Source organism: Nycticebus coucang, chromosome 8 (genome assembly GCF_027406575.1).
Source record: "Nycticebus coucang isolate mNycCou1 chromosome 8, mNycCou1.pri, whole genome shotgun sequence".
Classification (NCBI taxonomy): domain Eukaryota; kingdom Metazoa; phylum Chordata; class Mammalia; order Primates; family Lorisidae; genus Nycticebus; species Nycticebus coucang.
Window position 1 is genome coordinate 57,879,684 of NC_069787.1, and position 243,793 is coordinate 58,123,476.

Below are 243,793 nucleotides of genomic sequence, written 5' to 3' on the forward strand. Positions count from 1 at the left end.
TTCATTTATGTTCTTTAAGAATGGGAGATTATAAGGACTCAGAGATGAAGAGGAGACCTCTCTGAACAGCCATGCTGATTAAGGAGTCAATAAATATTCAGAGCTACATATTCATTTCTTTATGATGGGTATAGGTTTGGAGAGTAAGATTGGGCTGGTCTCAATCCAGGCTTGACTCAGTTGCCCTCTCTGCTTATGGACACTGGAGACCAGAGGATACATCCTGGGTGGCCATCCAACCTCACATCCCTTGGCTTGGCTCTGCTTCAGTTCTTTCCTCATTTCACATTCCCATTCTGTGTGTCTTGGCTCTGAAATGGTTTAATTTTGTAGGAGTGGAATTGCTGGGTCAATTTAAGTACTTAACGGATATTGCCAAATTGTCATCCTTTGGGTACCACGTTATATAACATATTCCACTATGTTGCCCCAATATAACACATTCCACTATTTTCACTTCACATTCTTATTTGTCATTTCCATGACTTCTACTTTTTAAAATATAAGTTGTTCCTATTTTTCTGTCTTTCATATAGCTTTGCTCCTAAAATGAATCTATTTTTTGTATGTGTAAATTTATTTTTCATTTTCTTGGCTAGTAAGGTACTCCTGGAGACAGGGTGAAAGTTTGTGTCCATCCAGATAAGATAGAGATGGAAGAGGACAACCTCACTTTCAGTGTTGTTATCTGGGCTCTACCATTCTTAATCTCTTCTTCCAACCCTGCAGTTATTCTGGGGAATCCTCTCTTTTTTAGTTTTAATTATCTATGATTCTTGGCTCTTTTATGGCTCAACCTCCCTGTCTCTCTTGTGACATCACAAAATTTGAATTTGGTACAGGAAGCCAACAGCCAGTGCTAAATTTCCAACTTTTCAAAAATTCGAAATTTCCTATACCAATGGAAATGTGAAAACAAGTTTAGAATACAGAGGTACTAAGATATCAGAGTGAAAATCTCTGTACTTAGCAGAGAATTAGATCACATCTCTAAGGCTCCTAACCCTAAAATTCTCTGATCCCATGATGCTAGTTTAGAAGGATCTGAGGCAGACAGTGACCTAAACAAGTAATACTTTGAGGAAGTTAATTGGCCATTTTAGAAGAGATCTACTCCCAAACAGAGCTGGAGCTAAAGAAACTCGAAGTTTGGATAGATGCCTAGTGAAATAACTTACCCATTCTTGTGTTTTCAAATGCTCAAACTCTCAGAGACTGACTGTGAATTCAATGTTAGCATCAGCTCTGAGCGAAAGATTCCCCAAGCCCACTTCAGAAATCAATAGCCAAACTGCACATTTAGAGAGAAGGCTCTGTATACTGAATGCTGGGCAATGATCAACTGGCCTTGCTATTTCCTGTGAGGATATTTAGCACATGTAGATCAGCCCCATAGAGATGAGGAATGAAACTCCTCCAAAATAGGAGGGCAATAATGGCTTAAAATGATTAATCATATCCCTTCTTCTGATTACATTCCTTTAGTCACAAATGTCTGAGAAGATAAATTACACTCATTCTGAATAATAAACAGTACTTCCTACTGGGCAGTCTGTTTTATAACATATGGCATGAGGTCTTAAAGTTACTTGATGAAGCAAGAAAAAGAAAAGCTTGAGGCAGCAAAATATAGAACCACATAGTGAAGCTTAAAACCTTTGACAGGTTCATATGCTAAAGAAAACAGAAATTATGTAGTAAGTATAATAACACAGCAAAGGCATTGGTGTAACTCTTGAGCCTACCGGATGGGAAATAAGCATGTAAACAGTTTACTGGAGGTTTACACCACTAAATCCTATATAAAACATGCCACAAATAGCATTCCAAAACCACCAAGATTAATTTCTCTCTTTCCCTACCTTTGCAGTCAAAGAAGCAAGAGGTCATGAAAGACAGCAAAGAATAAAGGTCAGACAGTCGCTCCTTCTGTTCTCCACCCTGTTCCCTTTCTCCCCAGTGTTTTTCACCCACTTACCCTGGTTAATCATCCCCCACTCAGAATATATGTGCCACAAACAGGCTAAATCAGCTCTGTCCAGAATATGGCTCCCAGGCTGAGGGAAAAGGATATAACCTTAGGAAAGCAACCTCTACCTGATCAAGGCCTTAGATGCACATGTCCCTCCCACTCATTACCTGCTAAGAATCTGAGGTCTGGTGAGGTTTAGTGGCATGCCCAAGGCCACCAACCCAACCAAGGATCAGCTGAAGTTTAAATCCGGGCCTCAGCCTTCTTGGAGCCTTGGTTCATTTCTGGAGCATGTGGACACACACTGGGTCTTCCTGTAATTAGGGACAGTGAAACCAGGTAATTGCCTAGTTTTGATTTCCTACACTGCTTGTCCATCCTGAGGGGCCACATGGCTGTGCTTCCTTTGGTTTTGTAATTCTCTAGTTTCCTCCAGGGCACCACTCCTCGGAGATACTGTGCTGCCTTTTCCATACCCCCAAATCTATCCATATACTCAGACACTCCACCTACTCTAGCCATCTGGACTGCCATGTCCAGCCTCTTCTTTGGCACTTATGTTTTGCCTTGTTCTGTTGTCACTGAAAGACCTTTCTTTTTTTTTTTTGAAAGACCTTTCTTAATCTCCCAATTTTCTTCTTCACCCAGGACACACACACACCACAAACAGTGATAAGCTTGTCATAGGCAGAACTGAACTCTTCATCTCTGGTCATTGAATGTCCCGCTTGCCTAGGTCAGTGCCTGTTCAAGATCAGGTTCTCATAAAAATTTGTTGAATCAAGTTAGTTACTTAAGAGGTGATGAAAAGACCCATTGATCCAGCCATAGCCACTCAACTTCCTATAGCAGCAATGCCACTTATTTCTAGAAATGTAAGATCATGTATAGAGTATCCTGAGATTGATAAAGTAATGCTCTGTCTATGAGAAGCAACCTCCATCAGTTTGAGCAACAATGTGGCAAAGCTATAGCACCATATCAGACCATTCTTGGGAAGTCCAGGGGAGCCTGTTCTAGTAGAGGAGGCTGCATATATGAACATTTTCAAAAATCAGAGGCTTTCCATATCCCCCAAGGTCATCCCAGGGAGGAAGTGTATGGGAGGAAGAGGTTTAGCAGCAGGACTAGGACCAGTACATCCCTTAATAGAGGCCAGGCAAAGAATGTGAGAAGTGAAGATGCAGAGTTCTTATAAATAGAAACAGCTTCAGTATGATGTCAGAGACAGTAACTGAACAACCACCATATGTAAATCTCAGTGCAGGCAACACGGGGAAATGATGAGGAAAACCTAGATTTTGCCTAAAGTAAGAGTAGAATCTTAGCCAGGACAAGTCTAACTCATGATTTAGAATCTGACTCAGCAAAAATTTCCCTCCTCTATGGTTTATTATTATTTATTAATTAATTGGGGGAAAACTAAAAATATTTCCCTACTAGCTACTCCTGGCAAGACAGGGGAAAGAAATCTCTGGGGAAATCTACCTGGAGACATAACTCCTAGGGCACAGTGAAGCACTAGTGGACCACAGAAGAAAACCAGCACAGAGGCTGGTTCTATGTAGAATAGGCAGCCTGCCGGTAGAGCACAGGGGCACTGTGAGACCTGCATCCTAAGGATTTAAGACCTCAACTCCCTGAAGACTGAATACTGATGAAACAACCAGGCACTGATTGAGGGCAACTAAGTAAAGAAGACAAGACCCAATCTCCTCCACAACTAGCACTCATTGTTCACAACAAATCCAGTGTGTGTTCTGTAGCTCCTAACACCATAGTGCCACCTGGTGTCCAGGCAATACATTGCAATATATTTATAAACAGGTTTTTTTGTTTTTTGTTTTTTGTTTTCCTTTTCTTCTCTTGGTGGTGGTGGTTGTTTTCTTTTGTTTGGTTGGAGTTTTATTTTGAGATTTTTACTTTTTTAAATAGCAAGGGTTCCCTGATTTTTGTTATGGCTTTGATCCCCTTTTACTTGCTCTTTCTTTTATTTGCTCTCGTTTTTTATTTCTTTTGGTAGAGATTCTCCTACTTTTCTCATCTTTCCCACATAAATTTTTCATACAACAATTAAGATATCCCTTTTTTCTTTATCTTATGTAATTAAATTTTTTATTTTCTTTATATATTCTCATTTTATTTTCCATTTCTCTGAGTGCTGGGGAATAATAGCAGTGGTCTGGCTGAAGGGTCATGGCAGGGGTCCAGCTCAAGGAGATCACAAGCTTATGGTCCAATGTGTCCTTCAAGCTTTAGCCTTTGAAAAGACAGTATTGACAGGTCCCCACTGTGACATCCTGCTGAATTTTTCTTTTTTCTTCTTTCTTCTTTTCTTTCTCTTTCTATATTTGGTGAAGGGGGGTTGGTTTTTCCCAGGCTGTTAAGGATCTCTGGGCATTAAGGGACCTTCCTAGCCCACCCTGTAAAGTCCTAGAGTTGTGGGTGTGGCCATAGCACCCTGCTAAACAACACTATTTCTCCTGTCACTCTCTGTCTGCCCTTCTTCTCTCCTTTTCTCCAATTCTTTTCTTTCACAAACACCCCTTCTTTTTTGTTTTTTATTTTTTCTCTTCTTTCTCCCTGCTCGCTCATTACCCTTCTCTTCCTTTTGGCCTTATATCAAAAGGACACTTCAACACCTAAGCTCTGGGACAAGGTAATTCAAAGTGAAGGAGGTAGTGAGAAGGAAAAAGTAGGGGAAAATAGTGAACAAGAAGAAAACACACATGAGGAGGAACCAAAAGAAAAATTTTAGCAATCTGACACATACCCAGGGACTATGAGGCACCTCTACAAAGAAGTACTGGAAATGAGAGAAAAGGGATTTAAAGTATGGATGTAAAGGCAATAAAGGGAATTGATGAGAAAATGGAAAAACAGAACAAAAAAAGAATGAAAGTTATAAAGAATATAGAAAGGATATAGCAGAGCTTAAGGAAATGAAGAAGTCAATCAGGAAACTTAAAGCTGCATAGAAAGTATCAATAACAGATTAGACCATGGAGAAGAAAAATCTCAGACCTGGAGGATAAATTTCATGTGCTAACCTAGGTAGATAAAGAAGCAGAAAAGAAGAGAGAGAAAGCAGAACATTCACTCAGAGAATTATGGGGACTTCATGAAGCATTCAAACATACAAATTATAGGGATCCCCTGAACAGGAAGAAGAATGTCCCAAAGGAACGGAAGCCCTACTGGAGGATATCATAAATGAAAATTTCCCAAATTTCACTATAGACTATCAAACACTCCTTTTAGAGGGATATTGAATCCCAGGTTGTCTCAATACAAATAGAGCATCTTCAAGACACATTGTAATAAACCTGTCCATAGCTTTCGTGGCATTTTCTTAGTTATTTTGCTAAGACCTTTACATTCCACATTTACTAGGATTCACATATACCCTTGTAAGATGCACCGCAGGTGTAATAAAAAAATAAATAAATAAATAAAAATAAATAAATGAATAAACCTGTCCAAAGTCATAACAAAGACAAAATTCTGCAAGCACCCAGGAGTAAATTCCAACTGACCTACAGGGTAGATCCATTAGGGTGACATTGAACTTTTCACCTGAAACTTTTCAAGCCAGAAGAGAATGGTCATCAACTTTTAACATTCTTAAACAAAATGATTTATAGCCCAGAATTACGTATCCTGCTAAACTAACCTTCAAAATTGATGGAGATGGGTAGGCAGGCAAGATGGCTGACTGAAGCCAGCTTTCAGCAGAGGCTCCTGTCCAGAGGGGGAAATGATGGCCAGAAATAACCCAATAAAGTGGAAGATCAGGAGCTGAGCTGAGATAGAGTATCGATAGGTTTGCATTACCCCTGCTGCAACAAGCTGGGACTCTAAGGAACAAATTTCAGGTACAAAACCCATCCCAAAGAGGATGGGAATCCTTCCCCTCCCCCCCTCAGGACAGCAACTTGAGGTGAGTAGAGAACAGAGGATCTTTTGTTTCACCAAAGGGGAGAGAACACTGAGGGCCAGGATTCTCTCAATGGAGAGACACCGCTACAAGCCCAGGCAGTCTCTTGTCTGGGCCAAAAGTTGATCTGGTATTCTCCCTACTTTACTGAACTCCCAATCCACCTCACCCCACTCGTGGCAGTCTGGAAGACTACCCACTGCAAAATTCAGATATTTGGCATATTTTTGCTAGGGCAGGGGGCTATGAGCTGTGGGGCACTTGCACTGAAACTATAACTTTAATAGAGGCAGGGAGTCACAAGGGAAGAGAGACTTGCCCCATATTGGAAAAAGCATAGCTTGAGACTCACACTACTGACCAGCAAGGATGGAAGCCCACTGGGTCCCCGGCTTGGCAGCCCCTGGCGGCTCAGCTCTCTGCTGGGCTCCTGTGACTGGCTGCCACAGTGGCAACAACTCCCACCCAGCTCCTGAGACCTACTGCCTGCAGCCCCTGGCCAGTGACTCCCACCCAGCAACTCCCTCTGGCTCATGCAACCTGTGTGGCCCACAGCCAGTGACTCTGCCCTCTAGCTCCCTGCCTGGCTCCTGCGACCCTCAGCTTATGGCTAGCAACTCCCACCTAGCTCCTGAGACCCACGGCCCATTGCCAGTGACTCCTGCTGGGTTCTGCAAACCATAGCTCCTGCTGGAGACTCCCACATCACTCCTGCAACCTGTGCAGCCCATGGCTGGTGACTCCATCCTCCAGTTCCCCACTTGGTTCCTCCAACCCGTGGCCTGCAGCAGGCAACTCCCTACTGGCTCTTGCAAACACTGAGGCCCCAGAGGTTAGTGACTCTGCCCTCCAGCTTCCCACCTGGCTCCTGCAACCTGAAGCGGGGGGTCAATGGCTACCCTCCTGTTCCCTACCCCAGCTCCTGTGACCCTTGCGGCTGGTGGCAACACCCTCCAGCTCCCCACCAGCTCCATTGACCTGCACTCAGCAGTACCCTAGACCAATAGCACCACCCTGGACAGTGGCAGTGCCAATCCTGACAGTGGTGGCTCCACAGTCCCTCCATTGGGGTCAAATTTAGCTGCCAGTGGACCCCCACTATCTAGTTGCTGAAGACTTTTTGAACTCTCCCACCAGATCAGTGTTTGTGTTGACCAGAACAATGGGTTTGGTACACTTGACCTGGGCTGATCACCCGGGAACCCACCAAGGTTGTACCATATTTGTGTTATGCTGGGAGTGTGGGATTCGCCCCTTCCAGTTGGCACCTGTGTGTGTGTTGGGGGAGGATGTCTTAGTTGCTTTGTATTTCCACAGTTGAGATTTCAGCCCAAAGCCACTGATTCATTAGGATTGAATCTAGCTAAATACTAATCAGTGCTATCTAGCCCCACCACACCAAGCAGATCCCCAGAGTTTCAGGCTGTGGTTCTGAATGGGACCTTTGTAAATCTCTAAGGGAAAAGCCACAATCACCAGTCCCAGTTCTTTGTTAAAGGGCTGGTCAATTACAACTCCAGGAGCCCTCAATTCAATTTCACCTTGCTGGCTTTTCTAGCCAAGTGGTAAATAATAATCATGGGGCAGAATCAGCAGAAAAACTCTGGCAACATGAATAATCAGAGTAGATCAGCTCCCCCAAGGAATGACAAAGCAAACACAACAGAAGATCCCATTCATAAACAAATGCCTGAGATTTCAGAAATCAAATTCTGAATTTGGATTGCAAATAAGATTAACAGAATGGAGGCAAAGGTGGAATTAGAAATTCAAGGAGCAATTCAAAAGTTGTCTAAAAATTCAATGAATTCAAAGACAAAATCACCCAAGATTTTGACACATTGAGGTAAGAACTTGCAGCCCTCAAAGATCTGAGAAATACAGTAGAATCCCTCAGTAACAGAATGAAGTAGGCAGAAGAAAGGATTTCTGACATTGACGATAAAGCTTTTGAATGCTCCCAAACACTTAAAGAGGAAGAGGAATGGAGAGCAAAAATGGATCATTTCCTGAGAGACATGTGGGACCACTTCAAAAGAGCAAACATTGGCCTCATAGGAATCCCTGAAGGAGAAGAGAATGGTCCAAAGGCACAGATACTCTAAGAGATAATTGAGGAGAACTTCCCAAGCATGGCAAGAGACACTGAAATTCAGATAGCAGACAGTTTCAGAACCCCAGCACAACTCAACCTAAATAAATCATCTTCTACACACATTGTAATTAACTTCACCAAAGTTAATATGAAGGAGAAAATCCTGCAAGCAGGCAGATGTAAGAAAATCATAACCTATAAGGAGAAGAATATTAGAATGACTGCAGATCTTTCTGCTGAAACTTTTCAAGCCAGAAGAGGATGGTCATTGACCTTCAATCTCCTAAAACAAAACAACTTTCAGCCCAGGATCCTGTATCTAGCTAAATTGAGTTTCATTATGACACAGAAGTTAAATACTTTAATGATATACACATGTTGAAGAAATTTGCCATAACCAAACCAGCTCTTCAGGATATCCTCAGACCCACTGCCATAATGACAAGCACAATGCTCTACCACCAAGGTAAACTCACTCTGAAATTCTTGACTAAAACTCAATTTCCATAGTGGTGAAAAAATTCAAAATGTCCATTAGACTACTGAAAAACTTGACACTCAAAATACGACAAGGCTTATCAATACTCTCAATTAATGTAAACTGCTTAAACTGTCCTCTTAAGAGGCACGGGTTGGCTGACTGAAAAAAAAAACTTAGGCTGGATATCTGCTGTATACAAGAATTTCATCTTACCTTAAAGGATAAATATAGACTCAACATGAAGGGATGGGCATCTGTAATCCAGGCAAACGGAAATCATAAAAAAGCAGGGGTGGCAATTTTATTTGCAGATACACTAGGCTTTAAACCAACAAAATTAAGGAAAGACAAGGATGGTCACTTCATATTTGTTAAGGGAAACACCCAACATGATGAGATGTCAATTATTAACATTTATGCGCCCAACCAGAATACTCCTCAATTTATAAAGGACACCCTAACAAACATGAGCAATTTAATATATTCCAGCACCATAACAGTTGGAGATTTTAACACCCCTTTGGCAGTATTGGATAGATCTTCCAATAAGAAACTAAGCAAAGAGATATTGCATGTAAACTTCACCACACAACAATTGAATTTAAAAGACATCTACAGAACATTTCATACTAACAAAACTGAATACACATTCTTTTCATCATCCCATAGACCATACTCCAAAATTGATCACATCTTAGGTCACAAGTCTAACCTCAGCAAATATAAAAATATAAAAATTATTCCTTGTATTTTCTCAGATCATCATGCAATAAAAGTTGAATTCACCAACATCTTCACACTCATACAAAGACATGGAAACTAAATAACCTTATGCTGAATGATAGCTGGGTCTTAGATGAGATTAAGAAGGAAATTGCCAAATTTTGGGAACAAAACAATATTGAAAATACAAATTACCAGAACCTGTGGCATACTGCAAAGGCAGTCCTAAGGGGGAAATTTATGGCGTTGAAAGTCTTCCTCAAGAGAATGGAAAGAAAGGAAGTCAATAACTTAATGGGACATCTTATACAACTGGAAAAGGAAGAACATTCCAGCCCCAAACCCAGCAGAAGAAAAGAAATAACTAAAATTAGAGCATAATTAAATGAAATAAAAAAAGAATTATTCAAAAGATCAATGAATCAAAAAGTTGGCTTTTTGAAAAAAATTAACAAAATTGATAAACCTTTGTCCAACCTATCCAAAAATAGAAAATTAAAGTCCATAATTTCATCAATCAGAAATGACAAGTGCGGAATAACAAAAGACACCTAAGAAATTCAAAAAATCCATAATGAATACTACAAAAAACTTTATTCTCAGAAATACAAAAATCTGAAAGAAATTGACCAATACTTGGAAGCACACTAACTTCCTTGACTAATCAGAAAGAACTGAAAATGCTGAACAGATCTAAATCAAGTACTGAAATAGAATCAACTATATGAAATCTCCCCAAAAAGAAAAGTCCAGGACCAGATACCTTCATCAGAATTCTACGAAACCTTTAAAGAGGAACTAGTACCTATATTATTTAACCATTTCCAAACATAGAAAAAGAAGGAATACTTCCCAACACATTCTATGAAGCAAATATCACCCTGATCCCAAAACCAGGAAAAGACCCAACAAAACAAGAAAACTATACACCAATATCTTTAATGAACATGGATGCAAAAATATTCAATGAGATACTAGCAAACAGAATCCAGCAACACATCGAATGAATTATACAGCATGACCAAGTAGATTTTATCCCAAGGTCAGTTCAATATACATAAATATAATACATCACATAAACAAAATAAAAAACAAAGACCATATGATCCTTTCAATAGATGCAAAAAGCTTTTGACAATATCCAGCATCCTTTCATGATCAGAACACTTAAGAAAATAGGTGTAGAAGGGACTTTTCTTAAACTGATAGAGGCCATCTATAGCAAACCCACAGCCAATATCATAATGAATGGAGTAAAATTGAAAACATTTCCACTCAGATCAGGAACCAGACAAGGTTGCCTATTGTCTCCACTGCTTTGTAACATTGTAATGGAAGTCTTAGCCATCACAATGAGGCAAGAGAAGGTGATCAAGCATATACAAATAGGGTCAGAGGAAATCAAACTTTCACTCTTTGCAGATGATATGATTTTATACCTGGAAAACCCCAGGGACTCAACCATAAAACTCTTAGAAGTGATCAAGAAATACAGTAGCATCTCAGGATGCAAAATAAATACTCATAAATCAGGAGCTTTTATATATACCAATAATAGTCAAGCCGAAATACAGTCAAGGATTCTAATCCCTTTACAGTTGTGCCAAAGAAGATGAAATATTTGTGAATTTACCTAAAAAAGCATATGAAAGATCTCTATAAAGAGAATTATGAAACTCTGAGCAAAGAAATGCTGAAGATGTTAATAAATGGAAAACTATACCATCCTCATGGCTGGGAAGAATCAACATTGTCAAAATGTCTGTACTACTCAAAGTAATCCACAGATTTAATCCCAATTAAAGCACCTCTATCATACTATAAAGATCTGGAAAAATATTTGTTTTATATGGAAACAGAAGAAAACCTCAAATAGCCAAGACGTTACTCAGAAACAAAAACAAATCAGGATGAATCATGCTACCAGACTTCAGACTATACTATAAATCTATAGCGATCAAAACATCATGGTACTGGCACAAAAATAGAGAGGTAGATGTAGAGAACAGAATTGAAAACCAAGGGATGAACCCAGACACTTACAGTCATTTGATCTTTGATAAGCCTATCAAAAATGTAAATTGGGGGAAATATTCCCTATTTAACAAATGGTACTGGGAGAACCGGCTGGCAACTTGTAGAAGACTGAAACAGGACTCACACTTTTCACTATTAACAAAAATTGACTCTCACTGGATAAAAAATTTAAACTGAAGACATGAAACAATAAAGATTTTTGGAGAGAGTGCCGGGGAAACACTTGAAGAAATTGTCCTGGGAGAATAGTTTATGAGGAAGACCACCTGGGCAATTGAAGCAACACCAAAAATACATTACTGGGGTCTGATCAAATTAAAAGGCTTCTGCACAGCCAAGAACACAGTAAGTAAAGCAAGCAGATAGCCCTCAGAATGGGAGAGGATATTTGCAGGTTATGCTTCTGACAAAGGTTTGATAACCAGAATCCACAGAGAACTCAAACTTATTAATAAGAACAGAACAAGTAATCCCATTTCAGTGTGGGCAAGGGACTTAAACAGAAGCTTCTCTGAAGAAGATAGGTGCATGGCCTACAGACACATGAAAAAATGTTTATCATATTTAATCATCAGAGAAATGCAAATCAAAAACCACTTTGAGATATCATCTAACTCCTGTAAGAGTGGCTCACATAACAAAATCCCAAAACTACAGATGTTGGTATGGATGTGGAGGAAAGGGAACACTTCTGCACTGCTGGTGGAAGTGCAAGCTAATATGTCCCTTTTGGAAAGAAGTATGGAGAATACTTAGGAATATAAAACTAGATGTGCCATTTGATCCTGCAATTCCTCTACTAGGTGTATATCCAAAAGAACAGAAATCACTTTATAGCAAAGATATTTGCACCAGATTATTCATTGCAGCTCAATTCATAATAGCCAAGTGATGGAAGAAGCCCAAGTGCCCATCGACCCATAAATGAATTAATAAATTGTGGTATAAGTATAGCATGGAATATTATGCAGCCTTAAAAGAAGATGGAGACTTTACCTCTTTTATGTTTATATGGATGGAGCTGGACCATATCCTTCTTAGTAAAGTATCTCAAGAATGGAAGAAAAAGTATCCAATGTACTCAGCCCTACTATGAAACTAATTTATGGCTTTCACATGAAAGCTATAACCCAGTTATAACCCAAGAATAGGGGGAAGGAGGAAAGGGGGGAGAGGGAAGGGGGAGGTGGGCGGAGGGAGGGCGATTGGTTGGATTACCCCTGCGGTGCATCTTACAAAGGTATACGTGAAACTTAGTTAATGTAGAATGTAAATGTCTTAACACAATAACTAAGAAAATGCCAGGAAGGCCATGTTAACCAGTGTGATGAAAATGTGTCAAACGGTCTATAAAACCAGTGTATGGTGCCCCATGATCACATTAATGTACACAGCTATGATTTAATAAAAAAAAAAAAAAGAATAAAAAGTCCCATGTACTCAATACTATTATGAAACCAATTTACAATCACTCACACTTTCATATGAAGAATAGATCACAACTATGGCCCAAGATGAAGGAGGGAGGATGGGGGTATGGGAAGGGAGAGGGAGGTCAGATTGAGGAAGGGTGAATGGTGGGATCACAAAATGGTGCATAATGCAAGGGTACATGTTGGATCTATTAGTATAGAGTATAAATGTCTTAACACAATAACTAAGTAAATGAGATGAGGTATATATTAACCAGTGTGATATAAACATTCCTAATGCTATATGAAATTAGCACATCGTACCCCATGCATTAATGTATACATGATCTATGTGTTTATGATTTAATAAAAAAAAGTAATAAAAAAATAAAATAAAAACAAAATTGATGGAGAATTCAAACCTTTTACTGCTATGCAAACATTGAGGAAACTCACCACAACAAGACCAGCTCTACAGGAAATACTTAGACCTATTCTCCACACTGACCACCACAATGGACCACTGACAAAGTAAACACCCACAAACTAACTGACAAAACCTACCTTCCACAATGGTACAAAGGATAAAACTAAGCAATGTTCTTTCACAAAATAAGATGACTAGAACTCCACCACACTTACCAATTCTCTCAATAAAAGTTAATGGCTTGAATTCCGCACTGAAGAGGCACAGGCTGGCCACTTGGATTAAAAAAGTACAAGCCATCCATATGTTGTCTCAAGGAAACACATCTAACATTGAAGTACAAATCAAGATTCAGGATAAAGAGATGGAAAACAGAATTTAGGCAAATGGAAATCAGAATAAAGGATAGGTCACAATCTTATTTTTCAGATACAAGTGGATGTAAAGCAACTAAAATTAAGAAAGACAAAGATGTGCCAGGTGCGGTGGCTCATGCCTGTAGTCCTACCACTGTGGGAGGCTGAAGTGGGTGGACTGCCTGAGCTCAGAGGTTCAAGACTAGCCTGAGCCAGAGTGAGCCAGAGTGAGACCCTGTCTCTACCAAAAAAACCTGGGCATTGTGGCGGGTGCCTGTAGTCCCAACTACTTGGGAGGCTAAGGGCAAAAGAATCGCTAAAGAAATAAAAGAAAACAATTAAAAAAAAAAAAAACTTCAAACTAAGATGAGTGAAAGCCACTTGAAAGCAAAATTCAAAAAAAAAAAGACGAAGATGGTAACTTCATACTGGTCAAAAGAATGTACAACAAAAGGACATTTCAATTCTAAATATTTATGTATCCACATAAATGCTCTCAAATTTATGAAACAGACCTTGATTGGTCTGGGCAATATGAAATCCTATAACACCATATTAGCTATGGACTTTAATACCCCTGTGGCAGAACTGGACAGGTCCCCTAAACAGAAACTAAACAAAGATGCAAGGGACTTAACTGTGACTCTAGAATAAATGGGCTTCATAGACATATACAGAACACACCATCCCAAAGCTAAAGAATATATGTTCTTCTTGTCAGCCCATAGAATACACTCTAAAATAGATCATATCCTAGGATACAAATCAAACCTCTACAAAATTAAAAGAATTGAAATTATATCTTGTATCTTCTCAGAGCACAAGGCAATAAGGGTGGAACTCAACTGCAACAAAAACTTTCATCCTCACACAAAGGCATGGAAATTAAACAACTGTAGGCCAAATGACAGGTCAAAGAAAAGATAAAGGAGGAAATTGTTAAATTCCTCAAACATAACAACAAAGAAGCTACAAGTTACCAAAACCTGTAGGATACTGCAAAACAGTCCTAAGATAAAATGCTAAGAGAGAAATTTGTCACATTAGGTGTTTACATCCGAAAAACAGAAAGAGAACATACCAACAAACGAATGAAGCATCTAATGAAATGGAAAAGGAAGAACAATCTAATCCCAAACCTAGCAGAAGAAAAGAAATAACCAAAATTAAATCATAAATAAATGAAATTAAAAACAACAGAATCATTCAGAAAATTAGTGAAACAAAAGTTGGTTCTTCAAATAAATAAATGAAATTGATAAACTTCTGTCCAGATTAACCAGAAATGAAAAAGGGGAAATAATGACAGATACCACAGATACAATAGGTTATCTCTAACTACTACAAGAAACCTATGCCCAGAAATTTGACAATGTGGAGGAAATGGACCAATACCTGGAATCACACCCTCTCCCTAGACTTAACCAAGAAAAAATAGATCTATTGAAACACCAATAGCAAGCACTGAAATCAAAGAAACAATAAAAAAAATCTTCCAATGCAAAAACATCCTGGACCAGATGGCTTCACACCAGAATTCTATCAAACATTCAAAGAAGAGCTTACACTCATACTGCAAAACATATTCCAAAACATTGAGAAGGAAGGAATCTTCACCAACACATTCTATGAAGTAAACATCACCCTGATACCAAAACAAAGAAAAGACTCAACAAAAAAGGACAACTACAGACCAATTTCACTAATGAATACAGATGCAAAAAATACTCAACAAAATCTTAGCCAACAGATTACAGCTACAGTTAAAAGAAAAAAATTATACATCACAATCAAGTAGGCTTCATCCAGGGATACAAGGCTGGTTTCACATACACAAATCCATAAATGTAATTTACCACATCAATACAAGCAAAAACAAAGACCATATGATCCACTCAGTAGATGCAGAAAAAGCATTTGATAAAATTCAGCATCCTTTTCTAACAAGAACATTTAAGAATGTAGGCATAGGTGGAACATTTCTTAAACTGATTAAAGCCATCTATGACAAACCCACGGGTAATTCACACTAAACAGAGTAAAACTGAATGCTTTTACACTTAGAACTTGAACCAGACAAGGATGTCTTCTATTACCACAACTATTTGAAATAGTGCTGGAAGTTTTAGCCAATGCAATCAGGCAAGAGAAGGATATAAAGGGCATCTAAATGGGGACAGAGGAGGTCAAACTCACACTCTTCACCAATGATATGATCTTATCCTTAACCCCAGAGACAAACCACAAGATTCCTGGAAGTGATCAAGAAATACAGTAACATCTCAGGGTATAAAATCAATATCTACAAATCAGTATCCTTTATATATGCCAATAACACCCAAGCTGAGAAACTAATCAAAGACACAATTCCCTTCACAGTAGCTTCAGAGGAAATTAAATACCTAGGAACAGACTTAACAAAAGAGGTGAAAGACCTCTACAAAGAGAATTATGAAACTGTAAGAAAATAAATAGCAGAAGACATTAACAAATGGAAGAGTATACCATGCTCCTGAATGGGAAGAATCAACATTGTCAAAATGTCTATACATTCCAAACACATTCAATTAAAATACCAACATCATACTTTAAAGAAATGGAAAAAATAGCTCTACATTTTATATGGAACCAGAAAAAATTAAGCAATTTTTAGTGATTAAAAACAAAGCTGGAGGCATCACCCTACCAGACTTTTGGCTATATTACAAGTCCACAGTGATCAAAATAGCATAGTATTGGCACAAAAATAGAGACATAGACATTTGGAACTGAATAGAAAATCAAGAGATGAAACAAGTCTCTACTTGCCATCTGGTCTTTGATAAACCAAACCAAAACATACACTGGGAAAAGAATCCATATTCGATAAGCGGTGCCAGTAGAACTGGATAACCACATGTAAAAGACTAAACTGGACCTACACCTTTCACCATTAACAAAAATTAATTCAAGATGGATAAAATATTTAAATCTAAGGCATAAGATGATAAAAAAAAAACTCTAAAAGAAAGTGTGGGAAAAACTCTTGAGGATGTTGGCCTAGGGTAAGATTTTATGAAGAAGACTTCAGTGGCAATTGCACCAAAAGTAGAAAAACAGGACTTAATTAAACTGAAAAGCTTCTGCAGAGCTAAGGACACAACAACCAAAGCAATTAGACAGCCTTTAAATGGGAAAAGATATTTGCATGTTACAAATCTGAGAAAGGTTTGATAACTAAGATCTATAGAGAACTCAATTTCATCAACAAGAAAGAGTGAACAGTCCCATCTACTGCTGGGCAAGAGACATGAACAGAACCTTCTCTGAGGAAAATAGATGAATGGCTAACAAACATGAAAAAAAAGCTCATCTTCTGTAGTCATCAGAGAAATGCAAATCATAACCACCCTGAGACATTACCTAACCCCAGTAAGATTAGCCCACATCACAAAGTCCCAAAGTTGGTTTCAATGTGGAGAGAGAACACTTTTATGCTGCTGGTGGGACTGCAAACTAGTACAACCTTTTTGAAACGGAGCGTGGAGAATCTTCAAAGCACTCAAATTAGACCTCTCATTTGATCCTGCAATCCCATTACTAGGCATCTACTCAGAAGAAAAAAATCCTTTTATCATAAGGACATTTGCTCTAGACTATTTATGGCAGCTCAATTTACAATGGCCAATATGTGGAAATAATCTAATGCTCATCAATTCATGAATGGATTAACAAACTGTGGTATATGTATACCATGGAATACTATTCAACCATGAAAAGATGGTTACTTTACATCTTTTTGTATTAACCTGAATGGAGGTGGAACACATTCTTCTCAGTAAAGTATCACAAGAATGGAAAAGCAGATATCCAATGTACTCAGTACTAATATGAAGCCAGGAGCCAATCTAATTCACACCCACATAGGAGAAAAACTCATTTCAATTCAAGTTGGGGAGAGGGGAAATGAGGAAAGGTGGAAAAAAGGGTTAGGAGTTCTCCCACTTAATTGGCACAATGTAGGGATGTATGGCACACCTTTTGGGTGCAGGACACAACTACAGGAGGGACTCTACCAAACAAAGTCAAGTATTGTAACCTGGTTGTTCTTATCCTCATATTAATCTGAAATTAAAAAAAAAAAAAAGAAAAGCTGACACTGGAAAAAATGTTTTCTATATTAAATAAAAATGAAATTGAATCATTACTTTAAAAAATAATAATTTTTAGGGCAGCACCTGTGGCACAAGGAGTAGGTCATCAGCCCCATATACTGAAGGTGGTGGGTTCAAACCCAGCCCCGGCCAAAAACTGCAAAAAAAAATAATAATAATAAAAATTTTTATTTCCTTTCCCACCACTAATGGCTATAGAATCACCAGACTGTATTTGTATAGCTTGTATGTACAAACACATACATGTTTATGTACACGTGTACACACATGTATGTGCAAACTGCTGATAGATTCTTTATAAATTCAATAAACACTTCTTAAGTGCCAACTATGTTCTTGGCACCGTTTTAGATGGTTTGAATCTAGTAGTGGACCAAAATACAGAAAGCTTGCCTAAAGTTTTCATGCTGGTTGATTATATGTCTACCTTTCTCTGAACTGCAAACTTCTTGGGGCAGGGACCAAAGGTGTTTAATACATCTTTATATCTCTAGTGTTTGGCACAGAGTAAGTACTCAGTGAGAAAGGAGGAAAGGAAATGAGGGAAGGTCAGATGGGAAATAAGTATGCAAATGCTCATAAAACAAGGCAAAATGAAGAATGATCTCAAATGAGGGGATAAACAAAAATACCGTGGAAATAGAGCAGAATTGGGGAAAGTTTTAAGGGAAGAGGTAGCATTTGAGATTTGAAGGGTACTTGGCAAAGTGATGGTGAAGAGACAGTTTTGGTGGCTAACAGAAGAGTGACAGCAGAGGCTCTGGACAGGAGTACACAGACCCATGTCCTGCAGCCTAAAATCTTCTGCTTTGGCTGTAGTCCCAGATGTAAAATAGGGTAGGGTAGAACACAAGACAGGAAAGATAGGTGTGAGATGACAAAGTGGTGGAGGACTTTAGATGCTCCACGGAACACCTGAGGAGTTGGACCTTTTCCTGTTGGCAACTATGAGCCAATGATGGCTCTTGGCTTAGGGAAGAAGAAGTAATAAGGGTCCCTGGAGATGCTGTGGAAGGGTTGATTTTTTGCATCAGGTGGACCTTGACAAGCAAGCTCCTTAGTGCACTTTCCATTGCTAGGGGATTATTCTATGCACACAAGGGAAGAAGAAAAATCAAGGATCCAAAGTAGAGAGGTGCCTACACCTGAATTATACAGCAGATCAGTACAAAGAAACAGTTTCTCCAGTTTTTCATATTTGGAGAATGCTTGATATCCCACTCAAAGGACATCTTCATCAGAGCAAATAACATTAGGACTGAAAGCAGGAATGTTTATGTTACCATCTTCTAAAATCAAGACAAACAAAGGCATATCAGAAACATGGGCTGTAGCTTAATTAACAAATCTACCAACTGTCGTTTGCCCAGGCATCCAAAATTGCCCCTTAAAAATAAGTCATGTAACTGCTATAAGATTGTGGACAGAGTAAAAATACAAGGATAGGGCAGCGCCTGTGGCTCAAGGGGTAGGGCGCCGGTCCCATATGCCGGAGGTGGCAGGTTCAAACCCAGCCCCGGCCAAAAAAATAAAAAAAAATAAAAAAAATAAAAAAAATAAAAAAATACAAGGATATTCCCTCCAAGACTAGACAGTCTATGTGGGGACCCAGAACAGTTTTGTGAAAAAGAAAAATACAAAAGGCACCAAATGTCATTCCCCAAATTGAGGGATTTACTTTGTGAGTTCAGGTGAAGTCAGAAACTGGTTACTTTTACTAAAATGTCACTGCAAACTGCATCATATGGTAACTGTCTATGGCATTTACTCCAGTGCCCAGCACATATGAGGTGCGTGCTGAATATTTGTTGAAAGAATAAATGAATATGATGTCTCAGAGTAAATTGTAAAGAATTGAATTTGAACACAGCTTAAAGACTAAAACAACACTTCAGAGTCTAATTTAGGAAATGGTATCAAAAGGAAATATACAAAAGCACTTGATATACTCTAAAGGCTTTTACAGCTTTGATCAAAGATAGTAGAAAGAATATCAAGGAATTAGAACTCATAATTCAAATAATGAGCCCTCTCTGAGACTTGCTTCTGTAATCTATAAAATAAGAGAGTTATAAAATGCTCTCCTTTTGTGAGTTAGAATTCAGAACCTCTGGGAATGTATGCTGTACCAAAGGTATAAAATTAGTAGTCCATCCTTCTGAGATCTAGACCTGTTACACTGAGGACCTCTCCAAAGGGCAAGCTGTCACCCTTCTCACCAAAGCATTGGCAGAAACCACACTGATGCATCCAAAAGGCCCCTTTATCAGGATCAGATTTTTTTCTTACTTTTCAAGTATTATTAATTACCTTTCAACCATCTAACCCATAAGCTTCTTACACACCAGAATTTTTTTTTTAATAAACATCCCTGGAGAGAATATCTTGCTTGTATTTCTAATTCTTTTTCATTTGCCAAATCTTTATAAGAACTGTTATATCCAAATGGAAGTAAATTACATTGGACCGCACCTGCCATCCAAATTATGAAGCCTCCAAATCAAGATGTGCCTGATTTCCAGGAGTGTTGTAGTCCCTTTCCTATGGCTTTTTGATCTCCAAAGGGTCTGGAGTGTACCTCATCATTGGTGGTGCTACTGTGAAAACAGAACATGGCCCTGCTCTTTCTTCTCATTATAACATTCTTAAGAGAGAACAGACTCTGGGCTTGTAATTCTCAATCTTGGCTGCATATTGGAGAAATATTAAAAAATACTGATGCCCGGGCGGCGCCTGTGGCTCAGTGAATAGGGCGCCGGCCCCATATGCCGAGGGTGGTGGGTTCAAACCCAGCCCCGGCCAAACTGCAACAAAAAAATAGCCGGGCGTTGTGGCAGGCGCCTGTAGTCCCAGCTGCTCGGGAGGCTGAGGCAAGAGAATCGCGTAAGTCCAAGAGTTAGAGGTTGCTGTGAGCCGTGTGACGCCACGGCACTCTACCCGAGGGCAGTACAGTGAGACTCTGTCTCTACAAAAAAAAAAACAAAAAAAAAAACTGATGCCCAATCCCACTCTCAAAGTTTCTAACTCAATTGTTCAGAGGTATGGTCTAAACATTGGGCTTTTTTTTTTTTAAGCATCCCAGGTGGTTCTGATGTGCATTTTATAACTCTCTTATTTTACAGTTGAGAACCACTGGGGTAGGCCATCTTCAATGGTCTGTCTAAGCCAGCTCTTTAGAGAAAGCATGGAGACACTGTCTCAAAGACAAGAAAGTCTGGGCCTCAATGGCATTATCTGTAAGTTGTGTTCAACAATGACTATAGAATTGAGTTGTTAAGAATTTTACATGAAATCATGTATATAAATCTTCTTGGCAGAGACATCTATTGATTCTGCCTGACCACTACTCATTCCTCCTTTTGAGGAATCCCTTTACCTACTTTCAACCCATGTAGTTGCTTAAATATTTATCTGTAGGAAAGGAAACCTGGCCTAGGCAAACATTGCTAGTCACTATGATTGATCCATTGCTGAGCACCTGACCTAGATCATCAACATCAATGAGCATCAGCCAATTTATAGGCCTTTGCTAGCTCTGTCGGGAGGAGAAATTCTCTTGCTGAGGTTGCTAAACTGCAACTTCATATAAACCTGCAATTTCTGGAGTCCTTTTGACACCATGAATAATTGCAAGATCAAGAGAAACATGTCTGTGTTGACATCAACTAAACATCTTGATCAGCCTAATCAAGCCTTCCACTTTTTAGAGCATCTTAGCCAATAAATCCTATTTCGTGCTGCAGCTAGTTTGAGTTGGGTTTCATTATCTCACAAGCAAAATGAATCCTGACCAAAATACACTTGGCAACCTTTAAAGACGCTTGGATACAAGGCCTATTGGCATATCCAAGATTGGGGTCTTGCCAATTCAGTTATTTTTTTACTCTGGGAAGGTTGTCATCTAATTCCACATTTCTTTAATTAATTAAAAGATGCATCTTTTTCACATTTTAATCTCTCTCAATCTGAGAAATCTCCTATAAGTGACACATTCAATATCATACTGTTTTCTTCTATTACCCCGAAAGTCATTTTTAAGTCAATAGTGCATCTTGAAATTAATGATAGTTTGAGATCAAAGAAAGACAATATTTTATATTTATTTTCAATTATTTTGAATTTTTTCTAAAAATTTCACTGTTCCTAGCCTTTGTTGTGTTTTCCATTATTAATATACTCTCTAGCCACTTATTTCTCTTTGTCCTTCTACTCTGCAATCTATACAATTTTTCCCAAAGCTGTTCTCTAAAATCACAACTGTATTTTTCACAATGTCACTTTACATCTAGGTGCTTCTAATTTGGGTTTTGGTTTTGCAATGGTTTTATTTTGCTTCTGTACTTTCCTTGGCTTTTTTCTCTTACTACCTTGATTTGTAGAATCAGTGTTCTCTACTGTCTTAAGTTTGACAGGTGCTTTGGGTTTTTTTGTGTAGCCTTTGGATATGGGGCAGGGGAACAATAAAGTTGAGGAGTGAGGGATCCACTAGGAGTTGGTTCTACACATTTCCCATTCATGTTCTCAGCTATTTTGTAGCTTATTGCTGTTGAGAATAAAAATTCCCTCTCATTTGCTTGTTGCCATTTTATTTTTGATTTTTTGATTTTTTCCTGGATTTATTTCATAGTCAGCTATCTTAGTTAACTCAGTCCTTAGGTTTAATAATTTTCTAGCCAGGTGTTGTGGCAGGTGCCTGTAGTCACAGCTACTCAGGAGGCTGAGGCAAGAGAATCACCTAAGCCCAGGAGTTTGAGGTTGCTGTGAGCTGTGACGCCATAGCACTCTACCAAGGGCAACAAAGTGAAACTCTGTTTAAAAAAAAAGAAGAAGTCTTAAGGTGTCACCTAGAACAATCAAATCACATGGAACTATATGTTGGCCTTTCAGAGGCCAAGTCTTAAATAACAGTTTGACCCCAAAGAGTGCCTTGAAGGATGAGAATCTAAACATGGCTGGGTGTGATGGCTCCTGTTGTAACGCCAATACTTTGGAGGCCAAGATGGGATGATCATGTCAGGCCAGGAGTTCAACATAAGCCTGAGCAATAGACCAAGACCTTGTATTTCCAAAAAGCTTTTTAACTGACCAGGTATGGCAGCATGTGCCTGTAGTCCCGGCTACTAAGGAGGCTGAGACAGGAGAACCACTTTAGTCCAGAAGTGTGAGCTTGCAGTGAGCTATGATGATGTCCCTGCACCCTAGCCTAGACAACAGAGAAAAACCCTGTCTCAAAAAAACAAAACAAAAGGCAAAGTAAACAGGCCAGAGGAATCTAGGGCAGTAGTACAAAACACCAGGGATTGATAGGGGTTTCAAAAATTCCGGCAACTGCCACATGCACACCAGCCAGCCCTTCCCTGTGAAGCAGGTATGATCTAGTTTGTATCTTAGGTCTCAGCATTGCTCAGGGTCCACCTCCTCTTCCCTTGACCTGCTCAGAGTGTGCTGGCTATGAGATCCTACAAGATTAATAGAGGCATCTTCAAAGCAAGCTACAATATCAAGACAAGCATACATCCTAAGTGAATCTGTGTCCTCCACTGTCAGAGTTAGAGGGCTGGGGACAAATGCTCCAGGGTTGAAAATTCTTCCCTTTTGAAAAGTGATTTGAACTTGAGGAAGAAAAACTGAACTACCATGAAAACAAGACATATGTTATAAGACCTTACATGTGTCACAGAAGGATGCAAGCATATGCTTATTGAATACTCATGAACCAGCTCTGCATGCAGCTATTCAGGATGGAGAAGTTATTATAGTGCCAAACTTTATTTTCACAGGCTCATGACATTCCTAGCAATGGCTCCACTTTTACTGACATTTCCAAAGTTGTTTTCAAAGAGAGGTGACTAGCTTTTGAAATCTGTGAACAATATGATTATTGTATTAAATATTAAAAATTAATAAAATAGATAAACCATTGGCCAGACTAATGAGAAATACAAAAGTAAAATCTCTAGTAACCTCAATCAGAAATGATAAAGGGAAAACAACAACTGATCCCACAGAGATACAAGACATCATCTCTGAATACTATAAGAAACTCTATGCCCAGAAATTTGACAATGTGTAGGAAATGGATCAATATTTGGAATCACACCTCTCCCTAGACTTACCCAGGAAGAAATAGACCTCCTGAACAGGCCAATTTCAAGCACTGAGATTAAAGAAACAATAAAAAATCTTCCAACCAAAAAAATGCCCTGGTCCAGATGGCTTCACACCAGAATTCTATCAAACTTTTAAGGAAGAACTTATCCCTGTACTGCAGAAACTCTTCCCAAAAATTGAGGAAGAAGGAATCTTCCCCAACACATTCTATGAAGCAAACATCACCCTGATACCAAAACCAGGAAATGACCCAACCAAAAAAAAGAATTTCAGACCAATCTCACTCATGAATATAGATGCAAAAATTCTCAACAAAATCCTAGCCAATAGATTACAACTTGTCATCAAAAAAGTCATACATCATGATCAAGTAGGTTTCACCCCAGGGATGCAAGGCTGGTTTAACATACGCAAGTCCATAAATGTTATCCACCATATTAACAGAAGCAAAAATAAAGATCATATGATCCTCTCAATAGATGCAGAAAAAGCATTTGATAAAATCCAGCATCCTTTTCTAATTAGAACACTGAAGAGTATAGGCATAGGTGGCACATTTCTAAAACTGATTGAAGCTATCTACGAGAAACCCACAGCTAATATTTTACTGAATGGAGTAAAACTGAAAACTTTTCCTCTTAAAACTGGAACCAGACAAGGTTGCCCTCTGTCACCTTTACTATTCAACATAGTGCTGGAAGTTCTAGCCAATACAATTAGGCAAGACAAGGAAATAAAGGGCATCCAAATGGGAGCAGAGAAGGTCAAACTCTCCCTCTTTGCTGACGACATGATCTTATACTTAGAGAACCCTTAGAGAACTCAACCACAAGACTCCTGGAAGTCATAAAAAAATACAGTAATGTTTCAGGATATAAAATCAATGTCCACAAGTCAGTAGCCTTTGTATACGCCAATAACAGTGAAGATGAGAAGCTAATTAAGGACACAACTACCTTCACCATAGTTTCAAAGAAAATGAAATACCTAGGAATATACCTAATGAAGGAGGTGAAGGACCTCTATAAAGAAAATTATGAAATCCTGAGAAAGGAAATAGCAGAGGATTTTAACAAATGGAAGAACACACCATGCTCATGGATGGGCAGAATCAACATTGTTAAAATGTCTATACTTCCCAAAGCAATCTACCTACCTATTCAATGCCATTTCTATCAAAATACCAACATCGTACTTTCAAGATTTGGAAAAAATGATTCTGCATTTTGTATGGAACCAGAAAAAAACCCGTATAGCTAAGGCAGTTCTTAGTAATAAAAATAAAACTGGGGGCATCAGCATACGAGATTTTAGTCTGTACTACAAAGCCATAGTGGTCAAGACAGCGTGGTACTGGCACAAAAATAGAGACATAGACACTTGGAATCGAATAGAAAACCAAGAAATGAAACTAACATCTTACAACCACCTAATCTTTGATAAACCAAACAAGAACATACCTTGGGGGAACCCTATTCAATAAATGGTGTTGGGAGAACTGGATATCCACATGTAAACAACTGAAACTGGTCCCACACCTTTCCCCACTCACAAAAATTGATTCAAAATGGATAAAGGACTTAAATTTAAGGCATGAAACAATAAAAATCCTCTAAGAAAGCATAGGAAAAACACTGGAAGGTATTGGCCTGGGGAAACACTTCATGAAGAAGACTGCCATGGCAATTGCAACAACAACAAAAATAAACAAATGGGACTTCATTAAGCTGAAAATCTTCTGTACAGCCAAGGAGACAACAACCAAAGCAAAGAGACAACCTACACAATGGGAAAGGATATTTGCATATTTTCAATCAGACAAAAGCTTGATAACTAAGATCTATAGAGAACTCAAATTAATCCACATGAAAAAAGCCAACAATCCCATATATCAATGGGCAAGAGACATGAATAGAACCTTCTCTAAAGAAGAAGATGAATGGCTAACAAACACATGAAAAAATGTTCATCATCTCTATATATTAGAGAAATGCAAATCAAAATAACCCTGAGATATCATCTAACCCCAGTGAGAATGACCCACATCACAAAATCTCAAAACTGCAGATGCTGGCATGGATGTGGAGAGAAGGGAACACTTTTACACTGCTGGTGGGACTGCAAACTAGTACAACCTTTCTGGAAGGAAGTATGTGGAGAAACCTCAAAGCACTCAAGCTAGACCTCCCATTTGATCCTGCAATCCCATTACTGGGCATCTACCCAGAAGGAAAAAAATCCTCTTATCATAAGGACACTTGCACTAGACTGTTTATTGCAGCTCAATTTACAATCGCCAAAATGTGGAAACAGCCTAAATGCCCACCAACCCAGGAATGGATTAACAAGCTATGGTATATGTATACCATGGAATACTATTCAGCCATTAAAAAAATGGAGACTTTACATCCTTCGTATTAACCTGGATGGAAGTGGAAGACATTATTCTTAGTAAAGCATCACAAGAATGGAGAAGCATGAATCCTATGTACTTGATTTTGATATGAGGACAATTAATGACAATTAAGGTTATGGGGGGAAGGAAAAGCAGAGAGAGGGAAGGAGGGAGTGGGGTGGGGCCTTGGTGCATGCCACACCTTCTGGGGGCAAGACATGATTGTAAAAGGGACTTTACCTAACAATTATCAGTGTAACCTGGCTTATTGTACCCTCAATGAATCCCCAACAATTAAAAAAAAAAAAAAGAACATATGACACACCTAGAAGGAAGATCCACGAACCAGTTCTGAAACAATTGAAACATTAAAGTAAATTATAATAGTAATGGAATATAGTCCATTAAATAAAAAAAAAAATGGAGACTTTACATCCTTCGTATTAACCTGGATGGAAGTGGAAGACATTATTCTTAGTAAAGCATCACAAGAATGGAGAAGCATGAATCCTATGTACTCGATTTTGATATGAGGACAATTAATGACAATTAAGGTTATTGGGGGGAAGGAAAAGCAGAGAGGGAAGGAGGGAGGGGGGTGGGGCCTTGGTGCATGCCACACCTTCTGGGGACAAGACATGATTGCAAGAGGGACTTTACCTAACAAATGCAATCAGTGTAACCTGGCTTATTGTACCCTCAATGAATCCCCAACAATAAAAAAAAATAGAAAAAAAAATTTCTTTTTCAATATGTTAATAATGATTTGATTTCATAATCATGCAGCAAGTAGGGAGCTCTGGGGAAATACTTTGAACTAATGCTGGCAAACACCATATCAAAACTCTACATCCTGTAGCCACCCACTCTAGACAGAGGAAAATTGATAAATATCTGCAAAAAAATTTTGCATCAGCATCTCAGATAAAGTCAGTAGTGGATTAGACTTCATATTTAAGTCATCAAAAGGAGAAAAATAACAACGAAGAACACAACTGACAGCAGACTGTTCATATAACCTGCATCATCAGAGGTTTAATGAACCAGGTTCTTAGCTGTAGTGAAGAGCTGCATCTAAAGGAATGATTGAGAACCTTGGGGAATTGTCTTTTCTATTTTAATTCATACAAAATCTCAGGGTCCCTACTTATTCTACTTGTAAATTATAGCACTGTAAACTTAAATACAAAGATTGAAAACATCTCTGGCCAGGTGTGGTGTCTCATGCCTATAATCCTAGCACTCTGAGAGGCTGAGATGGGAGGGTAGTTTGAGCTCAGGAGTCTGAGCAAAGTGAAACCCCATCTCTACTAAAAATAAAAAAATAAAAAAAAAAATTTAGCCAGGCATTATAGTGGGCACCTGTAGTCCCAGCAACTCAGGAAGCTGAGGCAGGAGGATCACTTTAACCCAAGAGTTTGAGGTTGCTGTGAGGTTGATGCCACAGCACTCTAGCCTGCAACAGAGTGAGGCTCTGTCAAAAAAGAAAAAAAAGGAGGAGGAAGAAGAGGGGGAGGAGGAGGAGGAGAGGGAAGGGAAGGGAAGGGAAAGGAAGGCGTCTTGCTGATGTGAACTTGTCTTAAGGATTTTTGTTCAGAATTCACAAAATAGACATATCTCTTCCAAAATACCTAACCTGGCACTTTGGGTTAATGATAAAAATTAACTTCAGAACAAGCAGTTGAATACAAAAACCCAAAACACGTGTGAGGTATAAAGCACTACACCAAATCACAAAGATTCTGGTTAAGGAAATAGCATGCTACCAGTTTAGAGATTCTGAGAGTATATAACTCCCTCCAGCACTTTGAAAGAAGCTTACTTAGAGCCTTGAACACAGTAGAAACTCAAATGTTTGTTGAAACCATGAGTGCTGCTCTGAGGAAATCTCACAGTTTAAAGTTTAAGACAGATTAGCAATTCCCACAAACCATGAGTGTTTCAAAGTCCCTGCTACGTCTGAATACACCCCACTATCTATGCCTTTGGCTCATTACTACACGCCCATTGCTGTTTATTTGGGGATTCTGATAGAATCAGGTGTTCCTGCCCAAATAAACTTGCCCTGCCCAGGCAGGATCAGGTTCATGGCCCACCCGGGAAAGGTCAGACTCATGTTCCTCCCAGGAAATAGGAATGCCACCAATCCTGGCGGCCCTAACCCTTTAAATTCCTGTCTGCTGTAGCCTACGTGTGGATTTCTCCCTAGTCAGGAATCTCACCCCACCTGCACTCCAGGTGGAATAAAAGCCACTTTAAGCGCATGAACTGGATCTCCGTTTTCCTTTTCTCTCACGTCTGGGAATGATTGTATCCTTTCGCCCAGAAGCTTTCAGGATCCTGCATTGGGACTGGGGACCCCAGTGTTAGACTACATGGCCTCTAAGGCACCGATTCTCCAACTTTCACTGCTTTGGAATCCCACCAGGCTTTGTTAAAACGCATATTCCTGATAACCCATTCCCAGAGATTCTGGATCAGCAGGTCTGGGATGGGGGCCATGAATCTGCATTTCTAACAAGTTTCCAGGGAATGGAGATGGGGCACACGTCGAATAGCACTAACGTCCTTTTCAATTCTTGGAGTCTAGCTCTAGCCTTTCAGAACCTTAACCTCAACCGTTAGCAAAACTCCTTAGAGCGCGATTGCAGGGTCCTCAACAGGTGGAAGATTCCCAGAAGGGAGGATCACAGCTCGCGGCTACACGTGTGCCCGGGGCTCCCTGCCCCACCCTCAGCCTCCAAGGCCCCATATCCCACACTCACTGAGCTTTCCCGGGGTCTGGGGACACTGAAGAGCCCAGAGACCGGCCCCTGCAGTCCAAAAGGGAGGCGCCCCGTGCCCCCGGGGCGCCCGCGGCGCAGCTGGATGCAGCGCACAGGCAGCCTCGGCGCACGCCGCGCACTCACAGCCGCAGGTGCATATCCAGGAGCGAACGCCCGCTGCGTCAGGAGGCTTTTAAAGCCGGCGCTGAACAAGCCCTTGTCCTGGCTCTCTCCTGGGATCTAACTCGTCGTAGCTTTTCATGTGAGTGTCCAGAAACGCTCCAGCTGGTTGTTGGCTTTGTGCACACCCTCTAGCAGCGAATTTCGGGAAAGCCGCGGGCTGCCAAATGAACTTGAGAAAAGCAGAATTTCTCAGAAACCGAGGGCCATCCTCCTCAGCAGGCAGCTGAGCTGAGGTCATGGCTGCTACTTGGGCTAAGGCCTCGCCATTTGGCTCCCAAGTTTACAATTCCTCAGAACCAGCGTGCAAAGAGCAGAGAAAACACCCAAAGAGGAGCAACCTCCTGGGGAAAGCCCCGCGAGAGAGGCACTGTGATGCGAAAGGTAGCAGGGATTTGATCCAGCAACTTCCAGAAAGGCAGGGTGAGGAAACGGAGAAGGCAACACAAAGGAAGATACGGTTTTACACCTAGATTACAGTGAAGAACTTCGGAAGCAGGGACTTCATTCTTCATGTGTGGCTTATTCTGTGTGTGTTTGTTTTGCATGGACATGTACTCGCTGTTGAGATTTTATGTGACAAATATATATCACCTGCCAGTAAACACATTCCTAGTTTGGGTGATTGAATTCATTCTGTCAGTCCATTGCTTTAACTGCCAGCTTCTTCAGGCTGTCAGTGAAGAGACATGCTAAAGCTACTTACACTGAGAAAAGTTTATTAGCAGTCCAAGAGGAAACAGGAGAGATGGGAGCTCACCCTTGCTCAGCAAAAGCCTCCGGGGCACTGAGCTTCTTGATTCTGAGGTTGCTTCTGAAGTTAATGGGGGAAGTTTCCAAGTATGTCTCAGAAAGAATGGAGTTGGAAGGATGGAGAGAGAGGTTGAATGAAGACTCCACCTGAATGAAGAATTGTCTCCCTTTATTATTTTGTTTTCTACAAAGAGAACACAAATACTGTACGTGTAAATTAATAACTTTTTTTGTTTTTCATTAATAAGGATAGAATGATGCCCAGGAAATGTTATTTCTCAAAAGAGTTTATTTGCTCTATTTAGAATCCATTTAGTGCAGACAGGGTTATGGGGTGTCCTGCACAGATCTTGAAATCCTGGATTTGAACCCCAAGATTCACCTTTTAATATCAGTGAATTTCAGATCTATCCAAGTTCTAATGGAAAATGTGCCTTTGGTCACTGGAGTGTAACACTAAGAGTTATGTTGAGGGCTGGAAAATCAGGAAGGTAGAATCTGGAGAACAAAATATTTCATATTTGTGCCTAGTTCAGGTGGAAATTTTGCTCCTGCTATGTCCACATACACTCAGTGTGCAAAACCTAACAAGATGTTCTTCCCCAGCCAAGAGTAATGCCCCAAGGGAGAAAGGAGGCCTGTTTTACTTCAGGAGAAGGGTGGGGTTTTTCCTTCACAATTAGGGTAATAATCAAATAGTACTGAGGTCAAAAGAAGTTGTGTATTTCTTTTTGGAAATTTCTTTGGAAAGCAATTTTGTAGGATTTTTTTACTTGCAATGCTTGTGATTTAACTTTCACAATCACAATGCAAAATCAAAGTAGCTTTGGAGATCTACAACATTTTCCACAGAATTCATTTCCTTTCCTTTCTTCTTGTAAAATTGAAACACGTTTTTCCCTAAAGAAATCATAATGCAAAATTTCTCTGCTATTGAGAATTGCATTTATTTGATTAAGGATACATTAACTTATTTCAGAAAGCATTAGTTTGGAGCTGAACATCTGAAGGAATTCAGGCATTAAAAGCACTAAGTTTTCAATTTCCAACATAGAAAGGAAGCAAGTTGGACTTATATTACTTTATCAGCTTGGGCATTACTTACCATATTCTCTAGAAAAGGAAAAGGTATTGAATCAAAGAAAAATATCCAGAATTCAAAACATGTGGAAAAGATATTAAACATTTTTTCAAATTTATCATTAATCATATTAGATTTTCATTAACCCAAGTTTCACAGTCTATATTTTCTGTAGCTGCTTTAACATCAGACTGAGAAATGCCAAACTCTGCTCTACTTTGCACTTATTAATTCTCACTAGGAAATACTGATGATATGTCTGAAAATGTAAAAACCATACTATCAGAAGGATATAAGATGATTTGGGATGGGAGATGATTTCAATGGAATATGACTCACCTTCTCCTTGATGGAGTCTGAATTATTAAAGAGAAATGAACAGAAAACATTTTTCTTATCATTTGACTCAAAGTCACTTGGTCATGCCTTATACCAAGAAGTAAAAAATGAATTAAAATATGTTAAAATGCAATAATGATAACTGAAGCTAAATACTTTCCTTTCCAATGTTATTTATTAAATAAATATTATAAATTAAATTAATTTATTAAATACATTGGAATCTTTTCTCTTTCAGTATCTTAAGCTATACTGAAAATAAGCAAAAATGACTTAGCTACTTGCTTTAAGAAATAACTTGTTCATAAAAGACAAGACTGACCAAAATCACTTTCTTACCAATATTAACCAGCCTGGTCAAGAAGACTTGTTTTAAATTATTCATCTCCCTGTGTCCACCAATTCAAAGCTATTGTGTCATGAACTCTGCCAAACCCAGCCAGTTCTCTGGCTTGTAAACCCACCTAAAATTCACCCATCCCAAAACCTAAACCCTATAAATATCCTCTCTGATTTCCTTTCTGAGGCACTGCTAAGACTGTCACTGTGGTGTTTACCTTTACCACAGTAAGTCAGATGAGAAGGTTTTTCTGATGATCTTCTGGGAAATTCAACAATTGACAGCATACTATCATCACAGCCTATTATTTCATGTTACAGCACCACAGAGGAAGATGAGGACAACAATATGTGGGTGGTTGGGGGCAGTAGAATCAAAAAAGGCTTAATGAGAGGGTGATTTGAAAGTTAGGTCTGAAGGGGACCTAAGTCTAACTAGGCAAGACTGAGAAGCCATGCCTCATTAAGAGCAACCCTCCACCTCCAGCAACAAGGAAGCAGAAAACCATGTCTGTATTGGACATTTATTTGTTCTGAATTCAATTCCCGAAATAACATTTCCTTCTCTTTACTGGGAAACATTTATGCTGCCTATGTGATTCCAAAGACAGATGACATTTTTTCAGGGTCCCACCTTTCTAGCCACAGTTCTTTGTCTGAGGATGGCTCTTAACCCAAGTTTGACCAGTCAGCCCAGGATCCTATGTTTAAGGAGGGTGAGTTTCTGTTCCTCAACAGAAAAATGTGAGACTAAAGTCTGATGGAGGTCAGGCATGGTAGTTCACATCTGTAACTACCTTGGGAGGCCAAGGTAGGAGGATTGCGTGAGGTCAGGACTTCAAGACCAGCCTGAGCAAGAACAAGACCCCATCTCTGCTTTAAAAGAAAAAATAGAAAAAAATATCTAGGCATATGCCAGGCACCTATAGTCCCAGCTACTCATGAGGCTGAAGTAGGAAGATCATTTGAACCCAGGAGTTTGACGTTGCGATGAGCTAGGTTGAGGCCACACACTCTAGCCTGGGCAACAGAGTGAGACTCTTTCTCAAAAAATAAAACAAAATAGTCTGATGGAAGCTACATTCTAATTATTGTGAAAGAAGTTTATGTAAGGATTAGAGTTGACATGCAGGGACGAAAGATGGATAGTTTGGGGAGGTATTAGAATCTTAAGTTCTAGTTATCTTTGAGACTTTTTTCTTCCCACAAGTGTGCATACTGGTGAAGAAATAGTCCTTCTTAGCCTCAATTAGTTATGTTCCACTCAATAAAAGAAGCCTGGCTGATATAATCACTATTCTCTCACTTCACCTTGGTTGTATTTGACTTCTGAAAGCATATTTTACTTATTTAGGTATCTCAGAACTCTTGAACTAACTTAAAAATAAAAGAACATCATTAAAGAAAAAAATAAACAGTAATATTCTCTGTCTCTATTTGGAATAGAGAGCTAATGGTAGGAAACGTCAGAGTATCTCATGCCCACTCCAATGCATGGAGCCACATACTTATGTACACGCCACATACAAAGTTCAATATACACTGCTGAGCAGGTAGGAAGTTTTCAGAAGGTCAAGTCATCAAGAAGGGATTTTAGGGGTAGCTCAACTTCTAAAAAAAAATGTGCAATTCCCCAAATAAATATTGTTGGGATATTAAAATGTATAATGTAAGAAATGGCTAAGACCAATGCACTGATATAAGTTAAATTTCAGAGGAGCTGTTATTCTGGACCTCAGGTTTCCTGCTTCATTTTATTAGGCTATTGGAAAAATCAAGCTCAAGATCATATTTTTCGAAACTGATTATGTCTCAAAGTCAATAAACCATTTTAAAAATACACATGTGTAAGCCCCATTCTATCAAATCAGAATCCTTAGGGAATAATGCCAGAAATTTAGATATTTTAAGGCTCCACGGTGGATTCTTTTGATCAGGCACAGTTCAGCATGCCCAGTCCAAAGAACTGATTCACACCATTAAATACACAAAATCCTGGTTAACAAACCATGATGCCCATTAATTTTGCCCTTGTTATGAGTAGGTTTTTCCATTGAAATATCTTCTATTATGTGAATTCTGTAATTGCTACTCTACCTTTAAAAAATCCTGATTTTTTATTATTATTGCCACCTCACAAATAAACACTGGCCTGGATATCCAGAATCTGAAAAAACCAATATAGACCTAGAGGTCTATATATAAGCAAGTATAAGTCTTAAAAGAAATACAAAATGCTGTAGGTCCTTTTCTGCTTATTTTCCTTGGTCCTCTTGGGAAAATTATTTCCCCTCTGATTATTGAGTAGCTAAAATCTATGTTTACATATCTGAATTCTTATTCATTCCTAAACCACCAAACATCTGTCAAGCATAAGCATGATAATTCTGTAAACATGTCTTCTAAGGACAGTAAGTAATGAGAAGTTTCAAGTCCTCAATGTTAATTCTATTGTATACACCCAATTAACAACCCATACATTGGCAGGATATCCTGAATTGGTGCTCACTGTAATTATTCCAGCTGTGTACACCTAAAATTTCTCTGCTGTGCTGCACTAGTTTCCCAAAAGGAAAAGTGAGACAAAAAAAATGATTAGAAGAGGAAGTGTGTGTAAGTCAACAAATCTTGGTGCTTTGACCATCATTTAAGTTTGCAAGATGTCTTCAGTAGATAATTAGGACTTTTTCTTATTTTTATTCTTGTTAGAAAAGATTTTACAGAAGGATTCTAAATGCTCTCACTTCAAAGTCTACAAGATATCTCCAAATCCCTACCATGAAATCCCCTTTCTTTCATAAATCAAACCATGTGTACATTACCTGCACTAAAAAGACATACTTTGTAGAAGATCTTGTTGACATTTTCTTTGAAATATTTGTTATTTTCTTGCCATTCTTTGAACATTTATTCCAGGTTCTCATCCCCTAAACCTATTCAGCATTTTGCTCTTAATTGGATTCCCTGCCTCCAATATCTTTGCTGCTCAATACATTACATTGCCCAATTCAAAGTTAACATTTTAAAATACTGCTTTGCATATGCCATCATCTTTCTCAAAAATTTATGGATCTCTACTAACTATATTCAGTACAATTTAATCTTTACTAGTATTTTTCATAACCATCTCTTCAATATCTTTGATAATTTGGCTCATTCACTCTTTCAAACATATTCCACTTTTTACAAATGTGAATATTCTGCATCAGTTAACTTTGTCTTCTAATTTCTCTTTAATATGTTATGCAGAGTTTGAAATCTATAACTTTACTGACATTGTTTTCCCTGCTTGAAAGACTTTTGTCCCTCCATTCTGCTTATTTGTGAGTACCTTTCTTTAATGCAGAAATCAGATCATTCTCTTTTGAGAGAACTTTGGAGTGGTAGAGTGAAATTGTTTGTTGATAATTGTTCCTTCCTTCCACAACCTTACCGTGATTCACTGTGAAAGAAGTACACTTCTCCACCTACATGTATTTCGAGTTTTGCCTGGTGACATAGATTGGCCAATGGAATGTGAGCATACATGACAGTGTGACGGTGCTTTTTTTCTAGTTAAATTTTTAAGAAGCATGGCGTTTCCATCAGCCATCTTGGAACTTGATATCTTTGCCATAAGAAAAGCATAATTCAGGTAGCCAGGTCAAAATCCATGGAGCAGACCTGGATCCAAACAGAAACCCATCTCATCCCAGCTGAATCTAGCCAAATTAGCTGGACCACAGTTTAGATTAAAAGTCATGAGCAATAACTAAGTATTTGTTGTTTTAAGCCACTGAGATTGTGGAGGTTGCTTGTTACACAGTTCTTCACAGGAAAGAAATCTGGCAAATATATCAGGTCATTTTCTTCTTTCAACTTCCAGAATGTTGATTATCTTTATTCCTTATTTTTTATTTGGAAAATGCTGTCTTATTTTTAGGGCCTTTTGGTGTTCATAAGGATAATTAGTATTTATATATAAGTGTATTAGTATTTATAGATAAGTATATTTTATACATGAGGCACTACATTAGTAAATAATTTAAATATTTTGCATTATTTCATTCTTAAAAAAAAATCCTAGGAAGTGGATATTACTATTTCCATAAAGTCATGTGGTTTAAAAGGTGAAGTAACTTTCCTTAGGCCACACAAGTGGTTAATGAGAGAGAAAGGATTCAAATGCAGGACTGTTTAGATCAGCGGTTCTCAACTTGTGGGTCGCGACCCCTTTGGGGATCTCCTGCATATCAGATATTTACATTATAATTCAAAAAAGTAGCAAAATTACAGTTATGAAGTAGCAACAAAGATAATTTTATGGTTGGGGGTCACCACAACATGAAGAACTGTATTAAAGGGTTGCGGCATTAGGAAGGTTGAGAACCACTGGTTTAGATCCAACAACCATGTCCTATGTATCTTTTCCACTTGGCAGCTTTTATCAGATTACCAAAAAGGATAAAAGCCATTACATGTAGCTCTTCAATTTCATACAACCCAGAGAAACCACCAAAGACACACTGAATTTGGAAATTGGACTTTGTGGTATGGACAAAGGGGAGTCAATGAGAAATCTGAAGCAAGACAAGGAACTTACCAAATTTGAACTTAGTGAAATAACTCTGGCAGGAATCAGGAGGACAGATTGCTTGAAGCAAAGCATGGAGGCAGAAGATTTCTAGGCAAAAGACTACAGCAATAGCACTGGTTGATGAATCAACAGATTTTTACCAATAAATGTTATAACATTTGTAAGATTTATAAACAAAGTGAAATTTGAGAACATTGAGAACATCTTTTCTGCTGCAAAGAGCAAAGGTCAAGCTGCATTTAATGTTCTGTTTCTGTATCTGGAATCAAAAAGGTCTGACCTGGAGAGATTGATGGGGCTTACCAATGGTTAGCTCCAGGAGAGACAATGTGAACAAAAGAAACCCTGTTTCTGTCACCAATGTGACTCTGTTTAGAGCATGCAGTTTTCTTCACAGAGAGGTGCTAGTATCAAAGCCTGTCAAAAAAGAAACTTTGGAAGTCTGAATTACGTGACAAAAATGGCCAACACAGACAAATTTATCTGTAACTCCTTTGAAACTGTGTAAACATCTTGTCAAAGAGCACATAAATCTCCTGCTACAAACAGAAATTTGGTGGCTTAGTAGTGGAACAATTCTCAATTCGCAAGTGTGTGGGCTAAAAGATGAATCACCAGACTCCACAGAATATGTTTTAACTTCAAGTGGAAAGGTTCTTGGATTTTAAAGATATGGAATCTTTTTACAAATTATGTTGCCAAAGGAAGTCTTGACATGTTTCCAACGTTGATTGGATTTGAAGGTAAGGAAGGGTCTCCTTAAGTCTCATATGTTATTGAAACCATCCGGGAGAACCACAGAACAACACTATTGGATGGTCCCTCCCATTAACACAAGTGAATGACTGGGTGAAGACCCTCTCATTGAATCTTTGGCTCAGCTTAAGAGACTTAACATGACTTTGAGAGAAGAACTTTGTAAGCTACAGTCTGATCATGATCTGAAGATAAGATTTACTGATCTATCCCTTGACTAGTGCTGAATTTCTGTAAAAAAAAAGAAAAATAAGTTCCTGCTATTCATAGGAAAACAATAAACATTTTGTTGAAGTTTTAAGAGTCTCTTGTTTAAGAGACATACCAAATCTGCAGACTTATTAACTAAGTAACTTTATTTTTCTAGTTTGTGGATGATAAAATTGAAACACATAGGAATAGCACTCATCCACTCCACTGCTACTTCCATCTTTCATGGAGAAATTTTAAATCAGTTATACTATGCCTCACTGAATTCTGAGCTTTTTGGAAGAGAAAGTCAGGTCTTGTTCATCCATATGTTTTAAACCTCCATCTTCACCCACACTATATGCCCAATAAGAACTAGCAAATATCTCAATCAATGGAAATTGCTCAATATTTGTGTGTTCAATAGCAGAAAGAAATGCAGAATTCTACTCCCTGATGCGTAAACAGACCCTCCTTAGGCATCTGTGGCTCAAAGGAGTAGGGCGCTGGTCCCATATGCCAGAGGTGGCAAGTTCAAACCCAGCCCCGGCCAAAAACTGCAAAACAAATAAAAAATAATAAAAAATAAAATAAAAGAAGATGTAAGTTTAAAAAAATTCTAAAAAAAAAAAAAAAGAAATCACACTGAGTGACATTCCTAGACTAGAAAATGATATTTTAATATTTCTAATCTTTCATTATCCTTCTCATCTTTAATATTTCTAATCTTTCATTATCCTTCTCATCTAGCAAGAGAGAGTGGGACCATGTTTATTACCATTTCAGAAAGCATACAATTTGTGAGAGATGACAATTAGGTTCCCTCATTTTTGAGCAAACATTTCATGAACCTATTTTCTCTCCAAAGCCTGGAGAAATATCTTCTGTTATTGAAGAATCATCAACTCACATTATTGGAGGGGGACATGCACTGTCCATGGTCCCCGATCATTCCTGGGAACTGTTTAGTGACACCACAACAGTGACAATTACCTTGATGTTGACAGAACCTGTTTCTAGCATTGCTTCTAGCATTGCTTCACATGAGGGGGAAAAAAAAATTCAGCCTTTATCTGAAAATAAAACCCATGGTCAAGCAGACTTAGACTCCTTTCTGGAACTTGTCAGGTATTTTTGTTCAAAGGACTAAGAGCCTAAGCCACAGAGTATGTGTTAATTTGGGTGGGCCTTGAAGGATAATATCTCTTCTGTAAGAAAATTCTTGATATTAAAAGTTTTACTACTTGGAGGGGAGAATATCAAAAACTATTTTCCTCAAAATCTGCAGCACACAAAACACAAGGCACCAGCCTTCCATCAACAGAATGACTGAAGAGTTAAACAGTTTACTTTGGTACTGAATTAGATTGTGTATGAAATGTAAAAGAGACAAATAAAACAAAATTTATAAGCCTCTCCTGTCCCCAATCCCCTGCTAATTCCTACTATAGTGACAGAGCAAAGAGGGTAAATAACCAGTGTGCATGAACAAGGATGTAAAAAGAAAATCTCAACAACACCTGATTAAAAAAATAATAATTTTGATAAAATTTATCATTTATTCTTGATAAAAACATCAGAATAAAATTGTAATACAAGTAAATTTGCTAAATACAATAGAATATTTATCTAGAGCAAATAGCAACTCTTCTTGATAAGTAATGAAAAATTAAAAACATTCCCTCATAGTTAGGATGTCTTTTTCCATTATTTTATCATGTAAGTGATTCGTGAATATGTTCTTCCAGGCTCTTTCTTTTCTTTTTGTTCTCTAACAGTGAACGGAAGTTCTTAATTTTGATAAATTCCAATTTACCAAACTCCTTTATGGATTGTGTTTATGGTGTCCTATGTAAGAAATCTTTGCCTAACTGAAAACTTTCTCCTGTTTTCTTCTGGAAATTTGGTACTTTCAGGTTTTGTGTGTAGGTCTGTAATATATTTTAACTTAATTATTATATATACTTTGATATATAGATAAAAATCCACTTTTTATATATGTACATCCAAACATCACACCATAATTTGTTAAAAATATTATTCTTTATCAAATGAATTGCCTTTGAACTTTGTCAAAATCAGAAGTCACACAGTCATCTTTCCCTACTCTACTGATCTCTGGAACAACCCTGACACAGTGTAAGAGAGAGTACAGAAGAGCGTGAATCCAAAAGGCATGGATCTTTAGGAAACATCTTTGAGGTTGGCTGTATTTGTAGCTGTATTTTTCCTCTGTATGATATGTCATAACCTAAATTAAAGTCTTTGGCCACCATTTTATACCTCTCTCTCTTTCCTCACGCCTCATTTTTTCTGACATCCTTTGAATTGGATATTTTCATGCTCTGTTATTTGGCAAATAAAAATCAAGATAGGCTTTGCAATTGAATATAGAAGATTGAACACAGACATTACTGCCACTCATTCTAGAACTAATTATAATTCCAGCAAATGGATTTTTTTGTTAATCTGGGAATTACTTGTATTCTTTTTTCTCAAGGCTTTCACTCTAAAATTTTTAACTGATAAAGATTGTAGCCCCACAGGGCTGTGACAAGTGTCTCAAGAATGGAAGAAAAACTACCCAATGTACTCACCCTTATTATGAAACTAATGTAGGACCTTCACATGAAAGCTATAACCCAGTTACAACCTAAGAATAGGGAGAAGGGGGAAAAGGAGGGGGGAAGGGAGGTGGAGGGAGGGGGATTAATGGGATTACACCTGCGGTGCATTTTACAAGGGTATATGTGAATCCTAGTAAATGAGGAATGTAAAGGTCTTCGCAAAATAACTAAGAAAATGCTACAAAAGCTATGTTAACTAGTGTGATGAAAATGTGTCAAATGATCTATGAACCAAGTATATGGTGCCCCATGATCATACTAATGTACACAGCTATGATTTAATAAAAATAAATAAATAAAAAAAGAAGGAAAAAAAGATTGTACATATTCAAGGTGTACAATGTAATGATTTCACATGGACATATATCATGTAATGATAATCAATTGACACATCCATCATCACCCATGCTGCACATGAGAGTCCCCGCACTTGTTCATCTTATAATCTTACAACTTAAATTCTGTAACTTTTGACCAAACTTTCCCTATTTTTCTGAACCCCCAACCCCTGGTAACCACTGTTCGACTCACTGCTTCTATAGGTTTGCTTTTTTACATCCATACATAAGTGAGGTCATCCAGCATTTGTTTTTATATGCCTGGCTTATTTCACCTAGTATAATGTCTTTCAGGTTCATCGGTGTTGTCACAAATGACAGGATTTCCTTTTGATGGCTAATAATATTCCATCGTGTGTGTGTTTACGTGTGTGTATCACATTTTCTTTACCCATTCATCTGTCAGTGGACACTTAAGTTGTTTTCATATCTTGGCTATTGCGAATAGTGCTTCAATGAACATGGAAATACAGATGTCTATTTGAAATACTGATTTTGTTTCCTTTGGATACATACCCAACAGTGGAATTATTGGATCATATGGTAGTTCTATTTTGAATCTTTTCAGGAACACCCATTCTGCTTTCTGTAATGGCTGCACCAATTTACAATCCCCCCAAAAGTATACAAGAGCTTCCTATTCTCTACATCCTTACCAACACTTGTTATCCCTTGTCTTTTTGATAATAGTCATGGTAACTAGTAGGTGGGAGGTAATGTCTCATTGCCATTTTTATTTGCATTCCTCTGAAGCACCTTTTCATATATCTATTGGCCATTTTTATGTCTTTTTTAGAGAAGTGCCTGTTAATAGCCGATGCCCATTTTTTAACTGGGCTATTGTTTTTCAGCTATTGAGTTGTGTGAGTTTCTCACATATTTTAGATATTAATACCTTTTGAGATATGTGATTTGCCAATATTTTTCTACCACTCCATTGGTTGCCTTTTCATTTTGTTGATAGTTTTCTTTGCTATGCAAAATGTGTTTAGTATTATGCAGTCCCATTTGTTTATATGTGCTTTTGTTGCCAGTTAATTTGTGTATATGGTGTAAGACAATGGTCTAATTTCCTTCTTTTGCATATAGATATCCAGTTTTTCCAAAACTGAAAATTATTAATTATTTATTAAAGATAATTTCTTTCCCTTATTGTGCATTCTTGGTGCTCTCATAAAAAATTAGCTGAACATATATGCATGGGTTTATTTCGGGGTTTTCTGTTTCACTAGTGTATATGTTTGTTTTTATAATAGTACTGTATTGTTTTAATTACCATAACTTTGTAATATAGTTTAAAATTTGGGAGTAAGATGTCTCTAGCTTCCTCAAGATTGCTTTGGCTATTAAGGGTCTTCTGTGGTTTCCTACAAGTTCTGTGTTTATTTTTTCTATTTCTGTGTAAAATTCCATTGGAATTTGTATAGGGATTGCACTGAATTGGTACATTGCTTTGTATATACTATGAAAAATTTGGCAATATTAAAAGAGCAAATCCAGAAGCAGGTGAATTTATGCTGCAAAAGACTCTTAAAAGACTCAGAATTTAGGGGTTCTGGAAACTTCCAAAAGATGGTGTAAATGTAGACCTTAAAATAGGTATAAAAAGTAATTAGATGCCTCCAGGTCCCTTTCCTCACCCTAGACAGCCATAAATAAAATAAATAAATAAAAATGGGGGGATTGATAAACTTGGTAAATACTGCAGAGGTAAAGTGAAAAGGGAAGTTATTGACCATTGGACTCAGCAATATGGAGGTTATTGGTGTCCATAACTGGAGCAGTTTGGGGAGAGTAGTCGGGCCAATGACTGGCTAGAGGAATGAAAGAAAGGATGAGAATGGGAACTCTTTGAGAAGGGTTTTATAAAAGCTGCAAATAAATGGGTCACTTTTCATGAGGATGTGGCATCTAATAAGTGCTTTATTTTTTATGTGCACTTAATTTATAAGATGGGAGAAAGACGGAATGGTAGGATGCTGATAGGAAAGATTTAGTAGAAGAAACAATGGAGGACACAGGAGAGAGAGGGTATACTACTATTGAGGTAATTTCCTTAAGGATGGCAAAGGGGAAGGAAGCTAAGGCACAAGTAGAATGAATGGCCTTAGACAGGAGCGTGGACAATTCACCCACAGTGAACAAAGAGAGGAAGGGTACATAAGCACAGATTCTATAAGTTTGGACTTCTGATTGTGGTCCCTCCAAACACCCTCAGTGAAACAGGAAGTGAGAGAGCTGAGAATAAGGATGGGGTGGAGGTATTGGAGGTTTGAGAACAAAAAAAGTTTTAAGTCATCTGCTAGGTCACTCTTTTCAAACTTTAATGTACCCAGAAATTACCTGGGGACCTGGTTAAAAAGCAGACTGTGAATAAATGGACTGGGCTATGGTTGGGGCTCCTGCATTCCTAACAATCTGATGTTGATCCAGTGCAACTATTAAGCACATTTAGAGTAGCAACAGGCCAGAAAAATGTAATTTCAATTTGCTGGGCAGCGTAATTTGGTCAGCATAGGTAATTTTCCCCCAGCTACTTAACTACAGGATGCATGTGGGAAACATGTGGAAAACTATTTTACCAAGGTTGAGTTTTACCTGATATGTATCGAGACACACACACAAAGAAAAAGAACAGGAAATTGAGGATGCATTGAGGAAATGATTATGATGGTCTCTGAAATCTGAGAAGTACAAGCTTTATGGGAAGGAGAGAGGGATGGTGCAAAGGTGTTAGGATCAAGGGATTATATGTCTCAGTAGGTCAACAAAACTTATTGGCCCTGGATACCACAGTGAGTGAGCTGAAACAGAGACCCAGAAGCAAGATAATGGAGGGTGCAGTTATAGGTAATTTCCTGGGCCATTGTGGGCCATGGAGGTGTTTAACTGAGGTAGGCAGGATCTCAGTTAAAAATCAAGGAGCTGGGCAGCGCCTGTGGCTCAAGGAGTAGGGCGCCGGCCCCATATACCAGGAGTGGTGGGTTTAAGCCCGGCCCTGGCCAAAACTGCAAAAAAAAAAAAGAAAAGAAAAAGAAAAAAAAAATCAAGGAGCTGAGAATTCAGGATATTGGAAGATCAATTCATATGGACACTCAAGTCATCAAGAGTGAGGGCAGTGTAGTAATAGAGAGTGACCATGAGCCTCAACTAAAATCTTCATGAAGTGGTGCAGGGATCTGATGATGTCTGAGACTGGGAGTGAGGATGGAGAAGTAGAATTGAAATGGCATAGATTAAAGGTTGGGGCATTAGAGGTAAGTGAGAAACATCCTGGAAGCAACAATAAGGAACTCTGCTTCTCAACACGGTAGTATGGGAGAAAATAGCTCTCGCCTAAGCAGCCTTATGGAAACGTGTGCCCTCAGGAGTCCAGTGAGGACAAGAAGATGAAGGTGATGTTGTAGAGGAGGTTGTGGGCACAGAGGACTGAGCTGATGACTTAAAGGTTCTAGGAGATGCAGGGAGTGGTCTGGGGATTTGGAAAGCAATGGAAGACAGAGTGGAAATCCAGGTGATAGCTCAGAACTTAGAAGTCTTCGACTTTTTATGGTGTCTAATGTGGAAAGTCTCAAAAGACTCCAGAACAGAATCTATTTTCAGGGTGGTGAATACTTGAGTGCTGAGGATGAGTATCTTTCTAGAAGTGCCAGGAGCTCTGTGACCCTCTCATCATTCCTCCTAGTATGAGTACTGGGGCTGAGAAGGAGCCACAGAGAATTTGGGGGCAATTCTAATATCTCCTATCCTATATGAGTTTGAGGGTGTACTAGAGGATAAAACGGGATAAGTGGCATGAAATCACTTACAATGTAGAACATAATTATATGTAAAATAACTAAACATATTAACTCTTCTCTGGCATTAAGGAATGAATTAATTGGCTTCTTAACAATGATGCATGTACATTGGAATCTACTATTATAGTCCTTTTAAAAACAACATTAATAAAATCTGTCAGTATGTTAGATCTAAATGACCCTAGAAATCATCTAGCCCAGCTCCTTCATCTCAGAAACAGTAGATTTATTTCGAGAAGCTAACAAAGGAATATTTGGGCTACAAACCCCTGCTCCTTCCTTTCTACATACAGTTTTAAAAAAAGGTTCCATTTTAACTGTTCCCTCATGTTCTTCCACCTTTCAATGACTACTATGTATCAATCTCCCATGCATAAAATGAGAGAAATTGTGTCAGTCTACAAACACAGGGGTGCAAATAGTACTGCATTTATTGATTTTCTCTAAATGAACTCAAATCTTACTTGAGCACCAGTTTCCCTGGGTTGGTGGGCAAGTCACCATTAATAGCTGTTGAGTCACCTCCTTTTTAGAAGACACCAAAAGTCATGAGGTGTCCACTTCACCTGGAAAATGGGAAAGGCATTTCACTGCCACGCCCTTGTGCTTACCCCTCACATCCTCATGTCTATAACCCAATGATCCTCCATGATCTGGAAGTTCCCTGTTTTGGAAATATTGTGTGGGTGTGAAAATACTGTCTAGGCAGCAAACCTGAGCTCAAGGTTTCTTCTTTCCAAGAATTAAACAAAACAAAACATAAAAAAACCACTCTTTTAAGAAAAGACTGATAATTCTATAGTCATGAAAACAAGTAAATGCCAAAAATGCTACTCCATGCAGTGAGACCATAAGTCCCTCTATAAGCCAGCCAATTAATGATGGCCCCCACTTTGGAAATCAGCTGCTAGGTGGTGGGCTTACTCCAGTGAAACTGCTTCTATGGCTGAGGTCAATCCACTCCCACCTCTGAAAACAACACAATGCACACATACTTACTAACAACTGCAGGTCACGTCCGCAGCTTGTATTTTTTAGTCGGGGTCTTCGTGAACAGCAGAACTCTCCCTTATAAAGATAGCAATAAATTTAGCTTTTAGGTTTCAGATTTTGAAAGGTGGTCTCTACATTCATCTCTTCCTAGACACACTAATATGCCTCTCTCCCACTTACTAGATCCTCCTACGTTGAAAATACAGACTTTCTTTCCCTCCTGCTGCCATCTTTCAGCAGAAGTTTCAAATCAAATGCCAGAAAGTGGAAGAGACTATGTCAGTCTGGTTAAAGTTAACCCCATCTATAGACATTCAAATCAAAGTATTTTAAAGACAAGCTATGCCCCAAACACATTTCTTCATAGATAGGGTTGGGATTTTTGTCATATATGCTCTTCTCTCTTCCCTAATTTCTCCTCAATGGCATTTTCAATAATGTCATCGATGAATTTAGGTTCCAGCATATATGTGAAGATCCTTTGATTTCAGGTAGCTTCAGGTTTTACCCTTACCAAAAATAAAATTTAAAAAAAGGGGGCGGCGCCTGTGGCTCAGTCAGTAGGGCGCTGGCCCCACATACCGAGGGTGGCGGGTTCAAACCCAGCCGCGGCCAAACTGCAACCAAAAAATAGCCGGGCGTTGTGGCGGGCGCCTGTGGTCCCAGCTACTCGGGAGGCTGAGGCAAGAGAATCGCTTAAGCCCAGGAGTTGGAGGTTGCTGTGAGCTGTGTGAGGCCACGGCACTCTACCGAGGGCCATAAAGTGAGACTCTGTCTCTACAAAAAAAAAAAAAAAAAAAATTTAAAAAAAGAATTAAAATCCTGGAGATCACCCATGGCTTTTATACCTATTTGAAACGGCAGAAGGAACAAGTATAAGAAAACGAACACAAATCAATACTTTAAAACATCATGCAGCAATTGAACCATATTCCTTTGGACCTCATTGATTCGGAGTAGTGATAATTTAGACACATATCACAAATGAGTAACTTCTTTAAGAAAATAATGTTTTTTTAGCAAATCCTATATTTATACAACTTATTTTCTGATTACAAATGACTCCTACCTATTCATTCAGGTTGGTCCAAGTGACCTCTGTTACACTATGTGGTTAGCTCAGACAACATTGCAAGTACAGGTTTTACTTCAATTTCAATTTAGGGATTCACCAACAATGATTCAGTTTGCTTTATATGTACTGCTTATAGCTACCTCAGTCTCAACTGACTTATCTGTCTAGTGAAGATTATAATTTTTATCTCATAGGGATATAAAATCAAATATAAAATAGTAAAGTTTACAAATATGTTAAAAATTCAAAATTTAAAGATAACATATCTGTATTATATGTATAAAGATACAGAATACATTTACATATGACAATTATGTAAATACATATAAATTTACTAGGCAGCTGTGCAATGCCTTGAAGTAAGTAAAAAAACAATCTTTGAGAAATTACAGTAGTTTAGTTTGGGAAAGAACATCAGTCTAGTTCTGTAACTTTGAGTTTGACAATCTATCCCGGAGACCATATAAACAATACCCAGTAAGAGCAAGTTCTTGATCCTGCGTTTTCACACCTGGACCCACAATCTCCTTGTCTCTTCCTGCCTCCCAGTCCACTTCCTGGCTAGTTTCTGACTCTGCCTCATCATAACATTGCTCTCTCTGGCTAAGCACTTTCTTCTTGAGGCTGAAACTAAAACAGATCCTTGGGGACTCTGAAAATGACGTCCACTTCCTCCTCAGTCACACTTGGGGCTGGGGCTTCCCACTGCTCTGAGCAGTAACTCTGACTGGGGAAATCCTATTTAGCTAAGAATGCTCTCTGCCTCCTGGGAGGAAATCAGGTACACAGTATACTTACAAATAAGGATAAACCCTAAGATAAAGTAAGCCAGCTAAGAACCCCATGGAGGGACCCATAGGTAGTAACTGCAATAGAAGCTGAAGGAGGAAATGACCCCTGAGAGCTGAACAGATCAGAGAAAACTTTCCAGAGGAATTGGAACTTGAGCTGTTATTTGGTGGGAGGACAAAGGACAGACAAGCAGAGGTATGGAGGAGGCACTTCCACCCCCATTCCCAGGGCCACCATCACCGCTACTGCTGCCACCACCATTACTGCAATAAAGACACACCCACATGCCAAGAAACATCCACATACTCAAATTCTAGACAAGCATTTTATCTTTCCCCTCTCAGTTCTTACTTTGGAATAGAACCAAAACCATTTTGGAACATTTGTGATGTATTGTTTTCTTTAAGGAGATTAATGATGAGAACTACTTAGCCTGATCTCTGTTGTCATCTTTCACTGCCAAAATATTTTGAAAACCCACTATATAGTGTATTCCACATTAGCACACTCAAAATCTAAAATTTTTCAGTCTGCAGGGAAATTATTGGCCACTATTATGTCAAGGTATTTTTTTCCAGTAGCTTCTCACCATGGAGCTCTTCTGGTGATTTCTAGGCAGAGGATATTCAATATTTATAATCATTACTTTATTTGTTGATTCGGGAAATACTTCTGAGTGTCTACCATATGGCAGGCACAGGGCATGTAAGGGTAAACAAGAACAGTCTCTGCTTTATGAAGTGTTCAGTGGAAGGGAAGAGATAGATACTGAATTAGTTACCTGTTGATATCTAGTGGTGCATAACAAATTACCCCCAAACCTAGTGGCTTTAAAAAATAGTAACAATGTATTATCTCACACAGTTCTGTGAGTTAGGAGTTTGGGAATGTTTCACTGGGTGCTCCGGGTCAAAGTTCCTCATCAAGTAACAGTCACCATGTTAGCCCAATGGTGGTTTTACTGGGGAGGGAAGATACGCCTCCAAAATGGGTCACTCACATGACTATTGGCAGGAGGCTTCAGTTCTTCACCATGTGGATTCTCTCCACAGGGCAGCCCATGTGCCTTATGTCATGGCAGCTGACTTCCTCCAGAGTGAGTATCCAACAGGGGAAGGCAAAAGTAAAATGCCTTTCATGATTTTACCTCAGAAGTCACACATATCATTTCTGCAATATTTTAGGTTTCATATATCAGTCTCATTCAATATGGGAGAGAACTACGCAGAACATAAACACCAGGAGGTGATCATCTGCAGAGGGATAGCATTTTGGGAGGCTACCAGACGTTAATAAAATCATAATGCAAATAAATATAAAACTATGGCTGCATAGGTATTCAAGTCTATGTCAAAGATATATTTAGCCTTTATTCTAAGAACATTGAGAATTTATTGAAACATTATACTTAGGGGTACAAGAAGATCCCCTAAGAATCTTCCCCATTTTAGAAGATGCCACTTGGAGTTTTGCCTTAGGCAGGAGGACAGACTAGGTACTCTTCCTTCATTGTCATGAAACAATCACCTGCTACTAAATTGTAACATATATTTATTTTATTATTGCATTGTTGGGCTCACAAAGAAGTGCAAGAAATCTCTAGGAGCTAGAATAAGTGAAGGGTACTAACAAAAGTTAGTGCTTTGGGGCACAAAAACCCATTTCAGAAACCCAGAGTTTGGGGTATTTTCATGGCTGGCTGATTCGGGGAATGAGAGAGGCTGAAGTGTATTAGGAGTAACTTAAAGAGGATGTTAAGGATCCATCTCTCTGCTTGCAAAGGGAGCCAACCTGGGAAGCTGTCTATTTCTTTTCCTTCTCTGGATGAAAAAAAAAAAAAATTATAAAATAATAATAGACTTATTATTAGACTAAATAGACTTTGAAATGATAACTATAGGCTTGCTCTGACATGAGTCTGAGATTTAAATTTATACTACTTCTGCTTAGGGAATCCTCAGACCTACAACTTGCATTAAAGTAGTTCCAATTTGGTTCCATCGGATACTCCACAGAAGCAAATGCAAATTCTTTCTGGAGATAAACATGCTCAGTTCAGGTCCATCAAGTAGTCACAGACTAAAGTCATCCAAATGTAAATTCATAAACAAAGCATCAAAATAAATGGGGTGCCAAGGGAAAAGTTAGCACAAATAACAAAAATATACAGACTTTAGATATTAGGATTATGGGTTAAAACAGGTGGCCCACGTGGTGAAAAAAAAAAAAGGATTATGGGTTAGAAAGCATAAAATAAATTGTATGGAATATTTAAAGAAATTATAATTGATTAGGCAGATTTTAAAAGGAACCAAATAGAACTTCTGAGAAGAAAACGGTAATTAGAAGGAAAAAAACATAGCAGAGAGATTAAAATTCAGTTTAGACACAATTGAATAAATACTTAGTGAATTGGAAAAAAATAAGGGAATTAGCCAGAATGTAGCACAGAGAACTAAGAAACTAGGAAATATGAAAAAGTGTTAAAAGACATGGAGGATGACAGCAACAATGCCTGAACTTGTGAATTTAAAAAATAGTAACATAAATCCCAAATACAGTCTATTAGAAAATAATAGCATGTGAAGCAGGAGAAAGTGATTAGATTGTTATTTTTTATTTCTGATGACAATAGAAATATTAGACTTTATGTTAAGTGTACATGTTATTTTTTAAGAGCAACAACTTAAAATAATGGGAATAGAGTACATAATTTCTAAACAACTGAGGGCATAATTGGAATTTTTTACAATACATACTTACACCATAGGAATAGTACAATACTATTTTTATAACAAATGTAGGATAAAATACATTTGTTATATTAGTAGTGTTATCTCGGAAGCCATGTAATATAGTTGTTAAGAAGATAGGATCTAGAATCAAATGGCCTAGGTTCAAATCTTACATCTAGTACTTATTAGCTGTGTAATCTTGGTAAAATCATATTTTCTGTTATTGAGCTCAAAACAAGTACTCCAAAATGAAGGCCTCAGAAGAAAAAGTTTTCTCTGATCTTCTTTCCTCCTGTCTCTCAATCCTGTTCTTCCCTGAGACGAGCCACAGAAACTGTACATATACAGAACCATGTAAGCATCTTACAGAACATGTTCTGAAGTCTGAATTTTACAAAGAACATTGAGAAATTATTGAAAAGTTGGAGTTGAGCAGAAAAATGACATGATTCCGTTTACATTTTAGGAAGAAGGCTATGGCTGCTTTGTGAGAATTAATTGGAAAGAATAGGAAAGAGAGAAATTAGACTGGAGGCTATTTCAGTGTCCTGATGAAAAGTGATGGTGACTTGGACTAGGGTGGTGGCTGTGAAAATGGAGAGAAGTAAGCAGAGCCTTGCTGTAGTTTGAAAACAAAATTACTTGGGTTTGATGGTAGCTCTGATATGGGATAGAAGGGAAGATAAGCTAGATGGCTCCTATATTTCCAACACGAGTGGCTGGGAGGGTGGAAGCTAACATTGTAGATGGGTGGAATGAGATAAAAAGCTGTTTATTCATCACAGCCTAGTAATTTTTTTTTTTTTTTTTTTGTAGAGACAGAGTCTCACTTTATGGCCCTCGGTAGAGTGCCATGGCCTCACACAGCTCACAGCAACCTCCAACTCCTGGGCTTAAGCGATTCTCTTGCCTCAGCCTCCCAAGTAGCTGGGACTACAAGCGCCCGCCACAACGCCCGGCTATTTTTTGGTTGCAGTTTAACTGGGGCCAGGTTTGAACCCGCCACCCTCGGTATATGGGGCCGGCACCTTACCGACTGAGCCACAGGCACCACCCACAGCCTAGTAATTTTTTAAGAAAGAGGATGTTTATAACTGGAGAATGTTTCTGCTTTCTTAAACCAAAGTCATCATTGTCATATAAAAGTTTGCACATCCTTGGAAAATGAGGTTAATTAGAAGCCAAGTCCAAGTGAAATGGCTGTCTATAAAAATGTGAGAAACTGTGGTGAGATGAGGGCTTCACTGGGAGAGATTAGCCTTTGTGTAAGCAGCAGCCTCAGACCACCTCGTAACCCCACTTGGCTGGCAGCCTGGGGTTGAGAAAAGGAGAGCAGAAGGCAGTCGTCACACAATGTTAAGTAGTACACGACTGGAGGAAAGGCTTGTAAGTCCTATCTTCTTGCTCAAATAAAAACAGAACTTTACAAGGATCTGTAATCTAGGAAAAAAAGATGAGAAAACCTTTCCTGAAAGCAGTGCTTTATGACTTCTATGGTACATTTAGGATCTTCTTATTGCCCTTCCATCCCCATCTGTGCTTCATACCTCTTTGAAATCACATCAATATTCATCATTCCACTGTTGGGAAAGTCTTAATTCAACTTAATCTCCGAATTACTTTAAATTAAATATTTTCTCTCTTCTCCTCTTAGAAAGCTGGAAAACAAGCAAGAGTCATATATAGGGAGGTAGTCAACTATGGAGGTTCTACTATATTTTTCAAAACTAAACAATCCTTTGCTCAAGGATGTGAGGCCTACCATCAAGGCAGATAGCAACCCCATCTCTCAGTTTCCATAGAAGTATTCTGCAGGAAGTATCAGGGCCCACGTTGTCCTGAAGCTTTCCTCTTATGTTTAATCTCAGGAGTTTTGTCCTGTTAGCTCTTATCACTTAAGTTGTCGATTCACTGTGAGTTAATTTCTGTGTATGATATTAAAATGACAGGGTACAGTGAGAAGAGCCCACATCACCAAGTCCCAAAGCTTCAGATGCTGACATAGATGCGGAGAGAAAGGAACACTTTTACACTGTTGATGGGACTGCAAAGTAATACAGCTTCTTTGGAAAGAAGGATGGAGAATCCTCAAAGAACTCAAACTAGACCTTTCATTTGATCCTGCAATCCCATTATTAGGCATCTACCAAAAGCAAAAATAAATTATTTTATCATAAGGATATTTTCACTAGATGGTTCAACACAGCTCAATTTACAACTGCCAAGATGCAGAAACAACCTAAACGCTCATCAACACATGAATGCATTACTGAAGTCTGGTATATGTGTATCATGGAATAGTATGCAATTATAAAAAGATGGAGAACTTACATCTTTTGTATTAACCTGGATGAAGTTGAAATACATTCTCCTTAGTAAAGTATGGCATGAATGGAAAAGCAAGTATGCAATGTTCTCAATACTAACATGAAGCAGTAGAGGAACTCATACACGCCCACACAAGAGGAAAACTCAAGTTAGGGGGAAGAGAGAGGAGAAAGGGGGATTGGTGTGTCCCCAGTGAGTGGGCACAATGTAAGGGTATATGGCACACCTCCTGGGTGTAGGACACAACTACAACAGAGACTTTACCTAACAAATGCAAGCGTTGTAACTTATTTGTACCCTCATATTACTCCAAAAAAAAAAACAAAACTGAAAACTGAGTCTGCGGTAACCATGTGAACTATCAGAGTTAACAGGCCCTGAACAAGGTTCCAGGAGGAGCTGGGATGAGTGGGAGGGCCCAGACTCAACTTTTGCCTGTAGGGGGGTTCAGGGAAGTGCCTTGGAACAAAACAGCACAGGTCCCAGAGCCAGACAGACCTGCTACCCACCCTGCCACTGGAGCCTTTCCTGCCTAAGCCTCTAGTTCTGACCTCACAGATGTCTGTGCAGGCTTGAAGGAGAGTGGTGAGCTCACAATGAGCAGTGGTCAGGACTGGCTGCAGAGTGAACTGACACATGGACCAGCAAATGCAGGTGGCAGAAAAGTCTATTAGCTGCCCTCCAAGTTTCCACATCCTCTCTTCCTTAAGGACCTCCACTTTTTTACGATAGTAAATTACCCAGGGAAAACATTTCCAGCTTCTGGCCTCTAGGTATGGGTAATGGGCAAACTTCTGGTCAGTGGGATGTAGGGAGAAATTGTTCTAAGCTCCTGGCAAGGCTAATAACAAAAAACTAGGTGAGCTGAAACATGAGCTCTTTCCCTTTGAGGCTATGTAGAATGCCGATGTGACAGCTGGAGCATCAGCAAGCATTTTAGACCCTGAGCCCCCTAAAATATGTAGCCACGTAATAGCATGATGACATAGAAAGAAGTCTGGATCCCTTATGAATAAGGAGCAGCCAAACTACCGCTGTATGAAACGTCACATGTGACAGAGAAATAAATTTCTGTATTGGTTAAGGCCCTGTCATTCTGGGTTTTTTTCCTAGTAAATGGATTTAACTCATCTTTATATTTGTCCAATCAGGAAGCCACCATGCGAAGGGACACATCTACCTTTTTCTGACCCTTACATCCCAGATAGCAACAATCAGCTCAAGCTTGGCCTCTGCTGCTCCAGCCGAGAACAGGAAGGACCCTCCCCAGGGTCCTGCTGAAAAGCTCTGTCTCTCTGAAGGTGTGGCAGGGTGTGGCCAGAAATGCCTACTGGCCTAACTGGGATTTCTATCACCAGTTTGTGGCCTGTCTCCCTCCCTCCCCCTCCCTCTCTGCCTGAGTGTCAGGTCATTGGACAAAGGTTTCTGTGTGTTTTCTGCATTGGAGCATCTCCTGGCCTAGAGCAGGGACAGGGAGGTGTCACAAACATGTGCTGCATAACTGGATGGCTGGGCAGGAGGAGCAGGGAGGGGACTCTGCTCACAGCAGACACCTGCAAGGGGCTGCTGAGTTTGCTCTGGGGGTCAGGAGGCCTTGGTTTCATCCCTGCTGGGTGACCCTGGACACATTGCCTCACTCATTCACCCTAAAAAAAGCTACCCTTGGTTGGTCTCTTCTCTGTATCAGGCACTGGGCCCATGTATATAAGTGCAGACATGAAAGGTCCTAAGGTCACAGAGCTGGCCTCTGATGGGACAGAGGGAGAAACAAACATCACACACTGTGGGGACTAGCACTGTGTGACCCTGGGTGGCAGGAAATGTGAGGGCTACCTGGCCCAGCCAGAAGCATGGGGGCTCCCCCAGGAACAGGAACTCCCAACAGCTCATCCCCTCTGGGCCTCCTGTGGATGAGGCGGGGTTCAGACACAGGAAGAACAGGTCCATTCACCATCCTGCTGTGCGGAAGCCCTTGTGAGAAGCCTCCTTCACCCTTGCAGGGAGGCCCAGGCATTTGTCCTCATGTATTACTGACAGTCCCTCACTGAACGTTCACTACCTCCTAGGCTGCTTTCTACACCCACTCCATGTATTAGTTCAGTAATTCTCACCACAGTCTATGAGGTAGCTGTGGTCTCTGCTCCATTTTACAGGCAAGGACCGTGAGGCCCAGAGAAGTTAAAAGAGCCAGAGCACAGAGCTGCTGTGTGTCAGACCCAGACACAGTTTCAGGGCTGGTGTGGAGCTGAGCCCGTGTGCTCTACACTGCACACGCCACGGCCACAGCTCTGCTCAGATGGGAAGTAGGATTTTCAGACATCAGGCAAGGGGCAGAATCCATTGCAGACCCAGGTCTCAGGAGGCCTCAGAATCTAACACACCAAAAGCCACCGTCCAGTTCTGGGTCTCTGTAGGGATTCTGAAGGGACTGGAGTGGACCAAAGACACCCCTCTGTCATGACCCTTGTTGGAAACATTTTGAAGCCTTTGGAGCCCACATTACTGCTTTGGTCAGGATAGCGGGGCAGGTCAGCACCCTGCCAAGCCTGCCAAACACCGTCCGATATGAACACATGAATGTCAGCACCCACTGTCCCCTGTGGGGGAGGCTCTGCTCCTCTACATCAGTTCCTGCATTCTGCCAGAAATCACAGGCAGAGGGAGGCATGCCAAAAGCTATTCTGAATAATTGGGGTTTTCTTACAAATTCATCTGAGCAAATGAATAATTCACCTCAGGGAAGGAGTGGTGGGTGGGCGAGAGACAGGCAGGGCCCTGGCTCACCCTGATGGGCAGGTAGGCAGCGATGGTGATCCCAGCACTCAGGTGGATGTGGCCGTGTTGTAGCTCACCAGAACGTGCTGGAGCCCCTGAGTCTCGGCTGTCACCCTGATGGAGCTGCAGTGCTTAGAGCCCCGTGGCAGCCTCCCTGCACCAAGGGGAGAACCACATGGTCACTGTCAACTTGTCCTTTGTGAACAAGGCATGACACGCTGAGGGTCCCTCCTTCATCCTAGGCTTGATACGCAGTCTGATGATTTTAACTCAAAAATTTTTAATTTAAGTCTACTTCACATGAATATACAACTTACATTCTTTTTGCCACATGGTAAACACACCCTGTATCCAGCACCCAAATCAGGAAACAGATTATCAGTGTCCCCAAAGTCTCCTGGAGAACCATCTGATGTCTAGCCTCTCCCCCAAGGGAAACCTCTACCCTGACTTCTACCAGCACAAGCCTAATTTTGCTTGATGCTGTAGCTAAACTCTTCTGTATGTGGCTTCCCCAGCTCCATATTGTTCACTGGCTTCCTGATCTGACACACATTGCACGTCCCCATGCACATTTTCATATATTATGCTGATGTGTGGATACAGGGTAGTAGACTGATCCATGTCCCCCTCTAGGATTCTATCTTTAACAGGGCACCTAGTTCCAACTTGCAAGAGTACCACCTATAGTGAAGATATGAGAACTTTATTTTTCTTTTGGGTAAAGGCAACTAGCAAGCACAAATGACCACCACCACCACCCACTACCAGGTGAATTTAAGGTGAACTATGTGTGACAAATCCTACTGCTAAGTCCTCTTACTTGAAAAACAATCACTTATCTTGAGACTATGTATCTTATGGGTTGTATCTGTTTGATTATATAAAGGGTGAGCATTCTTTCTGTTTTTGCAATCTCTTTAGCAGATTGCCTATGATGCACAACACAAACTGGTTTAATGTTTATTCAATAAGAAAACTATTTTCATGCTTTCTGATTTCTTGTGGAGAGGATTTTCTAGGTTGACAAGAGATTTTATTTTTAATTATATTTCCCTTAAAGTTCAGCGTAAGAAAATAACATTTCTGATGAAGTACATTGAAGATGGGGTGGGGTGTTGATTAAAGAGAAGAAGGAAGGAGGCATCTCAGGCAGAGTAGATGACCCATGAAAGACTGAAGTGGTAAAATATACGAAAGTTCAAGAGACAGATCCTAGTTATCAAGCTTTTGTCTGATTCAAAATATGTGAATATCCTTTCCCATTGTATAGGTTGTCTATTTGCTTTGGTTGTTGTCTCCTTAGCTGTACAGATGCTTTTCAAATTAATCCACATGAAAAAAGCCAACAATCCTATATATCAATGGGCAAGAGAGATGAATAGAACCTTCTCTAAAGAAGACTGATGAATGGCTAGCAAACATATGAAAAAATGCTAATCATCCCTAATTATTAGAGAAATGCAAATCAAAACAACCCTGAGATATCATCTAACCCCAGTGAGAATGGCCCACATCACAAAATCTCAAAACTGCAGATGCCGGCGTGGATGTGGAGAGAAAGAACACTTCTACACTGCTTATTTTTTGATGCATTTTAAAGTCACAAATATCAGTACACTTTCTCTAAATATTTTCCCAGCATGCCATTAACTAATGTCATTTCTTATTCTCATTTATTTCCTTGAGTAATTGTGAAGTTGATTATCTAACGTTTTGATTTCTGTATTTTCTCTTTTTGAACAGCTCATTTACACCCTTTGTCCATATTTCTATTGATCTATTGGTCATTTGAATATTAATTTCTTAGAGGAATTTTATGCAATTTTGCTTTCAAATGTTTTTTCTGAATAATTTAATTTCCTTATTTTAAGACATTTATGAAATCATATGGAGGCACACAAAATGAAATATTCTTCTGTTCCTAAAAACTATTCATATCTGGTTAATTTGCCATATGATTTTCTATGTGCTCTTTTTGAAATGTATATTTTTTAATATCATAAATTTTATCAATATTTTCCTTTTCAATTTTTCTTTTGCTGTAGTGATTCTAGATATTCACTTATGTTTAAATATATTTCTTTTATGCACTTATATCTTTATTTTGTCAACATTGTAAGACTATTTAAATAATAATTTATCTAGAATACTTTTGTTTATGGACAGCATTTGGACTCTGACTTAAATTTTTCGAAATACATAACCAGCCCACTCAACACTATTTATTAAACTATTCTGCCTTCCCCCACCTACCTGGAACCACATACTATGTTCCAGTATGTTCTTTGACCTCCTCCTGGAAATTATTTATAGTAACTGAATAATCTATTATTTTATTTAGTGCATTAGTATTTTATTTAGTATATTTTAATGCTGCCATTTCTATGTCCCATTGGTGGTTTTTTCTTTCAATATTTTCATTTCAAATTATTTATTCTTTCAGAAAAAATACAATTATTTTGGTAAGGTCAAAATAAAAAATTCTTTAATATTTTACCTGCTATTTCTTTGAATTTATAAATCAATTTAGTGATAATTGGCACCTTTTATTTAGTTCTTCTCATTCAGGAATATGTTACATTTCTCTATTTATTTGGTAGGTTGTGCCAAAAATTTTTTCTTATATGATTGTGGCAATTGACACTTCCATCAGCAGTGTATAAGTGTTTCAATCATTACACACGCTTGCCAACTCTTTGTACTGCTTTTTCATTTTAACTATTTTAGTAACTATGTAGTGGTATGACATTATGATTTTATTTAAATTTCTTTGATGACTAATGAAATTGTGCACCATTTTATATATTTACTTGACATTTGGATGTCCCAGTTTTGTGAAGTACGTGCACCAACTGTGGTGGCTCACACCTGTAATCCCAGGACTGTGGAAGCAAAGAGGATGTTTTTCAGGAGGTGGACAAATAAATGAAAGCAAATGGAGTGAATAAGTAAAACTGTGGTACATGACAACAATGGAATATTATTCAGTGCTAAAAGGAAACCAACTATTAAACCATGAAAAGAAATGGAGGAATCTTGAATGCATATTATTAAGTGAAATAAGCCAATCTGAAAAGGCTATATGCTGTATGATTTCAACCATATAACATTCACATATGTTTACAAATGGTAAGATTGTCCATATATGTTTGTGTCTGTGTATATGCATATAATTTTAGAAACCATATACTACTGAATTTATAAATTAAGTGGTTTTTTTAAAAGACTTCTAAACATGCATCAAGTTTAGTAAAATTGAGGTAATAAAAAAATCAGTGGTTATCATGAGTTGCAATGGAGAGGAATGCCTAGAAAAATGGTTCTGAGGACAGTGGAACTACTCTATTTAATACTATAATGAGGGATATATGTTAATGTATATTTGTTCAGACCTGTAGAATGTACAACACCAAGACGGACCCCTAATGTAAACCGTGGATTTTGGATGATGCATCAACTATAACAAATGTGGGACTGTAGATAATGGGGGAGGCTCTGCATGTGTGCAAGTAGGGGGCATCTGGGTAATCTCTGTATTTTCCTTTCAATTTTGCTGTGAACCTAAAAGTGCTCTAAAAAAGTTACGTCTAAAACACACACATACACATGCTGAAATGCAATGACAATTAGCATCTTCCAGAGTTTTTTTAATCAGAGAAAAGTCATATGTAACAAAAATAATGCAAATGGGTGTTAATATATGTTTTATGATTGGAAGGATGAATTATAAAGTGGGGAAAAAGATGAAGAGCAGTTGGGTGAAAGCAACAGCTAAGAGAGACTAAGAAAATTTTTATACCCAGCTCTAATAGTTTTTACTTTGTCAGTTTCATTAGACTGAAACTATGTTTTCCAAAATTTCTTTTCTATGATTGCAAGTTAAATTTGCACAAAAAGGAGACTTTCCTGAGATTAGGAAGTTTGAAAGTAAACGTCTCTGAAGACTACCATGATTAGATGTTTTAACAAGGAGAAGTGTTGTCTGTGTTATCTTTGCTTTCTCTGTTTCTTTCTCTTTCTCTTTCTCTCTCTCTTTCTCTCTCTCTCTCCTGATGATCCTGTTGATCAACAGCAGCCATTGGTTGACCGCCAGATGCTTGACAAAAGACTAATCAAGGCAGTAGCTGCACAGAGGCATAATTTCCCCTGGACATCCTCATGAGCTTCCCCTTTGCAGTCCCACTTCAGCAACTAGGTGGGCTTGACATTTCAGACTGGCGATCTTTCAGATTCTTTATATCCTTCATGAATCTTCACTGCCCTAGATCCTCCACAATTACATAAATATTCCTATACTGAATTCTTCATCTCAAACTTACAACAGGTCTATTTTTCTCATTAAACTCTGAATTATTCTTCAGTACTTCAATGTTTATACATTGAAACAATCAAAAAAAATTACAAACAAGCAGGGACTAAAAATATAAAGCACTTACAAGTCTTCATGAAGATCTTGAAAAGTGATGACTAAGGGAAGAAATAAAAGAGAACTCATGATAAAGAAAATATGATCTAAAAGATAAACAGAGGATACAGAATTTATTCAGATATAGAACTAAGATTAAATGCATATGAGAAGTAAAAATTATCAAACACAATATCAATATTATGAATGTTGCCATTATGAGATTAATAATTCAAATAAATGTTTGAAGGCAATTTAGTAGATGTTAAGAGGGAACATTTCCAAGTCTCTAATTGCCACTAGTTTCATAGTGGCAATAATAAATACCATATCAATAAATGAAAAAACTTTAAATGGGACTAGAGGATATTGTTAAAGTTTTAAATATATCCATGTGGAGAACTAAAAACAGATTACAAAATATCCAAATTAGCAGGGAAAATAAAGCTTCCAAAACAAAAGTAAGAAAAATGCAGATTGTAAAGCAAAGGAAAGGAAAAGCTCTTATAAAGAAAAATAATATTAAATGAAAACAAAAAATAATACAAGAGGGAGCTGACTATATTTGAACAAAAAAAAAAGAACATTATGGTTCTTTGAAAAGAACAACAAAATTGACAAAAACTTTTGCCGCTCTAATAACAACATCAACAAAAGAGATGACCATATAAACAAATTTTAAATTAATGTGGCTGGGCATAGTGGCTCATGCTTATAATCCTAGCATTCTGGGAGGCCAAGGCAGATGGATCGCTTGAGCTCACAAGTTCAAGACCAGCCTGAGTAAGAGACCTGGTTTCTACTAAAAATGAAAAACTGAGGCAAGAGGATCACCTAAGTTTAAGAGTGTGAGGTTGCTGTGAGCTATGATGACATAGCACCCTATTGAGGGTGACAAAGTGAGACTCTGTCTCAAAATAAATTTTTTTTAATTAATGAGGAAGCAGAGCTACACAGAAATGGGGTTAGAAATTAGAGATGAACATGAATAGCTTCCTAAAATAAATATTACTATTAACTAAAATGAGTGATTATATACACAAATATAAATTCCTGATATGATCTTAAGGTAGGGGAAACTGTAACAAACCAATAGCATTAAAATAGGCTACCTAAAAAGAAAGAACCACCACAATTGGACAGTTCTATGAATGAGTTGAATTAATCATTAGAAAGGTCCTATACTAGTCAATGCTCAATAGCATAGAAAATTATAAAACTATCTAATTTATTCTACAATGCTAACAAAAAAATGATAACAAATTAAAGAAAGCTAAAAGGAAGTAAGGGAGAGAGTGGAGGTAAACAGAGAGGAGGGAAATAAAAGGGAGAAGAGAAGATGAGAGAAGAGACCCCTGTAGGTCATTCTTGTTTATCAACATTGAATTTCATCCTGTTAGGCAGTTAAGATAATTTACTGACAGATCAGGCATTTTTCCTGCTCTTTATAAAATCTTATTTCCTTGGGAAGAATCCCTAGTAAAATGATGTAAAAAGGCAGTGCTAGTATCAACGTTTTGTTCCTTCCTTAACAGAAATAATTCTTAAGTTTCACCATGAATTCTAATGTTTACTGAGATTGTTAGTAGTTCCTCTCTTTATAATAAATTAAGAAAGTTCTCTTTTCAGCATAGTAAGAATTTTTTGAAATCATAAATGAGTATTGCATTTTATCAAATTCTTTTCTGCAATTATGAGGTGATCAGATGATTTTTAATTCATTAATATCTTACCCCACTGAATTTTATTGGTAGCATTCTTGAATTTCAGGCACAAATCCTATTTGAATATTTTTTATCTTTCAACATGCAACAAAATACAATTTGCTAATATTTTATCGAAATTTTTTCTGTAATTTTATTATGTTATAATGGGTGTCCCCGGGTGGATTTTATAAGGACTTTTTTTGCTTGTCTGTGGTGTCAGATATCAGGAAGAGTATGCATGAATTTTATTTTATTTTATTTTTTGCTAATCAGCTTTCATTTGTATTTGTGTATTTACTGTGTGGTCCAAGATAACTCTCATTCTTCCACCATGTGACAGAAAGTACATTTTTGCCTGTGATCTAAGATTTATACTAGCCTTTGAAACAGCTGAATAATTTTTTTCTATTCTCTTAATTATTCTGAATAAGATACAGATTTCTATTCCTTGAAAGTGTGGTAAAACTTATTTATAAGATTCTGGCTCAGAGTCTTTTAAAGAGAAAGACTTGATTTCAGATTCAGTTTCTTTAATGGTTTCTGGTTAACCATTAATCCATCTTTTCTATTTATTTATTTATTTTTTGTTGTTTGGGATTCATCGAGGGTACACTTAGGTTATACTGATTGTGTTTGTTAGGTGAAGTCCCTCTTGAAATTGTGTCCCACCCCGAAGAGCTGTGCCATACATCGTGACCCCCATCCTCTTCCCTCATCCCCCCTCTCCATTCCTCATTCCCCTACCCCTCACCTTCTATTGGATCATATGGAGAATCCTAAAAGAACTCAAATTTTCTATTTATTTTTAAGTCAATTTCAATATACTATTATATTCTAGAAAATTATCTACTTCATTTATGTTTTAAAATTTAATTATATCACATTTTATTACTTTCTTAGGTTTCCCGCATTTCTGTTTTATCTATTGTTGTGTCTCATATTTTATTCTTGTAACAGGTTATGTCTTCCAAAAGTGGCCACAGCAATATTTTCGCTCTCAGATACTTTTTCAGAACCTTGCCACTCCCCATCAATTGGCAGCATATGTTTGCCTTTTTCTAAAACCTGGGAAGGATTTTGTGACTGCCTTAGTAGAATACAAGGGAATCAAAGAACACCATGCTCTCTCTCCTGAAACCATAACTAACATCTTCCAGCTGAGGCCCTAGACATTGTAGAGCCCTCCCTATTTTGCCCACAGAACCTGTAAGCTGTAAGCGTGACGAACTTTTTTTATTTTTTATTCTAATAAATTTGGCAATCTTCTGTCATTCATAGTAACTGGAACAATTCTGTGTATTGCTTATTTGTGTTTGTATTTTGGAAAAGTTTTCTTAATTTTTACCTTTGAATTTCTTATGTTCCGTCATTCTCTACTCTTATTCAAGGACACTAATTATGTACAAGTAAAATAAATTATCTTTCTATTATTTTCTCTCTAATCCTTTTAAGTAAGCTCTGGTTTGGGGCCTATTTTATTTTGCTCAATTTTCAGAAATTTGTCCACTACATCCTTAAATATAATTTTGTACTGCTTCTTCTCTTTTTTTTCTGTTTTTAACAAAACTAGCTTTTATATAATGATTTAAGTCTCCTGTTTAATTTTTTTTGCCTAAACTCTTCTAACACATTTTTCTATCTCTTTCTAATTTTTTTTCATCTCCTTCTACCAGTTCCCATGGCATCTCTTCTTTGTACTCTTGTCCCTATTCTTGAGCTCTTGGTGCAAAGAGGACTTTTTTTAGTTTATCTTCTTTTATGTATTTGATTTCAAGGAACATATTCCTTCAACATTTTCTTAGGCTTTGTAAAATCATTTTTCTGATGCTCTGGTTATGGTGAGTTTCTGTTTGTATCTTTCAACATTTTTCTCATGGTTCCTTGCACATTTCTTTATTATGGTTGTTCATTTCTTACGGGAGCCAGTCTCCCTTGGTTTGCTATTTGCTGAGGAACTGAGTATGGTTATAACGTGGCCATTAGTCCGGGCAAGCTGGCCCACTGGTCTAGATCTATTACCTTGAAACACTCTCCCACCAACTTGCTACTCTGGGACTGTGTCTTTTGACTCAGCTATCAGAAGTTGTACACAGCTCTCTGTGAAGCCAATATCACAGATTCTTCTTCTGTTGATCTTGTGCATACTCCTTTTTAAATGACCTTGCCCCCAACATTTCTCCTCTGTCCTATCACTCAACAGATTGCCTCTCACAAGATTGCCTGTCTGCTACTCTTTAAGCCTGAACTTCTTTACCACTTATTCGCATCACATGGGACTCAGGAATATTCTGGAAAGCCATCAAATCAAGGACTGACAGTTTGTACTTTCATTAACCACCTCCTCATGGAGGGCTCTACATGCTGATGGGATCCACAGAAGCAACTTCATTTATGCAAAAATATTTGCCCAGAGGTCACTAAATTCCAGGCCCTGTTCTAAGTCTTTGAAATGCAAAAAAACTCACCTTTACAGAATTTACATTATTGGGGACAAAGGGAGGGGGAGTGACAATAAAATATAAAAGTTATAAATTATATAATATAATAAAAAGTGATAAATACTTTGGGGAGGAATGCAGACTGAAGGATTCAGGAGTGGTAGGAGATAAACAGGTTGAAATTTAAAATAGAATGGTCTAAATTTCACTGCATTTGGCATCTACTCTTCATAGATTGTGGTTTGAGATTTTCTTCTCATTGGTCTCTCTGCCCTTTGTTTTTTCAGAAAGGAGAGCAAAGCTGGTTTATCCTGATCCTGCCACACTTTGCTGGAAGCCTTCTACCAGTTCCTGTGAAATGTGTTTGTTTTTTAAATTCCGATGATTTTTCATGTAACCTTCCTGTCTGACTTTCTGCTTTGTCCTCATTGCATATGTGCGAATAGTGGAGAAATTCTTGAAATCCAACTATTCTCTCCCCATCCTGAATCTAACTTGAATCCAAAAATCACACCATGACTCACATAATTCTTACCAGTTCCTATGAACTTTAGCTAATTTATGACAAATGTTTTCAGTTTTCTTTTGTGATTTTCCTTAGAAAAGTATTTTGAAGCAGCGGCACAGAAGTGGCTGTGTGAGAAAATAACCTCTCCTCCTTTCCTCCTACTTGGGTATGTAGGTACACTTATAAGAATGGTTATATTTTATTAAGATACGCTCATCATATTGCAAGATAAAAGCTACTTTCTTTTCTTTCTTTCTTTTTTTTTACAGTTTTTAGCCAGGGCTGGGTTTGAACCCACCACCTAGTATATGGGGCTGGCGCCCTACTCCTTTGCGCCACAGGTGCCACCCGAAAGCTACTTTCTTATAGGCATAACTGGAGAGAAGTCTGACAGGAAATCAGGACTAAGAAGGGACCACCAATGTAACATTCAAGGGAGATTCTAATTGTTCAGAGTGTCAAGGAGGTTTCTTTTATTATTATTATTATTTTTTTTTTCTTGAGACAGAGTCTCACTTTATTGTCCTCGGTAGAGTGCCGTGGCCTCACAGCTCACAGCAATCTCCAACTCCTGGGCTTAGGCGATTCTCTTGCCTCAGCCTCCCAAGTAGCTGGGACTACAGGTACCAGCCACAAAGCCCGGCTATTTTTTATTGCAGTTTGGCCAGGGCCGGGTTCGAACCTGCCACCCTCAGTATATGGGACCTGTGCCCTACTCACTGAGGCACAGGCGCTGCCCTGTCAGAGAGATTTCTTAGCGGTGAAATTTGGATGTTGCAAACCAGGTGAAGGGGACCTGAGAATGAGACAGTCCCCAGCCCTCTGACTCTTATTTTCTAGTAGCTTAGCCAAGGATATATGACCAAGCAACTGTTGGAATGGTGGTTCAGGATTCCTAAGAAGATCTGAAGAACAGAAACTGATACACAAAGAGATAAAGAATTATAGATAGAAATACGGACTTTAGTCAATATTTGAGTCTCTGATTCCAGAAGCCCAAATGTATCCACTTATTAAAAAGGATACATGAGCTAGTGGATTATTATTCTTTTAATTCTGTCGCTTATATCCAAGAATCTTGACTATAGCACAAGGAATGAAGGGATGTTCTACACTTGAACTAGAGATTTAAAGGAGGAGATCTGAATGCCTTCATATTAGTGAAGGTTCTGTTTCTTTATTAGTTCTAGAAAACCTGGTAAATAATGGGTCAACCAAACACAAATTTGTCTCACATGAAAAGAAGTATGGGATGGAGAGCACCCAGCACAGATAGGTCTAAAGCAGTGTTTTTCAAACTTTATTTTATCTCATTTTATTTAAATCATGTTGATCAAAAAAAAAAAAAGAGTAAAAAAAGAATATACTTACTGTGCTTTGAACTTCTTTTGACAATAATTCAATTAGTGATTTTTAACATTTTTCTTGGCACACCTAAGATCTTCTCAAGGCACACCAGTGTGTCATGAACACCAGTGGAAAATCACTGGTCTAAGGTCTATACTTTCAAGAATCCACACTATTTCCATCTTTCTGCCATCCTTCGTACAAGCTCCTACAACTCCGGCCTCATGTCCATAATATATTGTAGGTCAGAGGTGGGGAACCTGCAGCCTAAGAGCACATGTGACCTGCTAGGTCTTTAAATGCAGCCTTCTGAATAAATCCAAATTTTACACACAAATACTTTTTTATTTATTAAGACATTTTGGCTCATCTTTTGTATTTTTATTTTATTTTTAAAATGAATGTATTTAAAGGTTGGGCACAGTGATTCATGCCTGTAATCCCAGCACTCTGGGAGGCCGAGGCAGGTGGATTGCTTGAGCTCAGGATTGATTGCTTGACTAGCCTGAGCAAGAGCGAGACCCTGTCTCTACTAGAAATAGAAAAACTAGCTGGTTGTGCTGGCAGGTACTTATAGTCCCAGCTACTCGGGAGGCTAAGGCAAGAGGATTGCTCACTCCCAAGAGTTTGAGGTTGGTGTGAGCTATGATGCCATCTACCCAGGGAGATGGAGTGAGACTCTGTCTCCAAATTAATTACTTAGCTAATTAATTAATTAAATGTATTTAAAATACCAAAGAATTGGGCAGTGCCTGTGGCTCAGAGGGGTAGGGTGCCAGCCCCATATGCTGGAAGTGGCAGGTTCATGCCCAGGCCCGGCCGAAAACTGCAAAAAAATATATATATATTAATAACAATAATAATAATAATAAAATACCAAAGAATAAAATAATTTTCTATGAAATAATCTTCCTAGACTAACTGGCACAATTAGAACATTAGTGAGCCACACAGACTAAACAAACGGCTGCTATACTCATGATTAGTTCTAACTTCTCCCACCTGACTGGTGCCACTACTACTTGAGGCTGGTTAGTGAGAGTTTATGGAAGTCAAGCGTGCCAGTCTGTTATCAGCTTTTGACAGTGGTGCACTGTATTTCTACTTAAAGTGGAATTTGTGAATAGTTCTGTAGCTCAATAGTATTTTTTACTTCTGTCTGCTTAACAGCCCGTCATGTCAAAGAAGAACAAGAGAATGCTAAAAGAATAAAACACATCTTTTTAATGAGGATTAGGAATTCCAATATTATCTTGTTTCTGCTAAAGATAAGATGATTTACTTGCTTTGTGATACTGCAATATCAACACTAAAGAAATTCAATGCTCATCAGCATTATAACACTCATAAGGACCACAGATATTTCAAATTAGAAAAGATTGTATTGCAGAAATTAAAAGATGAAAATCAAAAGCCAAGACAATTCTTTCATGCAGCAATAAGACCTGGAAATAAAGCCATGGAAGCACCTTATAAAGTAGTTTATATACTCTGAAAAAAAAAGAAGGCATTCAGTGATATAGAAATTGTGAAAGAATGCTTTTGTCAAAGTGGTAGGATGTTTTAGACCCCAATAATGTTTCAAAGTGCAAACAACTGCCTCTTTGAAGGAGCACCATAGCTGATCGGCAGCGTGAATTAAGCTTCAACTTACCAGAACAACTTCATACACTACATCAAAATGAAAATAAGTTTTATTCAACCACTTTTGAAGTATCAACTGATTCTACTGACTCAACACAGGTTTTATTCTTCATTCAGGTCATAACAGAAGATTTTCTTTGCTATGAAGAGTTACTTGCTTGGGGACTCTTACAAACATAATACAAGAAATAGACACCTTCAACAACTTTCAAGATAAATATCATGAAGTTGGACTGAATTTGGTGAATTTAGTGAGTATACACACAGATGGTGGACTTTCTGTGACGGGAAAACATTGAAGGATTTATTGCACAGATAAAAAAGGCATTAACAGATCCAGATGCTCTCATTTATTATCATTGTCTCTTGCAAAATCTCTGTGCCAAAGCTACTATTTTCAGTGACACTTTGCAAGGAGTTATAAGTATTTTTAAGTATGTTCACCCAAATGCGTGGTATTAGGAGTTTTGTAACATGCTTAAGTTGAATGATGAAGTATTCAGCATGGATTGCCTTATCATCTAAAGTGTGTTGGCTATCACAGGGACAGGTGTTAGCCAAAATTTTATCTCTGGGAGAACAGATGGATAAATTGTATGCAGAACAGAATCAGCAATATGAATTATTGAAAGAAGATTTCTATAGGAGTGAAGCATTTCTGTGTGATAGCATGTCAAATCAAAATGACTTAAATGTCTCTGAAAGGTAAAAATAAATGTGTATGTATACATATGTAGCAAAAGAAAAGGCATTTCCAAAAAATAGCTATCTTTTTTCAAAACACTTCTGTAAAAGGAGATTTTGGATGAACATTTTTCTCAGTTAGCAAAGGTCATTGATGAGCAGGATGATGTATGTAATTTATCTGAAGAATACACAGCTGTTACAAACCTATTAAAAGGAGAATACAAAGAAAGGCTCACTGACTTTGAAAATCACATTCAAATTATCACTTCAGCCTTACCTCGTTGATATAACCCAGTGCCTAAAGAACCACACAGATGGAGTTGATTGAGCTTTTAGTAGCTGACATTTTAAAGTCATTGTTTGATGCTAAGAAACATCCCATTTGAAATGTGGAAAGATGCAGTAAAACACCCATGCCTTTACAGCAACATGCCTGAAAAATGCTTTCTTGCTTTTCAACCACTTATTGCTACAAATGGACATTATCCTTCCTAACCCAAATCAAGATCCCTCTAAGGGCACAAATGACTGATACCATTCTAGAGGATCAGCTGAAACTGTGGACCTCCATGCTGCAACCAAATATTCAAATGTTTTCCAACAAAAAACAGACACAACAAAGTCATTAAAAGGTTAGTTAACTTTAAAATTCACAAATAATTTTTATTTTTTGAAACTATTAAGTACAGAGTAGTTACATTTTTACAAAATAAAGTACATTTCTAAGTATATCTAATTGGAGTTTCTTGAATGCAGCCTTATTTGATTAAAGCTAAATTAATGTGGCTTCCAACATGAATAGGTTCCCCACCCCTGTTCTAGGTAAAAAAGAAAAAAGAAAACGAAGGAAGTGGAATTCATTACTTTCCATTATCTATAACTTCATTACAAGACCTCCCTAGCTACAAAGGAGTTTTGAAAATTGAGCTTTTACCTTCCTAGATTTCATAGTAAAATTGGGATATGGTTGAAACCTTAAGAGACAGGTGGTGGTGACAGTAAGTAAATGACAGTAAGGCAAAATCCAAGGGACAGAGTTTTTTCTGCTCATCAGCTGTCCTCTCAGCTGGAAGATCCTCCTCCCATTGCCAACTTTGGCAATTCCTAGGGCAGGGTTAAGGGAGCTCTTGCTATTAAGGGAAGTGATAGTTGCAAATAATTGTTCATATAATTTTATTTATTATTTTTTAAATGCAGGGGAAAAGATAGGAGCCACAAAGGGAATTATTGCTAAACTGACTCCATAAAATTGGAAAACTTCTCTAGAGATACACACATAGAGAAAGCAATGTATATAGTAACTTTAAAAGTAATATATAGTAGTACTAGTATAGTGTATATTTTATATGTTGTATTGTTAGGCCTAGTGGGCCTAGGCTAAGACAGAAAGGTGTCAGGCCTAGGCTATAATGGAAAAATACCAGTAAACTCCTGGCAAATTTCTGGACTGAAAGCTTTCAAAAAAAAAAAAAGGAAAGAAAGAAATAAGTCTAGTTCACTCCAAAGATAGATGGGAAAGTATTAATTAATTTCTTGCTTCTAGTTCACTTCCAGTTTCTTGCTTGGCTAACTTCTTGGGAAACAGGCCGGGAGGTACCAACTGTTCCTGGTCTGACTTTTAAACAATACCAGGTAGGGAAAATACTGAAACTAAGATATATGGGGGGGAAAGTACTGAAACTAAGATGTACAGGGGGCAAATATTAAAACAAAAATATGACTAACTGCAAAATTCTGCTTCTGTACAATGCTTGCTTGCTACTCTACCCAGATGCACCTGGACAGCCTGTGTGCCAAACAGGATGCAGACCAAGCCTTAAAAACCTGACCCCTTAAGTACTCGGGGCTGCTCTCAGAAACCCCATGTTGGGACACTGAGATAGTCGCCAGCTGGCTCCTCTTTAAGTTTAACTTGTTTGGCAGTGTGGTCTTTGTGGAACTCTTGGGCACAATAGTATATTATGCACATACACTTAGATGCATATGTTAAACCATTTGTAAAGACTAATGACCAACCATGAAAAAATATCAGTTATACAAACAACAGGTAATCTTTTTTGCAAAGATATCCTAAAATCATCAATAAAAAGATAATCAACTTAGTATCAAATTTTACCTACAGGATATAAATAGGCAGTTCCCAGAAAAGGAAACCAAAATAACCTCCTCATAACTAAAAAGATAATCATAATACTCATAATTACAGAACTACAATAAAAATGTGCTTGCTGAATTTACTTCCTTCCTAATGCATTTCTTCTCTTAGAGTTTCCAAGACAAAAAAATACCCTGTTTTCCTCCTGTCTCACTGTTCTTTATCTTGGTCTCTTTTGTTGGTTTCTCCTTTTTTCCCTGGCCTCTTCTCTAAATGTTGGAGTGCCCCAGGAATCAGCCCTTCGTCCTTTTCTCTTTTCTTTATCACTCATTCCCTTGGAATCTCTCTCAATCTCACAGATTTTAAAAAGTATCTGTAGTCTGACGACTTTAAAATATGTTATTTCTAGCCCAGACCTTTTTACTGAATTCCAGATTCATACACTCAGCTACTTGCTCAACATCCCCAGTTGCGTGTCCAACAGCTGTCTCAAACTCAAAATTTCCAAAGCTGTACTCTTTGTCTTCAACAACCTCCCAGACCTGCTCCACTCACAGCTATCTGCACTTCATTTGAGGACACCTCCAATCCTTTCAGTTGATCATGCTAAAGGCCTTGGAACCATCCTTGATTCTCATCTTTCTTTTACATCCCACATCCAATCTGTCAGTGAATTCTCTTGGCTCTATTTTCATCTCACTTCTCTATCATAAACTTTCTGTGTATCACTTTTTTTTCCTTGTGTTCATAATTCTTTTATATGGGGGGTAGTTAATATAAGGTTACATCATTTGTGTTTGTAAGGTAAAGTCCAGGTTGTAGTTGTATCCTTCACCCAGGAGTGTCCCATATACCCCTACATAGTACCCAGTAGATAAGAACTAACTATCTAGCCCCTTTCTCCTTGGATTTAACTGTGTTTTTCTTTCATGTGGGCCTGTAGTTGTTAATCTACTAGTTTCAACTTAGTATTGAGTACATGGGATGCTTGATTTTATTGAGTTCTTGAGATGCTTAGGAGAATGTTCTACAACTCCTTTCAGGTAAATACAAAAGATACAAAGTCTCCATCTTTTTATGGCTGAATAGTATTCCACAATATACATATACCACATATAATATACACATACCATTAATCCATTCACGGGTCGATGGGCATTTGGGTTATTTCCACATCTTTGTGATTGTGAATTGAGCTATTATAAACATTCTAGTAGAAATGTTCTTATGGTAAAGTGATTTTTTTTCTTTTTGGTAGATACCTAGTAATGGGATTGTGGGATCAAGTTGAAGGTCTACTTTTAGTTCTTTGAAGATTCTTCATATTTCTTTCCAAATAGCCTGTACTAGTGTGCAATGCCAACAAATACATTTAAAAGTGCTCATTGTCCCTAATCATCAGAGAAGTGAAAACCAAAACCACTTTGAGATATCATGGATGACCATTTTGCTTAGAGTAAAATCCAAAGTACTTAACAAAAAATAATTTTTAAATGTATCTGCAAATTTTTGGATAGTCTTCCTGTCACTAAGGGGAGTCTAATTCCTCACCTTGCTTAGGGACCAACCTCATTGGCCAGTTACTCAGTTCTAATGACTAGAATGGGATGGATGTGATGGGGCCTGACTTCTAAAGCAAGATTTTAAAAAGTGATATGGTTTCCAACTGCTTCTGCCTCTCTCTAGATCAGTGGTTCTCAACCTTCCTAATGCTGCAGCCCTTTAATACAGTTCCTGTGGGTCGCAACCCACAGATTGAGAACAACTGCTTTAGATGTTCATGGAACTCAACCACTACATTGGGAGGAAGCCCAGACTACATGGAAAGTCCACATATAGGTGATTTGACCACAGCCCTAGTTGAGGTCCCAGCCAACATCAACCACAAGACATGTGAAGAAACCTCGGAGATAGCACTAGCCCCAGGCATCAAGCCACACGGTTGGTGCCAAGTGAAGTAGAGATGAGCTCTCCCACTGAGCTCCACCCAAATTGCAAATCAATGAAAAAAAATAAATGTTTGCATTGACTTAAGCCATAAAGTTTGATATTTTACTACATAGCATCAGATAACTCAACACAAATAACATTTTTCCTTCTAAGGCAATATGAACGTCCTCTCTGTTTCCTCTTTGACTTCATTTCTTCTACTAGTCTTCTTAGTCATACCATTTCAAGCATACTGGCATCAGCCTTGCTATTCCTTAAACAAACCAAGTAAATTTCTACCCTAGAGCCGTTATGCTAGCTGTCACCTCTGCCTGAAATGACCTTGCCCCCACGTATCTACATAGCCCTTCAAGGACAGCCCTTCCTTTGTCTCCTTCAAGCCTTTGCTCAAATAACAGCTCATCGCTGGCATGCCCTGGCCACCTTTTTAATATTGAAACTTGCCTAAACATCACCCCAGAACACCAGGTAACATTGACCTTCTATACTTTAATTTTTATCCCATAAAACTTGTACCTTCTAACACACTAAATTATAGATTGTGTTACCTTTTCTAGTATCCTCATCCCAGTACTAATTTAGAAATTTCATGAGGGCAGGGATTTTTTTTTTCCTTCACTGATCTATCCCAAGCTAACAGAAGAGTTCTTAGCACATAGTAGGGGCTTGGTAAGTAATTATTGGAGTAATAAGTATATATTGTTATTACATTTACCCTTATAAGTTTCTCCTAAAGCTTCTATACAGTTCAACAGTTCAAAGGGTCAAAAATCAAGCTATTCCCAAAGGACGTTGAGATTAAATGAGACTATATATTCTGGTCTTTTTAGTTTTCCTTGAGGAAAGTGATTAAGAAAGCACAACTAAGAAAAAAGAAGGAAGAGAAAGAGGAGGACAGGGCAGTGCCTGTGGCTCAAAGGAGTAGGGCGCTGGCCCCATATGCCGGAGATGGCAGGTTCAAACCCAGCCCCCGCCAAAAACTGCAAAAAAAAAAAAAAAAAAAAAAAAAGGAGTAGGAGGACAATGAGGAGGAGGAGAAAGGAAGGAAGAAGAAAAGAACAAGAAAGAAACCATGCACTAGCCTGGGATTTTTTTTTTCCCCTAATAGAAGGAATTCTGATACAATTTCTATTTTTCTGGTGAATGAAAAACTTATGCTTTTAAAATGTGTTCACTTATAGATGTGTAATTAGTCCCCTGTTATTTCTTAAAAAGGAGATAACTCAGGCTGACACAGAATATGTTTTCTTTTCCTTAATCAAAGGTCATATGAAAATGACATCTGATCACTTGGTCTGGATTTATGTTTCTGAGGAATTTCTGGATTGTTATGATGCATGAGACGTGAAACAACAGTGTCGAACATAAGTACACTAAAATGAACACATATAAAGTGAACACCTGTGTAAATACAAATTCTGATAGAAGATTAGAATATTATCAGCACTCATGTATCTCTTCCCAGCCCCAATTAACTCCCTGGGCAAAAGGTTTAAAGATTGGAGTCCCTAGAACACAGTCTCTGAAACAGAAATTAGCATAGGATGTTTATAAGGGAATGCCCTTGACGTAACACCTGTGGAAGGGAAGGAAGAAAGCAAAACCAGGCAGAGAGAGAAGTTGAGCTGCGGTGTAGTCCAAATGAAGGCCTCAGCAACCCCTAGACAGCACTGGAACAGCCTGCAGAGTATTGACAAGGCGTGGGATTGGCCTGTTTAACTCACTTACTCAATTCATCTGCCATGGAAGGACATGAATTTCTCCCCAATGAGGGCTGACTTCTGAGGGCCACCTCAGAGAAGCACTCAGCAACAGGAAGAACAAATTCTTCACTCCTGAAGAGGGATGTAGCCAACACTTGACACCCTGCTCCACATTGCCTTCCTGGGTTCAATGATAATCACATCTTTAGTATTTTTTCTAGTTTTCCCGCATATGCAACAACACTACCATTTATTTTGCCTGTTTTTGAAGCTTAGATAAATGAAATCTTACTGTATGCATAGTCTGTGTCTTTCTTTCTCTCAAAAATGTGCTTTTTAAGATTCATCCATGTAGCTGATTATTAATTCATTCTCAGTATTGGGCCCCTTCTTTTAATGTACCACATATTCATTCATTGCACTCTTAATGAGTTGTTCACAATTTGGGAGTTTTAAAACATGCTGCTGTGAACATCATTCATGAATGTGTAGGAGTAAGATTGCTCATTCGTAGTACTTAAACCATTAATCTTCCTAGAAAATATCAAAATGTTTTATAATCTTTGTTCCCAACAGCCATGTTTGGGGAGCCCCATTTCTCTACATCTGTATCTCCAGGTACAGACTTGGTAATGATGTAGTAACAACCCCTTAATCTCAGTGGTTTAAACACTTGGTCCCATTTCCAGTCCATCAAGATCAGCTATTGAATGAGCACTGCAGGATCCGGACTGAGGGATCAGGCTCTATCTGTAACATTGCTGGTCTCTTAGAATGTTTTCCTTTTCCAGGTATATATTCATAATGTATATAAATAAATAGACTGACTATATTACTTCTTACTTTCTAGTTTTCTGCTTCTAAATGCTTATTCTCACCTATTTGCATTGGTGTTTTATGTATTTTGAAAATATATTATCAGATGAATAAGGGAACATATAGTTTTGATTTATTTATTATCATTAGGAATTGGCCCTAGGACAGACAACTGATTAACAGATTGATAGCTGAGTATGGACATGTGAGCAGGCCACCCACTACTTTTTCAAATAATAATGACCCCAAAACTTAGTAATTTAAAACAAAAGCCACTTATTTAGCTTGTTACTCTGTGGGTCAGCAATTTGGGTTGAGTTTATCTGGGTGGTTCTTCTGTCTTCAGCTGGCCTTGCTTCTTTTAGCTGCCTAAGATAAGAGATGAGCTAAAGAAAGAACAATTTTATTTGCAGAAGTTAGAACTATGTCTCTCATCTTCAGTTCCCTCAGCAAGAATAGATCAAAGCACAGAAAACTAGAGCATCTTATAAGAAGTCATCAGCAAAGTCCAAGAGGGAAACAGATGCCAAATTCAGATGCCCTAATCTTGCTATTTCCCATAACAACATAATCCCAGCTGTACTAAAATAATATTCTTTGAAATTATTCAAAGTTAAAGGAATAACTCCCCACTATGAGATCAAAATAGGGCAGAAATTAAACAAAGGAGTAAACCTGAATAGCACCTAGTCAGCATCATGTCCACTCAGAAAAGCTCCAGAAAGATCTCTGTATGTACAGTAGAATGTCTGTAAGCTGACCACCCAAGGGACTGTAACAAACTGTCAACATACAGAGGTGGTCAACATAAGAAACAAAGCCTACTGTACTGATACATGCATTTGGTGCAAGTCCAGCCTATGAAAATCAGGTCAACTTAAAGAGGTGGTCAATGTAGGGAGGTGGCCAACTATGGAGGTTATGCTGTATTTATACACTTTCATACATAGTTGGGAACCAAGTTCTGAGTCTACTGATCTTAAACACTCCAATTTCCTAGGATCAATGAAATCCAGTATATGTTTGAATGTGCAAAGCAGACCATTCATATAATGATTAAAACCTTTAAACTGTGCAGAGTGAACCAAGCAGATGCCAAATCAGCTCAAAAACACATTTTAATTCTAATGGTAGGCTATCAATTGATTCATTGTGTGAGACTTGTGTCACTTGACCTTTCTGGATCTTAATTCCTTCATCAGAAATATTAATAACCCCAAAGCGGTGCAAGGTAGTAATTAAGATAACATATTCATGAAAGAATTTAAAAATACATGAACTTTTTCCACTTGACTGATGTGGGCAGATGCCCTAGTGTCTGAAATAAATACAGAACAAAAATAAATGAGGAACCTTCACAGCAAAGAGTCTTTCTAAAGCAAGAGCTATACAAGGAAACAGTCTTTGAAATAGCAGAAAGTTTAAAAATCAGCACTAAAGGGAGATATGTCAAGCCCTGTGTTGGGCCAGGGATTCTAAAAAAGAGGCTCATGGCCTAATAGGAAATTTATGGGCAAATGAGACAAATATGGTGGGAAAAGGGAAAAAGGAGAAGGGTGCGCAAATAGCCTGTAAGAGGTAATGACTAATTCTTTCCTAAAAAAGGGTAATTGAAGATTTTTTCAGAGAGGTGATGAGAGCTGAGCTGGGTTTTGATGCAGATAATAGACACGGTACATAGTAAATACCTATTAAGTATTTTTTAAATAAATGAAAGGCATTTTCCACAGAAGTATCACTAAGGGCAACAGCATGTGTGGATGGAATCAGGCATTTCCAGGAAATTGTATTGGCTGAATGAAAAGTTAGAGGGACAGAACAACGGCCACCAGTAGTGAGGCTAGAGACGGATGCAGAAACCAGATCTCTGAGGCTTTACATGACACACAAATGCTCCTGAGTACAGTATGTCCTGTTAGATTTGGGAAGCTAGGGAAATTTGAAAACAGAATGCAAAAGAACATTCCAGATAGAGGAACGATGACAGACATGATCCTGTCAGATCCTGCCTGAAGGAAGGACTTGTTACCCCCATCTGCTAGGAGTGCTGTCGGCAGAAAGCCTTCAGCTGGGCCCCTTTGGGGTCTGCCACAACTCAGAGCTGCCTTGTCCGTGGGCATGCCCTCCTGTATAGCACACATCCAATGCCCGATGGAGGCAGTGAGTACAGGCCCAGCCATGTCAGCCCACCCTGGGCAACTCTGCCAAGCCCTTTTAGCTCCCAAGTCCCCTGTGGGGTTAGCTGAATCTGTCATCAGGCATGACCTGCCCTGAAGTTCATGTTCTCTTTCAGCCCATTCCTGCTTCTACCAGGCCAGAATCACAGGGTACAGGTGGGGGCAAAGGGAAGCTGAGACAGAGGTCAAACCTGCCCTCCCACCCCTGTGGCTCTGTCCTTCAGAATTCTCTGGTAGCAGCTAATAGTTTGTAAGAAATGCAGTATGGTGGGCGGCGCCTGTGGCTCAGTCGGTAAGGCGCTGGCCCCATATACTGAGGGTGGCGGGTTCAAACCCGGCCCCAGCCAAACTGCAACCAAAAAATAGCCAGGCGTTGTGGCGGGCGCCTGTAGTCCCAGCTACTCGGGAGGCTGAGGCAAGAGAATCGCTTAAGCCCAGGAGTTGGAGGTTGCTGTGAGCTGTGTGAGGCCATGGCACTCTACCGAGGGCCATAAAGTGAGACTCTGTCTCTACAAAAGAAAAAGAAATGCAGTATGGCAAAAGGAGCCCTGGTCTCAAGCTCCGAAGGAATTTAAGGCCTATTTCTATTCTGTGTCTTGGGGGAGACACATTACTTCTCTAAGATAGTTTCTTCATCCCCACTAACATTCAAGATTTGGTGGTGGAAGTGAGCAAACACATGAGATAACACAGGAAAGTGCTTTATAAACTGTGTATACAAGAGCAGGTGTGAATATTAAACCAAAGATGATTGTTTATGCTCCTTGACTATACTCTCTCTGCACCTCCAGATTTCTCAAATAAGATTTTTTGCTGGAAGTCAGGGGAGTTCCATGGAATGGTTATTCTGCCACCTAGTCAACACAGGGAGAACAGCAGTTGGACCTCATAGATGGTCCCAGGATGGGAACAACCAACACACTTAAATGGTCCTCTTCTTACTGAATCTTTGCCTTGGAGTTCCCAACTCCTGGATGCAAGAAGAGAAAGGCAGGAGTAGGAAGTGGAAAATAGATCACAACCCAAATCAAATACCATCCTCAGGATAGATGAGTTTGGCCCCTTTTATGCCCAGGCAGCTGGGATTATACCTAAAAGAAATGCTTGCAGAACTCTACAATAAGCAGCTCTGCCAAGCCAGGTGGAACATCTTCCAGTTTATTCACCTCAAAAATCAGTTATATGTAGTGTGTTAGGGAAGGGAAAAAAAAAGATAGCCTATCCAAGCATTAGAAGAAAACGTGGATTATACCAAAATGGATATCTTTGGTTGAAAGGATTTAAAGACGATCTTTATTTCTTTAATGTTCATTTCTGTGTCTTATAGATTTGCTACCATGAACACATAGTCATCCTTTTATGATCACATGAAAGTAATTTTTGTAAAAATAGAAAATGTTTCTTTGAACATTTTGTATAAAGCTGGTTCTATCCCACCTGCTATGTCATCAGACTATGTGGTAGATTATAGAAATCACAGTTACTGAACCAAAAACTTGCCAGAGCATTCTCTCTTTCTCTTCCTTCCCCCTCCCACCTTCTCTTTCTTTCTCTTTCTCTCCCCAGACCAAAAAGCATGGGTGTACTGAGGAAAGACCACAGAGAAAAGCTAGTTATCTACAAGGCAGGAAGAGAGCCCCCAGCACTTTGATCTTGAACTTCTAACATCTAGAACTATGAGGAATAAATTTCTTTTAATCCACATAGTACGTGGTATTTTGTTATGGCAGCCCTAGCAACTCATGTGTGATATCACAGAAGTACCAAGTTAGGCATATTCAATACCACACAATTCCCAACTTTGCCTGGATGTAGACCAGGGTCACGGGCCTAAAGGATCAAGCCATGTTGACTCAGCACCTGCAGCTCAGCGGCTAGGGCACCAGCCACATAAACCCAAGCTGGCAGGTTCAAATCCAGGCTGGGCCTGCCAAAAAACAATGACAACTGCAACCAAAAAATAAAAATAGCTGGGCGTTGTGGCGGGCACCTGTAGTCCTGGCTACTTGGGAGGCTAAGGCGAGAGAATCGCGTAAGCACAAGAGTTTGAGGTTGCTTTGAGCTGTGATGCCACAGCACTCTACCAAGGGTGAAAAAGTGAGACTCTGTCTCAAAAAAAAGGATCAAGCCATGATACAGAGGAAAAGCTTTAAAAATCCACAGTTGTACTCAATATCTATATCACATAATGTTCCATCCATGGCAAATCTAAACCTTTTACTTCCTCTTTGCATTGACAATGTCGGCCTCAACTGTTGAGTTACCATTTTGGGGAGGAAAGAAGTCACTATCATTGATGCCAAGGATTGGACCCATGGAAAAGTCACTTCTGTCCTTCATCAACTGCAATGTCACAAAATACAGCACAGATTGCAATGAGCAGGAATCATACATAGTCTCACAGCAAATGATTTAATAAAGAATGCTTTTATTGCCATAGAACTCTGTGTCTGGCCCATAGCAGGCACTCAATAAATATGTGATGAGGTAAGGCCCTGGAGAATGGGAAAGAGAAATTAATGAAGAATGGGGAGAAGTGGAACTGGAGTGGAATGAATCTCAGGGATTTGTGTCCAAGAGCTCCCCAAGTGAATGGTGTATGTATGAAAGGAGGCCCAGCAATTATATATTTTAAAAAGCTCTTCAGGCAGAGACAAGATGGCTGACTGAAGCCAGGTTTCCACAGAGGCTCCCATCCAGAAGGAGAGTTAAAGGAAAAAAAATTAGCAAGTAACCTGGTGGATTTGAGCTGCACCAAGAGAGAAGTTTGAAGAACGCACATCAACCCCGCTGAGGCAAGCTACGACCACAAGGATACAAACAAAAGGTACAAAATCCATCACCAAGTGGATGGGAGTACCCTCCCCCATGAGAATGGCTCAGAGTGCCCCACAAACAAATGAGCAGAGTTCAAAGGTCCTCCCACTATACTCCATGGGAGAGACCCTCTAAAAACTGGACCTACCTCCCATACTAGGATGCCATGGCCTTCTCCTGCCAGGCATAAAACTGTATATATTCTCTACCTGCAATTCTGAGCTCCCAGCACTCCCCTCTACTCTCACTCTGAAGTCTGGAGGCCTGTCCCCCTGGAGTCCAGAATCTTGGGTAATTTCTTGAGGGGTATAGACGGGGCCTAGACTGCAGCTGGTCGGTGCTGATTCTGTGGAACGGGAGTGAGGAGAGGATGGTCGGCTGAGAGGGAACCACACCAGAGAGGCAGTGCCCTGAGGCGCAGAGCAGCAGCCATTTTTTACAAAAATAGGGCTCACTCTCGGATATTCCAAAGCAACACCCCCTGTCTCCCTGGGCAACCAGAGGAGGCCGGACATCTTCTCAGGTGGCAACCACTGTGGAACAGATCTGGGATGAAAATGCAGGCCCCGTGAGTAAAGGGTTTGCCTGAGGTGGTACCGGCCTGGGTGGAGCGCAAGGACTAGAAAATGCATGCACAGAGCTGGGAAATTCCCAGGGCGGGGCTGACCCAGAGGACCGCTTTACTGAGCCTAAGATGCACCCGACCCTCAGGGGATTTTCAGCCTATAGACAAAGGAAGGCAGGAGGCTAGAACTGACAGCTAACCGAATACAAACCTGCAGGAGCAAAGACAGGGCCGGAGGCACAGACTCTGAGAACTCAAAACAGCTTCTCTTCTGCAGGGGAATTTAGCAGGGACAGAAACAAATTCCCGCAAAGTTGTTCTGTTCTGTTCTGTCAGTAATATCAATCAAGGGTGGGGCTGGAACTGAGTGAACACCCCCCAGCCTCCATCAAGCGCCAGAGGTTGTCAGGCCTCACCTCCCCCTGCTGGATAGAGGCAGAGCACAGCGGCCTGGCTGAGCAGATATAGATTTCCTTGTGATTCAGGCAGGTGCAAACACCTGGAGTATCTGTTCACTAGAGGTAACGGGTCACACCCCTGTGGGTCTATCAGTGACTGGGTGTGACAGAGGTGCAAGGTGGGGAAGGAGGCATCAACCTTCCCAGACTAATCTTGCTGGGTGGGTCCTCCTAACTTCACAGAGCACCAGAGCAAATCATATCTGAGTTGTCACCAGACCCCTGTGATCCAGTTGCCAGAGACCTTTGAAACTCTCCCACCTGAGATAGGTACTGACTGAGACAATTGATTTGGACCTTCCAAACTGAGCCAATTGCCCGAGGACTACTCAAGTGGTGCCCTGGATGTGTGGTTTTATGAAGGTTTGATTTTCCTTTTCCAATTTTTGCCTGTGGGGGGGGCGGGGTGACTTAATTGCTGGTAGTTCTCCACAGCTGAGACTTCAACCCAGAGTAACTGTTTCAATAGGGTCAAACGGAGACCAGCTGAAAACAAGAAAGAACCACATAGCCCCCCCACACCAAACAGGTCCCCAGTTTCTCAGGCCATAGCACTGTACATGTCCTCAACAAAGCTCCAGGGGAAAAATCAAATGGTTTAAAATAATCATGGGGCAGAATTAGCTAAAAAAAAAAAAAACTCTGGCAACATGAATCACCAGAATAGATCAACCCCCCCAAGGAAAGATATGGCAGATGTAACTGAAGATCCCATTCATAAACAGCTGGCCGAGATGCCAGAAATAAAATTCAGAATTTGGATTGCAAACAAGATTAATAGAATGGAGGAAAATTTGGAATTAGAAATTTGAGGAACAATTCAAAAGTCGGAATTAGAAATTCGAGGAGAAATTCAAATGTTGTCTCAAGAATTTAACGAATTTAAAGAGAAAACCACCAAAGATTTTGACATACTGAAGCAAGAATTTGCAACCCTCGAAGATCTGAAAAATACAGTAGAATCCCTCAGTAACAGTGGAGCAAGCAGAAGAAAGGATTTCTGACATTGAAGACACAGCCTTTGAATGCTCCCAAACTCTCAAACAGGAAGAGAAATGGAGAGCAAAAACCAACCATTCTCTCAGAGAGCTCTGGGATAATTCGAAGTAGGCTAATATCCACCTCATTGGAATCCCTGAAAGAGATGAAGTGGCCTCGCAAGGCACAGAGGCAGTTCTCCATGAAATTATGAGAGAATTTTCCAGACATGCCAAGAGATTCTGAAATTAAAAGGAGACAGTTTCATAACCCCAGCATGACTCAATCCAAATAAGACATTCCCCCAGGCATATCATAATTAACTTCACTAAAGTTAATATGAAGGAGAAAATTCTGAAAGCATCCGGATGCAAGAAATCCATTACCTACAAAGAGAAGAATATTAGAATGACTGCAGATCTCTCTGCTGAAACTTTTCAAGCCAGAAGAGGGTGGTAATCGACTTTTAATCTCCCAAAGCAAAATAACTTTCAACCCCAGATCCTGTATCTAGCTAAACTGAGTTTCATTTACAATGGAGAAATTAAATATTTTAATGACATTCATATGTTGAAGAAATTTGCCATAACCAAACCATATCTTCAGGATATTCTCAGACATATCTTCCATAACAACCAACCCAATCCTCTACCACAAAAGTAAACTCACTCAGAAACTTTTGATCAAACACCAACTTCCCCAGTGGCGAAAGGATTAAAAATGTCCACTGCACTTTCGCAAACTCGATACCCCAAATGTTACCAGAGTTATCAATATTCTCTATTAATGTGAATGGCTTAAACTGTCCTCTAAAGAGGCACAGTCTAGCTGACTGGATACAAAAACTCAGGCCAGATATTTTCCGCATACAAGAGTCACATTTACCTTAAAAGATAAATATAGACTCAGGGTGAAAGGATGGTTGTCCACATTTCAGGCAAATGGTAATCAGAAAAAAGCAGGTGTTGCAATTCTATTTGCAGACACAATAGGCTTTAAACCAACAAAAGTAAGGAAGGATAAGAATGGTCACTTCATATTTGTTAAGGGTAATACTCAATATGATAAGATTTCAATTATTAATATTTATGCACCCAACCAGACTATGCCTCAATTTATAAGAGAAACTCTAACAGACATGAGCAACTTGATTTCCTCCAGCTCCATAATAGTCAGAGATTTCAACACTCCTTTGGCAGTGTTGGATCGATCCTCCAATAAGAAGAAGAGAAAAGAAATTCTAGATTTAAACCTAACCATCCAACATTTGGATTTAGCACACATCTACAGAACATTTCATCCCAACAAAACAAAATACACATACTTCTCATCAGCCCACGGAACATATTCCAAAATCAATCACATCTTAGGTCACAAGTCTAACCGCAGTAAATTTAAAGGAATAGAAATTATTCCTTGCATCTTCTCGGACCACCATGGAATAAAAGTTGAACTCAATAACAACAGGAATCTGCTTACTCATACAAAAACATGGAAGTTAAATAACCTTATGCTGAATGATAGCTGGGTCAGAGATGAGATTAAGAAGGAAATTGCCAAATTTTGGGAACAAAACAACAATGAAGACACAAATTATCAGAACCTCTGGGATACCGCAAAGGCAGTCCTAAGAGGGAAATTTATAGCACTACAAGCCTTCCTCAAGAGAACAGAAAGAGAGGAAGTTAACAATTTAATGGTACAGCTCAAGCAACTGGAAAAGGAAGAACATTCCAACCCCAAACCAGTAGAAGAAAAGAAATAACCAAAATTAGAGCAGAATTAAATAAGATTGAAAACAAAAGAAGTATACAACAGATCAATAAATCAAAAAGTTGGTTTTATGAAAAGGTCAATAAAATAGATAAACCTTTGGCTAACCTAACCAGGAACAAAAGAGTAAAATCTCTAATCTTATCAATCAGAAACGGCAAAGACAAAATAACAACAGACTACTCAGAAATTAAAAAAATCCTTAATGAATATTACAAGAAACTTTATTCTCAGAAATACGAAAATCTGAAGGAAAATGACCAATACTTGGAAGCATGTCACCTTCCAAGACTTAGCCAGAATCAAGTGGAAATGTGGAACAGGCCAATATTAAATTCTGAAATAGCATCAACCATACAAAACCTCCCTAAAGAGAAAACCCCAGGACCAGATGGCTTCACGGCAGAATTCTACCAAACCTTTAAAGAGGAATTAGTACCTATATTACTCAACCTGTTCCAAAATGTAGAAAAAGAAGGAAGACTACCCAACACATTCTATGAAGCAAACATCACCATGATCCCCAAACCAGGAAAAGACCCAACAAGAAAAGGAAATTATAGACCAATATCACTAATGAATATAGATGCAAAAATATTCAACAAGTTCCTAAGAAACAGAATGCAGCAACACATCAAACAAATTATACATCACGACCAAGTTGGTTTTATCCCAGGGTCTCAGGTAAATCTATAAGTATAATTCAGCACATAAAAAAACAAAGACCATATGATCCTCTCAATTGATGCAGAAAAAAGCTTTTGAAAATATACAACATCCCTTCATGATCAGAACACTTAAGAAAATTAGTATAGAAGGGACATTTCTTAAACTGATAGAGGCCATCTACAGCAAACCAACAGCCAATATCGTATTGAATGGAGTTAAATTGAAATCATTTCCACTCGGATCAGGAACCAGAAAAGGCTGCCCATTGTCTCCATTGCTCTTTGACATTGTAATGGAAGTTTTAGCCACCAAAATTAGGGGAGAAAAGGCGATCAAGGGTATCCATATAGGGTCAGAAGAGATCAAACTTTCACTCTTCGCAGATGATATGATTGTATTTCTGGAAAACATCAGGGATTCTACTACAAAACTCTTAGAAATGATCAAGGAATACAGTAGTGTCTCAGGTTACAAAATCAACATTCATAAATCGGTAGCCTTTATATATACCAACAATAGTCAAGCTAAAAAAACAGTTAAGGACTCTTCCTTTCACAGTAGTGCCAAAGAAGATGAAATATTTGGGAGTTTATCTAACAAAGGACATGAAAGATCTACATAAAGAGAACTATGAAACTCTAAGAAAAGAAATAGCTGAAAATGTCAACAAATGGAAAAACATACCATGCTCATGGCTGGGAAGAATCAACATTTTTAAAATGTCCATTCTACCCAAAGCCATATACAATTTTAATGCAATCCCTATTAAAGCTCCATTGTCATACTTTAAAGATCTTGAAAAAATAATATTTCATTTTATATGGAATCAGAAAAAAACTTGAATAGCCAAGACATTACTCAGAAAGAAAAGCAAAGCAGGAGGAATCAAGCTACCTGACCTCAGACTATACTATAAATCGATAGTGATCAAAACAGCATGGTACTGGCACAAAAACAGAGAATTAGATGTCTGGAACAGAGTAGAGAACCAAGAGATGAATCCAGCTACTTACTGTTATTTGATCTTTGACAAGCCAATTAAAAACATTCAGTGGGGAAAAGATTCCCTATTTAACAAATGGTGCTGGGTGAACTGGCCGGCAACCTGTAGAAGACTGAAACTGGACCCACACCTTTCACTATTAACTAAGATAGACTCTCACTGGATTAAATATTTAAACTTAAGACATGAAACTATAAAAATACTAGAAGAGAGTGCAGGGAAAACCCTTGAAGAAATCAGTCTGGGCAAGTATTTTATGAAGAGGACCCCCCCAGGCAATTGAAGCTGCTTCAAAAATACACTACTGGGACCTTATCAAACTAAAAAGCTTCTGCACAGCCAAAAACACAGTAAGTAAAGCAAGCAAACAGCCCTCAGAATGGGAGAAGATATTTGCAGGTTATGTCTCCGACAAAGGTTTAATAACCAAAATCCACAGAGAACTCAAACATATGAGCAAGAAAAGAACAAGTGATCCCATCGCAGGCTGCACAAGGGACTTGAAGAGAAATTTTTCTAAAGAAGACAGGCGCACAGCCTGCAGACACATGAAAAAATGCTCATCATCTTTAATCATCAGAGAAATCATCTAACTCCAGTAAGATTAGACCATATCACAAAATCCCAAGACCAGAGATATTGGCGTGGATGTGGAGAAAAGGGAACACTTCTACACTGTTAGTGGGAATTCAAATTAATACATTGCTTTTGGAAAGATGTTTGGAGAACACTTAGAGATCTAAAAATTGATCTGCCATTCAATCTTATAATTCTTCTGCTAGGTATATACCCAGAAGACCAAAAATCACATTATAACAAATATATTTGTACCAGAATGTTTATTGCAGCCCAATTCATAATTGCTAAGTCATGGAAAAAGCCCAAGTGCCCATCGATCCACGAATGGATTAATAAATTGTGGTTTATGTACACCATGGAATACTATGCAGCCTTAAAGAAAGATGGAGACTTTACCTCTTTCATGTTTACATGGATGGAGCTGGAACATATTCTTTTTAGTAAAGTATCTCAAGAATGGAAGAAAAAGTATCCAATGTACTCAGCCCTACTATGAAACTAATGTATGGCTTTCACATGAAAGCTATAACCCAGTTATAACCTAAGAATAGGGGGAAGGGGGCAAGGGAGGGGAGGGAGGGTGGAGGATGGGCAGAGGGAGGGTGATTGGTGGGATTACACCTGCGGTGCATCTTACGAGAGTACATGTGAAACTTAGTAAATGTAGAATATAAATGTCTTAACACAATAACTAAGAAAACGCCAGGAAGGTTATGTTAACCAGTGTGATGAAAATGTGTCAAACAGTCTATAAAACCAGTGTATGGTGCCCCATGATCGCATTAATGTACACAGCTATGATTTAATAAAAAAAAAAATAATGCTTTTATTTATTTTTCTACATTAAGTAGTAAGGATGAAGTTCACATTGGATGTCCCTTATCCTGAGCCCTCTCTTTGACTTATATTTGCCCTATTTTCTGGTGGAAAAAGCAAACCAAGTTTAAATTCATTTCTGAACTCAGTATTTCTCACTAATCACGTTGATCTTTCTTTTGCTGTGTAGCACCCCAAAATGTTAAAGTAATATTATAGGTCAAGTTTATTCTTTATTCAATTCTAATTCATTTAAATAAATTCTAGAAAGTTGCTATTACTTTGTTTTACCTATTAGAATTCAGTCCCTCTCAAGCCATGAGTCACCCACACCCAAGCCTTTGTTGACCAGAAAAAAAATTCAGGGGGTTCCTAATCTGGCTTGCTAGATTGTGGTATAGGCTTTGCCACTTATGAGCTGTGTGACCCTTCCTCAGCAAGGCCAGTCTCAGTTTGATCAGCTGTTATAAGAGGAGTCACAGTCACAAGGCTCTGCCTAATTCTGCAGGGCTACTGGGACACACTGAGCCTCACATTCTTCCCTGGTTTCAAACCAGTTGGCATTGCCCCCACAGCCGCTGTACCAGAACTGCTGGCAAGCCTGCTTTTCCTTGTTGTAGTACCATTTCAGGGTGTAATCCTGGCACTCACCTTCCATTGGATCCATGGAACAAGGGCCTGCAACAAAATAAACACAGAGAGAGCTGGCTTTCCTGCATGAACTTGACAGGAAAAGAACGTGATTTGGAGTCACAGGGCTGAGAGAAAATCTCAGCTTCACCACCAACTAGCTGTGTGACTTTGGGCAAGTAGTTTACCTGAGACTCAATTTTCTCATAAAAACAATATTAAAAAATATACCCTAGATCTCAGATGTGTTGTATGATGACACAGAGCATATGTGGAAGGTACAATATAGTTCTAGCTATTATTTGCAAAGTACCTTGCATATGGCAGATATACCCATTGTACACGTATAAATGAGTGAATGAATGAATTAGTGAATAAAGTTCTCTAATACTGAGCACTCCCCACTTCTTATTATGCTTCTTTCCCTCTTTTTTCAAACTATCTCAATCCCTTACATAATCTCAAGCCTGTCCAGCCTTCTAATGACCTAAGCAAATCCAGCTTATTTATTATATTCTTTATAGTATTCCTGATTCCTGCCCAAGAAATTAAGACAACTATTAAAAGAAAAATATGCTATCCCTGAAAAACAAAAAAATAGCATTGAGAATCAACAAGTTACAACAAAGTAAGATTTTACTTTGGGAGTCCTGAATTTTAAAATTACACATTTAGTTTCCCAGCTGTCTAATCCCTGCCTTCTAGAGAGAGCAGATTTCTGTGGGCACATTTTACATCACAAAGAAGTATTCTTGACCCAGGTCAGCCCTGGAACACAGAATGCTAACATCCCCCAAATAGTCCCTCCTGGACCTTCCAAGTACCCTTAAATAAAGAAGATACTGTCTCTAAAAATCAAGAGTCAAATTCATGGTCTGTTCCTACAAAGCTACCTACTAACCTCCCAATAGGATAATCACTTTTTCATTGTGAAAAAGTGGCCCAATATGCTGGACCCACAGAGAAGAGGTGCACTCTTAGTGGGGTACAGAATTGATCATGGTAATTGTCCTATGCCTTGAGCAGGCATATTTGAATTTGTCCACTGTGTGACCTCCTACTCTGGAGGTATAAGAAAACCAACCCAGGAAAAGAAAGAGCGAACATGTCTTCAAAAACTTGTCAGAGTCAACAGAAAAACATTCCAATAGTGAACTTCAGGCTGTACTCTCTAGATCCAATATGTAGACGCAGAGCTCAGCAATCATCAAGCACCAACCTCTGCCATTACCAAATGATTCTGAACTGACAAATTAAGACCTTGTTTATTATACATATCAGTCACTTTTCCTGGTGACACATTGTGGTCTCTGGAACTTCCACTCTTGTTTTGTGTCTGAAAGACAACCAATCAATCAGGGGCTGCTTTTCCAAGATTTGACTTCTATACCATTGATGGAATTGTTGGAAATGATGGAAAAATCTGTGCTCCTCAATACACAGATTATTCGATACACAAGTAGCCACCAGCCCATGTGGTGGCTGTTAAGCATTTGAAATGGGCTAATGCAATTAAGGAACTGAAATTTTTATTTTACTTAATTTCAAATTACTGTATTTACATTTCAATGTAAATAGCCAATGTGCCTAGTGGTTACCATATTGGTTAGTACAGCTTTAGGTGAGTAAGACCTTAATGCATTAAAATAATTATTTCTAAGTTATTCTTTGCAGCTTAACACTCAGTATACTTCATAGTCTGATTTTTCTTTTAGCATCATGATAGTGGCCAATAAGTTTTTACCCAAGCAATTATTGCTAGCCCCCACTTTTATATATGGCATTATTTTTGCCATGAATATTAACCTTTACCTTCTTGGAAGAATCATGCAGTGGCAGGTGCAACTTTACTCAAATAAGTTCATGGAATCCAGGAATGAAGCCAAAGTTGGGGGAAAAGAAAAGTTAGGTTTGAAGAGCAGCTACAATAAAATTAGAATTTTTCCTAGGCTTGCTTTATCTCCTAGTATATATGTCTTATAATGCTGCTTAAAGGGAGAAACCAAAACATAGGTCTGTGTGCTTTGGAGATGACCCTGAAATTGAAAATACACCAAGTCTAGCCTGGCTTTTCTGTGAAGAGAGAAAACACTCATTTAATTCTTCACTCCGAGCACAATAAAAGGTAGCAGTACTACAGCAGAATTTGACATAAGATACAGGAGCACAAAGAAGGCCATGAAAATTTATTACTACCGAGGGGCACAGAAGGGACTCTAAAGGGGGGCAAATGAGCTGAGAATTGTAGGAAAGGAGTTCTCATAACCCTGAGAGGAGTGCAGCCATTTTAGAAAATCAGATCAGAAACCAGCAATGCCCTCCCCAGATTCCTGGAGTGCCTCAAGGCCAGAGTTCCTGGAAATACCCTACCACAATCCTGACCCTAAGGATACATCCATAATCCCAAATCCCACACTAGAGAAGAGCCCCAGGCAGTATTCCAGAGTCCATCCCATTTCAGCTATACTGATGAGGCTAATAAAAGACTTTTGCAACTGGATGGGAGTTGAGCTGACCCTGTCAGTCTCCATTCTCATTTTCTCCCCCTATTAAAGTCTTTCTTTGTCCCTGGACTGGCCTCTTTTCCTTTCTTGTGGATCCTCACCCTGGTTCTATGCCAGAACCTTTCAAGCAATGAAAGATGAGTAGCTCTAGTCCAAGTGGACACTGTGGATGGGGACATAGAAAGGCAGATGAGAGTGAGGAATAGATGGAGACATAGAACAAACAGCAGGGCATGGGTGTAACTGTGAACAGCAGAAAAGGTTATGCAGGGCAGAAGCAGCCAGGAAGGCTCCAGAGGACCAAAGCAGACCTTGAATCGCGGAGGCCTGTGTGTCTTACACAAGCACAGAAACACTGTCTTACCAATGATGGGCAACCAGAGAAAAAGAGAAATTATATGACCACATTTTTCATTTTAGAAAACTTAATCAGGTGTTCAAAATGGAATAGAGGTAAGGGAGAAGAAGACAACTAGAGTGATGTTGGCTTTTGGCTTTCCATTCCTGGGCCAGTGGTGGTTCAGTGTAATAAAGACCGGTGGTAAAGTAGGAGGAGAATATTTGGGCAAAAAAGACAATGAGTTGAGTTTGTTAAATTGAGTTTGTTTTGTAAGATAGCATGCAAGTCCAACAGGGCACTCAAGATGGTAGAGGATACACTGGCCTGCAGCTTGGGAGAGAATTCCAGGTGGAAGACACATGTTTGAGAGTCATCGGTACAGAGGAGATAGCTGACGTTGTGGCAGAAATGCTTGCCCAACTATTGTGCATAAAGTGTTCACAGGACTGAAGAAAGGACTCTGGTGAAGGGTGTGACAGATATATTATGAAATTAATGAAGCCTAGGCTTCTAAGCCACTAATTTGCATAAGACTCTTCTAAATAAATATTCACTTTTTACTTAACTTTAATAATTTGGTATTATTTTTCTGGGCGAGAACTCCCCAAATTGTATAAGTTCCATAAAATCTGAATGCTCCTGTGAGGATGGACCTGGGAAGAAAAGCCCACAGATACGGACTTGTCAGCAGTAGAACAAGATGAGAATGTTGTCTCCAAAGCCCAGAGAAGAGGAGGTTTGAAGAGGAAGGTAGTGGTCACCTTGATTTTGTGGAAAAAGATGCCTTACAGCAGCGATTCTTCTTTTAGGTTCTTTAGTGGAATCACTGGGTAAGTCCTGCACCCAGACATTTTAATTGAATTGGGCTGGAGGGAATTTTTAAAGACTCCCAGATGATTCTAATGTACAGGCAAGACCAAAAATCACTGCCTTCCACAGATCACCTTAGACATAGTAATCACCAAGGTGAATTCTTTCATGCTTAATGTTTAGTCTAAAGAGGGGAAACGCTGTCCCTGCCAGGAGAAGCTATTCCTATATTGTCTGGTTTTATTTCTTTTGGTTAGGTGTTTGTTTTGGAATCTACAAGGGAGCACATATCATCAGTTCTTAACAGCTAACTTGTTTTGGATGTTTACAGTGTGGCAAACACGTGAATTATCAAGTTTTATTCTCAAAACAACCCTAGAGGGTAGGTACTCACATAATTTTACTGCACTTTACAGGAAATTGCACCACAGAGAGAACAAATAACTCCCAGGGCCACCTAGCTAGTGGCCCCAGATAATTATATAGGCACATTCAAAATCTCTGAGAGACATTCCTCATTTAATCTAACCAGGACTAACCACAGCACTCACTAGAAACTCTTTTAGCTATCGTGGATCACATTCAAAAACTTCACGCTTCACGGTAAACTTTCCCATATCTCTTTCTATTCTTTTTTTTTTTTTTTTTTTGAGACAAAGTCTCACTATGTCACCCCCAGTACACTGCTGTGGTGTCACAGCTCACAGCCACTTCAAATTCTCGTGCTTAAGAAATTATCTTGCCTCAGCCTTCCACAACGCCTGGCTATGTTGTTGTTGTTGTTGTTGTTGTTGTTGTTTAGCAAGCCCAGGCTGGGTTATGTGGCCAGCACCCTAACCACTGAGCTATGGGTGCTAAGCCCCCATATCTCTTTCTAATATGTTTAGTGTTCTGCTTAATTTGTCTATCACATATAAGAAGCAACTTGTCGGTTGCATTACTACACATGAAATTGATGCTACAGTACCCAAAATTCCTTAAGCTTGTTTAGAATGCATTTGGCCACTCAAAGATGAAGGAACTGTCTACGAGTGGGTACATTTCAAGGTCATGAGCATGTTCACCACTTTGCAATAGACAATCACTCCTTTGCAAATGTAGTGGAGACACTTCATAGAGTGAGCCTATATAATATGCCCTGACATTGCTTCCCTCCAGCTCATTTGAAGCTAGGTGAAAGTTAGCCTTCATCTGTTTCCGTAAACTATAGTAGAACCTCTATGGTTGACCATATATTGACTACCCCCTTAAGTTGACCTAACTTTCAAAGACCAGACATGCACCACATATACATATCAGTACAGCAGGCCTAGTTCATTATGTTATCCACTCCACATCTTAACCAGTTTGTTACAGTCCTTTGGGTGGTCATTTTACAGAGTTTCCAGAGATAGAGACATAGAACTGAAATATTCCTTCCATACAAGAATTTGTGGATTTGTAAGAAAGGTGCATAAAAAACAAGAATATGCCTGCTAACACACTGTATAGGAGATGTTTTTTAAAGATAAAGATGAAAAAAGTGAATCTAACTTAAGAAGCAGGAGTTTGGTTTTTACCATAGGTAGTACCTGAACTTGTTTCTTTCCTAGTTTCTTTTTATTTCACTGGTTTTTCTTGTTCATTTTTTTCAACATAATATTTGTTATTTTCATAATTTTCAAGTGCTTCTTGCTGAGTCATAGACGTTGTCATGCTTTTTCTCTTCTCTTCTAGAAAAATGTTTGCTGCTTCAAGTGCTTCCAAATCACCAGCAAATCCAGACACACCAAACTGGCGGTTGGTTAACCTGTATAGAAACAAACCATTTCAAACTGCATAGTCAAACCTTAAGAACTGGGTGGTTCAACTTCCAATTGATACTAATGTGATTTATAATCATTATATTAGGGCATTTCTTTTTTTTTTTGGCCGGGGTTGGGTTTGAACTCGCCACCTCTAGCATATGGGGCCAGCGCCCTACTCCTTTGAGTCACAGGCACAGCCCAGGGCACTTCTTAATGACTTCATTATTGCAGTAGCTATTTTCTTGAGTCTGCAGACATGTTTATAAAAACCTCAGAATGATATATCTAGCATTATCAATTTTACCTCTGGAACATGGGATTAGAGGAGGTGATATGGTAGAATGAAAATATTTCATTTTTTTGCTTTTATATACTCATGTATTTATATATTATTCAAACTTGTTACATTAATTCTGTATTACTTTCAGTGTTAAAAAAAAGAAAGAAAGAAAAAGAAAAAAACCCAAGCATACACATATCAGAATTGTCTAACCCAGGAGCATCCCCGTCATAGTTTGGGTCAAGTCATGCACTGGCATTGCCTGTGACATTCTTTAGGGAGACAGTGTCCTGCATGGGGGCAGAGGTATGGGTCAATGTTTTGACAGCATGACTGATTGCAGCAGAGTGTCCCCACGGTTTAGACCCTAACATTCTTCAACGAGATGTGGAGGTGGATACTGGTTTATTCCACCTAAAAGGGAAAAAGAATCAAACCAAGTCAAATGTAAAATAATATAAAATTTTAAAGCACAAAATTAAATAAGATGAAAATAAAATATTATCCATTGAGATATAAAATTCAAAAGACATAAAATCGAAGTGTGAAATATAAAATAAATAAAATAAAAATATAACAATATAAAAGTAAATAGATCATTAACAAAAATATCCATGAAGACAAAAAAATCAAAAAGATACAAAATGTATTCAAATAAAGCATAAAATAAAAATGTAAACACATAAAACAAAATAAACATAAAATAAAAACAAAATGCATCCTATCACTTAAACAATATAAAATAAAATCACAGCATAAAAGAATACAAAATACAACCTAACATTAGAAAACAAAGTAAAACTAAGTTAAAACAGATTAGAAAAGTGATTCCTTCAGCCAGCTTGCTTCTTCCATTCAAAGAATCACTAAGTCATCAGCCATCTAATACCATTCTCTCTTCCACCCCTTGCAAAGAAGTCTAAGGTTCAGAGAGTTTCGCTGACTTTTCTAGGATCGTACAGCCCACTAGCAGCAGACCTAGGACTAGAACCAATTTATTGATCTTTGTACCTCTCAAATTGAAGAGACACAGAGGCTGCGTCAGTACTTCCAAGATGTCCATCAAATTCTCTTTACTTTTTCAGTGATATAGGAGCAAATGTCCCCCAACAAGATGTCACAGCCACTTATAAACTGAGAGACTAGACCAGTGGTTCTCAACCTTCCTAATGCTGCGGCCCTGTAATACAGCTCCTGTGGGTCGCGACCCACAGGTTGAGAACAGCTGGACTAGAGTAATATCTCCCAGCAAAGAGGGCAAGACCCTACACACATCACTTTGAATTATGCAGTGGATGACAAAGCCCAAGACAAACTGCTAGAAATGTAACGATACTTTCCCCAACCCAGTTCTAAATCTCCATTATCATGCTAGGGATGTGAATTTTCAAATAGTTTTAAGAGAAAAAAAAAATAATAATTCAACTAGTCCTGATTGGAGGTGAGGATACTAGGGCTGGGGTATGGGGACAATTTCTGGCTAGGATACACTGGCACAGCCATTTTCCCTTAATCTTCACTATTGGCTTCATATACCCAATCTGAGGTGGGAGTGGACTTTTGGACCTCTGGACTTTTGTCCTGTGTCCGTTACTTTCTGGCAAGTCCCTGAAGACCTGTGACCCAACACTGCCATGTCAACCTGTACTTCAAAAAATAAATGTCATATACTTTTGTTACTTAAAGTGTGGGTCATGGACCAGCAGCATCAATGTCACTCTCAAGCTTGCAAGAAGCACAGACTCTCAAGCACCAACCCAGATCTACATAATTGGAATCCTCATTTGAACAAGATGCCCAAGAGATTCATGTGCATGTTAAAAGGTAGAGAAGCACTGTCAAATATCATTGCAAAACGTTGTAACAAGTAGTAATAACAATAACTATGCCTTATTTGTACAGTATTGGAGCTTTAAAACCAGTCTATGCCCATATGGCTTCACAGTCAGGGAAAACAACTGCAATTCTCATTTTGATAAATGAGAAAATCAAGAAGTTGTGTGGCCATCTGAGGCTACCACCCACCAGATGAGAGGTTCAGGAAAGAAACCAGCACTAGGGCTAGCACAATGTCAGGGCAATGATAGCGAGGGGTTTCCAGAAATAGGGTGCTCTGGCACTCCCCAGGGATAACAAACTGCTCACACTTTAGCAAGGGTGAAATTGCAATGGGCACCTACTTAAATGCCAGGCTCTGTATGTTCCTCTCCCCACCACGCCCAGGGTACCCCAGTATTGCAGGACTGCTCACTTTTTAAGAGGGTCAAGAAAGCCCGTGTGAATCCCCGGGCGTAGGCTACCTCCGGTTCCGAGATCCCCTCTAGGCGAAGTAGGTGCTGCTCAGAGGGGGCACTGGCCACATAGGCCAGCTCCCCTGGTTCACTGGACCCCACACTGGGGCCCATGGCCAGCACAAACAGGGTGACGCCCTTGCACTTGGCATCCAGGGACAGGATCCATAGCTTCTCTCTGTCCCAGCTGCTTGTCTCACTGGCCACAATGGCAAAGAGAACCCGTGCCCTCCGCGGCAGAGGGGCTGCCAGGAGCACCTTCTCCAGCATCCACTCCAGGGCGTAGCCCAGGGCGGGGGGTCCCAGGAGGGAGCGGCCTGCTGCCTCGTGGACACGTCTCTGCATCTGCACCCAGTGACCATAGGAGGTCAAGTGGAAGCTCTGGAGCACCGGTGGGCAACCCACACCAGGACAGAAGCCTGGCGTAGTGCGCATCACCAGGGCCACTCGCGCTCCCCGGTGGGACTTGCCGGGCTGCGCAGCCACCTCCAGGTTGCCTCGCACAGCGTCCACTAGACTCAATGCTCCACAGTACACGTCAGTGCCCACACCATGGGAGCTGTCCACCACGAACGCCAAGTCCACGTCCACCACCTGGGGCCCCAGCACTTCCGGCTGGCATTCTAGAGCTAGTCTGCATGGTCTGCGAAGGAAACACGAGGCGAGGTTGCGGTTACTATACGCATCTCTTTCTTTTCCTTACAAAACCTATTTCCAAACCCTCGATAAGTCCACCTGCTGTGGAGCACCGCTGGCAAAACCCACTGCGTTACCATCGCGAGCGACGGGCACTGTACACGAGCCTGTTGTTAAGAAGAAAGAATTGAGACTGAATGCACATTTAATGTTTTTAACTCCTAGGCTATATGGCTTTCCATTGTCTGACTTTCCCCTATAGAAAAAGAATTATGGATGAATTGCTTACTAAATAAACACAGTAGATAAGTCAACAGTAGTGAACAACTATGTTTGGGAAACCACATCAAAACATTGGTTGCTAAAAGGTGGGAATGAACTTAACAATCATAGGAAATTGCCATTTTTAGGTTAAAAGATCACATATTGCAGTTATTTTTATTTTTTTAATGATACGGGTACATAATATTGTATATCTTTATAAGGTATATATAATGTTTTAATACAGGTATACAATGTGAATTAATCAAATCAGGATAATTAGGGTATCCATCACCTCAAGCAGTTATTATGACTTTGTGTTAAGAACATTCCAGTTCCACTCTTTCAGTTATTTCAAAGTATACCCTAACTTATCATTGATTATGGTCACTTTGTTGTGCTATCAAATTTTGTTCATTCTATCTATCTAACTATATTTTTGTATCATTAACCATCCTCCCTTCCCAGACTTTTAACCATGATTTACAATCCCATCAACAGTGTATGAGTATTCTCATTTCTCTACATCCTTGCCAGCATTCATTATTGCCTGTTATAGGCGAAAAGCCTATAAGCAAACCTTTAAATGGTTCCATTTTGTGAAGGCAAGTTTGAAGTCTTTTGTGAGTTGGAAGGGAAAGAACCTGGATAGAACTCCACATATGGCTTAGGGCCTAATCGCATAGAAGTGATTTAGGGCTGAGCTTCGTGGGGGCAGGTCTGCAGGCAGATACCTGGATATCTCAGCTATTTCCGGACTACTCCCTACCGATGATTAACAGCCTCCAGATGGTCCATTAAAGGTCAAGCAAACAGCTTATTTCCCCAGAACCTTGCTATGTGGTTTTGTTTTGGATTACTTAGCGTAAGAATAACTTTAGATAATGGTAGTGAAGTGGTTATCAGTTAATCTGGTTAAACCCTAGGCCTCTAGGTGCCAGGCAGCAAGAGGCCTGGGGCTATGGTTTAAGTCATGTGTTTATTGATTAAGTTATCTGCCTATATAAGCCGTGGTGGAAGAAATAAAATCCCTATTTGCCTGAGCAAGCTTTCAGCCTCCTTATTCTCCGACATTTCATCTCAGGTTCAATCTCTGCGGCACCACCTACACAAGAAACATTCACAGAACACCTGTCTTTTTGATAAAAACCATTTTACCTTGGTAAGTCAATATCTCATTATAGCTCTGATTTGTATCTATCTAACGATGCGAGGCATTTCTTTCATACACTTGTTGGCCATTTGCATGTCTTCTTTTGAGAAATGTCCATCTATACCTTTTGTCCATTTTAAATTTGATTTTTTCCTATTGAGCTGTTGGAGCTCCTTATATATTCTAGTTGTTAATCCCTTCTCAGACAAGGAAATTAACAAATATTTTCTCACATCCTGTGTGTTGTCTCTTCCTTTTCTTGATTTGTTCCTTTGCTGTGCAGAAGCTATTTAGCTTGATGCGATCCAATTTGTCCAGTTTTGCTTTGGTTGCCTAAAAATCCTAAATTTTAGGATTTTTTATGTTTCTGTGAAAAATGTCATTGGCATTTTGGTGGAGATTGCATTGAATCTGTAGATTGCTTTGGGTAGTATGGACATTTTAATAATATAGATTCTTCCAATCCATGATCATGATACATCGTCCATTTTTTTGTGTCCTCTTCAACTATTCATCATGTTTTATGGTTTTCACTATAGAGTTCTTTCACTTCAACGGTTAAGTTTATTCCTATGAATTCTATTTTGTTTCTAGCTATTGTAAACAAGATTACTTTCTCGGTTTCATTTTCAGGTTGTTTAGGGTTAGCATAATAGAAATTCTACTGATTTTTGTAAGTTGATTTTGTGACTTTGTTGAAATTGGTCATCAGGTCTCATAGTTTTTGTGACAGTCTTCAGTTTTCTCTAGATATGAACTCATATTACCTGCAAACAGAGATAATTTTAATTTTTCCTTTTCATTCTGGACATGCTTTATTTCATTCTCTTGTCTTATTGCTCTAGCTAGAACTTCCAGTACTGTGTTGAATAACAGTGGTTGGTCAAACTGAGCATCCTGGTCTTCTTCCAAATCTTACAGAAAAGGCTTTCAGGTTTTCCCCCATTCAGTATGATACTAGCTACAGCTATGACACATGTGGTTTACATATATATATATATATTTTTTTTTTTTTTTTTTTTTGAGACAGAGCCTCAAGCTGTTGCCCTGGGTAGAGTGCTATGGCATCACAGCTCACAACCACCTTCAACTCCTGGGCTCAAGAGATTCTCCTGCCTCTGCCTCCCAAGTATCTGGGATTATAGGCGCCTGCCACAACACCCAGCTATTTTTTGGTTGCAGCTGTCATTGTTGTTTGGCAGGCGTGGGCTGGATTCAAACCCGCCAGCTCAGGTGTATGTGGCTGGTGCCTTAGCTGCTTGAGCCACAGGCACAGAGCCACATGTGGTTTATATTGTGTTGAGGAATGTTCCTTCTACACCCACTCTTTTCAGAGCTTTTATCATGAAGGCATGTTGAATTGAAATGAGATTATATGGCTTTTATTCTTTGTTTTGTTGATATGATGTATCACATTAATTGTTCACCTATGTTGAAGTATACTCACATCCCGAGGATGAATCCCACTTAATCATTATGAATAATCTTTTCAATGTGTCGTTGAATTTAGTTTGCTAGTATTTTGTTGAGGACTTTTGCATTTATGTTCATGAGCAATATTGGCCTATAATTGTGTATGTGTGTGTATGCATGTGTGTATGCGTGTATGTGTGTGTCTTTGACTTTAATATCAGGGTAGTACAGTCTCCAAAAATGAGTTTGGGAGTATTCCCTCCTCCTCATTTTTTTGGAATAATTTAAGTAGCACTGCTGTAATTCTTCTAGAAATGCTTGGTAGAATTTAGCAATGAAGCCATGGGGTCCTGGGCTTTTCTTTGATACGAGACTTTATTGCTGCTTCTATCTCATTACTTATTGGATTATTCAGGTGTTTTTTTTTTTCAGGTTATTTCTTCCTGGTTCAATCTTGGTGGGTTGCATGTGTCTAGAAATTTATCCATTTCTTCTAAGTTTTCCAAGTTATTGGCATATAGTTGCACCATAACCCTTTGGTTTTCTGCAGTATCAGTTGTAATGTCTCCATTTTCATCTCTGGCTTTATATATTTGGGTCTTCTCTTTTTATTCTTAGTTAGCCTGACTAAAGGTTTGTCAATTTTGTTTATGTTTTCAAAAGAAAAAACTTTTTGTTTCATCGATCTTTTCTATTTTTTGTTTTAATTTCATTTATTTCTGCTCTGATCTTTATTATTTACTTTCTTCTATTAATTTTGTGTTTGTTTAGTCTTTTTTCTAGTTCTTTGAGATGTATCATTAGCCTGTTTGTTTGAAGCTTTTCTACTTTTTTGATGTAAGCACTTATTGCTATAAACTTTCCTTTTATTACTGCTTTCACTATATATCATAGGTTTTGATATCTTGTGTTTTCATTTTCATTTGTTTCCATAGATTTTCTTGCTTCCCTTAGGACCTATCCTTTATCCATTACCTTTGGGAGATTAGTTATTAAATCCCTTGTTGGTGTTAAATCTGCTTGGTGTTCTATGACCTTGTTGTACCAAAAAATATATACATTGTTGGTGGGACTGCAAACTAGTACAGCCTTTTAAAAAAGAAGTATGGAGGATCCTCAAAGATCTAAAAATAGATCTTCCATTTGATCCTGCAATCCCATTACTAGGTATCTACCCAGAAGGAAAAAATCATTTTACCATAAAGATATTTGCACTTGAATATTTATAGCAGCTCAATTCACAATTGCAAAGTTGTGGTAACAACCCCAGTGCCCATAAACCCTTGAATGGAAAATAAACTGTTGTGTATGTATACCATGGAATATTATTCAGCCATTAAAAAAAGAAGGAGACTTTGTATCTTTTATATTTATCTGGAAGGATTTGGAGCACATCTTTCTAAGTAAAGTATGACAAGAACGGAAAAGCAATGTACTCAATATTAATATGAAACTAGGAGATGAATAACTGCATGCCCACACAAGAAAAAAATATTTAAATTCAAGAAGGAGGTAAGCTCTCACCTATTGGGTACAAGGTGAAAGGCTCAACTGCAACTTGGACTTTACCTAAAAAAGGCAAACAATGTAACCTAATTGTATGTACCCTTATATTTATCTGAAATTAAAAAAAAAATCTTTCAGCTGGGTGTCGTGGCTCATGCCTATAATCCTAGCATTCTAGGAGGCTGAGGCAGGAGGATCACTTGAGTTCAGAAGTTCAAGACCAGCTTGAGTGAGAGTGAGACCCTATCTCTACTTTAAAAAAAAAATAGAAAAATTAACTAGACATTGTGGTGGGCACCTGTAGTCCCAGCTAATCGGGAGGCAGAGGCAGAAGCATCACTGTAGCTCAGGAGTTTAAGGTTGCAATGAACCAGGCTTAATGGCATTCTAACCTGTAGCAACAGAATGAGACTACTCTGTCTCAAAAATATATATATATATATATTTCTCTAGATTTGGAAAGTTCTCTGTGGTCATTTCTTTGAATAAACTACCCCAATCTCTCCATCCACCTCTTCTTTAAGGCAAATAACTTAGATCTTCCCTTTTGAGACTAAATTCTAGAAATTACAGGCATGCCTTATTTTTTTTTTCTTTTTTCTCTTCTATGTATTTTCAAATAGCCTGACTTCAAGCTCACTAATTCTCACTTCTGCTTGGTCAATTCTGCTGTTTAGCAAATGTGATCCCTTTGTCAGTTTGTAAAATGAACTCTTAAGCTCCAAAAATTCTCTTTGACTTTTTTCATTATTTCAATCTCTTTGTTAAATTTCTCTGATAAGCATCTAGATTTCTTCTCTATCTTATCTTGAAGTTCTTTGACCTTCTTCAATGAATTTTGAATTCTTTCCTTCACTCCAGGATGAAGCTGGTATACAATTTGCAAAACAAAGTCCTCTGAACTCTTTCTTTTACCAAGTGGAAGAAGACTCCCTGAGTCACATTGACTGTAACTGGGGCAGGTGTTGACAGAGGCACTTACTTGGCTGCCACAACTGGTGTCTCAATGAGTCATGTGTACCTCAAGTCCACTATCCCTGAACCAGCCCAGCCACAGGAATTGCCCAAAGACTGCAACATTTGTGGCCTTATGAATTCAGCCCAGATCCCAGGCTGCTTTTTGTCATCTGGACAGGGAGCAATCCAGAGGGTGGAAGATTTCCCTCTGGACAGGCTAATCTACATACTCCCTCCTTGGGCATGTAGAATTCTGCCTTCTGCAGTGTTCCCCTCTGCCAGGGAAGCCCCAAGTTTTAATGCAAAGCACAATCATATCACTCTTCCTCCCCTCAGCACAGAGATTATCTTTCCTCTCTGTATGCTGGTAAAGCTCTTAGCTGGGTGGGGGAGAGGTGGCATAGGCAATGCCAGACTGTCCTTTTTGGCCCTCCTCAGTTCCTCTTTCCTTCATATAATATTAATACCAGGTAGTATGATCAGTCACCTGAATTTTGGTCCTTCTCAAGGTGCTTGTGTGGATAGTTCTTGAATTTGGTGTTTATGTGAAGGGATAATCATTGGAGGTTTCTACTTAGCTATATTTCTCCACCCTCTCCCAAATACTGGCAATTTTAAATGGAGCCTAATAATACAGTCTAAGAGTTCTCAAACTAGTTCAACATCAGAATGACACATAGAATTATTTTTACGTTTGTTCTCTGGCTCTATCCACAAAATGGTTCCTGTTTGGTAGGGTTGGGATGGAACTCAGAATCTGTCATTGAAATCAGGTATTCTGATGAAATGGCAGTAGGGACCCACTTCTGAGGTAAACCCTTTCATTTAGAACTGGGGGGAGCAGATGTTCTTATCCTGGAAGCCACAGTCCTCCAAGGGTATATGAACTAGCATAAAAAAAAAAAATTACATCTTTATTTTCACTACTTCTATTGAAATGAAATTTAAAATTTCCTTCTTTATGTCTAAAGACAACAAACCACTCTGATACTAGTGATTCAAACACCAACAAAAGTCACTGATTTCCATATCATATGACAGTTGTTGCAAATAGCTGAATAGTATTTGCTCTCATTACTACTTTGTATTTAATTTCTGCTAGATCTTGTCATTGCTCAGAAAGATCCATAATATTGGATTCTAAAATGTGGTGTATATATATGCAATGGAATACTATTCAACCTTTTAAAAGCGGGAAGCTCCGTCATTTGCAACAATGTGGATGAACCTAGAGGACATTATGCTAAGTGAAATAAGATAGGCACAGGAAGACAAATATTACCTGGTCTCACTTACATGGGAAATCTAAAAAATCAAACTCATAGGAGTAAAGATGAGAGTTGTGGTTACCGGATGCTGGGTGGGGGCAAGGAAGTGGATGGGTAAAGGAGATACATTGGTCAAAGGGTACAAAGTTTAAGAGGAATAAGTTATAGTTGTCTGTTGTACAGCCTGGTGACTATAATTTAAAATAATGTATTTTATATTTCAAAAGAGCTAAAAAAAGTAGATATTACATGTTCTCACTTCAAAGAAATAATAAATAATTTGAGGTGGTGGTTATGTTAAGTAGCATCATTTGATCACAAAGTTTACATGCATCAAAACATCACATTGTACTCCATAAATACATATAATTATTATTTGTCAATTAAAAATAAAAACTTTTTTAAAAATGAAAATATATTACTTCAGAAGACAAGCCTGTCACTTAAAGAAAAATAAATAAATAACATTTTTGAAAGTATATATTTTACTATATCAAACAATTTTAATATTTTTGATAATATATTTTCAGTGTATTCATTTTCCTCTATATTTTACTTTATGTTTTGGGAACCTTTATTCTTAGGATATCATAGGTTTAACCAGATGCCAAAGAAGTCTATGACATCAAGAAAGGTTTGAAACTCCTAGGAATAATTTAGCACATTAGCACAGTACAGAGGTTGAAGCTCAGTAGCCAGACTGCCTGGTTCAGTTCACATCCATCTTAGAACTGTCACTGTGTGACCTTGGGCACATTACTTAGCCTCCCCAGAGCTTCAGCTTCCTTATTTGTCAGATGGAGATAATGATTACAATAATAGCACTTACCTTATGAGATTGTGGGATTCAAATGAAAAATGAGTTAATACATATGTAAGTGCTCAGAGCACTGCCTGATGTGCAGTGAGAGCTTAATAAACACTAGCTAGGTTTATGTTCCTACAGGAGAGCCCAGAGAGCAGAGATGTCATGAATGTGAAAGCACTTCATTAACTGTGACATACTTTACAAATGGCAGCTACTGTGCTTGGCTTGACCAAGTTATCACAGCCATATCTGCTATGGCAGTGCTAGGTCTTAGTGGGATCAAGGAGCAGGAACAATGAGATACCCTCTTGAATTCACAACTCTGACCCTGACTGAAATGGATGTGGCTGGGAGATCTTCACATAAGAGCATGCAGAGATTTCAGCAGAAAGTTCTCTCTAGCACAGGCTAGTGTGGGGTGTGGAATAAATTGACGGAAACTGGAGACCAAGAAACACCAAATAGCCAAAGTCCCACTGCTGGTCAATGGTGGGTCCAGACCTAGAGCTCATGACTCTTAACTCTTAGTTCAGTGGTCTGCACATCACACTAAGGTGCTATTATGACAGGAACCACAAGCCCAGCCATGCCCAGCAGTGTTGCAGGACAAGAGAACAAGCAGAGCAGGCCAAGAGTAAGACAATAGGGAGGGCAGGGACTATGTGGCACAAGCAGACACTCGCCCCATTAAGAGGGGTCAGGCACCACTCAGCTGTGCTGACTGTGGCCACACAGGATTGCAGGATCTATGACTCCCAGGACAAGTCTGACTTCCTAAGAAAAACTAGAAATACAGACTTTGTAAATTCCCAGATTTTAGAGCTTGCACAAGCCACGTAAACACATGGCTGCAGAGCAGATCTGGCTTGTGACCACCAGTCACTTCTTTCTGAGCTGAAGGCTGTCCAGGCTTACCGTGGCAGAGAGTACAGCGAGCCATGTGCTCCATATCCTGCTGGTGCTCCGTCACCCAGATGAACAAGTGAAATCTGCTGGTCTCATCCATGTAATCCAAACAAACACACAAGTTTATGACTAGCTGGATTTAATTTCAGGCTATGTTTTTCATGTTTTCTTTTACAATTCAGGTGAGAAAAATGTTAATTTGAGATATTAAAATAACATATAATTATATAAATATATGTGCAAATAAACCAGCATTATATAGTACAATTATTTATAGCCATTTCGTTCTCTAGTTCTAACCTGGCGGTTGGACTGCCAGTGGTATGGGTTCATGAAGTTTGGGTCTTCAGATTCCCAACATGTATAAAACTCAGCCAGTGTCATATTATTTCAGAATGAGGGTAAGGAGAAGAGGGTTCAAGCATTTATAAATTCCATAAACGAATTCTTCACAGGATACAGGATGCAACATGGTGGGAGCTATTAACACGAAGGGCAAACTCTTCAAGGGGGTGGTCGTTAGGTCATACACCATTGGAATGCAAAAAAAGTAGATTCCATAAGGGAGACCTCTCTAGAGTATTCCTCATGTTTAGAGCTGGGACATATCACACCCAGTAGGTAAGAGTGAGAAGGAATCTGGGAAGGCTTTGTAGAGTTGGCAAATCAATTTATCCCCTTCATTAGCCTTTCTAATTATGATTCACTTAATAACTGAAAATAGGCTTAAAATATGAATAATAATAAATCCAATAAGGCCCACAGGACAACTAGTTGGATGATCAATAAACCTATTCCCTCTTCTTCCTAGGGAGCAGCTGCATTTCCCAAACTCCTTTGCAGTTAGCTGATATCACATGACTGGGGTCTAGCCAATAGGACATAGGTAGAAGTGATATATGCAATTTCCAGTGCATGGTGTATACTCCATTGCTCCCTCTTCTCTCATCTGCCAGATGGATATAGAGGATCCAGAAAAATATTTTCATGCCTTGGGGTACAATAGGAACATTACTAGAAGAAGCGCATATCTTTAAAAAGCTGCAGGCAATAAAACATGCCTTCTTCACACCACATATACACAAGGACCAATATTCCCTATAATGTACAGGGAAATGTCAGAAGTTACGCTTTACTGTGTCAAGCCACTGACTCATGGGGAGGAATGGCTTCACAGTTAATCTGCCTTGACTAATACAGATTATGTGCAGCACTACCACCTCATGATGAAACCAGAAATGCTTTCAGATTGTGTCTCTCAGGATTTGAGATGAGGTTTGCAAAGAGGTAGATGTCTAAGCTTAGTCATGTCTATTCTTTTATTTATTGTCTGTTAAAGCATGCAGGACAGGGCCACACTGAGAGTCAGCCTCTCCCCCTTCACCCGTGTGGCCAGAAAAAAGTCGACTCTGGGTCCTCCTCTAGGTAGCAAGGGCTGAGGCTCTGAAGATGTCATGCTACTCAAGGATTACTTTTTAAAAGAATTTTCTGTAACATATACCCATTACAGAGTTCTTCACTCTTTATATATGGGACTGTATCCTATCCCAAACTTTGTCTTTCACAGCCAGCTAAAAATAAAGAAATACGAAGAGTAAAATTTTTATACCACTGTAACATGCACACAAAAGAAACAAGGGAACATTCCCAAGAGAAAGGGAAAAAATATCTGAGAAGAAAGGCAAAAAGCATCTTCCCTTGTTTCTCATACAGCAAAAGCAACCTTAAATTATGCTTTTTTCCTTACTTAGGAATTCAAACTAACCAATCATTCAAGACTGATTAAACAGTTACCACATGAAAGTTTTAGTAAGCCCTGTGGAAATACTAAGGTGACATGGCCACATCTTCAAAGGGGCTAAAATATAAGTGGAAGGATAGATAAATGATTTTCAGTTAAGGAAGAGCTCCAATGATATGTTTTAGGAACACAGAAAAGAGGAGAGTCATTTCACGGGGAAGGGGCAGAGGGGACCTGATAAAGTTAATGTCATTTGGCACTTTTGAGAGAATGAGCAGGGTATTTAACAGGCAAAGAATCAGGGAAACACAAGCCAATGTGAAGGAACACCATGTACAAAGGCCCAGAGGTGGACGGTGCTTATCTCCGGAATTATGCTCAAGGTCTCCACTGCCCTCAGATTAGAGAACACCCACCTCCCACGTGCAGCCTCACAGCACATCTGAAACCCTGAACTCCATGCCACATGGAGGAAGCTGCCTGGAGAGAGAGTGCAAAGTAGTCAACATTCAACATTGAGGTCTACCTCCATAATCATTAGATCTGAGTATTAACCAAACCAGATGGGTCTAATTTATCACTAAGGATGAAGAAAACAGTGTAGGCAGGCATATGATGCATCACTTGCTTTACTGGAAATGACACGAGGTGATTTGGAAGGCTTCTGAAACCAAGATCTGTGGCAATGTGTCAGGAGATATGAGGTGCCCAGGACAACCCTAGGAGCATCAATTTTACCCCAACAGTCAGGGGGAAAGGCTAACTTAGTACACATTATTTTTAAATCATGGGAAGCATGGGTGAAGTATGTTATAAAATGTGGATTTTTAAAATAGCCTGAACAACATTTCAAACAAATCCAAACATTCCCCCAAGTGTGCACAAAGTCATACTCCTCTGCCTTACAGATGGTTCATGAGGAAAGTTATGTGCAGCACTAGCAGATGAAGGTGTCAGTAAACTGGATCCAAGTCCTTGATCTGCCATAATTGGCTATGTGGCCTTAGGAAAACCTCTGGCGTCAAATTCCTCTGCAACAGTTTGGGTGCGAGTCAATGCTTAGTTCTCTTCTTGTTCCAACGCACAAGTTGGTCTCTGTTACTTGCTTCGTGTTCGGAATAATGTGTCACCTGTTCTACTCTCAGAGCATATAACTCTTCTATCTGCTTGTTGGAAAACTACCAAATTCAATTTAATTTGAATACCTATAATAGAACTTACATTTTTTTTTTTTTTTTTAGTTCTTCTTAGGAAAAATAACTTCATGCTCATGCTTAAAATTTGTACTGTTCTTGTGAAAAAAAAAATGTGGGAACAAGTATACAAAACCACAGTGGAAATCCACAGGGAAACTATGATTCAGTATTGATTCATGTGCATGTAGCTATTACCAATAAACAATTATGTTGACTTTGGACTTGCCAATGTGGTCCTTGACATAGTCTCACAGTAGAAACTTCTTGAGAAAGCTCAAGCAGGGAGATAGCATAGAAGGGAATCCCAGAGTGAGGAAAGGGGGAAACTGGCTATATGATTCCTACAGCAGACTCTCATCAGCACTAGAGAAGGAAAGATCAAAAGCAGAGGGCCTTTAATATTACCCAAGAGACTGAGGCTGAAAGTTTGCCTATCGTTTTAATCAACAATTTGGCAATTCTCTTAACCAGCTATATTACTAATATCCCATTGTAGTTTATGAGGACTAGTTGTGTACTAAAAACAAGAATATATTGAGGAGAGAGGATATGTCATGGGGAGGTTACATTAACATACTCTATTGATGGGCGGAGCCTATGGCTCAGGGAGTAGGGCGCCAGCCACATATGCTAGAGGTGGTGGGTTCAAACCCTGCCCCGGCCAGAAACTGCTAAAAAAAAAACATACTGTATTGATTAATAGACAGAAAGACATTTTCTCAAGAAATACAAGGACAACCCTCAAACCTTGGCCCTTAATAGTAAAGAACTGCCCGTGATCCCTGACCTGGACAGACCCATGGAGTTAAATTCAATGCCTTGGCTCTTTTACTAAGCTGCAGAAGCCGCAGGAAATGTTCTTTCCTTGGACTGAATTGGGGGAGGCTCTTGGCTTAGAAAGATAGGAGTAGAAGGGGGAAAGTGAGTGCTAGGGAGGAAGATTTGCCTTGGACAGGGGAAGAGCTAACTGGTCCCTAAGGACAGAGCATTGGAAACATCTGGTATCAAGTTGAGGTAAGGGCTTGGAAAACAAGGAAGAAAACCAGGAGAAGTAGAGAGGCAGAAACAGAGGGAGCCAGTAGCCATGCGACCTGTGACTGGCCCCAGGAGCCAGAGTCCAGTTTCAGCTCCTGCCAGTTGGCATGGTCCCAACCAAACGCTTCTATGAAGTGACTGACTTTTCCTGGAATCCCTAGACAACATCAGGGGTCAGTATTGAACTGAAGGTAGGTTGCAGAGAGGGACTTGGTTACTACACATATTGGAATGCAAATTTCAGGACTGTGTAGCATAGAACAAATCACTTCCCCTCTGACCTTCACTTACCTCATCTGGGAAATGTAGGTTATAGTTATTAATAGGATAGCTGTGAGGTTTAAGGTCACTCCTCAAACTTTAATGTTTAGGCAAGCCAGCTAGGAAGTTTGTTATATATGCAGATGCTAATGAGTAGGTCAGGGAAGAGCTTGGAATTTAGCATTTCTCACATCGTGGGTGTTGCTGCTACATCTCCCTGGACCACATTTTGAATAGTGAGGGGTTAAGATGATAAGTCATGGAAAGCTTGTGTAGCAGACCATACAGCTCATGGGAAGAAGCAAGAGTTAAGCTCAGAACACTCTGTAACTATAAGGAACACCTGTGATATAACAGCTGGATAACACCTGGTGATAAAGGCATGGGGAAGGGATTCAGCGGTCCTTAACAGCAGAGCACGCGAGATGAGAACATCAGTGCTTGGCAGTCTCCACATCTGTGGTGCAAATAGCCACAGGATCACGTCTGTAAGTAGCTGCAGGAGGGGTTAATCGGGCTTTTCTTTCATGGACTCTCTCACTCTGATTCTTTCGCTCCCCCTGCTTGGAGGGCACTGTCCAGGTGCCCTTCTATGAAGACTGCTAAGATTCACTCTTAACTAAGACTGTTTCTCTCTCTCTCCCTTCTGCTAAGGCAAATAGTCCTCAGGCACCTAAGGGGAGTTGTTCCCGAGCAAGGCAGCAAAGCGGTCCGCATCCGGACAATAGATAAGCTGGGGCCAGAGGACTGGCCAGTCCTGGGCTCCAACAGCTTGTAGCATAGAAGCTGAGACTTCATAAGCACTCACTAAATAGAAAATACCAGATTTCATTAATAGTTATGGGACAAAGAGCATTCCTAAGGACCTGGAGAAGATGGTAAAATAATGACCTACATTAAGTATACACATAGAAAGCATTGGACATCCCTGTTTTTTCCCCCAAAGTGAGTTTATTCCCACTTTGAGGCCTCGGTGTCAAATAGCATGCCCGAATTACACACAGTACTGCATCTGAGGCCTCACTGCCTAATTCCTTACCTTGGTGGCTGGTCCTGGCCTTACAGCATTAATAATCTAATGCAGAACACAGCAGCCACAGACCTCAGTGGCAGGCCATTGCTGGCTGCCTACATCACACAACACTGGCTTTCTTCAAAAAAGAGTATCCTCAACTTGTGTTAGATATGCTGATTATTCTGATGTGATAGTTACACACTATATATATGTATCAAAATATCATTTTGTACCCCATAAGCAATTTTTTTTTTCTGATACTCAGCATTCTATTTCTTGGAATCTTTTTAAGACCAATACATAGGAATAAAAATAGGGTCAGTTGATAGAACTCACTTTACTATAAAGATAAAATGCATAAATACAGGAAAAGAACTTGGAATTTTAATGTCTCTTCCTGCTTTTCACTTTTGAACTCAGAATCCCATGGCTAACAGGAATTCCAAACTTGGAGCAAATTATTCAACTTTTCTGTCTCAGTTTCATCATCTGGAAAGTTAGTTCATAATATTATTTATCTCAATGTGTTGTTGTAAGGATTAAACAGATCAACAAGATATTAGAACAGTGCGTGGATCAACAAATGTGAGCTATTTTGTTAGGCTTTCTTTCCAGGGAACATGTGCAAGAGGAGAAAAGTAAAATTTGAAACCTGGCCCACAAATTACACTTTCTCTGTAATCCTCTGCTTTTTCAATTTAAAAATGAATCTAATGAAGTCATGTTTTGAGACATAAGGCAATTAGACAGTTCTTATCAATGGGATTAAGCACAGATAGTCCCAACGCAGTACTGCAGTTTCATTTAAGGCTGTGACAACTCAACGGATGGTTTTCAATAAATCGTCTCAGTGTGCATCACAGCCTCTGAGAATGTTTAAATGGACTGAAAAGTTAGGACATCTGTTTATATCATCATTTCCAATTGAACAATCATCATTTTCCCAGAAGAAGCATATGAGTGTTATTCTGAAAAATTAAAGTATCATAGAGGTGAAAGACAACAGCCCCACACATAATCAAAGAGAATCTCCAGGCACGGCATTCAGAAGAAAACTCACAGGCTATGTCCACTCTCCCAACTGCATCCCCCTAAGGCTAACAGAGTGGGGAAGGTTAAGGGCTGCAATATGCCCAATTGTGAAGAAATGAGGATTGTCTGAAAAGCCCCGAGAATGCTGTCAATATTCTGACTGTTTCTCTCCTTACCAATGTCACCAGAAATGAGGTCATTCATTACATCAGAGCTGGCAGGCACCATTTAACAGCCTTTCTAAACCATTAAATGTAAACAACACAGAGTTGTCTCTCAGCATCCTGCAGCAACAGCACGTCCAAAAAAAAAAAAAAAAGAAAAGAAAAGGAAAGCAAATGGAAATGACAGAACTGCGTTCAAGTATAGTCAAACCAGCAAGTTCTCACATCTCATTACATTCTTCTACAGCAGGCGTCCTCAAACTTTTTAAACAGGGGCCAGTTCACTGTCCCTCAGACCGCTGGAGGGCCAGACTATAGTTTAAAAAAAAAAAACTATGAACAAATTCCTATGCACACTGCACATATCTTATTCTGAAATAAAAAAACAAAATGGGAACAAATACAATCACACCGCCTCATGTGGCCCGCGGGCCGCAGTTTGAGGACCCCTGTTCTACAGGGAACCTAAAGCAATTAGCAGGGCAAGAACATCATGACAAAGGATCACCTATAACAGATTCAAATACTGTCAAATACAGAGGCTCCCCCAAGATCCTCTCTCAGAGAGCAGCACTAATGATCACTTGAGGAGACGTAATTGCACCCCCTGACTTCGTAATTGCACCCAGAAGGGAGCCTACATAACAGTTGCAACCTTCCCTCCATTTTCCAACTGAGCAAAGTAAGACCCATGAAGAAGAGACTTGTCCAAAGGCACCTCCTTCTTGATGGAAGAGCCAAAGACAAAAGCCACGTTTTTAGTTTAAATTATTATACCTTGCCTTTATTAATCCATTCAAGAAGTAATTGAGAATGTCCCCTACCAAGCCACCCCCGTCCAGGCATCCTGCTAAGCAAGAGGGATGTAACAATGAACAAGGACTCATCCTCCTCTGTATTTTAACTTTGTTTCTCAGCCTAAGATACTTTGTCCATCCTTCCCAACAGTTTGCCAACTGTCACAGCTTTGTCTATTGATTCTTAGAAGCATATTCACAGCTCTGTCAACAAAATCTCTCACCTATCACTTCTGCTAGCACTCAGCCTTTGGAGAAAATTAAGTGGTCTGCCACAGCTGAATTCATCAGCTATTAAGTTGAACCTTACGACATTTGTATATTTGCAGGTCAACAAAGGTTAAATATTGGCAATGTCCCACGGTTCAACCTAACATTCATAAGCAGCCTGGAAAATCTTAAGGGAATCTTAAAGGGAACCGCCCTTTGTTTTGATAAATCTTCCCATCATCCCAGATATTCCACGAAAACATGTTGCATGGGCTGCAATTAGAAAAGCAAAGTCTAGAGAATAGATAAATGAATAAATTGCAGCATGCTACGTGTATTTGCGGTGAAATACTCCACAGGAATAACAAAGAGCAAATTACCCACGTACACAAAGTGGATGAACAAGGAGAACAGACATTATGTTGACTGGAAAAAGCCAGGTACAAATAAGTACGTGCTGTATGACTCAGTTTATATGGAGGTTCAGAAGAGGCCAGAACGATTTGATCATGATAAACGCAGATGAGCAAATGTCAGGACACTGGACGTGTTCTACATTTTGAACCAAGTCTTGGTCACATGGATTTAAAATATATAAAAATTCATCTAGCCATACACTTAAAATAACTATACCTTTTCCACTTTGTTATATGGATATATATACTATATCCCAGTGCAAAAAAAAAAAAAAAAAAAAAAACAAGAAGAAAATTACAGTCTGTGCCCCCCAATGACACAGTTTAGTTAGCAGTTAAGCACAGGCTGTAAAGGCAGACAATATCAGTCTGGCGCCAACTGGCAACTTGACCTTTGATGATATACTTACTCTCTCTAAGCCTTGCTTTCTTATGCCCAAAATGTACATGAACCATAACACCTGCCTTATGCAGTTTGGGGAATCATTAAATAAGGCAATGTTTATAAGGCATGTATCACAGAGTAGGTGTTAAGAATAGCCACTCAGTATAGGGAGTCATCTCATTAGCAGTAGGGTCTACACTGAGCCCCCGCACACCTTGCATACACATCAATTTTGGGGGAATTCCTCCTCTGAACACCTCTCACCCTTTATGTGGTCCTTGTTGGAGAGGTAAGAACCAGCTGTAACCCCCTCCCCATGATCCTCTGGGAGGTTGTGCTCCTCTGTGAAGGTGATGACCACAGGGATGATGCCCACTGCACCAAGCTCCAGGGTAGCTGTGCCGATGGAAGCTGCATCATAGGCCGAGCCTGCCTGAAAGAACACAGCCACCTTCCTCATGAGAAGGCCCGAGCGCACACGTTTGAACACATGTCTCGCCATAAACCTCATGGTGGCGCCCAGATTCCTATGGCCAGATGACCGTTCCAGAGGGATCTTCCTGACAGCCTCCAGGAATGCATGCTTCCCCTTGTAGTCTGAGAAACGAACCAGGTAATCTGTTTTGGTGTTGTAGGAAACAATGGCCACTAGGGCACCTGTTGGGCAATTACTCTCACTTATTTCCGTCTTCATCAACAGAGATAATAAAATTGCTTTCATCCTCTCAAAATCCAACTGGAAGACATTATTTGACATGTCCAAGGCAAAGCCCACTTCAGTCAGGAACACTGGACATTTGGAAACACCTTAATACAATGAATACACATATTTAAGATTTTCTAACATCTCTGAACAGGTGAGAATTTAAGCGACTAAAAAGGAATATAATTTACCTTTTGAACAAGCTGGAAGGAGAATTATTATGGAAAGAAAAGAAAACATTGTTAGTTTGATGTATGCAATAGCATCTTTTTCACAGGCATGCCCCAGTATGAAAAACCATCTCCTTGGAGAAATTTAAGCATAGCCTTCTAAACTCATACCTGACTATGCAGAGATCTCTACTTGTTCCCCAATATCCCTTCTCTCTTTTTCTGTAGTAATAGGACCCCATGTTCTGCCTAGGACTTGGCTGCCTGGAACAAACATTACATTTCCCAATGGAGTAGTCATTTTACTAAGTTCTTGATAACAGAACAAGAAAAATGGAAGGTGCAACTTCAGAAATGTATCAATCTCCTGCTGGCTGAATGTTGATATGATGGCTGAAGCTTCATAAAGTTCTTAAATCATGAGGTGATTTGGAGAATAGAGCACACCCCACAAACACAATGGCCAAACAAGAAAATAAAGAGATCACATCCCCAAACACCAAGGGGCCCCCTTTCAACCTGACTGACTAACTACTTCCAAGCTTTGATTTGAGAAATACATTTGTGCTATTGTTATTGAGGATTTAGGTCACATTCAACTGAAATTAAATTTAACTGTTTTTGAAATTAAATGATAGCTATTACACGTATGTAATGGGTATACACATATACATAAAAATATATATTATAAACTATACATACTATGTTCAAGTGTATGTACACAAGTAATATATTTTGTGGGAAATATTAGAAAAACAAAAAATTAAAATTGTCCTTGATTTATCATATATTTATATTGGTAGATAGATTTATTTTATTTTATAACACTGGGAGCTTAGGATATGTTATATTTTTAATTTTTTCACTTACACATGACGATTTTCTGCCATCAATAAATTTAGGGCAATATGATCTACTCTATAAAATTTCTTCAACTAATGTTCCTTTGTGATGAACATACTTATACATGTATCTGTTCATAGTTATCTAATTATAGCCCTAAGTAAATCTCTATAATTATGGACATTTATATACGTAGTCCAATGGCTCTTCAGAAAACTGTACCAGTTTTCATTCCCACTAGCAATGTGCACTCTTACATATTTCCCAATTTGGTAGGGATTTTTCTGTCATTTTAGAAATGCTTTCAATGTGAGAAACAAAAAGCATATCTTGGGTGGCGCCTGTGGGTCAAAGGAGTAGGGCACCAGCCCCATATGCCAGAGGTGATGGGTTCCAACCCAGCCCCAGACAAAAACTGCAAAAAAAAAAAACAAAAGGAGTGTCTCATTATTTTAATTTGTATTCTTGACTTCTTGTAAGATGGAATATTTTCATGGGTTTATCGTTCATTTCTATTTTTTCTTTTCTGAATCCCCAATTCATGTCTTTTGCCCATTTTCAATTTAAAAGATTTGCCTCTTATATTTAGATATGACTATTAGGAAATACCTGTCTTAGTAGGTAAAAATGATCAAGTGGCAGCAATTCTTTATGTTTCAACATTATTTAGTAAGGAAGATAAGTCCTTCACTCAAGTCCATTGCATATATTACAAATCGTTTTTCCCTTTTTCTGTTTGCTTTTGACTTCCTGGTGCCTATTAATGTGAATGGGTTTTAATCTTTAAGATGGTCAACTCTGATACTCTTTTTCTTTTTGATGATAGTGATGATATTATTCTTCATGATTGATAGGAGAAAAAGGATTCCGAACCTCCCTCAAGAACTACTGCATGGTAACAGACAAGAACATGGAAAGTTTAGGCAAATAAGAGCAGGATGATTGTGAAGAAAACCCAAACATTCAAACTAAACAATTTTGCCAAGTCAACATTCTTGCCCTATCTCCAGTAAGTGGGAAAATGTATGTATTATAGAACGCAAGTGTCCTGGAATACATTGAAAACAGTAAATAAATTCCAATCTAAGAGTGTGGCAAAACATTACTTAAGATTTAATGATTCATAATTCCATTTTTAAAAGATAAATGTACACTTATAACCTTGATTCAGGCATGACAAAATTGATCAGCACAGGAGTTTTGACCTGCTCCGTTTCCAACCTGGGCCGGTTCACCCCTCCTTAGGCAACCCGGTGGCCCCCCCGCTCCCGGGAGGTCACCATATTGATGCCAAACTTAGTGCAGACACCCGATCGGCATAGTGCACTACAGCCCAGAACTCCTGGACTCAAGCAATCCTCCTGTCTCAGCCTCCCGAGTAGCTGGGACTACAGGCGCACGCAACCGGCCAGGCATGACAAAATTGATACATGTAACCAAAAGCATTTGTACCCCTATGATAGTTTGAATTTTAAATAAATGTAATAATAAATGTAAATAAAATAGGTTACATTTCTTTTCAAAGGGTCACTATTGGTCCTTCTTGTTTAAATGTATGACATAAAAAGAACAAAGCTCCTATTTGTTTTGTGATAACAAGCAGCAAGATTCAGACATGCAGGAGTGCAATTATCACCACACTTCATGGGGCATAATATTATTCAGTGGAATTTTTCTTCATTGTTGAGATGGCATGCCCTTCAAACTACTTCATTTCTGAGGTCACACTGGAAATGATTACTTACCTCAAAGGGACTGAGCCCAACATAGTCATTTATAAGAGCCTTTGACAATGACAAGGCACATCCCAAACCGGAGTCACATCCTCAGGTGACCTATGCCCTCAGGCCATGATCCATTCATCCCCACTTCATACCACTCACTCCTTTTCAGCCTTTCCCAAACAACTTAGGCAGTGTTCTTGAATGAAATTAACACTTTCACAAGGCTGTTGAAAGATGGAAAAAGACAGGGTAAAGGAAAAAGTATTTAACTTGAAGCATATTTCGCTTCACCCCTGTGACTTAGCAATGTCATCCGAATGTTACCAGTGCCTATCTGAAGCTTTTTAATCTACAACAGAAAACCCAAAACATATTCAAGCAGATGAAACCAACCAACAATTGTGTTTCTGAATCCAGGGGATATTTTAAAGCATTTAAAAGATTTTATATACAATACAGTGCCCATATTATTAAAGATCCATAGATAAGGGGTACCCATTTTATCTGCTTTACAAGTAATAGGATCAAACCTGATTTCAAGGAAGCTTAAATACAGGAATGTCAGTGGAAAACACAGGGAAATTTTTTAAATTCTTAGATATCTATATTAGTAATTCTTATACCACTACTTCAGAATGGCTCCCAAAAGAGTAACCTCAAAACCTCCCCTGGTAATTCTGCTTCTTTTCTCTGATCCCTTCCTCTCTGCTCTACTTCCCTCAACCCCAGACCCGACCACTCCCTGCTCCTCAGCTGCCTTCACACCCCAGCCTCCTGCCTAAGAGTATTTTTGTACTTCGGAGATGAAAAGTCATCATTTCAGGTATGCCAGGAGACACAAAACCCTGTACTATCCATGTGTTGGTTTAGAAATCTTTTTTAAGTAATTTTTGAGCTTTACAAAAAGGGACATTACAGAAAGGTAATAGCCTCTGAGTCTTTTTCTCTTTTTCATGTCAACTGTTTTACTGTTTTACTCAGAAACCTCCAGATTCCCTGCTGGATTAAAAATGTTGAAGTATTTTTATTTGACTTGGTTATAACATTTCAAAGTAAAGTCGATAAATTTAAAGTGCTAACAGAATTTGTAAGAGGAGAAACTAAAGAATCTCTACAATTAGCAGATTTCTATTTTGTGAAAGCTGAAAGCTCTATGTTCTGAAAATAATAAAGCTTAGAATTAAAATCTTCACCTACCATCATATCTGCCAAACCTTTGGGACCCTTGATGCCCTGGAAAGAACAGAAACTTGGGTTTAAAATGCAAGATTTTGAAGTCCAACATATTCTTCTGCGGAGTGGCCAAGGCATCCTGTGACATTTCCCCATACTACATAGAACACCTTCTGCCCTTCGGTCCTTACCCTGGAGTTCTGTCTGACTCCTTAGAGAAGGCTGGAATGACTAACAGGTGTGTCCTGAACCTCAGAGTCCAGAAGGCCTAGACAGATAACACTAAAGACTCTTAGATGGCTGGGCATGTGGCTAATGCCTATAATCCTAGCACTCTGAACTCTGGTAGATTGTTTGAGCTCAGGAGTTCGAGACCAGTCTGAGCAACAGCAGTACCCCCATTCTAAAAAATAGCCAGGTGCTGTGACAGGTGCCTGTAGTCTAGCTACTTGGCAGGCTGGGGCAAGAGGATCACTTGAGACCAAGAGTTTGAGGTTGCTATAAGCAATGATGCCACAGCACTCTACCAAAGGTGACAAAGTGAAACTCTGTCTCAAAAAAAAAAAAAAAAAAGACTCTTAGATGACCAAGTCACTTTGAAACCAAGCCATAGCATAGGAGAAAATTCAAGAAAATGGAAGGTCATGCAAGATGCCAGGATCATTCACAGACAGTTCTAAAGTAGACTACAGTTGTTCATCTATGCCTTCTCTTTGGACCACACTGCACCACCCTGTTTTTGCTCAAATACAAATAAGTCTTCCTGAGAATCCTTCAGGTTAGAGTTCCTGGCTCAAGCCACTCTGGGAACCAAGAGTTCGTTGCTCTTGTTTAGAGTCTACAAGGTAGTAATTTAATCCTCCCAGTCTTTGTTTCCTTGTCTGTAAAATGGCATCAATCGTCCATCTACCTCTCAGATTTTTGATTCTCTGATGTTGTTGCATCTCTCCAATAAACCCTACACTGTGGTGAGACTACCAGATTGAACTTGCAGCTGACCTACTGTGCTATCCTCATGGAATGACAGCCTAGCCTCCTAGGACAAGACACAGGGCAGAGCAAGCATAGCTTCAAAGTCTTTCCTTTCATACCAAATAAACTTCCAGGGAAATTTTTAAATATCTGTGGGCTTGAAACACTGTTAGTTCAGTTAAGATTATATAAATGTTATATTTTGTTAGGCTTTCTTTCTGATTTTTGCATAAATGTTGTTGCTTATTTTGTTTGCATTAATTACACTCCCTCTCCTGTGAGTTATATGTATTATTTTATGTAATTAGAGAGATTCACATATCTCTAGTCACTCCAGTATTTTCCCCCGTTCTAATAAAAAATGTTAGATAAATATATTGTATAAAGACTTGAAGCCAATGTCCTCTAAAACAAATTTGGCCCATTCCCTATATAGATCCTCTTGTGTGTCCAAAATGCCTATTTTGTCTTTAGATATGCCTCTTGTCAAACTCTAATTCATTTGTACACAAAGGTTAAAATTGGAAAGGGAAAGGGTACGTGTTACCATTTGTCCTGGTGGGCCTTGGTCACCTGGAATTCCAATAAATCCAGGAAAGCCAGCATTACCCTAAAAACAACCAAACCACAGGAATAAGTTCCCCTCTTAAGTAGGATTTAATACGTAATTATAACCATCAGACCCAGTTTGGGATATCAAGCTTTCATTATAGCTCGTGCCAGCGGGTCTGCTATTGACCAGTTAGTTTATAAACTGTGTATCTGTGAAATGAGACATGGAAATGAGGAGATGTGGATCTCTTTATGGCAAAGCCAAACTTCCCCCTACATACCTAAGCCCAGACACGCAAATATGTGCATACACATGAAAACCCATACTTCTAAATAGAGCTTCAAATGATGACTCAATGCTCAGTTGAGTCTCAAGCTCATATAATAAAAAGAATGTGAGAAGTCAGCTTTGAATGCAAGATAAGGAAAAAATTCCCCCACCACCTCCTGGTTCCCAGTGTCTCAGAAAAGTTGCATGGTGGCCATAGGCTCACTGGTTATATTCCAGGTATTTGAAATTGATACAGCATTATCCACATATAATTAATGTTTTATCTTTTTTATTTGAAAGTAGAAGGAAAATGCTAGTTGACCATGGCAACCACAGCCAGCAGCAATCCAAGTTAGGCATAGATCATTTTTTTTTTTTTTTACATCCTTGCCAACGTATGAAAATGTTGGTTCTTTAGTGCCTGCAAAATGCACATCCCTTTTCCTTTTCTCTTTTCTGCACTGCACACTAGTCTATGTCTTTTTTTCTAGAAGGCTTTAGCCTCTGAGGTCTATCAGCTAAATACTACCGAAATGTTAGATATCCAGAGTTACTCTTTCCAAAAAGAGCTGCCAGTGATTGTGACTCTTCAAGACTGAATCTTCAGAATATGAAGAAATGGCTTTTTAGGGGAAAGTTTTATAATGCACAGTGGACTCGAAGTTCACCAAGATGGAGACCACATGCTTGTGCATCACTCTTAAAATAGTTAAGAGAAAAATAAGACTTGGAAGAATCCTAAAGAAACAGCTAAACAGCAATGTTTGCTCCATGACTAAAACAATATACTTCCAAACAATTTCTAGACTTACCAAACTTGTTTTCAGAAGGTTGATGTTACATAACTGAAATGCCAACTTGGATTGTCAGAAGTTATGCTTTGGTAGACTGCATTTGCGTTGAGAAGATAAATGAGAATGGGATTGAGGGGACAGTGAGGTAGCCCAGGGAAGGTGTGGAACGTGCATTGACTGAGGAGGAATGGGCTTCCTTCCAAGAAGTCCATTAATCCAACAAGAAAATGCTCTGTGGTGACATAGGCTTCTACCGATCTTGGGAAGTTCATCTGGTTCTTACCCTCTTCCCTCTGATTCCCTTTGCTCCCTTCTCTCCTTGGTGGCCTCGGTCACCATCTTCTCCCTTATTATATCAAATTCAGATCTTTGAATATAAAGAAAAATAAATTCAAACAAATGATGCATGCAGCATACCAGTTGGCAGGCCCCCAAAAATATCTTTTTACTTGTGCACCAGGATAGCCAGGGAATCTGGGTTCACCCTAGTGTCAGAAATGAGATAAAGTCTTGTTTAATATAACGTCATATGAATAGATATTTCCTTAGCATTCCTTGGAGAAAAGGAAAAAAACTATAATTTTGAGGAAAAAGACTCAAAACAAGTGCCAGGAAAAACAACTAGCAACAGTCGTTATCTTGAGCTACTCTCAAGTGGCCATATTTCATTCCTCTAATTCAACATGAAACAACTCATAAATGACTTTTACAAATTTTCTTTCTCCATGAAGTATTTTGTAATAAAACGTCCATCTTAGGCATTTTTATTTCTTGGGTTAAATACCCAAAGATTCAATACAATGGAAATACCCAAAGATTCAATACAATGGAAACAGGGAAGGAGGAACCACACTGGCTGTTGGGAAGTAGGTACTCAGCATCAGAACCAAAGGCATCCAGCAAAGCAATCATTTATTCAGCAACTATTTATTCAGTATCTAATGTGTGATAAGCCCTTCTCTAGGCACTGGGAATTCAGCAATGAACAGAACTAAGAATTCCCTTGTGCTAGGGAGGAAGAGAAGGAACAAAGAAATGCGTAACATGTCAGGGAAAGATAAATTCTATTTCAGAAAGGGGCTTAAGAAACAAAGAGTAACGTGTGCTCAGGGCAGGGAGGTGTTATTTTACATAAGGTGGTCAAAGACTTTCTGGAGATGGCATTCAGGCAAAGATCAACATTAATTGAGGAAGGAAGCCAAGCAGGTGTCTGGGAGAGAAATGTTCCAGGCAGAAGAAAGAGTATGTGAAAAAACCCTGAGGCAAAAGAATGCATGTGTTGAACTACCATCTGGGCCATGATAAAAATAAAATTTTTAGTTAAAAAATTTTACATAAGGGAATGAACGTGTGCTGCCATCTTTGAGGAAGATGGCAGCAGAAGGGAGGGTAGACGGTGAGCAGGAGGCGACACAGTCAGAGAGTTCACAGAGAGGCCACATTGTGTAGAATCTTGTAGACCAGGTCAACAGTGGGTTTTATTCTGAGTGACATGGAGAGCCACAGCAGGGCTCTGAGGAAAGGAATGACATGATCTGACTACGCTGTTAAAGATGTCTCTGGCTGTGCATGGAGACCTAACTATCTGAGGCAAGGGAGAAGCAGAGGCCAATCAGTGGCTATTATAGGAAGACAGAAAGTCATGTTGGCTTGTCCAGAGGGTGGCAGTGTGGTGGTAAGAAATGAGGAAATGCAGGACATATTTTAAAGATAGACTCACCATGATTTGTTGATGGATTAAATAAATGTAGGGGCTGAGAGAAAGCTTATCAAGGGCAACTGCAAGTATCTGTCCTGAGCAACTGCAAGGATGGCGTCTCCATTCCTCAGGATGGGGAGAGCTGGAGGAAGGGCAGGTTGTTAAGGGAATCAGTTCTGGATGACTGGATGTTAGATGATATTAAGGGAATATCATTAATTCTTAGATGTGATGATAGTATTGTGCTTATATTTTTAAAGAATCATTGAAAGATGCAACCTAAAATGGCTATGCATGGAATATATGATATATGGGATTTCTTTCCAATTAATTGGCATGGGGGTGAGGGGATAATGGAATAAGGGGAACATAAATAAAACAAAACAAAAACGGCCAAGGTTTCTTCATTGTTTGAGCTAAGTGATGGATACATGGGTGAGGCAGAGGGGTATCATTATAATAGCCTAGCCACTTTTATTTCTAGACTTTTCTATAATAAAAGGTTCACAAAATGAAGAATAAAGTTAGTTGAGGCTCTCCAATTTTAAGATGCCTATTCGATGACTGACTGGAAACATTTTTGGAATTTAGGATATTGTCCAAGCCAAAGAAATAAAGTGGAGATCCCAGGATAGACGGTACTTGGTGCCATGCCACGGAACTGGATACTCCTAAGAAATGTCACCTGAGAGGGTGAGTAAAGAAGGAGAGAAGTGTGAGAATAGAGCCCTAAGTCTCCCAATATTTAAAGGTCAAGAAGATTCAGAAGATCCAGCAGAGGAGACTGAGAAAACACAGCCAGTGAAGCCAGGAAAATGAGCTGTACTGGAATCTGAGTGAGGAAAGGATTAGGAACAAGCCTGTGGGCAACTTTATCAAATGCTCCTAAGACAGAGTATGAGGAGAGCAGAGAGATGATGACTGGATTTAACAACATGGGGTTCGCCTCAACTACAGCAGATGTGGCTGAGTGAGGAGAGTCAATGGTAAAGGCTCAACTGGCATCAGTTTCTCGACATTAGCACTACTGATATTTTGGACCTGATGGTTCTTTGTTGGGAGGGACTGTGCTGTGTATCACAGGGTGTTAAACAACACCTCTGGTCTCTACCCAGTAGACGCCAGTAGCACCTCCTCCCCTGGTTGTGACAACCACATTGCCTCAGTGTCCCCTTGGGGATAAAATCACTCCTGGTTAAGAACCCCTTGTACAGACTACTCCTTCAATTAGTTTTGCCAGAGAGAATTGGGCAGTTGGAATATGTAGCAAACTGATGAGTTTAGGGGTTTTGTTCTTCTAAATATGGGAGAGCTTCCCACCTCTTTGTATGCTGATGGGAATGATGTACAGAGAGGAAAGAAGATGTGGTGCTACAGGAGAGAACAATTGAGTCTTGCAGGAATCAAAGCCTTTAGGAAGCAGAAGAGAGTTGAGTTAAGTCCGGGAGGTGAGGATTAGTCTGAGAAGAGCACGGATGCTCATCCATAGCGGTGGATGAAGGGTTTACTATGTTCAGGGCATTTTGCTGCTCAGTAAAATGGCAACAATGCTATCTTGCAGCCACAGGGAAGTAGGAGTCCTACCATCATTAAATAATTGAACATCACTAAACATTCCAGTGACTTCTCATTTTGTGAGGCAGTAATTATAACTTGCATATTAAAGTACTTTATGTGACCCCCATGCTTCAAAACCTATCAGTGATCAATCAACTAAATGCTACAATACCAGCTTATTAGGGGAATGGTAGTCATTCATCTAAATATATTTACTGAGTCCCTAATTATCTGCCAGGCCCTGTTCCAACAATCCAAAAATGAATGAGAAGCAATTCTGCTGTTTACAGACAGGGATAAATTGTAATTCAAACTAGATGGAAAAGGGCTGGTGCAGAGATACAATGTGCTTTAGTAATATGGAGTATAGGACAACAAATTCTGTCTGGGGAAGCCTTCTCGGAAGGCTTCCACAAGGATAAGGTGATATTTGAGTTGATATTAGAACATAAGCAAAAATTGTCCAACAGAGAGATATTGAGAAGAGAATTTTAAATAAAGATCAGAGTGTTTGCAAAGTCAAAGAGTTAGGAAAGGGCTGGCATACCCAGGGCTGGGTAGGAAAATCTGACATAGGTGGAAGGGGAGGTAAGGAGTTTTACTTTTAAAATGAGGGAGTGACACAGTCAGTTTTACTTTTTAGGTAGGAAACTCTGGCAACTACAGCATATTATAAACATGTAGAAACCATTCCTGAAATACCACTTGGAAAATAACTCTTATTTTAGTAAAATAAAATAAAAACTATAGTCCTTAGTTCAGAAAACCCTGTAAGGTAATCCTCGCCTTTGTTCCTTTTCTTCCTGGATGTCCATATCCATCTGAACCATGAATACCCTAAGAAAATGACTGTACAAGATTAACTGTACAGTCATACAAATCAACACTTGGTTGATAATAGTACCTGAACCCTTGGATAGATCAATAATGTAAGGTGATAGGAAAGACAGAGGGGCTTGATGAAGGTTGGGAGAGTGCCTTCATAGGATAAACTCTTGCATTCAGAGCAGATAAGGATTTAAAGCTTTAAAATATGAAAGTAGAAGGAAGTTTTTATGTTTTTATTTAACGCTTTCTGCAGGTTCAAGATTCTGTGCATCACCAAGATGATACTGTGGTTGTAGGAAGTCACATCACTATACTTGGGCTAAGTTTACTTTCCGCATGGAAGAAAGTATCAGTGGAAGAAGATCCAGAAATGGTAAGTCTCTGAGGACAAAGACAGACTTTAGAAAAAAAGATTGGGACAGAGGCAGGTTAGTTTAGTACTTAAGTGTACAGTCTATAAACTCAGACAGACCTGAATTTTTATTGCGGTCCCAGTACTAGTTGTATGAGTGACCCTGAGGAAGATACACAACCTCTATAAACTTCAAGTTCCTCATGGACACATGAGGGATAATAGGAATAATAATAAAATATGAATAATATTATCTACATGGTATGGATGTTGGGAAGATTAAGCAAGATTGTGCATGGAAAGTGCTTAGCCCGATGCCAGACACAGGGAGAATACTTAATAAGTGGTAATTATTCTGCCACTGTTGGTGGTAGTAGTGACAGCAGGAGGGTAGTAATGGTGTTAGTGATGAGAGTAGGGGTGTTAGTGGTGGTAGCAATGGTGATGATAGTGGTGACAGTGATGATGATGGTGGTGGTGGTAGTGGTGATGATGGTAATAATAGTGGTAATACTAGTGGTGGTGGCGGTGAAAGTGGTTGGGTTTGGTGGTGGTGATAATGCTTGTAGTGGTGATGGTGTTATTGCTGAAGATAGTGATTGATGGTGGAGGTGGCAGTGGTGGTGATGATAACAATTATGAAAATGTCAATACCACCACTGGGGAGCTTAGCATCTGTACATACATATAAGTGAATTTCTTGTAATAAAGGGTGAATTCAAAGCCTTATAGATGTTTTTTACTGAATGGACAAAGACTGCCCATAAATCAAATAGATCGACTGAGAAGAAAAATTAAAAATCTGAAGACACAAGGAATATCCCTAAGGCCTAATTAGGAAAATTTGAAAGATTAGAAAAGAAAGAAAAAAAAAAATGAAAAAGATTGCCAAAAATGAGTTGCTGGTGGGAGGGGTGTGAATGAGGTTCTTTTTATTATTTTTATTATTATTATTATTATTATTAAATCATAGCTGCGTACATTAATGCATTTGTGGGGTACAATATGCTGGTTTTATATACAATTTGAAATACATCAAACTGGTTAAGTGTAGAGTATAAATGTCTTAACACAATCATTAAGAAAGTACAGTGCAGCGCCTGTAGTCCCAGCTACTCGGGAGGCTGAGGCAAGAGAATCGCTTAGGCCCAGGAGTTGGAGGTTGCTGTGAGCTGGGTGAGGCCACGGCACTCTACCGAGGGCCATAAAGTGAGACTCTGTCTCTACAAAAAAAAAAAAAAAAAGTAAAAAATAAATAAAAAAAAGAAAAAAAAGAAAGTACAGTGCAGGTTATGTTAACCAGTTTGATGTGAATGAGGTTCTTGGCCTGTCACTCCACCTCCTCCTGGGTGGAGGACATGCAGAACTCCAGCATCTGCCACTTCAGAGATTCTAACTGTGTATTTTGGAGATGTCACCCTCTACAGACCTGAAATGTCACCTTCAAGACAAGTTTCCTTTCCCAGCTTTGTCTCTACCAGGGAGAAGTGAGGAGGCAAAATTTTTGTTTTAATTGGGAGATATTAATAAAGTCAACAAAGTATTAATTTTGCCTTCTGAATTTTCAAAGCGTAGATGCAAAATACTAAATACCCTTTTACAGTTACCCTATTCTGATTTCTCTTTCCACATTTGAGTTTAAACTTCTCAGGCCTGCTTTTGTTTTTTCTCCTTGCCAAAAAACATAACTTTAGTGCCAAATATAGGGAGAAAAAAAAACAAACCTGCAGATCCTTCCTAACTGTGGTGAAAGTAATTTCAGAAATATGGGCTGCAGGAAAGCTAATTCCAATAAAGGGTAAATTAAAAATAGTCATAAAATAACTAACTTGCTCTCCTGTTCAGGTGACGACTGAAGTAAAAATGTGCAGCCTTGTCAATGAGAGTGTTATCTGAAGAAGTAACTCTTCCATGATCATTGGTGTCCAAAGATTATTTCTATGCTCTGGATAATCGAATCCCAACTCTTCAAAGTCTGCGAATCTGATTGGTCGTCTTATTTGGTGCCCTAGAAAAACTGTTTTACTAAACATTCCTAAAAGATTCAAATGCTTATAAATACCTTTGTCAAACAGATGAAGGTCATTGGCACTTCCCTCTTCAACATGTGAGAAGACAAAACAAATTCCAAGACATCTTCGGATTTTTAATTTATACAAGAAGTTTGAGAAGTACAGATTCTTAACAGCTCCAGGGACCCTGTGATGTTTGTAACCCATGTTTAACCCATCAATAATATAAGAATTTCATGTAAAGCAAGAACATTCAGTCAAGAGTTCCAAAAACCAGACTTACAGGCTGACCTCTTGGTCCTTGTTGACCCTGTGGGCCTCTTTCTCCTGTATCACCAACCTCTCCCTTTTATGATAAAGAGTAAAATTGAAAGTAATTTTCTTCTATGAGTTCAGGAAATTTTGTGTCATTTTCCTTAGAAATTGTAGTCATTCTTTTCAAACCCTGGGAGCAGACCAGACAGTCTTAGGTAAATACCACCTTCTAGGCTTTGTTAAATATGGATAACTAACAAACACAGTAGGAATTTTGGTACTGACAATTAGCAAAACAAGGTATGCAATATAACTTATAGAATTTTATACCACTATGGCTTTTCCTAATTGTGGGTGTGTGAATTTACATGTGGCAAATCCATACGTGTATCTGTTGACATATTTTTATCTATTGATATACATGATCCATTTTTCCTGTATGTCTTGCCTTCTCTGTACACGTCTACCTAGCTGTGAATAGTCAATAGCATCATCAACCACATGAGAAACATATGCTGAAAATGATTACATAGAGTTAGTGTGTGTCACACTTTATGGGGGCAAGACATGATTGCAAGAGGGACTTTACCTAACAATTGCAATCAGTGTAACTGGCTTATTGTACCCTCAATGAATTCCCAACAATAAAAAAAAAATAAAAAATGATTACATAGAGGAAGATTTGTATAAGAAAGTCCAGCGGGTTTCCCCAGGTTAACCTTGAAGAGAAAATGTGTTCTCTCATTTACCTTCATTCCTCTTGGCCCAGCTTTTCCTTTTGAACCTTTTGGCCCGGAAGCCCAGGATTCCCCTGTAACAAGACCATGGTTAAAATTACCAGTAGGGCCACAAAGTTAACTAGTTGACTCTCATTATTATTGAAGTGGTCTGGAACTGGTAATATACTCATAAATCACCTTAGAGATGAAAGCGTAGCCTTTAATGTCTCATGCCATTAATTAATTTTTTCCTTCAATACACAAAATGCATAAGATACACAATTAAACTCGGGACCGGGGGGTGTGTTCTGTAGAAGAGGCTACATCTACCATATACCGAGAATTAGAGGAATAAGATGTACGTCTCAGTGGGAAACATGACATGATTACACATCAGGAAGACAAAAGCCTGGAGTTTTACCCACTCCAAATAAAAAACATTTCCTACTGAAATTGAAAATAATACAATTGGTTACAAGCTAGATTCTTCCTGACCGTGGTAAAGAATGAGGGACATAACCATGGTTTTGGCCATCCTGGAGCTGCTATTTAGAGTCCCCAGATAAAGACTCACATTCTTGACTCCAATCATGCTGTTACCTTCTAAGCTATCTCTTATGCGCCTTTCCCTCCTCTGAAAGCCACTCTGACCATCTGTCTCTATCTGTCTAGCACAGCTATAAACCACCAGGATCTTAGGTAGGGAGTAGAATAGGTACTAGAAAGACCCAAGTTAGGGGCCAGCTTGGCCACTTACTATCTGGATGACTATCTTAACTTCCCTGGGCCTCAGCCTCCTTATCTATAAAATTGGGATAGTGATGCTTCCTTACATATTTGTGACAAGCATATTAGTTATTTATACCTTTTGGGGAGGTACTATTATTTTATCTTATACTAGAGGTAAATAATGAGCTCGTATTACATACCCTTGAAGTTTAAACCTATATCTCATTTGTCACCATCTTCCCAAAATATACTTAGGGTAGAAGGAGATACATTGCAGATGATCAATGTGTACTACATCAAATTAGCTTTTCTAGAAATCCCTGATACCCATAGGTCCCTGAACAAATGATATAGCTTTATGTTATTTGTTCAGGGACACTCAGGGGTACAAACCGGCCATTGGTAATGACCAGCTGTGTTGTAGCTGTTAGTTTTTCAAAACTACCTGAGCACCCAGGAAGCCTTTTTGTCCAGAAGCTCCTGGTATTCCTTGCATTCCTCTCAGTCCCTGCTCCAAAGACAAAATTAAAATTCAACCAGTTCTTCTAAGGCATTTATATTCCACACAACCACACAATCATCATGGATGCTGATGGGAGCACAAATTAAGGTGCCCTGACCCACCACTGTCTCATTTATCAAATTTTAATCAGGTAGCTCCTGCTCTCACTCCAGCTCACACTATCTGAAGCACAGGGTATGAGTCCTCAGCATTTATATTTTTAGCAATCTCTCCAGTTGAATATGATGACCACCAAAGTTTGAGGACATCGTTTTTTGATCTTAATTCATTCAACTAATTTTAAAGCCTAAAAGGGGATGAGAGGGTAGATAGGATATTGCTATCCATAGAAAAATCAACCTCTCCCTTATACACACAAGGGCTAAGGGAAATAGATCTTGTTTTCAATTTCATCAAAAAGTGAAGGTGCTGATCTCACCGACTACATTATTGGGAGTTGTTCCTTCTCTCTCCAATCCATTTTATTTTACTGACTTTTGACACTTTCAATTTTTTCCCCAGCTTTTTTGAGAAATATTTTCCTATTAGAAACATTGGTCATGGCTTCTATTCTCCTAGGTGAGATATTGAAAATCGTCTATTTAAATAGACTGTCATACCCACCTCCCAGGGAAAAGACAAGGGTTAAGGACAGGTTTCATTGAATATCTTGCCCATGGTTCCAAGCATGACTTACTTCTTATTCACCCAGGAGTATGATAAAGTTGGGTACACAGGACAAAGAGAGACCCAGTGGTAGGAGGTCCAAATTTAAATTAAGCCAGTAATCAAAAAGAAGAGAGAAATAGATATATATTTTAGTTTTTTCTCCCTAAGTTCAAATACTATTATCATAAAAATAAATACAATATCTAATTTCACTTTGATTACCAATTCCTTTCCTTAGTACATTTGCCAACTCTAAAAACAGCAGAAATCTCTCAAGTTACCAACTGATACTCACAGAATTTTTAATTATGGAGAATGATTTAAAGTTAGTAAAATTTGTTGCTTTAAATGTCTCACTTCATGTTACTCATAAACTATTTGTTTTTTTAAAAGAAAAATACATAAAGTGTTCCAGAAGGGCTTATAGAAATGACAGATTTGAGTTATGCTTGGAAGATTTCAAAAGAACTGGTGAAAGTTTATATTTCTAGTTATCACTTGGTAATTTACAATATGCCACTAGACTGAACTCTTTAATGGTAGCACTCTTCTTCTAATGGTCTGAATGTCCCAGTTTATTATCAGAGTGACATAGGCATAATAAACACTCTAATTTTTCCTGCCAAATAAATACAATTTTAAGAAATTAATTTAACAAATTAACAATTTGACAAATTAAAACACCATTTCAGAGGCAGTAATTAAGAACATCGATTTTATAACTAGGCTGCCTGTGTATAAATCTCAACTTTATCTCTTCATAGTGGTATGACCTTGGTCAATTTACCTAACTTCTCCATCCTCTCTCCATTTCTCTCCTGTAAAAGGAGGATAATCTTTTTATAAACCCACAAAAGGAATAAATGAGTTAGTACAAGTGCTTTAGGTAGTATTTAGGTTATAGAGATCAATAAATATTAGTTATTGTGGTTTAACTTTCCCAGACGAGGGGATAAACCATATGTATTGGCATGCCTTGGCAAGGAAATATCCATGGCCATTCTGATTTATGTTAAATTCTTATCAAACAATCAAGTTAAAATTTCAAACAAATATCCTTCATCACTAAAACCAAGTTCCCTGATACTACCTGTGAACCTGGAGACCCCAACTCTCCTTGGTAACCTCGTTCGCCAGATTCTCCAAGCACACACTGTCAAAATGAACACAACTTACAGTGAGGTCAGTTTACCAGGCATCTTTACGGCTCCTATTAAAGGCCTGTTTCCCTGTGAGATGTTACTGAAAAGCTGCAAGAGAAAGATTCAAATAAGATTTGGCTGGTTGTGATCAATCCTCCCAGAAAATGGATTTAGAGAGGCAATGTGGGGTGCTGCCACTTATGTCAGGAAAATGCGAGGTCTGATTCTTACAACCTTTTCCAGTCTTTGCACATCTCCTTCTAACATCTCAGCTAGTGATGGAAACAAAAATACTTTATGTAGATAACCCAAACTCCTAGTTTGTATAATCACTGGTTCCTAAAAGCACAGATCTTCCTTTTAAGGCTTATAAACTAAATGTTCAAAAGTATTAAGGACCCTTATTTCATTCAAGGAAAATCAGAATGCTGAACACAGCAACACATGTGGCACTCTTAGATAAAGGCACACAATGCATGAAAAAATAATTGGTAAGACCCCAAAGATCCTACAGCACTAAGCTAGCTCTCTAGACAAGGGTGAGTTGTTAAAATGACTCATTCAATAACTGATTGAATTTCTCCTCCTCATTAAAGTTGTTATTTCTGTAGAGAAGACACATTTTCAAAAATGGAGGACAATACCCATGGTGTGAATTATTCTGTCTTCTTTTACGTGTTGCTGACATGTCGACCATCTCAGCTGTGCAAAGAGCAAAAGCTTCAAACTCAGAATTAATCAATATGTGGAACAATTACTCGTGTTTCTTAAGTTTTTAAAACTATCCAGCACTTCTATTGATCATTCCTGCTATACTGTTATGCTTTTCAAGAGTTTATTTTTAAGTTTATAAATCAGACCAAGTTTTTAAACGAACATAGCTAGAAACTTTGAACCAGGTTGTGAAATGTTGTCTAATTTGTATATTGTATTTGTGACATTTATAGTGTAATATTTATGACAACAATGTGGCCATATATAACAAAGTTCAGACTGCTATTATAACTCCACTCTTATCCATTTATATTATAGACATAATTTCAGCAAAGCAATAGCAAGAATATAAAAAACCTATAAGAACATTTATTTTCATACTACTGTCCATGATATCTAGCAAAATAGAAATTACGTAAATGTCCACCATAAGATTAGTTCAGTAAATCATGATACTTCAATAGAATAAAATATAATGCATTAAAATGATAATAGGAAAATAAGGAAATATGAAAAAGAAGAATATAAAATGGCATATACATTATGATAACCCTTTATTTTTAAAATAAGTAAAGGGAATGCACAAACATGAAAATAACTGCAGAAGAATGGTGGGTTTAATGACCATTTTGAAAATTTATAACATTCTCAATTTTATCATAAACAACAGGTTTAAAGTTGTGCTTTATTGCCAAGAAATCTATGCATTGATTTGTTTGTTATAAATGCAATCTTTTCCATACATAAAATTTTTATTTAGAATTCCATTTTATTATACATCTTGCAAAATTCAGCAGATCCAATTTTATAGACAATAATAAGACACATTTTCTTTCTCTTTCTTTTTTTTTTTTTTTTTTGAGATAAGATCTCACTCTATTGCCTGGGCTAGAGTACAGTGGCATCATCATAGCTCACTGTAACCTGAGACTCCTGAGTTCAAGCAATTCTCCTACCTCAGCTTTCTGAGTAGATGAGACTATAGGCATGCACCACCATGCCTGGGATCTCACTATGTCGCTTAGGCTAGTCTTGAACTCCTGGCCTTGGCTGATCCTTCCACCTTAGCCTCTCCAGAACCTAAATAAAATTATAAGCATGAGCCACTATTCCCACCCAAGACACATTTTTCTCAAAGTCAAGGGAATGTTGTAATTTGGAGTTCAGCATCTCTGTAAGCTATATTCTTCCAGTAGGGCTGTCTGATCTTTAGTGATTTACAGCCTCAGAACATAAATGGGTCTATATGACTGCCCTTCAACATTAGGCCAGCTAGCAAATCACTGACATGGTGGATAACCCAGTTTACCTTGAAGCCTATAAATATTTATGATTTTATCTCTTATTTAAAAAAATCAAAATCAAACTCGAATAGAAATAAGAGCAAACCCCTAGAGAGACTCATCAGAATTATAATGTTTCAAAGAGAGAAGCTTCCAATAATGTATGCTGGTTTGCACACACTTCTCTGATCCCAGGATGAGGGGATACTGTTCCAAAATCTGCCCCAATAAGACAACATTGCAGAGGCCCAGAAAGAAATTCTCCTGGATAAGAATGGGAGGACAGAGGGCTCAGGAGAGATAAGTCCAAGAAAAATAATACTCATGTGTTTGAATATATTGGGAGGTTATCATTTCTGTCACAAATCTTTGTGATTAATTAGTAATAAGATACCAAGCACATAACAAATTGGGAAAAGGATAATTCAAAAAAAAACAAAAGTTATAAAGATACGAATAATATTTACCTAGTCATCATGTGAACAATTAATTGATTTGACCAAAAGTAGAGAAAATAAGTATATTGCAAGGATGGGTTGGAGAGAAGTGTATAGAGAAGGAGGTGGACAGGCTAAGAAAATTAAATTCTGGGCAGAGGCAAGATGGCTGACTGAAGCCAGCTTTCCACAGAAGTTCCCATCCAGAAGGAGAGTTAAAGGACAGAAATTTAGCAAGTAACATGGCAGATTAGGGCTACGCCAAGAGAGAAGGTTGAAGAACGCCACACATCAACCCTGCTGAGGCAAGCTGCAACCCCAAGGATACAAACGAAAGGTACAAAATACATTGCCAAGTGGATGGGAGTCCCCTCCCCCATGAGAACAGCTCAGAGTACTCCATAAACAAATGAGCAGAGTTCAAAAGTCCTCCCATTATATCCCATGGGAGAGACCATCTAAAAACTAGACCAATTTTCCCTACAAAGGTGCCATGGTGCTCTCCTGCCAGGCATAAAGCAGTGTAAAACCATATATATTCTCTACCTGCAAATCTGAGCTCCCAGCACTCCCCTCCATTCTCACTCTGAGGTCTAGAGGCCTGTCCCCCAGGAGTCCAGATTTTTGGGTGTTTTCTCGAAAGGTTTGGACAGGGCATGGACTACTGCTGGTCAGTGCTGATCCTGCAGCACAGGAGTGAGGAGAGGCCTGTCAGCTGAAAAGGAACCATACAGGAGCAGTGGTGCCCCGAGGCACAGAACAGAAGCCGTTTTCTGCAACAATAGGGCTCACTCCTGGATATTCCAGAGTCACACCCCCTGTCTCTCTGGGCAACCAGAGGAAGCCAGGCATCTTCTCTGGTGGTAGGCACTAGCGGAATAGATCTGAGATGGAAACACAGGCTCTGTGAGTAAAGGGTTTGCCTGGGTGGAGCACAGGGCTAGAAAATGCATGTACAGAGCCAGCAGATTCCCAGGCTGGGGCTGACCCAGAGGACCACTTTAATGAGCCTGGGATGCACCCAGCCCTCAAGGGGATCATTAGCCCAGACAAAGGAGGGCAGACAGAGGCTGGAACTGACAGGTAATGTGTGCCGCTGGAATAGAAATGGCAGCTGAGAACAACCAGCAGCGGCACAGACAGGGCCTGAGGCACAGGTTCTGTGAACCCAAACAGCCTCTTTTCTGCAGGGGAAGATAGCTAGGACAGAAACAAATTCTGCGAAGTTGTTCTATTCTGTTAGTAACATCAATCAGGGGTGGGGCTGGAACTGAGTGAACACTCTCCAGCCTCCATTAAGCACCCAACGTTGTCAGGCCTCACCTGCCCCTGCTGGATAGAGGCATACAGCAGCGGCCTGACTAGGCAGACATAGATTTCCTTGTGATTCAGGCAGGTACAAACCCCTGGAATATCTGCTCACTGGAGGCAACTGGGTCACAGCCTCCAGGGCTATCAGTGACTGGGTGTGACAGAGGTGCAAGGTGGGGAAGGAGGCATCAACCTTCCCAGACTAACCTATTTGCTGGGCGGGTCGTGCTGACTTCACGGAACACTGGAGCAAGTCATATTTGAGTTCAGTTGTCAGCAGACCCCAGGTGCTGACTGAGACAATTGATTTGGACCTTTTGAACTGGGCCAATCGCCCGAGGACTATCCAAGTGGTAACCTGGGTATGTGGTTATAGAAAGGTTTGATTTTCCTTTTCCAATTGTTGCCTATGGGGGTGGAGGGGGGAGGGGTGACTTAATTGATGGTATTTCTCCACAGCTGATCATAAACCAACAAAAGTAAGCTTAAACTGTCCTCTAAAGAGGCACAGTTTAGATGACAGGATACAAAAACTCAGGCCAAATATTTTCTGCATACAAGAGTCACATCTTACCTTAAAAGATAAATATAGACTCAGGGTGAAAGGATGGTGATCCATACTTCAGGCAAATGGTAATCAGAAAAAAGCAGGTGTTGCAATTCTATTTGCAGACACAATAGGCTTTAAACCAACAAAAGTAAGGAAGGATAAGAATGGTCACTTCATATTTGTTAAAGGTAATACTCAATATGATGAGATTTCAATTATTAATATTTATGCACCCAACCAGAATGCACCTCAGTTTATAAGAGAAACTCTAACAGACATGAGCAACTTAATTTCCTCCAGCACCATAATAGTTGGAGATTTCAACACTCCTTGGCAGTGTTGGATAGATCCTCCAATAAGAAGCAGAGCAAAGAATTTTAGATTGAAACCTAACCATCCAACATTTGGATTTAGCACACATCTACAGAACATTTCATCCCAACAAAACTGAATACACATACTTCTCATAAGCCCACAGAACATACTCCAAAATTGATCACATCTTAGGTCACAAGTCTAACCTCAGTAAATTTAAAGGAATAGAAATTATTCCTTGCATCTTCTCGGACCACCATGGAATAAAAGTTGAGCTCAGTAACAACAGGAATCTGCTTACTCATACAAAAACATGGAAGTTAAATAACCTTATGCTGAATGATAGCTAGGTCAGAGATGAGATTAAGAAGGAAATTGCCGGGGGGAGGAGACAAGATGGCTGACTGAAGCCAGCTTTCTACAGAGGCTCCCGTCCAGTAGGAGAGTTAAAGGACACAGCAAGTAACCTGGTGGATTTGAGCTGCACTAAGAGAAAAGGTTGAAGAACGCACGTCAACACCGCTGAGGTGAGCTGCAACCACAAGGATACAAACAAAAGGTACAAAATCAATCACCAAGTGGATGGGAGTCCCCTCCCCCATGAGAACGCCTCAGAGTGCCCCACAAACAATCAGGCAGAGTTCAAAGGTCCTCCCACTACACTCCATGGGAGAGACCCTCTAAAAACTGGACCTATCTCCCCTACTAGGGTGCCACAGCGTCCTCCTGCCAGGCATAAAACTGTATAAACTGTATATTGTCTCTACCTGGAATTCTGAGCTCCCAGCGCTCCCCTTTACTCACACTGAGGTCTGGAGGCCAGTCCCGGTCAGTGGAGAGGGGACCGCACCAGAGTGGCAGTTCCCTGAGGCAGTGCGACAGCCATCTTTTGGTGACAATACGGCCAGGCATAAAACTGTGTAAAGCTGTGCGTGTTCTCTGCCCACAACCCCAGGCTCCCAGTGCTCCCTGCACTCCACTCAGCTCTCGCTCCAAGGTCTGGAGGCCTGTCCCCCAGGGGTCCAGACTCTTGGGCGATTGCTCGAGGGATGTAGACAGTGCTGGGCAGCAGCCGGTCGGTGCAGACTCTGGGGTATGGGAGGGGAGAGAGGACAGTTGGCCAGAAGGGAGCTACACCGGAGCAGCAGTTGCCTGAGCCATGAAACAGCAGCCCTCTTCTGCTAGCAATATGGCTTACTACCTAATATTCTGAAGCCACACCCCCTGTCTCCCTGGGCAACCAGAGACTCTGAGTATAGGATTTGCCTGAGGCTACTCCAACGTGCAAACCGGGGAAACTCTCAGGGCGGGGCTGACCCAGAGGTCCGCTTTACTAACCCTAAGATGCACCTGGCCCTCAGGGGATCGTCAGCCTATAGACAATATAAGAGCAAAGACAAGCTGATTTGGAACTCAATTCAGCTTCTCTTCTGCAGGGGAACTGCAGAGCTGTTCTGTTCTATTTTGTCAGTAATATTAATCAGGGGCAAGACTGTACCTGAGTGAAAACCCCCCAACCTTCATCAAGCACCCGAGGTTGTCAGGCCTCACCTCCTCCTGCTAGAGAGAGGCAGAATGCAGCGGCCTGGCAGACTTCCTTCTGATTCACGCAGGTGCAAACTTCTGGAGTACCGATTCACTACAGGCAACTGGATCAGCCAACTGCAGGGCTATCAGTGACTGGGTGTGACAGTGGTGCAAGGTGGGGAAGGAGGCATCAACCTTCCCAGACTGATCTATTGTCTGGGTGGCTCCTCCTGACTCCACGCAGCACTGGAGCAAGCCACACCAGAGTAGTCACCAGACCCCTGTGATCCAGTTCCCAGAGACCTCTTAAACTCTCACCCGAGACAGGTGCAGACTGAGACAATTGATTTGGACTTTTTGAACTGAACCAATCGCCTGAGGACAAATCAGGTGGTGCCCTGGGTGCACGGTGGTAGGAAGGTTTGATTTTTCTTTTCCAATTGTTTGCCGGTGGGGGGTGGGGTGACTTAATTGCTGATATTTCTCCACAGCTGAGACCTCAATCCAGAGTATCTGTTTCACTAGGGTGGAACAGAAACCAGCTGAAAACAAGACAGAACCACTTAGCCCCACCACACCAGACAGGGCCCCAGTTTCTCAGGCCACAACACTGTACAGGCCCTCGACAAAGCCCCAGGGGAAAAAAATCAGAGGGAGTAAAACAACCATGGGGTGGAATCAGCAGAAAAACTCTGGTAACATGAAAAACCATAATAGATCAAACCGCCCCCCCCAAGGAAAGATACGGCAGATGCAATTGAAGATCCCATTCATAAACATCTGGCTGAGATATCAGAAATCGAATTCAGAATTTGGATTGCAGACAAGATTAGCAAAGTGGAATTAGGAATTCGAGGAGAAATTCAAAAGTTGTCTCAAGAATTTAACGAATTTAAAGACAAAACCACCAAAGACTTAGACACACTGAAATAAGAATTTGCAGCCCTCAAAGATATGAAAAATATAGTAGAATCCCTCAGTAACAGAATGGAGCAAGCAGAAGAAAGGATTTCTGACATCGATGATAAAGCCTTTGAACGCTCCCAAACTCTCAAAGAGGAAAAGAAATGGAGAGCAAAAATGGATCATTGTCTCAGAGGGATAATTCGAAGAAGGCAAATATCCGAATTATAGGAGTTCCAGAAACAGATGAAGTGGCCTCGCTGGGTACAGAGGCCCTTCTGCATGAAATTATGAAATAGAATTTTCCAGACATACTTAGAGATTCTGAAATTCAGATAGCGGACAGCTTCAGAACCCCAGCACGACTCAACCCCAGTAAGACATCCCCCAGGCATATCATAATTAACTTCACTAAAGTTAATATGAAGGAGAAAATCCTCAAAGCTGCCAGGAGAAAGAAAACCATTACCTTCAAAGGCAAGAATATTAGAATGACAGCAGATCTCTCTGCTGAAACTTTTCAAGCCAGAAGAGGGTGGTCACTGACTTTTAATCTCCTAAAGCAAAATAACTTTCAACCCGGATCTTCTATCCAGCTAAACTGAGTTCTATTTATGATGGAGAAATTAATTACTTTAATGACATTCATATGTTGAAGAAATTTGCCATAACCAAACCAGCTCTTCAGGATATTCTCAGACCTATCCTCCATAATGACCAACCCAATCCTATACCACAAAAGTAAACTCACTCAGAAACTTCGGATCAAACTCCAATTTCCACACTGGCAAAAGGATTAAAAATGCCCACTGGACTTTTGAAAAACTCGATACCCAAAACTTCACCAGACTTATCAATATTCTCCATTAATGTGAACGTCTTAAACTGTCCTCTAAAGAGGCATAGGTTAGCTGACTGGATACAAAAACTCAGGCCAGATACCTGTTGCATACAAGAGTAACATCTTAACCTAAAAGACAAATACAGACTCAGGGTGAAAGGATGGTCATCCATATTTCACGCAAATGGTAATCAGAAGAAAGCAGGTGTTGCAATTTTATTTGCAGATACAATAGGCTTTAAACCAACAAAAGTAAGGAAGGACAAGAATGGTCACTTCATATTTGTTAAGGGTAATACTCAATATGATGAGATCTCAATTATTAATATCTATGCACCCAACCAGAATGCACCTCAATTTATAAGAGAAACTCTAACAGACATGAGCAACTTGATTTCCTCCAGCTCCATAATAGTCGGAGATTTCAACATTCCTTTGGCAGTGTTGGATCGATCCTCCAACAAGAAGCTGAGCAAAGAAATCTTAGATTTAAACTTAACCATCCAACATTTGGATTTAGCACACATCTACAGAACATTTTATCCCAAAAAAACTGAAAACACAAACTTCTCATCAGCCGATGGAACTTACTCCAAAATCGATCATATCTTAGGTCACAAGTCTAACCTCAGTAAATTTAAAGGAATAGAAATTATTCCATGCATCTTCTCGGACTACCATGAATAAAACTTGAGCTGAGTAATAACAGGAATCTGCATACTCATACAAAAACATGGAAGTTAAATAACCTTATGATGAATGATAGCTGGGTCAGAGATGAGATTAAGAAAGAAATCGCCAACTTTTTGGAACAAAACAACAATGAAGACATGAAATATCAGAACCTCTGGAACACCGCAAAGGCAGTTCTAAGAGGGAAATTTATAGCACTGCAAGCCTTCCTCAAGAGAATGGAAAGAGAGGAAGTTAACAACTTAATGGGACATCTCAAGCAACTGGAAAAGGAAGAACATTCTAACCCCAAACCCAGTAGAAGAAAAGAAAAAACCAAAATAGAGAAGAATTAAATGAACTTGAAAACAAAAGAATAATACAACAGATCAATAAATCAAAAAGCTGGTTTTTTGAAAAGGTCAATAAAATAGATAAATCTTTGGCCAACCTAATCAGGAAAAAAAGAGTAAAATCTCTAATCTCATCAATCAGAAACAACAAAGACGAAATAACAACAGACTCCTCAGAAATCAAAAAAATCCTTAATGAATATTACAAGAAACTTTATTCTCAGAAATATGAAAATCTGAAGGAAATTGACTGATACTTGGAAGCACGTCACCTTCCAAGACTTAGCCAGAATCAAGTGGAAATGTTGAACAGGCCAATATCAAGTTCTGAAATAGCATCAACCATACAAAACCTCCCTAAAAAGAAAAGCCCGGGACCAGAAGTTTTCATGTCAGAATTCTACCAAACTTTTAAAGAGGAATTAGTACCTATATTACTCAACCTGTTCCAAAAGGTAGAAAAAGAAGGAAGACTACCTAACACGTTCTATGAAGCAAACATCACCCTGATCCCCAAACCAGGAAAAGACCCAACAAGAAAAGAAAATTATAGACCAATATCACTAATGAATATAGATGCAAAAATATTCAACAAGTTCCTAACAAACAGAATCCAGCAACACATCAAACAAATTATACATCATGACCAAGTCGGTTTTATCACAGGGTCTCAAGGCTGGTTCAATATACATAAATCTATAAACGTAATTCAGCACATAAACAAATTAAAAAACAAAGACCATATGATTCTCTCAATCGATGCAGAAAAAGCTTTTGATAATATCCAGCATGATCAGAACACTTAAGTAAATCGGTATAGAAGGAACATTTCTTAAACTGATAAGGACCATCTACAGCAAACCCACAGCCAATATCATATTGAATGGAGTCCAATTGGAATCATTTCCACTCAGATCAGGAACCAGACAAGGCTGCCCATTGTCTCCATTGCTTTCTAACATTGTAATGGAAGTTTTAGCCTCCTCAATTAGGGAAGAAAAGGCGATCAAGGGTATCCATATAGGGTCAGAAGAGATCAAACTTTCACTCTTCGCAGATGATATGACTGTATATCTGGAAAACACTAGGGACTTGGCTACAAAACTCTTAGAAGTGATCAAGGAATACAGCAGCGTCTCAGGTTACAAAATCAACATTCATAAATCGGTAGCCTTTATATATACCAACAATAGTCAAGTTGAAAAAACAGTTAAGGACTCTATCCCATTCACAGTAGTGCCAAAGAAGATGAAATATTTGGGAATTTATCTAACAAAGGACGTGAAAGATCTCTATAAAGAGAACTATGAAACTCTAAGAAAAAAATAGCTGAAAATATTAACAAATGGAAAAACATACCATGCTCATGGCTGGGAAGAATCAACATTGTTTAAATGTCCATACTACCCAAAGCAATATATAATTTCAATGCAATCCCTATTAAAGCTCTACTGTCATACTTTAAAGATCTTGAAAAAACAATACTTCATTTTATATGGAATCAGAAAAAACCTCGAATAGCCAAGACATTACTCAGAAATAAAAACAAAGCAGGAGGAATTACGCTACCAGACCTCAGACTATACTACAAATCGATAGTGATCAAAACAGCATGGTATTGGCACAAAAACAGAGAAGTAGATGTCTGGAACAGAATAGAGAAGAACCCAGCTCCTTACTGTTATTTAATCTTTGACAAGCCAATTAAAAACATTCAGTGGGGAAAAGATTCCCTATTTAATAAATGGTGCTGGGTGAACTGGCTGGAAACCTGTAGAAGACTGAAACTGGACCCACACCTTTCACCATTAACTAAGATAGACTCTCACTGGATCAAAGATTTAAACTTAAGACATGAAACTATAAGGATACTAGAGGAGAGTGCAGGGAAAACCCTTGAAGAAATTGGTCTGGGTGAGTATTTTATGAGGAGGACCCCCCGGGCAATTGAAGCAGCTTCAAAAATATACTACTGGGACTTGATCAAACTAAAAAGCTTCTGCACAGCCAAGACACAGTAAGTAAAGCAATCAAACAGCCCTCAGAATGGGAGAAGATATTTGCAGGTTATGTCTCCGACAAAGGTTTAATAACCAGAATCCACAGAGAACTCAAATGCATTAGCAAGAATAGAACAAGGGATCCCATCACAGGCTGGGCAAGGAACTTGAAGAGAAACTTCTCTGAAGAAGACAGGCGCGTGGCCTTCACACATATGAAAAAATGCTCATCATCTTTAATCATCAGAGAACTACAAATCGAAACTACTTTCAGATACCATCTAACTCCAGTGAGACTAGCCTATATCACAAAATCCCAAGACCAGAGATGTTGGCGCAGATATGGAGAAAAGGGAACACTTTTGCACTGCTGGTGGGAATGCAAATTAATACATTCCTTTTGGAAAGAGTTATGGAGAACACTTAGAGATCTAAAAATAGATCTGCAATTCACTCCTGTAATCCCTCTACTGGGCATATACCCAGAAGACCAAAAATCACATAATAACAAAGACATTTGTACCAGAATGTTTATTGCAGCCCAATTCATAATTGCTAAGTCATGGAAGAAGCCATGAATGTGCCCATCGATCTACAAATGGATTAATAAACTGTGGTATGTGTACACCATGGAATATTATGCAGCCTTAAAGAAAGATGGAGACTTTACCTCTTTCATGTTTACATGGATGGAGCTGGAACATATGCTTCTTAGTAAAGTATCTCATGAATGGAAGAAAAAGTACCCAATGTACTCAGCCCTACTATGAAACTAATTTAGGGCTTTCACATGAAAGCTATAACCCAGTTACAACCTAAGAATAGGGAGAAGGGGGAAAGGGAGGGGAGGGAGGTGGGAGGTGGGTAGAGGGAAGGGGATTGGTGGGATTACACCAGCGGTGCATCTTACAAGGGTATATGTGAAACTTGGTAAATGGTCTGTGAAGCTAGTGAATGATGCCCCATGAATATATCAATGTACACAGCTATGATTTAATAAAAAAAAAGAAGGAAATTGCCAAATTTTTGGAACAAAATGACAATGAAGACACAAATTATCAGAGCCTCTGTGATACCGCAAAGGCAGTCCTAAGAGGGAAATTTATAGCACTGCAAGCCTTCCTCAAGAGAATGGAAAGAGAGGAAGTTAACAACTTAATGGGACATCTCAAGCAACTGGAAAAGGAAGAACATTCCAACCCCAAACCTAGTAGAAGAAAAGAAATAACCAAAATTAGAGCAGAATTAAATGAAATTGAAAACAAAAGAATTATACAACAGATCAATAAATCAGTTGGTTTTTTGAAAAGGTCAATAAAACAGATAAACCTTAGACTAACCTAACCAGGAACAAAAGAGTAAAATCTCTAATCTCATCAATCAGAAATGACAAAGATGAAATAACAACAGACTTCTCAGAAATTAAAAAAAATCCTTAATGAATATTACAAGAAATTTTATTCTCAGAAATATGAAAATCTGAAGGAAATTGACCAATACTTGGAAGCACGTCACCTTCCAAGACTTAGCCAGAATCAAGTGGAAATATTGAACAGGCCAATATCAAGTTCTGAAATAGCATCAACCATACAAAATCTCCCTAAAAAGAAAAGTCTGGGACCAGATGGTTTCATGTCAGAATTCTACCAAACCTTCAAGGAGGAACTACTACCTATATTACTCACCCTGTTCTAAAATGCAGAAAAAGAAGGAAGACTACTCAACACATTCTATGAAGCAAACATCACCCTGATCCCCAAACCAGGAAAAGACCCAACAAGAAAAGAAAATTATAGACCAATATCACTAATGAATATAGATGCAAAAATATTCAACAAGTTCCTAACAAACAGAATCCAGCAACACATCAAACAAATTATACATCATGACCAAGTCGGTTTTATCACAGGGTCTCAAGGCTGGTTCAATATATGTAAATCTATAAGTATAATTCGGCACATAAACAAATTAAAAAACAAAGACCATATGACTCTCTCAATTGATTCAGAAAAAGCTTTTGATAATATACAGCATCCCTTCATGATCAGAACACTTAAGAAAATTAGTATAGAAGGGACATTTTTAAACTGATAGAGGCCATCTACAGCAAACCCACAGCCAATATTATATTGAATGGAGTTAAATTGAAATCATTTCCACTCAGATCAGGAATCAGACAAGGCTGCCCATTGTCTCCATTCTTTTTTAACATTGTAATGAAAGTTTTAGCCACCGCAGTTAAGGAAGTAAAGGCGATCAAGGGTATCCATATAGGGTCAGCAGAAATCAAACTTTTGCTCTTCGCAGATGATATGATTATATAGCTAGAAAACATCAGGGATTCTACTACAAAACTCTTAGAAGTGATCAAGGAATACAGCAGCATCTCAGGTTACAAAATCAACATTCATAAATCAGTAGCCTTTATATATACCAACAATAGTCAAGTTGAAAAAACAGTTAAGGACTCTATTCCATTCACAGTACTGCCAAAGAAGATGAAATATTTGGGAGTTTATTTAACAAAGGACGTGAAAGATCTCTATAAAGAGAACTATGAAACTCTAAGAAAAAATATAGCTGAAAATGTTAACAAATCGAAAAACATACCATGCTCATGGCTGGGAAGAATCAACATTGTTAAAATGTCCATACTACCCAAAGCAATATACAATTTTAATGCAATCCCTATTAAAGCTCCATTGTCATACTTTAAAGATCTTGAAAAAATAATACTTTGTTTTATATGGAATCAGAAAAAACCTCGAATAGCCAAGACATTACCAAGAAATAAAAACAAAGCAGGAGGAATCACGCTACCAGACCTCAGACTATACTATAAATTGATAGTGATCAAAACAGCATGGTACTGGCACAAAAACAGAGAAGTAGATGTCTGGAACAGGATAGAGAACCAAGAGATGAATCCAGCTACTTACTGTTATTTGATCTTTGACAAGCCAGTTAAAAACATTCAGTGGGGAAAAGATTTCCTATTTAACAAATGGTGCTGGGTGAACTGGCTGGCAACCTGTAGAAGACTGAAGCTGGACCCACACCTTTCACCATTAACTAAGATAGACTCTCACTGGATTAAAAATTTAAACTTAAGACATGAAACTATAAAAATACTAGGAGAGAGTGCAGGGAAAACCCTTGAAGAAATCGGTCTGGGTGAGTATTTTATGAGGAGGACCCCCCAGGCAATTGAAGCAGCTTCAAAAATACACTACTGGGACCTGATCAAACTAAAAAGCTTCTGCACAGCCAAGAACACAGTAAATAAAGCAATCAAACAGCCCTCAGAATGGGAGAAGATATTTGCAGGTTATGTCTCCGACAAAGGTTTAATAAACAGAATCCACAGAGAACTCAAATGTATAAGCAAGAAAAGAACAAGTGATCCCATTGCAGGCTGGGCAAGGAACTTGAAGAGAAACTTCTCTGAAGAAGACAGGCGCATGGCCTACAGACATATGAAAAAATGATCATCATCTTTAATCATCAGAGAAATGCAAATCAAAACTACTTTGAGATATCATCTAAGTCCAGTAAGATTAGCCCATATCACAAAATCCCAAGACCAGAGATGTTGGCATGGATGTGGAGAAAAGGGAACACTTCTACACTGCTGGTGGGAATGCAAATTAATACATTCCTTTTGGAAAGATGTTTGGAGAACACGTAGAGATCTAAAAATAGATCTGCTGTTCAATCCTATAATTCATCTACTAGGTATATACCCAGAAGACCAAAAATCACATTATAAGAAAGATATTTGTACCGGAATGTTTATTGCAGCCCAATCCATAATTGCTAAGTCATGGAAAAAGCCCAAGTGCCTATCAATCCACGAATGGATTAATAAATTGTGCTGTATGTACACCATGGAATATTATGCAGCCTTAAAGAAAGATGGAGACTTTACCTCTTTCGTGTTTACATGGATGGAGCTGGAACATATTCTTCTTAGTAAAGTATCTCAAGAATGGAAGAAAAAGTATCCAATGTACTCAGCCCTACTATGAAACTAATGTATGGCTTTCATATGAAAGCTATAACCCAGTTATAACCTAAGAATCTGAGGAAGGAGGTGGGGGGAGAATGGGCAGAGGAAGGGTGATTGGCGGGATCACACCTATAGTGCATCTTACGATGGTACATGTGAAACTTAGTAAATGTAGACTATAAATGTCTTAACACAATGACTAAGAAAATGCCAGGAAGGCTATGTTAACCAGTGTGATGAAAGTATGTCAAATGGTATATAAAACCAGTGTATGGTGCCCCATGATTGCATTAATGTACACAGCTATGATTTAATAATAAATAAAAAGAAAGTTAAATCCTCATTCCCCCATAGTAAGAAATCAATAAAACACTGAGATAAGTCAATCTCATTTCTCCTTCATCCTAAATCTTGAAAATGCTAGAAAAAATACCAGCAGAACATGATCAGACTATGTCAGAGAAAGGCCTATATAAAATACAATTATGTTTTACCAGAATTTCAAAGAGCATTATGATTTCTGGAATTAGGCATTGGATTTGAATCCTGCCTCCATCAATTATTAGCTATAGGCACTTCACTTTTTCAGCTTGGATTTGTTCTTTCATCCATAAGAACATAACCATTGATGTTCAAAACTTCTAGGGGAATTGTAGAGAGGCTTATGTGAGATGATGTAAATAAATGTTTCATGCAGCACTTGGTGCTGGATAAATGCTTGACAAAATACAGTCTCTTCTCCTCAGTAGAGGAAAAGAAAAAAATTAAGTTAAATTAAAAAATAAGGTTCTCAGGCCGGGTGTGGTGGCTCATGCCCATAATCCTAGCACTCTAAGAAGTCAAAACAGTTGGATCACTTGAGCTCAGAAGTTCAAGACCAGCCTGAGCAAAAGCAAGACACTGTGTCTAAAAAAAATAGTGGTGGGCACCTATGGTCCAGCTACATGGGAGACTGAGGCAAGAGGATTGCTTGAGTCTAAAAGTTTGAGGTTGCTGTGAGCCATAATACCACAGCACTCTACTGAAGATGACAAAGTGAGACACTGTCTCAAAATAAATAAATTAATTAAATAAGGTTCTCCCAAAGATATCCCCCATCCCAATCTAAATAAAATATTATACAAGGTTGAGGAGAAGGCAAAGAACCATATAAATTTCCCCTTCTTCATACAAAAGATCTACATGGAAACTTCTCAGTGACCCTCATTCAACTTCAAACAGTCCAACCAACATTCCCCCAACCTCACAGAATTTTAAGTAGCCATAAAAAATAGACAAACTGAACTATATTAAACTCATAAAAAGCATCTGCACAGCCAAGGATACAATCAACAGAGTGAAGAGAAAACTTGTTGAATGGGAGAAAATATTTGCAAACTATTCCTCCAGCAAGATACCAACAGCCAGAATATACAAGGAACTCAAAGAATTCAGCAGCAAAGAAGCCAAAAATAATACCATTAAAACATAGGAAAAGGTTTTGAGCAGAAGTTTCTCAAAAGAAGACATGCAAATGGCCAACAGGTATATGAAAAAATGTTCAACATCAGCTCAGCACCTGTCATACAGTGGTTATGGCAGCAAGGCTGGCAGGTTCAAACCCAGCCCAGGCAAGCTAAACAACAAGGACAACTCCAACAAAAATAGCCAGGCATTGTGGAGGGCACCTGTAGTCCCTGCTACTTGGGAGGCTGAGGCAAGAGAATCACTTAAGCCCAAGAGTTGGAGGTTGCTGTGAGCTGTGATGCCACAGCACTCTACCGAGGACGACATAGTGAGACTCTGTCTCAAAAAAAAAAAAGTTCAACATCACTCATCATCAGGGAAATGAAAATCAAAACCATGATGAGCTACACGTACCATCTTAAAATATCTTTTATCAAAAAGACAGGCAATAATGAATGCTGGCGAGGATGTAGAGAAAGCAGAACCCTTGTATGCTGTTGGTGGGAATGCAAATTAGTACAGCCTTTATGGGAAACGGTAGAGAGATATTTTTCAAAAAACTGAAAATAGAACTACCACATGATCCAACAATCCCACTATTGAGTATTTATCCAAAGGAAAGGAAATTGGCACATCAATGGGCTAGCAAGCATATAAAATCAACCTAAGTGTCCATCAGTGGATAAACAGATAAAGAAAATGTGGTGTATATGCATACACGGCAGAATATTATTTGGCCATAGAACAGAATGAAGTCCTTTCTTGCAGCAACATATTAGAACAGAAGGTCATTATGCTAAGAGGAGTAAGCCAGGCACAGAAAGACAAATAGTGCATGTTCTCATATATGGGAGCTTAAAACGTTGATCTCATGGTGGTAGAAAGTAGAATAGTGGCTACCAGAGGCTGGGAAGGGGTGGGAGGAAGAAGAAAGATAGGTTGAAGGGCAAAAATATACTGTTAGAGGAATAGGTTCTAATGTTTGCACAGTTAGGTGACTGTAATCAACATCATACTGCACACTTCAAAATAGCTAGGAGAAAAGATTCGAAATGCTCCCAACACCTAGAAATGATAAATGTTTGAGGTGACAGATAACCTCAATATCTTGACTTGATCATCACACATTCTATGTATGCATCATAATATCACACATTCCTGATAAATATGTACAAATTTTATGTGTCAATAATAAAAATAAAGCAACCATATATGAGGAACAAACAGTAACTGTTTTCAAAGCACTGACCTTTAACCCTGGCAAACCTTGTCTTCCTCTTGGCCCCTAAGAATAAAGGAAAATAGAGCTCTTAGTGGAGGAAACAAACCAATTTTCACTCCAGTCTACCTTCCTCTTCCACAAAGGCAGGGGAAATACATCCCTCCAGGAGTTACACCTACCTGAGGGCTGACATTTCCAGTTTCACCCTGAGGGCCATCAAAACTAAAATGTCCCTGAAAAGTTGGAGAAAGAGAGAAGATCATTAGAGATGCCCTACACTTCTGAATGTATCCTCTAGACTTACAACATTCAATACAGAAGCCCCTATCAACACAGAGCTGTTAAATTTGAATCAATTGAACTAAAATTGAATTAAAAATTTAGTTTCTCAGTTGTACTGTCCACCTTGTGAGTATTCAATAACTACACATGTCTAGTGGCTATCAGATTGCACAGCACACAGATACAGACCATTTCTATGAACTCAGACTGTTCTGTTGGATAGCCCTCCTCAAGAAGCAAATGGCATTACATTCTAATATTTCAAAATATCCTTGTTGTAAGCATCTTTCCAGAAAGATTGTTCCTTTGACAACTTCTCAGGGTTCACCACGTTGGGGCAGCAGTCGTATATCACCCCCAACAAACCATGCTTAACACTTGAAACCAGTGGCATTTTCCTTTCTACCTCTGTCATTTAGTGTCCTGAGTGGAAGATAGAAACAGAGGTTATAAAAGTGTATGTCTGCATACTTGGGGTGATTATCAAGTACAGAGGTTTCATAATGAAGAAACTTTCTAGCACTATCACCTCATTAGGGTCAGGATTGGGGAAATGAGTAGTAACCAGAGAAAAAATGAGTCTGCCTTTTAAGAGAAATGGAAACCAGAAGACATCCCAAGTAGGGGCGCTTTAGATAATTATTTAGTGAGGTTGAATGCTAACTTAATAGAAACACACAAATGGGGAAAGAATGTGATATGCAGAAACAAAAATGTTTTGTGCAGAGCTGTATATCCAACTGCTATTCATAATAGATTAAATTCTAAAACAATTTAAGTATCTTATAACATGAGGGAAGTGTTAATCAAAATATGATAGAAGCACTTAAGGAAATAAAGAAGAAAATCATGTTTCTCAAAAGTTTATTACATAGAAAAAAGTTTGTTCTATGATTCCAAAAATGTTTAGTCGAAATCTAGTTATAGGGAAATAAATAATCAGACAAATCCTAACTGCGGGATGTTTAGTAAAATAACTGGTCTGAAATAGTAATTTCATGTAAACAAACAAACAACCTGGAAACTGTTTGTAATTAAAGGATATTAAAGAGGCAGGACAACTAAAGGCACTACATAATCCTTGATGGGATCCTGGAATAACAACACAAACAGCCAGAGAAGATATCATTGGGGAGTTACGTGCTGAACGTGTCCCCCCTAAAATTCATATGTTGATGAAATATAGAAGGTATTAGAGGGTAAGGCTTTGGGAGGTGATTTAGGTTATGAGGGTGGAGCCCCCATCATGAGATTAGTGCCCTTGTAAAAAAAAGCCTAGGAAGCTCTGTAGCCCTCCTGCCATGTGAGTCTACAGCAAAGAAGACAGCCACCTGTGACATAGGACACGGGATCTCACTAGACACTGAATCTTCCAGGGTCATGATCTTGGACTTCCCATTCTCTACAACTGTGAGAAATAATGTTTTTATTAAGCCACCCAGTAGTCCAGGCGTCCTCAAACTGCAGCCTGTGGGCCACATGAAGCAGTGTGATTGTATTTGTTCTCGTTTTGTTTTTTTACTTCAAAATAAGATATGTTCAGTGTGCATAGGAATTTGTTCATAGTTGGGTTTTGGTTTTTTTTTTTAACTATAGTCTGGCCCTCCAACAGTCTGAGGGACAGTGAATTGGCCCCCTGTTGAAAAAGTTTGAGGATGCCTGCAGTAGTCTATTGTATTCTGTTATAGTAGCCCAAACTATAAACATAAGGCAAGTGGGAAAATTGAGTATAAGCTGTGTATTAGAAAATAGTACTGAATAAATATTAAATATCTTGAGTGTGATGATATTAGGTTTATATAGAAGAATAACCTTTTTCTTAAAATATATTTGCTGAATATTTAGAGGCAAAGTGTCATGATGTGTTTTATTAATCCTCAGATGGCTCAGTCAAATACATAGGAATGTACACATATACACGTCTGCGTATATGTAGAGAGATGAAGGGCAAATAAGGCTAAGTGACAACAACCAGTGTTAATTCTTACAACTACAACCTTTTTCTGTAAATTTAAATTTTTTCAAAAAAGAAAATAGTTATGGTAAAAAGTAATACAGGTTCATCATGGACTATTCCAACAATTTAGAGTATACAATTAAGGGAAAGAAATATATCATTTTAGTGATATGGATGGATATATTCTACAAATTTGGACTCACACTTGAAAGCAGTGTTTTGTAAGCTACTTTCTCCCCTTCATATTACATCATGGATACTTACCATGTCACAAAATAGTCTTCTACATTATGCTTCATGGCCTAATTTTTTTTTATTATCATATCGTTTATGTAAATAATCTTTTATTATTAGAACTTTAAAAAAAATCACTGCAATGACCACTCTAAGAGCTAAATTCTTGTGTTGCTCCATGATTGTGTTGCTCTGGATAAATATCTAGGACTGAAAAGGCTAGATTGAAGAATATACATAGACTGGGTGACCTACACAACATGTTCTGCCATTCTTGCTAAGAAAATTCAGTTTTGTTGGGGACAACATACCCAGCTCCAAGGGATAGATTATAATAAGCCTAAACCAAATGAGGTGATCTCATTTCCTCTCATCAGAAACTTGCTTTCTCCGGATCTCTCAAAATGGGGTAAGAGCAGGGAAGGAATACAGGACTCAGTTTTGGTTAATGGGCTTTGATGAAAGTAAATCCTCTTTCTTCTGTCATTTTATGTAAAGATGAAGACAAATTGCTTAGGTCTGCCAAGCCTAAGAACCAAAGCTAGCACACTGCCAATGGCACCAGGTCCCCAATGCCATCTGGGAGTCCCAGTGGCATCATGGGTTGGTGTGGCAAACCTGTAATCCCCTATCTCTGGGTAATCAAACATTTTTATTATCCTAACACTGCTAGTCAAGCTTTCTGTCACTTCTGTATTAAAAAACATAATAAAAACAAAAGCAAAGAATAGCAGTCCCAACTGATATATGTTGCCTATTGCCTTCCAAAAAGGTTGTATCACTTTTCATTCTCCCCAGAAGTGTTGCTTTCTGACTGGCATGGCTGGTTCTCCATTCCTTCCCCAATATTAGGTATGCAATGAAGTTTCTCTGTGTGGTTGGAAAGAGCTTCATCAGGGAACCTTCTCACCCAATGGCAACATTGGATCTGCTGTTTGGTTCATCTCTGAAGTAATACAAAGGAGAGATTGCCCTCAGTGTCCACTGGCTGCAGGCTTCTGTAGGTGGTGGGAGTGATTGCTGTTATCCAAGTTTATTTAAAAGATATTTATTCAGCACCCTCTTTTGGCCCAGCATGGGAGTATAAACCATGGGGAACACAAGCATAATATGATATGGCACTGCCTCAGAGGGCTGCAATCTTTGCTAAGACATACAATTCAGGGATCTGATAGGGACCTGATGTTCAAGACTAATCCTTGGCTAAAGCAATGGAGACCTATGAAAGCTGGAACACGAGGCCCTCGCTGTGGCTCTGGTGCTGTAATGGACACAGCACTGGACAGTTTGCTAGAGGCCTGGGTTTCTACCCAGCAGTAAAACCTTGAGCAAACCACAGAACCAAGCTCATTAGAAACAAATTTTAATCTTTCTTCCCGTTATAGCCACTAATTCAGGCAAGCTTCAAAATGCTTTCTCTGATCTTCCCACCTTACAGATGAAGAATGAGGCCCCCATGGGTTAAGAGGTACTACCCTGCTCTTCCCGAGACTCAGTCTCATAGCCAACTGAGTGGCTGTTCAAGGGGCTATCCGATCTCAACTCACCACAGGGAATCTTCTCAATGGAGTTTATCCAAAACAACTGTAATTAATGACTGGGTGAGAGATTTTTGCATAAAGTCATGATGGATTTCTCATTTGTCTACATAATAATCATCTTCTTACAAACTGGATTTAACTCAGGTCCTGTTAATATATATATAAAAGGATTATATATTATAATATATATTATGATTATGTATTATTATATATATTTTATATTATATATAATATATATAAAAGGAATATATAAAAGCATATATAAAAGGAATGCTAGCTAGCCACAATCTAGAGAGGAGAGCCAATGTCCTATGGTTTTGTCAAAGGATGAAAATTTGGAACTCGAGGTAAATCAAGATACCTTTCCAGTTATAAACATTTTGCTACATGGACCTCATATTCTTGGAAACTAATGACATATGAGGACTGAAGAACTTGGGTTATTCTAATCATTTTTAGAATCATGCATTTTAGTATCTAAGACATAAAAACGGCTTCTAAGAAGTTAATATCTATCAGGTTAACAAGTCTTTTTCCCTTTATCACAAAGCTTCAAGTCTTCAGAACTAGAAATTGCTAATACCCAATATGTTTCTTTTTTTATTTTTTTTTATTATTAAATCATAGCTGTGTACATTAATGTGCCGCGGACCGCCCTGTCGGTGGGCTCCAGTCCGAGGGAAAGTAGGGAGAAGGAACGAGGAAGGTTGAGAGATCGGCGAAGGACATTCCTTCGCCGATCTCTCAACCTTCCTCGTTCCTTCTCCCTACTTTCCCTCGGACTGGAGCCCACCGACAGGGCGGTCCGCGGCAGGTGGCGCCTCGAACAGGGACCTGAAGGACAGGTAATCTTCTCTCTTTTTCTTTCTTTTTCAAGGTTGAGGACGGCTCTTACCAGGGAGCTGCAGTCCCGCCGGTAAAGGCTGACCGGTTAAGTGTAAGTAATCACAGGATTCATGGGGCACGCACTAACTAAGGAAGAAAGAATGTTGAGTATTATGTTACAGCATATGTTGGCTAAAAACGGGTTCAATGTGTCCCTCAAGCGGTTGGAGGATCTTATGCATTTTATTAAGCATGTCAGCCCTTGGTTCGTGGAAGAAGGGTCACTGTCTTTGGATGATTGGAAAAGAGTTGGACGGGAAATGCGCCGTTATATGCAGGCGAACGGGGAACATACACTCCCCGCTCAGACTTTTCCCCTATGGTTACAGATTAGAGAGTTATTGACTGACACCACGTCTTTTGAAGCATTCGTACGTGAAACTGCTTCTGACTCTAAAAGTCAGCCTATATATGAGAATGTTGCAGCAGAAGATGCTATAGAAGGGGAGATGGAGCCTCTGTGTGCTACGGCTACGGCCCCCCGTTACCGGGACCAGAGGGCTCCTTTGATGATGACTGGGTGGCCCGCGGCATTAATGCGATCATGGGGCAACATACGCTGGTTTTATAGATCATTTGACACATTTTCATCACACTGGTTAACATAGCCTTCCTGGCATTTTCCTAGTTATTGTGTTAAGACATTTATATTCTACATTTACTAAGTTTCACATGTACCTTTGTAAGATGCACCGCAGGTGTAATCCCACTAATCACTCTCCCTCCACCCATCCTCCCCCCTCCCTCCCTTCCCTCTCCCCCTTCCCCATATTCTTAGGTTATAACTGGGTTATAGCTTTCATATGAAAGCCATAAATCAGTTTCATAGCAGGGCTGAGTACATTGAATACTTTTTCTTCCATTCTTGAGATACTTTACTAAGAAGAATATGTTCCAGCTCCATCCATGTAAACATGAAAGAGGTAAAGTCTCCATCTTTCTTTAAGGCTGCATAATATTCCATGGTGTACATACAGCACAATTTATTAATCCATTCGTGGATTGATGGGCACTTGGGCTTTTTCCATGACTTAGCAATTATGAATTGGGCTTCAATAAACATTCTGGTACAAATATATTTGTTATCATGTGATTTTTGGTCTTCTGGGTAATACCCAATATGTTTCCACTAGCCCTGGCTGTGATAGAAAACAAGCCAGCAGCCTAATGACCCTGAAAACCTTTTAAGGCAGTATATCATTAGAAAATTGGAGAATTCGAAACTAGAAATATCTTAGTTCTCATGGAGTCTAATGCTTTCATTATGTACAGCCTGAAACCAACAACAAAAGAGGTAAAGTGACTTGTATTACTAGTGTTGTGGGAGATAGGATTTGTATGGGGGGAAAAAAGCTATGAGATAAGGATACGAAAGCAAAGATGTACATGGGGATTAGTATTCAGAGCTCCCATCTCCATGGACTGTAGATTCCCACCGATTTCCTCTCTGGTTCTCTGTGCTGATACAACTGGAATGCTTAAGCCTTCTAGACGAGCTAGCATCTGTTCTCAAGTTTAGTATTCTCCCCAAGGGAATGAAACCATCTCACCTGATGCCTGCGCCTTCCTTTTTCTCCCTTAGGGCCTTGAATGTAACTATTTGTTCCAGGATCCCCCTGAGAAAACAAAAGATTGATTACCCCAAATGGAAAATAAGAAAAGAAATTATAGAAAGGATGGTGAAAGAAACGAAAAAAAAAGGAAGGAAAGAAAGAAAGAAAAGACACAACCAAAGTAGACCCTTCTTGGCTCAGCGCCTGTAGCTTAGCGGCTAGAGCACCAGCCACATGCACCAGGGCTGGCAGGTTTGAACCCAGCCTGGGCCTGCCAAAAACAATGACAATTACAACCACAAAATAGCTGGGCATTGTGGCAATCACCTGTAGTCCCAGCTACTTGGGAGGCTGAGGCAAGAGAATCGCTTAAGCCCAGGAGTTGAAGGTTGCTGTGAGCTGTAACACCACAGCACTCTACCCAGGGCAACAGCTTGAGGCTCTGTCTCAAAAAAAAAAAAAAATTACATGGAGGCAAATGTTTTTGGTTACACCTATTGATTTTGTTATTCTTGAGTCAGGGTTATAAGTGTGCCCATCACTCAGACTGTGTTCCTTGTACCCATTAGGTAGGTTTTTGCCCATCTCCTACTCCCCCCTCCTCCCTGCTTGCTTTCCACTGAGTCCACTGAGTTTTACTTCACTCTGTGCACATGGGTGTTCATCAGTTAGTTTCAGTTCAATAGTGAGTACATGTGGTATTTGTTTTCCCATTCTTTAGATACGTCACTTAGGATAATGATCTCTAGTTCCATCCAAATTGTTGCAAAAGGCCTTAATTCATCATTCTTCGTGGCTGTATAGTAGTCCATAACATACATACAAGTATACCACATTTTGTTAATCCACTCTTGAATTGATGGGCACTTGGGTTGATTCTACATCTTTGCAATTGAGAATTGTGTTGTAATAAACATTTACATGCATGTATCTTTTTGGAAAAATGACTTCTTTTCCTTTGGATAAATACTCTGTGGAATTGCTGGATCAAATGGTAGGGTTAGTTCTTTGAGGACTCTCCACACTGTTTTCGACAGACATTGTACTGATTTTCAGCCCCAACAACAGTATAAGCATTCCTTTCTCTTTGCATCCATGCCAGAATCTATTGTTTTTGGACTAAGTGGGGTAAAGTGATTCCCTCGCTTAATCCTCACAACTCAGGAATTAAACCATTTGTACATGTGGGACCTGAGGCTAGAAAGTTGGATCCAGGTCTCCCCACCATCAAATTCTTTGATCTTTCCATCCTTCCCTAATGCTCCACATTAGGGAGGGGTAGAAACACATGTAGAAAAAAAATAGGTTTTCTCCATCATGGGTGTAGGCAGTAGTGCCAGAGAAGAAAGGACAGAAAAATGCTTCCAGAGCCCCTAACTGTGATTGCTGCAGACAGGGAAGCAGAGAAGTGAAAAAAGTTACCATTAGACTGTGACACAATAAGTGAAAAATTGCCTCTCTTAAAACCTGCCATTATTGGGCCATCTCTATGTCCTACAGAGCCACGGAGTGGGGGAGATCCCTTCTTCAAATGATGTCAGATGTCTGCCTCTGGAGGGTATGTGTGATGAAGACAGAATGGCTGTTCCCACTCTCAGACACATAGGAAATGGAATGTTCTCTAGGCTCCCAAAGAAGCCACCTCTTCATCTTACTTAAGACCCCTCTTTACCTCTCTCAAGGCCTAATAGAATAATGTAAAGGGACGTAGATAATACTAAATTCCGATCCTCCTGTTTAATTTACTAAATAGCCAAGATTTCTTTGACTTCTCTAACTCCATTTTCTCATTTGTGAAACAGAGGTACCCATCATACAGGGCCATTGCAGGAATTAATAAAATAATAAATTTAAACGCTCCGAGTCAGCATATGGTTCTCATTATGATTTGCCCTTCTTCTAGTCCCTCCTTTTTCTAACACAGACACTTGGCTTCTAGAGTTATTCTTTTTTTTCAATTTTATTTATTTTTATTTTTTTATTTATGTTCTTTTATTAAATCATAACTGTATACGTTAATGCATTTATGGAGTACAATGTGCTAATTTTATATATGATTTATATGGCCAAAAATCATTTCACAACAAAGATATTTGCACTAGAGTAATATTCTAAAACTGTAACTTCAAATATGTGTCTCCCTTGCCTAGAACCCTTAATAGCCCTTGATTACTCAATAGAAGAAAAAAAAACTCATAAGCATGGCCTTAAGACTGCCATGACCAAAAAAGAGCTTATTAGCTGGTACAGGAGATTAAACTGGCACAGGAAGAACTATAATACAATTATAGTTCCCAGAGTGGGAATAAAGTCTAGAAAGGCAATTTGGAGTCAAACAAATTTGGAGTCAACCAAAATGCCTTTCTAGACTTTATTCCCACTACTTTTTATTTTATCCTCCACTGCTATTAAATTGGAATCCTTGTTTTTTCAAAGCTACCCTAAGTTCTTCTACCTCTCATCTGTTCCTTGTGCCTTTTCCTTACCCTGGAATACCTTGTATCTCTTGCCCATTCCTTCTCGCAGAGATCAGAGTGAAAAATATCTTGTTCTTCTATGTTCCCCAGAATGCCTGTGTCCTCTCCACCCTTTGGCACCTGCTCAAATGTCACAGAGCTTTAATATAGTAGGCTATTCTCTTGCCCCTTTCTCTCCTTCCTCATCATTCTTTAAATTTCCTCCCATCTCCACTTCCTTGATGAAAACTTCCTGAGTGCACAGGATGGATAAGAACCCCTGTCATTTCCCTGTCCATATGTTTACCTAAGCAAGAAGCTTACATCTACTTCCATGATTATTCTATTAATGTCTGTCTGTCCTCCTAGAGGCCAATCCTAAAATATAACACCCATGTCTGCTTTGTCCCTCATTCTAGAATTATGCCTGGATTATAATATATGCTTAATCAATTCTGATGATCAAAGAAAAGCCACTCTATTTTAGCATCCTCCTAAAGTCACTGTGCTAACACTGATTCTTTATTTGCACCATTATTACCCTATCTTATCCTGTCTTGTATTATAGTTCTTCCTGTTCCAGTTTAATCTTCTGTACCAGCTAACAAGCTCTTTTTCAGTCAAAGCCATGGTTTACGTATCTTGGAACTCTTCTTTGTGTTTGGAAAAAAATGTTCCACAGGCAGAAGGCACTTAACAGCTGCTTACCGAATTTTACAAAATTCAACTGAAACTGAAATCACTCCAGTGTTATAGCAGTGTGGTATCCCTCAACTTCTCCAAAACCTGATCTGCACACTTCAGGTTTGATATTAAGAACCATGTCTTCTGATTCTCCCTGTTTTACTTACCAAAAATTCTGTCTACACCATTAATTGTGCATCCTTGAAGTAAAAGTATTACTCTAACTCCTTAAGAGTACAAAGAAGCATAAATAAATAAATTTCACTCCCATTTGTAATCCTATCTGTCAACAGAAGCTGATTATGCTTCTGTGTTGACCTGGATCCTTCATCCATGTTGGACTCCATAATTAGTCAGTAATGTCTGCCATGGGCATAGGGAGTGAGAGCTGCAGTACATACACCAGGTATCTGATATCCCTCCCATAGACTCATCAGCATGAGGCAATGTGTGATCAGTGTCAAGCAGATAGTACAAATAATAATAATAAGTTGTAAGGATGTACAGAAGAGTGATCACCACAGATTGACATGGCCAAGGAAGCCATCATGAGGAAAAATTAAAAAAAGGAGTGGGACATTAAGAAAAGTGATTTTCAAATTAAGCCCTGGAGACAGAAACAGGGAAAAGGTATTCCAAGAGAGGCAACTGGCATGAGCAAATACATGAGCAATGTTCAGGGGGCAAAAGTAGTACAATTTGTGAAGGACGCTTCTTGACTGAGATTGATGGAGAATGTAGTTAAAAGGCCTTGGGTACAGGAACTATGAAAAATTTGTAAGATGGGGAGTGACATCATAACTGTTCTAAAGCACAAAAGGTTAAGTCACAAGATGTATATTACTCATTTAACCGTCCACAAAATCAAGTCCTGCATAAAGCTTCCAAATAGTGATCTATTGATAATATTGATTGGTCTTTAACGCTCAACCTAGTATTTAAACCACTAGGTGATTCTTTCCCACAGTTTAAAAATAAACTGTCAAACACTAAAGGTTGCTTGAAAAAAAAGAAAAACAATAAATTTAAAAAAATAAATAAAAATAAACTGCCCATGTCAGGTTATTCAGTTTAAAAAATGAGAGAATATCCTCATATTTTACCTGATTTCCTCTATTTCCTTTTTCTCCAGGCAATCCTGGAACTCCATGAGCACCCTAAAAAAAGAAAAATAAATACACAAAGAATCTTTCGTGTATTAGTCACATCAAAAACTTTTGTATGTAGCTTTACATTCTAGTCAAGAGTAGAAACTTTCTTTCCACTCTATTTCTGACAACGTGACTAGATGCACTGAACAATCATCCCATTAAAATCAGTTTAAAATTTCACACCTGTGGCTCAAGAGGCTAAGGTGCCAGCCACATACACCTGAGCTGACGGGTTCGAATCCAGCCCGGACCACCAAACGACAATGACAACTACAACCAAAAAATAGCCAGGCGTTGTGGCAGGTGCCTGTAGTCCCAGCTACTTGGGAGGCGGAGGCAAGAGAATTGCTTGAGCCCAGGAGTTTGAGGTTGCTGTGAGCTGTGATGCCACAGCACTCTACCCAGGGCAACAGCTTGAGGCTTTGTCTCAAAAAAATAAATAAATAAATACATAAACAAAATTTCAGACAAATTATAACATATTTCACATATATTAGTGAGCTGATAAAAGGAGAAATCCTTGTGATTCAGAATATGAAGGAAGAAGAAATTCAAAATGATAATAGTTCTTGGTTGTCCAGAGGGCTTCATGAAACCAGTGTGTGTGTGTGTGTGTGTGTGTGTGTGTGTGTGTGTGTGTGTGTGTGTGTGTGTGTGTCTTCATGTTATCAAAAACCTCAGGCTGCCAATTTATTTTAAAGTGCTCCCAGGAGGTAGTCCCAGTAGAAACATAGCAGAAGCAAACAATCTCAGCCCAGGATTTAATGAATTTTCACAGATAAAGTTCCATCAAAAATGAGTTTAAATCAAAAGTCACAATATACACGAAGGAGACATCCTGAAGGAAAAATCAGTAGAAACAAAAGAAACAATATCAGACCCACAATGATTCCAAATATTGGAATTATCATTCACTAAATATAAAATAAATATATTCGATATGCTTCAATTGCTAAAAACAGAATGAGCAAAATAATGAGCAACTATGTAAAGAGATCAAGTAGATTTTTAAAAGAATCCAAAAAAACTCTTTGAAGTGAAAAATAAGACAATTGAAATGAAAAATTCAATTTTTAGATCAAGTAGCATACTAAATACAAGTAAGATGAGAAGTAATGAACTAGAAACTAGAGAAATCATACAGAATCCAGCACAGAATGACAAAGAAATAGAAAATACAGGGGAGGAGAGCAAGATGGCGGCCGAGTAACAGCTTCCTTGCATCTGGGCACCGTGAGTCTGGGGAGATAGGACTCCAGGCATCTCTGGCTGGTGGGATCTGCCTATCCTCACCCCTGCAAGGATACAGAGAGTCAGCGAGAGACTTCTGGACCCCAAGAGGAGGACTAAAACAGTGGAAAACCGGCAAGTGGTCACATGTGTTCAACCAGTCTAAACCTGCCTGCAACTGTAAGTTCAGTAGCAGTGAGACTGCAAACTGGAAAGGCCTTACCTGTGAACTGTTTTGGTGTCATTGGACTTGGCACTCCGTTGGGCTGCCTTGGGGAGAGCCTGGGTGGGAATGCGGAGAACTTTGGCCGTTGTCTAGGGCCCCAGTCTGAGCTGCTGAGCCAGATGGAGCTAATGGTGTTTGGCTGTGGGCCACAGGGAGCCATTGTGAGTGATCTGTCCCAGCAAGCTCTGCCCTCAGGGTTGCAGAGCTAGAATCGGGTGGGAGCTGGTACCCCAGCACCGAGTAGCCTAAGGGCGGGGTCTGAGCCGCCTTGCAGCCCTAACCCTCAGGGGCAGAGTGAGACCGGTTTTGGCACACTGGGTAAGTGGATAGCCACTTCAGCAGTGATTCCACCATCAAGCACTTTCCTCAGAAGGCTTCTGCTCAGCAAGTTTACAAGTTCAAAGTGCCTTTTAAGTGGGCTGAAGAGAGATTTAGGGTGTCTACCTGCTGGGGTTTGAGAAAACAGCAGCCTCCAGTCGTATCAGAACTGTGATTAACATCTCATACCCCAGAAGACCACGTGTTGCCCAGACAATATTCAACAACATATACATACTGCTTCGTTTTTGGTTGTGTTTTGTTTTTTTTTCTTGTTTTTTTTTTTTGCTTGTTTGTTTGGTTGTTTTTTTGTTTATTTTGATGTTGTTGATGTTGTTTGGTTTTTTAATTTCAATCTTTTCTGTACAGATCTTTTTTCCTTCTCAATTTTTCTAGTTTAATTATAATTTCCCATTGCTGCCTTTTTTTAAAAACTAGAACGTCATTTTTGCTACTGTTTCTACCACTATTATTTGGTTTTTCACCCAATTTTATCCCATAAAGTTTTCTGTTTGCTTGTTTTGGTTTCATTTATAGCATTTTTGTCTTTCCTCTCTACTTGGTGGAGGTAGGGTACTGTGTCTGATCAGGTTAGCAAAGAGATGCTGACTTCAAGGGAACCACCAAACTGGGCACCCCCAGAAGGTGGTTTTTTTTTAAAGGTTGTGTCAAAGTACCCTACTGTACACCTATATAGCTCTGTCTCTCTATTTCTGTGCCTCTCTTATTTTTGTCAATATTCCTTTCACCAATCCCCTCTCCTTTCTCTATTTTTTTTTTTCTTTTCACTCGGTCCTCCTTTCTTTCATCCCTTTCTTGCTCTTCAACCTTCTAACCCTTATGGTCCTGTACCAAAAGGACTCATCTAACCCTTAGTCCATAGGCATGAGAACTTAAAGAGCAAGAGGAAGTGAAAGGAAAATTAGGGCAAGGAAACAGATAAAAGAAATCACTCATGAGGAAGAATCAGCAGAAAACTCCAGGCAACATGAAGAACCAGTCCAGAACAACCCCGCCAAGGGACCATGAGGTACCTAATGCAGAGGATTCCACCTGTAAAGAAATGTTAGGAATGACAGAAAGGGAATTTAGAATACACATGATAAAAACAATGAAAGAAATGATGGAAACAATGAAGGAAATTGCTAATAAAGTGGAAAATAACCAAAAGGAAATCCAAAAACAGAATCAAATAAGAGATAAACGATATGAAGAATATAAAAAGGATACAGCAGACCTGAAGGAACTGAAACAGTCAATTAGGGAACTTAAAGATGCAATGGAAAGTATCAGCAACAGGTTAGACCATGCAGAAGAAAGAATTTCAGAGGTAGAAAACAAAGTTCTTGAGATAACTCAGACAGTAAAAGGCAGAAAAGAAGAGAGAGAAAGCAGAACGTTCACTGTCAGAATTATGGGACTTTATGAAGCATTCCAACATACGAGTTATAGGAATCCCAAAAGGGGAAGAAGACTGCCTCATAGGAATGGAAGCCATACTAGAGAATATTATAAAAGAAAATTTCCCAAATATCACCAAAGATTCTGACACACTGCTTTCAGAGGGATATCGGACCCCAGGTCGCCTCAACTCTAACCGAGCTTCTCCAAGACACATTGTGATGAACCTGTCCAAAGTCAAGACAAAAGAAAAGATTCTGCAAGCTGCCAGGAGTAAGCGCCAGTTGACCTACAGGGGCAAATCCATCAGAGTGACTGCAGACTTCTCTAATGAAACTTTCCAAGCAAGAGGACAATGGTCATCTACCTTTAATCTACTTAAACAGAACAATTTCCAGCCCAGAATTCTGTACCCTGCTAAGCTAAGCTTCAAAATTGACGGAGAAATCAAATCATTTACGGATATACAAGCATTGAGAAAATTCGCCACAAGACCAGCTCTACAGGAAATACTTCTGCACACTGACCACAACAATGGATCAGCAGCAAAGTAAGAACTCAGAAATTAAAGGACAGAACCTAACCTCCACACTGATGCAAAAGATAAAACTAAGCAAGGGACTCTCACAAAATAAGATGAATAGAATACTACCACACTTATCAATTATCTCAATAAAAGGTAATGGCTTGAACTCCCCACTGAAGAGACATAGATTGGCTGACTGGATTAAAAAACACAAGCCATCCATTTGCTGTCTGCAAGAAACACACCTGGCTTCAAAAGACAAATTAAAGCTCCAAGTCAAGGGTTGGAAGGCAATTTTTCAGGCAAATGGCATTCAGAACAAAAGACGAGTTGCAATCTTATTTTCAGATTCATGTGGATTTAAAGCAACCAAAGTCAAAAAAGACAAAGATGGTCACTTTATATTGGTCAAGGAAAAAATACAACAAGAAGATGTTTCAATTCTAAATATTTATGCACCCAATTTAAACGCTCCCAGATTCTTGAAACAGAACTTAATCAGTCTGAGCAATATGATATCTGATAATACCATAATAACAGGGGACTTAACACTCCTCTTACAGAGCTGGACAGATCCTCTAAACAGAAATTAAACAAAGATATAAGAGATTTAAATGAGACCCTAGAACAACTGTGCTTGATAGACTCATATAGAACACTCCACCCCAAAGATAAAGAATATACATTCTTCTCATCACCCCATGGAACATTCTCCAAAATTGATCATATCCTGGGACACAAAACAAATATCAACAGAATCAAAAGAATTGAAATTTTACCTTGTATCTTCTCAGACCATAAGGCACTAAAGGTGGAACTCAACTCTAATAAAAATGCTCGACCCCACACAAAGGCATGGAAATTAAACAATCTTCTGTTGAATAACAGATGGGTGCAGAAGAAATAAAACAGGACATCATCAACTTCCTTGAGCATAACAACAATGAAAGCATAAGCTACCAAAACCTATGGCATACTGCAAAAGCAGTTTTGAGAGGAAAATTCATCGCTTTAGATGCCTACATTCGAAAAACAGAAAGAGAGTGCATCAACAATCTCACAAGTCATCTTATGGATTTGGAAAAAGAAGAACAATCTAAGCCTAAACTCAGTAGAAGAAAAGAAATATCCAAAATCAAATCAGAGATCAATGAAATTGAAAACAAAAGAATCATTCAGAAAATTAATGAAACAAGGAGTTAGTTTTTTGAAAACATAAATAAAATAGATAAACCATTGGCCAGACTAACGAGAAATAGAAAAGTAAAATCTCTAGTCACCTCAATCAGAAATGATAAAGGGGAAATAATAGCTGATCCCACAGAGATACAAGAGATCATCTCTGAATACTACCAGAAACTCTATGCCCAGAAATTTGACAATGTGAAGGAAATGGATCAATATTTGGAATCACACCCTCTCCCTAGACTCAGCCAGGAAGAAATAGAGCTCCTGAACAGACCAATTTCAAGCACTGAGATCAAAGAAACAATAAAAAATCTTCCAACCAAAAAATGCCCTGGTCCAGATGGCTTCACACCAGAATTCTATCAAACCTTCAAGAAAGAGCTTATTCCTCTACTGCAGAAATTATTCCAAAAATTGAGGAAGATGGAATCTTACCCAACACATTCTATGAAGCAAACATCACCCTGATACCAAAACCAGGAAAAGATCCAAACAAAAAGGAGAATTTCAGACTAATCTCACTCATGAATATAGATGCAAAAATTCTCAACAAAATCCTAGCCAATAGATTACAGCTTATCATCAAAAAAGTAATTTATCATGATCAAGCAGGCTTCATCCCAGGGATGCAAGGCTGGTTTAACATATGCAAGTACATAAACGTTATCCACCATATTAACAGAGGCAAAAATAAAGATCACATGATCCTCTCAATAGATGCAGAAAAAGCATTTGATAAAATCCAGCATCCTTTTCTAATTAGAACACTGAAGAGTATAGGCATAGGTGGCACAATTCTAAAACTGATTGAAACTATCTATGAAAAACCCACAGCTAATATTTTACTGAACAGAGTAAAACTGAAAGCTTTTTCTCTTAGAACTGGAACCAGACAAGGTTGTCCTCTGTCACCTTTACTATTCAACGTAGTGCTGGAAGTTCTAGCCAATACAATTAGGCAAGACAAGGAAATAAAGGGAATCCAAATGGGAGCAGAGGAGGTCAAACTCTCCCTCTTTGCTGATGACATGATCTTATACTTAGAGAACCCCAAAGACTCAACCACAAGACTCCTAGAAGTCATCAAAAAATACAGTAATGTTTCAGGATATAAAATCAATGTCCACAAGTCAGTAGCCTTTGTATACACCAATAACAGTCAAGATGAGAAGCTAATTAAGGACACAACTCCCTTCACCATAGTCTCAAAGAAAATGAAATACCTAGGAGTATACCTAACGAAGGAGGTGAAGGACCTCTATAAAGAAAACTATGAAATCCTCAGAAAGGAAATAGCAGAGGATATTAACAAATGGAAGAACATACCATGCTCATGGATGGGAAGAATCAACATTGTTAAAATGTCTATACTTCCCAAAGCAATCTACCTATTCAATGCCATTCCTATCAAAATACCAACATCGTACTTTCAAGATTTGGAAAAAATGATTCTGCATTTTGTATGGAACCAGAAAAAACCGCGTATAGCTAAGGCAGTTCTCTGTACCAAAAATAAAGCTGGGGGCATCAGCATACCAGATTTTAGTCTATACTACAAAGCCATAGTGCTCAAGACAGCATGGTACTGGCACAAAAACAGAGACATAGACACTTGGAATCGAATTGAAAACCAAGAAATGAAACTAACATTTTACAACCACCTAATCTTTGATAAACCAAACAAGAACATACCTTGGGGGAAAGACTCCCTATTCAATAAATGGTGTTGGGAGAACTGGATGTCTACATGTAAAAGACTGAAACTGGACCCACACCTTTCCCCACTCACAAAAATTGATTCAAGATGGATAAAGGACTTAAATTTAAGGCATGAAACAATAAAAATCCTCCAAGAAAGCATAGGAAAAACACTGGAAGATATTGGCCTGGGGAAAGACTTCATGAAGAAGACTGCCATGGCAATTGCAACAACAACAAAAATAAACAAATGGGACTTCATTAAACTGAAAAGCTTCTGTACAGCTAAGGAGACAATAACCAAAGCAAAGAGACAACCTACACAATGGGAAAGGATATTTGCATATTTTCAATCAGACAAAAGCTTGATAACTAGGATCTATAGAGAACTCAAATTAATCCACATGAAAAAAGCCAACAATCCCATAGATCAATGGGCAAGAGACATGAATAGAACTTTCTCTAAAGACAACAGACGAATGGCTAACAAACACATGAAAAAATGTTCCTCATTTCTATATATTAGAGAAATGCAAATCAAAACAACCCTGAGATATCATCTAACCCCAGTGAGAATGGCCCACATCACAAAATCTCAAAACTGCAGATGCTGGCGTAGATGTGGAGAGAAGGGAACACTTTTCCACTGCTGGCGGGACTGCAAACTAGTACAACCTTTCTGGAAGGAAGTATGGAGAAACCTCAAAGCACTCAAGCTAGACCTCCCATTTGATCCTGCAATCCCATTACTGGGCATCTACCCAGAAGGAAAAAAATCCTTTTATCATAAGGACACTTGTACTAGACTGTTTATTGCAGCTCAATTTACAATCGCCAAAATGTGGAAACAGCCTAAATGCCCACCAACCCAGGAATGGATTAACAAGCCGTGGTATATGTATACCAAGGAATACTATTCAGCCATTAAAAAAAATGGAGACTTTACATCCTTCATATTAACCTGGATGGACGTGGAAGACATTATTCTTAGTAAAGCATCACAAGAATGGAGAAGCATGAATCCTATGTACTCAATTTTGATATGAGGACAATTAATGACAATTAAGGTTATGGGGTGGGGAGGAAAAGCAGAAAGAGGGACAGAGGGAGGGGGTGGGGCTTTGGTGTGTGTCACACTTTATTGGGCAAGTCATGATTGCAAGAGGGACTTTGCCTAACAATTGCAATCAATGTAACCTGGCTTACTGTACCCTCAATGAATCCCCAACAATAAAAAAATAAAAAGAAAATACAAAAGGCTGGTTAAGAAATATTGGGGAGGGTGGCACCTGTGGCTCAAAGGAGTAGGGCATTGGCCCTGTATGCTGGAGGTGGCGGGTTCAAGCCCAGCCCCCAGCCAAAAACACTCCAAATATATATTAATTTCACAAATTTCAAATTAGATTTCCATAGAGAGATAATACAGAAACTATGAAAGATAAAACATTTTAAATGATAATTTTCTAAGGATTTTCCAAAATGTATAGAAGAGACATAAATATTCATATTCAAAAGCCTAGCAAGTACCCTAACAGAAAAAAATAAAAATAACCTGAGCACATCATATTGAAACTGCCAAAAACTAAAAACAAAGGGAAAAATTTTAAGGATATACATATCTATATGATATATATATATATTTTAAGATAGTTTACATAAGAACAATTATTTTGACAGGCAACTTCCTAACATAAATAATGAAAGGTAGAAGATAATAGAAGCCATAGACTAAGAAATCACATGTTCAAAATGCTGAGAGAAAATAATCATCACCACAGAATTGTTTACCCAATGAACTATTTATCAAGAAAAAAGTAAAATAAATAGACTTTCAGAGGAAAAAGAAAACAAAAGAGTTTATCACAAATTGGCCATCATTAAAGAAAATTCTAAAAGTTCTCTACTTGGCAAAAGAAAGTTGATATTTTCGTGTTCTTTTGAATACATCAATGAATGCAAGGAAGGTGTGAGTGATACTAGTAAACATGTGGCTAAAGAAAAATAAGCATTGACTATATAAAACAATAATAGTAATGATTTATAATTGGTAGAGCTTAACCAAAAAAGATGAAAATAAAAAACTAAACAATAATATGTAATATGGAAGGAATGGATTAGAGTTAAGTGTCTTGAGTCCTTGTGTTTTGAGGATGAGAACAACTACATACATTAACTTTGAATATTATTGAGTACGAATGTTAAAACTTGTAGCTAATCATTAAAGTTATACTTTCTATAAAAGCATAAAAGCCAGATTAGTAGAAAAGAAAACATAAAATGAGAAACTTCTGTACCTGTTCTCCATCGAAGCCGTCAACACCTTCCTCACCCGCGTTTCCCTGGAGCAAAGAAATATCAGAACGTTAGAGACAAAAGAAACAGGTATAGGTGGATATTTTTGCAATAAGTAATCATTATTTTCTTTATGAAATAGTTGCTAGGGTTATACATTGTGTTTCCTGACAGTTTTGGGTACCTAAAAGAAGAAAAGATTTTTAATAATCCTCAAATTTTGAATGGATCAAAAAGACTTCCTTTAAACTTTTGCAAGGCGAATAAGTAATTCTTTCACAAGACAGCATCAAACATCATCCTCTGGTGGTCACATGGTCCTTTTGTCACTGACTTTCTTTAAGAAGACGGTAAATGGGACATTGCAGTGGCTCACACCTGTAATACTAGCACTCTGGGAGGCTGAGGTGGGTGGAACCCTTGAGTTCAGGAGTTTGAGACCAGCCTGAGCAAGAACTAGATCCCGTCTCTAAAAATAGCTGGGCAAGTGGCAGGAACCTATAGTCCCAGCTACTTAGGAGGCTGAGACAAGAGGATTGCTTGAGCCCAGGAGTTTGAGGTTGTTGTGAGCATTGACACCACAGCACTCTACCAAGGGTGACAAAGCAAGACTCTCTCTCAAAAAAAAAGATGATGGTAAATATGCCTGGATTAATCCGTATAATGGAAATTTAGGAGATTACAGATTAAAGAGGAATTAAGTGAGTGTGTGTGCATTTGGGGGAGTAATAAAAATAAGAAAAGAACTGAAAAACTAAGGTTAATGTGGTGAGAAGAGTAAAAAGAAATAGGCAGTGGTACAGTGACATCTCATCAAATATTCCATCACTTTCTTATTATGAGTCCTTCATTTTGCCAGCTATCTCAAAATGATATGTTAGACCTAGTGGGCCTAAGCTAAAGCAAAAAAGTGTCAGGCCTAGGCTATAATGGAAAAATACCAGCTAACCCCCAGCAAATTTCCAGACTGCAAGTTTTCAAAAAAAAAAAAGAAATGAAATATGTCTAGTTCAGCCCCAAGATAAATGAGAAAGTACTAACTGATTTCTTGCTTCTAGTTCACTCCAAGTTTCTTGCTTAGCTAACTCACCAGGAAACAAACCAGGAGGCATAAACTGTCCCTGGACTGACCTTTAAGTAATACCAGGTAGGGAAAATACTGAGACTAAGATGTATGAGGGAAAATACAGAAACTAAAATGTATAGGGGGGAAATATTAAAACAAAAATGTATGACATATGGCTAACCACAAAATTCTGCTTCTGTACAATGTTTGCTTGCTACCCTACCCGGGTACACCTGAACAGCCTGCGTGCCAACCAGGATGCAGACCAAGCCTCAAAACCCGACCCCTTAAGCACTCGGGGCTGCTCTCAGAAACCCCATGTTGGGACACTGAGGCAGTCACCAGCCTGCTCTTCAATAAAGGGACTCTGCTGTGAATTTGGCTTGTTTGGCAGTGTGGTCTTTGTGGAACGCTGGGCACAACAGACAGATAATATATTCATTATAAATCCTCTTTTGAAAAAAAATCCAGCTTTGCAAGCAAAATGAAATGCATTTGACATGTGTGAAATAGTTGATTTACTCCTACTGTCCACTGGAGAAAATAGAGTTTCATGTGTTTTTTTAACCCAAAGTACAGCTGAGCTAGTGCATCAAAATAAATACACCAAACTTTTGAACTAGAATTACATGATATTTTTGAGTGAATGAATGAGAAAATTGATACTTTGGTTCTGAATCTGTAGTTAAGGAGTCTGTATATATTCCTTTATTGTGCCAACCCCTTTCCTTCTACTCCTGTCCCAGCCTGTCTCATCGACACCCACCTTGACCAGACCCTCACAGAACACTTTGGATTCAGGAGCAACGTTTCCATTTTTATAGAATCAGAAAGCCTTGAAAATAATAATCCATATCACTGCCTTAAGCCTAAAATACATGTCTTACAAATAGTCATTAATTAGCATGGCAGTTTGTCTATTAATATCATCTGACATATTCTCTTTTCTAAGTTTTAAGCCTCACTTCACTCAAGCAAAGGAAAAGTGATCAAATTCAGTATTATTGTTTCCCAAAGAAACTGCTATCCAGTTTAAGAAGAGCAAAGATTATTTACCTTCTCTCCTGAAAATCCTCTTATTCCCTAAATTTAGAAAGAAATAAAAAGAAATTAGTTTGAATGAAAGTTTTTTTATTTCAAACCAATATGAGGGTACAAATAATTTTTAGGTCACATTGTTCTTATTGCCAAGGTAAAGTTCAAGTTATGGTAGAGGCCTTCACCCAAGGGGGCATGCCAAACACCCTCACAATGTGCCCATTAGGTGAGATCCCGCCAATTGCTCTCCCTCCTCCCACCAATTGTCCTTCCCCCCCCATCTACCCTCCCCCTCCCCCTTTCTGTATACTATATTTGTGTTTTATCATTTGTGTGGGCATGTAATTGTTTATATATTGGTTTCGTATTAGTATTGAGTGTATTGGATTTTTTTTCCATCTTGAGATACTTTGTTAAGAAGAATGTGTTTCAACTCTATCCAGGTAAACATAAAAGATGTAAATTCAGCCAGAGGAATGATACTTTTAAACCCTTGTTTCATTTTGGAAACCATACGTTCCCTGGTTTGAACAAAATATAATAACTAAAATAAATTGTAAAATAAAATTACAAACACTAGATCAAAAGAAGATGCATTCTTTAGTAAATGTAATGGGCATCACAGCACTCTGATCACTGCCACCCTTACTTTGCCTGGGACCTGGAGAAAATTGCCCCTTGGGTAACTCCACACATACAGGAATGAACGGGAACAACAGTGACCTGCCAATTCTTATTAAATTGGTCATATTTTTCGAACAAAGATGAGACTACACTGGCTAGTGAGTAGGAGAGGGCTTCTAGAACAATGGAACAAAGTACTTGAAAGAGTAACTTGTTAGGATATACAGAACATGGTTGTTGTGGTTAAGAAAACTCTCTTTAGGACTCTAAGATTATAGAAATCTTTTTCTGGCCTCATTGAAAGACATTCTCCAATCCTGGACTGTTAAGGGACATTGAATGCAACCACATGAGAAGAATGCCCCACCTATACCCCTTGAGTCTTTAAAATTTTAGTGTTCTCAAACTTCCTTCCAAGCACCAGGGTCCATGAGTCTTTCCTAAGTGTTTTCCTGAGACCAGGGCCTGCTCTACCCATAAACAGAACAAGCCAAAAGCGCTAGGGAATTAACGCTTCCAGGGAGCATCTCTCAGTAATTCCTGATAGGATTTTGTGTATAAACAACCCAGTTCCCTCACCCCTTGACTGGCGTAACACTGAGATGCATGTTCAAGGCTGGCCTCCGGAGCTCCTCAGGAGGATTAAGCTCCACCCACCACGGTGGTACTGTGATTGACAAGGCACCCTTTTCAGACCCCTTTCACTCCTTGTCTCACTTCCTTACTCTCCTGCTATTGTTCTCTGATATCACCTCCCAGTAAACTACTTGCAGTAGTTGATTCCTTTTCTCAGGCTTTACTTCTGGGAGGTAAAAGAAAAGAAAAGACTTCCAGTCTGAGGAAGAGCTACCATTCCATAGCCCATATTTTGCAGTGTATGATGCACACTTTTTTGCCCAAAATTTTGAGGGAAAAATAAAGATGCACATTATACATGGGTAGGTAGTACTAATTTCATATCTATCTAACTGCTTTTAATTCTTTTTAAAGTATAACTCTAGAAAACAACAACATCCACATGTAAAATAATACTCTGTGACACAGTAACCACACCCCCTCCAAACGACACCTTTCCCCTCCTGCCCCCTGACTGGGCAGGCACCACAGCCGCAGTAGCCTCCAGCCCACCTGGCCGCTTGCACCAGACACCACTGCACTAACATCTTGGAAGTGAGCATGCCACCAATGGTGACACATGGGTTAGCTTTGGGACCTTGGTGAAAGGAGGGGAGAAATGGCTGTGCAATGGCACCTCTTTCTCTCCTGAGAGGTGCAAGGTACAGAGCTGGCCGCTGCACAGAAGCCGGGAGTGAGCTCAGGTGGCAGGTGACAGTGGTCCAAACAACCATAGGGCCCAACCTCCTCCTACTGTCCCCCCCCCCCCAGCCCACCCTCACCCTCACATCTTCTCATTTCTCATTCCCATCCATGACCATTGGTAGAAACCTGGCCACAGCTGTTCCACTGAAAACTCCAGTGAGTTTATTTCCTGGGAAACTGGTGTGAGGGACCAGGGCCAGCCCTGCCTGCCCCAGGCTCTGATGGTAGATCCCTGCTGTTTCTGAGCTGCCTTGTCTCTCATGCAGCTGGCCCCATTCTCAGGCCCCCAGGACACCATGCTGAGGAGGAAGCTTTCCCTGTGATGCCTCAGTGAAGTGCTCTGCATTTACATCTCTGTTTGGTGACTAGACCACAACCTCCTTGAGTCATCCAGACCTTCAGCACTCAGTAATGTCAGAATGAATGACACCAGCCTTTCCCAGACTTGCAAATTCTACAAATCACCCAGGGGACTGGTTAAAATGAAACTCCTGAACCACACCCAAATATATTGAATCAGTTCTCTAGGAGAAAGGCCTGGTTTCATATATTAGTGAGCTGATATGGTTCAAGCTGCAAGTTTGGGAAATTATACCAATTCAACACCTTGGGGGTTCAGACAAGTCATAGGCTTAAAATTACAATCAATGGACTCAGATACCCCAAAGCTTTTGTGCTTCACTGCCAGATACCCTCACAGACAGAAATTTTATGGGGACTGAGGCCCAAGGTCACAACAGCAGACTGTACTAGTAGAACCGGGTCTCAGAACCCAGGTCTCCCAGACCCCAGCTCAGGGATTTTCCTCCTTGGTGTGGTGTCTCAGGGGCCTCATAATAGGGCCAGCTACTTGAGAGCTGAGGCAGCCTCCTATTGTTAGGAGCCCGGGGCAGTCGAGGCCAGTCCTCACCCTCATAGCACCTTCTCAGGAAATAAGTTGCCTGGGGTTCTCAGTTGAGTGGCTGTGATGACATTCCCACCAATGGTCATGGATGGGAACAGGAAAAGGGGGAGGATGTAAAGATGAGGGTGGGCTGGGAGGAGACAGTGGGGAGGTCAGGCACTCCAGTTACCTGGACCACTCTTACCTGCCACCTGGGCTCACTCCCAGCTTCTCTGCAGCGGTCAGCTCCGTGTCTCACACCTCTTGTGAGACAGAAGGAGGCACCACTGGTGGCCACTTCTTCCCACCTTTACAAAGGTAAAACAAAAGATTTTTTTTCTTGACAGTGTGGGCCAACAACATTGCACATTATACACAGGAGCACATCATAGATGGCAAAATACGGTATGTTGAAAAATTAAGATTTTTCTCAAACTCAAGGGATAAAAGCAAGAAAGGGAAAGAAGTCCACAGCTCAAGGCCACACTCACCTTAGGTCCCCTCATACCCAGGCATCCATCCTCACCTGGAAGTCCAGGAAGACCCCGAGGGCCTCTTTCTCCCTGTGGAATAAGAATATACACAAGAACAATCATGCAACTGCCTCTGCCCAGCCAACTCCAAACAGCCACAACCCTACTATGAAACTAATTTGAAGCTTTCATATGAAAGCTATAACACTATCACAGCACAAGAATATGGGGAAAGGAGCAAGGGAGTGGAGGGTAAGGGAGAGAATGGGTGGAGGGAGGGTAAATGGTGGGACCACACCTATGGTACATCCTAGAAGGGTACAGGCGAAACTTAACTAAATGCAGAATATAAATGTCTGAACACAATAACTAAGAAAATGCCATGAAGGCTATGTTAACCAGTTCGATGAAAATATTTGAAATTGTATAAAACTAGCACATTGTACCCCATGATTGCATTAATGTACACAGCTATGATTTAATTAAAAAACAAAACAAAACAAAATAGCCACGACCATCAAAATGACTAAAATACGACACAGTCCTTGCAGTCGCTTTTACAGCCTCAAAGACCTGAGCAGATCACCTTCAAAGCAACCAGACAATGTTAATCTATCCACCTCTTGTACTGATGACCCCAAATCACACAAACCCAAACTATCACTATTTTTGATCAATCCAGTTGAGCTACTTGAACAAAACTTCAGAATTAGATAAAACAGAACATCTGTCTAAACTCTTCCTCCAGGCAACTGAATTGTGATTCTACAAAGAATAAACCATTATTTAACTCTTCTCTTTAGGTGAAATCCTACATATTCCTAAGGTGTATAGAACATCTGTCACCTCCTCTTCTGCGAAATTTTTTCTGTTGACCCCACCCAATTTCCCCTTCAGTATCCTTACAACGTAGGCATACATCATAGTGAAATTTTTTTTTAAGTATCAGAATCTCCTGCTATATTGTGAGCTGGGTTGAGATAAAGAAAATGTTTTCTTTATATAGCTCCCAATTTCTTGCCCCAAACACAGCATCCGACATACAATAAACATCCATTCAGGATTTGAAGAATGACTTACTGAATGACATCAATAAATATAACCTTTTCATCTCAGTCTTAGATAAGAAAGGGAATGGTAGATAACATGATCAAATATTAATTAGAAAGTACTGCATGTCACATGAGCTGTAATCAAATGTCTACATTTGTAACATCTAACTTCGACTTAATGAGGTTGCATAACTATATGAGCTGCTCTGAGCAGTAAAAAGTCACATGTTACAGGGAGAAGAACTGTGGATATAGAATGAAAGGGCCTGGATTTGAGTCCTAATTCTGCTTCCAGCCTGCTTTGTGAGCTTAGACAAGTACGTGATGCCATGAATCACAATTTCCACCATTTGTAAACGTGGACCTGGATATTATTGATGTTAACCATCTCACAGAATTACTATATGGAATATGTGAAATACTATCTTGGAAATACTTCACAAATCATATGGATTGAACAAATGAGGTATTTTATATTTAACAGATAGCAAAAGATAATGAGAAAAGCACAGGTTCTGGCATAACAGACAGGTTTGGACACATTTTCAACACTCTCTATGTGACCTTAACAAATCACTTACTCTGTGCACGAGTTTCTGCCTCCATTGACATGAAATTAATGTACTAGTAGGGTTCTGCTAAAGATCAAATGTAATAATATATAGAAAATGCTTAATGCAGACCTTGACACACAGTAAATGCTAAATAAATGTCTGTTTTCTCTCCATTCTTCCTAAAATGCCATCTGCATTTTTAGCTTCAACATATTGTGGCTAATGTAATCCTAATGTATCTATTGCATTACACAGCACTGTACAGTGTTATCAATTGCAAATAATTGGTTGTTGTCTTTATTAGAAAATAGTTGATATATATAAACAAATGTCTCTGACAAAATAGAGACACGAAGGAAAAATTCCCAAACTTTTGTTTTTAATTAAAAATTAAAAAGAAGCTCCCTCTTAGCATGGCTATTATCTTAAAAAATAGAAAATAATAAGTGTTGGCAAGGATGTGGAGAAATTGGAACACTTGTGTAGTGTTAGTGGAAATGTTAAATGGTGCCACTGCAGTGGAAACAGCGTGGCAGTTCCTCAGGAAATTAAAAATAGAATTATCATATTCTAGAGAAATTCTACTTCTGGGTACACAGCCAAAAGAATTAAAGCAAGGTTTTGAAGAGAAATCTGTACACCTACGTTCATAGCAACATTATTCACAATAGCCAAGAGGTAGAACCAACACAAGTGTCCATCAGCAGATAAGTGGATAAACGAAACAGGGTACATACATACAAGTGACTAGTATTCAGCTTTCAAAGGGAAGAAAATTCTACATTCTGGGAGGCTGAAACGAGTGGATTACTTCAGCTCAGGAATTTGAGACCACCCTGAGCAAGGGAAAGAACCTGTCTCTACTCAAAATAGAAAACTGAGCTGGGCATTGTGGTAGGTACCTGAGTCACAGCTACTCGGGAGCCTGAGGCAGGAGGATCTCTTGAACCTAGGAGTTTGAGGTTGCTGTGAGCTAGGCTGATGCCATGGATCAGGGCAACAGAGTGAGACTCTGTCTCAAAAAAACAAAAAAAGAAGAAAATTCTGACACATGGTACAATGTCATAGATGAAACGAGGTTATTACACTAAGTAAGCCACTCACAAAAATACAAATATTGTATGATTCCACTTACATGAGGTACCTAGAGTAGTCAAATTCATAGGGACGGAAAATAGAACGGTGGCTGCCAGTGGCTGGGGGGAAAAAGGAGTTCATGTTTAGTGTATACAGAGTTTTACTTTTGCAAAATGAAAAGATTTCTGGAGGTGAATGGTGGTCATGGTTCCAAAAATGTGAATATCCCTAATACCACTAAACTGTACACTTAAAAATGGTTTAAGATGGTAATTTTTATGGTATATGTATTATGCCACAATTTAAAAGAACAATGTGAAGAAAATGAAATAAACTCCCTTTTGTGATTTCTATTCCTAGTTTCTAAAGTTTCAGTTGCTATGCATAAAAGATTAAGTATGTTTTCCCAAAGTTAGTCCTCAGGGGGGAAAAAAGTAGTCTTAAATTCGAGTCCTCACAAGGTCTTTGCTGTTTCTCCTATTTCAGAGTACTGTCTCCATTTCTTCATGGTGAACAGCATAGTACTGACACGCTCACAGTATTAACTTGTAATACTCATAGGGTGCCAGAGATCACCTACCAGATCAGTTCAGTGAAGAAATCTAACAGAAACTTATTTCATATATTTGAGGGTGATATATTTTTCAATAAAATTTGCTGTGACAGTCTTCATAAATAGACTTAAAAGTGGTTTATCTTAAACCACTTAGGCAAAAAGTGAACATAATATAGTTTAGAAAACTGCAAGAGATGTTTCCAAGAAGTAGCTCCAGCAAGGATGAAGAAACTGATATAAAAACTACATGGGAAGAATTTTTAATAAAATAAAAATAAATAGCAGAGAGAAAAAAACTACATGGGAAGAATTTTTAATAAAATAAAAATAAAATAGCAGAGAGAAAAAAAGCAGTATGTCTAATTTAGTATATAATTATACCTAATAAAAGATTTTTAAATGCTTATCTATAACTAAACAAATTAAATGTTATAAGTAACATTTGTCTATTTCACCCACATCCCCCAAACCTTAAATATTCTAATTGGGGGAAAAAACAGTTTTTAGGATGTTCCCATGAGGAAATTGGGACTTGTCCTATATACAGGCACATATGTTAAATTGTTTGAAGAACAAAATTTGGGCTTAATGTGTTTTTCATTAAATATTAGCTGTATCATGCTTTAAAATGGTCTTTCATTTATTCACAGTTGTTACTTAAAGTTATAAGTAATAATCATAACTTAATGGAAAGAGTAATACCACAAAAAGCTTTTCAATTGCTTGGCTGATTTAAATTATAAGAAATGGGAAAAATAAAATTATTTTATAAGAAATGCATATATAAAATGAGGAAACATACAAAATACTTAGCCCCGTGTCTGGCATATACATGTATAAAGCTCTCAACAAATGTTGGAAGTTGTTTGTGTGATCTTAGATAATCCGACTTGGCTCTCTAACTAAGGCTTTGATGTGTAACCAATGCATAAGTTATTCTTTAAAACGCTCAGATAAATTTTTTAAATATACAGAATTATTGAGTCTGACAGGTTGTATTTTCCAAAGCTGGACAACGATCTCTCTCATTCAACATGCGCTGGACCTTGCCCTGCCATTACCCAGAGAAGGAGTTTAATTTCTTTCCCCTCGATTCTGGTCTGGACTTGGTGACTGGATTACAGTCAACAGGATGAGACTGCCACTCTACTGCTAACTTCTGAGGCTTGGCCACAGCATTGCAGGTTCACCTCGGTTTCGTGGAACACTCACTGTTCACTTTCCTGTTGGAGTCCTCATTCTCAGGTCCAGCTCTGCCTGTCCTTGCATCGTTCCAACCCAGGCACATGACATGGGACAGAAGTGGCCACCTCAGCAGTGGAGAACGACTAGAGCCCAGGGCCATCTAGTCAACCTAGCTGAGACTCCAGAAAGGGAGGAAAGAATTGCCCCACTCTTTTTTGGTTTCCCCACCCACGTTCTGTGAACATAATAAAATGATTATTTTACATCACTAGGTTATGGGGGCTTTGGGGGAGGAGCAGCTGGTTTTAGATAACTGGAACAATGAGTTAGTTCTTTGTCCTTTTTACATTTTCAACAGGAACTTACAAATGTACAGGCCCCATTCTGAAACCGACCCAACTACTCAGAGATGTCTCTGCTGCTGAGCAGACTAATCTGACCTGCTCTTCAGGGAAACAACATGAAAAGCAATTCAGGAGAGGGGAGACAAGATGGCGGACTGAAGCCAGCTTTCAACAAAGGCTCCCGTCCAGAAGGAGAGTTAAGGGACAGGAATTTAGTAAGTATCCTGGTGGACTTGAGCCTCACCAAGAGAGAAGGCTGAAGAACGCACATCAATACCGCTGAGGCAAGTTGTGATCACAAGGACGCAAACAAAAGGTACAAAATCCACCACCAAGCGGACGGGAGCCCCCCTCCCCCATGAGACCGGCTCATGAGCCCCACAATTGAACAAGCGGGCAGAAATTAAAGGCCCTCCCACTACACTCCACGGGAGAGACCTTCTAAAAACTGGACCTACCTCCCCTACTGGGGTGCCGTGGCGTTCTCCTGCCGGACATAGGGCTGAATAAAACTTTGGGAATCCTTTGCCGGCAACCCTGAATCCCCGGCGCTCCCCTCCCGCCCACTGAGGTCTGGAGGCCTGTCCCCCAGGACTTCGGATCCTTGGGTGATTTCTCAAGGGGAGTGGACAGTCCCCGAGTTGCGACTGGTCAGCATTGACTCTAAGGCGCGCAAGTGAGGAGAGGGCACCGGGCTGAGGGGGAGTCACGCCTCGCGGCACTTCCCTGCGGTGCAGTGCACCAACCCTCCCCGGGCAACATTACGGGGCACAAGACTGAATAAGACTCTAGCTTCCCCGCTGAGAGCTGAGAGCCCCTACTCTCACTCGGGGTCTGAGGGCCTATCCCCCAGGAGTTCGGCTCCTTGGGTGATTTCTCGAGGGGAGTGCACAGTGCCTGAGCTGCGTCAGGTCAGCGCTGACTCTGGGACATGTGAGCGAGGAGAGGGCACTCTGCTGAGGGGAAATCAAGCCTTGGCGGCACTTCCCTGCGGTGCAGTGCAGGAGCCCTCTCCGGACCGTAGTATTGGTAAAACTGAATGAAACTCTAGCTTCCCCCCGCCCCAATCCCAATCGGGGTCTGGGGGCCCATCCCCCAAGAGTTCTGATTCTTGGGGGATCTCTTAAGGGGTGTGGACCCAGCACAAACTGCGGCCGCTCAGTGCTGACTCTGGGGCGCGGGACAGAGGAGAAAAGGGTCGCCTGAGTGCCCACACCAGAGCAGCAGTTCCCTGGAGGTAGATCAACAGCCGTTTTTTCTTTAAGGGCAGAACGCTCACTTCTGGATATTCTGAGGCCACACCCCCTGTCTCCCTGGGCAACCAGAGGTGACACGGCTCACAAACCCGGAAGCTTCCAGGGCGGGGCAACCCAGAGAGGTGTTCAGACACAATTCTCCAGCAACAAAGACGTTTAAACTCAAAACAGCCCGTCTTCTGTAGGCGACGACAGGAACAGAGACAGAACCTCACAAAGTTGTCTGTTCTGTTAGCAGCATCCATCAGGGACGGGGCTAAGCCTGAGTGAACACCTCCTTCCCATCACCTGCATCAAACACTCAAAGATGTCAGGCCCCATCTCCTCCTGCTAGATAGCGGCAGTCTGCGGGGGCCTGGCAGACTTCCTAGCGATTCAGGCAGGTGCAAACCCCTGGAGTGTCTGTTCACTGCAGGCAACTGGGTTAGCCATCTGCAGAGATACCAGTGACTGGGTCCGACGGAGGGGCAAAGTGGGGAAGGAGACGTCAACCTTCCCAGACTGCTCTGTTTGCGGGGTAGCTCCTCCTGACTCCATGCTGCACTGGGGTGAGCTGTCTCAGAGGAGTCACCAGGCCCCTGTGATCCAGTTCCCAGAGACCTCTTGAACCCTTCCACCTGAGACAAGTGCCGATTGAGACAGTTGATTCGGACCTTTTGAACTGGGCTAATAGACTGAGGACTTTTCAGGCGGTGCCCTGGGTGTGCGATTGTAGGAAGGTTTGATTCTCCTTTTCCAACTGGGGCCAGAGATGGGCAGGCGGGGTGACTTAATTGCTGATTTTTCCACACAGCTGAGACTTCAAGCCAGAGCAGAAGTTGCAATAGGATCGAACAGAAACCAGCTGAAAACAAGACAGAACCACATTGCTCCACCACACCAGACAGGGCCCCAGTTTCTCAGGCCACAACACTGTACAGGCCCTCGATAAAACCCCAGGGGAAAAACCAAAGGGAGTAAACCATGGGGCGGAATCAGCGGAAAAACTCTGGTAACATGAATAACCAGAATAGATCAACCCCCCCAAGAAAAGATACGGCAGATGTGATTGAAGATCCCATTCATAAACAACTGGCTGAGATGTCAGAAGTTGAATTCAGAATTTGGTTTGCAGACAAGATTAATAAAATGGAATTAGGAATTCGAGGAGAAATTCAAAAATTGTCTCAAGAATTTAACGAATTTAAAGACAAAACCACCAAAGACTTAGACACACTGAAACAAGAACTTACAGCCCTCAATGATATGAAAAATACAGTAGAATCCCTCAGTAACAGAATGGAGCAAGCAGAAGAAAGGATTTCTGACATTGAAGATAAAGTCTTCGAACGCTCCCAATCTCTCAAAGAGGAAGAGAAATGGAGAGCAAAAACGGATCACTCACTCAGATAACTCTCAGATAATTCGAAAAACAACAACATAAGGGTTATAGGAATTTCGGAGAATGATGAAGTAGCTGCCAAGGGCACAGAGGCCCTTCTACATGAAATTATGAAAGAAAATTTCCCAGACATGCCTAGAGAATCTGAAATTCAGGTAGCAGACAGCTTCAGAACCCCAGCACAATTCAACCCCAATAAGCCATCTCCCAGACATATCATAATTAGCTTCACTAAAGTTAACATGAAAGAGAAGATTCTCAAAGCAGCCCGGCGAAAGAAAACTATAATGTACAAAGGTAAGAATATTAGAATAACTGCAGATCTCTCTGCTGAAACTTTTCAAGCAAGAAGAGGCTGGTCATCAACTTTTAATCTCCTAAAGCAAAAAAACTTTCAACCCAAGATCTTGTATCCAGCTAAACTGAGTTTCATCTATGATGGAGAAATTAAATACTTCAATGACATTCATATGTTGAAAAAATTTGCCATAAGTAAACCAGCTCTTCAGGATGTTCTCAGACCTATCCTCCACAATGACCAACCCAATCCTATACCACAAAAGTAAACTCACTCAGAAACTTCGGATCAAACTCCAACTTCCACACTGGCGAAAGGATTAAAAATGTCCACTGGACCTTTGAAAAACTCAATACCCAAAATTCCACCAGACTTATCAATACTCTCCATCAATGTGAATGGCTTAAACTGTCCTCTAAAGAGGCATAGGTTAGCTGACTGGATACAAAAACTTAAGCCAGATATTTGTTGCATACAAGAGTCACATCTCAACTTAAAAGACAAATACAGACTCAGGGTGAAAGGATGGTCATCCATATTTCAGGCAAATGGTAATCAGAAAAAAGCAGGTGTTGCAATTTTATTTGCAGATACAGTAGACTTTAAACCATCAAAAGTAAGGAAGGACAAGAATGGTCACTTCATATTTGTTAAGGGTAATACTCAATATGACGAGATCTTAATTATTAATATCTATGCACCCAACCAGAATGCACCTCAATTTATAAGAGAAACTCTAACAGACATGAGTAACTTGATTTCCTCCAGCTCCATAATCGTTGGAGATTTCAACACTCCCTTGGCAGTGTTGGATCGATCCTCCAGAAAGAAGCTGAGCAAAGAAATCTTAGATTTAAACCTAACCATCCAATATTTAGATTTAGCAGACATCTACAGAACATTTCATCCCAACAGAACTGAATACACATACTTCTCATCAGCCCACGGAACTTACTCCAAAATTGATCACATTTTAGGTCACAAGTCTAACCTCAGTAAATTTAAAGGAATAGAAATTATTCCATGCATCTTCTCGGACCATCATGGAATAAAACTTGAATTGAGTAACAACAGGAATCTGCATACCCATACAAAAACATGGAAGTTAAATAACCTTATGCTGAATGATAGCTGGGTCAGAGATGAGATTAAGAAAGAAATCACCAATTTTTTGGAACAAAATGACAATGAAGACACAAGCTATCAGAACCTCTGGGACACTGCAAAGGCAGTTCTAAGAGGGAAATTTATAGCACTGCAAGCCTTCCTCAAGAGAACGGAAAGAGAGGAAGTTAACAACTTAATGGGACATCTCACGCAACTGGAAAAGGAAGAACATTCCAACCCCAAACCCAGTAGAAGAAAAGAAATAACCAAAATTAGAGCAGAATTAAATGAAATTGAAAACAAAAGAATAATACAACAGATCAATAAATCAAAAAGCTGGTTTTTTGAAAAGGTCAATAAAATAGATAAACCTCTGGCCAACCTAATCAGGAAAAAAAGAGTAAAATCTCTAATATCATCAATCAGAAACAACAAAGACGAAATAACAACAGACTCATCAGAAATCCAAAAAATCCTTAATGAATATTACTAGAAACTTTATTCTCAGAAATATGAAAATCTGAAGGAAATAAACCGATACTTGGAAGCAGGCCACCTTCCAAGACTTAACCAGAATCAAGTGGAAATGTTGAACAGACCCATATCAAGTTCAGAAATAGCATCAACTATACAAAACCTCCCTAAAAAGAAAAGCCCGGGACCAGATGGTTTCACGTCAGAATTCTACCAAACCTTTAAAGAGGAATTAGTACCTATATTACTCAACCTGTTCCAAAATGTAGAAAAAGAAGGAAGACTACCCAACACGTTCTATGAAGCAAATATCACCCTGATCCCCAAACCAGGAAAAGACCCAACAAGAAAAGAAAATTATAGACCAATATCACTAATGAATATAGATGCAAAAATATTCAACAAGATCCTAACAAACAGAATCCAGCAACACATCAAACAAATTATACATCATGACCAAGTCGGTTTTATCCCAGGGTCTCAAGGCTGGTTCAATATACGTAAATCTATAAATGTAATTCAGCACATAAACAAATTAAAAAACAAAGACCATATGATTCTCTCAATTGATGCAGGAAAAGCTTTTGATAATATCCAGCATCCCTTCATGATCAGAACACTCAAGAAAATTGGTCTAGAAGGGACTTTTCTTAAACTGATAGAGGCTATCTACAGCAAACCCACAGCCAATATCATATTGAATGGAGTTAAATTGGAATCATTTCCACTCAGATCAGGAACCAGACAAGGCTGCCCATTGTCTCCATTGCTTTTCAACATTGTAATGGAAGTTTTAGCCACCGCAATTAGGGAAGAAAAGGCGATCAAGGGTATCCATATAGGGTCAGAAGAGATCAAACTCTCGCTCTTCGCAGATGATATGATTGTGTATCTGGAAAACACTAGGGACTCTACTACAAAACTCCTAGAAGTGATCAAGGAATACAACAGCGTCTCAGGTTACAAAATCAACATTCATAAATCGGTAGCCTTTATATACACCAACAACAGCCAAGTTGAAAAAGCAGTTAAGGACTCTATCCCATTCACAGTAGTGCCAAAGAAGATGAAATATTTGGGAATTTACCTAACAAAAGACGTGAAAGATCTCTATAAAGAGAACTATGAAACTCTAAGAAAAGAAATAGCTGAAAATGTTAACAAATGGAAAAACATACCATGCTCATGGCTAGGAAGAATCAACATTATCAAAATGTCCATACTACCCAAAGCAATATATAATTTCAATGCACTCCCTATTAAAGCTCCATTGTCATATTTTAAAGATCTTGAAAAAACATTACTTCGTTTTATATGGAATCAGAAAAAACCTCGAATAGCCAAGACCTTACTCAGAAATAAAAACAAAACAGGAGGAATCACACTACCAGACCTCAGACTTTACTACAAATCGATAGTGATCAAAACAGCATAGTATTGGCACAAAAACAGAGAAGTAGATATCTGGAATAGAATAGAGAACCAAGAGATGAATCCAGCTACTTACCGCTATTTGATTTTTGACAAGCCAATTAAAAACATTCAGTGGGGAAAAGATTCCCTATTTAACAAGTGGTGCTGGGTGAACTGGCTGGCAACCTGCAGAAGACTGAAATTGGACCCACACCTTTCATCATTAACTAAGATAGACTCTCATTGGATTAAAGATTTAAACTTAAGACATGAAACTATAAAAATACTAGAGGAGAATGCAGGGAAAACCCTTGAAGAAATTGGTCTGGGTGAGTATTTCATGAGGAGAACCCCCCGGGCAATTGAAGCAGCTTCAAAAATACACTACTGGGACTTGATCAAACTAAAAAGCTTCTGCACAGCTAAGAACACAGTAAGCAGAGCAAGCAGACAGCCCTCAGAATGGGAGAAGATATTTGCAGGGTATAACTCTGACAAAGGTTTAATAACCAGAATCCACAGAGAACTCAAACGCATCAGCAAGTAAAAAACAAGGGATCCCATCACAGGCTGGGCAAGGGATTTGAAGAGAAACTTCTCTGAAGAAGACAGGCATGAGGCCTTCAGACATATGAAAAAATGCTCATCATCTTTAATCATCAGAGAAATGCAAATCAAAACTACTTTGAGATATCATCTAACTCCAATGAGACTAGCCTATATCACAAAATCTCAAGACCAGAGATGTTGGCGTGGATGTGGAGAAAAGGGAACACTTCTGCACTGCTGGTGGGAATGCAAATTAATACATTCCTTTTGGAAAGATATATGGAGAACACTCAGAGATCTAAAAATAGATCTGCCATTCAATCCTGTAATTCCTCTGCTGGGCATATACCCAGAAGACCAAAAATCACAACATAACAAAGATATTTGTACCAGAATGTTTATTGCAGCCCAATTCATAATAGCTAAGTCATGGAAAAAGCCCAAGTGCCCATCGATCCACGAATGGATTAATAAATTGTGGTATATGTATACCATGGAATACTATGCAGCCTTAAAGAAAGATGGAGACTTTACCTCTTTCATGTTTACATGGATGGAGCTGGAACATATTCTTCTTAGTAAAGTATCCCAAGAATGGAAGAAAAAATACCCAATGTACACAGCCCTACTATGAAACTAATTTGGGACTCTCACATGAAAGCTATAACCCAGCTACAACTTAACAATAGGGGGAAGTGGGAAAGGGGGGGATGGGTAGAGGGAGGGGAATCGGTGGGATCAGACCTGTGGTGCATATTACAGGGGTATTTGCGAAACTTGGTAAATGTAGAATGTAAATGTTTTGGCACAGTAACTGAGATAACGCCGGAAAGGCTATGTTAACCACTGTGATAAAAATGTGTCAAATGGTTTATGAAGTGAGTGTATGATGCCCCATAATCATATCATTGTATACAGTTATGATTTAATTAAAAAAAAAAGAAATTAAAAAAAAATAAAACAAAGAGAGGAGCTGAACCATCTAAAAAAAAAAAATAGAAAAGCAATTCACATGACAACACATTGTAAAGTCGCCTTCTCTTGTGGGAAACACAAAAAAAGAAACTGAGATCTACTCTAGCACTCCGTGAAATGCAGTGCCCACTAGCCACAGAGGCTGGTGAATGCTTAAAACAGTCCAAAGTGATTTGTGCTGTGAGTGTAAAACGACATTCAGAAGACGGGGTATTTTTTAAAAGTAAGGTGTCTTGCTAATTCTTGTATTAATTACAAATGAAATAATGATATTTTAGATATATTGGGTTAAGTAAAACATGTTATTAAAATTAACTTCACCTGTTAATTTTTCTTCTTACTTTCTTTAAGGTAGCTACTCTAAAATTTAAAGTTATAAAGCCACTTGCATTATATTAATAGCTCTGTACCAGGGAATTTTTATAAAATATCTTGGTTTTATGAAGACAAGGGAGAAGAGAAAAGGGACAAAACCATTTCTCATCCTAGACAAAGTTTTGCTGATCCTATTTGTCTGAGACTATGACAAATGACCCTAACGGGTTTGATGGATCTTAACTCATTCTCCTCACTTTGGCTGGGTTCATTGACCCATACGCCCAGCACAAAGGATAAAATAACACTTGAAGGTCATTAAAAACATCATAAAAATATGAAGGAATATTTTTATTATTTCTATTTTTTTAATTTATTTTTTATTTTTTTATTGTTAAATCATAGCTGTGTACATTAGTGCAATCGCCTGTACCCATTCTAAGATGCACCATAGATGTGGCCCCACCAATTACCCTCCCTCCGCCAAAACCTCCCCCCTCCCTTCCCCTTCCTTGGCCCTTTCCCCATAGTCTTGTGCTATAGTTGGGTTATAGTCTTCATGTGAAAGCTATAATTTAGCTTCATAGTAGGGCTGAGTACATTGGATACTTTTTCTTCCATTCCTGAGATACTTTGCTAAGAAGAATATGTTCCAGCTCCATCCATGTAAACATGAAAGAGGTAAAGTCTCCATCTTTCCTTAAGGCCACATAGTATTCCATGGTACACATGTACCACAATTTGCTAGTCCATTCGTGGGTCGATGGGCACTTGGGCTTCTTCCATGACTTAGCAATTATGAATTGGGCTGCAATAAACATTCTGGTACAGATGTCTTTGTTATATTGTGACTTTTGGTCTTCTGGGTATAGACCTAGTAAAGGAATTATAGGATCGATGGCAGGTCTATTTTTAGGTCTCTAAGTGTTCTCCAAACATCCTTCCAGAAGGAACGTATTAGTGGGCATTCCCACCAGCAGTGTAGAAGTGTGCCCTTTCCTCCACATCCACGCCACATTTCTGGTTTTGGGATTTTGTTATGTGGGCTACTCTTACTGGGGTTAGGTGATATCTCAGAGTAGTTTTGATTTGCATTTCTCTGATGATTAAGGATGATGAGCTTTTTTTCATGTGTTTGTAGATCTTGTGTCTGTCTTCTTTAGAGAAGTTTCTCTTCAAGTCCCTTGCCCAACCTGAGATGGGGTCACATGTTCTTTTCTTCTTAACATGTTTGAGTTCTCTGTGGATTCTGGTTATTAGACCTTTATCGGAGGTACAACCTGCAAATATTTTCTCCCATTCTAAGGGCTGTCTGCTTGCTTTACTCACTATGTTCTTGGCTCTGCAGAAGCTTTTTAGTTTGATCAGGTCCCAGTAGTGTATTTTTGATACTGCTTCAATTGCCTGAGGAGTCCTTCTCATAAAATATTCACCCAGGCCGATTCCTTCAAGAGTTTTCCCTGCACTTTCTTCAAGTATTTTTATAGTTTCATGTCTTAAGTTTAAATCTTTGATCCAGTGAGAGTCTATCTTAGTTAATGGTGAAAGGTGTGGGTCCAGTTTCAATCTTCTACAGGTTGCCAGCCAGTTTACCCAGCACCATTTGTTAAATAGGGAATCTTTTCCCCACTGAATGTTTTTAATTGGCTTGTCAAAGATCAAATAACGGTAAGTAGCTGGATCCATCTCTTGGTTTTCTATTCTGTTCCAGACATCTACTTCTCTGCTTTTGTGCCAGTACCATGCTGTTTTGATCACTATGGATTTATAGTACAGTCTCAGGTCTGGTAGTGTGATTCCTCCTGCTTTGTTTTTATTGCTCAGTAATGTTTTGGCTATTCAAGGTTTTTTCTGATTCCATATAAAAAGAAGTATTATTTTTTCAAGATCTTTAAAGTATGACAATGGAGCTTTAATAGGAATTGCATTAAAATTATATATTGCTTTGGGCAGTATGGACATTTTAACAATGTTGATTCTTCCCAGCCAAGAGCATGGTATGTTTTTCCATCTGTTAACATCTTCGGCTATTTCTTTTCTTAGAGTTTCATAGTTCTCTTTATAGAGATCTTTCATGTCCTTTGTTAGGTATACTCCCAAATATTTCATCTTCTTTGGCACTACTGTGAAAGGAATAGAGTCCTTGACTGTTTATTCGGCTTGGTTATTGTTGGTATATATAAAGACTACAGATTTATGGGTGTTGATTTTGTAGCCTGAGACATTGCTATATTCCTTGATCACTTCCAAAAGTTTTGTAGTAGAATCCCTAGTGTTTTCCAGATATACAATCATATCATCTGTGAAGAGTGAATGTTTGATCTCTGCTGACCCTATGTGGATACCCTTGATCACCTTTTCTTCCCTAATTGCAATGGCTAAAATTTCCATTACAATGTTAAAGAGCAATGGAGACAATGGGCAACCTTGCCTGGTTCCTGATCTAAGTGGAAATGATCTCAATTTAACTCCATTCAATACAATATTGGCTGTGGGTTTGCTGTAGATGGCCTTTATTAGTTTAAGAAATGTCCGTTCTATACCAATTTTCTTTTTTTTTTTTCTTTTTCTTTTTTTCTTTTTTTTTTGTAGAGACAGAGTCTCACTTTATGGCCCTTGGTAGAGTGCTGTGGCATCACACAGCTCACAGCAACCTCCAACTCCTGGGCTTAAGCGATTCTCTTGCCTCAGCCTCCCGAGTAGCTGGGACTACAGGCGCCCACCACAACGCCCGGCTATTTTTTGGTTGCAGTTCAGCCGGGGCCAGGTTTGAACCCTCCACCCTCAGTATATGGGGCTGGTGCCTTACTGACTGAGCCACAGGTGCCGCCCCAATATACCAATTTTCTTAAGTGCTCTGATTATGAAGGGATGCTGGATATTATCAAAAGCTTTTTCTGCATCAATTGAAAGAATCATATGGTCTTTATTTTTAAGTTTGTTTATGTGTTGAATTACATTTATAGATTTACGTATATTGAACCAGCCTTGAGACCCTGGGATAAATCCCACTCGGTCATGGTGTATAATTTTTTTGATGTGTTGTTGGATTCTGTTTGTTAGGATCTTATTGAGTATTTTAGCATCTATATTCATTAGTGATATTGGTCTATAATTTTCTTTTCTTGTTGGGTCTTTCCCTGGTTTGGGGATCAAGGTGATGTTTGCTTCATAGAATGTGCTGGTTAATATTCCTTCTTTTTCTATATTTTGGAAGAGGTTTACTAGTATCGGTACCAGTTCTTCTTTAAATGTTTGGTCAGAATTCTGATGTAAAGCCATCTGGTCCTGGGCTTTTCTTTTTAGGGAGATTTTGTATAGTTGATGCTATTTCAGAACTTGATATAGGCCTGTTCAACATTTCCACTTCATTCTGGCTAAGTCTTGGTAGGTGGCACACTTCCAGGTATTGGTCGATTTCTTTCAGATTTTCATATTTGTGAGAGTAGAGTTTCTTGTAGTATTTGTTAAGGATTTTTTGAATTTTTGAGGGGTCTGTTGTTGTTTCATCATTACCATTTCTGATTGATGAAATTAGAGATTTTACTCTTTTTTTCCTGGTTAGGTTGGCCAAAGGGTTATCTATTTTATTGATCTTTTCAAAACACCAGCTTTTGGATTTATTGATCTGTTGTATAATTCTTTTGTTTTCAATTTCATTTAATTCTGCTCTGATTTTGGTTATTTCTTTTCTTCTGCTGCGTTTGTGGTTGGAGTGTTCTTCTTTCTCCAGTTGCTTGAGATGTCCCATTAAGTTATTGACTTCCTCTCTTTCCATTTTCTTGAGGAAGGCTTGCAGTGCTATAAATTTCCCTCTTAGGACTGCCTTTGCAGTATCCCAGAGGTTCTGGTAATTCGTGTCTTGATTGTTGTTTTGTTCCAAAAATATGGTGATTTCCTTCTTAATCTCGTCTATAACCCCTGTATCCTTCAGCATAAGGTTGTTTAGCTTCCATGTTTTTGTATGGGTATGCAGGTTCCTGTTGTTATTGAGTTCAACTTTTATTCCATGATGGTCTGAGAAGATGCAAGGAATAATTTCTATTTTTTTAAATTTTCTGAGGTTAGATTTGTGACCTAGGATGTGCTCTATTTTGGAGTATGTTCCATGGGCTGATGAGAAGAATGTGTATTCAGTTGTGTTGGGATGAAATGTTCTATAGATGTCTGTTATGTCCAGATGTTGAATGCTTGAGTTTAAATCTAAAATTTCTTAGCTTAGCTTCGTTTTGGAGGATCTATCCAGGACTACTAAAGGGGTGTTAAAATCTCCAACTACTATGGAAGTGGAGGAAATCGAGTTGCTCATGTCTGTTAGAGTTTCTCTCATAAATTGTGGTGTTTTGTGGTTGGGTGCATAAATATTAATAATTGAGATCTCATCATATTGAGTATTACCTTTAACAAATATGAAGTGTTCCTCCTTATCCTTAATTATTTTGGTTGGTTTAAAGCCTATTGCATCTGCGAACAGGATTGCAACACCTGCTTTTTTCTGCTTTCCATTTGCCTGGAATATAGATGACCATCCCTTCACCTTGAGTCTAAATCTGTCTTTTAATGTAAGATGTGATTCTTGGATGCAGCAGATATCTGGCTTCAGTTTTTGTATCCAGTCCGCCAACCTATGCCTCTTTAGAGGACAATTTAAACCATTCACATTAATTGAGAGTACTGATAAGCCTTTTGAGAGACCGGTGGACATTTTTAATCCTTTTGAGGCTGTGGAAGTTGGATGATCAAGAATTTTTTGGGTGGGTTTACTTTTGTGGTGGAGAATTACGCTGGTCTTTATGGAGGATAGGTCTAAGAATTCCTGGAGAGCTGGTTTAGTTGTGGCAAATTTCTTCAACATGTGAATGTCGTTGAAGTATTTAATTTCTCCGTCATAAATGAAGCTCAGTTTAGCTGGGTACAGGATCCTGGGTTGAAAGTTATTTTGTTTTAGGAGATTAAAAGTCGATGACCATCCTCTTCTAGCTTGAAAGGTTTCAGCAGAGAGATCTGCAGTTATTCTGATATTCTTCCCCTTGTAGGTAATGGTTTTCTTTCATCTGGCAGCTTTCAGAATTAATTCTCCTTCATATTAACTTTAGTGAAATTGATTATGATGTGTCTGGGAGATGTCTTATTTGGGTTGACTCATGCTGGAGTTCTGAAACTGTCTGCTATCTGAATTTTGGAATCTCTTGGCATGTCTGGAAAGTTCTCCTTCATAATCTCATGGAGAAGAGACTCTGTGCCTTGTGAAGCCACTTCGTCACTTTTGGGGATCCCTATAAGACAAATATTGGTTTTCTTCAAATTATCTGAGAGCTCTCTGAGAGAGTGGTCTGTTTTTGCTCTCCATTTCTCTTCTTCTTTGAGGGTTTGGGAGCATTCGAAAGCTTTGTCTTCAATGTCAGAAATCCTTTCTTCTGCTTGCTCCATTCTGTTACTGAGGGATTCTACTGTGTTTCTCACATCTTTGAGGGATGCAACTTCTTGTCTCAATGTGTCAAAATCTTTGGTCATTTGGTCTTTGAATCTGTTGAATTCTTGAGATAACTTTTGGAATTCTAATTCGATCTTATTTGCTATCCAGATCCTGAATTCAATTTCTGACATCTCAGCTATTTGTTTGTGCATGGGGTCTTCTGCTGTTTCTGCCCCATTGATCCTTGGGGGAGTTGATCTACTCTGATTATTCATATTGCCAGAGTTTTTCTGTTGATTTTGCCTCATGATTGTTTTTCACCATTGCCTCTGGCTGTCCTCAGAGTTGGGGAGGTGTCTCTCCAAGATTAGACCCCAGCGGGATCACTCTATTGTTGCTGGATCTTTGTAGGGAGTGACCCTGTGTAGTTCCTCTGGGGCTGCTCTAGCTAGGGAGTTCTGGTTGTGGAAGCAGCTCCGATTTGTGACACAGCCAGATCCGGCAACAGGGCTGGGGGTCGTGCACACGGTTCTGGGAGTGGCAGGCACCCACTGACTTTGGCACAGAGAGCCCAAGGCTCCAGCAGTCTCTGGCCAGCAGAGCTCTGCGCAGAGGCAAGGAGGGCTCCAAAGGGCACACAGCCACCAGAGTCCCTGTCCAGATCAATGGGCTAGTGTGGAAGCTGGGAGGACACAGGAGGGAGGACGCAGGGTTGCGTGGCTCCCGCAGTTCCTGGTCAGGGAATGTGGAGGCCCGGTAGGTGCAGGTCACTGGTCAAGGGGTCGCTGCACAGCTCTCATGGAGGTCTGGGTGGCACCAAGCCCAGCAGTTTGAGGTTGCTATGAGCTGTTACGTCACGGCACTCTACCCAGGGCAATAGCCCAAGGCTCTAGTGTGCCAAAACTGTCTCACTCTGCCCCTAAGGATTAAGGCTGTAAGGCAGCTCAGTCCCCGCCTTTAGGCTGCTCAGTCAGTAGGTTACTTTGACCCACCCAATCCTTGCTCTGAGACCCTGAGGGCGGAGCTTGCCGGGTCAGTTCTTTCACAATGGCTTCCTGCGCCCAGCTCAGTGGCTCAGTCTGGGGTCCCAGACAAAGCCGAAAGTTCTCCACACTCCTGCTCAAGCTCTCCCCAAGGCAGTTCAACTGAGTGCCAAGTCCAAGAACACCGAAACAGTTCACAGGTAAGGCCTTTCCAGTTTGCAGTCTCACTGCTGCTTGTACTTACGGTTTGCCGGCATGATTAGGTTGATCGAACACACGCAACCACTTGCCAGTTTTCCACTGTTTTTGTCCTCCTCTTGGGGTCCAGAAGTCCCTTGCAGGCTCCCTGTATCCTCAAAGGGATGATTATAGGCAGATCCCACCGGCCAGAGATGCCTGGAGCCTTGTCTCCCCAGACTCGCTGTTCCCAGTTGCAGGGAAGCTGTTACTCGGCCACCATCTTTAATCTCTCTCTATTTTTATTATTTCTAAACAAAATAGGGAAAATTCATCATTCACATTCCTGAAGTTGAGCAACTCTACTGTAAACTTAATCAAAGAAATAAGTTGCCTCGCACGGATCTCAACAGTTTCATTTTTCTCTAATTTCTGCTTATTATCCAAGTTCAGACCACCTAAAGACTCAGAATAATAAAAGGATGTGCCACTAAGTGGAGCAAAGAGAACACAGACACCAGTGGTTCAGAAAGCGTGGTCAAAGGCCCCTCCTGTCCCTAAGACATTTTTGAAAGAACCATTATTTTCCCAATTACACTAAAATGTTATTTTCTTCTTTTCCTCTCATTCTCTCTCAAGTGTGTGGTAGAGTTTGTAAGAAGCCACACTGCAAGTGACACCACAACAGACTGAATACAGAGGCAGACATGCAAATCCAGCTGTTTTCTAATAAAGTAAATAGGTAGCTCCCTCCACCCTGCCCCCACTCTGAAGCCTGAAGGCTTGAGCTGCAGCGGTACAACCAGGCGAGAGTCTGGGAGAACTGAATTTGCTCGCTGCCGACTGGGGTCCCTGCGGCACGGAGCCCCTGCTGGCTCTGGGCTCCTGGCACTCTCCCCGCCCTCGCTCTGTGCTCTGGAGACCTGAGCGCCTGCCGTGTGGCCGGCCAGGCAGGGAACTGGGTGGAGCTGAGTCTGTTCGCTGCCCAGCGGTTCTGGGCTCCAGCCGCTCTCTCTCCACTCTGAAGCCTGGAGGCTTGGGCTGCAGCGGTGCGGTGGAGCCAAAGATTGGGAGGAAAGGAGTGAGCTTGCTACCGGTGGCTCTGAGCTCCCAACACCCCACCCCACCTACACTCTGGGATCTGGAGGCCTGTCCCCCGGGAGTCCAGATTCTTGAGGGATCTGTCAGGGCGTGGACAGTGCCCGAACTGCGGCTGGTCGGTCCTGACGCTGGGACACAGGAGTGAGGCTGGGGGAGACCCACGTCAGAGCAGCAGTTCCCTGAGGTGGCTGAAGCCATACCCCCTGCCTCCCTGGGCAACCAGAGGAGGCCACCCCTGAGTATAGGATTTGCCTGAGGTGACTCACAGACCCCAGAAACATCCAGGGTAGGGCCGACTCAGAGAACTGAGACTTCAACCCAGAGTAAGTGCTTCACTGAGGTCAAACAGAAGCCAGCTGACAATAAGTCAGAACCACTCAGCCCCACCACACCAGACAGGGCCCCAGTCTCTCAGGCTACAACACTGAACGGGCCTTCAACGAAACCCTAGGGGAAAAATGAAAGGGAGTAAAACAACCATGGGGCGGAATCAGCGGAAAAACTCCGGTAACATGAATAACCAGAATAGATCAACCTCCCCAAGGAAAGAAATGGCAGATGTAATTGAAGATCCCATTCATAAACAACTGGCAGACATGTCAGAAATCGAATTCAGAATTTGGATTGCATACAAGATTGATAAAATGGAATTAGGAATCCGAGGAGAAATTCAAAAGTTGTCTCAAGAATTTAACGAATTTAAAGACAAAACCACCAAAGACTTAGACACACTGAAGCAAGAATTTGCAGCCCTTAAAGATATGAAAAATACAGTAGAATCCCTCAGCAACAGAATGGACCAAGCAGAAGAAAGGATCTCTGACATCGAAAATAAAACCTTCGAATGCTCCCAAACTCTCAAAGAGAAAGAGTAATGGAGAGCAAAAACAGATCTTTCTGTTAGAGAGCTCTGGGATAATTCGAAGAAGGCAAATATACAAATAATAGGATTTCCGGAAAACAATGAAAATGAAAGAGAATTTTCCAGACATGCCTAGAGATTCTGAAATTTAGATAGCAGACAGTTTCAGAACTCCAGCACGATTCAACCCCAATAAGTCATCCCCCAGACATATCATAATTAGCTTCACTAAAGTCAACATGAAGGAGAAAATTCTCAAGATTATTAGGCTAAAGAAAGCCATTACCTACAAAGGTAAGAACATTAGAATGACTGCAGATCTCTCTGCTGAAACTTTTCAAGCCAGAAGAGTGTGGTCATCGACTTTTAATCTCCTAAAGCAAAATAACTTTCAACCCCGGATATTGTACCCAGCTAAACTGAGTTTCATCTATGATGGAGAAATTAAATACTTTAATGACATTCAAATGTTGAAGAAATTTGCCACAAGCAAACCAGCTCTTCAGGATATTCTCAGACCTATCCTCCGTAATGACCAACCCAATCCTCTACTACAAACGTAAACTCACTCAGAAACTCCTGATCAAACTCCAACTTCTACAATGGCGAAAAGATTAAAATTGTCCGATGGACTTTTGAAAAACTCGATACCCAAAATTTCACCAAACTTATCAATAATCTCCATTAATGTGAATGGCTTAAACTGTCCTCTAAAGAGACATAGGTTAGCTGACTGGATACAAAAACTCAGACCAGATACCTGTTGCTTACAAGAGTCACATCTTAACTTAAAAGACAAATACAGACTCAGGGTGAAAGGATGGTCATCCACATTTCAGGCAAATGGTAACCAGAAAAAAGCAGGTGTTGCAATTTTATTTGCAGACGCAATAGGCTTTAAACCAACAAAAGTAAGGAAGGACAAGAATGGTCACGTCATATTTGTTAAGGGTAATACTCAATATGATGAGATTTCAATTATTAATATCTATGCACCCTATCAGAAAGCACCTCAATTCATAAGAGAAACTCTAACAGACATGAGCAACTTGATTTCCTCCAGCGCCATAATAGTCGGAGATTTTAACACTCCTTTGGCAGTGAGGGATCAATCCTCCAACAAAAAGCTGAGTAAAGAAATTTTAGATTTAAATCTAACCATCCAGCATTTAGATCTAGCAGACATTTACAGAACATTTCATCCTAACAAAACTGAATACACATACTTCTCATCAGCTCACGGAACTTACTCCAAAATTGATCACATCTTAGGTCACAAATCTAACCTCAGTAAATTTAAAGGAATAGAAGTTATTCCATGCATCTTCTCAGACCATCATGGAATAAAACTTGAGCTGAGTAACAACAGGAATCTACATACTCATACAAAAACATGGAAGTTAAATAACCTCATGCTGAACAAAAACTGGGTCAGGGATGAGATCAAGAAGGAAATTGCCAAATTTTTGGAACAAAACGACAATGAAGACACAAACTATCAGAACCTCTGGGACACTGCAAAGGCAGTTCTAAGAGGGAAATTTATAGCGCTGCAAGCCTTCCTCAGGAGAATGGAAAGAGAGGAAGTTAGCAACTTAATGGGACATCTCAAGCAACTGGAAAAGGAAGAACACTCCAACCCCAAACCCAGTAGAAGAAAAGAAATAACCAAAATCAGAGCAGAACTAAATGAAATTGAAAACAAAAGAACAATACAACAGATCAATAAATCAAAAAGCTGTTTTTTTGAAAAGTTCAACAAAATAGATAAACCGTTGGCCAACCTAATCAGGAAAAAAAGAGTAAAATCTCTAATCTCATCAAAAATGACAAAGACGAAATAACAACAGACTCCTCAGAAATCAAAAAAATCCTTAATGAATATTACAAGAAACTTTACTCTCAGAAATCTGAAAATCTGAAGGAAATGGATTGAAAAAAACAATTAAGGACTCTATCCCATTCGCAGTAATGCCAAAGAAGATGAAATATTTGGGAGTTTATCTAACAAAGGATGTGAAAGATCTATATAAAGAGAACTATGAAACTCTAAGAAAAGAGATAGCCGAGAATGTTAATAAATGGAAAAACATACCATGCTCATGGCTGGGAAGAATCAACATTGTTAAAATGTCCATACTACCCAAAGCAACATATACCTTCAAAGCAATCCCTATTAAAGTTCCACTGTCATACTTTAAAGATCTTGAAAAAACAATACTTCATTTTATACGGAATCAGAAAAAACCTCGAATAGCCAAGACATTACTCAAAAATAAAAACAAAGCAGGAGGAATTACGCTACCAGACCTCAGACTATACTACAAATTGATAGTGATCAAAACAGCATGGTATTGGCACAAAAACAGAGAAGTAGATGTTTGGAACAGAATAGAGAACCAAAAGATGAACCCAGCCACTTACCATTATTTAATCTTTGACAAGCCAATTAAAAACATCCAGTGGGGGAAAGATTCCCTATTTAACAAATAGTGCTGGGTGAACTGGCTGGCAACCTATGGAAGACTGAAACTGGATCCACACCTTTCACCACTAACCAAGATAGACTCTTACTGGATTAAAGACCTAAACTTAAGACATGAAATTATAAAAATACTAGAAGAGAGTGCAGGGAAAACCCTTGAAGAAATTGGGTTGGGTGAGTTTTTTATGAGAAGGATCCCCCGGGCGATTGAAGCAGCTTCAAAAATACACTTTTGGGACTTGATCAAACTAAAAAGCTTCTGCAGGTAAAGCAAAAAAACAGCCCACAGAATGGGAGAAGATATTTTCTGGTTATGTCTCTGACAAAGGTTTAATAACCAGAATCCACAGAGAACTCAAACTCACTAGCAAGAAAAGAACAAGGGATACCATCACAGGCTGGGCAAGAGAATTGAAAAGAAACTTCTCCGAAGAAGACAGGCGAGCAGCCTTCAGACATGAAAAAGTGCTCATCCAGACCTCAGACTTTACTACAAATCGATAGTGATCAAAACAGCATGGTATTGGCACAAAAACAGAGAAGTAGATGTCTGGAACAGAATAGAGAACCAAGAGATGAATCCAGCTACTTACCGCTATTTGATTTTTGACAAGCCAATTAAAAACATTCAGTGGGGAAAAGATTCCCTATTTAACAAATGGTGCTGGGTGAACTGGCTGGCAACCTGCAGAAGACTGAAATTGGACCCACACCTTTCACCATTAACTAAGATAGACTCTCATTGGATTAAAGATTTAAACTTAAGACATGAAACTATAAAAATACTAGAGGAGAATGCAGGGAAAACCCTTGAAGAAATTGGTCTGGGTGAGTATTTCATGAGGAGAACCCCCCGGGCAATTGAAGCAGCTTCAAAAATACACTACTGGGACTTGATCAAACTAAAAAGCTTCTGCACAGCTAAGAACACAATAAGCAGAGCAAGCAGACAGCCCTCAGAATGGGAGAAGATATTTGCAGGGTATATCTCTGACAAAGGTTTAATAACCAGAATCCACAGAGAACTCAAACGCATCAGCAAGAAAAAAACAAGGGATCCCATCGCAGGCTGGGCAAGGGATTTGAAGAGAAACTTCTCTGAAGAAGACAGGCACGAGGCCTTCAGACATATGAAAAAATGCTCATCATCTTTAATCATCAGAGAAATGCAAATCAAAACTACTTTGAGATATCATCTAACTCCAATGAGACTAGCCTATATCACAAAATCTCAAGACCAGAGATGTTGGCGTGGATGTGGAGAAAAGGGAACACTTCTGCACTGCTGGTGGGAATGCAAATTAATACATTCCTTTTGGAAAGATATATGGAGAACACTTAGAGATCTAAAAATAGATCTGCCATTCAATCCTGTAATTCCTCTGCTTGGCATATACCCAAAAGACCAAAAATCACAACATAACAAAGATATTTGTACCAGAATGTTTATTGCAGCCCAATTCATAATAGCTAAGTCATGGAAAAAGCCGAAGTGCCCATCGATCCACGAATGGATTAATAAATTGTGGTATATGTATACCATGGAATACTATGCAGCCTTAAAGAAAGATGGAGACTTTACCTCTTTCATGTTTACATGGATGGAGCTGGAACATATTCTTCTTAGTAAAGTATCCCAAGAATGGAAGAAAAAGTACCCAATGTACACAGCCCTACTATGAAACTAATTTGGGACTCTAACATGAAAGCTATAACCCAGCTACAACTTAACAATAGGGGGAAGTGGGAAAGGGGGGGGGATAGAGGGAGGGAGATCGGTGGGATCACACCTGTGGTGCATATTACAGGGGTATTTGCGAAACTTGGTAAATGTAGAATGTAAATGTTTTGGCACAGTAACTGAGATAACGCCGGAAAGGCTATGTTAACCACTGTGATAAAAATGTGTCAAATGGTTTATGAAGCGAGTGTATGATGCCCCATAATCATATCAATGTATACAGTTATGATTTAATAATAAAAAAAATTAAAAAAAAAGTGCTCATCATCTTTAATCATCAGAGAAATGCAAATCAAAACTACTTTGAGATATCATCTAACTCCAGTGAGACTAGCCTATATCACAAAATCCCAAGACCAAAGATGTTGGCGTGGATGTGGAGAAAAGGGAACACTTTTGCACTGCTGGTGGGAATGCAAACTAATGCATTCCTTTTGGAAAGAGATATGGAGAACACTTAGAGATCTAAAAATAGATCTGCCATTCAATCCTGTAATCCCTCTGCTGGGCATATACCCAGAAGACCAAAAACCACATCACAACAAAGATATTTGTACCAGAATCTTTATGGCAGCCCTATTCATAATTGGTAAGTCATGGAAGAAACCCAAGTGCCCATTGATCCATGAATGGATTAACAAATTGTGGTATATGTACACCATGGAATACTATGCAGCCTTGAAAAAAGATGGAGACTTTACCTCCTTCATGTTTACATGGATGGAGCTGGAACATATTCTTCTCAGTAAAGTGTCTCAAGAATGGAAGAAAAAATATCCAATGTATTCACCCCTACTATGAAACTAACTTAGGACCTTCACATGAAAGCTATAACTAAGTTACAACCTAAGAACAGGGGGAAGGGGGAAAGCGTGGGGAGGGAGGGGGAGGTGCATAGAGGGAGGGGGATTGAAAGGATCACACCTGTGTTGCATCTTACAAGGGTACATGTGAGCCTTGGCAAATGTGGAATGTAAATGTCTTGGCAAAGTAACTAGGAAAATGCCAGGAGGGCTATGTCAACTAATGAGATGAAAATGGGTCAAATATTCTATGAAACACGTGTATGGTGCCCCATGATCATATTGATGTACACAGCTATGATTTAATTAAAAAAAAGAAAGAAAGTTTAAAAAAAAAATAGGTAAAACAATACCTATGTGTTGTCCTGTGAATGGCTTTTCACAGGAAAAGATAGTTTTGGAAAACATCTTTTGGTTTTTTTTTCTATTGGAAAACAGTTATTTTTCACAAAGGACTATGTCATGTATGTTAACTCTAGTGGGTTTTTAAATTTTGAAATAAGATAATAAACAAATAATTTTTAAATTTTCACTTTAAATTTCTAATACAGTAAATAGCAATAGATTGAAGCCACATAAACAAAGACTCTTTGAGGGTCTCAAAAGTCTTTAAGAAGGTAAAAGTTGAGGAATGGGGAAAACGGAGGGATAATATTCCTTTTTCAATGTCCGTTCTCGGTGACTATAGTTAATAATACTGTATTATATACTTGAAATTTGATAAAGGAGTAGATCTTAAATGTTCTCATCTCCCCCAGAAAAGGTAACTATGTGCTGTGATGGACACGTTAGCCGACTTGATTGTGGTATCATTCCACAGTATGTGCACTTATCAACTCATCACACTGTACACCTTAAATTATACAATGTTATCTGAAATTTACAGTGCAATAAAGCTGAGAGGGGAAAGAGTATAAAGGTATTCTGAGGCCAAAAAGTTTGAAAACCAGTGGTACATACACAAATCAACCTTGAAAATAGTTTTCCATAATTCAAAATTAACTGAAAACCATGGAGTTTTATATCCTTCTATTGTTTATTTTATGTAAAAAATATGGTCCCACCGCATCTCAGTCCCCTTGCTCACGATGCTCCCTGTAACACACGCTTTCTCCCCTGACAATCATATGGTACATAACTTCTGCTTGCCCACCACAGTCTCAGTGGTTTGGCCAGGGTTATGTGTCAACCATTGGTGATTAACTGTAATTGCATCACCTTCTCAGCCTCCCAGGAAGGCATCTGAGTGACTTATAATAAAAATGGTCTTAGGTTCTCTTCAATTTATTTTGTTAAACCACTTATAAACATGGGTAGCTTAGTAACAGCAACAAATTACCTGCAGTTTAGCTCATAATTCACAACTACTCATATATGAGTGCACATTAGACACAAAACACATTTTCAGTTGGTTCAAATTCACTGATTAAAATATGACACAGCCATACTTCATCATTAAACACCAACTAGAAACTATATCTTGAAGTGTATCCATCCAACATTTATTATAATAAATAGATATTTAAACCCACTGTAAATGGCATAGCTGAGAAAAACTTTCATGACTTCAGTGTAATTAAGTATTGCTAACATTTGACCCATCTTACCGTATCCTTTCCAAGAAAAAAGATTCAGTACTCACATGTCCCCTTCTTCACCAGGGTGACCAGGTAATCCATCGAAACCCATCTCTCCCTGACAAGATAAGAAATCAAAATAAATAACTTGAACTCTAAATTCTTTGTTTCTCATATCTATGAAAAATTAAAATTATTACTGATAGATATCCTTTGCTCACTGAGTTGACATTTTTGTTGAGAATCTACTAAGTATTAGGCACAAGGCTCAGAGATAGATAGAAACAAATATTCTTGGCCTATGTTACAGTGAAAATGGGAATACCAGTTTCTTAATAGTCAGTACATTGAACTATTATTTTCTAAAAATGCTTTTAAAGCCATTCTACTATAAAAATCCAAACCAAGCCTAATTTCTAGTTACAAGCTTAAGGAAAACTATTACTCTTGAAGAGTGTTTGGACCTTGTTTTACAAAACATTTGCAAGCAAAGGTCTTTCTGCCCATATTACTGATAATGTTTGTTTATTTCTGTATGACTCAGCTATCCAGTTTCTTCTTTTTTAACTTCTTCTTACATATCTAAACACACAACCCATTTCCTCCCAAGAAAGTTTGGGCTTGCTATTTTATAACCAGATGTTTTTATTTAGTCTAAAAACTGGTCAATGAGATCTGGAAAGCATATTTTATTTGTGATCAACCGAGATATGAAAGTGGATGCAACAAACTACTGAATTCTAATAAACAGAAAGAGCAGAGAAGTCAAAAATTTTAAACATTTCCATCTTTGACCTTTGAGGCAAGGTCACCGAGCAGCCAAAATTAATAAATAAATAAGTCATACACATGTTGGGAAGCTCCCAAACATGATTTTCTTATTCTCTAACCTGATATTAAAGAACAATATGAGGAGAGAAAAATCTAATGCTAAGGTATAACTATAATTTGTTTTTTAAGGTAATTATAAACAATACTAGTCTAAATAAAAAAAATTTATCTCCAAAGCCATATAGAACTCATTCCAATTCCTCCGTGATAAACCTTCCGAAGATAACATGTAAAACAATGGCCCAAAGACAATGATTTGACTCCACCTTCCATAGAGTTTGTGATTACACCCCTGTCATAAAACTGTCCTCCTTGTGAGAATGAAACCTGAGCTAGCCCTGGATATCTGCAGAACATTACTAATAAAGTGTTAAGTTGTAACTTTCCCATCGGTTAACCTGGAGTTACCAGAAATGCAAATTAACTGCTATATGAAACTAGTGATTATATGCTATAAAAAAGAATGCTTTTTTGATGCTATAAAAAAGAATGCTCCATAGAAAGGAAAGAGGCACTTAACTCCTCTAAAGAAGCAGATTTTGGACAAGTGAGCATTTGTTACCTAAGTGATAAATTCTGTACAGTGGTAGAATTTGTGACATTGTTTGTCAAATAAACATAAGTAGGCAGCATAATATGGTGTAAAGAATACAGGATTTGGAATCAGGTAGACAGAGAGGGTAAAATCCCAAAAGCCTCTTCACAACTGCAATTTGAGGAAAGTGGTGTTGCCTCTCTGAGCCCCAATTTCACAAATATAAAATAACATCTACTCAAAGAGGGATTTATTTAACAATGCAATCAATGTAACCTGGTTTCTTGTACCCTCAATGAATCCCTAACAATAAAAAAGAAAGAAAGAAAAAATAATAACATCTACTCAAAGGTTTATTAAGAGGATAAAGTTAGAAAATGTTGTTAAATATATAACACAGATCCTGGTGTGCAGTGGTTATTGAAATATCATCTCTCTCCCTCCCCCTACCCATACCCAGCCAATTCTTACCTTCCTCCCAGGACTCCCAGCATCACCTCTGTGCCCATCTTCTCCAAAACACTTTGCATACGTATTGCAGCATGTTCTTGCTACAACTGGGTCCTGGAAAACAGAATCTATACCCGATACGATTTCCTTCATCTGTGTTAGCCTGCATCACATTATACACTAAGAAAACAAAATTCTCTCAATGTTTTTAAAATTATCGTAATTGGAAGGACCTAGTGAAGGATGGTGTTCTTAAAAAGTGCTTACAAGTTGCTTCAGTAAGACAGTTGGGAGGGATCGCAGCGTGATGCTCAAAGGCTGCTTATAGGCAAAACCTCTGCCAAACTCTAGCTCATGGAGCTCTTCTAAGTTAGGCATACCTTCCAGGCCACTGACTACAAGTCCAGACAATCCTTCAAAATTTCAATAGGTGGGACATTTATTAGATTTATTAGATTTATTTGCATGTATTTTGAATGGTCTGTCTGTCTCAGTCCCATCATGCCATCATCCCATATCCTTCAATTGTCTTTTTTTAAGACTGCATTTTTGTTAACATCTAATTTTGAAAATTAGTTCATGGCATGTCTCGCTGAAGAATTTAGTCTGAGGCTGGGCACAGTGGCTCACACCTGTAATCCTAGCACTCTGGGAGGTCAAGATGGGTGGATCACCTGAGCTCACGGTTTGAGACCAGCCTGAGCAAGAGAGAGACCCCGTCTCAAACAATGGCCAGGCTTTGTGGTGGGTAATTACAGTCCCAGCTACTTGAGAGGCTAAGGCAAGAGAATCACTTGAGCCCAAGAGTTTGAGGTTGCTGTAAGCTATAATGCCATGGTACTCTACCGAGGATGACAAACTAAGACTCTGTCTCAAAAAAAAAAAAAAAAAGAATTTAGTCCAATACCTTCTAATCTCACCAACTGAAAGTTAAGCAATTAAGTGGAACCACAAAGGACCATGATAGCTCTCTTATAGCTCCCATTTTGTTATGGTTTTTGACCTTTATTGTATTAAGTTAAATCTTTTTAAACCTATCCCTTGTGGTTTACTCTTAGAAATTGTGGCAGTCATTGTGGCTATTTACAAATACTCTGGCTCCTCTCCTTAAGGGATAGGATTATATTTCTTTGGGAAAGTTATAAACTCTCATTGAACCACAACTCCTTACCTGTAAAATATTATCTATCTCATGAAAGTTAAAAGTGGCCATATGGCTCACTCTGGTCAATGAAACATGAGCAGGAGAGATGTGTGTCACTCCTGGGAGAAATTGTAAGAGGAATGCACTATTTGCCTTATTTCCTTTCCCCTGACACAGCAAGTACAGCAGCATCTGTTCGGATAGACCCTCCTGGGGTCTTTGAGTGATGAGCAGAAGGCATGAGATGAATACATTCTAACTACTATAAATCCCTGAGTTGTGAAGGTTGTTATTGATACATAATCTAGCCCATCCATCTAATGTAGGCATTAAGAGATCATCTGGATTTGTCCACAAAGCAGAGAAAAAATGAATGAGGACTCTGGAAATTCACATAGAAATCACAATGTTCATTGAATTTTAGAACAAATATTATTGTTAATAATTTGAACAGTAAATTCATGAGACAGGCATAGAAATCAACTTTTTGTTATTGAAAACAATTGTTTGGCAATGTGGCTAAAAGTTGTGTACATATGTATTTTTTTCCTTAGAGACAGGGTCTCTTTCTATCATTCTGGGTAGAGTGCAGTAGCAAGATCATAGCTCACTACAATCTCAAACTCCTGGGCTCAAGTGATCCTACTGTCTCAGCCTCCCAAGTAGCTGGGACTTCAGGTGCACACCCCACACTCACTAGGCTTTTTACATTTTTTTGCATAAACAGGGTCTCCTTAGGTTACCCAGGCTGGTCTCAAGCACCTGTCCTTAAGCGACCCTCTTGCCATAGCTTCCCAAAGTGCTGAGATTACACGCCTGAGCCACCACATCCAGTCTCATAGTCTTAATTATTCTTTAAAACTAAATTCCTGGACGAAATTGCCACTGCCAGGTGGGCAAAGTTTACAGTCTTGTGTTGCATACTTCCAAATCTCTTTCAGAAAAGTTGTAACAATGTAAACTTCCAGTGGAAATTAAGTTGGAAGCAAAGTTTCATAAAAAAATATTTCAGCACATCATTAACCAATGAAAAAATCATCCCTAGCAGAATGTGTTGAATATACTCTACTGAGAAAGGAGAAAGGTATAGGGAACTTGAATAAGTCCAGCTGTTGGTTGTTTGTTTTGAGTTTGGCCTAAAATGGGAATGGTTAAAGCCACTGCGTACAGTTGAACCAGTTGTACTACACAAGGACAACAGCTGAGAGAGCTAATGCATGTCCCCATCCAGCCAGCACACCCCTCCAGCAGCCCATGCACAGCCTTGCATCCTCCCAGTATATTGGGTGACTTTTTCCAATTTCACAAAGATCATATAGATTAGCAGAGGAACCCTTGGAGCTGGAGAAGGAGGAAGAATTGGAGAGCAAAGATGGGGGAAGATGGGGGAATCAGAGCAAAAAGCAAGGTCTAGATTCAGGATGACCCCAGAGTTTAGGGGAAAATGATATATGGACCCCTGGTGGGCCTAAAAGCCCCTACTCATCATTGAAGAGCTGTGCCTTCAATCTCTCATCCTCAGAAGCTAGTCATGTCAGTCAGAAGACTCTTGGTCAGTGTTGGGGACTTTGAGGAGAGTGGTTTCTCAGCCTCAAACAATCCCCTGGGCACTGAGCTTCTCCCATGAGCAGGCGCACAGGAAGCTCCGCAGGGCCAAGAGCCACCTGGTGAGCTGAAAGAGAGTCTCGCCCCATGGGAGGAGTGAGGTCCCTCCATGCACTCACCTCTGCTACGCAGAAGCTCTGATGTCCTCCTCAGTCTCTCTAAATCATCATCCCATCCATCTGTAAATACTAAAAGGACCTGTTGTTTATGAGAGACAGGGGTGGGGGAACCAGAGAGGGAGATACGAGGGAGGGGAGAAGGAATGGAGAAAGTAGGCGCCATAAATTACTTTCTTTCTTTCTTTCTTTCATTCTTTCTTTCTTTCTTTCTTATTTTTTTTTGAGACAGAGTCTCACTATGTCACCCTTGGTAGAGTGCCGTGGTGTCATAGTTCACAGCAACCTCCAACTCTTGGGCTTAAGAGATTCTCTTGCCTCAGCCTCCCAAGTAGCTGGGACTACAGGCGCCCACCACAACGCCCGGCTATTTTTTGGTTGTCATTGTCAGTGTTGTTTGACAGGCCTGGGCCAGGTTCAAACCATCAGCTCTAGTGTATGTAGCTGGAACCCTAGATGCTGAGCTATAGGCATCAAGCCAAATTACATATTTCTTAAAAATACAAGAGTGAGTTTTTCTGGTTGTGCTCACCCTTTCACCCTATTCCTTTTCACTCATTCATTTATCACACATTCATTTTTATTTCAACTTCCCCCTCCCCATGAGCAAAAAAGAATTTAACAGCCTTAACGCATTCGCTTAAAAATATCTTCAAAAAATTCTTACAATATCCATCTTTATCAACACAAAAATACAAAAGTATTAACAGAGGTGTGTGCATGCATGCAGGATGCACACAGTAGAGGAGGGAGAGAGAAAGAGACGTGGAGGGTGGTTATTGTTATTCTCTGTTACATTTTGTAATACATTTTCTACCATTAAAATGTATTTACTCTTAAAAATTTTTAATTTCAAACATGAATGATATTACTCGATAAGAAATCCATTGGGATGCATAATTAAAGGAAAACCTAAAAGTAAGTTATAAAGTTTGGGTATATAATTTCCTAATAAACACCAGATGAAATCTTCCCATCTCTGTGGACTTTTGTGGGTTTATGATTCATAGGCAGAAGGAAGAGGGGAAGAGCCTTGAGGGGTGGGCTGCTCTGGTAAGCCATTAGCTGTCACTAAAGACAGTTCAAGATGATGACCAAAAAAATAAGAAGCCTACTTTCAATGGCAATGAGTGACCATAAAAAGCTAAGGAGTCTTAGAGCACCTTCTAAGTTGTCTGTGTAATAAATATATGTTATGGAAGAATTTGAATCACTAAACTGTGGACGTGTACTTCATTATTTTATCCCTACAAGCGTCAATCAGCACACAAACTCTAAGGCTTAAAAATATATTTATCTTTGAATGAAAACAGATCTCTTGTTGGTTCTTACTGTCTAAGAGTATGGTTTTCCTCTGTGTAAGATCTCCAATGAAGAACAATTTGGTTGGCCTCTCTCACAAAAGTCTTCTGCATCCTACCCTGCCCAATGGTTCCCTAGTATGGGTTCTCAGTATTTATTACCTTTACTTTAGCAGAAGAGAGATTGATAGCATTATCTCCCAGGGACTGCAAAAAACTCACATCCATATACTTATAATTGGCCAAGAACTTCTGGAAGATCTCATCATTGTATTGCTCAAAGCCTGAGTCATAGATAAGCTGTCCATTTGAGCGAGGAACCATGTAGCAGAACCTCGCGTTGATGTCATCAGGAACACCAAAACTGATGTTAGAAAGCAAGGCCAGCTGTTGCATCAGCTCTGGCAGTAGCCTGAGAAGCTTCTTCTGCTGAACTTGCTTTGAAGGAGTGGAGATATCAATTCCGACAAACAAATCCATGTTGCATCCTTTGAAGGTGGGAAAGAGGAAATTAGTCACCTACAAATGCATAACTGAGTCCAGACAACTCGGAAAAATGAATCCCAATCTCCAGCCAACCCATAGAAATATAAGCTAAACAGTGGTGATTGTTTACATATTGGGATTGTTTATTACAGAGCAAGAGCTAACTGACAGAATATGTACTGTTTGATACCTCTATGTCTCGGCTGATCCTATTTCCTCTACCTAAAGTGTCTTTTCCCACCCTCCCACTCCAATCTGGGTGACTCATACTTGTCCTTGAAGTAGTAGCTCAAATGCCCACCTCACCCCATCCCACCACTCAAGCACTTTCTGGTTCTTGTCCTGTCCTGCTCAGGTTAAGCTACTAAATGCTCCCATGTGTCCACTGTTACTTACTCAACCTCTCCCCTACTAAACAAGGATTCCTTGATATATCTTAGAGACTGTGTCATCTAATTTTCCCATTGCCTAATACAGCGGCTCATTAAGTGTTTGACAGATAAATGAAGAAAAGAATATAAATGAGCCTCGAGTCTCCTCCAGTAACCGCTGTAACTGTTTCCCTCTCCCCTCAACTTTTTGGCATGGGAGCATGTGAGGAACAGTCAGGAGAAAATTGCTCCCAATTTCCTATTTCTTCTATCTGAAAAATTTTAAGCTTTCCTGGGAAGGCCTTATCCACAATGGGAAGGCCCATTAGTATTTCAGGTTATACCTACGTACTCATTTACAGATGTATAATAAGACCATCCACAAAATTCCCACCAAGGATATAATTGTTGATGATTAGAGACACACAGGAGTCAGAATCGGGTTGAATGAATTAAAATGTAACTTAATCATAAAGGTGTGTGATTGTTAACTACTTCTGAACAACAAGCATAATTAGGACTGCCTGAGATAAGCTAAAACAGACAGACATTTTCTTCTTCGACTACCACATGTTGGAATATTTGGTTCAGAATCTATAAACTGGTATCAGAATCTGTAAAAACAGAACTGCACAATTGGGAAGGCAATATGGGGGAAGTAAATATGTAGAGGATCCTTCTCTAGTGAAAAAGGTCACTGACAGTAGCTTAAGGACCTGAGATCCAGGACTGAGCCTTGAGATTTCAATCTCCTGGTTATTATATTCCATACTAGCTGGTAAGACATATTTCTGGCATTTCCATAACAGAAAATGCCTTCTTCTCCTCCTTTCACATAAAGTGGCTTGTGTTTGTTTGTTTGTTTTTTAAATCTATAATTCAAATTCATGAAAATGAACTTTCACAAATGTAAATCCCATTCCTGTATTGGGGCTAATTTCCGAAAAGAGGAATTTCCCTTCTGCAGTATAGTATATTGTTCCAACATTTCTAATTTGCATTTTCCCCAGGAACATTTCCAGCTGGCTTTAGTCTATAATTGACAAATGCAAAGAGCAATTTCTTTTCTTATTAATGGAGAGGATTGAACCTTGCCAGGTAATCTCTAGGGTCTTTTTCAGCTTTATGATTCTAGAATTCCATAATTAATTAGGTTCCAGCCTTTATTAAATTGTCTGGCTAATTTCATCAAAAAAGTTAAACACAAAGCGCAGATGAACATAAATCCTAACTTACTACATGAACTGAAAAGAAAAGCTGCAATCCCATATCCCTTCTCTTCCCCAAAGTAGTGCCCACTTGTACATAAATAAAAATAGGACTCTGATACCTGAAGAATCTGAACTGCTTAATGTAGGACATCCCATAATATATACTTATTTTAAAAATAATTATGCATGTGCATTCTTTTTAAGTGATTTCCAAATTTAGTGAGGCTACTACAAGGTAGTTATATTCTTTAAACAGTATAAACAAAGATACTAATCTAATGGTCTAGAAAATTGGACTTTAATAGTCTAATGGGATGCAGAGATCTCATCCTAGTCCTCCGTAATTAGGCCTCAGCCTCCAAACTAAAACCTGGCCCACACTGGGGCCCAGCTTCTCATAAGGAGGCTTCATATGCATATATAAAGCTTGGCACTTGGACTTTGACACCAAACTACTGGGGAGTACACACCCTGCCTCTATTACTTCCCATGTATGATTCATAACCTTTCTCTTCCTTGGTTTTAAAATTTGGAAATTGGGTATCATGATAATAGCATCTGCTTCACATGGGGTTGATATGAATACCTATATGAGATGAATGTGTACCATCTAACATATTATGCTTCACTATACCATACATATAGTACAGTATTTAGTACACAGACTCTAAAATCAGACTGGCTCAAGTTCAAATCTCAACTCTGTTATTAACTTGGGCCAAAGAACACAACTTTGGTGTGTCTTGGTTTCCTCATCTGTAAAATAGTATTTATTTCATAGGGTTCTGTGAAGATTATGTATTTCAGCCAGGTATGGTGGCTCACGCCTTAATCCTAGCACTCTAAGAGGCCAAGGCAGGTGGATTGCTTGAGATTACAAGTACAAGACCAGCCTGAGCAAGAGCGAGATTCCCATCTCTATTACAAATAGAAAAACTAGCCAGGTGTAATGATGCACATCTGTATTCCCAGCACCTCAGGAGGCTAAGGCAAGAGGATTGCTCAAGCCCAAGAGTTTGGAGGTTGCTATGAGCTTCGATGCTATGGCACTCTACCCAGGGCAACAGAGTAAGACTCTGCCTCACAAAAGAAAGAAAGGAAGGAAGGAAGGAAGGAAGGAAGGAAGGAAGGAAGGAAGGAAGGAAGGAAGGAAGGAAGGAAGGAAGGAGAAAAGATTACATGTTTCAATATATGAAAGTCCATGGAACACTTCCTTTCTTCCCACCATTCAGAAAAGCACCATATAAAGTTTCGTACCTGTGCTGTAGAATCTTACCCCAGGTGGGTACATGGTGGAGTCTTCCATGAAGACCTTCACTGGGTCAATTCCCCCATGAAATCCAAGTCTTGGGGAAAGAAGAGCAAAAAAACAGACCCAGACTGTCAGGAGGAAGAACAATAGTTCAAGTGGCCCTTGATGTTTGGAATAAAAGTTTAAGGAGACAAACTGGGATTGAGGACGGCCTCAGCCATGTGGAAGCAGATTGACAATGGAGTGGAGACACCATTATGGAGCCTCATAGAAAAGACGGTGAATTCTATTTTGTAAGTGAGATCGTCTAACTGATAATACTCCCTGCTTCTATTTCAATTCAGACATGCCCAAACCTTCAGTGACTTTTCCTTACACATTCCAGTCTAGTTTTGTCTATGCTATAGGAATAAAGGTAGGCATTGTGAGGACTTTATGAAGACAGAGTTCTGAGATGGTCCAAACTCCAAGAAGCCAAAGTGGTGACAACCACAGAAAAGATTAAAAGAATCCTCAGAAGAAGGTCAGGAGTTCAGACCATATAGGGTTATCTCCCCCTCTCCTCCTTGCCCAGCTTGAAAGATCAGAGTTTTATTTTATTAAGTGAGAAAATAAAGTCCCTTAAGGCCACCAACAATGGACTTATGGATCAAATAACAAATTGTCACTCACCTTGTGGACTGCAGACCTTCTGAAGCATTTCCTTTTCCAGATTTTGCAGGTACTCAAAATTTACTTCATGGTACACTTTGTCCTTACCATTAGTGATCTCCAAAAGCTGAGATATTTTGGCTTCTCCACCCCAATGGCAAAAATAATTATATTTCTGTCCCTGAGGGCTTTGGCTGGGATGGCTACATTATCCTGGGCAAGCCCATCAGTGATTACAATCAAATATTGGTGAACACTGGGTCTACCTCCTCTTGAACTGTCAAAAAAAGGCAGAGTGAAATTCAAGGCTTTCCCAGTGCAGGTGCCATCATTCATCTGCTGAACCTCAGAGATGGCTCTGCAAATGTCCTCCTTTGAAAAGTAGTGGTTGAGTCTGAATTCTTCCTGGGGAGTTGAGCTGAACTGCAAAAGACCAATCTGAATTTCATCAGCACCAATACTATATTGGTTTACCATTCTCTCCATGAATCCTTTCATCTTTTCAAATTCTTCTGGGGAGATGGATTCTGAACAATCTATCAGGAAGATAATGTCAGCTTTCCTATTCTTATAGGCTGGGGAAAAAGGGAACAAAACAGAACATTTATTAAGAGTCTGAAACAAATTAACTACAAGTCCCCAAGGACAGTCTGGGGTGGCATATACACAACATGAAACAATATTTTAGAAGGGAGTGGAAGAGGAATTCAATGAGGCAAATAACAAATTTTCCACAAGTCAGCACAGACTAGTCTCAAAATAAGACATAGCTGTATGGTAAATATATGAAATGTGACCATCTTTGTTTGCTGGGTCACGGTCACTTTGAATATGTTTGATACTCAGTTGCCAACCAGTGAATCTAGACTTAAAGAATGAAGTTCATCCAAATAGATTAGACTCATATGATTGGGTGGGGGAGGTGAGGAGGGAAGAGATTGAAGAAAAAAATTCTTACTGTCTGAGAAGCTGATGTCCCGTACCACTTCTTTTTGGATGTTCTTCAACAAATCAAACTCATTCACGAAAAAAATCCTATCTTCAGCTATTTCCTTAAGCTCCCCAGTGTTAGCTCCTCTTACTCCAATAGCATAAATGATGACTCCACAGTTCCTCAATCTTTCTGCAGCCTCAGCCACAGAGTCCGAAGATTTACCATCAGTGATGACTATGAGATATTGACTAACATTGATTCGGGCAGTGTCTACAAAGATCTGAGCCATGTTACCCAAGGTCTCACCTGTTGTGGTGCCACCTCCTCCCCGATGGATGGCATCAATGGCTGCCTTCAGCCCTGCCACACTAGAATACTGCCTGAAGATAAATTTACTTTTAATTTCATCTGAGTACTGAATGACTCCAAACTGTACTCTGTCAGACCTGATCTGGAACATCTTTATCACCTCATTCGTGAATACCTTCATTTCAAGAAAATCTTCTGGGGAGCTAGATACTGCCAGACCCATGAATAAGGAAGCAAATATCTGCCTTTTCAATATGCACACAATCTAGAGAATGAGAAGTAACAACTCATTAGAATAGAGTCTGAGACAGTGTACACCCAAAGCTCCATCAGCTCCACCCATCCTCCATCAGCCCTCATGATTCCTTTAAAAGCACCTGAGACTGTGCCTAAGGGTATTCTTTGGCCAGAAGTATGATCAGGCTGCACTCTGAGCAGACCAGAATGCCCTGGAGTGAGTTTGAAACATCCACCAAACAACAACTGGAAGAGGTTGATTGATGAATACCCCAGCTCCCTTGCTGTAGGACAACTGTGAGGTGAATCCTACAGTTTTCCGGAGGCCCCAGCTGCCTGCAGCAATAGCTTGTAGGTTACCCTTCACCCTGTATTGGCTGCAGTCTGCAAGGTGAGTGACACCCCTCCCTTCCCATTCTGGAATCCCACACCCCTACCAATGTCCCCAAGGATCACCATGCAGACAAATCATTTGCATCCAAACTCCTATCTCAAATATATAAACAATTACATGCTCATATGAACAATAAAACACAAATATAGTCTAGTACAGGGGTAGAGGGAGGCAGGAGGGGAAAGGGAGAGCAGGGAGGATGATCGGCAGAAGGAGGAAGGGCATAAGGCTGGATCTCACCTAACACACACATTGTGAGGGTGTATAACATGTCCCCTGGGTGAGGGGCTCTTTTACAACTGGAACTTTAGAAGTGAGAACAATGTAAGCTAAAACATTTGTACCTTCATATTAATTTGAAATAAGAAAATAAGTAAAAATGGGGAAACTGGGGGAAAAACTCTTATCTCAGTGTCTATTTCTGATGAACCCATTTAAGATGCAAAAAAAAAGAACTTCACATTTCTGAAGTGGGGATGTTGAGAAGCAACTAAAAGTAAAATCAGAATGTATTTGAAACTGTCACATGAATTATCTTGGCATCTGTCATTCCTGCCTCACGTCCAAGTCATACTTTTTAAGGACATGGGCAAAAACGTGCACTTTCTGAAATTTCATTTAATTAATTTAAATAATTTGATTTCCATTAATTCAAAACTTTAAGTGAGTTTGACTTAAATGAGTCACTTTGTATTAAAGTCTAGACTCCAGAGGGCAAAATGGCTCTACAGTTAGATCCTGTCTCCACCACCTCCTAGCAGGCTTGCCCCCTTCCGTATCAATTTTCTAATTTGTCAAACCAGGATCTTAACTCCTACTCAGTGAATTTATTGTGAGGATTAAACAAGATCATGTAAACACAGAAAAGCTGAGTATTAAAAATGTAGGGTTAAGATTATCTAGTGTTTTCTTTTTGTCACTGAGAAGATTCCTCAAAAAGAAATGAAATGTACTTTTCTCTTTGCCCCTTTCAAAAAGGGCAGCCCAGTCTTGTGTTATTAAGAGCCTTTTCCTTTTCCTGGCTGAAAGGGAAGAAGTCTGGAGTGGGAACTGGGCTCCCTTGCTCAGGCCCTCATTCATGTCCATGCAGTACATGGGGCATACTTCTCCTAAAAAGAATTTGTTTACCTAAATAAAATTCAAATTTAATTGAGTATCCTATATTTCTTCTGGCAACCCTACCCCAGAGGGACACGTATTGGAAAGGAGTATAGCTTAGAGGGGTAGAGAGAGGAGTGAATGGCTGCCTGGAGTCAAAAGCAAAGGACCACAGTGCAGGAAAAACATCTCTGCAGCCAGGCCCCCTATAACCGGGACCCAAAGATCTTCCACTATGACCCAGGAGCCAAGGGCTCTGAACCTTCCTGGCACTGTACTTTCTTGCCACTTTTAGCCAATGAAGATATTAGGAGGAGGAAAGAGAGAAAGAAAATGTATCTTCTAGGCTGGATGCTACCAAGCATCCACATCTACTACACACACAAAGGGCCTCACAGAGTATCTGACACATGCAAATGAGCACTGAATGGGAGAAATTAGATAATATATTCATCATGAGCATTCAGGACAGAATTCAGCTAAAATCATCACAGCTGCCATTGACCTCTAAGCTGCCCAGCCCCCTCCTAAGACTTTGGGCTAATTTTCTTGAATCCGAGTCTCTTCTTAGTTACTATGCAGTCTGAGAAAGAAGTCAACTCTCGACTTTTCATGCTGTTTGTGCGTTAGCAGGGCTCCTTTTCTCTCCTTCTTTGCAGAATATAGTCAGAGGCTATACAAAGAAATAAAATTAATATTTAATGATTTTGTTTCTCATTCCCTGAATGGAGAAAGATACTAAGAATATGGGTTAAAGAGAAAGATAGAGATTTATTTCAACATGTCAAATTTCTAGACCTCAGCACAAGTAATCAGGAAATTACAAAATCGTTGAGTGCTTGGTTTAAAAAAATAAAAAGCTCGGTGATTTTCTCCTGAAGAAATAATCACAGCCTTGAATTTTAAGTCAATTATGTATATTTCAATGATTCTAATTTAAATCTATAATACTAATTTGAATCTAAGAAATATTAGCATGGGTGTATAAAAATAGACAAGTAGACAGACAGACAAAGATTTCTGACAGCCAGTAAGTGGTAAAGTTCAGATTTAAAATTCAGGCACTTTTTATGTGCATATACTTAACTATTTTTTTTCTAATTTTTTAAACTACATGTACAGTAGGAACTCTTCCAACCAGCCTCCATTCATGTGGCTCACCAAAAAAAAAAAAATGATGATCTAGGGCAGTGCCTGAGGCTCAAAGGAGTAGGGCTCCAGCCCCATATATTGAAGGGAGTGGGTTCAAACCCAGCCCCAGCCAAAAAAAAATGATGATCTCTCTTATACCTGTAAAACAAGAATGATTTTCTCCCAAAACATTAAGTGCCTGACTTGCTATTTCGCTTAGTAGAAGAATAACTTACCAAGATGGAGGTGGGTTTGTCCAAAGTCTGTTTATGACAGTTTTGTTATTATAAATATACAATTAATCAAACTGTGCAAATCAATAAAATGTGAATGTGAACAAAAGAAGTTTATTGCATTGATGAAAACCCGGTTAACTGCTTAGAAAAGACTTAATAAAGGCAAGTTGTCAAAAAAACTGTTAGCATATTAGATTGCACTACAAAAGATTGTATTTTTTAGTAAATCAGTAAGAATTTCTGTACTTGAATTGTTTCAAAAGTGGCTAAGTTCTCTCCCCACTTTAAAGAAACTGAAACTAGAAGTTATAGGTAATATTCTTTTGGGTGGTTTATAAAGAAAATACACACAAGTCCAATCAGCAGGGCTCATACTCAAAGAAGCCTTAGCCCTACACCAAAAGATTGGCAAATCAATGTTCATTTATATGTAATAAGTTAAAATTTTAAAATCTCAAGCATCTTTGTACTTTTTTGAAGTAGTTCCCTGCTTTAAAATGACTTAAGAATTGCCCAATCCTTACTCGGTTCCCCACGGTTTCTATTATAAATACACACCTTTATCAATCTGCTAGCAGGGATGAGGGGAAGAGAGGAAGAGCTAGGGATGTTCACTTTTTACTTCAGATTCTTTTGCATGCTTGGAATCTAGGGAAAAAAACAAGGATTTTTAAAGTTTTAGGTTTCTTTTTTTTTAATAAATTGACTCCAAAATCTGTTCTCTGTTGAGGGGTAGGGAAGATGAGCATAATCAAATCTGGACAAGGCCTCCTACCTTCTTGTAGGGCATGCTCCATCCCGGAAACAGAAATGGTGCTGACTACAATCTCAAGGCAAAGATGGTTTGTAAGCTTTCTTTCCACTATGGAGAGTTACAGAAAGGATTCCAGGAGGATAGCATGCTTCCAAGGAGGATATGACACGATCTTCTCCAGCTCCTTACTGTCTGAGGCATGCTGGGGGCCCACTGCGTAGATGGTGATCCCTGCCTTCTGAGGGCAAGAAGCGGGTCTGGACACGTTGTCTTGGGAGAAGCCTTCGGTGATGACCACAGCTATCTGCTGTACCCGTTGGTCGGACCGGCTCCCCTTCTCCTGAATGAAAACCTCTTTTCTTAGGAAATCCAAAGCAGCACCAGTGTTTGCCCTTCGTCTTTTTCCCCGGTAGGTTAATTTGTCCAAATGCTTTAAGAGTGCAGCTGGATTCTGAAATGTATCCAGCGAAAATTCAAGATGTGGTTCCTCATTGTAAAAGACCAAGCCAATTCTCACAGCATCAGAATGAGTGTTTAGAGAGCTGACAGTGGTCTTTAGGAAATTGATGACTTGATGGAAATTGGCTCGCCTAACTCTGCTAAATTCCTCAGTGAGGAACACTAAGTCAGCCAGGATAGCAATTGGACATGCTGCAAACAAACAAAATCAAAAAGAAGAGTTTTAACATGGGAACAGGGTAAAAAAGAACATTCATTCAAAAGTTGTATTTTAATGTATTTTGTATACTACCCTAATATATTTATTATCATAAATTACAATTATATATTATACTAACTTACATTTTAGAATTTAGTAGAAGCCTTAATTTGATATCATGGCCAAAGAATACCACAGGGTTCACACCTATTTCAAAATTTCTCACATGGAAGAGTATTTTTATCACTTGCAAATACGTAAATACATGACTATTCATAATATAGTCCTTTAAGACCACTTCTCAATTCGCCTAAGTCCATTAAAAGCATCTGAGACTGAACTAGTTTTTCTTTCATTTTTCTAGTTCCAAGAGACACTGGAAATAAATACTCTCTTTTATAGACCTGAAACCTCCTTGATTTAAAACTTCCTCCTCTGTCTTGGTAAAAGATGAAAATAACAAATTGTGGCTATTAATTTCTGCACCTTTCTCTGATAAATGTCATGTCATTTTAACAGAGACGATGTAAAATGTTGCAAGTTCCTATGAAAAATCTTTATCCAAACATTGGGCTAGTTGGCTGTTCCATTTTGCTATAAAAGAACCTTCCCTCCAACCTGCCTCAACTGAAGGAATGAAACATAAACTCCCTGCTAAGAGGAATCCAGATACCTCCTTCCCTATTTGAGCAGTGCCCAACATAGGGAAACCCTCTATGTCCACATACCAACAAAGTCCAGATCTGCTTTGACCCATGAAAAAAGAAATCTCCCTCCAGAGAGCCAAAACCACACTGAAACCAGTGTGTAGACCACTGAATACTGAAAAACACAGTTTAGGGACAATAGAAAAACCTTTTGACTTTTCTTTGGTCTTTCTGTGTCCTGAAATTTCCTGTGGTCATATTTTATAAAGGACCAAAATTCAACCGTATATTTTAAAAATAGCTGTTTCCCTGGTTTTTGCAAGTCTAGAACACCTGCTCTAAAAACTCCAAATACCTTTGACTTCCCCCTTCCTTCATGTGCTGGAACCAAGTGCTCTTATTCTCCTTTTGAGTTGTCTCCAGGTCATATCTTCTTTCCTCATCCTCAGGGACATTCCTGGCCTGGGCCCAGACATCCTCCCTATGTGGCCAGATGGTGGCTCAGTGTTTTTCTGCATCTTAGGCGCCATCTAGAATCCAGCCTGCCCACTGAAGGCTTCCTTAAAGGCCACGCTGGTCATGTCATTTTTCTTGATTAAAAGCCTCTGATTCTTTCCAGTGCCTTAGGGCACTCCACAATCAGGTCTATCCTACCCAATTTAATCTCATCTCTACTTTTAAACTCTCCCCGTGAATCCAATTGACTTCATTTTTTCCCTTTCTTTCACATTCATCCAGACCATTCCTACTTTTATACCCTTACCAGGAGTGTGGACCCCTAACCTAGCTCCTCCCCTTGCCAGGAATGTCTTCCTCCCTTTTCCCTATATGTTAAAATAATACTCATTAATAAGGGACTGGCACTGTTATCTTATATATGTTTGTCTTTTCTGCCCATAAAATTGCAAGGATCCCAAGCTCTAGTTGTTGATTGGTCTGGAAAGAGCCATGGTAACTCAGAGAAAGAAGAAAATGATCACTCTAGTTGTGAGGATCAAGGGATCCTTCACCAAGAGGATAACTTAAGAAGTGAAGGGTAAATTTTGACTGCAGGCATTCCAGGCTGATCATATAGTGAATTCAAGGGTAGAGACAGAGGTGGGAAAGCATGACATATGTACAGCAAATGATGAGTAGCTTGGCTTGGCTGGAGAATAGAATATATAAAAAGACTTAGCAGGAGGTAAGTTTCAGTGGTTCTCAGAAAGCAGTGTGGTGCCCAGCTCAAGAGGACATTTTTGAACTATATGGAGGTGTTTTAGATTGCCATAATGATTCAGGGATGCTACTGGCCAGGTACCAGGGATGTTAAACCACACTTTCACGGGACAATCTTATACTATGTATTGTCCTACCCCAAATGCCAATAGCATGGCTTTTAAGTGTCTTAAATGCCAACCCAAGGAAGGACTTTAATTAATCTCTGAGGAGAAGACTGGATGTGCATAGTAGTTTGAAAATATTACTGTTCAGAAATATTCTCTCCTTACCACTCATTTCTATAGGAATAATGTACTTTTCTACTTTACTAATGTTACCATAGCCATGTGACCTGCTTTGATCAATGAAATGTTAGCAGATGATACAACAGCAGTCTCAGAAATGCCTACAGTATTGGGTTTCTCTCTTGCACCTCTGCTATTACCATGGGAAGAATATACCCAGATTAGCCTGATAACCCCAGGAGGAAGAAGAGAGCCACGTGGAGCACAGCCAAACCTAGATCAACCAACCCCCAGCCAAATCCCAAGTAGCCCAGCCAATATCAGCTGTCCCTCAGCAGGTCTGTGAGCTTAAATGATTCCTTTTAGCCATGGACTGTGCAGATGGTTTGTTACATAACATCATTATGACCCTGAGTAACAAATACGAGGTATGTGCCTAAAGCATCCCACGCCTCCTCTTCTTCCCTATTCATGGGTGCTAGTGCCCCAGGACTAAGGAATCAAGAATATCTCCTTCGCTCCTTTTCCCAGAATTTCCTCTTATGCTGAGATCTCCCAGTGGCACATATATCCAAGGACCAAACCTTACCTTCTGCTGGCCCCTCCTGGGTTTCAATCCCAATCCCTGGCTGTCCAGTGCCTTGGATCGCCATATTGACATCCTGTGTTATCCATTTGACTCCATCACTTCTCTTTATCTCAAATACAAGGTGTGAGGACCCCAGCCCTTCCAGTTCTCTCCTGTCAACGTCCTGCACACCCACAAATATGACTTTCACGCCTTTCTCCCTCAGTCTCTGTGCAGCATCCCAGACCTCGTCCTCAGATTTGCCCGAGGTAATGACCACCACATACTGAGGGATGCCTTGGAGAAACCGGCTTTCTGCTTTCTCCAGGAAGAAAGTTCGTTGAAGGTATTGTAGAGCTTTGCCTGTCCGTCTGGAACCACCCTGAGGCACAAAGTTCTCATGGACGTGAACTATCATCTCATCCTGGGTCTTGTAGGTATTGAGCAAAACTCAGTGTGACCTTGATCACCATACCGAGCCAGCCCAATCTGGTACTTGTCCCTGCCAACGTCCAGCATGCCAATCACTCTGGAGATGAAATTCTGCATCACCTGGAAGCTGTCCCATCATGTGTCCTGAGAAGTGTCAGCAAGAAAGACCACATCTGCATAGGCCTTGTTGAGTTCTGAAAATAGAGAAAGATGGGGCAAAATAAGACACATAGGAGAGAGTAAATCAAATCAAGCCTTCATGAGAATTTAATGTGAGATGGTTTTCTGGGAGCAATATGAGAAGGAGAATTCCTATGTTTATACCACCTTATGTACATCGCACCTCCCCCACCTCTATATGGAACTCTATTATAAGGGCTTTTGCCTTTGTTTTGTTTATTCTCCTTCACCAAATGGAGGAGGCAAGGAAAGTTAACAATTACTGTGAAGTTACTTTGTGATAGAGTTTTTTATATACTTTTTCTGATTTAATCCTTCTAAACCATTCTATAAGACAAATGTTGTTACCTTGCACAGAAGAGAAAACTGAAGCAAAGAAGCAAAGCCACTTATCCACGTTCACATAACTAGAAAGTGGCAAAGGCAAGATTAAAAAACAGAGCTTCTGAGTTTCAAAATCCATGTGGTTTCCTTTGTACAACATGGTAAGGTGTTTTTCCCTTTTTGTCCCACCTATAAGAACTCCATCTAGCCTTGAGCTCAGATGTCCCTTCCTCCAGGAAGTCTCCCCAGGTTTTCCAGTGATGGTGGGCATCCATTCTCCTGCCCTCCCACCACACCCAGGGCACTCTGGCTCATACTGCAGTGAAGTGTCTTGGTTAGGATGTTGGGTTTGAACACAGCTTCTTACCTTTTATTTTGCCCTCTACTACTGGGCACAAAGTCTGAAGAATACCTCCTGAAAAATGCTGCAGGATGTTGAAGTTTTCAATGTTGAAGAGAAACTTCTCAAATGGCTCACTGGCTATTTTTTGAAACTCCTGGACATCCTGGACATTGACTCCTACCACATACACAACAACTCCATCTTCTTTCAAATGATCAGCTGCCTCCTGGACCTCATCATTTGACTCCCCGTCTGTCACCAGGATAACTATTTGAGGAACTCTGTCCTTGGCCCGACTGCCAGCTGCCTCAGTCACATAGTTAGTCCTGATAAATTCCAGGGCACTCCCTATGTTGGTGCCTCCTGTGTGGTAGGGAAGACTCTGGATATGCTCCAAGACCATGCTCTTCAGAGGGTACTGTTCAGCTGAAAGGCTGGGTAGATGTTATCACTGTACTGGGCAAGTCCCACTTGGACTTGGTCACTGCTGATATCAAGGCCCAAGACAACAGAGTAAAGGAAGTTCTTAACTTTCTGGAAGTTCTGGGGCCCAAGGCTGGTTGAGCTGTCCACCAAGAATACAATATCTGCCAGGTCTGCTTCTCTGCAAGCTGTAAAAGAGAGGGAAAAAGGGATGAGGGTCACTGGGTCTTTATTGTTCAAAATGCTTATGAACCAATGGAGGTGGTTTATTAAACTGCTTAGAACCAGGGAAGAAAAGACAGCAATGGCAGGCGGCCAATATTCATACTACCCTCACTGCAAGTGCACTCAGAGAAGTGACCTCACCCCGTGCCTTTACTTCCTTCCACTCCATCATCTTCCAAGGCTTCGGATATGCTCTGCTGTCCCTCCTGATCTTGAAATGCACTTGGACAATCCCTTCACTTTTATTAAGAAAAAAAGCACTTCTGCAAATTTAGCAGCACATTGAGAAAAGAAATGTCTTCTTCCCAGTAAGACTAAGCCTTCAGCCTCCTGTCTTTTTTTTTTTTTTTTTTTGCAGAGACAGAGTCTCACTGTCCCGCCCTCGGTAGAGTGCCGTGGCATCACACAGCTCACAGCAACCTCCAACTCCTGGGCTTACGCAATTCTCTTGCCTCAGCCTCCCGAGCAGCCGGGACTACAGGCGCCCGCCACAACACCCGGCTATTTTTTTGTTGCCGTTTGGCCGGGGCTGGGTCCAAACCCGCCACCCTCGGCATATGGGGCCAGCGCCCTACTCACTGAGCCACAGGCGCCGCCCCAGCCTCCTGTCTTTTTGACAATCTCTAGGATGTGCTGGCACCAACAGGTTAGAGAACTGAATATAGCCTGTTTTCCTTGGTACATCTCATTGCAGTGCTGCAGCTCTGTTACTTAGCAGCCTCGTGACCTATTTGTCACAAGGCTCTGAAATCTTTACACCAACTCTTAAACCTTATAAGGTTGTGTTGAGGATACAATAGGACAATCTACTGTAGCAGAAAACATCAGTGCTCTGCCTGGGTCTTTTTGGTATTCTCTTTACCATTTCTGTGCACTGCTCTTTGGGAGATTTCCCTCTAGCTACTGGAGCTACTTTTTTCACAATATATAAAAGCCCAGATCCTTGCTTGACCCAGATTCAGAGTCCAGACAACTCTGTAACATAACATACACTCTTGAGTTCCCCCTGCAGGATCAGGCTAAACCCTCATGTGGAGCTTCTGCCTGAGATCATGCCCTTCTTTTTTTTTTTTTTTTTTTTTTTTATTGTTGGGGATTCATTGAGGGTACAATAAGCCAGGTTACACTGATTGCAATTGTTAGGTAAAGTCCCTCTTGCAATCATGTCTTGCCCCCATAAAGTGTGACACACACCAAGGCCCCACCCACCTCCCTCCTTCCCTCTTTCTGTTCCCCCCCCATAACCATAATTGTCATTAATTGTCCTCATATCAAAATTGAGTACATAGGATTCATGCTTCTCCATTCTTGTGATGCTTTACTAAGAATAATGTCTTCCACGTCCATCCAGGTTAATACGAAGGATGTAAAATCTCCATTTTTTTTAATGGCTGAATAGTATTCCATGGTATACATATACCACAGCTTGTTAATCCATTCCTGGGTTGGTGGGCATTTAGGCTGTTTCCACATTTTGGCGATTGTAAATTGAGCTACAATAAACAGTCTAGTACAAGTGTCCTTATGATAAAAGGATTTTTTTCCTTCTGGGTAGATGCCCAATAATGGGATCGCAGGATCAAATGGGAGGTCTAGCTTGAGTGCTTTGAGGTTTCTCCAGACTTCCTTCCACAAAGGTTGTACTAGTTTGCAGTGCCACCAGCAGTGTAAAAGTGTTCCCTTCTCTCCACATCCACGCCAGCATCTGCAGTTTTGAGATTTTGTGATGTGGGCCATTCTCACTGGGGTTAGATGATATCTCAGGGTTGTTTTGATTTGCATTTCTAACATATAGAGATTATGAACATTTTTTCATGTGTTAGCCATTCGTCTGTCATCTTTAGAGAAAGTTCTATTCATGTCTCTTGCCCATTGATATATGGGATTGTTGGCTTTTTTCATGTGGATTAATTTGAGTTCTCTGTAGATCCTAGTTATCAAGCTTTTGTCTGATTGAAAATATGCAAATATCCTTTCCCATTGTGTGGGTTGTCTCTTTGCTTTGGTTATTGTGTCCTTAGCTGTACAGAAGCTTTTCAGTTTAATGAAGTCCCATTTGTTTATTTTTGTTGTTGTTGCAATTGTGATGGCAGTCTTCTTCATGAAGTCTTTCCCCAGGCCAATATCTTCCAGTGTTTTTCCTATGCTTTCTTGGAGGATTTTTCTTGTTTCATGCCTTAAATTTAAGTCCTTTATCCATCTTGAATCAATTTTTGTGAGTGGGGAAAGGTGTGGGTCTAGTTTCAGTCTTTTACATGTAGACATCCAGTTCTCCCAACACCATTTATTGAATAGGGAGTCTTTCCCCCAAGGTATGTTCTTGTTTAGTTTATCAAAGATTACGTGGTTGTAAAATGTTAGTTTCATTTCTTGGTTTTCAATTCGATTCCAAGTGTCTACGTCTCTGTTTTTGTGCCAGTACCATGCTGTCTTGAGCACTATGGCTTTGTAGTACAGACTAAAATCTGGTATGCTGATGCCCCCAGCTTTATTTTTGTTACAGAGAACTGCCTTAGCTATATGGGGTTTTTTCCGGTTCCATACAAAACGCAGAATCATTTTTTCCAAATCTTGAAAGTACGATGTTGGTATTTTGATAGGAATGGCGTTGAATAGGTAGGTAGATTGCTTTGGGAAGTATAGACATTTTAACAATGTTGATTCTGCCCATCAATGAGCATGGTGTGTTCTTCCATTTGTTAAAATCCTCTGCTATTTCCTTTCTGAGGATTTCATAATTTTCTTTATAGAGGTCCTTCACCTCCTTCGTTAGGTATATTCCTAGGTACTTCATTTTCTTTGAAACTATGGTGAAGGTAGTTGTGTCCTTAATTAGCTTCTCATCTTCACTGTTATTGGCGTATACAAAGGCTACTGACTTGTGGACATTGATTTTATATCCTGAAACATTACTGTATTTTTTGATGACTTCCAGGAGTCTTGTGGTTGAGTTCTCTAAGGGTTCTCTAAGTATAAGATCATGTCGTCAGCAAAGAGGGAGAGTTTGACCTCCTCTGCTCCCATTTGGATTCCCTTGATTTCCTTGTCTTGCCTAATTGTATTGGCTAGAACTTCCAGCACTACGTTGAATAGTAAAGGTGACAGAGGACAACCTTGTCTGGTTCCAGTTCTAAGAGGAAAAGCTTTCAGTTTTACTCCATTCAGTAAAATATTGGCTGTGGGTTTGTCATAGATAGCTTCAATCAGTTTTAGAAATGTGCCACCTATGCCTATACTCTTCAGTGTTCTAATTAGAAAAGGATGCTGGATTTTATCAAATGCTTTTTCTGCATCTATTGAGAGGATCATGTGATCTTTATTTTTGCCTCTGTTAATATGGTGGATAATGTTTATAGACTTGCGTATGTTAAACCAGCCTTGCATCCCTGGGATGAAGCCTACTTGATCATGCTGAATGACTTTTTTGATGATAAGCTGTAATCTATTGGCCAGGATTTTGTTGAGAATTTTTGCATCTATGTTCATGAGTGAGATTGGTCTGAAATTCTCCTTTTTGTTTGGGTCTTTTCCTGGTTTTGGTATCAGAGTGATGTTTGCTTCATAGAATGTGTTGGGGAAGATTCCTTCTTCCTCAATTTTTTGGAATAATTTCTGCAGTACAGGAATAAGCTCTTCCTTGAAGGTTTGATAGAATTCTGGAGTGAAGCCATCTGGACCAGGGCATTTTTTGGTTGGAAGCTTTTTTATTGTTTCTTTGATCTCAGTGCTTGAAATTGGTCTGTTCAGGAGCTCTTTTTCTTCCTGGCTGAGTCTAGGGAGAGGGTGTGATTCCAAATATTGATCCATTTCTTTCACATTGTCAAATTTCTGGGCATAGAGTTTCTGGTAGTATTCAGAGATGATCTCTTGTATCTCTGTGGGATCAGTTGTTATTTCCCCTTTATCATTTCTGATTGAGGCTACTAGAGATTTTACTTTCCTATTCCTCATTAGTCTGGCCAATGGTTTATCTATTTTATTTATTTTTTCAAAAAACCAACTCCTTGTTTCATTAATTTTCTGAATGATTCTTTTGTTTTCAATTTCATTGATCTCTGATTTGATTTTGGATATTTCTTTTCTTCTACTGAGTTTAGGCTTAGATTGTTCTTCTTTTTCCAATTCCATAAGATCTCTTGTGAGGTTGTTGATGTGCTCTCTTTCTGTTTTTTGAATGTAGGCATCTAAAGCGATGAATTTTCCTCTCAAAACTGCTTTTGCAGTATCCCACAGGTTTTGGTAGCTTGTGTCTTCATTGTTGTTATGCTCAAGGAAGTTAATGATTTCCTGTTTTATTTCTTCCTGCACCCATCTGTTATTCAACAGAAGATTGTTTAATTTCCATGCCTTTGGGTGGGGTCGAGCATTTTTGTTAGAGTTGAGTTCCACCTTTAGTGCCTTATGGTCTGAGAAGATACAAGGTAAAATTTCAATTCTTTTGATTCTGTTGATATTTGTTTTGTGTCCCAGGATATGATCAGTTTTGGAGAATGTTCCATGGGGTGATGAGAAGAATGTATATTCTTTATCTTTGGGATGGAGTGTTCTATATGCGTCTATCAAGCACAGTTGTTCTAGGGTCTCATTTAAATCTCTTATATCCTTGTTTAATTTCTGTTTAGAGGATCTGTCCAGCTCTGTAAGAGGAGTGTTAACGTCCCCTGTTATTATGGTATTATCAGATATCATATTGCTCAGACTGAATAAGGTCTGTTTCAAGAATCTGGGAGCATTTAAATTGGGTGCATAAATATTTAGAATTGTAATGTGTTCTTGTTGTATTTTTCCCTTGACCAATATAAAGTGACCATCTTTGTCTTTTTTGACTTTAGTTACTTTAAATCCACATGTATCTGAAAATAAGATTGCAACTCCTCTTTTCTTCTGAATTCCATTTGCCTGAAAAATTGTCTTCCAACCCTTGACTCGGAGCTTTAATTTGTCTCTTGAAGCCAGGTGTGTTTCTTGCAGGCAGCAAATGGATGGCTTGTGTTTTTTAATCCAGTCAACCAATCTATGTTTCTTCAGTGGGGAATTCAAGCCATTAACATTTATTGAGATAATTGATAAGTGTGGTAGTATTCTATTCGTCTTATTTGGTGAGAGTCCATTGCTTAGTTTTATTTTTTGCATCAGTGTGGAGGTTAGGTTCTGTCCTTTAATTTCTGAGTTCTTACTTTGCTGCTGATCCATTGTGGTGGTCAATGTGCAGAACAGGTTGAAGTATTTCCTGTAGAGCTGGTCTTGTTGTGGCAAATTTCCTCAATGTTTGTATATCTGTAAATGATTTGATTTCTCCCTCAATTTTGAAGCTTATCTTAGCAGGGTACAGAATTCTGGGCTGGAAATTGTTCTGTTTAAGTAGATTAAAGGTAGATGACCATTGTCTTCTTGCCTGGAAAGTTTCATTAGAGAAGTCTGAGGTCACTCTGATGGATTTGCCCATGTAGGTCAACTGACGCTTACTCCTGGCAGCTTGCAGAATCTTTTCTTTTGTCTTGACTTTGGACAGGTTCATCACAATGTGTCTTGGAGTAGCTCGGTTAGAGTTGAGGCGACCTGGGGTCCGATATCCCTCTGAAAGCAGTGTGTCAGAATCTTTGGTGATATTTGGGAAAATTTCTTTTATAATATTCTCTAGTATGGCTTCCATTCCCCTGGGGCATTCTTCTTCCCCTTCTGGAATTCCTATAACTCGTATGTTGGAATGCTTCATAAAGTCCCATAATTCTGACAGTGAACGTTCTGCTTTCTCTCTCTTCTTTTCTGCCTCTTTTACTATCTGAGTTATCTCAAAAACTTTGTCTTCTACCTCTGAAATTCTTTCTTCTGCATGGTCTAACCTGTTGCTGATACTTTCCATTGCATCTTTAAGTTCCCTAATTGACTGTTTCAGTTCCTTCAGCTCTGCTATATCCTTTTTATATGCTTCATATCGTTCATCTCTTATTTGATTCTGTTTTTGAATTTCCTTTTGGTTATTTTCCACTTTATTAGCAGTTTCCTTCATTGTTTCCATCATTTCTTTCATTGTTTTCAACGTGTGTATTCTAAATTCCCTTTCTGTCATTCCTAACATTTCTTTATAGGTGGAATCCTCTGCAGTAGCTACCTCATGGTCCCTTGGTTCTGGACTGGTTCTTCATGTTGCCTGGAGTTTTCTGCTGATTCTTCCTCATGAGTGATTTCTTTTATCTGTTTCCTTGCCCTAATTTTCCTTTCGCTTCCTGTTGCTCTTTAAGTTCTCGTGCCTGTGGAAGTTGCGGGTGGGTTTAGATGGACTGAACACACGTGACCACTTGCAGGTTTTCCACTGTTTTAGTCCTCCTCTTGGGGTCCAGAAGTCTCTCGCTGACTCCCTGTATCCTCTCAGGGGTGATGATAGGCAGATCCCACCAGCCAGAGATGCCTGGAGTCCTATCTCCCCAGACTCACGGTGCCCAGATGTAAGGAAGCTGTTACTCGGCTGCCACCTTGCTCCACCTCTCGATCATGCCCTTCTTACTTGACTCTTTCTCCCCCCTGACTGGGAGCAATTCCTTAGCAAACTGCATGTGTCCAAATCCTTATCTCAGGCTCTGCTTATAGGGAACACAACCTTACACACCTGCTCTACTGGACTTGGATTACTCTAAAAGATCTGGGATCAAGGTCCTAGATCTGCCATCCACTTGTGTTACCTTTGGCTTCAGGTTTTTCCTCTGAAAAATGCAAATAATAATGCTAATTACTTTAGGTATCTAACAAAGTTGGGACAATGGGTCAGAAAGCAAGGTAAACAAGCTTTGAAAGCTTTGTGGTAATTGTTAGTACTGTGTATATAAAACCTTTGTAAACCTTGAAGTGCTATACAGAAGTAAGGGATATAATATTTATTTGTCCATGAAAATGCAGTATTACCACCACACGCTTGCTACATTAATGGATCAAAAGTTTTAGCATTTCTTCTAATTCACCTACCTTGTATAGAAATACCAAAATAATGAGTAAATCACAAAGGTTCCAGCCTCTTGTGGGTTTTAATGGAGGCCACAAGCATTCTCCTCTTCCTCTGCTCAAAGTTGTATACTTTACTGTGCAGTTTAGTGACTCATTTATAAAGAATTTTTACAAGTTTATGCCCAGTCACCAAATGAAGCACAGAGTTGATGACATACGATCATCACAGGTAATGACAAGTAATAATAGGCAATGCTATGGGCACCTCTGGCTGGCTAGGCACGGTGCCACGCTCTTTACTTGCACAATTTTGTTTAGTGCTTTCAAAAACTCTCTGAGATGGAGTATTATTATCCTATGAAGAAAATTTAAATTCAGAGAGGTAAAGTGACCTCTGCCTAAGATGACAGAAAGTAGAGAACTGGGATTTGAACCCAGATCTTTCTTTTCCCTAAATTTATATCCTTATCCAGCACATTATACATACACATGGCCAATAAAATAAGCATGGTTTCTGGCCAGTGTGGTGCTTCACACCTGTAATCCTAGCACTCTGGGAGGTCAAGGCAGGAGGATCCCATGAGCTCAAGAGTTTGAGATCAGCCTGAGCAAGAATGAGACTCCAGCTCTACTAAAAATGGAAAACTTAGCTGGGCATTGTAGTGGGCATCTGTAGTCCCAGCTACTTGGGAAACTGACGCAGGAAGAGCACTTGAGCCCAGAAGTTTGAGCTTGTAGTGAGCAAGACTGATGCCATGGACTCTAGCCTGCCACAGAGTGAGACTCTATCTCAAAAAAAAGCAAATTTCCTGGGGGATCTACTGCCTATCTCCCCTCTATCCTAGCAAAATGGGTAAATTCATCTAGGAACAATAACTTCATTCTAGGACAAAATAAATCTTCATTTAGAAGTGGACTTATACTACATTAGTATATAGAAGCAGCATCTGGCCCACAGGATTTACAAAAAGAGCTGATGAATCTTTGGTCTATGACTGGAGAGGAGCATAGAGTACAGATACTTGAGTGAATTTTTACTTTCATATTAAACATGCACACGTGGAAAATAAAAAGGAGAGTGGGAGGAATCAACAAGAGATACAGCTTTGAGTTTCATGACTTCCACATCAGGAATAAAAAGGAAAAAGCCTTTGTACCTGGAGAGATGTGGTCAACAGGTTGAGCTACCTTTGCCAAAGTATGACAGAGCTCCTGCTGCAGCTTATGGGCAAGACTGCTTAGACCAGGGAAGTTGGGAATGAAGAAGGTGAAATTCTCCTGGGGACTACTGGCAATCTCCCTGAGCTCTGCCCTCACGGCACCTCTGACACCAACAGCATACAGCAGGATGCCTGCCCTCCTAAATGCCTCTGCGGGTCTGCGGACATTGTCCTCGGCTGGGCCACTGCTGATCACCCCCGCGATCTGAGGCACCCTTTGGCTTGCCGGGCTCCCTGCTGCTTCCTGAAAGTGGTGATCTAGAATGAAGTGCAGGGCCAGGCCCATCTTCTTGTCCCCAGGCTTAAACCGAAACTGCTGAATGTGTCTCATCATGTCGCCCTTGCCGTGATAGGTGGAAAGCAGGAACTCTGATTGGGGCACATTGCTGTACTGGGCCAGACCCACATGGATAGTGTCTCTGCTGATATTGAAGCTGTTTATTAGGATGTTTAAGAAGATCTTCTTCACACTGCAGGCGTGTTGGGGGTTGGTGCTGGTGTCCACCAGAAACACGACATCTCCCACACAGACCTCTTTGCAGACTGGGAAAGAGAGTCATGCGAACATAAAACATTACCAAATTGACAGCTACTGGCTGGAATTCCATTTCTCTCAATTCAGTGCCTTTACTGTCTACAGATGTACCTACCTGGCTCTCTCCCTGGCTACCATCAGCCTCTTTTCGTGAATAGTTTGGTCCCTGGCTTTCCCATGGGTGTGGCTTGCCACTCCCTGAGCTCAAGCTTCTGTACAGCTTCTGCTCCCAACGCTGTTACAATCCTGGGAACCAGCATCTCAAAGGTGGCCAGACCCCCTGGTACCCCACCTGGGGCTATCCTCCAGTATAGAAGGGAATAGATGCCAAGTGGCTGCAGAACTTAAGCAAATCTCTAATCTCTCTGCTCCTCATATTGTCTCACTCCAGACTACAGGATTCACCAGATGACTTGTTCTCATTCAACTCAAACTTTGCTTTTCTGTGACAAGAAGCACAGTGTATACCAGGCACAGTGCATGTGTGGAAAAAAAGAAGAAGAGGTGATTCTGATCAATCTATTTCTCTGCAGCCTCCATGATTTCTCCCCCCACTCCAATCTCATTACCCTGGGGTGGTGGGAGGAGAACATAAATTAGTGATGAGAAGGGAAATAAAAGCAGAAACCAGCTACAAATGTTTTTAGGTCAAAGTAGCAGAAAAGTCAAATGATGATAACCCCACGTTTGTTAAACACATCTTGCACTTGGTATTGTGCCAGGAGGTTTAAAACATTGCCATGCACTGGCCCTGAACTAGCTAGTCTCCCTGCCCTCTTCACCTGAGCTCTCCCTGCCCTGTCTCTGCAGCCTCGTCTCCCTGCTCTCTCTCTTTCCCTGTTCCAGGCCCTGTAGTCCAGTCTCTCCAACTTTCCATGTTCCGCTTACCATTGGACTTTAACATGCCCCTCTTCCTTCCCAATTTCCCTCTTTCTTTTTTCTTTTGTAAATTCCCATATAATCAAGTTCTTTTATCTTGATTTATAATGTAACATTCATTAGTGTGCTTATTTAATTAATGGCAATTTCCCCAACTAGACTCCAAGCTCCATGGGAATAGATAAACATATCTTCTATTGGGCGGCGCCTGTGGCTCAGTGAGTAGGGCGCCGGCCCCATATGCCGAGGGTGGCGGGTTCAAACCCAGCCCGGGCCAAACTGCAACAACAACAACAAAAAAAAATAGCCGGGCGTTGTGGCGGGTGCCTGTAGTCTCAGCTGCTCGGGAGGCTGAGGCAAGAGAATCGCGTAAGCCCCAGGAGTTGGAGGCTGCTGTGAGCTGCGTGACGCCACGGCACTCTACCCGAGGGCGGTACAGTGAGACTCTGTCTCTACAAAAAAAAAAACATATCTTCTATTTGTTTGTTCACCACATGAGCATCTAGCAGAGAGTAGACACCCAAAAAATATTTGAGGAAGGAAGAAATATAGGAAAGGAGATGGGACTCTTGCATATTAATGGGAGCAAGGGAAATATGTTAGCGCTGGAAACAGTCCTGTGAGACTAATCGGAGGCGACTACGCAAGGCAGCACTGTAGTTACCAGATACATAGGACAGCGGGGCATTAAAATATCATTAGCATGACTGAGAAACTGGATTTTACATTTTACTGGATTTTGATTCAATGTAGATAGTCACGTGTGGCTAGTGGCCACTGTGTTGGACAGCACAAGTATAGAATAAGGAATCCAATCCAAACATCTCACAGAGAAGAAAAATGAGACCTGGACAGGCAGAGTAATTCATAAATTCATTCAGAGAGCCTGAATGCACTCAGGAACTAGGTCTCCTGACATCTAGTTCATGCCCTGAACTGCTGTAAGTTTAAATTTAAAATCCATATACAGAAAGCAAAGACAAAATAAGAGTTTAAACAGAGAGGACTGAGAGAAGTTGGTATAATCTGGGGACACTAAATCCATTTGTCACTTCGGGAATCCTGAGTCCCACCTCTCAAATGTTTGCCTAATCTTGGTCAGAAAGCCAATTGGAGCCTGATGGTGCAAAAGGCAGTCAATGAACTAACTTCAGCTCCTGTAAGCTTTATTTCCCTGTGGCCCTCCAAATGCAACCTTATTGGGAGGAGATGATTCAGTGACTGTTACAGGGATGGTTAGTTCCCTTAGCATCTCTTTCCAGAGTGATCAAACACAGGTCATAAATGCTTCCCTTATCTTTCCAATCAGAAGAAACCTCATAGCTGTAGAATATTTTTCAAGCAAGTAGGTTTGTGTCCCATCATGTGCAGCTTGAGTCACGTATTACGTTTTCACGCATTGTCACTTTATTAACCCCTCCACTAGTTCTTTCTAGTTTCAGAAGATGTTTGAAACATGAAAAGACTGTCACACCTTCTGCTCACAAGTGAGGGGAGCCAGAGCCAAAAGGAAAATTGAGAGAGCTTCATCTTCCCCCCGCCTCCAAAAAAAAATAACAATCTGTGTAATTATATTTGAATATTTAAACCTCAATATTGTCTCAGTGGGGCTTGGGGCTACTCAAACAATCTTCTGTTGATGAGACTTTCATCTTGAAAAGTCCTATTAAAATAACAATCGCAAAAATATCACAGAGGCGGCACTAGCATTCTGTGTAACTATCCATCTCCTGATGACAATTACCCCTCAGAACAGCTCTGCCAAACAGAAAAGACAGAATGCCTAATAGGCTCTTGTTTACAAAAGCATCTGAGAGCCTGATAACACAGTCAGGAGTGTGGTACTTTTTAATGTCTATTCTGGAGGGTTAAGCATTGAAAAAAATCAAATGCCAGCCATTCATTCCAAGTTTCCACATTCTGTCTGAATTCTCCTTCAAGGAATCATTTCCCTTTTGTTAACTACAAAATTCTTGTAATATTTTCTTTTAAGATTGTCACTGCCACTGTTTCTGGCAAGGTAACTGTTTTTGGCTTAAAGACACCCATGCATTACCAGTCCTCTGTGATTTGATGAAGCCAAAACTAGCTGCAAAGAAGATGATCCCCCAAAACGTCTTCCAAGTCTCCATCCTAGATGTATACCTAGAGAGAAAAAGGAACCTTGTAGTTTACAAAATATGCCTTCATACTCTTAAAATAGGTGCATTGCATTGTATTTAATTATATCTCAACAAAGTAGATTTTAGGCTCGGCACACTACCACAGTGGTTACAGCGTCAACCACATACGAGGCTGGCGGGTTCAAACCCGGCCCGGGCCAGCTAAACAACAGTGACAACTGCAACAGAAAATAGCTGGGTGTTGTGGGGGGTGCCTGTAGTCCCAGCTACGTGGGAGGCTGAAGCAAGAGAATCGCTTAAGCCCAAGAGTTTGAGGTTGTTGTGAGCTGTGACGCCACAGCACTCTACTGAGGACATAGTGAGACTCTGTCTCAAGAAAAAAAAACAAAATAGATTTCTAAAGAAAACACAACTATATCTTTCCCCAAACTAATAGAAGCTTTATAAAAATGAAGAGGGAAACGTTGCCACATTGCTTCAATTGTGCAAGAAAAATGTGCTGACCCAACTCAGGAAGAACTCTGTAAACACTCAGAGTGTACACCTCCGACTTAGTTATTTAAAGCTGTCCAGATATAGCTATAAAAGGAGAAAGCATGAAGGGCACAGGGTAGAACTTCCATTGTACACATTTGGTGGATCGTAAACATTCCTGGATGGTTTGCTTGTATTTTTATACAAGAGTTCAATGACTCAATATACACTGTGGCATGCAAAAATATTCGAATATCTCCAGAGCACATCTGCCTGATAATTTCAGCCTTGCTTGAAAATATTGTACACGCTCCCACATGGAGCAGAACAGTAGGCTTCTTTCCGCAAAACTTGAAGCTGTTTCCAAAGATGTCCACAGAAATGATCTACTCTTAGTTCTATGTCTACTTTTTTCTTTTCTTTCTTTTTTTTTTTTTTTTTTTTGAGTCTCACTCTGTGCCCTGGGGTTGAGTACTGAGATATCATAGCTCACAACAACCTCAAACTCTTGGGTTCAAGTGATTCTCTTGCCTCAGCCACTTGAATAGCTGAGACTACAGGTGCCTGCCACAACACCCAGCTATTTTTTAGAGATGGGGTCTCGTTCTTGCTCAGGCTGGCCTCAAACTCCTGAGCTCAGAAGATCCACCCCCCTTGGCCTCCCAGAGTGCTAGGATTACAGGTGCGAGCCACCATGCCTGGCCCATGGCTGCTTTTTGACTCTAGGAAAGCCCATGTGTTGAAAAATAAGAACAATATAGTAATCCCATTGAATTAGAAGTTCCAAGTAGAGCAGAGAACACTTCATCTTTCTGTTTTCAGCCAACCTATCTCACAGCCGTCTTCAGCAAGGTATAGCGGGGTTAAAAGCAGAGACTCTTGGAGATAAACTGCCTGGATTTGCATACCAGATCTACTACTTAATACTGGATTTTAGGCAAATTGCTTCACTTCTCTGTACCTCGGTTTCCCCATTTTTAAAATGAGGGCAATAATAGCACTTGCCTTGCAGTGTTACAAGGATTGAGAGACTTCATTATTTTTAAATATTTTACATGTACTCTTTAGGTGTTTGTTGAATTAAATAAAACTTAGAGATCCAATATGTAAAAGTTAAGAAGGATTCCCCCTAATTTGAAACTCAGAGTCAGCAGTTATTTTGTTTTGTATAATTTAATTTATATATACTTCAATTTAATTCAGTACCTGATTTAATTTTCACTTTCTGTTGATTGCTGCTTTGTAAGTTGTTCTGCTAATATCACTTGTTTCTCACCCAAAACTGAGAAAGATCAGCAGAGTAGGTGTCACTCTGCTCATTTTTTTGATGGAAATGGAGGAATTGGGTTCAAGAAAGATTATGTAGCCTACCAGTGCTACACAGTCATTCCTTGTCAGGACCAGCCCCTGCCCCAGGTGACCTGACTCCTGGTCCAGTGCCTGGCTGGACTTAAAGCATCTGCTTCAAACCTTCCACTACAATCTTCAAGTCCAGACTGTCACTCAACTCCTAAGTCTACTTTATGTCAAATGAAGACTTGTGAGAAATTTACCCCAGGGTAAAAGAATGTGACTCAAGTACGTTTATCCACCAGTTATGTCTCCAAAGAGCACCTTTTGTGCCCAAAACACCGTAGTAGGTGCTGCAGAGAATGGAATTACAAGCCTTGACTTTGTACTTAGAGAACTGAATGATTCTCTAAGGAAGGGTAGAAATTTTATATACTAGAAACAATAACAAATTCAGTAAACTTAAAGCACATTCTTTAAAGAAATCAGAGAGTTTAAGCAAGAATCTCTACAATGTCCCAATCACTTTCCCATCTTGGACACTTTAAGTAGAACATTGAGCAGAAGCAATCATCACAATACCCAGAAATAGCAGACACCTAACAACTGAGTTTCTCTCTCCAAAAATGTTGAGTCTAATCACCCCACTTCCCTAAGGATACATCTCTACTGTTATGCTCAATTTATTCCATAAGAAGTATTCAATGATGTCAGATAAATAAGTCTATTTTATTAGTTATACCAACAAAAAGTACTGGGAGAAATCTTGACCTCACATGAAGCCCATAGTCCTTGATTCTGATTTTATCTTAGCCATCTCTTTTGTAGACTTGAGCAAGCCATTCTACCTTTCAGGCTTTATGTGGTAGTTTTAGAGCAAAGGTTCTCAACCTTCCTAATGCCGCAACCCTTTAATACAGTTCCTCATGTTGTGGTGACCCCAACCCTATGGCATTAGGAAGGTTGAGAACCACTGCTCTAGAGTGTTTAGTACCGAGATGAGACACCTACTGTATTAACCACTATATTACAAACAATCTTCAGGGGATTGGTCTAGTGTTTTTCCAATAAATAGATGTGCTATAATTGGATTTCTCTGTTCCTCAGTTTTTACATCAACTGACCAGATTTTTTCTTCAGCTAGTGACTCTTCCAGGAGGCATATCACTAATTCAAGGAAAGATACTCAAAGACTTTAAATATCCTATCACCCAGTGGTGAATAAATGAATGCATGAATCTTTTTTTATGTATAGAAGAGAGTGAAAGTGAGAGAGAAAGAAGAAAGAAAGGGATGAAAGAAAGAAAAGAAAGGAGAGAGAGAGAGAATGAGAGAGAAACAGAGAGAGCTGAATTCATGAATCTTAAAGAATAGAATTAAAGGCAGTAGCTTTTAAGTGCCCAAAAGTGATCCAAAATAAATTTATGCATCATCATCATCATTATCACAATAAAATATCACACTTCAATTTTTAAAATTTTGGGAATAGTAAAGTTAGATGAAATATAAAACTTTTAAGTAAGGTATCTATATTTTCATACTTCATTATGTCCTAATTGTTACTTTCATGCAATTAGTCCTGAAATATAAGTATGTTTAGCTAATTGTAAATAAGGTACTAGAGCTGTTTATGGAAATATAGTGGGAAATTCTATCATTTATAAGCATTTTGTATTTGTGTGTATATTATATCAATGAAGAGTTAGATATCTCTAGATTAAGAACTTAATATTTACATAATATATACTATTTTGCCAAGATGTTTGTATCTGATTTAAGCTGCTGGAGGGGTTTTGCATTTGAACACGTGGGGCTCACTGTGGAGGCAAGAAATAAAGTCATTAAATAAAATGTAAATAGATAAGGATAGTACAGAATATTGATTCCTTCTGTAAATAACTCTAATAGTTTGGGCGTGAAAAGAGATTTTTCTCAAAGTATATTGCTCAAATAGTTATCTAACTAGAATGATATATTTTTTAAGATTCATTTATTCAGTTAAAGAAATATTTGGGGGCAGCGCCTATAGCTCAGTGGGTAGGGCGCCAGCCCCATATACCGAGGATGGTGGATTCAAACCTGGCCCCTGCCAAACTGCAACAAAGAGATAGCTGGACGTTGTGAGGGACGCCTGTAGTCCCAGCTATTTGGGAGGCTGAGGCAAGAGAATCGCATAAGCCCAGGAGTTGGAGGTTGCTGTGAGCTGTGATGCCACAGCACTCTACCGAGGGCGATAAAGTAAGACTCTGTCTCTACAAAAAAAATAAATAAATAAATTACTTTGCAACCACCTTAGTACCGATTAATTCAGAAAGAATCATTAAGGGCTACTAAAACTGTTGGGTGAAAAAGTTTGTTGAGGAGGGGCGGTGCCTGTGGCTCAGTGGGTAGGGTGCCGGCCCCATATATCAAGGGTGGTGGGTTCAAACCCAGCCCCAGCCAAAGTGCAACAAAAAAATAGCTGGGCGTTGTGACAAACACCTGTAGTCCCAGCCACTCCAGAGGCTGAGGCAAGATAATCGCATAAGCCCAGGAGTTGGAGGTTGCTGTGAGCTGTGACACCATGGCACTCTACCAAGGGCAATAAAGTGAGACTCTGTCTCTACAAAAAAGAAAAAAAAAAGTTTGTTAGGGAGCAGAATATTAACACAGTCTCAAAGTATCTCTTGAAAAAATGACTTACGAATTACAAAGGGAAAAAAATATACCTTTCCAATGTAGAAGCTTGATGGATCTGAGTTAATAAAGTGAGCAATTGCATCAATAGTCATAGCATAAACCGATATCACATACCTTCTAATATTATGCGTGAGAAAATTCAACATGATTTATATAGTATTTCAAAAAAAAAAATCCATGACTTAAATCTAATAATGAGAAAGCAGTCATAGAAACCAAACCTTTTGAGTAGTCTAATAATAAACAACTGGCCTGCACTCCTTGAAAATACATGTATTAATGTTATGAAAGACCAAAAAAAGCTAAATGACTGATTAATTTAGCTATTAGTCACATCCAAAGAAACATAACAAATAAATGCAATTCATGATCATGGATTGCTATAAAGAAAAGTAAGGCAATATGTAAATTTTTAATATGCACTAAATATTATATAATAATCCTGTACCAATAATTTTCTTGAGTTTGATGATTGTGTTGTAATTACGTAAAAGAATGTTCTTCTTATTAAGAAATACATATTGGCCGGGCATGATGTCTCACATCTGTAATTCTTGCTCTCTGAGAAGCCAAAGCAGGAGGATCCCTTGAGGTCAAGAGTTCGAGACCAGCCTGAGCAAGAGAGTGAGACCCCATCTCTACTAAAAAAATAGAAAAATTAGCCGTGTGTCATGGTGGGTACCCGTAGTTCCAGATACTTGAGAGGCTGGAACCTAAAGGTTTGCTTGAACCCAGGAGTTTAAGGTTGCTGTAAGCCAGGCTGAAATCACAGCACTCTAGCCTGGGCAACAGAGTAAGACTATCTCAGAAAAAATAAATAAATAAATAAGAAATGAGAGAAAGAAGATTTCCTCTCTAATGTTTTATGCCAGTGGCTCTTAGACTTAAACATTACATCAGAATCACCCAGATGAGCAGGCACCATAGCTCATAGCTGTAATCCTAGCCCTCTGGGGGGCTGAGGCAGGAGGACTGCTTAATCTCAAGAGTTTAAGACCAGCTCAAGTAAAGGCAAGACCCTGTCTCTACTAAAAATAGAAAAACTAACCAGGCATGTGGCAGTTGCCTGTAGTTCCTAGCTACTTGGGGAAGCTGAGGCAAGAGAATCTCTTGAGCCCAGGAGTTTGAGGTTATGATGACTCCACAGCTCCGTCTCAAAAAAAAAAAAAAAATCACCCAAAGGATTTGTTAAAACCCAGCTTGCTGGATCCCACTTCCAGGTTTCTGATTAAGTCCGTGGTGGAGCTGGAGAATTTGCCTGCTGAGTTGGTCTAAGGGACCACAGTTTAAAAGCCATTCTTCCATGCATCTAGCATGCAATGATGGTTCCTGCTCAGGCAGTTGTCCGCTCCACCCGCCCTCAATAGCATCTCCAATTCCACATGGAGAAAATTGAGCATCTATTATCAAATAAGTGAGGAAAAGGAGGAGATTATTAATTTTGAAATGTTTTATTTATATACATATGGCCGAGGTAAGCAGACACTTCAAAATACTTGGATGAAATAACCAGAGCAAATGTGCCAAATTAATTTAACACTTTTTTAGATTTTCTTATACTTTTTAAAAATTTTCTTATTTATACTTTATTGTCTGAAATCCAGAGTATTCTATCTTTTGTTTTCTGGTCATTTTAACAAGATTATTACAAGCACTGGATTTTTGGTTTTCTTAGAAGACAGACTTACAGTGTACCACACCTGGGCAGGAAGCTTTAGAAGGCAAACAATTGAGTAACATGAACAGATTTTCCTGTACACATCCCATTAGACTCCACACAGCGTGTTTGACAGTTTAAAAATAAAACTAAAGTTTAGTTTTAACCTATTACATAAACATTAACATTTGCTTTCTGTGCCCATTCACAAATCTTACGATGACTTGGATATATATACAATTTTTGTTGTAAAACATTTGAGGGAGGCTGTGTCAAATATTTTAATGATAATTAATGTGTTGCTAAACTGAGAAAAAAATAATGAAATGCAGAATTATAGAGGTTTCCTCCAGAGAGGGTTAAGGATTGCAATGCCAGCGTTCCAGAGCGGTCTGTGCAAAGCAATAAATGGTTGTAGCTGGCTATGACACTCCCATCAGCTGTGGTAATTATGAGATTGGCATACAATTAATTTGTGAAGTGTTTAAAATTTGGAACAGAATAGAATCTCAGTTGGGAAGTTTTTAACTCTTCTAGGTGCTCTTCATATTCTGACTTGTCTGGTTTCCCATAATGCTCAGTTTGTACATCAATCATACCATCTGCTTAAAGAGGCATCAGCAAGATGATGGACTTGAGATGCCTAATGCTCATCCCCCTATAGAAAGGACCAGAACAATGAATAAACAAATACATCCTGACCAGAGTGTATATCAAAGAGTTCTAGAATACAGCAAGGGAATGGCAGAAACCCTACGGTGCATAGAAACACAAGATGGCTACATAGAGAAGGGAAGGAAACATCTTGCTTTTCCCACCACATCCCCCCAGTGGGGATCAGCTCAGAATCAGGGAGGATTTCTCCCTGCAGGAAAAATTTAAGCAGGAGAACTCAAGCAATCCTTTTCACTGCCACAGACAACTATAGTCTTCATTTCTGGAGACTCCTACAGTCCTCACAGGCCCCAAACCTAGCTTAGGAAGCTTCCTGGAGTCACATGGCTATACTACTCCAGAGGAGCCCACAATGTGCCCACACCTCTTAGTCTCAGCTGCTCCTATGCTGCACCATCTTAAAACCAGAGCCACTGCTAGAGTGTATCCCACTGCATCCCTCTATCCCTGAGGCTTTGCTGTTATTGCACCCTGCCCATGCGGTACTGCACCATTCCCTGGCTAGGCTGCTGCAGCTTCCTATCCTCTAGGAAGAAGCTGCCTGGGAGGCATGCATCTCCCCAACCTCAGCAGCACAGCTGTGCCCCTAGTGCCCAAATCAATCTGGCACCCTGGTTGCCAGAATAGACCCAGGAAAGTAGCTGCAACCCCAATACCCAAGCCCATAAGACACTCTTACCTCTAAGGAACAGGTACTACACCCTGGTGGAGAAACTGTCCTTGAATCAGTAGACCATATGACAGACAAGTGACAAATGGAAGTGCAACATATCAAAACCTGTGGGATGAAGCAGGAGTAGTTCTAAGAAGGAAGTATATAGTAATAAATACCTGGAAAAAAAAAGAGCTGAAATAAATTGCCTATAATTATGCCTCAAGGAGCTGGAAAATGAACAAACTAAACCCAATAATAGCAGAAGGAAGTAAAAATAAAGATCAGAACAGAAATAAATCAAGAACTAAAAAACCATTTTAAAAAATTGATAAAACCAAGAGCTATTTCTCTGAAAAGAATAAACAAAGTCAACAAATCCCTAGCTATGGTAACTAACAAAAAAGAAGAAAAGATTTAAGTAAATAAAATGAGAAATGAAAGTGCAAGCATTACAACAAATGCCTCAGAAATGAAAGAAATCTAATGGACTTTTATGAATAATTAATTATGTGCCAAAAAATTGGATAACCTAGAGGAAATGGATAAATTCCTAGAAAAATATAACCAAATAAGATTTGGAAGAAATAGAAAGCTTGAACAAGTAAATAACAAATCAAGGGATTCCTACAAAGAAAAGTCCAGGCCCAGATGACTTCATGGCAGAATTCCACCTAACATTCAAAGAATTATTACCAATACTTCTTAAACTCTATCCAAAAAATATAGAGAGACAGAGAGCTAGAGGGAATACTTCCAAATGTATTTTACGAGGTCACTATCATCTTGCTGCCTAAGCCAAACAAAGACACAACAAGAAAAGAAAATTACAGGCCAATATCCTGGTAAATATTTGAGTTAGTCCATTTTGTGTTGCTATAAAGGAATTACCGAGACTGGGTAATTCATAATGAAAAGAAATTTATTTGGCTCCTGGGTCTGCAAGTCGTACAAAAAGTATCCCATCAGCATCTGCTTCTGGTGAGGGTTACAGGGAGCTTCTACTAAAGGCAGAAAGTGAAGGGGGAGCAGGTGTGTTACATGGCAAGAGCAGGAGCAAGAGAGGAAGAAGGTGGTGCCAGACTCTTTAAACAACCAGCTCTCACATGAACTAGTAAAGCAAGAACTCACTCATTATCATGGGGAGGGCACCAAGCCATTCCTGAGGGATCCATCCCCATGACCCAAACACCTCCCAGCAGGCCCCATATTTAACACTGAGCATCAAATTTCAACATGAGATTTGGAGGGGCCAAACATCCAAACCATATTAATGTTATAAAAATCCTTAATAAAATATTAGCAAACGAAATCCAACAACACATCAAAAAGACTATACGTCATGACCAAGTGGGATTTATTCCTGGCATTCATGGCTGATTTAACATACACAAATCAATTTAGATACAGAAATAAAATCCTCAGCATAACAAAGACCAGATGAAAAACCCACAGCTAATATCATAATCAACAGGGAAAGACTAAAAGCTTTTCCACTGAGATGTGACGCTAGGCAAGGATGCCTACTCTCACCACTTCTACTCAACACAGTATTGGAAGTACTAGCAAGAGCAATCAGACAAGAAAAAGAAATAGGGCAGCACCTGTAGCTCAGTGGATAGAGCACCGGCCCCATATACCAAGGGTGGCGGGTTCAAACCCAGCACCAGACAAATTGCAACAAAAAAATAGCCAGGCATTGTGGCAGGCACCTGTAGTCCCAGCTACTTGGAAGGCTGAAGCAAAAGAATTGCCTAAGCCCAGGAGTTGGAGGTTGCTGTGAGCTGGGACACCACAGCACTCAATCAGGGGTGATAAAGTGAGACTCTATCTCTAAAAAAAAAGAAAAAGAAATAAAAGGCAATCAAATCAAAAAGTTAAATTATCTCTTCTTATAGACGACAAGATCCTATCTGTAGAAAACCCCAAAATAAATAAGCTCAGTAAAGTTGATACCAAAGCAACATACAAAAATAAGTAGCATTTCTATATGCAAATAATGACCTAGCTGAACAAGAAATTAAAAAATAATTGCATTTATGATAGCATCAAAAAAATACTTAAATTTAAGCAAAGAGATAAAAGATTTTGTACTGAAAACTATAAAACATTAATGCAGGAAAATGAGGAAAACACATACAATGGAAAGATATCCCATATTTATGATATTGATAAAATGCCTATACTACTCAGAGCAGTACTCAGATTTAATGCAATCCCTACCAAAATTTCAATTGTTTTCTTCACAGAAAAAGAAAAAAATCCTGATATTCACACAGAACCACATACACACACACACACACACACACACACACAAATATCCAAAGCAATACTGAGAAAGAAAAACAAAGCAGAAGGTCTCCCACTTCCTGTTTTTAAAATCGTTATTTATAAAGCCATAGTAATCCCAACAGTATAATACTGGCATAAAAACAGAAACATAGACCAATGCAACAGAATAGAGTCCAGAAACAAATCCAACCATACATGGTCAACTATTATCACTTTCAACAAAAGCACCCAGGAGACTATGGGGAAAGGATAGTCTCTTTAATAAATGGTGCTAGAAAAATTGGATTTCCACACACAGAAGAATAAAATTGAGCCTTTATCTTATACTATACACAAAAATCCACTCAAAATGGAAAAAAGACCTGAATGCAAAACTATAAACTTCTTAGAATACAATATGGGAAAAACTCCTTACATTGGTGTTGTCAATAATTTTTTGAATAACAAACAAAAAGTTCAGGCTACAAAGGCAAAAATCACTGAATGGGAATTGCATCAAACCAGAAAGATTCTGCACAGCAAAGGAAATAATCAACAAAATGAAAAGTATGAACTGGTTAAAAAAAGAAAAACTTGTAAAACACACATCTGTTCCACAAGACAAACTTCTATGGGAGAAAAAAAAAAAAAACATCTGATAAAGAGTTAACATACAGGGGTGGTACCTGTGGCTCAAAAGAGTGGGGCACCAGCCCCATAAACCGGAGGTGGCAGGTTCAAACCCAGCCCCGGCCACAAAAAAAAAAAAGAGTTATACAAAATGTATAAAGAATTCTTACTAACCACTCAATAGCAGAAAAACAAATAATTGGTTTAAAAATGGGCAAAGGGCCTGACCAGACATTACTCCAAAGATATAAAAATGGACAACAGATATATGAAAAGGTGCTCAAGATCACTAATCAGCAGAGAAATGCAAAATAAAACCACTGAGACATCGCCTCATGCTCATTAGCACAACTATTATCAAAAAGAGATAAATGTTGGTGAAATTGTGAAGAAAAGGGTATCCTCGTACACTATTTGGGGGAATGTAGATTGGCACAGTTTGTCTTAGTCCATTTTCTGTTGCTTATAACAAAACCTGAAATGGATCAATTTGTAATAAAAGAAATTTATTTCTCACAGTTATGGAGGCTGAAAAGTTCGAGACCAAGGAACCACACCTGGCGAGGGCCCTCTCACTGCTGAGGACTTTCTACAGAGTCCCAAGGTGGCTCAGGGCATCACATGGTGAGAAGCCTTAGCATGCTAACTCAGGTCTTTCCTCCTGTTCTTATCCAGCCTCCAGTCCCACTCTTGATAATCCATTAAACCATTGACCCAGTAATCCATTAATTCATGAATGGATTAATCCACTTACAAAGGCTCTTGAAGGCCTCTCCTCTCACTACTGCCACATTGGGGATTAAATTTCAACATGCATTTTGGTGGGGACAAATATTTAAACTATAACACTAGCCATAATGGAAAACAATATGGATGTTCCTAAAGAAATTAAACATAGAATTACCATATGACCTAGAAATCCCTCTTCTAGGTATATTCTCAAATGACATGAAATCACTTTTTCATAAAGATATGCACTCCCATATTTCTTGCAGCATTACTCACAGTAGCCGCGTTATAAAAACAACCTAAGTGTTCATCAATGGATGAATGGATAAAGAAAATGTTATACACACACACACACTCACAGGACATACACACAGAGGGGGAAAAAAGATGAGTACACATTTTAAGAAAGGGAAAAGCTATATTAAATTTGTAACACTCAAGTCACATTTGACTTCTGCCTCACTAGAAGTGCTGAACATGATACTCAGTATATACCGATAGCAAAAAATGAACACAGGGCTGGGCGAGGTGGCTCACACCTGTAATCTAGCACTCTGAGAGGCCAACACGGGCGGACTGCTTGGAGACCCGTCTGAGAAAGAGTGAGATCCTGTGTCTAAAAATAGCTGGGCAGTGTGGCGGGTGCCTATAGTCCCAGCTACTCAGGAGGCTGAGACAAAAGGATAACTTGAGGACAAGGCCTAATGACCATTGGCAGTTGTCTAATATGACATCACATACACACTCCTTTATGATTTAGAAGAAGCAGATTGCTCCAGAAACTAGAGAGAAAGTATAGTGTGGTACAATAGAAATTGCACAGAACTTGACTTTGAATTTTCTGGTTCAGTTGTCAACCCTGCCACATTCCTTTTATGTAGCTTCTTCCAGTCTCTTGAACTCTACGCCTCACCTCTTATGAGCCATAAAACTGAGTCAATGACACCTTGCCACTCTCACATGGAAGTTATTGTGAGAATAGCAGGGCGAAGGGGGGAGAAAAGACTTTGTAAAAACTATAAAATTGGAGATGTTATAATCACATTTGTCAACCAACAATCTGGAGAACAAAATCCCCCAAATTTAGTCCTTTCTCACTAATAGAACCAAACTTCAGCATTTTTTTATTCTAAAAGAAAGACTTTGCTGGGATGAAAGAATTAACTACATTTTTGCTTCATTCTATCTAGCAAATAACCACATTATGCTGAAAGTGGTATTTCAATTATAACAGACTTTTTACAACAGTGAGAGACCAAATTAAAGTTTCCAGGTACCAGCTGTGACAACAAGCTGGTAGCAATATGCTATCA

General features: G+C 39.4%; 1 protein-coding gene across 1 annotated transcript; it reads right to left on the minus strand.

The window, feature by feature from the left end:
* Positions 1-92,342: 92,342 nt before the first annotated feature.
* On the minus strand, positions 92,343-231,432 carry LOC128591338 (collagen alpha-4(VI) chain-like). Its single transcript, XM_053598826.1, is given in 38 exon segments — positions 92,343-92,443; positions 94,281-94,963; positions 103,234-103,319; positions 111,788-112,287; positions 112,375-112,386; positions 115,105-115,144; positions 116,118-116,153; positions 117,613-117,675; positions 118,966-119,028; positions 119,132-119,167; positions 122,725-122,775; positions 125,414-125,476; positions 126,135-126,184; positions 126,187-126,196; positions 127,279-127,341; positions 129,095-129,157; positions 146,757-146,792; positions 146,909-146,962; positions 153,179-153,244; positions 157,425-157,478; positions 166,354-166,398; positions 168,474-168,500; positions 171,774-171,845; positions 199,498-199,554; positions 201,274-201,366; positions 201,520-201,665; positions 204,121-204,199; positions 205,581-205,906; positions 209,411-209,530; positions 209,533-209,964; positions 210,348-210,834; positions 210,836-210,897; positions 212,217-212,372; positions 214,504-215,133; positions 219,104-219,502; positions 219,505-219,690; positions 227,824-228,429; positions 231,357-231,432. Coding segments are annotated over 38 exon segments (6,129 nt in total).
* Positions 231,433-243,793: the final 12,361 nt, after the last annotated feature.